Raw genomic sequence first — 243,994 nt, forward strand, 5'->3', positions numbered from 1 at the left:
TGTATCGCCTTGTCGGGCACCCTTGCTAATAAGATATTTGCAAGACGGCTTATGAAGCTTTACACTGGCTGTTGCACCACTGTATTTGTTATTCAGGGTGTTCATATAGCGTCTAGAAATTCCTTGGTTGTACGAGGCATCTATAATTGAGGATTTGTTGATAGAATCAAATGCCTTGTCATAATCAATGAAGTCCAGGTAGAGTGGTAGTCTATATTCTTGATGTCTTTCCATAACTTTCTTACCAGCCTGTATATGATCCATTATGCTGTAGCCTCTTCTGATCCCGGTTTGCTCTCTCGGTTGGTTCTCGAGAGTCTAGCACAGTTTCTAGGCAGTCGGAGAGTACTTTTGTGAAAGCTTTGTACAGAATTAGCAACAGACTGATCGGCCGATAATTTTTCAGTTCCTTACATCCTTTTTATGGAGAATAATGACCGAGGCATTCTTCCAGGCCTCTGGGACATTCTCTTCATGCAGACTGGCTGTGAACAGTCATGCAAGCACATCTTCTACCATCCCTCTTGAGGATGTCAATTGTTAGCCCATCTTCTCTTGGAGCTTTCACACTCTTCATCCCTGTTATCGCATGCTCTACCTCACAAGTAGTAATCTCAGAGAGACAGGCTTCATCATCCCATTCTTTGAGGATCTGAACTCGTTGCATTTCTGTCAGTTTTGTCATTATAGAGGGCGCTGTAGAATTCTACCATTCTATACAGCAGATGATCCCATCTTGCGCTTTTAGTGCCGCGATTTGCCTTTTCTCTATCGCCAGCCGTTGTTTGCTTTTATTCACGTTTTTGCCTGCCTCTACTGTTGCCTGTATCAGTTTCATATAAGTAAATCTACAAAGATCCTTTCGTATGTTTTTGCAAAGGGTGGAGTACTCAGGATAGTTAGCAATTTGAATGTGACTCTTTGTTTCCCTTCACTGCATATTATTTAATAGGGAAAATATGTATTATTTTTTGTTACCTATATATTTTGATGACAATAAAATAATTGTTTCAAATTTTCTTTGACTTCTGTCTTTTTTCCAGTAAAAAACTATTTATTTATTTGGAAAGGAGAAAGTAATTTTAGGGTGGCAGCCACCCATAGCGCGTCTCTGTACGTATATTGCGTATGAGTAATGCAACCTAATTCCAATTCGTTAGTATAGTTTAACTGTATTTTGCAATAAACAACCATACCACCTGTTTTCTGCATATTAGGAAACCGGTTGTTTGCGTAAATAGTTTCTATTGAAAAAAACTGACCAAGTGATGTGGCTGTATTCTGTAAAATGCGTTATTACTATTATATAAAACTAGAGATTTTAAAGTGTTGTGAATATTTTCTGCGAGTTGGTAGCATATTGTGCAATCAGTGAAATTTTCTTGATGTACTTTTTATGGTAGCTTGTCTATTTTATCCTGAACGTAGAATAGTTGTATGTACTATATTATTCTGTTAAACAAAATAACTAATTTTTGCCAGAATTGAGCACTGGCTGTTTTATCCACAACTACACTCATATTGTTACTTGCATTGAAGTCTGGCCAGCACTTCTTAATGTCTATTATAGTAGTGCTGTCTGGTAACCATGTCCTGTTGTGATTACTTTTATGTAAAGTGTTGCAATGTTTCATTCTATTTCCTTAAGGAACTGTGACTATATTATTATAATATACCTATAATACTTTTCTCTGTGATATTAAGATCTGATGAGGCTTATACACTTTTGTTTATGTGTTTGTAATAATTCAAACCTAAACACTATCCTAAGTTTTAATAATAATGATCTTTTATCCACTACACGCTTATTATTGCCATGTTAACACTACAATATATATAAGCAAATAGTATTGAAGACACATTTGTAGGTACATGATGTATCTATATAGCATTTTAATCAAATATGTATCAGTTAATATCTGATTTTTTTAAAAATTTGATCTCTAAACTACATAATATTGTATTGTCAAGCATAATATAGATAATGCAATTGATTTTTCTACAACTGTCAATTTAGGGATACCCAATCATAAGACTCATTTATAGCTATAATAAGATACATACATGGATTATATTATCTTAAGATACTTAATAACTTACATTGTCTGCTATTAAAATATTTTCGTATCTACCTGGTTGTTGGGTGGATAAAATACAAGTCAATTGATGTAATCTAATATATATGTATTATTTTATATTTTATAAAGATACGATTACAAACTTATTATTGTTAATACTGTGTATTGCAATACTATAATATGGTTTATCTCGCAAATAAATATGCCTTGTTTATTTATCAATATATAATTATTTAAAAAAATGCAAGTTTTTCAATAAACCCTTATTTCGTTTCCACTATAATTACTATTTATACATTATAATTTATTAGTGGCCTGTGATGACTGGGCATTCTGTTAAATATACATCTAGTTGTCACATTGTATGGGTCTGAAACCTGGCGCACGACTTTAAAAGCGTGGAGACACATTCGGCAAGCCGGAAGGTTGGCCTCGTACAATATAGAAGGATAGTCTCGAATTGGATTTAAAGATCTTCTGCATTCAAATCTTAAGGGAAGCAGCTTTGTACAAACCCCGATGGCGTCTGTTGATAAAGGAGGCAAATACCTACATAGGATTATAGGTAGCACCAGGAAGAAGAAGAACTGACTATGTATAAATTTACAAAAAAAAAATATTTTTCATTAACTACCCTACCAAAAAATCTACGCAACTACAGCTATTTACGATTTATTACAGTACGTTATAAAGTTTTGGGTTTTTGTTTTTATCCATATTTATCCACATTACCTACTATGTGGATTAAAATAATAACTTTACAAATTATAACAAGATCATCGGTTATGTTTGCATTTACGTGGTAGAATTCCATTTTACGATATAATATAAATAATATTAATCTTTAAAACCTTATTAGAATTAATTAACCGTATGTATGTCACAAGCATGTTTACGCGGTCTATAATTCCATGCATAGAAGTAGAGCTATAAAAAATGAGCGTATATACGCGCTGTACTTTACACTCACTATTACTAGCCCCGGTCGATTGTGTTAAATAATTTAATATATTGTACACACACTGCCATCTCTTGGACTCATGGTAAAATACTTAACCGCTAGAAATGTCTTTATGATATACTTTTAATATAAATCCAAAAAAGATATGTTTTTTATAGAAATTCTCGGCCTACCAGATACCGCACTACTTAAACCTCCCGGCATTTAATGGGTAAAGAAAAAACATGAAACCTTAGAAACATAGGTAGGTACATACCTATTAGAAAACATTTGTTGGACCCAGTGTTAGTCGAGCTCACACCTTTCACTTTTTAGGTGAATGCTTTCGGTGGGTATTGGCCAATGCGCCATAATACATAATAAATACAAAATATAAAAATTATTTAATTACAAATAACTACCGATATAATAATAAAGTAGAAGAGAAAGTATGTTCTTAAGCGTCAATATTGAGCTTCTTTGCGAGCTGTTTGTTGGCGAATTTAAAAGCGAGCGATTCAGCTACTGCGATTTGATGATTACACACAAAACTTTCCATTCGCTGAGAAGCCATAAGCCAGCGACTATTTTGACAGAATGTAGTTCGTTTTTTTACCGGGAGGTTGTTACTGCGCAGACGCAGTAGGCCCACACGCCGGCGTGTAGCGTGTAAAGTTGACCGGCTTTCAACTTTTCTCGGTAGAGTGTTTACAACCTGCTTGTTAGCTTGTTCGATGATTATACTGGGCGACTTTACAGGCAGATTATAAATTCGGCAACAAACAGCTCGTAAAGAAGCTCAGTGTAATTGACGCTTTATGTAAATATTCAAGTAAAATGATAAAAACCATTACATATTTAACACATCCACGAATATTAACCCAATGCTTACGGGCCCTTTTAATTTATTTTGTAATTAACGTGTTAATTTGCATTTGAAAAGCAATTAGCAAAAACACAATTTTGTGCGGCCCGTAAGCATTGGGTTAAGTATATAGTTTTGAAAAAAAAACAACTTTTATGATACCATCAAACAAGTCAATCGCATGATACACAGCATCATGAAACATCACATCCGTCCTACGACAGGGTATCATGAAGACCGCAGAGTTATGAGTGATATTGGTGGGAATTGGCGTAAATGTAAACTCTGCCATTCTTGGTGGTGTTGGCTTGTGTGTCTCTGATAATTACCTTAGGAATCGAGGGCATCCGTTGTTTGTTCTCCCACGGTGCAGAACTAACCTGCCATTAGTAATGCCAATTGGGAGGGCAATAACCATGTTTAATGAAATCGCTTTGGATATTGATATATTCCACTTACGTGAGGGTGAATTTAGGTGGACGTTGTTTTTTAAATTCTTAAAATAGGGTCTGCTTAACTCATTTGGTGTACTTCCTTGTACCTATATACTTAATATTTTTTTGTATTTATACTGTACATAAAACTGTTTTAATAATATTTCTTTGTTTCTAAATGTCATGTTGTGAACGTCTTAAACTTATAATTTGTCATGTCCACAATATGTAAAATAAATAAATAAATAAATTGAAATTAAATTGAATGTGAAAATAAATATTTGCCAGTATGGATTGTAAATGAACCCACTAAGAAATAAAAAGAAATGCTCACTCTTCGGGTGGACAAGGATTGCATTGATAGCATATCCAGAAGAAAATAAGTCGGAAAATTCTTTTTATTATCATTATCATAAGGAGAGAATTCATATGCCTTTGCCATATTTGATTATCAGAAATACCTTGTGTCAAGGCCTGAACAAAAACGATGCATGAGTGCGAGTGAGAAAGTATTCGGCACCCTTACAATCTCTGCGACACGCGCTAGAGTAAGATAAAAGGTCTAAATATCTGTGAGCTAGTTTCCAAAAGTATCGGCATCAAATCGGGGCGAAACGCTTCACATAGCGTCGATAACTTGCGAGCTCGAGTTGCTAAAATTGATATTTTTTGTGTTAAACATAAAGTCAATGGTAAATATTTTTAGTTAATTCGGTAGAAAAGATGGTTTTGTATGTTGTCTTAAAATGTGGTAGCCGTACTGATAAGCAAGAAGATGGTATTACGTTTCATAGGTAAGTTGATACATGTTCGTGATAATTTATTTGTATTTTATTATATATTTTAATACCTAGTGACCTAGTGTTTCTTTAAAATAACTTAAATTATGGATATCTTTACCTAATGGTTGCATTTTGACCGCTTAAAAATACTATATAACGTAAAAAAATAGAAAATTATATTTTAATTCTGAGCGTCTAGTGCGAGCACTTTGGGCGAGTACTAGCGAAATGGTCTATGGTCTCGAACATTTGTAGACGAATGCGTTCGCTCGCCCACAAACCAAACGCAAGGCACGCGGCTTCATTTAGCAATGCAACGGGTGGCGTCTAGATGTATCTATAGTCTAAGCCTTGTGTATAATATGGTTTATAGACAACAGATTAAACTTACATACACATAATGATATAACTTCATAGGAAGCGATATCAAGAAACGCTTCCTCTGTGCATCAACCCGGTGCTAAAGTTTTTAATACAAAATTATTCACTAAGAGATATGTAGGGCAATACCCTACCATCCGCATGACTTGGCAGGAAACCATTAATTTATAATTACAATGTATCTTGCAACATAATATTGTCGAAATTCCAAAACAAGCGATTTATGTGAGTCAATCGAATTTCAACAGAAAGCTAATTTAGCAAAATTATATTATAATAATTCAATCAATCAATAATAAATAATGCAATGTAAGTTTACCATGATATGCACAAAAACTCATGAAAATCAATCTTGCTCAATTAATTAAATCTGCATAATTGTTCAAATTAAAATCAATTATTTATAATTTACAAAACGAATCATGCATTACACAATAAAGCATGATTATCAAAATATTCAAGTAGTGATAGCAGCATTTTTCTATTGTATCAAATCTGCATAAAATACTCAGTAGGAGAAAGCAACATGGTCAGTCAGTTATCAAAGATTTAACCGTAAGGTTATTGTTCGCTCCGCCCGATCAACCTTCGCAATTCATCAGAACGCATACTCGTAATTTCACGCATCTAAATTATAATCAACTTATCTATAATAATTAAATCAATATTTATTTGGAAGGTGATAATAAAACCAGGGTTCATTTCATTCACGCACCAAATTCTGAGTTATTCATTTGGGAGTCAAACCAACCTACCCTGCCTGTTCCTTATTCCATCTCACTTCCTCAGATATTATAAATTCTTAAGCAAAAGTGTTGTAAGCATCTCGAACCCCAATTATTATTATGAATTTGGCTGTTCAAGTTGAAGTCTTATATTTTATGAATGATTTTTGGAGTCGTTGTCAATTACTTTAAAACCTGTTAAATTGAACCCAATTAATGGCTAATCATTTGCAGCCGGCTGATGGAGTTATGGTATATAGCGTTTGTCAAAAATATATAGGTACCTAGACAATATTAATAATATATCTGTGGAAAGTAGTAGCTATTGTTTAATAAAATTTACAATCCAATCACACAATAAATTGGTACGTATGAATATTATTACGTCATACATTTCAATACATATTTCTGCGGATGCTGTACATCCCCAGCATCTATGGACTGCACTCCACAAAATATAATTTACATAATGTATTATTCTATCAAGTCGAAGGGCCCAATGCGCTAGTCAAAAAATAATGGCTAACAACCATTCTACATTAAAAATTCTGTTGATATAATTAAATCTGCTTTGGATCAAACATGGTAATTTAACTAGATGTATAATTTTGAAACTGGGTATATTTTTATAAAATTATCAGACCTGAAAATATTTCTACTTAGGAATTAACATAATGCTTCCCATAATTAAAAATTATAATTAGTATTTTGTGACCAAATAGTTTTCCTGCCTCATTTTTCTATAATTTCATTTTGGAGTTTTCCTAGCAGATTCGTTTATTATTATTTTTATTTTATTGTAGCAAAAGATTTTATCTACTATCGGTAGATGACAGTAGAAGTCAAATTTTTACGACTATTGAGTATTTTTTTAGTAGACGATAAATTATTGTGAAACCCAAAAAACGTGATATTATGGACAGCTGATGTTAATCATTGTGGGAAGCCTGTTAACTTTAAATTGTGTTAGGTACTTAATAATATGCAAATGGTCGTTAAACCTACTCTGAGTTATGAAGACGACGGACAGAACATCACAAACACCCGTGACTTGAATATAAACGCACGACATAATAATACGAGTACTATAGAATATAGATGTAGTGTGGTGTTCTTTGAGCATTCGCTGTCGCCCACAAGGATTATATCACAGATATAGACCATCATTGATTCGGCGTAATCTATTTTTTATGTGTCATATAAAATCTGGGTAATTGAAAAACTTTTCTTCAAAGGGTTATATTAATAACACTAAAATGCTTCAGATCGAAACCCTTTTTTATACTATAATTATAATATATACGTATAATCAAAATACAATGTGGGATACAGTACCTACAGCACTGTCTACCCAATATGCGCCTCGATAATAAAATACAGGTATATGTTTATGTTTATATTATTGTATATAAAATGAGTAAAACAAGGATCGTTTCGAAACTAAAGTTTCCCTGATGGGTGGACAATAAAAAGAAAGATTCATACGAACTTTTTGGATTACAACATAATTTTATTAGTATATAAGTGTAACGCTAGAAAGATTTTAGTAAGGTTGAATTGGAACCTATATAAAAGTTAGTTTGTTAATTCAGTATCTTTGTTACCAACATTATAAAACAAAATTATATAACCGTAAACCATTTCTACTTTCAATAATATTTTTGTTTTCGCTAAAATCACGTACATAATAGGTACGTACCTAAATAAATAGTCGTAAGTACGCAGTTTGAAAGATTTTTGCATTACTTACGATAAAGTTTACTCTTTTCATAATACTTTTTCCGTGCAAGTAAGAATCAGAGCTGGAATTGGAACCGGAATCGAACCCAGAGAACCCATAAATTACTTCGAAACCGGAATCCCCGAGAATTCCGAACCAGAACAGATTTTTTTATAATTGTTGGGGTAACAAATCTATTAATACTACCTCCACTCTGTGAGGGGCCATATGGTCTGATTAGGATCGAACATAGTGGTATACCTTAATATTATGTTTACTAATAAAATATCCATACTACACATATACATGGCTCCCATAACGGGGGACTGACAGGACCCAGCCTGGGGGCCCAAGCTTATGGAGAGGGGCCGACAGCTAATCTGTCCATCCAACTATTATTTTATTAGACACATTGCATTATCATCAGAACGACTTTTCGTTTCAATTTTGTAATTTATCGCCATTCATACGATATAATCTTATTTTTGACAATGAAAAACATGTTACTGTTTTGATACATTTAAAAAAAACAATTCCTTTTTAATTACAATTTTATGGATCTAAAATGATAATATTCTAATGAAATTTTTGATATGTACGTACCTACTCTTAAATATTTTTTATTAAGTACTACTTATATAATTTATTTAAAAAAAATTTTGCTTTTATACAGACACTATAAATATTTTGTTCCGCGAACAATATGTTTGTTTAATATCGTTTCAGGTTTATTAATATTTTAAATTATGTGGTTGCGCGGTGTGTATTTTGTAATTTTTGATCATCGTGTGTCGCTATTTTTAACCACTTTTACAAACCAAAAACACGTAAAAAATAGACGGAATGCCCCAAATGTACCTCTCGCAAACCCTGGAGAAAGTATATTAGTCTACGAGTATATGCCCTGGAGTTCCACTGAATACCACTGCTGTAGAGGGTATCACATCGTCCACCCCAAAGATCCCTGTTTCACGATGTGGCGGGCATGCACATATAACTAGCTGGTAGTAGGTTAGTATGTTCGTGTTTTATCGAACCGTTCCGATTTTAAGTTTGATTGAACGGAGCCTGAGAACCTCATTCGATGTTTTCATTGGAACCGATCCTTTTAATAAATCGGGAGTTCTAACAGCTCTGGTTTATTCGGACTGCATATTATTATAGCAATGCAGTCAACGAAGCGCATTATGCACTATCGAACGAAAGTGATATACCTTTCTAGGGAAATACTCTCTGAAGTGCTCTCACGGCTAAGTGTTTGCTATAACGCGTTAGCGGTAAAAGCTCAGATATGGACAAAAGCCCTGTATGCTAATCCGAGGTCACGTCTGTAATATTTCTCCGATTTTTTTTGTTATCTGACGTATTGGCGAATAAATAATGCCGTCATATATTTTATGACCCGATTCGACGGAAATATCACCGCTTCTTTTTTGTATTTTGAAATTGGGTTGTTTTTGAAAATCGTTCTGATTTTGGCCGAAATAAATTTAGCGTGTGGGAGTTTTCACATTTCCCATTACTTATTCTGGACATTTAAAGTGCAACGTTGTACCTATAAAACATTAACATGCACTAAATTCACTCCGCTTTTGGGGATAAGGCCGGAACCGGCTTCTGAAGGTTTTATGACCAGCAGTTAGTTGGCCGCAATTTAGCTAAGATTTAATATTAAGTAGTAGGTATTCCATATATTATGTGTTTTATATCAAAACTAGGTTTAAGAATAATCGTTCTAACAAATATCTGGTTACAATAATAAAATCAAATTTAAATGATGGTTTTTCTATCAAAAGTGGCCAAGTCATTTAGAGCCAATTATCAGCTAAATGATTATCATTTAGTATTTTGTATGGAGCTACTCTATACTGACGTCAACCAAATTGAAGATGATTGCATATTGTGTTTCGTGATTATTAAAGTTAGCATTAAAATGGAACGAAATGTTGGGCAATTTCATTGTTAGGAAACTAATTGTACAAAGCAATTATTCATCATAATTTTGTTTTATTTGCATACCTAAATTCATTTTTAATTAAGTAAATATACCATGAGTGATAATTAACTAAAATACTTCACTGATTTGAACTGAATTTTAAAATAGACATTTCAATTCATTTTAGTTTCAAAAGCGGCCAAGTCATATTTAAACCGATTTTCTGACAAAATTGGGCATCTTTAGTTGAATTTTATTTTTTCAATGGTAACATTTACAGTAAACAAAACTGTAAAGCTATAAAAAACATAAAATATTGTGAATACTGTGAAGCTTCTTAAAAGTGAAATTGACTTGGCGTGTTTATAATAGATGCTTCACATAAAAGGGCTTTATTTTTATTTATATAGTAGGTGGTCTTAAAAATTACGTATTGAATGTATTATTGTAATCAGATATTATTACTACCAAAAAGTTTTTCTTTAGTTGTGATATTCTTAAAATACTGTTCCAAAGTTTATATAATTTACATTGTAGTATTGTGAATATTTCAGCAATAATAAAAGTCGCTTTACAGTAAAAAAGAAAACATACATAATGTCACTTTTATGATTGGTAAGTTTAAAACAACAAAATAATGGCCGTAAATAAATGTTTTCACGAAATAGAAAACTTTGAAATCATTTCGCACCTGACCAAAAATAAATAAATCACAAGAAAATCTCTTTTTCAGATAATGCAGACTTTTTCTTAACGGGCAATAAATTGTTATGCGTAAACGGGTATTATTTTTCGTACGTCAATGTGAGATTATTTAATGAAATAAATCTCTTTTCTCCAAAATATACGTACCTTAATTATCAGTTATTGTATAAAAATTGTAGCCTTCCAAAAGTTTTCTCAACGAAAACGTGGTTTTTGTGCTAAGAAATATTTTTTTAATTTTGTTTCCATTTTATTACTATTAAAGAAACTATATTGTATAGTGAAAACAGATACATATAAGTAGATTCTATGGCGTTGAAGAAATCCTTTTTCTACAGCAGGCATGTCCAACGCGTCGATCGCTCCATAGATAGGATAAGTTTGATATGCCTACTGTATAGAAACCGACATTAATATAATATATACGTGAATCTGAAATAAATAACGGGTAAAAAGTAACCAATTAATCTAACCATTTGATTGCTAACGATTGTCATCACAGAATAACTCATGTTGAATAAACAAGAGGATAATTAGAGGATAATTAAAGGACCTTAAATGTAAGCCCATCGTAAATAGATAGAGACGTCTTCGTCATATTAAATGATAACTTTTTTTGCAATGTTGTAGTGTGTTTATTTAATTAAGAATTTACCATTCCATGAACGAGAAATCCGTTGGCGAAGGTTTTAAATAAAGAGCAACGTCAACGTGTCGTATGGCTCGGGGGGACATGCTCGTCGAAGGTCAAAATTGAGTTTGTATTGTATTTTCAAACCATGATCCTGGACACTCCTTAAACGTTGTAGATAATCTATTTATATAATTTTGAAGCCTTATTATCCTTTATAGTTATTTTAAACATTTGATGACTGCATGAAGTATTTTTGTTACATAAAATAGTATTCTTTTAAACCTCTCGCTCTAATGTTTTAGAATATAGTCATATTTCGGTACAGAACTGTGCAGTGGTGTTAAGATTTTTTACATTTATTAATTTTTAAACGCATTTATAAAACCATTAGTATAATTTATTACGAGATAATTTTTGTAAAATATTTACGATAAAAAAATATTTTGATAATCTCTGTGATCCCAAATTTGACAAGAATTAGGCATTTTATTATTCAAAAAATCGGCAAGATTAACACATTTGAAGATAATTCTAAAGATATTTATTATAAGCTAAGTATTTGACCATTCAAGTGTGATAAAAATTTTATGAATAATGATTGCTTTATAATAATTATTGACCTAAGAAGAAGGTAGTGTTTTTTTAAAATACGCCATTTCTTTTGTCATTCCCTAGTGGTTAAGCTACAACATACGGCCGTAGCCATAAAATGACAAACTATAATTAAAGTAGGGAGTAAAATTATGTTAACGCGCGTGTTTGAACATGTACCTAACCGAATTTTTTTTTATTTTTTTTTAAACGGTACATGTTCAAACACGCGCGTCAATATCATTTTACTCCCTACTTCAATTATAGTTTGTCAATTTATGGCTACGGCCGTATGTTGTAGCTTAACTACTAGGGAATGACAAAAGAAATGGCGTATTTCAAAAAACACTACCTTATTCTTAGGTCAATAATTATTATAAAGCAATCATTATTCATAAGATGTTTATCACACTTGAATGGTCAAATACTTAGCTTATAATAAATATCTTTAGAATCATCTTGAAATGTGTTAATCTTGCCGATTTTTTGAATAATAAAATGCCTAATTCTTGTCAAATTTGGGATCACAGAGATTATCAATATAATTTTTTATCGTGAATATTTTACAAAAATTATCTCGTAATAAATTATGCTAATGGTTTTATAAATGCGTTTAAAAATTAATAAATGTAAAAAATCTTAACACCACTGCACAGTTATGTACCGAAATATGACTATATTCTAAAACATTAGAGCGAGAGGTTTAAAAGAATACTATTTTATGTAACAAAAATACTTCATGCAGTCACCAAATGTTTAAAATAACTATAAAGGATAATAAGGCTTCAAAATTATATAAATAGATCATCTACAACGTTTAAGGAGTGTCCAGGATCATGGTTTGAATATACAATAAAAACTCAATTTTGACCTTCGACGAGCATGTCCCCCCTTAATTGAAATATAATTATTTTTGTCACCGCTTTAGCATGACGTGTGTTCGTGTGTACCTGCTAGAATTGTCAACGGTCTTGATATAGAAGCGGATCCAGGTTTTAGCTTACCCGGGACGTACAATATCCTGGATTTTTATAAAAACTATACAATAAAAAGAAATTCTTTAATTTGTCAGGAAAAAATCGTCTGTCATCGTGAAAATAAACTCTTAACCATTCCGTTTTTTGCCGGAAGACTTTAAAAAAAGCTCTCGACTTTCAGACTTCAATTCTGGACGTATCCCTTAAGACAATACGTCAGTGAAACGGTAAATAATTTTCAACTATAGGCGCGACGAAATTTTGGACTCGCTGGCATTCTGAGAGTGAACGTCGAGGTGTGAATACGTCAATTTGTTTCGTGATGGCAACGGGGGTATTAATTCTTAAATCGTGTAAAGATTACTAAAAACGTTACACATTTGCTTGAAAAAGAAAAAATGTCGATGAATATATTATTATTGTTACTAATAGAACAATAAACAGAGCATTAAATGGACGCATGTTGGATATATATGACAAATTATATTTCGTTCGGCATGCGCCATTTGCACCCGCGACCCGTAATCCGCGCATCGCGTAGCTACGATCTTTTTAGACCATGCCTCAACTGAGGTATAGCCTTAAACATCCCGGTAACAAAATTTCCGAAAGAGCTCAAAAAAAGCCACGACTCTCATTTTGACCGGAATTTCGGAAAAATGTCTCCTTTTTTCTGAAAAAAAAATTGGCATCCCTGGTACCTACGAAATGTCAAAATAAATCACTGTAATGGATTAATTTGTGATGACGAGAAATCCATGCCCAGTTGACGACGATAATGTTGAAGATTATGAAAAATGAAGAGCAAAACAAAAATTTTAATTTTAAATTCCATCGCGTGTGCCCTCCACACTCACACACATAAGCATAAACATTAATTAATATTACCATACTCTGATTAGAACCAAACATGTTAATTTACTACTCAGGACGCCATACATTAATTAATAATAAAAAATAATAAAATTCTAAACACGAATCGGTACCTATGCTCTATGTGGTTATTCCAACCTAAATAATTTTATTGATTACCTAGGTAAAAAAATCTACATTATGTACATAACTGTCAATTTTACAACCTATGTATTAGTATATCGCCCAAAATGGCGTAAAATTGATTGTTGTCAGTACTTGTTATCATAGTTGCTGATAAAATACGAGACTTGCGATGAGGGTCCGATTTGATGGCGCCAAAAAAGTTCGATATTTGATTTTGATAATCCGCTCATATTACCACAAATCCACAATATTATCACGTGGATCACGTATACCGGATTAATCATTTTCCCTATTAATATTTTAACTACGCGATTTAAACTTATGGTTGGTATAACTCACAATTTTACATTGTTCGCGGAGACAAAATTATAGTACTGTACCTCAGAGTAATAATATCAAAAGAAGAGAGTACATAATATTGTCCGGCTATAAAGTCGTTTTCTTTGCGTATGACTCACAGTAGAACTTTAATGTTATTATTATTAACCTAAGTACCCACCTTTAAAACGTTATACCATCATCTTGCATCTCAGAACAGCTACCAAATTTAAACACAACACAGTTAACCATTTTTTCTACTAAATTAGTTCCGCAAAAAATCTATATATTTCAGTAATACGTATTTCCAGTTATGCCCTGAGAATAATTAATTAAAACCAATATTTACCGGGTTCATTTCTAGCTTCTCTAAGTCGATTATTTATTATATTGTATTATGTTACTCATATGCATATTGCGGAGATTATACGCGTGCTGAATGCTTTCTCACTCGCACTTATGGTTAGTTATGTTCGGCCTTTGGAATAATTATAGTACAGTTGGCAATACTGGACTGATGCTATGCCCTCACATAAACATCCGTCATATCCGGCCATAATCTATTACCATGTGTGAATTTCGAACCTTATGTATGTAGTGAGAACGCGATTATTGATTTTAAAAAAATTAGATTACCTTTATCTCCATATTGTATATTGGGCAAGATATGTGGATAAACCACTATTAATTATTTGGCTTAAAATACTACTTTGACTTTCAAGAAATAAGTGCTTACGTTAGGAGTTACCGAACTATTTAAGGTCGCTGCGCCCTTGGTGCATCATGTTTTTTCCACGCCCTAAACCGAAGTCAACTAGTTTTTTTTTTGATATGTGAAAATATTGGAACACGTCGCAGCGCACACTTTGGTATCCCCTGGCTCACGTTTAATAAAATGCCTATTTGGATAATAATATGTACATACGTGTTTACTAACTCGTTTTACTAACGCAATATTCGTATTGCATGGTGATTGTGAAAGAGGATTTCCCAAAAAACTGAACTGAAACTGATTAGATAGTGCGTAATTTGAATCACTCACGAGTTATCCATGACCAGGGGTCGGGAAATAATGCGCACCATCATGTGCTGTCAATCGGTAACGTCTTCAAAAACCGGTGTTACTTTTACAGTGCTTGAATGTGAATTATTATTTATTACGAACCGGAGCGTTCGATATTTTTTCCAAACATATTAAAAGTAGGTGTCTACATTGAACGGACAAAGTCATAACTCGCACATTCCAAAAATCGAGTTTTGAGATAATCCCAAAAAACCACCAGAGCACTGTTTTATGTAATTAGAAGAAAAGTATTGAACTCCCTTGAATATTAATGATTGAGTGAGTCGATTTACATTTTTTTATATATATATTATAATACTCCTAAGGCTGCAGACACACAGCACACTATGAGAAATAGAGCTCCCTGATTGATTAGAAAATGATTAGAAAGGCCTTGATGAGAGAGCTCTCGTTATTCATTGAAAAATGTGAGTTATGATAACAACAGTCAAATGCCTTTAGATTTTAGAATCACTTGGTATATTTAACACAAAAATGACAAAACTTCAAAATGTGAATGATGCCTCTAGGCCAGTAGTCGGCTAACTGCGGCTCGCGAGCCACATGTGGCTCTTTGCCCCTTGGGTGTGGCTCTGCCACAAATGACCACGTACGGGCTAAAACAGTGAAAGATAGAACAGTCAAAATGTCTTCGAATATAACCAACCTGCAAGTCGAAGATCGTAAATTGGTTAAATTGGATTATCAATAGCAGTTAACGAGTCTTGTGACATAAATGATACAGCAAAAGTTTCACGTTTTGTACGATCTATTTCATCTACAGGTAAGAAGAGCTTGTAGGATTATTACAAGTCAAATATCAAACACGTGGAAATGATATTGCAAATGCTGTAATTGAGTGTATGGAAAAACTTCATATTCCACTCGTTGAAAATGTGTCAATTTCAACAGACGGGGCGGGGCGTTAAGTATGACCGGCGTAAGAAAAGGGGTTGTTGCTATTTTGAAAGAAAAAAAATCACGAGATACTTGCTTACAATTGCATCATTCGTCAAGAAGAGTTTTGTGCGCAGACATTTGCAAAGTTATGGAATTGGTGATTAAGATTATCAACTCTATTATAGATAAAGCTTATGGATAAAGAGTTATGGAGCTCTAAATTTGAATATCTGTGTTCTGATATGGATGTTTCACAGCACAAGCTTGGTAGCTACTTTGAAGGACCTGGAGAAGGAAGACATGATGATTTTTAATACCTGGAATAGTATTCCTGACCCATATGATCAGTTGAAAAAACTAGCGTTTGCTGTTATTTCCCTTTCCGGTTCTACATATTCATGCCAACAATCTTTTTCAAGCATGAACCTTATCAAGAGTAAATTGGGAAGTTGTCTTATGAATGGGAACCTAGAATCGTGCCTAAAATCAAAAACAACAACATACAAACCTGACTTACCCAAACTTTTCAAGGAGATGCAAGGCTATTGTTCACATTAAGTGTTTATCAGTCATTGTCATGATTTAATTTTATGGATACCTTACTTACAATTTAATTTTTATCAATAAATAAGATCATTATTAAGAATGATATCACGTTAACAGTGTACCTACCTATATAGTAAGATTAATAAATTTGGCTCTCAAAAGAAATCTCAATCGTTGTACTGCTGATATTTGGCTCTGTTGACTAATGAGTTTTCCGACCACTACTCTGCGAAAACAGTCTTTAATCTTCTGAAAAATCTCATTTCCACGAAATACAGTCAACATTTTATTATTATAGTTTTGTCTTTTATCTGCCGCTCATAAGTAGTGCCCGGCCAATTTATAATGATGAATTATTTACAACGGTTTAATTAGAACAATATATAATATATCCACAGATACTGAGAATGTTAAAAATGTCAAGTAAGTATTTAATTGATTTATTAATAATTCAGGAACCGGAACGACGGAGCGATAGTCCGTAAGATTTCACGAACTGGAGCTGCGTTCCGGTACGCTCCTGTCTATTTCGAGGCCTGTCCATAAAACATAATATATTTTAGAAACATACGACACCGTAACAATTGTGGTTCATGATGTGCAAGCCTCCCAGCTGGATCCTCGGCTACGTTTTGCGCGCAGTAGATCCAGTAACGTGGTCCTTTGTCGTGTAAATGCTTATCATAGTAATTTATTATTCATGAATTACACCAAAAATAAACATCGGACATGACTCATGACTGGGGATAATCTCGATAATCGTCTACGATTGGCTGCCATAAACTTTTCCCAATTTGAAAAAATTATCTCGTGACGCAATGTCATTTACACTAATTTGCATTACGTTTTTCCTATTATTATTTTGTTGTATGAAATTGAAATATGGTCATGAAATTACAATTATTTTGTGCAGGCCATTTTTTTTACTTATTTTAGTTATATATAATATTATATAGTTTGCTTTTACATATTAGAGAATGAGAGGTTTAGTAATTATTTTTCATTTGAATTAATAAGATTCTTAAAATACAATGCAAAATTTGTGATGCCTTCGCTCCTATATTATATTACGTAAATAAAAGTGCAAATAACACAATATTTCGGAATTATCGGAAGACATTACGATATGCTTAAGTATCAAAACTGTCAAAGAGATCTAATCGAATGACTTATTGTCCGCGGTCTTTTAGCTCGTCAATGGATAGCCTGCGTTCAATACTGAAAAACATTGTTACTATCAGCAATTATTAACATTGACTATTATTTTCCGTATTATTAAAACTATAAGTCTGAAAAGGTTTAAATAATTGATAAAAATTTAATACCTACATAAAATAATAATTAGATAAGTAGATACCTACTTTGAAATGGTTAATATACCCTTTTATCACGCGTAATAATTTAGTAGTGTACGGCCTTCGACTTAAAACTTTCTGACACTAAACTTTATACAACTCTATTATTCTTGCAAGTATTCATGATTACTTAGGCAACCCTTTTATAGGTATGTATCTACTTATAAAAAATATAATTTTACGACAAATGCAACGTTTTTGTTTGGACATATCTACATCATTTTGTAATACATCAGAATCAAGCATATTAGAATAAATTGTACAAAGAACATTATGCCGAATGGAACATGAATTGATATGTAATTTCAAATTTCATTAATGTTAATATTTACAATTTTAATAATTCCTAAATCAAGGTATTCATAATACTACTATATTTAATTCCACTGCATCGGTTTCTCCAAATTTCAGTTTTAACATACTTATACTAATGCATTTGTTTATTTTTAATGAATAATACAGAAGATTGAAAAAGCCAACATTCTTTATTGAATATAAAACCACCCCAGACCCATAGATAAAATAATATATTAGAAAAAACGTGCAAAAAATCTGTAAAAGTACATTTTTTCTACGGTTTTTAATAATAGGTATTCGTGTTTTTGAGGTTGTTCCCAATTAGTTATATACGTAAAATATTGCTGTAATATTTCCATTTTTCGTAATAATAAGGAATACAACTCAGATGCGTACACAATAGCGGGGGTGGGGGGTTGCGGCTCCGAACCCAAATACAAATTAATTAGGTGAATGGAATATTTCTGACATGATTGACACTGATTCGTGACCTGGGTGATTTTGCTGTGGAACAGGCTTCGCAACGGGTTGGCTTCTCTCTTTTTAGCGTTCTACGACATGGAAGACCTCATGAATCGGTGGAACCATCCGAGGCATTCGGTATTTGCTTTGACAAGACAGCGCGGATGACACAAACGGATAGTAACCCTTATTTCACATTATACGGTTTTAACCGTACGGTAAAAATTCGAATAGGCAACAAGTTTCTCGCTATTTCCACACTATACGGTTTATGCACGGTTTTTTTTCCATCACAAGCTCAGTTTGTGGTTGAGTCTTGTCGATTTAAAAAAATCTAATGTGAAAGCGTACATTACGTCACGTTCACCACTAAGTCATCGGTGGCCGTCCGGTTGTCCATGAAAATAGTGGGACAGACGGCTGCTATACGGCGCCGTTTCGGTTTTTAACCTTAGTCGTGTAATGCGAAAAGGGCCATGCTCCTCTTCACGCTGCTAAAAGAATGTCGCTGTTCGATTTTTTGCCGTACGGTCAAAACCGTATTTTGTGAAAGGAGCATTAAAAGCTAATGATTATGACAATTATTACGCCACGCGCATTCTATAACCACTCGTGGATACTACAGGTCGCAATTATTCGTAAGTGAGTACCCGTAATTATAACCACAGGCCAGGTGTTAATCTCTAGACTCAAAGTGCGAGAGTCCACAGACGAGAAACAATAGGTAGTAGATCAGGGCTCGAAATGGACCGGAACGCACCGGAGCGCTGTTCCGGTTCGTGAAATATGTAAAGTTATCGCTCCGTCTCACGGACAAAATAAATTGACCGTCTGAGCTAGATGTGCCATAGATATAACAAAAAAATCATAAGCACACTTATGTTTATAATATACACATAAAATTTGTATATCATCAGAAAATTTTCGAGCGCTCCGGTACGTAAACTTTTCCATTTCGAGCGCTGTAGTAGATGAGATAAATGCGGAAGTAGGATACGGATTTTGGATAAATTATTATGAACATTTTTTTCCAAATGGACCCCTCCTTATACATTTTTTGTGTGCGCGCCTTGCAACAGTTTAATTATTACATATTATTATCTTAGATGGCTTATTGACATTAAATCTTGAGATATCTGAATTTTTTTCGGAACGGAAAGATCTAGATAAAGATGTAGATAATATTAGGTATACTTGTATGCTGTATACCGTTAATTCTTGATGGAAATAGATTGTTAATAAACAAAAAATACCTATGTAGTAAATAAGTGATACCAGTAGTACATATTATTAACATTGTGTTATATTGTATTAATAATATTATCTGTGAAAACTTTAAGAAAACAGCAAGCTACTTTGATTAATAATTGCTTTACGTAGTTATGAACTATGAAGGTTATTATATACCTACACTAATTTGAGGGATGCTTTCATCCGGAATAAGATCTAAATTGCTATACCTATTCTCCACCCATTTAATATGTAAATATAATAATTATAACGGAGGCGTTTTAATAATAGGTAAGTACTTAGTACTTAGATAGTGGGAAACGATTTTTGCCGTAGAAAGTAAAGCTCGATTAGGCAAAATGGTTAATTGGCGTATAATTATTTTTCGAAACGAGGTGACATTATGGTTATCAGGAAGATAACACTGCGAATTATTATACTTTACCTCTCAGTATGTATAGAATTGTCAATCTATGGGAGTATAATAAATTAATATAATGCTAATTCTATTTCTTTTCTTTTTTATGAGTTCACTCCAATCGTAGATTCAACTGATACTCCGACCCTTCAGAGGTTGTCCAGCCAGCGGGTTTATTCTATACACAAGCTTGCTTTCGGTCCGCTATTATTAACACTTATTGTAACAATTACAATAAGTTAACCATCAGCGGGTCTATTCTATACACAAGCCTGCTTTCGGTCCGCTACGGCAGCTAAATAGGGTAGGAAAGTATCGAATTATGTACATTTATTGTAACAATTACAATAAGTTAACCGTCTGAACTGTCAAAACTGTCTATTTCGGTCTAAAATTTATCACAGTCAAGAGAGGTGCTGTTAAACACAGCACTTATTGCAACAATTATAACTAAATTATTATAATTGTTACAATAAGTGTTAACAATTCGATACTTTCCTACCCTATTTAGCTGTCATAGCGGACCGAAAGCAGCCTTGTGTATAGAATAGACCCACTGAACTGCCAAAACTGTCTATCTCGGTCTAAAATTTATCACAGCCGAGAGAGGTTGTATTAAAACATAGTACTTATTGTAACAATTATAACTATATTATTGTAATTGGTACAATGAGTGTTAATAATTCGATACGTTCCTACCCTATTTAGCTGCCGTAGCGCACCTAAAGCCGCGTTGACACGATCCAAGTACACTTGGACCGAGTGCCATCCAAGTAGACATCTTCATACTAATTATTCCTATCCAAGCTACTTGGACCGCGTCCTACTCATCCAAGTTAACTTGGATAGGAATAAATAGTATGAAGCTGTCACTTGGATGACACTCGATCCAAGTTTACTTGGATCCGTACTTGGACCGTGTCAACGCGGCTTTAAGCAGCGTTGTGTATAGAATAGACCCCCAGGAAGTCATTGTTTTAGCACCATACGTCCCTTTATTATTCATTGTTTGATCATTTGCAGCACCCTTTCATTTGACATCGTCACTGTTCAGTTTTCAGGATAACCTATATTTATACTTTTATAATAGAGGTAGTTACCAATAACGAACTTGTTACAATTATAATACGTACTTGGTGACCTTTCGCAGTATGATTGAGTTGATAACTGTAGAAAAAAATGTTTGCAGTGCCGGAAAAATGGAATGGAGGTCTGTTTTAACGTTTGGCATTGTTTATTGACTTATGTACGATTTTACGTGATTTTTAATCTAAAAGATCAATGTGTAAAAGTAGTGCTGTTTAGGCTTATAATACTAATACATGGCGTTTTATTTCAGTGCATAGAAAATTTCTTTTGTTACAAACATATTTGAACAGACTTCGTGAATATTTTAGTTTCACAAAAAGCTCTATCTGCATATAAACCAGATTATCTGCATATAAACCAGATTATCTGCATATAAACCAGATTATCTTCCATATATACCCGAGCGTTGGAGCGGAGCTCGAAGCAGAAACACGGATCAGTGGAGCAATGGGGTTTTACCCGGAGCACCGAATATGTGTAGGTATTACTCCAAATTTTCGTCCCAAAATTCAATGAAAATATTATATTTGACAATTTGCAGCACTGGAATTATTTAAAATACGGCAACTTTTAATAGAAGAGGCAGATACTGAAAAATGATTTGCTGTCGTCAATTTTGTATTATAGAATTAATTATGAAAATTACGTATTATAAACCTTATTTTAAAACTATTTATTATTTAATTTATTAAATTTGCATACATATAATACCTATTAAAACTTTTTACCCGGAGCGGAGCAGACCCTGGACCAAATATTAGGTCCCGGAGCGGAGCAACTCAAAAAAGGGTCCCCTACAACCCTCTGATATATACCAATACGATATGTTGTTTCGTGGTAAGATTATGCAATTTAACAGAATGTACTTACTTAGTACCTATTATGCAAAGGCATATGTATCTGATATCTCTTATACATTGTATTTAATAGAATAATCTTCAAAGGAAGCCGAAATAATATTCTATTCCGCGCATCTTTTTATCACCAGAGTTCTTGGTTTATTTATAGAGACTAGAATCTTCTTCGTCCTGTGACTTACGTTATTGCCATTCTCTGTACGAAATGTGCACTTTTATTGCTTAGCGTAATATAAAATTTACATATAATGTCAAAGCTTTCTCTTACATTACTTGCAATAGTACAATAGTGCCTCTACATTTCGTTGAACGTTTTTACATTATAGATAGCACACTACTTCATATACCTACTGGATAAATAGGTACCAAAATAAAAAAATAAACTTATGTAGGTACATACAGGATAAATCAATAGACTGAAACGATTTGATATTTTTGAAATCAATGAGATTTATTAACGTTATATTTATATGAAAATTCAGCCAGTGTCTTTATCGACAAACGTCAGTATCACACTCGATTGGGAGCTCAAGGAAGCCCGCGCGATTGACAACTGTTGGATATAAGTGCGCGCTCCTTTATGCGTATCTCACCCCACCACTTCGCCGCTGCTATCTGATCACTTTTCTACTCGATGCACGTGCGTAATTGTCGAGACATTTTATAACTTCGGAACCCGGAAACGTGGTAGTTGTTGAAAGTTCTTTTTGAGTTATAACGGAAGAAACATACAAAATAAATAGAAATTAAAAAAGTGCCCAGGTATTAGCAAATATTTAGAAATACAGACAAATACGTACCTACTTCAATTGTATTGTTAGTAAAAAATTATATCACGGAATGCAAATAGATGAATGAATTTCTTGTCCGGAGATCAACGCTAATGATATCTTAATTAAATATTCGACAGTGACCGCTCACTTTTCCTGAAAAGTGTTTAACCAATGTGTTTTTCTAGTATTAACGTATGAGTGCAAAATATAGAGATTAAAAAGGGTTCACAAAAAAGCATCACACTACAGTATGGATATATACATGTTGGGAATAATGCACAGGGTAAAATAGCAAATATAATACAAGTGTAAGGAAGCGGAGATGGGTAGGACACATCGTTTATAAAAAATAGTAGGACAAAATAAGCTTATCATCCAGTGGTAAGAGATATTAACACTGAATCGTTGAGAAAATCATGTTTGCCGGAAGTACGTCGCAACGAAGGATAGAAAAGAGTGGAGAGGCTCGCATCCAGAGGTTGCTCGAGAGTTGAGATAGTTGCTGAGATGGATTGAACATTACAAATTATAAATTTAATGCATTTATAAGAAGACATTACAAAATAATGAAAATAACTAGCAGTATCAAAGTATATTCCCACACCGTAGCTTGTCACATAGCGAACACGAATATCATTGTCGCTTTCACTCCGTGGATTGTTGAGAGTTTAGACTATATTATTTGAAAGTAAATATACATTATAGGTGAATGTGACCATGAATGAGAAATGTGTTGCTAGATTTCAAAATCAGCCAAGTCCATAATTGATGAATAGGAGAAAAACAGCTTTTTGTTTTCTCAAATACACAGTCACAAGGGTGAAAGTTTATATTATTTCGAGTATAGAATTTTTTAAATTAATAAATTCCACACTTTGATAATGCAGAAATGTTAGAAATTCACAAACAAGTTAAAAATACCTAAAGGTGGACTTGGCTGATTTTGAAATGTAGCGACACAAATATGACATTCGTTTTGGCAAGTGATATGCTATAAAAACGACTATAAGTAGCAATACATATTTAAATAGAAACTGTGTAATAAATACAAAAATCATACACGAAAGGACACTATTTTAATAATTTATAAAATAACGACCACCCAAACTCTTCCGACGTAAGTGGAATATATCAATATCACTGCTTAGCATTACCAATGCTAACTAGCAACGTATACCTACTCTTGAATTCTAATATACGTTATCAGATACATACAAGTCATTAATATTATACTGATGATGACATCACAGTAGTATATATTTTCATAACAGGTAGGTATAAAGACGTACATATTTACTTTTTTAATAACGTTCTGATTCTATATTTAAGTAATTAAAAAAATCCACGAACGCCTACATGGCATATTGATATGTTACAGAAATAACTATACAGCATCCAGCCGATTCTAGCCTATTTACTATTATATCAGTGTCCTTTATATTATTATTATATTTGTTTAGGTTTTGTGTAGATATACTATTTGCGATACGCAAGTATGAAAATGTATCTATCAATACATATATTCAATAAATTGTACATTATAATACATTGCTATAAGGCACATGTACGAAGCATTTACCTACATTACGTTACGTTAAAATAATCTACTACTTACTGTATTAATTATTCTTCTTTGTCTGAGTTACTCTGGTGTTCAGGTGTAATAATTAAGTGTAGCGATTACATATAAATTGTACATATGCAGTTTTCCATATCACAGTTCACCGTGAGCTGTAGTACCGGAAACAGATGATCAAAAAATGATGCATTGTTCATGAAACATTTCACGAACACTTTCTTACTTGCTAACCTTGTGTATGAATCATTCAGAATTATATACAAATAAATGTATTTCTAATTTATTTCTATTTTCTTCTGTCTTTCCTTTCTTTTCCTGTAGTTTACGTATTGACTGTATTAAGGATAACTTCATACGTACAATTTTCCGGATACGATTTCCTACACTACTTACTAAATTCCAGTTCAGTGTGTATATTTTTTTTATATATATTTTTGAGCCACGAGGTTTTCATTCTGTCGCCTTCTCTACCTCCTTCAATCTTATATACCGTTACATATTATATATATCGTGTATACTGCGCTGTATATAATAATGCCTATCATATTTTTCTTAATTTTCCAATTTTACTATACACTGCTATCCATCATTACATCGGCCGTTTTTGTTTCCTATGTTAATATGTGATTTCATTAGTCCACCGCGACTGATTTGTTACACATTTAAAAGCTGATATGTCAACAATATTATATTGTAATACAGAAATTGGTTGAGAATTCTTGTTTTATATATTTCGCTATTTCATGTCACAGACCATATTTGTCCATTAAGTGCACTCAGCACCGAACAAAGTGTCAACCACTTGAGATTGATTTGATAATTATTCCCTCAATCTCGTTTTTCTACGCGCTTAATCGTAACATATTACAATATATGGATGGATTAATACTCACACCATAATGGTATTAAAATTATAAATATTGTCATTATTATAAATACCTCATCAATGCATGTGTAGGTAATAGGTATATTTAATATTACATTAATTAATATGCAATATACTTACATATAGATTTTTATCATTTTATAATGATTATTATAAGTATTTAATTTATAAAGTCCTTACTCAATTTAAATGAATTAATGACATTCTTATGCCGCTGTTTCACTGAAACACAAGTCGGTCGATTTGTCGGCCTTTTTTCCGCGTGGAGCACTCCAAATCGCGGACTTTAATTTTGCAAATCAGGGTCTCTGTTTGATGTTGGATTTCAAACTTGTTAATAAACCGTTAACCAATACATAATGTGTATGATGTGATAGAACATGAAATTGTAAAAAATAACACAACAAATTTAATATTTTTTGCTCTACAAAATTGTATTCAAAATTGTTACTATCATGTGCTCTGTTCAAAAAAATCGCTTCGGATATTGATATATTCCACTTACGTGAGCTTACGTATAATTGGGTCTACTTAGCTCATTCGGTGTACTTCAACGTATCTACTTTATACTGTTTTCTAATACTGTACCTATATATCGTCGCCTGAGAACTGTAGTGGGACATCTATAAAACATAGTATTGAGATATTGAGGTTTAAAGAAATTTATTATTTTATATTCTTAGTAAAATTAAAACTTGTTAATCATCTCATATATTTATAAAGGAAATATTTAAAGAAAATCCAAAGGCGTACGACAATATATTTCGTCAGTAAAATATTGTTATCAAATTATTTGAATGCTATAGTAAGACATGTATGATTATCCTAGTATAACATTTAACACAGTGGGATTTTTTATTCAATGTTATAGTGATATATTTCTCATACAAAGAAATTTTGAGAACTTAGGTGTTAACTGTATAAATTATCAGTTCCAAAACTGACCTAAAGTAACTGGTCATGATTATTATTGAACTAAGTAGAATAAATAAAAAACTAAATAATATAATATATACTATAAATTGTGCTTTATTTTCATTAATATCACATAAGTATTTAAATAATTATTTTTATTGAATATTTTCTATTTTCCCGACCATGTAGCACTAGTACCTACATTCCGAATTTCTATTAAGTATATATAAATACATTGTCTCAAATTTTCAAACTGTATCTTATAATAACTATTCACTCGTTTATGATGGATCCTTTTGATTAATCGTCGGTCAATTTGAACAATGAAGCATTGGCTAATTTATGCACGGTCGTCTAATTGTCAGACAAAGCTTTCGTTGAGAAACAAAATGAATTTCACGGCTTGTAATCCAGGATAGCTTATGAAAGAAGGCCTACCTACTATAAATAAGGTTTATTGGCTTTACTGTGATTTAATACATACGAATAAAGGAGAAGTAACCGACACGTGTGAGGTATTGCCATATTATACATGTATATACCCAAATATTAATAATATATACACACAAGTAAGTATTATCCTGTAAAGGTCCATTCCTTTGTTCCTAAAAACTTTTTTCAAAACTCTAAGCTTCCGTTTCACTGTGATATGATCTCTTTTCCCATATGCCGGTTAAAATCAAAGATAGTTATATCACACTGCTTTTGAGGGGATTTTCTTAGTTTTCCCGACAAATATATGTAAGCCGTTCTTTTACAGTATGATAAAATCTTGTTTAAAGACATAATTAGTCTGGTCCGACAGAGGAACAGTAGTGTTGTGGACCCGAGGCGACCCTTGAAGTTTTCCAGGCTGAATGTTACACACAATACTTTTAAATCGTGTGAATATAAAAATATATCGTTGTTATTTTTTTTAAATTAATGGATACTTTTATTTATACCCAAGTAAACTGTGTGAAAAGTTTGAAAAACGATTAGTTAGTCCAATTTAGTAGTACATATCGGAAAAACTATTACCTTTTTTTAATTAGCGCGGTAAAATTTGATCGTTCGCATCCTGATGAAATAGTGGGATAGTGATTAATGATAAAAAAAAACTGCGTCAGCACTGTTTTATATCTATACCAGTTTCGCGAACTCTCGTATAGTGATAAACCCGATGGTCTTAATTCATTCCCAGGTTCCTAACTCGGTAAGTGCGGAGAAATACTAATCATGGGCATCTCGTTGACATACTAGGATGAGGCTGTCAGAGGGGTGGTTGTTGACATACAGTTTATATTTTGATTGAATTGTACGCCAAAATTTTCAGCTATATAATTTTACGTGTCACTGATCCTTCTCATGGACAGCCTTCTCGTACATCCTGTAGTTTGGTATCAGATAAACGGAGAGGCAATTCAATACATACTTACATTAAACACACGAACGTCATAATTTTTACATTATTCTTTTAAAATGTAAAAGAATATTTAGGCATGTCACACATAACAATCACTAAACGTTATCAGTCGCAGAATTTCATTCACATGATGTTAATTTTAGGGGTGTTTGGATATTATGCGGGAGCATGCGAAGTACGACACACGTATCAATCCTGCAGGAACAGTTGTATATCGAGGGATAGGTGGTGGAATATAAACTAGGTACGTACCTTTCCTTGGCCTGTGATAACGTCTAGTGGTTGTTGCGTGGTTACGGCTTAAAATGATTTTCAACATTATATTCTTTTTATAGTACGCCGTAATAAGTCCAATAGTTAAATCCGAACTGCTGTCCCTATCTTTTGATATATATATATGTAACATTGTATCTACGTATCTTTGACGTATGTAACATCCACAAATCTGGCATTTACTATTTTTTTCTGAATTGATGTCAATATCAGAATACAGCTCAATAATAATACCAGTCAAAAATATAAACCGTTAAAATTTAAATGCCATCAACGCCTGTAAAGTGTTACATCGTATTGATAAACGTTGATATTATAATATACCACGTCGTACTGCACTAAATTCTATTGGCTATTGCGAAAGCAGGATAGCATGTATATTCCAGCTGTATGACATCACAATTCGAATCTAGTATGCTCTATAATCTATATTGATGCAAATACGTAGGCACTTTATATAGATATCTACGTTTACTTCTCATCTAATAATAAGCAGTTTCTAATGAATTCGATTCGATATCACTTTCGAGGAAACAAAGTCTTCCCAGAAAATTTCCCCATTTGCGTAAGCTGCCTCTCGTCATTAAAAGTAAAGTTGATTATCAAGATTGCGTGGGAACAATATTTACACGTTCAATCAGTGGCGCACCCAAGGGGGGGAGGGGGGGGCAAGGGGCCCTGGCACCCCCCAAACATGAAAATTATCAGAATGATTTTAAACATTAAAATTGAATTGAAAAATCGCCAATAATTCAGTGTATAAGTACTCTTAATTTGAACTAAAACATAATTTGAAAAACGTTAATGTAGTATTTCACACTGCCTTTAATCTTAGCGGTAGGTAGGGGTCAGCCAAATATCCTAGCCTGAGGGCCCGTTTCAGGATGTGGGGGCCATGGTGTAGGTACACCGAGTGCAATAGACAAAAGACCGATAAATGAGAAATTAGGCTATGTTGTGTTGAGTAGGTTTGTGTAGAAGTTAAATGCACTAATTTTTTTTTGTCCATTTTCAATTAATATTTTGGAACCTCAATATTAAATAACCAAAAATCGACGATAAACGTTCGGCGAAAAGAACGACTACACCCACTAGTCGGTGTTAGTGTAAGTCAAAAGAACATTTTTTTCAGTGGAATTCGGCATAAATATTGTAGCTCTCTAGACCAAGCGGGTAGCACAGCCGATAATATTTGAGTAATGTTTTAGCATGCAAGGCACACATGTCCAGCATGGTCGCTGTTAGTCACTTCCAATCCGCCAATCGCTGATGACACGCTCAACAGTTACCGCCGTTGTGCCTCCAATTTAATAAAAACTAGGAGAAACTGTACAAATATACCGCCGTGTATTGTGAAAATATGTAAAAATAATTATATGAAGAAGAAAAAGAGCCTATGAGACTAATTTTCATTCTCCTCCTTGCTACCCCCCCAATATTAAATTCTGGGTGCGCCACTGCGTGGCGTAGTGGTAGTATCAAAAGTTGCATTATGTGTAGGTGCTCAATGGTAACGGTACTCAAACCAGTACTGCTGTACTTTTTGTATCTCGTATGCTTAAGGCAGAAAATGTCTAGTAGGTGGCAAGTATTATGATGTCTGAGAGCCTAAAAAATCCATAAAATTTGTAAAAAAGATATCTAAGTATGAAACATATTATTTTATAATAAAAAAAATATCCAACTCTAATATTTTGGCATACTTATATTCAATTTAAAAGTAAAGGATATGCATTGCTTTGATAACGTGGTAACTAAACCATCATAGAACATGAATATCGTAACACGGCGAGTCAATTACAAATTTCAATTTAACGAAAATTTATGTTATCGACCGATGGTACTTGATGGAATTTCAACTTTAATCGATTAATATTTTGTATTATTTCATTTGAGTTGTTTTTGAAAAATGATGTTTGCCTTTCGGCATCTTCACTCACAAATGGAAAATGCACCCTGATAACGAATACATTTTAATTCTCCCTTATTTAATTATAATTAATACACCAAAACGAGGTAGCTACCTTAAATAACGAAGTCCATAATCTCTAAATATACACTGTCTATTTAAAGATTATGACAAAACAATCCAATAATTTTACATAGTATAAGAGAAAGGGTAGGTGGTTTAAAACTTGGGTCCTCATTTCACCAAAACCAAAAATACTGTATTTTGACATAGCAGGGCAGTAATAATTGACAACCGGCATTTTATTTTCAATCGAACACATTTATTTCGGTACTAATGAATTACCTTCACATTTGACAATACAGATTCATATGATAATTATACAATATACGTTGTTATATAATTAGATTATATTTTCTTATTGAAAGGGATAATACATTCTCTCGTCCCGAAAAAAAACAAGCCGATGAAATTTACATTTTGAATGCCTAATTGTGTTTGCTAGGGTGATGGTCTGGTCGTGACAAAACGATAACTGACCGTTTTTTTCAGATATCTCAAACAATGCCGGAAATCGAAGACTAGAGTCTGTTTTTTATAACCGCTGGCGTGCGGTTTCCCCTCGCTTCAGCATCTTAACACTGCATTCCCTCTCGTTCGCTCCTATTGAAAACATGCAACAGTCGAACGCGATGGCACAATGCTTTCCGTCCGCGAACGACGTGACATGAACGCCAGCTTATAGAAGACAGATTCTAGGTATGTCATTTGTTTTCGCCACAAGGAAAGCGCGTCTTGCTAAAAACGTGGCAATTTGAAATAAAATTAAACCGGCTCTGCTCTGGTCAGTTGACTACAACTACAATAATACATCGATTCACGTGTATCATTAATCTATTATTACGATTGTAACACTACATTACCTATGTATGTATAGCTAGAGCTTGTAATTTATCGAGGTTTTTTCAATTCTCGAGATATTAAATATACTTATCGAATTCCAGAATATTTTATTCTCGAGATTAGTTTCTTGATTTCTCAATCGATCCTGATCTCAAGTTTTCAAGAATTATCTATTTTACAACGTTTTTCTTAGCTCGTATTCTTATTTGTCCGGTGGTTCTTTGTCCGGTACAAATCTTGCAATCGATTTTTAACTAACTTCCTGACTAGCTAGACATTTGAAACTTTTTGAATATATCAGAACACGATGCCAGTGCATTTTTTAAATACTTTTAGCCATCTTTAAGTAGAATTGAATTCATTTTCAGTTAATTCTGTTTTGTATGAAAAGTTATTTCGACACAATTATTGGTTGCTAGGGGTCTGGGGTCCTAGCAACTAAATTATTAATATATACGTGCGTTACTATGGAAATCAATATGATAAGTCAAAATGACATTTCAGTATAATTTCTATCAAGTACAATTTTTTTTGATCGTTTAAGCTAGTCAAGTCAAGTTTATATGATTCAACAGAAAATTTAAAAACGTTGTATACCTATAAAAAGTTATTTTTATCTTGTAATTATTTATTATAACAATGTATCCAGGAGACGACCAAGATCTACATCAGAGAAAATGAATATTGTTATAAATCGGCTCGGAATGATATCTTTAACGTTACGAAGCGGTTCGCAAAAATCTATATGTGCTGCACCACTAACTAAGATATAGTATGTTATTACATCTGCACAATTACCAGTTACCACCAAAACATAATGAACATTGTAAGATCAAGATGTGGCATATTGTGCGGTGAGGTTGTGCGAATCAATCGAGCTAAGTGCTTTCCATGTCAATTAGAGTTGTAGCTTTTAATGATTGACACTATTAGGTGGTAATTTACCCGTGGCTGTGAAGCATTAACTGAATTATAATCGTTATCAGATATTATTGTCTTAACATGTAGGGACAATATGCAAATATCTACATATCAAACAGCAATAATTTTATAATAAACATACATAATTTAAAAAATACTAGTATTATACCTACCAGAAAAATTAAAAAAGTCGGTGTGTGTAGGTACTTATGTATGCGCGTTCGAAGTTATACTTCTTTGGCGCAACCAAACAAAATAAGCGGTTACCTGAGTCTATTAATATTACAGTGGATTAGGTTGATGAAAACGTACGCGATTCATCTGTGTCTCATATAGCACATGATAATTGTAATTTAATTAGTGTATTGGACCAAAACTCATCTTTGCCATACAGCGGTTATAATCAATTCAGAAGTGCCCATGATGGATTAAAATTATTTACCAACTCAACATTCAAAAAATTTATTTATTTATTGATATATAATTTTACTCATAAATAATACTTACATAAATATAGCCTCAAATCTTGATACACAATCTTTACAATGAAAAATAAATATACACTAAAATATAAATAAAGTTTTATGAATATAAATTAACAGTGTAGAATGTTGGTCTCCAGAAATTTGTTTACTTATAAACATATTTATTATGACACAGTATTTGTTATGTTTACAACACCTGCTCTTTACTTGGTTATATTGAACGACTAACTAAATGACACTATGCGCATGCGCATGAACCCTTGAGAGCGAAATGAATATAATCATAATAATAAATTATATGTTACATCGGCGCGCTACGGGCATTTTATCTATTTACAATGAAATTTCTTAGTAGTTTTTACATGTAATGCTTATTAAATTTAATTGCGTTAATTTTGGCTATCGGTTTTTGTGTTTTTAAATTAAGGTAGGTACCTATCACTTTAAGTGCCCTAATTACTAACCAACGCCCGGAACGCTCCGAATTTTAGTTATAACGTACTTTCACTTGCTAATAGTTTAATAAACCATTTTTTTAATTCACAAGAATTTAACATGTAACATTCTTTATACTGAACATAAATAATTTGAAAACACCTCAGATACATATATATATCTACTAGCAAAATCTTTTTTTTATACACGACAGGATAACCTGTTTTACCAATTATTAAGCTACGGGCACGCTATCTAATTACGACAAAATTAACTAGTAGTTAATAGTACATGAAATGCTTAACTATAAGATTGTGTAAATTTTGGCTATAGGTTTTTGTGTTTTAGGACCTTGGCCATGTGAATTGAAAAGTAAACATGCTGTATTTTAAAAATCGTCAGCATGACGTGTTGTTGTCAAATTGACTAGCTACGCGGGTCAAAGCGTTAAGATATTCTTATTATAAACGCTTAGAACCAATTCATTGAGAAAAAGAAAAGTACTATTGTCGATTATATTATTATTAGTTCGTGTATCAAAAATATACTTTAAATAATTCTGACGTCAGTAAAAAGCCATTATTTTTAAACAAAAAAAACAGCTGCTATAAACTTTGTATAAAGACATGAAGCCTAGCAAACTCTTATAGTAATAAATCCATAACATTAATCATACACCTAGTGTTTGTCCACGTGTTTGTGTAGGCAGATACTTACTAAATAAATCTGAATCTGCTGATTATTTATTATAATTTATAACCTTTCATTGGCGTATTATATTAATTTACGTGCGTAAGTGCTTACTTCCAGGATTGAAAAAACGTGAATTGAACATAGGGCCAGATTGAAAGATGTCAACATTATGTAAAACTAATTATGAACTCTGTGTAGGTATAGTTGACAGTTTAGCGAAACAATAAATAACACAGCGGCGTCGCTTTTCGGAAATAATTTTATACTGTTTTGCGGTATCGAAACAAACCAGATTAGATGTATGCATTATCATCGATCTGGCAAGAAAAACGCTAAGTTGACAACGCTACTCGTTGATCGTTATGCCGGGTCCACACTGGCAACATGTCGCCGGCAACCTCGTTAAATTTTACGATAATTATCATACTTATCGTAAAATTTAACGAGGTTGCCGGCGACATGTTGCCAATATGGACCCGGCATTAGTAATCACTGCTCGCACTAACACCGTTACGTAATCAGTACATAATAAAAGTATTAGTATTCGGCCTGCAGCCCGATTTCCTAACTATCGTCTCGTGTGGCACCGCCCGCCCGCTCGAGCGTGTATTGGCTGACGTCACAATTACGTCATGTCGTCTGGTGCCACACGAGACGATAGTTAGGAAATCGGGCTGCTGTTACCGCGTGTCGAGTACGAGTAGTGAGTAATAATGATTAGTACTAAGCCTATGTAAACAAACCATAATGCATCCGCGGTGCGGTCGTATATATTCGATGTAATGTACAGGTTCTGGAATAAAGGAAGTTCAGTTCAATATATTATGTACAATAAAAGCGACCTGATCCCAAATATTGTTTCATCTACCAGATATGAACGTACCTTACGTTCTATACGGTTTTTTTTATTTCTTTGTGGAACCGTTAGGTAAGCTTTCAATTAACCATTTTTTTATTCAACGAATAATTCACAAGATTTAAGAATGTAACATTCTAATTATTGATCATACATAATTTTGAAAACACTTCTGAGAAAATATATTATAACCAACAGAAAAATTCGTGGGCACGATACCTGAGAGATGCAGGTTCCATTTCTGCTGCGTGTCTTATATTACATTTTTCAAAAAGATTTTTTTCTATTGGTGATAATCCTCAGAAGTGTTTTCAAAATTATGTATGTTCATTAGGTAAGTATTTTTATCTTCTGCAACTTTCCCACGGAATCCCAATGAAAAATGTTGTCCTACCTCAAAGTGATAGTATTATAGGAGAAATAAAAATAAAGTATATTTACGTACGACAGCGTTAAGACTTAAGACTATGCAACATTAAAGGTAAAAGCTTTTAGATTAACGATTTGGTTTTTGCATCATCGGCAAACTACTGGAAAAGTTTAATGGGTATATGTATACTTATAACCGCAATCGAAGCAACACGCTGTACGGCTAATACAGGCTTTAACTTCCCGTTAGTTTTACCACCTAATGAAAGACGGCACGTGCTAATCAATAAACCTTCATTCAGAATAGATTTGGGACTGCCGCGTTTCGAATGAAAGATGATTCACTCAGTGTTTTCCCGTATTTACCTGTTGATGAAACCTTAGTGTTATCCACGACTTATCTAATAAGAATTTTATATTATGATAATATAATATATATTATATAATATACAATATCACTATCAGAACGGTTTTATCGTCTTATTACGCTGATTCAATCGGTTAACATCATTCAGTTAATCACTCCAGCACATCATGAACATTTATCGTCTATCATTAAATGATTTAATGATTAAATTCCACAACAAATTCAAAGTTTTATTTATTCGACCGTCAATACAACATGCAACATGTTTCCAAATGTTCTGAATAGGGATGGATTTAACCATTCGGCAGCCTTGCTCGTAGCACCCCATGAAGAAAAAGTATTTATATTTTAAACAACATTTAAGGTACGAGTAGTATACAAACACATTTGAAAACACGCATTTGTCTTAAATATACATTGTATACATCGACGCTCAATATCCTCTAAGTAGGCACTCACTAAAGAATTTGGACTATAAATAGAAGGAGACTTATACGTTATTTCTGTTATGAAATTTTAAATTATTTAGCAAACACATGTGGCATAATTAAGTTGGTAAACTCCACAAATTTTAATATTACTCAGTTGGCATTCTGATTTTTAACACACTCAATGGCCGCCATTTTTAATGTGCATTTTGATACTTACTTGACTGCAGCTATAAACGGTTTTGCCTAAATTTGACAGGATTTTTAAATTAAATAATAATGATGCTTATCTACCCATTTTGACTGATTGTCTTTTTATACGCATTGTAAATTGACAAATAAATGTCATAGCATTAGTGTGAAGTTCTCTGCAAATGAACCTGTAATGCAAAGTGATTTGTAGCTAACTTAATCAGTGGACCAGTGGTCCTTTTTTTGCTTCAATTTCAGATACATAGTCTCTATCTCTATATAAGAAGAATTATTCAACATCTTTGGTACCCACTAATTTTTAAAGTTTAATTTATATTCGCCTTACCAATATTACACATAATAATGGCATGGACTAGATACAAATGATTATTTTCTCATCTCCTACTACTACTACTATTTCGAGTTATTTGAAAGCATTGTTTTAAAGCGGAAATGTATTTCATTATAATAAGAGAATAATAAATTTATTGATGCCACTGCTTACATGTTTGAATCTTATAGGTACTAATACGTAAATAGCTATTATGGTGATGTAAAAACCGCATCTAATTATTTATCACCTATCCTCGTTTAATCGCACCTCAATCATTTGTTCACGTTTTTGTGTAGGCAGATCAACATAAAATTAATTTTAAATAACGCAAATAATAAACATAGTTTTTACCTTTGATTATCATTCAATAAATAAGATATTTATATAAATATGTAGGCGCCTCCTTCTCGCAAAAGGATCCGTTTCGTTTGTTCATGTTTTCAAAATGTCATGAGTTGAACTGGACACCAAATAAAAATTAACCCTCATAACTTTCAGTTTTCAAAGGTTAAAGTGGGTATTTTCTTTACCTTATTAGGCCCGTGTCGGTAATCATAATGATATGTATATAAATAATAGTGGGCTTATGCGTTATGTAGTCGATTTTTGGTAGAAAATTATGTGACACATAATTGGTGAAATTGAAAAAGAAGTGAATACGGATTATAAACAAAAATCAAGTAATTAACACTATATTGAATATGGTATATATCATGTACTATAATGACATATTCTTCGCCTTGGCTCTTAATTATAGCGTATGAGCCTCTCCAAATGATTGTTATATTAACCAACTCATTACGAGGAAGAGTTGTTGGTCATTCGCCCATCCCATCGATCGGGTGCTTCAACTGGGTCAAACACACTATGATTTTTTTACCCAGCCATGAGCAATGAATTGGGCCATCCGTACCTGATTGGTCAAAAATAAGTTGTACAACGTAAAATACGTTATCGTTAAACCCATTACCAATGCATTTAGATTAAAGATTTGATTTAAGCATCTTCGGCACCAATAGACAAAAGTGTAATGAATCTATATACGAATTCATTCGAAACATCACAATCGAGAATAGTTCACACCATGGCCCCCACAAGGGGGGGGGGGGCTGGCAGGGCCTTAGGCTAGGGGCCCGGGCTCAGGAAGGGTCCGGCGTGACGAGTCGACCAGATGAGTGAGATACATACAGAGACAAAAAGAGAGTAAAAAAGTCGCCTGCGGCGCTATTTCGTTTTCATAATTATTAATAATTAAAATATTTGATTGTATGATGCAAATTTTAACTGTGATACTCGACAACTTCATAATTCAAATGGATGTAAATGGAAGGGAAAAATATCTAAAAATACACCTTAATTTTACCGCATACACGTACACCATGAAAAACGCTAATGTAGCGCGTCACACTGCCTGTATAATACCCTCAGTGATAGGTAGGGGGGCACGGCAAACATCCTAGCCTGGAGGCCCGCTTCAGGATGTGGGGGCCATGGTTCACACCGACATTAACTTTCGGTTAATTTTCCACCTAATGAAAGACTACATATTAATCAATAAAACATCATCCTGAATAGATTTTGGGGCTGCCACGTTTCGAACAAACGATGTTTTATTCATTTATTCAATATTTTCCTTATAGCAATATCCAAGTTTTTGCCAATAAGTGTGTCAAAGGGAAAATGAGACAAGTCTGAAAAAAATGAATTGATTATTCGACATTAACCTTAATGGATATATTATGCGTACAAGAAAAAAGAAACGAATTGAGTTAATGCCTCTTAATTAGTAAATTAAGTTCACACATAAACATAGGGTAAGAGGTAAAATGATGGGCCAGTTAAGCGAATGGCTTGCTTTGATCGGTCAGAACAAGCTTATTAATGCGGTTTTATTGAAATGCAATTTTTTTTCGTGTTGACAAAGCATGTATATTGATATATATGTGTACATATTTTATAATACCAAACATGGTTATTACAAAAAATATAAATGAAAAAAAAATCGCAAAAAGTACAGTGATGGGCCACGCTCAGATAGTGATCGGCCACTTTCCAGACAGTGATGGGCCACCCGTCTTTTTCTGGATAAATTAAACCACTAAGGCATACTTTTCAATAAAATAATGAATCAACGTGTCTAATCTTATGATATAATCAACAAACATACTCCTTTATCTCACCGTTGATGTAATAAAAGAGGATAGAGTGACAGAGAGTGTATTCCAAGGTCTTAGAAAATTATCGACCTATCTGTTGAATACTTCATCACCTGAGTCACTAAATAAAACATCAATCTCAATTGGGACATGGACTTGCTGAGATTTTGGAACGCAATTTGAATGGAAGCTATCTTTATACACTGAAAATTCTAATTTAATAAGATGTTTTTATTATTATTTCACAAATCGCACAATGATTTTGGCCGCCATTTTTTAAAATTTATTATTTTTAATTGCCTGTACTTTCAATTGCCTTATTAAAATGTGTGGTTTTTGCCTTTATTCTTTTTATCTTCCTCTGCACTTTTCTTGTTTTCTATTTTTTGATCTTAAATACCTCTATATTTTTGCGAAGTGATGGCGAATGGAACTCTTTGTAAAACATGTTTATCGTTTATTTTTGATATCTGAGGCCATGATAATGTTTGAATTAGAACTGTAGATATATTAACCATATGTTCATTTATTTCTTCCATGCGTTCAGTATCTATTTACATGTTGCATTCTCTGACGGCACTGACACGTTAGATACATTTAAGTGGGTTATATTTTCTATGCTCTTGCTGTTGTCAGATAATGACTTAATTTGATTAAGTTTTTCCGCAATCGGTAGGTATGGTATAAAAATGTTTTATCTGTTTACCTCAGCTAGTATTTTGAATATTTTTAAGCTTTTCTTCTGTTTAATTGCCCACTACATTCGTTAAATCTTTAAGGATGAAAACAGCATTTTGCGATATTTTGCAGCTTTAACTGGAGGGAAAACAGTTATTTCTATAAGCTGAAGAATCCTAGATGCATTAAGATTATAGTGCTATAAGATGTATTTCAAATAAAATTTTAGACAAAGCTCACTAACTTGGTAGATAAGATGTGACTTATGCCTTTCGAAACTCTATTCACAGAGTAACCAGATTCGGATAGAAAATATTTCCAATGTATTGTGTATTGTAGCACTCCGATTTTTTTTTACAACTTCACATAGTGATCCCCCATTTTTATAAAAGTATGCAATAGCATCATCTATTGTTTTAACATCATATTTAAACTTAAATTATTCAGTATTTTGATATTCTGAAAGAAATGGGAAGTTAAATGTTTCTAAATACAGTGATCGGCCACGTGGCCAACGACTGTCTAAAATTAAAATAAAATAAAAATAAAAACGGCAGATAGCATAGTGCATTATAAATATTGTATTTAGCATAAAAAAGTTAACTAAAAGTAAAAAACCATTTTTTCAGTCATGGGCCAGCCCGGCCCATCATACAACTGCTATATATATTTAGTGCAGTAAATGGCCACCTAGTTAGATGTGTCATTTTAATTTAAAATTATCGTAGACTTAACATAATTATATGTTTGAATATCCAGCATAACGATTAATAAATAAAAAGTATAATTAGTAATATAGTTAAAGAAATCTTACCTTCCAAAGTATGTTATTTCCTTAACAAAAAGTTAAGCAATTTTCATAAAAAATGCAAAACGTGTGACTTGGTATACAAAATGGTCACTTATAGGGTCAGTCCTGCTACCTATACAGGAAATAATGTGCTAGAACCGAAGTATATGACGTTGTGAGTCACATATAGGAACAAATACCCATAACTTAGGTTTTTGAATACCTATTTTTTGTGTTTTACTGCTGAGTGGCCCATCACTGGAGGGTGGCCCACGATTGTACCTCTTACCCTACATCTTCTTATATTGTGAAAAATAGTGATTTTAGACTCCCTAATTTATGCATACTCATACAGATATAATATAATAATAAAAATATGTTGGTAATTTAAATACATGAACATATTATTATTATGCATCCATATATTAATCCCATTGCTAATGGTCAGGATCTTCACTGACTGGATCACTATTATACTTGAATCGTTCTCGGAGACCATTCACCATGTTGTCTGCTTTGTATAGTCATATTTGGACTTGTTGGAAACTTTCTATATCTTTTCTGTATTCTTCATCACTTGACTGTGCTAGTAGTGACCACTGGTATCGTTCAATAATTGTTGTACCTACTCATCACGCATGCGGGTAATATATCCGAAGTATTATGTACACGCACATGCGTAGCACAACGTAGTATGGAACGGTACATGATGGACGTTGGCGTAAGTACCACATAAAAATAACAGACAATAAACATAAGGCATTAAATTGCCACAAGCCTATCCTTAAATCCGTTACATCGATGAATAATAATTACATAAGAAATTAAACTGCCAATTTATGGTGGAAAGCTTTTATATTAATTTTAAAAATAAATTATGTGGTATTCTTTTAATGTGTGAATCTGGGCCGTCTTCCGGAGAATTTTCTAAAGAGATTTTTGTTTTTACTAGAAATGAGTGTTAGCCACTTACTCAACCTATTGGGTCCACTGGTCCAAATAAACATTTAAAACAACATGTAAATTTTCCACACCCGGGATTCAAACGCAAGACCGACGACTTTATATGCCGACACGTTACCGCTCGGCCATCGCGGCATTATAATAAACATAATTTAATATCGACCAGAGTGGCTTTTATTCGCTTAGAGCTGAGGGAACAGGGGTATTTACCCCGAACGGCGTCAACGTGAACATATTCGTTGCAATAAAGGCTAAAAAATACAAAAAACGTCCATATATATTACAGTGGCGAGGGGTAGAGGTAGGCTGTTAAGATTCGACTTAAATAGTGCACACTAAGCTTTTCAGTCATACTTATCTGTTTTCATTGAACTAAAAATACGATTTACATGTGGTGCTGGTTAGTTTTTATTCAATTAAACCCTGCCTAACCAAACCATAATAGTTTAGGTATGCTATGGGCAATTCGAGAAAAATAGTAAGTATAAACTTTTTAAATCATAATTATTTATTTTCGTTGAACTAAGAATACATTATATAGAAGGTATTGGTTAGTTTTTTTTTAAATTCATTAAGCCACGCATATTCAAAACCATAATCGAAATGAAATATAAATATAAACATAAGTATATATGATTCAATGGTATAATTTTAGATATTTATAGATAAACGAATATTTTTTTACTAATATCTACTATCGCTTGGATTAGGCAGGGTTTAATAAATTGAATTTTAAAAGGTAACAAACACTACTTATTGTAGTCTTAGTTCAATGAAAACATTTATACGTTTGACTAACAAAGTTTGATGTCCACTACTTTAGTATGTCTGATCTTATTAGCCTACCTTCACCCTTCGCCACAGGTATTTAAAAATAATAAATTGCTTTCAAAATGGCACACGTGGGAACGACAAAGATTTTATTGCATTATGCAACCATCTAACTCTGTGAATAAGGACATTCTTCTCTTATGAACCATAAAACAATGCACTAAAATCTTGTTGGTCATGTAATACCAAAAATGAATTTTAAAACTTGAAATAGTTATGTAAATAACCAGGCCTTATTAATTTTATATAAGTGTTATTCTTTGCAGCAATAATTGTAGCTTTTTAAATATTCTATTAATTTTTGAACTGAAGTTTACTTTTCATTTTAAAACTAATTAATTTTAACTAAGGATATAATTTACAGTGATTGCAAACGGTTATAACTACTGTTTACACAATTTTACAGGAGAGCAAAAACAATATGTCTAACAAGTTAGTTTATTAAAAATTTGAAGTATTTTATATCAAAGTAATCACAAATGACAATCAAGACAACTCTTTCCAAACAGTTTCCTACAGAACTCTTTTAAAGAAATTGAAATTTAATTAGTATCTTGTTTTTAAGTAGATATCTTTTAACATTACTTTGTGACCAGTAAACTTACAGCTCTAATATTTTGCCACATCAAAAATGTATTATGGAAGATAACTTAAAAGGTGAAAAAAACTGCAGTTATAACCGTCTGCCATCACACTACCGACTATCATTGAATACAAATTGATTTTGACTAATAGCCGAAAAATATTGGCTTAAACTGGCGGGCACGTTGATTGTTAATAATGAACTGATATAATATTATCTATATTCAAATTAAGTAGTTTTCTTAGTGTTTGTACAAAATATATTATATTATATAAATGCGTACATCGTGTTACAACCGAAGGCCGACAATAGACAGACCGAGACACTGATTTGGGAATAACTATGGTAGTGCTAGTTATTGATGTTTTTTTTTAATTCAATGAGGTAGACCACCCTCTACGTACCTTGCAATTTGGAATAGATTTTTTTGAATTATTTGATGAAATCAGCCAATCAGGCGCCTGACATACACTAATACGCAGTGCGTATTACACACAAATCTTGTCACTATGTACAATGAAGTATAAACAATAACTAGCACGACGATAGAAATTTAGTGTCACAGCCTGACTATAGTGGGCCTTAGTTACAACCACAGAACAGATAATAAATATAATACCGATTGACTATATTCAATACGCCGCACGTTGAAGCAGGGTTTTTGAATGTGTGAGTGTCCTACGAAAATGAAGCACGCATTATGCACGTGCAATAGTGTGTGTAATACACCAACATTAAATGAGCGTAAATGCATAAACCGAGAGCAGTTTTCAGTATTAGACGTACAACGTATTCTTGACACGTGTAAGTTTAACCCGGATTCTTTCTTACTCGAGACGGTTACCTGCTATCGCCTTACCCGTTGGGTATTTCAGTTCCCATTTTTTCTGAGTTCCCTGGTTACAACCGTAAATAATGCAACATTTACACTCTCGCTACGTCAAACATTTGTATAGGGATACAAAGGCTTTGTAAATTTTCTCAAACACCATTTTTTGTTTCAAAACATCTTTGTTATTGAGATTAAAGAAGAAGAATTACATAATTATATTATTCGTAACTTCCCTACTAATTGCGTGTTGTCATGAACAAAGATGTTGACGAAAAATCCAATTTCTTTGTTACACCTTTTTTTCATATTTTTATTATTTTTCGCGAATCTTGCTTTCATAATCTGTTTTTTTTCTAAAATATTTTATTTTATCCAATCACCGCAATGACGTTCTCTCAAAAGAATATGCGTTTCAAAAATTATTTCTAAAAGATTATATAATATTTATGACTTAATTGGGCATTATAACACCTGTACAGGTGCATGGATTTACAGGCACCAATAGTGTGTATTTTAAACTATTGCGATAATAGCTGTTTACAAGTAAGAGTGCTGACTGTATCTCCAATATCATTCTTCAAGCGTAAGAAAGACGCGAGACGAAATGTTGTCATTCTATGGTGCTATTTGACAGGTTCAGACAGGTTCATAGATAATCGGTAAATGTTAAAATGTTCTGCGCAATGTAGTTCGTATTTCCTCCGGGAGTATCACCACTATCGTTCTACTGCTGCATGCGCATCGCCATGTAAGTACCAATTATTGCGTGAAAACTCGGGAGCTTCTGAACTTTCCTGATCCATGCATGCAATCTTGCAACTTGCACGATAATACGTGTTTGCACGTGCATTTTATTGTGATGACCGCGATAATAATATGTACTGCATGGCCCCCACAATGGGGGGGGCTGACAGGGCTCTAGGCCGGGGGTCCGCGCTCAGGAGGGGCCCAGCGTGGCGAGTCGCCAGATAAGTGAGATAAACACACACCACAAATTTGCTTTAATAGCAAAAAAAGTCGCATGCGCCGCTATTCTCCTTCGATAATGTTATTATTTAAAATTATGTGGTTGTTACAATTTTAATTGTGTATCGATGCTCGACAACTCCATAATTCAAATGGATATATTAAAATATACAAAAAACACTAAATATAGGTACACATGAATTTTACCGCGTACACCAGTAGGCAAACATTATTGTAGAGCGTCACACTGCCTTTATTCTTAGCGATAGGTAGGGGGGCCGCAAAAGATCCTAGCCTGGGGGCCCGCTTCAGGATGTGGGGCCCATATTGTACTGTATAAACGGAGTATTAAGCATCTACTCGTGGATTATAATATTATGCAATATGATAAAAACTCGATTAAAATAATTATATTAATATAACAAATAGTGTGTGTAGAACTCGTAGGGTGGAAGTGAAACTTACGAATCCGTTAACGTAATTTTCAGTTTTTTCCGACCATGTCCGATCCTAATAGGATCATATGGGCCTCCACAGAGTAGAGGTTTGGAATTTTCAGTTTACCGTATCCAATTTTTAGCAGCTTATGCATCGGTTTCGCTTATGGCTAATTCAAATGTCATGGCTAATCACGAAATGTCGATAGTAACAAAAATTAGCCGAATAATGTAATAATAAAATACTGGCTAATAAATACTATTTAACAAATTTCACACGTCATACAGAATACATAAAATTTAAATTCTATTAGTAAGTGTTATTACCATTATGAAAATGCGTAGGTGAAAACCAATGCATTATTACGAAGGGACCATTTGACATACATTTGAATATGCACCTTTTGTTTAGTTTAGTTCGCGTATCTAGATACGGTTAGAGCTGTCATAACGAAAGCAAAACTATTGATACGTGGTATCAGTATTAAAATAAAGTTATCCATACCAAATTATCGGCTAAAGGGTATGTACCGATACTTCTTTGACAGCCCTAGACACAGGACTGCCGAGAAGCAAAGAGGAAACTGTTTAGAAAAATATTTGTTAGGATGAAAATAATAAAATAAAATACTCATAGAAATATAATTATATATGTTGAAGTGTTTATAATATTTCTAATACCATATTGTTCTAGTGAGAACAATGACAAACACAGTGACACACATTAACAGTGACAAAAAATCGTATAACTATTAATTCATTGAAAGCCTCATTCCAATATAAAAATGTATTTAACAATAATTATATTTGCGTATTAAATTTAATGAAATATAATTTATCCAAAGCTATTTTTGGCGACACTCCTAAGCTCACTGAATGAATAAATTTTATGCATGGTACGAGGGTGGGTCAATAATTCCTTAGAAAAAAGCATTAAAACAGTTTTTATTTTTGTATTTTTTTTTTATTTCTCAACATAATCTCCTTGGAGCTCAATACACTTGGTTAGACGTTTCTCAATTTTTTTTAAACCGTCAGAAAAATAAGTTTTCGGAAGGTCCTCAAAATAAGCATTTGTCCGATCGATGACTTCTTCATTTGAAAAAAAACGTTGTCCACTTAGCCATTTTTTTAAGTTTGGGAAAAGGAAAAAGTCACTGGGGGCTAAATCTGGCGAATACGGTGGGTGGTCGACCAATTCGAACTTCAATTCTTCAATTTTAGCCATTGATCGTAAACATGTGTGAACACGGGCATTGTCCTGATGAAAGAGGATTTTTTTCCTGTTTAAATGAGGCCGTTTTTCTTCAATTTTGTTTTTTAGCTGGTCCAATAAAGATGCATAATAATCCCCTGTTATTGTTTTTCCTTTTTCCAAATAGTCAACGAAAATAATTCCACGTGCATCCCAAAATACAGTAGCCATAACCTTACCAGCTGATTTTACGGTTGGACATGGTTCGCCTTTCGCAATCCACTGCTTTGACTGTTCTTTCGTCTCGGGAGTATAGTGGTGTATCCATGTTTCATCTACAGTCACAAAGCGACGAAAAAATTCATCCGGATTGCGTTGCATGAGCGACAACAGGGCTTTAGAGGCCACCACCCTATTGCGTTTATTGTCGACTGTGAGCAAACGCGGCACCCATCTTGCAGAAACTTTTTTCATGCCCAATTTGTCATGTAAAATAGAAATGACGCTACCTTTTGAGATCCCTGTAACCTCAATTATCTCACTCAACTTTAATCTTCGGTCACTTAACACCATATCGTGGATTTTATTGATCATTTCTGGTGTAGTCACCTCTACAGGACGTCCTGAGCGTGGTTCATCCTTTGTTGATGTACGACCACGTTTAAATTCATTTAACCAGTTATAAATAGTTGCAAGTGAAGGAGCAGATATGCCGTGAACTAAATCCAACTCATTTTTTATTTCCTTTGCTGTTAACCCTTTTATATTAAAATGTTTAATAACAGCTCTAAACTCAATTTTCTCCATTTTCCATTTTTCCATTTTCCACAAGCAAAATTTTTTTTTAAATGTACGAGAAACACACAACAACCCGACCAATCTGATTGAAACTTCGCAGCATACTGAATCGGTAGTGCCGCTGCATGAAAACAAACCGCTTACAGTACTAGTCGCGCCACCTGTCGGCTTTTCTAAGGACTTATTGACCCACCCTCGTATGTAGATTGGGCTTTAATCGATATGTTAAAATTGAAAAAGCATCTGACGGATGCATAAGGCTTTGAAGAGACAAAGTTTCAACGGATATAATCAAAAAAGCCGCTCGCTTGGCTTCAAATTACATTACTGTTACTTCGATCGTGAAAAAAACACACACAGACGAAGAAAAACGGATGTCGGCAAAAAGGTATCGTATTCAATTTGATGGCAATGGATTTCAAATAAAACCAGTCTATATAAAGACATTTAAATTATAATAAGAACGAAAAAATCTCACGTATCTCCACGTAGATATGTACTACTCATTTCTCGCATCTATTCGTAGAAACTTTTGTCTGTTTGATTTTTCAATACAACAACACACTTACATACATAATATGAACTTTGATAAAACTAAACTATTAACAGCAGTGCGGTAGCAAGAGGCGGATTATGACAAGCCGTCTCGGGCACAGTTTGGGCTGGGGCGCAGAAATGGAGTTTTGTGAAACGTGCAAAAATAAATAAATATTCGCAAAGTAATGATTTAATGCATTTAATAATTAATACATTTTCAGAATTACTAGCCAACGAAATGTTTTCCTACAGAATATTAGCAGATATATAAATGTGTACACATTTTAATTTTCTAAAATATTAAAGAAAAGCCATCGATAATAACACAACTGTCATTACATGTATAAGCCCCATGCTTCTTAACCTGGAGGGCGCAAATCACTACATGGCCGTGAAGGTGTTTTCAGGGAGCCGCAAAATATTGTAGTATTTAAAAAATCTAGTAATATTTTAAAAAATTGAGAATATTTTTTACATGATCCGCACATCTAAATAACACAGTACCTAACCATGTTCATAATTGCGTTGCTTGGTATAAAATAAAATATATAAGTTAGGTCTTCGTGTTAGTAAAATATCGTAGTGAAATCGATATAAAGAGAAGGGAAGTTTAATATTGGCGAGCATTTCCCTCCATGCTATATCCTATATTTTATTATAAAATATTATTATATTATATTCACCTAACATCAGTGTAGTCTTTCCAGATCTTAGAAAAAAATAAGATTAGAAAACAGAAATAGTAAAAAGTAAATACTTATCCTGAAATGGCCATTATGAGATTTATGAGCCATTTATGAGAAAACTAACATATTTGTGATAATGTTTCATTGTTTAAAAATCACATGCACCGCAAAAAATCGTATTATTTATTATTAATAAAAAAATGTTTTGAATTATTATCTGGTTATTATATTGTATGTTCAATTTTAATGTTTTTCATTTATTAGCAATTACATAGGTGGTATGAATAGTTTGATAGTTTTTATATTAAAGACCATGGGTCATCGAATTTTTTGTTCAGTTACGGTAACCGTATATTTTCAAAACGTACACGCGTGAACTTAATATTAGTAGTAGCTAAATTAATTAGTATAATAACGTTATTATTAGCAAAATAAAATTTTGCATTGGGTACGTTAGTGGCGCATTTTTGTTACCGTCCTGGACGCTAAAATACCTTACTACGCCCCTGATTAACAGTATCCAAAATAGCAATGCAAAACACAATCAGTTTAATCAACACGCAATCAAATAAATACGAAACCCAATATAAATATGAAATAGCATGGGTCAATAACAAATTGGATCAGACTCAATAAATAAAAACAAAGATCACCGTAATCAGCTCGAAAAATTGTCTTATGCCGATCCACCCACATCTCGAAAGGTTGCGGTTTTATGATAGTCAAATCCGTTGACCTTCAAATTTCGACTGATATTAATACTGATATTGTTTAGCATTAGCAGATAAGAACGATTGCAGAAGCATTTTATTTTTTTAAAAGTGCTTCTTGCCGTCTTAATTCTCACCTTGAGCTCGTGGTCTGGGCTCTAGTCTTTCTGATGAGTGAAACCCAATTGTTATTATACATAATAATCATTATTATCACAATATAGGTGAGAAACTCTTAATAAGAGTTGATTTATAGCTTATCTGTTGAATCAATTGATGTGATGATTATATCATATGCGTATTAGTAATAAATGATTTAAATTATAAAGATGGCAATCAAACACACAGCGTAATTATTAACAAATATTCGTAAAAACGACAGTTGGATTTGTTTCTTAATTAATTTGAGAGCACTCCCCCAGAAAGTGAAATATGTGTGTTCGAATACCATTCAGTCTTGTAAAAATCATTATCAAGTGACGTTAAAACTAAAAATATAATAATTGTTCCCGATACCACATATAAAGAAGTATTTGATAGTAATATCATTATTTGATTAAAATAACAATGATGTTAACCATTTGTTAACAGTTAAAATCCCACTCGGTCTAATTTTCTGAGATTTTTCATAATCGCGTATTAAAGCTTTTCTGACGTTCTTGTATTAATTTAATATTTATACTCTTTCTTGCTTGCCTCAAAGTTAAATATCTTATGAATCAGTGTTCATCGCCATTACGAATTCATCCCATTAACAGTGGGTTGGCTTTTCTATTTCAATAGTATCATTGTTATATTCTCATAAAACAAACAACATTCGAAAGTTTTCATTAAAATATACATTTGTATATATATTATTATGTGTTGTATAAAGTAGAATTTGTTGAGCCTCATTGTTAAGTTCGGCTATTCATTATTCCCCAGAGAGAGATGCTACCTTTATTTCAAATTATTCTACTAGGTGCCATCATATTGTTTATAACTCAAATAAGAATACACACTTTTATACTTACAGTTTGTCCCAAACTATAAACATATGCACAACTTTTGATTACCGTAATTATTGTATACATAGAGAGTAGTTTTAAGACATTCAACCATAGGCAGTAATTATAATACGTAATTAAGAATGTTTTATCCGTAGGGGCGTAATAACACTAATTAGGCATCACATTAGTATTTAACTGTGAGCTAACAAAATGTAAAAATAGATGAGGTTAACCCAAGGTACACTATTCGTTAAAAAGATGAAATCAATATTTGCAATAATTGTATTCATACGTAGCTTAGTTATGCTACACAGGGTTGAAAGATTTAAGACAAAATGTCTACAATAAACATATAAGTTCTCACATGGCCGCAGACGCGAATTCGATCCTACCAACTGCTCATGGTCCGCTCTAAAGTTCAAAATAAATTGGCAGATGTCATTTTGGATCATGTCTTGGAGTGTTGTGGACAAAATACAATAATTCATATTATTTAGCACCTGACTTAGTCGAGGATCAGTGAGTTGTCATTGCTTTTGATAGAATGCAGTCCGATGTTTAACATAATGAAGATTTTTTTCTTATGACTTCATTTTAACAGACAAGAATAATTATATGAAACAAAAATCCAATCAGAAACTTGTTTCTCGTCAATCTCCAATAGTTTCCATTGGCATTTAAAGTAACAATATATGAGGAAAGACTGTTTAGTACTACCACCGAACTGATCAATAGACTTTTTTTATTTATTTTACTTACAATTATTGTTAATACTAGCAACTTAGCGTATATTTTGAACCAATAATATTGACACCCCGGAAGTCTGGGTAGGGAGGAGAGTCGGGGCCGCACAGCCCGATCCGACCTCCGCACTCAGCTCTCCGGTCGACCTGACGTTAATGACGCTGGTAGTGCGCCGTCGGTCGATACGTGTAAGTTACATGACCAGCTTCCACCCTTCGACTAGCTCAGTGATGGTAAATTGTTTAGGGCGGTCAATCGAAGCTGGGTTTGGTGTTGATAGAGCACGTTCAGTGTAAGGTTAGTCTTGACAGTTGGGTTAAGATGTAGGATTGACAGTTGATGATGGTGAATATTCAAAATGAAATACACGTTGTTCGTAGCACAAATCTCAGAAGAAAATTTTATTTTAACAATTAAGGTTCACAAAAAGGTTTTTTTTTTTTTTTTTTAGAATTATTAATAACCATGTCCTTGCTTTTTCGTACAAGGTGGTTGTTAGTAATTTTGAACAATCACAAACATCCAGGCTTTGAGAAAAATACATAAATGTTTTTTTGTCATGACCGGGAATCGAACCCAGGAACTCTCGGGTGGAAGGCGAGCGCCTTACCAACTGCACCACGAGAGCCGCCTCACAAAAAGGTTACTCACTATTACACACATAGGTACAGGTTAATATCAATACACATTCAATTTAGGTAATGCCATTAACACATGAAGGCGTGGGTCAGAACTAAATGTTTAAAGTTTATTTTCAATTAACATAAATAATTTGCAACAGCCCTAAATTTGTTAAAGATGGGCGCCGTGGGCTGCAGCAACTAAAGTTTAAGAATCTACGAATGACTTGATTCGTAGCACTAGCGAACTCTGAAATTATTTGACAATTTATCTAACTATGTTACAAAGTTATGAATTTTTACTTAATTATCATTGGAGGTTGGCTATTTATAGCCATATTATAGCTATGTATGTCACACATGTATGACACATGTATGTTATTTAAACTATTTCCCTGTACTTGGTTAGAGCTAAATACTGGCAGTCTAATGCTAGCATTCTGACGGTAATGCCTTACGGTATCAAGTCACCTTAAATGGCTTGCGTAAACTGATGCTTGTTTCGGGTGTGTGATAAGCGATAATATAACATTGTCAGTAACAAGAAAACAAGAAATCGGACTATGCTGTTTATGTTGGACCATAACTCCACGTCCACGTGCTACGGATACTTCAAGAGTTTGTTAACCTTACCAATTTCTTCAAAACCACCGGATTTCACCATTTTACTTGTATAAAAATCTACAGGGTGTAATGTGGGAAGACGTAATTAAACTAACAATCAATATAGATTGTTGGAGGCAGCGTGTAATGTCCATATGATTCACATAGTTCATTTTACATATTATCTATGTTTCTTAGCACTTCAAAATTTGTTACAGTAAGTTCACGTGGCCTACTTTGAGTTACACTGTATTTTTCATACAACCGTATTTAGAGTTGGGTTTCAGGAATTTTCCCGACGGGAATTCTCGTGAATATTTCGAGATTCTTCATCCCGAATCTCGAGAATTGAAATTTTTAACATTTCGGGAAATCCCGGATCTCGAGAATCTTTTCTCGGGATTCGGGATTTTTTTATTATTAAATATTAATTGAAAAAACTATTTTTCTATATGAAAAAAGTGGACAGAAAATACAAAACGTTCATAGACTGATCGGGGCATTTAACACAATTAAGCCAAAGTCGCCTCAAAATGAGCGCAATTTTTCAACATTAGGGAATTTTGTATCTCTAAAGCGTACGCGATTGTCAGACGCAGCCATTGACAGTCTGTGTTTTTTGAAATTCCATTTTAATAAGTAATGTTTTGAATTATTTTTGTTTTCCTACTTCTATTTTGTTTGTATTTGTCTGTTTTTACACTGATTTTAGGATTTTTACAGGTTATTTTTAATTTTCTCGAGAATTCTTTTTTAAAAATCCCGAATCTTGAGAATTCAAAATTTCATCATTTCGGGAAATTCCGAATCTCGAGATTGAGATTTTCTCGGGAAATACCCAACTCTAACCGTATTATTATCTCGATTGGTTTGAAATCATTACGGACTTTTTATTTTCTCTATTCTCTATACCCCTCCAATACTTTTCGTCGTATAAAATGATTGGAAATATGTAGCACTGAATCAAATATATTCGCAGATTAAACGAATATACGCACCCATTCAGGATAGTAGTAAGTTATCCGATGTTTTTTTCGCGTAAGCACTTTTATTGATGTGAATTTGACACGAACTACGCCATTACTAAATGGTTCTCATTTTCCTTCATACAGATATATTAAAATATATTTTTACAAGTAATTAACAAGTAGTAAATAGTCGTTAATATTGATAATATGTACATTAAATTATATTTATAAAAATACAGGGTACATGTACTATATACGAAAATGCTTGTACTAAAGGAAAATTGACCGAAATTATTAAGCCGATACACAAATGACAGAAAAGCATTAAAACGAAATGCATCAATCGGTTCTTCGTCAAAAGTGGTGATTTTTACGAATTTAAAAAATAAGTGACATTTATACAAATGTTTGAGATGCTCGTAAAATCTGAGAAATAATGTAGAGGTACATTTAAAGATATTGTAAAATAGAGTAGAATCGGTTTCTGACTTAATATGTACCTACCTAGATTAGGGCGACTACTGGAGGAGACCAACACCTGCATAAGGTTATAGCACCAGTAAGAATAAGAAGAATTTAATTGTCATTTATTTTTAAATCGTCATGCACCACTTCGATTAAATTGGAAAATTGCACATCAATTCGAAATATGTATATATTTGATACGATACCTACTTATCTTAAATTGAGTATGGTAACCGTATTTATTTAGATTAGATTGCTTGAGACTTTCGCGGTTATTAAATATAATTAATATCTTTTGATCGAAAATTACCATTAAGTAAAAATTTTAGTATAACGTAAAAATTTCAAGGTTTTGAGACTCTTTCATAAAATATCAATTAATATCTAAGAAATAAATCAAAATATAAATGTTTTAAAAAAATTGTTTCTTTGAATAGATAAATGGAGGGAATGGCTAAATATTTTTTTCAATGTTTCGTTTTAGTTATCAAATGTTCGGAAGAATTTTTAAATTGCGTGTGAAACGATGAAAGTATCAAAAGTTTGCGAAGAAAGAAAAAAATCCGTGATAGTTTCATATTATCGTAATAATATTTACTTTTTCTATACTTACTTAACTATTTGCATTATTTTATTAAATTATAAATTAAATCGCTGATGCTTTATTAATTGATAAGTAGTCAAAGTGGCAATACGTATTTACTTTCATATTTGTTCATTCATTCTATCGAAATCTTTCAAAATTTTTACCAAAAACTATATGCTTGCACTCGAAAATAGAATCATTACAATCAATAGTTGTCCCAGCACGTGAATGTCATAAAATACGTAGGATACTCCAAAAATGATTATTTGAAACATCTTTCCGATTATCTAAATTCTTAAATTCGTTCATTTACGCTGTCGGTGTATTATGCGGAAATTACATTGAGCTACTTTACGAGCTGTTTGTTGGCGAATTTAAAAGCGGACGATTCAGCTATTGCGATTGTGATGATGACACACAAAACTTTCCATTCGCTGAGAAGCCACAAGCCAGCGACTATCTTGACAGAACGTAGTTCGTTTTTTTACCGGGAGGTTGCGACTGCGCTCTACTACGCAGTAGGGCCACACGCCGGCGTGTAGCGTGTAAAGTTGACCGGCTTTCAACTTTTATCGGTAGATTGTTTACAATTTGCTTGTTAGCTTATTCAATGATGACACTGGGCGACTTTACAGGCAGATTGTAAATTCTCCAACAAGCAGCTCGTAAAGTAGCTCAATGTAATTGACGCATCACGAATCATTTCTCAACTAGTAATAATTCTTGAACAATATTGAAACCTTAATGATGCATGTAATTTATATTTTAGAGCGTCTCAAACCATCCTCAATAATTATATTATTTTATATCAGTATAGATGTTAATAAAGTACCTAGCAATCTAGTAATTAGTCTTGATGAAGTTAAATGGGGTTAGAAGCGTACCACAGTTTAATTCATTGTAGCTTTTCATTTTTCAGGATGTATGACGCGTTGATAAAAAAGTGCAATATATTGGGAAAATGACAAAAATAATAGTCACGTGTCATGTCACTAAAATATGCGAGTCACTCAACCAACATTATTCACATTTTTCAGTAATACAGGCAAATACATAATAAGTTAATACTCGAAAATATTCATAATGATTATGATTAACATATTTAATATACTCTTACTTATCATAGTTTTAAGAGGTATTTTTCAATTGTTATATATTTATTTATATGTAAGAATGTAAGTGAATTCAAAATGAATTACTCATTTACTCAGGATTTTAAAAAAAATGTTGCATCTAATGTCGACTGCATACAATCTGCGTTTAGATGAAAATCTCTAATGTCAATAAGTGTCATTATTGTATTTTTGTTTATTGATTGCTGCAAATTTAAAAATCAAATGTCGCTGGCTCAACGCGTACGTACTACTTGTGCTACTTGTGGTCCTATATGATTGTCAAAGGTGGCATCTTATCAGGCCCCAAAGGTCTCGGCTTTTGAACTTTAAGAGTCAATGTCTCCGCAGAATCTTTGTGCTACTCCGGGACGACGGCATTGGAAACACTCATGCAGTGGCGCACCCAGGGGGGGGGCAAGGGGCCCTGGCACCCCCCAAACATGAAAATTATCAGAATGATTTTAAACATGGAAAATGAAAGCCAATAAACTATACCTTGGGCTTAGACAAATAAAAACACGGCAAAAAAATGATTTGAAATTCTCCAGCATCCTCTAGAAAAAATTCTTAGATTTTAATTTCTAACACAAAAATTGCGAAACACTAATGTCAGGTTTTTTTAGAAACCCAATCCCTAGTGGAACTGTCAAAAAATTCTCGGTGTCCACCCGAATTCCGGAGTAGTGTAGATCATGGCTGGGAAGGGCTGACAGGGCTCTAGCCTGGGGTCGGCTGTGGGGGGCCCGGCGTGTCGGGTGGTTGACCAGATAAGTGAGATAAACACATCAAAAATTAACTTTAATAGTAAAAAAGACGCTATTATACTTCGTGGCCATGGACATTTTAAATTATATAATTGTGCAATATATTTTCTGATTATTATGTGTCGATACACGACAGCTTCATTATTAAAGTAGATGCATTAAAAATCACCAATAATTCACTGTATAAATAATTTGAACTAAAACACAATTTGAAAAACGTTAATGTAGTATTTCACACTGCTTTTAATCTTAGCGGTGGATAGGGGGCCTGCCAAATATCCTAGCCTGAAGACCCGTTTCAGGATGTGGGGGGCATGGTGTAGGTACACCGAGTGCAATAGACAAAAGACCGATAAACGAGAAATTAGGCTGTGTTGTGTTGAGTAGGTTTGTGTATAAGTTAAATGCAATAATACTGAATGAGTTGAAATGTCAGTCCTCTGTGGTTGGCGTATTCACGAAGAAGTGCACTTACTGTGGCTTGTACAATGTATATGTGTTCCGGATGCCACCAGAGAGTTCGACACTGCCATAGCCAACACACCCTAACCCTTTAGCGATACAAAAAAGCTATCTACGCGCTGCATGTCTCACTTGGTGTGAGACGTGGCGATCAACTGAGGTAAGTAGCGCAACCTTGTGCTTGTCATAAATGCTTTGATGCAGGAGCGTAACTGCAGTTAATGATTATTGATGATTGTATATTCGTATTATAATTCAAAGAAATGTCATAGGTATGCTAAATACTATACACTATGTGGTACCAAACAATATTATCAGGCTATTGATAAAAATATATTTTACTTTAAATGTTCATTCAACATAAAATTAGATCTTATAACTAGTTATTTTAAGCATTTTTATTCCCTATATATGAAAGTTATACATAATACGTATTTTAATTATAATTTATCTAGATGCCAATTATAATTAATCTTCAATTAGGGTTTATAAATACACCGCAATCTCACAAAGATACAAATTCGAGTTAAAATAAATTTAAATAAATATAATGTCATGGCATTTTTTTAATTCTTTTAATGACTACTCCATTAATATTAAAATTATTATTGACGTTTTTCTACAATTCTAAATAATGATGATTTTTCATTATTATATACCTAACAAAAATAATTCTTGCTCCCTTTTTATGTCATATGGAGTTCATCATGTATCTTTGTTCAAATATACTTCTTGCGAGTATCACTTGTCAGCCATTTGCTCATTGGGTCATCGCACTGAATCACCCACAACACAGTGGGGGGGGGGGGGGGTGTTCCGTGTCTGGATCTGTGTTAGGATATTAAAAAATACTAAAATACTACTTAATACTTTCTATTCCTGTAATCAAAACTCTTTGGATTACATAATATATTTACGATTTATACGAACGTATAATATGCAAATTTACTGGACCAATAATATGTCAATGTGCTATAAAAGCATGACAGTGCAAACATATTTGTCAATTTTTCACTTTGGCGTTCAACATATTATTGTGTATCACATTTTCCCTTTCCCGGAACAGGACAATTAGGAGCAGGTGGCGGCGAGGGAAATTCCACAGGCGGTTATCAATTATCACCCACTCTGCGTTTTTGCATGGAAAAGCTGTCAGAATAAAACTTTCACCGTCCTTTTTAAACGCCACAAAGCTTTTTTGTGTAAAACGTAGGTATATCTGTCAGCATTAGCTGCAAATACCGTGACATGTTCCTCTTACATATATTTTAGCTATAACTACCTATATGTTGGTATACAGGTTGCTGGAACATATCTTAGAACATCACATTAAGATAGCCATTCTCAACTGTTCTATTGCAAGTTGCTATGTTTGCCGTGCTATATTTTATTAAAAATATTGTTAAAAATTAATAAAATATTTACTAAAATTATATTGCGCAGTTGATGCCTAATAGGTACCTTGTCTTTTCTTTAAGTTTATCCCTCTTCTGAAAATACTGGAAATTATCAAAGCGATTTAAACCACTGAGTACGCTAACTGGATAACTAGGTACGTTGTGCTTTTATGAAACCATGTCTTTAGATTATTCTTCTATTTTTTATTAAGGTCAATCAACGGGATCTGGACCGGGAGAAGTATTTAATATTAATGAACACTAGCTGAGCCAGCTGGCTCTCGCCAGTCTGTCTCGCTAGGTCTTGCAGACAGCTTTTCGTCATAATGACTTGGTGTTGGATTTTAATATAATACCTAATTGTAAAGTGTCTATAGACGGCGCCATAGTTTTCCCTTCGGGATGGATTTTCATTCACGTCAGACAGTTAAAAATTTAGCTGATTTGTCAGTTTTACGATTTGCATGTCGTCACTGCCAATACAAATTTGGAGTCATGTGCGTAGTCTATTCTGAAGTCTGGCCTTCTCAATATTGTCTGACACCATTTCAAGCTGCTAGGCTTAGAAGAACAGCTGGCAATCACCGATTGCTACCACTGTCATTTTAATTTTAATACAATATATGCGTAGGTATGTGCATTTAAATATGATAAAAAAATTATACATCTCAATCGTGATTATCATAAATAGCAATCCAATATAATGCGAATATTAATCTCTTTCGGGCCCCATTTACATATTAGAAAAAGGTTAGCAGCATAAAAAATAAATTTAAACATTATTTTGTTTCATTGTCTATAAAAAATAAATGCTTGGAGCCATAGAATAATATTTTAAAAATCATATTTTGTTTTAAAAATTAACCTTAAACAATATAGTTTCCCGGTGCGGGACATTCATATCGAGACAAAAATGTTGATAAATAATGAAGCAATACATATTATATCTGATAAGAATAGGAATTTATAAGACCTAAAGATGTGGAATCAGCTTAAAAAGGCCTTTATCCAGCAGTGGATTAATCTTGGTTGATGATGATGATAATGACGATATTATGAATGGGTAAATATAATATCAGCAATTTTGATAAATATAGCAATTCATATGACCGACAGAAATTCAAACAACTTAGAGAGGCCTTCATCCACCGGTGGATTGATTCAGGCTCATAATGATAATGGAAATATAAATAGATATAATATAATATCACCGATTTCGTTAAATACAGCAATTCCAATGACAGAAAGGAGTAGAATCAGGCATGGGAGGCCTTTATCCAGCAGTAGATGGATTCAGGTCAATGATGATAAGGACGATAGAAATAGGTATAATATAGTAGTAGAATCAGGTTGCGGAACTCTTCATCCAGCAGAGGATTGATCCTGGTTGATGATGATGATGATGACGATATGAATATGTAGATAAATGTAATATCACCGATTTTGATAAATACAGAAATTCATATCACAGAAAGGAGTAGAATCAGGCTAAGGAGGTCTTTAAGTAGTGGATTGCTTCAGGTCGATGATGATGATGATGATGACGATATGAATATGTAAATAAATATAATATCACCGATTTTGATAAATACAGAAATTCATATGACAGAAAGGAGTAGAATCAGGCTAGCGAGGTCTTTATTAAGCAGTGGATTGGTTCAGGTCGATGATGATGATGATGATAATGATGATGATGACGATATGAATATGTAGATAAATATAATATCACCGATTTTGATAAATACAGCAATTCATATGACAGAAAGGAGTATAATCAGGCTAGGGAGGTCTTTAATAAGCAGTGGATTGGTTCAGGTCGATGATGATGATGATGATGATAATGACGATATGAATATGTAGATAAATATAATATCACCGATTTTGATAAATACAGAAATTCATATGACAGAAAGGAGTAGAATCAGGCTAGGGAGGTCTTTATTAAGCAGTGGATTAATCCTGGTTGATGATGATGATGATGATGATATGAATATGCAGATAAAATATATAATATCACCGATTTTTATAAATACAGGGATTCATATGACATAACGGAGTAAAATCAGGCTAAGGAGGTCTTTATTAAGCAGTGTATTGGTTCAGGTCGATGTGATGATGATGATGATGATGATGACGATATAAATATGTAGATAAATATAATATAACCGATTTTGATAAATACAGAAATTCATATGACAAAAAAGAGTAGAATCAGTCTATGGAGGTCTTTATTAAGCAGAGGATTGATCCTGGTTGATGATGATGATGATGACAATATGAATATGTAGATAAATATAGTATCACCGATTTTGATAAATACAGCAATTCATATGACAGAAAGGAGTAGATTCGGGCTAGGGACGCCATTATCCAACAGTGGATTGGTTCAAGTCGATGATGATAAGATGGATAGAAATATGTATAATATCACAAATTCGTTAAACCAATAGTAGTAGAATCAGGTTGCGGAACTCTTCATCCAGCAGTGGATTCATCCTGGTTGATGATGATGATGATTATGATGACGATATGAATATGTAGATAAATAACATTAGAAATTCAATACTGTCAAGAATACAATCAACGTAGAGAGGCCTTCATCCAGCAGTGGATTTATTGAGGCTCGTGATAATAATGGCATTATATATAGATAGGTAGATAATAATATAATATCACTGATTTTGATAAATATAACAATTCATGTGTAAGTAAGGAGTCGAATAAGGCTGAGGAGGCCTTCATCCAGCAGTGTATAGGTCAAGATTTATGATGATAGGGACGATAAAAATAGGTAGATATTATACAATATGACTCATTTTGATAACTATAACAATTCGTATTAATTTCTTTCATTGTTTGCAATGGCAACTTTGATAGTTTAATATGACTATATTGTGATCAATGGAAATTAGTAGCCTAGGTAATTATTCAATAAAAAAAATAGTGCGTAACAGCCACAAAGAAGTATTTTAAAAAATCAAATTTGGAATATCATGTTATCTATGAAATGGCGGACAGTGGCGCACGCTCCTGTCAAAAGATATTATACGTAGTGAATTGTACCAGGATTATGGTTTTTTCATCGGAAAAAAGTGGGCCAATGCCTACATTAAGATATTTGAATAAAAATAATCGAATTAGTTTGTCAAATAAAGGATGAGAAGGTCTTAAGCGACGAAGACGTCATTTTGTGGGGCGTAAACAGTAAATATGGCGATTGCATACGATGTGTAAGAAAATATCGGATATAAACGTCACGTACATGTAAAATCATGGAAAATTTCTGAAATGTGTTCAATTCAATCGGTAGATGAATCGGTAGCGCATATTTCGAAGTGAAGATGTAAAAATAACAATAAAATGTCGCTTAAATGAGCTGTTGGTGTATTTTCCAAAATCTCTTAGGATAATAATATATAGGAGATAAATGAGCTGTTGGTGTATTTTCCAAAATCTCTTAGGATAATAATATATAGGAGATTATATATAAAATAAATTTGAATTGAATAAGCGATGGTCCCAATAACAGGCGGATATAGTTATTAAATCAAATCGAAATAATGCAGTTCTTAATAATCACATACAGTGGTGGGACACTGTAAGAAACAGTAAATTTAAAATAATGAAAAATAATTTACAAAACAAAATATAAGAAAAAGACTGGAAGTATAAAACATACAATTAGTCAGTAGTTGTTATGAATGATATAGATTTAGAGCAAACTGTTCCGTCACATTCGTCTGTTTTCTCCAGTAGTTCTCTAGATTAGATGAGGTATTTTTCAACAAGCATCATATTATTATTATGTAGGGATGTCATAAAAAATAATAGTATCACTATGAAGACCGGTATCGAAAAACGGTATCGCTATCAAAATAATCCAAGGATCAAGTCTGTACGATCACAGGAGATGAAAACGAGTATCTTATTGAAAGAAATATATCGATAATTTTACTATAACCCGAATCGGGTATTCAAAATATTGAAATATTCTGCACTTAGTGGTATTTAATAGCTGTAATAATCATGTCGTTTCTTATCCTGTCTTTTCGCGATAGATGAATCAAAACAATAACGTTATGGTTCATATTATGTCTGTTTGGTTCTCTTATACGAAGTGGAAGTATGGACCCTCACAAATACAATGCTATGAAGCGTGAAGCTTTTTAAAATATTGTTGAACAAACGGATGCTCCGTATCAGCTGGACAGACAAAGTTGTGAACGTCAAGATGATGTCGATGATCAACAAAATTAAAGAAACACCACATAGAACTAGAAAGCTAGTATAATTTGGGTACAACATCCCGCATAGTACAAACTCCTGCATCTGATTATTTAAGTGGATGTTTCTGGTAATCAATATTCTGGCAAGAGAAGAACAGAGATTGATTTGAACCCAGCAGTGTATCTCTATTCAGAACAACGACAAACAGAGAAATATTTATATTAAATATAGGTCAGGTAGGTACTGGATATGTCGCATAAAAGGAGAAAAAAAATTAATTAAAAAAAAAAACAAATTGTTACATCTGGTAGTTTTATATACTTATTATATATTTTTTAAATAAGTATATTACATAATGCGTAACAACAGAAAATTAGCGAAAATACAATTCATTCATGACATTAAAATAGTATGAAAATCAACCAACACTAACTTCAGCTGTTCAAAAGCATTTTTTTATAGATATTAAATAAACACCTGAAAATAAAACCTGTAATGACATATAAAAACACTTTTGTTGGGTTGTTAAGTCAAATGTAACATAGATTTATATATTTTTTTTATTAAATAACCGAAACAATCTCTATATTGGGAATAAAAAATACACGTAAAATGCGTTAAGTGTGGTAATAATTTAGCAAATACGAAATCCTAGATGTCAAAGCTTCTTTGTGTTGTCCTTTCACTAACAATGGTCGAGCGTTGTTTAAGTGACAAATTAAAATTGATAATAAAACTCACATAACTTCCAAACACTTTTTTTTATAAATGTCAGAGGGTAGCTGCGACAACAATTTAAAACAAATTTGACATTTTATTCGCAAATAAAGATATGGTTTCTGTAAAAAAAAACGTCTGAAAAATGTAAAAGAAACAACAATTGGGTGTTTTTTTGTGATATTTCTTTCGAAAGATTATAAACTTTATATTGTAACTTTTATTAAATTCACTTTTCATTGAATCATGTTACTTAACTTTTTCTATGGCATATCTACCGGGTGTAGGTAGTCAACAACATGCCGACGTCACTCAGGCGCCGTTTTATAATATGCAGCAGTGTCACTAAAATAATATAATCATAATATTTAGCAGCCTCGCTTCTATTTATATCTTCTACTGGCTGAAGGTCTCTTCCGATTACTATCACGTTCCTCGATCTGTCTTTCAAATTACCCACTGAACTTTTATATTCTATCCATCCATCATCCCAATTGTATGTCAGTTAGTTTCGAAAAGAGCCACGTGAATTAAAAAAGCACATTTCTAAGTAGCCAAGCCAAAGATTGTTTGGAAAATTATGTCAAAATTGGTTACATGGGAGAATAGATTGTTTAGAACATTATTTTTTCATGTCAAAAAGATGTATCATACATCCAAATTTTAATCGCATATCTTACTACCCTTTGACTGTCTGAAAATATATCTTAGATGCCTTGTAATTATAATGTCCCACCGTACACATAAAGCAAACCTTAATATTATGCGGGAAAATAATGACTTTAAAACTGGAAAGGCTTACAGGATCATTTAATTTAAAATAGAAAAACTATACGAACGAAGAGAAACAGATATTTGTTCAATAAAATCATGGTTTTGGATTTGTCCTCCTCCCATGACCCATGTTTGTCAATGACGTCCGATTCTTATTTCGGGTCATCTTCTTGCTACTTCTACTACGCTTTCTCTCTCCATAACCGTTCTGTGTGTAATTACCTTATGTGGTAATCAGATCATAGTTAATTGTCGACAGAACCAACTAAACTTTAGACATAGTTATTGTTCCAGAAGATGTGATCGACGTCCATAAATACCTAACATAACCTACGATATCTATTTATTCGGTAGTGTCGTGCTTTGGTTGATTTCCAAACTTTAATTCTTGTCGAAATAAATAATAAAAATGTATCGGTAGACTGCAATATGTGATTGTGTCTGATTGCATTTCTATTTTTTATAGATTTGCATTCTTCTGCTTCTAAGAGGTATAACACTTGGCTAGAATGGCTATTTTCTTTATTATAGGAGTTATTTAATTATAAAAAATGGTTTTATAATTCTGTCAAAAACTATTTTTTGACAAAATATTGAGTTGAAAATATGGAGTTGAAAATATGGAGTTGGATACATCTGTTTTTGTGGTACATATATATTATATTTTTATGCTTTCACGAATTTGGTTTTTATTTATTTATTTACCTTCAAGTAAAGCTTTACACATTTCGTTCCATAACCAAAATGTTAAAATTGCATTCGATTACAGAATATCAATATCGGTTTATGATAGGCATACATATTGATTATCGTAATGCACCGGATTAACTTGAGCAATTATTATTGTATCAGATAATATTATATTAGATTGGCTAATGAAAATACGTGCTATCAATTATATACGCATAGATATTACGAGGAATAATTAATGGTTATTTTGTATAATAATACAAAATATTTGGAAGTAATAACAGTTTTATAACTGTATTATGTTTTATATTCTGTCAATTGCCTACGTGGTCACAAGCCATGATTTATTCTGGATCGGAACCGTTTCTTCCTGCCAATCCTATCAGGCACCATTAGCGAGAGGTGCAATACTAGTCAATGCGCTCCACAAAGACGTAGACCTTTTCGGTGACGTGCTATATATATTTTTATTCGAAATTTTATTTTTCTGTATAAAATTGTACCTATGTTTTGTTTATTTTTAATTTATATTATTATTATTATATATATATATTCTCTTCTTCTCTCTTGTGAGGGTAATATTTGTTATAATGTAAATCTCATGTTGTGAACGTCTTGAATTTAGATTTGTTATGTCCACAATGTTTTGTTTTCTTAAATAAATAAATAAATAACACACACACAAATGTACTGCCGTTGAAATGGTGCAGAGTAAATTTAATACTATCATTCTTAATCCGGAAAATATAATTATTATTAGACCATGTTCGATCTTAATAAGATCATAATATGGGTCTCCACAGGGTGGAAATTTTCTATCAACAGATTATTGTTTTTGAGAGAAATGGATGTTAGCCTACCTTGCCTAGCATTCATTGCTTAGGCCGACGCTTATTTTACTTTGTGGTGTATATTTATTACAACAATAATTAAATATTCTGAAATTCATTTTGTCATAAAACCGTTAAAGTTCTGATAATCAACTTTTAGAAAGCATAGACATTGCCTATTTTTTTCCGACCATGTCCAATCCTAATAGGATCATGTGGGCCTCCACAGAGTAGAGGTTTGTATTAACAGATTTTGTTTTTACGAGTAACGGATGTCAGCCACTTTCTCAACCTATTAGGTACATACCCTGACTCACACACATATTGTTTTCCATTGCCTATTACATGTTAATAATCTGCTTTACCTTTGAAAATCACTCGCGTATCAATGATATAGTTTTACTACAAGATTTGCATGAGTACATGAGCGAATTGGTGAAAAATTAAGAGGGAAATTTTCTATTCATTTCCCAAAATCAATTTATAAATATGATAATTCTGGATCTATCCACTGTATGATAAAGGTCACGCCATAATGATTCCACTATTCCCATTTCCGTTAAATCTTCTACCAATTATTCATCTTTTCATTGGTATTCATTGCTCGTTAAATGTTTGTTTAAATCTGCTTTACCTTTGAAAATCACCCGTGTATCAATGATATAGTTTTACTACAAGATTTGCATGAGTACATGAGCGAATTAGTGGAAAATTATGAGGGAAATTTTCTATTCACTTCCTAAAATCAAATTATAAATATCATATTTCTGGATCTATCCACTGTATGATAAAGGCCACGCCATAATGATTCCACTATTCCCATTTCCGTTAAATCTTCTAAAAATTATTCATCTTTTCATTGGTACTGGGTAGTGTTTACATTGCATTGACGTATTGAACACTGTAAATTAATCAAAATCTTATATTTTTCTATTATTTTCTCAATTATTAAAAACATATATAAACAATCAATATTATTATTAATTTATTATTAAAAAAACATTTATAGGTAATTGGCTTGTGGTAAAACATGTAATGGGTTGGACGAATGGCTAGCAACCGTTTCTATCAATATAACCTCCACACTTTAGAGGCTCTTATGCCGAGCTAATGAGGGAACCCAGTAAATTACTTACACTTGGATCAAATAAAATAAAAGACGATACAGTATTATTGTAATTTATTCACATTATGTAATAGAGATCAGAACTGGTTTAGTTCACTCAAAATAATTCAGTTTAAATATTTATTTGAGTAGACGAAACCAGTCCTGATATTTATTTATGTAGCAAAAGTACCTTCTACATATTAAATTTAATAAAAATTTATATTATATTTTTACACCAACAAAACGCTATGAAAGTGATTGTCTGGGCATTTGTACAATTAATTATTATTATCTAATTAAAACAATTTGACACCTACGGTGGCCGCGCGGCATAAGCGTTGGACTATCACACTGTGGGTCTCAGGTTCGAATCCGGGGTCTGGCAAGTACACATATTGTTTTTCAGTTTGTGTGTGAGTCAGGGTATGGACCTAATAGGTTGAGCGAGTGGCTGATATCCATTTCTCGTAAAAAACAAAATCTGTTAATACAAACCTCTACTCTGTGGAGGCCCATATGATCCTATTAGGATCGGACATGGTTAGTTAGTTAGTTATCTAATTAAAACTAGATTTATACGACATATATTTTGTATAATATGTGTTGATATTCATACATATTGTATAAATTGCATTTTGATTCAGGCGACTCGTGATTATATTATCTGATTTTTTTCCTGAGGGCGCTACTGCAAAGGTTGCGTGGGCAAATCATCAGTACATAATATTATATTTCTAAGACTTTCATGTGAAAACTCCACTATCGATGATCGAGGGATGACTCCGCGTTGATTGGTCGGCCGGTGTGTGACGTCACCCCACTTCGCCTTCCCATTGGCCCGGAAAATCGGTATAAACACGCGGGAAAAGTTATCCAGTCGCAGTGTACCCCTGACACGTTGGCAAGTAACTACAAAACCAACGACATAGCGATCAGGTTTACCGTTGGCCTATACTGAGGCGCAATTTAATTTATTTTGAATATTATTATTGTTTTAAACATAGTTTAAGCCGACCTTCTGGAGTTTGTTGCCGAGAACATCATATTTCCTGTACACCACTGAGAAAATAACAGCTCAAAGTAAGTATTTTCTTTTAAAATATTTGGAATGATTTTATTTTAGAAAAAGTTTTTTTCCATAAACATTACAGGTACAAGTAGACTGCTAAAGGTGATTAATTATTCCATAAATTACTTAAAATTAACTATTTTTTACGGCTTGCTTCTCGTTTATATTTTAAAATAAGTATTTAGAAAAATATGTAAATCCAAATTTTATTGAATCATTTTTTGCGTTTTCACTAATACGTATATTTAGCACTTCAAAATGTTAAGTGTATATTATAATATTCCAAAAATATGTATATAATATGCTTAATTTGTAACTCTTCTAAATGAATAGCGTATTTAAATATTAATTACTTACGTACACATAATATATATTTGTGAAATCTTACATTTAAAGAGGTGGAAATACTATGCATTTTTGTATAAAAGAGACATGAAGATGTTATACAGCCAATCAGTGGTTAATTAACATATTTAAATAAAAACATTATGGTTTTATTCGTGTATATTTTAAAGCCACTATATCAAGATACGTTAATGCATATTAATTAATGTTTGAATTTAAAAATAGAATAACAATTTTGTTATATTATTTACTTGTATAATAATATAATATCGATTAATGATATTTTATTGAATTATCATGATACAAAACCTTTTCAAATAATTTGTAAGATACTAAAATATACTTAATTTAAATACACATCTACGTTTATGTTTATTTTTTTCTAAAAAGTCTTTATAAGAGAATAAATAAAAATAAAACAATATTTATTCAGCATAACGTATCATTATCTTTTTGAATTCGTAATTGTGTTATCACGTCTTTTAGAGAGCAATGTTGTAAGCCGCAGGAATTTATTTCAGTGAAAGTTTGAACAATTCTTTACCGTTAAATTTTCCCGGCGGATTTCCACTTGGAAACGTCTTAATTTTAAAGAATATCTGTAAAGAACATTATCTACTGTCGTCTTATCGCTGGGAAAATAATGCAAAACTCTCTGATCTCTGCGTAAGAAACGACAAATAGTGGATAGAGAAAAGAAAAATTTATCCGGATAAGTCAAATCTGAATTCGTAAGCTTCGTTGGATTGACTTCAATATTCTATATGCTAAAATTTATTTACATTCGAAATATTGTATACGGTAATTCGAAGTAATGTACACAAAATATTTACATTTATTTTATTATTGCTCTATACTACAATGTAAAAAAATAAATTCAACAATTATATTATAATCAGTCTACTTTATTTTCATTTATCTTTAAAAATCCAATCGTGTTTATAACAATAAAAAGATATTTTTTCTTCATTATTAAGTATTGAGTTTTTTTTAATGAATATGAATAAAATCAATTAAATGTAATGATTAAACAGGTATTAAACATTAAATAGTATTACATAAATTGTAGGCCAGAAAGACGTCGATTATTTGATCACAAATTATTGTATCCATTATCACGATCGATTTATAAAAACTAACTGAGATAAATAAATAAAATAAAATACAATCTGTAATTCTGCTTCCACAAAATAATGGTCAGGGAGGGTTTCATCCACGTCAATAAAACATCTTCAGGTTTTGCTTCAAAATGTCATCAGGTTCTGATCATATATTTTTTAACTATGCGAAATAATTACTTTATACCATACTTTTCACCAAAAAATGACAGTTAACACCATTAGGTAACTAACTGAAATCGTCAGTGAAAATATCTAGAAGATATTCATTATTAACAGAACTCAATAATTGAATAAATTTATTTTCGCAATTGAAAATTCAGATAACTTTTATTTGTACATATATATATTTATTTATTTAATATACGTAAAATTAATTCTCATATATTTCTATAACCGTCATAATTATCGTACATACAAATAAAGAGATATAAAGTTTTTGTTTTTACATTTGCGTAGTTTAATCTTTAATTGAATATTTTCTATACACCTTATGTCCATATAAAAAAATATTGTATAATGTGGGCCCAGTGGGTCTATTCTATACTTATCGACCGCTAAAGTGATAAAGTGATACATATTATAAAACTTAGGGTAGGTTTGTATCAATAAGTTTGTTGCAATAAGTGATATATTTTAACAGCACCTCCCTTGCTGCTGTTAAAATATAGCACGTATTGCAACATTTACAGCCAACTTATTGTAATTGTTACAATAAATGCTAATTTTTTGATACATATCTACCCTACTTTTGATAATATTTATCACTTTATCACTTTAGCGGACGATAAGTATATTATAGATCCACAAGTAAACATTACAGACAAAATATAGTAATTTAACTAAATGACAATGTTTACGTCACATGGTTTATTCAAAGTGAATGCAAAACAAATCGTAACAAACTGAAATCATTTTGGATCTAGTATCTCTGCTAAAGGTTTTTAAAACCCATAAAAATTAACTAAACTTTAAAACTAAACATGTTACAAAATACTTTTAAAAAATAAATATAGGTTTAATAATTATTATTTTATAATTCAATTTTACTGAATATCATTCCATTTAAGATATATACGTCATAATTCTTTAAAATAGGAATATAATTCACACTAAGTTAAGAATTTAACGGAAATTTATTTTCGTTTTTCAACATTTTTTAAAAATCCAGTATTAGTATTTTATCTGAGAAAGAGGGTGTGATTGTTTGAGAACTTTGCCTGTCATTTTATTTGTATCATCATTAGAACATAATATGTACGCTGTTGTCGAATTATATATAATTATTTATAAAATGAGTGTCACATGATATTCACCACATATTACAATTGTTTTATAACGCGTTATATAGACAGCGTAGACATAAGTAACCTTTCTTTTAAATACTATTAATATTACTATTTAATATAACAATATATATACGATTTCCATGTATTTGTTAATACGGAAATCATTAAAAATAAAAATTGAAAAGAGGAGAGATGAACCCTAGTTGGGCTTATAACTTTTATAATGTGCTAATTTTAGATAAAGAAGAAGACAGAATATCTTACAGACAATTGGCGTCGCTGTTTCAGGTTTCATGAAATGATGATAATTTTAATTGTATTTAAATTTTTTATCTTATTTATATTTTTATTGTTATTCATAATGGTGACTAGTTCGATAAATATGCACTGTTTGAGAGAGTAAAAAACATAAAATTGCTCTCAAATTTCTTAAAGTGTCTTGAGAAATATCATATTTAGCTTCAGTTTTAGTAAACTTTTCTATTATCATTTAGTTTTATCGTGGACTTTTTACCTTTGTCATTTTGTATAAAAAAGGTTAAAAAACAAAAAAGAGCTATTACATATTTTCTTGATTTCACTGGTAAACAATTCAGTGGCAAAAGGTGGAGGTAGGCGGTTAAGATCCGACATAAATACTGCACACCAAACATTGTCCGCCATATGTATTTGTTTTTATTGAACTAAGACTACAATTTGTAGATAGTGTTTTAAAAGTCAATTAAAACCCTGCCTAAACCAAATCATAATAGTTTAGGTATGCTATGGGCGATCCGACAAAAAAAATGCATACATTTTCAGTCACACTTATTTCTTTTCGTTGAATTAAAAATATATGTTACAAATGGTATTAGTTTTTTTTTTTTTTAAATTCATTAAGCTCTGCCTACTCAAAACCATAATCGATAAGAAATATTCTGGTGTCTATAAAATATCTAAAACTACGCATTATTTAATGGTATAATTTCAAATATTTTATAGATAGACAACTATTTTGTTACTATTATCAATTATGGCATGGTTTACGCAGGGCTTAATTAATTTTTAAAAACTAACAAAAACTATCTGCATATTGTAGTCTTAGTTCAATGAAAACACATACGTATAACTGAACAAGTTACTAAACTGCACTATTTATATCGAATCTTGACAGCATACCTCCACCCTTCTCCAGTAGTATACATACTACATACTAGTTAACCTAAAAGTAATTGGATATATACCTACAAATATTTAAAGGAAATATTTAAATAATTTATTGAATGAATGCCTTTTCAAGTGAAAAATCAAACCTGTTTCCAATGTAGTTACTATTACTATGCACATACTATTAATAATTATAAACGTTGATATAAAACGTTTGTATGTTTAAATTGTTATAAAAAACTTTAAACTCCTATATCTCAATATGCATATAAACAGGTTAGCACTCAGCGTGTGATAACTTCACAAAATCCGAAAACCATATTAGTAACACTATTACCGTATGCAGTTAACATGAGCTTATAAAACCTCTCGTCGCTGCTAACTTTTAACGAGCCAACGACAATATTTCGATTGTGATAATTGAGTGCTGCTCCTCAGTGGCGATGCACCAAGCCTGAGGGGATAAAAAGTTACCGTCGGCCCCGCCACGACTGGTTTAGCGCCCCAACTTCGGCGACGGAATTCCGTATCCGATTTGCTGCAATCAAAGCAACAGTTAGGAAAACTTGTAGCTCGACTTGCTTCAAGAATATAAATATATACACCAGGTATGGCCAACAGGTTGATCTCGATTGACTGCACGATCGCATTTATATTCATAATTTTTCAACAATATGTATAGTCTGTGATCTACGTTTCTAACAAATTTATATTTATTCAAGGTTTTTAATTTAAAACTCCAATTGGAGAAATAGTAAATAACGTGAATAGTGACTTAAGGTTATACTTCAGCTGGGGCACGGTCTAAAACGATCGTGACTATCCGACGCGAAGATTGTGCAAACGACGCGTGCAGAACAAAACATAATTTGTCATAAAAATTCAACATACGTCCATTTAATGTTATGTTTATTATTCTATTAGTAACAATAATAATATATTCATTGACATGTTTTCTTTTTCAAGTAAATGGGTAACGTTTTTTAATCATTTTTACACAATTTAAAATTAAATACCCCCGTCGCCATAACGAAACAAATTGACGTGTTCACAGCTCGACTTTCGCTCTCCGATTCCCAGCGAGTCCAAAATTTCAACGCACCTATAGTTTAAAATTATTTGCCGTTTCACTAAAGTATGCTCGTAAGTGCTTATAAAAATCAACGGCTAATGTTGAGCAATAATCTCCAATATCTTGTCTATTTTTTTTAAATGCGAAAAAACATTACCAGAAAGTATAAAAATATTATAGAATCGAAGATATTATAGACAGATTTTCCGTTTTAAAGCAGATTTATATTTCAAACGTATTGCGATAGAAATTTCAGAATATAGAAAAGCATTCTTTTAAATGCTCCCTACTCGATATTCTGAATATTTGTCGAAAACTCATATAAATACGATGTTTGTTCATTGAAATACTTGCGGCTCGGTGATCTCAAAACACATATTGTTATTACACATACCGGTGAAAAGGTATAATAATGCGATGTAGGTATGCTCATTTAAATGCTTGTATCTCATTGATTTAAAATATTTAAAATAACTACTAGTGAGAAACCATACACAAAACACGTTCTTTGGTAATTTATTATATTAAATTGGTAGGTACCTCGCGACTATATTATGATGCGATAAGTCAATCATATTTACAAACAAATTGGCCAAACTTGACAATTATATTATAGCATTGAAATACACCGCCAGTAATTAACACGCCATTCAACATATCGCATAAATATTAGAAATATGATTAAGAGTATAAGAAAGTCAAAGCAGTTTTAGTGTTTGACATAATATTTGACATTATCGGTTGATTGGTGATGGAGTAAAAATAAAGCTTTGTGATGGTGCACATTTGTATGATCCCATAATTTTGTTATAGTTAAGAGATTGATGCAGTGACGTCCGTAGACAAAATGCCGCCCCTAGACAGCGCCAAAATGCCACCCCATTTTTTATACAGTATTTTTCATTATCCTTTCATTACTAATATATCTAAGAAATGTATTGTATAGATACATTACCGACAAAATATATACTACTAAATCTAATTTAAATGCTATCTCTGCTTCAATAGAAATATTGTGCGACCACGGTTTCAGATACATTTAAAAATACAACTGGCAACTTTCGAAACTCGCGAGTGACTGGCAAAAATATTTGGATAAATTTTAAATTAGGCAAGTATGTACCTACCGTTTATTCAAAAATTTGCACGTGTCATTGCTGGTTATCAAAGACTTACTTCCAAGGACAACGGAAGTAAACTAGACATTGCAAACACGACAAAAAATACAGTCCTGTTAAACCTTGTATGTTAATTAATAAATTTTGTTTCCAACCAGTGAAATGTATGTAAATATTTTTTAATGGAAAGATATGTCCATCATTATTAAGTTTAGGTAGCTATTTCTATATATATCTAATGATTCTAATCGATTTGCCGCCCTTCGAGTAACTGCCGCCCCCAAGCGACGCTCAATCTGCCTACCCCCACGGGACGCCACTGGATTGATGGTATATTTTTATGAGACGTATTTTAGGTATTTATAAAAAAATCGCTTTCATTAAATCATGTATGATTTAGTTTTTTAAAACTTCATTTTTAATACCGGAATTTAGGAATCTAGAAATCGAACAAAGTTGCAAACTCTAATTATTGTATTATCGACTTTTCATAAATTTAAAGACCAATTTTATTTATTTTCTCCAATCTACAAATTAGAAAATAAAAGTTATACACTATTATTAAAAAAAAAACTATGATTGAAACTAAACTTGATTACCTGTAAATATAATGTAATGATAATATCTACCGTGTTTGGGAAAATGGGCGTAACCCACACAGAACAAATTTTGCAGGAGAGGCAACAAACTTTTTTGAATGATTTTGGTTTAATATCAATAAAAAAATAGGCACAGACATTGAGTGCATGATGATTGATGATTTGGTGTAATATCTTTTTGATCTACTAATAATTAAAGCTTAATTAAAACCTGAATTTAGATAATAAATTGGCATTTGTGACTTACTTCCTTTTAACAGAATGTGTATTTAGTTGTATGCATTGTTATAATCTAATAAAAGTACTTTTCGAAAAATCGAGGGTTACGCCCTTTTTCCTAAACACAGTCGATATGTGTAATCAATGAAAATATTTTAACTCATATCGCCAGTATTGTACTTTATTGTACGTTGTATTATCAAAAATAATATCATAATAAGGCAAATTGACAATACATATTTTATATTGATTGAGTAAATTCAAAATGTAACAACTCGCATATTATTATATATAATATAGTTATCATATTTTTATTATATATATATCCGTATCGTATTTGAAGGTTTGCGAACACCACTAAATCCATGCCGGTTTTTGAAGGCTTGAATTAAAAACTTTTGTCCCAAGGTGAATGCAAAAATAAAAAATTAAAAAAGATGGTACCCCCAGATTAAAGCTATTACTAGTCCACCATGATTTTTTTATTACTTATGGAATCCTACTACATCGTTCCCAATATTTTTCATTCTAATCATTTAATAACATGAATAAGTATTTAATAGAAGTTCTTGAATAGATTATAATATAATATTATGCATCAACATCGTAATGATATAATATTGGGTAGATATTATATTCTCAAATATTAATAACAAAAATAAAGTATAATGTACTTAAGGGGGGACATGCTCAGCGTAGGTCAAAATGGAACTTTTATTGCATTTTCAAACCATGATCCTGGACATTCCTTAAACGTTGTAGATAATCTATTTATATAATTTTGAAGCCTTGTTAACTTTTATATTTATTTTAAACATTTGATGACTGCAAAAAGTATTTTTATTACATAAAATAGTGTTATTTTAAACCTCTCGCTTTAATGTTTTAGAATATAGTCATATTTCAGTACATGAATGTGCAGCGGTGTTAAGATTTTTTACATTTATTAGTTTTTAAACGCATTTATAAAACCATTAGTATAATTTATGACGAGATTATTTTTGTAAAATATTTACGATAAAAAATTATATTGATAATATCTGTGATCTCAAATTTGACAAGAATTAGGCATTTTATTATTCAAAAAAATAGGCAAGATTAACACATTTGAAGATAATTCTAAAGAAACTAATTATAAACCATGTTTTTGACCATTCAAGTGTAATAACATTCTACGAATAATGATTGCTTCATAATAATTATTGACTTAAGTATAAGGTAGTGTTTTTTTTGAAATACGCCATTTCTTTTGTTATTCCACAGTGGTTAAGCTACAACATACGGCCGTATCCATAAATTCTCAAACTAAAATTGAAGTAGGAAGTAACATCATGTTAACGCGCGTGTTTGAACATGTACCGTTTAAAAAAAAAATTAAAAAATCGGTTAGGTACATGTTTAAACACGCGCGTTAACATGATCTTACTCCCTACTCCAATTTTAGTTTTTCAATTTATGGCTACGGCCGTATGTTGTAGCTTAACCACTGGGGAATGACAAAAGAAATGGCGTATTTAAAAAAAAAACACTACCTTATTCTTAGGTCAATAATTATTATAAAGCAATCATTATTCGTAATATGTTTATCACAATTAAATGGTTAAAGACATAGCTTATAATTAATATCTTTAGAATTATCTTTAAATGTGTTAATTTTGCCCATTTTTTGAATAATAAAATGCCTAATTCTTGTCAAATTTGGGATCACAGAAATTATCAATATAATTTTTTATCGTAAATATTTTACAAAAATAATCTCGTCATAAATTATACTAATGGTTTTATAAATGCGTTTAAAATTATTAAATGTAAAAAATCTTAACACCGCTGCACATTCATGTACTGAAATATGACTATATTCTAAAACATTAGAGCGAGAGGTTTAAAAGAACACTATTTTATGTAATAAAAATACTTTTTGCAGTCATCAAATGTTTAAAATAAATATAAAGGATAACAAGGCTTCAAATTATATAAATAGATTATCTACAACATTTAAGGAATGTCCAGGATCATGGTTTTAAAATGCAATAAAAGTTCTATTTTGACCTACGCTGAGCATGTCCGCCCCTTAAGTTTAGTGATTGTTTAGGTCAGGAAATACAGTACATAAAATAATTTGATTGTATTTTTTGTATATTTGTTTTCGTTTCAAAGGCTAAGTACATAAATCTAATAATCATGGTAGAAAGCTTTATTATCATTTATATTGAAACGCATCAGAATTTACACCTTTTGAAATGCAAAATGGTATTTAAAATTCAAGGAATTTGTATTTAGATTGGTTTAGTTAGTAATCAAAGGAAACATTTTGGGTAGATATTAATTTAACCGAAACACAAATTGGTATGAAAATGGTTGTCCTTTTGTGATTTAAGTTGTCATAATAGTACTAGCCAAAGTTTTGTGACAACTCGCGACTAAAATTTAAGATTACAATACACAGGTTTATTATTTTACATTTTCTGTTCATGTCTGAACAATGATAAGTTTTCTCGTAATGTTACATAATATAAAAATGTCATTATGACTTCTTTGTGTACCTAATTGAAGTAGTCTGGTGCAATTAATATATCCTACATAACATTTATATAGTATCCTGAAGTTTTCTTTGAAATGTATAAATAAATCTATCGGGAGCTTTCATGACATAATTTTTTAAGTTAAGAAATTTAAAATGACTTTTATTTAGCTATAAATTTATATATTTTTATTTAATAATTACAAAAACAAACAAAAAACAGATTATTCATAATGGGTAGGTGCATTATACTACATTTTAGCTTCAACCCACTGGTATTATAATTAGACGTGACATTCTCTCAACATTTGATCCTTTTGGACACATGAAAACGTTTTGATATTTGGCTAAGCTATAAACATCTCAAGATTAAGTGGTAATTGAAGATTTTTGATTTCGTCTACGAGCCTTCGTTTTTACCCATCATTATCAAACCACGTGTTTTATATCTTAATTCTCGCTTCCTCATTGATATTTAAGATACTTTATTATACCTAAATGAACTAGTGATGCTGTCAGATTGTAGTGATCAGATCTGCAACGATTAATTGTTACAATTATTTTCCTATCATGCATTATATAATCTTCAATTACGCCGTTGTTTAGTCTAATACAATATATTAAAATAAATTTTCAAACGTAAGTACAGTCCTGTTTCTGCTATGATTCAAAGATGGTATAGTCACCTACCTACTACTCAGTATATCATTTTTCCACAATAGTTAACTATGTAGTCTCTACCTTATTGCATAATGTTATACAACAATGCAAGCGCATCTTCAAAGTGTCATTTCCTCTAAGGTAAATAATATATAAGGCCAGGCTTGCGGGTGAAAGCTTTCCGTCAAAGTAACATATTGGTTAACATTTTCATCCCTGAATAAATAACCCCTTCATTATTTCACATTATTTATTTATTTTAATTTTTGGGACACTCGCCGTGGCCAGGTAAATTATTTTTTCGCCCCAGTACCCATCTACGGTCGACTAAATGAGAAAAACTGCTTATGTGATTATATTAAAATACATTTTAACCCAAGTTTAATGATTATTATCATTTTTCTTTTCGCCTATTAATAAAATTATAATTAATATAATTCGTTACACGTATTTATAAATTTATGTATCTCACCAAATATCCACTTTATTATAACTAATATTTTTTTCCTATAAAATAATATTAATAGCTACGAATTATTTTATGTATGACTTTAATTTATTTTATACATATTATTTATTCTTATTTTTAACTGTATATCTACATATATACAAATAGAATTTATTTATTATAATTGAGTGGGAAGATGTCGACTTCTAGTAAAAAAAGTAAACTTCTTAAAGTAATTTATGTAATGATGGTAACCTTCCACAATGGATTAAAAGTACCAAAATAAATGTGTTAATACAATAATAATAGTCTTCTAGTCTAATTTATATATTAATTTGATGTTTAATAATCATTGCGAGAGTATTAAAGTGTTCCATTTTACAAATCAATCCATGGATGTATGTCCACATAAGTCAAAATAAAGTTTTTTTTCATTACCGGTATTTTGTGAACACAGCAAAATAGTGTAAGCACCAGAATGTCACGAATTAAACAGAATAAAATTCACACTAATAATATAAGTAATCCAGAATTACTACATTCTAATGAATATTATCTAACTAATCACAAAAGACTGACATAGTATGTTTTTTTAGCACTCTTATCTGAGGTAGATAATTTACGTGATTAGGTTAGTTTGTAATACCACTTTCCAAACAGCATTTGACTTATGTGCTTATACCCAATTGCGTAGAATCTTATTGGCTTATTGAATCAGTAATAAAATAAAAAGTTAATTTTGTAATTTTTACTTATGTAGTTTTACGGCCTGCCCATAGAAATATTTTTTGTTGATAGATATTTAGATCATGATCTTAATAATGATGGTATAATCGAAATGTTTATCGATAATACAAATTAAATTTATGACGTTTGATATTATTGATATTAATAATCATTTCTTTAACTATTGTATCGAATAAATCAGGCATGTCAGATGTCAAGAAAGCTGTGATCTGTGATTTACCACACTCTCACATTGTCATTCTTCTAATTTAATAAACGTATTATATTTAGCTGATCTGACACCATCACAGTGAAGTAGGTACACAATTTGTAAAAATTATAAGTGATGGTCTTCTTTTGGTCACTTATTGCAATCGTTGTCAAACTATTATCTATTGCGCAATGAACCTATTTTGCAACGGTGAGGGGAAACTACGCTCCAGTTTAAAGCGCCGTGATTTATATGTTCTCTTTCTATCACTCCTGGGGCTGGCCGACTTAAGTAATACGACGACGTCACGTGGGTTTTTTCCCACGACTTTCACGTTAGCTGGTAAACTAGGAATTATAATATTATATACGAATGGTTAATGCTTTCTCTTCAAATGTTTAATGAAATCGTATTATATAACAATCGAATGTAATAATTTTCATGACTCAATTCGCGATTGATGCGCAATTGATGAGATTGATCAAAATCCATGCCTCGATCAACGCGATGGACATACCTAGAATAAACTCAAATAAATTACCTAATAATTATTTTCTATTATGGTTTTCTTTCATCCGCAATATAATAATAAATGTTAATATTTTTTAAGTAAAATTATTATATAGTGTATTTACCAATATTAACTCTGGTATGACTAGATACATTTTAGTGTGTTAAGTATTACCTGACAAAGTATATAACGAGTTGTCTGTATCAGTTATGCCGTAGACTTAGGAGCGAAATTTCCCTCGGTTCTAAAGAACGAGAGATGTCCATTTAGATAAAAACATTCTTAGCAGAATCGAATCTCTGGGTGAAAACAATCACCCCTTGTCATTTCACCGTGTTCCCGGTATCTGCTTTATTCATATGAATTTCGTTGTCTCGGCACATTTACATTTCCCTGCTCACTTTGCTTTGACAATCGGAAAGTTGGCGCAAACTTTTCCATACACCGGCAGAATAGACTAACTTCTTCTCGTGTCATAAAATAAAACGGCGACAATCGCTCTGTTTGCGCAAACATTTCGAGGTGCATTCAATTCGGAAGCTACGGCTAATCTAATACTAAACGCACAAATATAAAGTTTTATTTTATATGTCCACACAAATGTAAAAGACCATCTCGAGTTTACTCCGTAGATAAAACTGTACGATTACAAAGTTTGGCTTTGTGAAACTGAAAAGTTCGTATCGAATGAATGTTTAACATACTTATCCGAATGTTTTCGTGGCGGAATTATTGGCATTGACAATCGTTTTCAAATCGTTTGAAGAATTAATAGATTAAGTCGTTGTATGTATAATAAAGATAGTACACATTTCAGTATGTTCAAAGGAACTGGAAAATCTAAAGTTTTAAACTTAGTGTGTTCTAAGCACAGTATAATAATTTATCATTGACGACCAAAATAATAAATTATCTCAAACTCAAAACTCCTAATAATTAATTAATGTTTATTTAATGTACCTAGATATTATTCCAACTAAACTTTTGATTTGATGATAATTAATAAAATTATTATTCTGAGGTATAATATTAACGATTGCAATCATGACAAAAAACTTGAAACCGGGGAATAGACCAAAAACATGTCAAAATTGCGCATTTTTTAAAACGAGTAGAAGTGTATCAGTGGCCACATTGAGTAAATCAACTTTCAAAGTTAAAAATTCGACTGTAAAGTGATACGTTGCTATGCTAATAATAACAACATCGTATACCCACAAGGCGTACTCAAATGTTGGTAATAAAATTCTTTACATATAAAAATTACATTAAGAAACTGCTCTTCACTCATTTTTTACACTTTTTACTCACTCAATCCTCAGAAATACAAAGACTTATCTCTATATATATAAAAATCTCGTGTCACGATGTTTGTGGTCGAACTCCTCCGAAATGGCTCGACCAATTTTTATGAATTTTTTTATGTATATTTGATAGGTATGAGAATAGGTCAACAAGTATATTTCATACCGCTAGGTGATTAGGGTATCTCTATCCAGAAAAATTTTCTTTTATTTTTTTGACAATTTTTTTTTTGTATTTTTTTATTATTTGGCATAAAAAAATACTTATAACCCCAAATTTTTACTCTCCTACCCCTACCCTCCCATTTTTTAATCGCGATTTTATTATTTTTGTATGAACAAATTTAACCGTCCTTCGTATTTAAAACAGAACGAAATTATTTATGTTGTTGAATGACAGATGGCGCTACCTCCGAGAAGAATTCAAGAGAATGCGGCATATCACAACGCAGTGGGTGCAAAATTTTGAACGATTTATTTTAATTTATCTATTTTTATGTGCACAATACCAGCAAGACGCAAGGGGGGCCATTTGGGCCGTCGAACGAATAAAGCAACAAACATGCGAAATAGTAGAGCAGAAAGAACAGACAAACAAATCCAACAAGATAACAAAAACGTGCATGTAAGGATGTCGCAATTGCGTGCATCTCAATCACAAGAGGCACGAGCTGAACAAAATCAACAACGACAATTGGAACGGAGCCAAGGGCGCCGGTTCGTAGTTCACACACGCAGAGCAAATGACCGACAACGCCAACAAGTACATCGAATATTTACATCCGCTTCGTTCCTTCGTCTCGCATTCGAGTACGAGCCAGATATTGAATATTCCGCTCATCCGAAAGTGCTGATTGGTGCTATGGACAAAAAATGTCCCCATTGTCATGTGCTGAAATTCAAACATGAGTCAGCCGGGATGTATTGCGCATCAGGAAAAGTGCAACTACCAGAAATTGAGATACCACCAGAACCATTGAACGGCTTGCTCATCGGCACGGTTCCAGATTCAAACCTGTTCCTGAAGTCCATTCGCACATTCAATTCATGCTTCCAAATGACTTCGTCCGGAGCAACAGAAATAGTTCACAATACTGCGGCAAATGGTCAACAATTCCATTCTACGTTCAAAATCAAAGGCCAAGTATACCACAAAGTAGGCTCATTGCTGCCAATGCCAAACGAACCACATACATTTTTACAAATCTACTTCATGGGTGCGGTGAGGACATCAATAATGTGGATGCACGTTGCGGCTACAATAGCCTCAATTCGCCTAATGCCAGGCGCATCGACGGCGAACTGGACGCCCTGTTGAATGAGCACAATGAATTATTGAAATTCTTCAAAGCACACATGCACGAATTACAAAGTGACAATCACGCTATTGTCATCAATCCTGATAAAACACCAGCTGGAGAGCACGTATGTCGATTCAATGCAACTGTTGTTGACGACATTGCTGGAATCATGGTTGGCGACCGCACATCGACGCGAGAAATTGTGATTCGAAGAAGAAACAATAATCTGGAGTTCATCGCTGACACACACCGTTCATAGGACGCTCTCCAATATCTGCTAATTTTCTGGAAGGGGCAAGATGGATATTGCATAAACATTAAACAACGAGATCCTGTCACAGGTAACTCATTCATTATGAACATCATTACTCATTTTGAATTGAGAAAATGAATGGTTGATGTTTTTTTGTTTTTATCGGCGGTCATCGTCTACAGCGCTCTATTCCTCTTTCTGTCATAGATCCCATCCCCACACACTTACGATACATTCGTTATTTTTTATTTAACAACCAAAATATTCACTAGAAATAATTTTTATATGGCAGAACAACGTTTGCCGGGTCAGCTAGTAATATTATATTATTTACGATCTCGGATTATGTACGTTGTACGGTAAGTAAAATTATTAAATGAGTGGTCTTTTCTGTAGTTTCATTTATTTATTTTTATGTAACCAACTTTCTTTAAGTTACACTCTTTTTGATCGCAATTTTTTTTTTTGTTAATGATCATAAAACAAGCTTATTCCCAAAATTATAGAATTACAATATTTTCATCCGGGGAATTTTCGTAATATAGAAATCGAGTTTAATCCCGGAATGTAAACCCTACTATTCATACGTTAAAATTAATCTATCAAATCATCCTTATAACAAGAGGCTGTACATCAGTCTTTACTGCGAATTAAAACAAATTTTGATCCTACATATATATTTTATTTTATTACATGGTATTCTCCAGTATTCGCCAATATAATAAACAAACTAAATACCTACTTAAAATTATAAATATGGACTGAAGCATACTGATGATATAGGATTCTAAAACATTTCCAATGTACTGATCCAAAAATATTATAAAATATATTATACTGGATCTAGAACGATTTGGCGGAGCCAGTCAGCTGTGTGCAATATTGGTATATGAAATCACATCATTAATATACGTGAATTACTTTACGCATTCCATTAGAGTTTATAACGGCACCCAGATGTCCATCGACCGATCACTTGATATAAACCAAGAGCGACTTTGAGGCATTTGAAAAAATTGCTGCGTCATATGGACAACGGAATAATTCCAATCCCTCCATATATTCATCACTTTCAACTCCTGACTTCTCTGTTTCGGTACATGGGTACAGAAGACACTTCATCTGACTAAAGATAAATGACGGCAGAGCAAGTCAAGATTATTTTATTTTTATTTTCAAAACTCTTTCTTTAAGCACCAATGTGCATGGTTGCTACATCAGTCCCGTGCAGCTTCGTTTCAGGACAAGGAAGTGTATCACTAAAATCTTTTCATTCTGACATGCTTATATCATCATGAAAGGCGGCCGCGCACAAACCTCGGCTGCATATACATGCCAGATGGAGATAGGGTAAACTAAATCAATGTCCATCTTCCAGTTGTTCCGTCATCTAATCGGTGGCGTCGAATCGTCCCATATAGCTCTTATATACTATAAATTGTATATAATATTGAAAACATGACGATAAAACTAACCAACCTTCTTTTTTATATATCACTAGCTGAAGTACCCGGCTTCGCACAGGGTCGCTTCGTGGTTATATTTATCTTAGATATTTAAAAAATAATAAGAGGTAATTATTTTTTTAATATTAAAATATCTGTGTAATACAATATATCAATATAAAAATAATTCTAATAGGAGTAAAGGTCAAACAAAAGAATACTAAATTAAAATCGAATCCAAAATACGCAAACGTTATTAATGTTATTAATATGCACTAACAAACCAAAATTGGATTAAACGAACTTTGTATTTTATATAATACTAATCTAGAAACCTTTGCAGGTGTGCGCACAACAACTTACAAAAATTTCATCGCAATCAGATGAATGGTATAAGAACGCATACGAATAGAAGAAGATAGAATAGATGAAAAAGAAGAAGAAATGGTTGCCTCAATTCAGAAACCTTGGCGGGCGTGAGCACAATACTTGATCAAAATTTCATTGCAATCGGATGAATGGTATAGGAACGCATACGAATAGAAGAAGAAGAAGATGGTTGTTCTAATTCAAAAACCTTTGCGGGCGTGCGCACAACAACTGGTCAAAATGTCATCGCAATCGGATGAATAGTATAAGAACGCACACGAATAGAAGAAGATAGAATTGAAGAAAAAGATGAAGAAAATAGTTTTATCAATTCATTAACCTTTGCGGGCGTGAGCACAACACTTGATCAAAATTTCATTGCAATCAGATGAATGGTATAGGAACGCATACGAATAGAAGAAGAAGATGGTTGTACTAATTCAGAAACCTTCGCGGGTGTTGGCACAATTACTGACGAAAGTTTCATCGCAATCGGATGAATGATATAGGGACCATACGAATAAAAGAAGAAATAATGAAGAAAAAGAAGAAAAAGAAGATGGTTGTACTAATTCAGAAACCTTTACGGGTGTTACCACAAAAACTGATAAAGGTTTCATCGCAATCGGATGAATGGAATAGGAACTCATACAAATAGAAGAATATAGAATAGAAGAAGAAGATGGTCGTACTAATTCAGAAACCTTTGCGGGTGTTATCACAACAACTGACGAAGGTTTCATCGCAATCGGATGAATGGTATAGGAACCATACGAATAAAAAAAGATATAATGAAGAAGACGAAGAAAATGTTTGTACAAATTCATAAACCTTTGCGGGTGTTGGCACAACCACTGACGAAAGTTTCATCGCAATCGGATGAATGATATAGGGACCATACGAATAAAAGAAGAAATAATGAAGAAGAAGAAGAAGAAGAAGAATATGGTTGTACTAATTCAGAAACCTTTACGGGTGTTACCACAACAACTTATGAAGGTTTCATAGCAATCGGATGAATGATATAGGAACCATACGAATAAAAGAAGATAGAATGAAGAAAAAGAAGAAGATGGTTGTACTAATTCAGAAACCTTTACGGGTGTTACTACAACAACCGATGAAAGTTTCATCGCAATCGAATGAATGGTATAGGAACAATACGAATAAAAGAAGATAGGATGAAGAAGAAGAAGAAAATAATGATTTTTCTAATTCAGAAACCTTCATGGGTGTGCATACAACCACTTACCAAAATTTCATTGCAATCGGATGAATGGTATAGGAACCATACGAATAAAAGAAAATGGAATGAAGAAGAAGAAGAAGATGATGATTTTTCTAATTCAGAAACCTTCATGGGTATGCATACAACCACTTACCAAAATTTCATCGCAATCGGATGAATGGTATAGGAACGCATACGGGACAGACACACAGACAGACAGACATACAGACAGACAGACATTCATTTTTATATATTAGTATAACCTATACTCTTCGCGAAAGTGCAAGCAATAAGTTGACAAAGTTTTATCGCAATCGGATGAACGGTATGGCAGTGCATTCAAAACGAACAAACAAACAAACAAACCCACAAACAAATATTATTTTTTATATATTAGATTGCTTACTATACTTAACATAGATCGTATTTCGCCTTTAGTCACACTGTATATGGTAGAAAGAACAACAAACATTTTTTTTTGAGGCTAGTAAGAATAATTGTCTGAATAATTAAACCAAGCGTTTCAATTTCAATATCCAATATATTATAATGTACTATTCTAGTAAGCAAGAAAAGTGACTGCCTTCGTTTTTTCAAATAAAAAAATATATATGTGTGTCAAACATGTTCGCTGTAATAAGAGATTCGAACTCCTCGAACTAATCCTTCAAAGTAAAAATAAATGAAAAAAAGGATTAGGGTGAAAGAAGCTCTCTTGGTTGGAAAATTTTCGTGGTTGAACGAAGATGGTCTTCAAACAGCTGTTTCATATGAAACACGGCTCAGACTCTCTAAACCAGATGGTGACATACCTCTAAACGAAAAAGGTATCACAAAAAATCTCTTATTTGATACATATTTTACACCTTTATTTTCAGACCTAGAAAGCCTCTTACATTAATATTATAGTCGGTATTTTTATAGTAAACATATTTTCTAAATTTAAAAGATATATTTTTCTCAATTAACTGCTTGAGAGATTTATTAAAGATTTTTTTTTCAATTGTACTGGCATTTAATAATTATATAACAAACAACTTAAACATAATTCAAAACATTTCTAAGTATCATTAAAATTACAGTGATAAAAATTGTTACATATTATTATGAAAGGCTGACGATTATTTCCCCAAAGACGTTTCTTGCAAACCTTTTCATCTTTCTATAAGAAAGAACAACATGTACAGCATTTAATAAATTCGAAGCTTCTTATAATTAATAATAAAAAAATATATAAATTTTCTTGTTGGCTATGTCACATAAAACTCTATTCATATCTACAGACATTCAACGTTATTATCGTAAAAGTATACTGTCACAATCAGGGAACTCAGAATTAATTGTTATGTGGTCATAATCGATGGTAATGATAAATTTCAATATTAGGATATTTTTTTAATATGCAGTTAATTAAGTATTTTGTATAAAATATTCATACATAATATTTTCTATTTTTTTGCTCACAAAGGCAGTTTTCTTAGAAAAATATTTTTAAAGCTTTGTTCTTACAATATCAATTAATGAAAATAATAATAATATATAAAATTTCGCACGGTTAATACAGCCCACAGCGATAGGCTGCATCCAGAGTGCTAAGTGTGAGCCCCAATTACTCGACCCTTCCACGTCTTAAATGACATGCACGACGAGTGTGTGTTAAATAATGTGTGTGAGGAACAAATATAAAATAAATATGAAACTAAAATAGCGTGTAAAAAACATTAAAAAAATAAACATACGTTACATGTACCTACGTAGTTTTCAAATTGTATTTGGTCAATATATATATATTTTTTTAAATATATATTATAAGCATAATAATCACCCAATGAAACATCGTATTTTATAAATTATCTTTTACCTTATGAAAACGTTTGATTAAATTTACCTTTTATTATCTGATCAAACAATCTTTGCTTTTAAAAGCTGCAAAGTAAAGGGTTATTTTTTTCATAAAAATCTTAAAAATACGTACGTTGCGATTTTATCATAATTAAAATTAACTTTGGAAACAGTAAGGAAACTTTACTTCCCCAAAATAATACCTTTTTATTATCAACATTATTCATTTTCTAAATAATTGGTTTATTTTTACTGTATATGGCCAGTCAATAATAGTTTGTTACGTTTTGTGATCCGTTGGAAGACCACTCAAACTACACCGCGTGCCGACGACTTTAAGATAAAGCCACTGTTGCACTGAAATATTGAAAATTGTTCATAAGAATGTATATAATTTTAAAATAGTTTTACTCAACTTGGTAAACCATTCAATCAAATCCGTTGTGCATTCCGCCACTCAATTCGCTTTCATTGTATTTTCTATATGTTAACTCATTTGTTGCATAAAACAAAATTCTAATGAAAACCACACATACTGTTGAGGAATCTGTCTAAAAAGAGTCTACATATTAAAAGACTATGTAATAATTCATTTAAAACTTAGATTCAAATATACAATGATAACAATAAATAAATAATAACCCGCGGTGGTCGCGCGGCTTAAGCGTTGGACTATCACGCCGTGGGTCTCAGGTTCGAATCCTGGGTCTGGCTAGTAGGTACACATATTGTTTTTCAATTCGTGTGTGAGTCAGGGTATGGACCTAATAGGTTGAGCAAGTGGTTGACATCCATTTCTCGTAAAAAAACAAAATCTGTTAATACACAAACCTCTACTCTGTGGAGGCCCATAATATGGGCATATCATATTTATGATCCTATTAGGATCGGACATGGTCGGGAAAAAAATAGTAAATTACCGTTTTAAACTCAAGCGGATCATATTTCTTCCTAAAAAGAATGGATGTTATATACCTACATAATTTGAAAACATCTCATGCATATCCCGATTTTTTTTAGAAAAATACGACACCCGACGAGACTTGAACCTATAACCGCTGTATTCGCGTGAGTATGCTTTTCCAATTAAGCTACGGGCATCCTACTTAATTACGACAATTTTAACTATTAGTTGCTTTATAAAATGCTTATCGAATTGCTTTACAATGTTGGCTATCAGTCTTTGTATATTAAATCAAGGAAGATAATTAAATTCTTTAATTACTAACCGACGTCACGGATCACTCCGATATTTTTATTTTTATGAAGTACTTGCTACATTTATGAAAGTATTAGAATGTATTTACGAGTATCTAACATTCATAATTTTGAACACCTCAGAAACGATACATATTAGAAAAAAAATGTATGTACAGTATTTAGTATATAGTATGTATGTAGAATCGGGCCAGTGATGCACAATCCGCGGCCTGTAGACTACATGCGATCCTTAATGACATTTATTGTGGCTTAAAATAACAAGTAATTTATGGCCAAGTGTTTCATTGAATATGACAAAATTCTATGTTTGATATATGAACAAATTATTCAGTGACAAAGGAATATAATCTGAATCGTCACAGAAAACAATATAGTGATTTTTTTACGTAATGCAGAGTAGAGAGTGATATAGAGTGAATAGCTGAGTATATGTAACTATTAAATTTAACGTAATAAAATGTATGTATATTCTATTATCATATAATATTATAATTATATCAATATTTTACAACACATTTTTCTAATTGGCCAATTTATCAAATAGGTTATACACCACTAAATTAGTCAATGTATACAATACCAATTTCAATAAAATTTTATATGTACACATACTAGGTTTTATTTCTAATTTCGTTAATATTGACATCTTTGCGATTTTACTGTTATTAGATATTTAAAATTTCGCAACGGTGCATTAAATAAATAATTTCTTGAGTGAGTAAATTTTGAATGTTTTTTCAAAATATTCAAGCGTTAATAAATTGATAATTTATATAAAAATCTTAATCAGAAAAAAAACATATTCAAAGAAAATTCAATTAATAAATTTGGATGTTCAATGAATAAAAGATCTCTTAGAAGAAGTTTAAAAAAAAAAAAGTAGCCGCCTTTTTCACAACTGTCATCTTAAGCGGAAAGTTAAATAAACGAATTACAAGAAAGGCAGAAAAAAAAACATTTTTCAACCTCCTCTTTCCCACCCGAAAATGCCGGCTTACTATTCTGTTAGTGTTTTATTAAAATTTATTAAGGTGTTTATAAAGAATTAAAACTACACAAAAAAGGATGTTAAGAAAACAACAATTTAACGTTTCTAATTAGTTATCATATTTTTAAATGTCTTGTCTTTTTCTAAACCACTAATAGAATGAAATTTGTCAATTAATATCCATTATTATAACAACAATATAAGTACGTAAATAATAATTAAAAAATGGTATCTACTTTTTGCTGTTATTCTTCTACATCTTTTTCTAGTTTAAATAAACACATTTCGCAATACTGACACCACATCATAGATACGCTTTTTATTACAAGTTATTATTAACGTTCGCTACCAATTGATTACATCAACAGGGTCACATATCGAATAGTATGTTGGCTAAATTCAGTGACGGTGAAATGATGCGCTTCGCTGTCAACTGGTTACATTATCGGTCATATTTTCTCTCTAGCCAGAGGTCGAAACGCACATCCTTGGGTGCCAGGGCCACCATGGAAAATATTTGTTTCACCTCAACTGGCTTGAAAATTTTATCCACAAATGATGAATTTATAAAAAAAACAGTCGTTTAAAATATTCATCCTCAATGATTGTACTTTAATAGCAGAGTACCTGATAATTTGACAACTAAAAGGGACCCGCAAATCACTGCACTGTGAAATCTTTTGCACATAATACTATATTGGTATTAGGTGGCATAGATAAAATTAAATTAAATTCTTCTTTTAAGAATTATAATAATCATTATTCACAGCAGTAGATTGAATATATATTATATATATATATATATATATATATAAGCATCTACTATCTATTTTTAAAATGTGATTGCATCCTTCATGACAATAAGGTTTCTGAACTCTACCCTGGAATAGTCATCTGGTCAAAACGACTGTTCATTATAACGGGTTGTTTTTGTTTAAAACAAGCTAAAGTACCCAATAGGGTTTTCTCAGTTGTGTGTTTATGGTATTTAATATTTGACAAGCATGCGCGTATCGAATAATGAAATCTCGAAAAATAAATCGACGACACTCATATTTTTTTAACATTTATATTATAAATCCGACCATGAGGTATATATCAGTGAAGATTTTGGATTGATAGCTCAACGTTAGTTGTATGTAGATTATATATACCAGAATAAAACGAAACTCTTCTAAATTGGTATCAATATTGTACGTCTATAAAATGTGCAAATTTTATTAATATTGGTTGAATTGTTTGTTATAATCGAACAAATGAAATAGACAGACACTTCTATTTCATTATTAATTAGTATATACATATAATATGTGGTTTTAGGATGAAATACACACATGTTAATATCTAAAAAAAAGTATGTATTTTATAAGATAGACACTAGTATGTGGCATGTATGCAAGTATGGATTTATAAGTAAAGGAATGTAAAGTCGCTTGATTGAAATTGGTCTAGTAAAACGAAGTAAACTCTAAACGTTACTTTTCACGAGATTAAAGTTTTTTAGACGAGTGTTCTTGATATGTCATTCGATCTAGGACGCGTTTCGTTTGACGTTCACTGCATATAAAAACGTCACATGCACCGACGAGATACACCCGCTGTGCATACTCGAGCATAGCTTGGTGAATCCCCTCTCTGACCGGTGATATAACATCCGATCCTTCACATTATAATGCCATAACCCGATAAATAATTTTAAAAATATCGTCATATCTCACTGAAAAGAAAATATGTTGGGTGTTATAAAATATTTTGCTTTTACGTGTACGTACAACAAGAATTTTGATTGGCCATTCGGTGAAGTAAACATATCATTTTAACATTATCGCATTGTATACTTTTTATTATAACTATAACACACTTCAGTTTAAATAAATCACCACTATTACAACATGAAAAAAAAAATACAACAATGTGTCCTCTACAAACTGTTCAATATATCTAAATATTTTGAATACATGTTTTCATGTGGTCAATTTGATTTTTTTTACATTTTTTTTCACTTTATCAGTATTTATCAAATCTCATTTATTTGATATTAAGGATACATATAACAATATTGTTTAAAGACAACGCTACGTTAGATGTAATCTTTCAACACGTTGTTGTGACTAAAATGATAATGCCTAAAATTTATTTTATTTTATTAAACAACATTAATTATTGTGAATAATACGTACATACATACCAGTGGCGTGCGGTCGATAGATCGCACACTGAGATCTATAGGATCATAACTGCAAATAACATGATCTTGACTAATTTGCGTTTGAATGTTAAATAATTAACTACAATTTAATTAATTGCAGTAGACCACTGAAAAATACGGCGGTCTAGCACAATAAATATTGTACCAAAGATGAAATATTTTTTTAGGCAAAAGAGCCTCATGTAAGATAATGCCTCTATAAAGCTCTGAATTAAAATTTTAAATATAAAATAACCATGAACACAATTATGTAGGAGGCCACTGCTTCCAAGTAGCAGTTAAAGTCATATAGCATTAAAAATAGATTTTTTCTATCGAACTGCATTCATAAGTCATTTTTGGGTTTTTTTGCAGTTATGACCCTATAGACCCTATAGATCGTGTGCGAGATGCTGTAGATGCCGAGCATCTCCAGAAATGATCGATAAGGTACTTTGCAATACATTACGATACCCAGCAGGAATCGAACCAGCATATCTCGGGTTTCGCGCCCATGCACATAGACCACTATGCTATAGGTACCATACTTAATAGCAACAAATTTTAACTAATGACTTTTAATACTCTCTGAAGCACTTTCCAACTTGAGTTACTATTGGCGATCGGCTTTTGTACTTTTAAATCAAAGTAGGTATTACTTTAATATAGGTAGTATCTTGTAATATTATTATTTATTTATTATATTGTATAGTTTACTTAACTATAGGTACTTCTTCAGAACGTCAATTATCTAACCACCCTACAATATCGCATACCATATACCACATTATCGGCCGCCCGCTAAGATTCAATTACAATGTCGTTACAAAGCCTTAAGAAGATAACATTTGTAGTAAATAGTGGGTACCTATACCGTATGCTATTTTCAACTGTATCCCCCGACCAGCAAAAGTCATTGCACACCCTGATACTTACATGTTTGTATTTTTTAATAATTATTTTACATGGGTAATCTATATATACATATTTATTGTAACATATTTACTAAATAATGACGTAACTAAACTAAATAGAAACTAATATAACTATCGTAACTTTGTTAATTTTGATTAAAATTTCATTACATCATGGGTTCCTATGTTATTCCCGCTTAGGTCTAATTCCTTTCAAATAATAACATGTTCAATGTGGCGTTTTATCTACTCACTACTCGTATATCTTGAATGAGAGCTTTCAACTAGTTACAGTTTTCAATGGCGCTGTTTTCTCTCGAACAAACAAGTCGGAATTTCATTGTACCTTATACGGGTACAGTGTAAGATAAGCTGTGTCAAAGTGATTCCTACAATTATATCACAAACAATTGCAACGCCGTAGCACGAGGCAATTACTTACAAAGAATGCACCACAAAATTCGATACGGACTTTTTTGAAAGCAATCTATTTCTAGCCATTGCCTCGCAAATGAAACTTAATTCACTACTGATACTTTAACTGTCACGTGAACTGAAACTTATTAATTCATTCGTCAACATAATTTTCCGTGACATAATATACTTATATTATATCCATAACCGCTTTCCCACGTGTTGAATTTTCTTGTTTAACTTTCTGTTTACTGTTAAATGTTGAAAAAGAAATTGATAGGAAGTAAATGTTCCCACTTAGTTCGGTTGTCGTAATCAAGATACTGTGAATTTGTTAGTTACTCGTTAACTAAATTTCGTCTAAACTAAAAAAAAAATATATTATTGGTTTTTAGTTTTCAAAAATGCTACTAATACGCGCTTTTTTATTAAATTTTTCAATTTATTTATTTTTTTAACATATTGTGGACATTGCAAATTATAAGTTTAAGACGTTCACAACATGACATTTAGAAACAAAGATATATAAATATAACAGTATTACATATTACATATATTACAATTAGGTAGGTACAAGGAAGTATACCGGATGAGTTAAGCAGACCCTATTTTAAGAATTTATAAAACAACGTCTACCTAAACTCATTCTCATGTAGGTGGAATATATCAACAACCGAAGCAATTTCATTGAACATAGTTATCGCCGTCCCAATTGGCATTACCAGTGGCAGGTTGGTTCTGCACCTTGTAAACAACTGATGGTCTCTATTTCTAAGAAAGTTATCAGGGACACACAGGTCAACACTGCCCAGAATGGCAGAGTTATATGAGTTGTCATTGGCTAGATAAGTATATACTAGTCACAAAAAAACTATTTTTACCATAGTATTTTTTTAAGTATCTTCTTATTCTAATATATATATATATATGTTTCCATTTTCAAATATTGGTATTGACTATTATTACGGTGTTGATTTTATATAACTTATTGCTTAAGGATAGGTACCTTCAAAAATATATAATATTTTATATTCGTCTATAAACGAATATTTGAATTGAACGACCAGAAACTTATCTTGTAGCAGCTTAAAAATCTCTTTGAACAAGTCACTCAGAAAAATTATAGTAGCCTTTCTCAGCGTAGATCCAAGAATAAAACGAAACATATCTCTTATAGTTTTTTTTTCTATCATTTGGACAGATTTTTTATACATATTATTTTTATATACATTTTCTGATTATAGACACATTCATTTATTTACTCAAGACTTACTGAAACTAGGAAACATTGAAACTTTTTTTAAAGATCCAAATATGAAAAATTGTGCGATTTGTATTGTAAAGTTTTTGCTAAATAATTTCAAATATAAGTATTTTCTCTTTTTGAGTTCTATCTTAAATAAATCATGTATAATTTTCAATAATTTTTAACACACGTAATATATATACATATTTTTAAAATCTTATCTTTTCATCTGTAATAATTATTCTTACATTATTACGTAATTTCATTTTATGTTCTTCTTACTCTATATGTCAGGCTTTACTATATTATTATAATTTATATATGGAAACTTTGCTGGTTGCAATATCTTATGTAATAATCTATGTTTATACATATTTATAACCAATGTAACTGTTTGTTTTCTTAATACTTAAATAATAAAACAAAAAAAGTTGCACGTTGAGCATATCGCGAAAGGACCGTAAAACAAACCATAGACAAAAATATGCGATGTGATTAATAAATAAACTATGAAAGATAAGTTATGATCACTAAGAGTCATTGATCTACATAGGCCCACCCTAAAATCTATTGGAAGTACGAATCAATTAATTTCGGTGTTAATACGTGGCATCTAAAAGTTATGGTAACCGGACAACACGGAACATGACAAAACAGAACAGTGACAAAACAGAACATGAAAAAACAGAAAATGACAAAACAGAACAGCCAGGGATAAAAATGAAACATTAATTTTTGTGGAATCTATTTAGGTTAGGTTAGGTTAGGTCATTATTTCGTTGTACCTAGTCGCCCAATCATTTTGAACATATTATATTGATTAAGATGAGATATCTTAAGCTTGCCGGCAACGTCCCATTTATTTGAGGCTTTCTAGCGATTAGGAATGCAGAAATATGCAGATTAGTATTGATAATCTGTGCTATTAAAAATTTATCAACATAATAGAGATAGGACAATTTCAATATTAAATTTATATTTTTCCTGAGAAGTCATATTTATATTTATGGAACCAAAAATTATGAACCGATAGGAGTGGAAAATCTTCATTCAGAGGCGAATCGACCTCAGTTGATCATGATTTAAAGTGATAATGTTAATTAAGAGCGTTCAATTTTAAAGTTGTTTTGAAAACTTAATTATTAATAATAATTACTTTCCTATGTGAAATATGAGATATAATTTCTTGGGGTGTGTGAAGTCGTTAACCCGTTATTAAGTACATGAAAAGAAAATTTTCAGTCGTTAATTTTAAAGTTTAATTTTCTCCACAACAAACTTCGTCGAAAATTTAATTAATTTATGTTTGGTAACGGCGCCATAAAAAGAGAGGGTTATCGTTTGATTTTTGTGATTTTCAACCAAAGTACAGTATATTTGCATCTTTTAGAGTCCCTGGGTAAATGGAAATATTTTTATAACGGTTTTATAAATGACATAGCAAGGTGACATTTTTAAAAAAAATCGTTATTCGCTGAAGACTAGAAACTTTTTTAAGAAGTTGTTTCCTTGGGCGATTGTCGCTTGATATAAATGAGTAATATATTAGCTTATGGCTAGCGTAACAAACTCAACAACAATAATTTATTGATAAATGTAATATTTTGTTGTTAACTTCAGTCTGGAGAATTTTATTTTTCCGATATTTAATGTATGGCAGACATCTCTTGCAAATAACTTCTGTATGGGATTATTATATTTGGCAGTGCCGTAACTAGCATTTAGTAGCCATATAATGCATAGTTACTGTTTGTAACAAGATTTTACAGATGTTAGGCTATGTTTTGCATACTTCCCCGATCCTTTTAGGATGTACAATATTAAAACTTCTCTATAAATCGTTAGTTCAAAGTAGGGATGAGAGTAGATTAAATGTTTTCACCCTGAATCAATAAAAGTACAGCTTTTATCGAGGATGCTAAAGATTTTTCTTCAGTTTTATTTACCTATTTGATTGTATATATGATATACGTGGCTTTATCCAATTAACTTTTACTATGACATGCTTACATACCGTAGAAAATATCTGAAAAATCCTACGTTTTTTTATAACCATGCATATGATAAATGAGAATGTTACCATCTTGCTTGTATTGATTGATCTGTGCGTACCTGGTAACTATCTGAGAAATATTGAGTATCAGTTATTTGTTTTCCAATATGCAGAACTACTTTGCCATTGGTAATAACAATTGGAAGAGCAATATCAGTTTTTGAAGATTTTTTTTCGTATATCTTCGTTTTCCATCCTATATCTTATATATCGTTTTCGTCCTTCATTATAGTACTTTTCTAGTTTTGATACAGCGCAAAACTTCTCGGTCTTTTCTCATTTGCTTCAACATTAGTCACTTTGTCAGCCTACGAGATTTTGTTTTGAGTATACGTTTGTAAATTATATAGACACGTTTTGAAAGCCTCAACTTTCCGTGATATTTCTTGGTCCCATGTCCATCAAATAAGTTTAAATATTATCTGTAACATTTACTCATATACTTAATGATTAGACAGGTCACATGAATTCTTATTAATTAAATTGATTGCACTGGGTTTATCATTGTTTTCGCGAAAACGTATATTTTCTACGTTATCTTTGGCGGCTCTCGTGGTGCAGTGCGTAAGGCGCTGGCCATCCATCCCGGAGTTCTGGGTTCGATTCCCGGTGAGGTCAAAACATATTTACATAATCTAATATGTAAATTACTCAAGCCTGGGAGTTTTACCAATATTATTGGGCTTCACGGCCTGTTGTGGTGTTTAATAAAGAAACAAATAATATATTTATAAAAAATCAGGTATAAATTAATAAAAATAAAACGCAATAATAGTCTAATTATAATAAGGACCAGATTGATCTGCTTCAATTGTACATTGTCAACTGATACAAAATAAATGCTAATATATATATATATATAATTATCTATACTAATAAATTTTAAAGACAATGTTATTTATTAAACAACCGTCACTGTTCTGGCAGAAAACACTAATTCGAAAAAATGACATATTGAGTTAGTACCAAAATGTTCCTTATTTCAAACTTTACCGTCTGGAAAACTTCTTAATAAATAAACAGTCTTTATTTTAAAGTCATCCTTTTTACGATTACTTAATAAACTCACATGATAGACCATTATTTCAAACTTTTTGACAACTTCAAAGTCAAACTACTCAAAACTAGTATTCTCCAGTTAGTGTATTCTGCCAGAACAGAGACAATATATAGAGCATAATTTAATTAAATTATAAAAAATATATGTACCTATTATCTGATAAGTTATAATAATAATATTTTAAACCTAAATCTATTAAACGACTAAAGCTTTAAAAGCTTGTTTGGCGTAAAAGTATTAATTTCCGTTCTATTTACAAAAAAATGTCTGACTGCTTTCTTCATATTTAAAAAAAATAATAATGGTAAAAATAGGAACGAAAGAGTAACCGTTTATAACATTATAATATATTAATACAACCATGATTGAGAGGAGCGTTATCTTCAATACAGTAAAAACAACAATCAACTCACCTTAAGTTGTCTAGTAATATTTTTTTAAATGATCAATAGATATTTACATAACTATATTACGACATTTAAAGCTCTGAAGCAAATAGTTTGTAATCCTTTTGACGTGTACCCACTATTATTTTTTTAAAATAACTACAAATACTTTTGATTTTATTGTTGTTTAAATCGCATCATAGACTCGATTCGTTAAAGTCTATTTTCATCAAAATATTTAATTTGTTTTATTTGATAATATTATTATATTATACGAGTACGTGTAGAATATATTTATATACTCATACCATCCAGGTAAACCTCTTATAATATGATTCGGCTTCAAGTGTGCTTGCGTCGGATTTCAATAAAGAGTTATAAATTTTAATGTACAATGCAAGGTTCAGTATCTGAAATCTTAGGCGATGAAAACGCTTTCGGATTGTAGAGACCGCTAGCTGCCATGCCACGAGGGAAATCAGCAATGTCATTTGTCATTCTGATACTAGACTAGAAATCAGGGTTAAGTGAACCATCGTCAGGTTGCCTTTAGTAGAAATAGCTCAGCTGGGAAGTATTACAACAAATAAATGATAATTTCCAACATCATTTTTATTAATATCCATAGCTTTCCACCTTAATTTACTGTCATTTCGCAAACGCTTCATTAGCATATTCAATAGAAGGGTTTGCAATCATTTTGTCCAATTCCTTGATCTCAAACCCTCAAAATAAATATTTAGGTTCACGTTGTAAAGGGACGTCAGACACTTTGGAGTGACAGAAGTTGAGATGAAAAGTGACTCGTTGGAGCCTGCTCGGATGAAAGGAGAAACGAGAGTTTATTGCTGCGTAAATGGTAAGTATATAGGTGGTACAAGAATAAATAATGCAGGAGAGTTAGTGGTCTGAGGCTCGGTAGATGTGAGTACTGTGCGGTGTGATACTGAGACATAATCCGAGATTACTGAACGGACTGCGATAACCCATCAACTATGACTCGTTATTTAAATAAATGAATAGTCGGTAAATTACGAGAGTCATTGTTGATATAGTTCACAATTGGGAAATCTGCTGACCACTGCATCGTTGCAACTTCAATGAATTTCGATGACAAATCCTGAAATAATCAACTCTCATCGAAGTATGTCACACCTGTAGAATGTGTCAGTATTACAGTATTAAAAGATTTTAGTGCCACACTTGTCCCGAAACGAAGCTGCACGGGACTGTTGTAGCAACCGTGCACCTTGGTTCAACCCATTCACTGCAGACCTTTAAATTAATATTTAATAACCACATTTAAATAACATACTAATTATATCTAATGGCCATCTGCGCCAGTTGCGTTGGACGCAGTGAATGGGTTTTAGAAAATAAAAAAGAATCTTGATTTACTCTACCATCACTTATCGACATGAAGTGAGACTGACTTTTGTCTTTTGTTATATAGTATTTATTTTATCGAAATTACAGATCAGCCATGTTTTCTATAATTTAACTATACAACTTCTTGCCTACCTACTCATAGAAAATAAAAAAAGCATCTCGAATAACTTTGTATTGAATTATTATTATGAGAATACATTTTAATGTAATGACATTATAAATACAAGCATTACTCAAGTAATTGTAAGTTACTTAGTAGACGCTACTTCAAATAAACGTATTATAAACAAATCATCTACAAAAAATATACCTACTAATTAAATACCGATACTTCAAGACTTTGTTATCAATATTGTTACTTATAATAATTTATTACAACGTTTTTATTAGCTCGTATTCTTGTTTGTCCGGCGGTTGTTTGTCCAGTACAAATCTTGCAATCGATTTTTAACTAACTTCCCGACTAGCTAGACATTTGAAACTTTTAGAATATATCAGAACACGATGCCAATGCATTCTTTAATATTTTTAGCCATCTTTAAGCAGAATTGAATTCATTTTCAGTTAATTCTGTTTTGTATGGAAAGTTATTTTAAAAAAATCCGTAAAAAATAAATTTAATTATTAATATATACGTGCGTTACTATGGAAATCAAAATGACATTTCAGTATTCTATATTTGTTTGTTTGTTTGTTATTTCTTTACTTCATATCAAGTACACGTTTGAGCATAATAATTCAACAGAAAATTTAAAAACGTTGTATATAAAAAGTTCTTTTTATCTTGTAACTATTTATATGTTAAATCATATAGTATATTAAAAAATATTTTATTACAAAAATCATTAAAACAGACCGAATTCTAATTTTATCAATACTTTGATGGTGATAGAAGAGAAAATGCGTATCGAAATGCCTATCTACCAGTCCTTAGTCACTTACTTACTAATCGTCGTACCTTCAAGAAATGGAAACAATATTATTTGAATATTTCAGACTGTATTCAATGAAAATATTACTAAATACGATCATAAATTTGAATATTTATCAACAGCAAATATCTTTAAATTATATCACCGAACGTCGCTAAAGATGTTAGTTTTCATTATTTGCATATTAATAGACAATTTATGTAGAATATAGATAGATTCTCTATGAGTTTCTAAGTACAGCTCGCATGCGTTCTAAAGGCTGCGTTACTGAAAACACTCAATATTTCAGGGACAACCCAAAACATTTTCGTCTCAACACGTCCAATGAGTTAGCAGACATTACAAGTTCTCTTTACAGGTATTTATTTATATTGTGATTAATAGTCTAGAACTATTATGATTTATAGTATTTTAAGCTTCGGGGTTTTTAAGTTAACACTTGTACTTAGGCAGGTACATTTAAAGTTGTTTCGCTCTGGCCAATGGAAAACGTGATCTAGTTTGAAACTTGTGATGTGATGTATATTTTAGAATTTACATGATCAACTCAGTATTTATAATATTTATAGATTGTTTATTTATTTTAATCCTTTTGTAGTCATAATAAGCTTTGTAATATTAACTATTTTAAAGTGTACTCAATTGATAACAAACGAGATTTAACAATGTACATACTATTATTTATTGATCGACATATACATTGAGCTACGCCGCTCGGCTTGCGATGGTTGTGGATTCAAGTCCTGTTCGGTGCAAATATTGTTCTATTTTGTGTTTTTAATAGATAGGTATATTTCTGATGTGATCCATAGTTATGTACGCGTAATACTATTTATATTTTAATGGCGCTGTTTTGTTTTATTGTGATGCCATTGTAAATAATTATTAATATATAATAATTACAGGATAAAAATAACTTTTTATATACAACGTTTTTAAATTTTCTATTGAATCATATAAACTTGACTGGACTAGCTTAGACGATCAAAAAAATGTACTTGATAGAAATACTGAATAATGAAATGTCATTTCATATTGATTTCCATAGTAACGCACGTATATATTATTTAATAATTTAGTTGCTAGGACCCCCAGGCAACCAATAATGGTATCGAAATAACTTTTCATACAAAACAGAATTAACTAAAAATGAATTCAATTCTACTTAAAGATGGCTAAAAGTATTTAAAAAATGCATTGGCATCGTGTTCTGATATATTCTAATAGTTTCAAATGTCTAGCTAGTCAAGACGTTAGTTAAAAATCGATTGCAAGATTTGTACCGGACAAACAACCACCGGACAAATAAGAATACGACCTAAGAAAAACGTTGTAAAAATAAACATGTTATAATATCTTATGCTTCCATTTACCAATTATATAATATTAGTTAGTAATTATAAGCTTTTTAATATTTTCAGATACATGTTTAAAATGAAAGTTTTCAGTGAAATGTATTAATTTCACTTTTTTCGTGTTAATCTCACTTTATCCTTAGCTTAGCGAATCTTGGTTCAATGTGTAATGACTCACCTCTGAGAGTTTCGGTGGTGGCTGTAATACCTAAGGCCAACCCAAATATGTAGGTACATCGGATGGTAAACAAATAAACACAGTAATTTGCTACCTGAAAGCAACAGTGGGATAAGTCAAAAATACTAGTTTCGGGATAATTGAACTTCAATGTTTGTGTTAAACAAATGAAATAGTTAACTAGGTACCCATATGTTTATTTTTTTCTGTTGTTTATAATGGATGATAATGGTAAGATTTTTTGTATATCACTATTAATTATGGGATATCTCAGTTATTGCACTGTTGCTTTGAACTTACGGGATGATTTTAATAAATGCAACAATAGATTTTTTTCTTTTAAATAGGTTATTATATTTTTTAAATCGCGTTAGCGTTAGCGTTTAGCATACTTATCTCAAATTCGACTTTTTTCATTTTGTCTTACTGTTGCTTTCAGATAGTAGTATGTACATTAAAATTTGTTTCAAAGATATTTCCAAATATTGTTTTCTGAAAATGTACGTACCTACATTTATATTAATGTTCTGTTACTAATTTAATATCCATGTATTTTTCTTTTCCGCCGCAGATGGAGAACGTTGTTTACTTACAGAATTATGTTCTTAGTCTAGATTAGGATGGAGAACATTGTTTACTTTACATTAATGTTCTTAGTCTAGATAAAGTTTAATAATACAAACCAAATATCACTAAAAAGTCAACGTAGAACGGAAAATGAGAGTAGCTATGCCTAGTTTCATTGTAAGATTTGAGAAATTATAATATGTTTAACCCTAAAATCTGACTCCGTGAAATGAAAAAGTTTAAAAACCACTGCTTTACAATGTATGCACATCTTACTTTCTTTTAGAATCTTATTTTTATTGAATATTTTTTTTTTTATTACTGTAACCTTTACACCCGTGACACTTTCCGTCGTATGGTAATTTTTACGGCAATTTTTATACAGACACGTTTATTCTTTGTGGATATGAAATTCTCACGAGTTTTATTTATTTAACTATTTTCAATTTGTTTTTGTTGTCTTCAATAAACTCGATGAAATTTTACCGATACGCGTAGATATTATGAATTCGCATATTTCACACTTTTATGAACCCTACCGCTTTGAATCACTTTGAATATTTTACCATTATTTACTTAGCAAGTTAAAATTTATTTGTAAACACGTTACACGCATTCATTTATAGTGTTATTTAACACTCACATTGGTCTGATAATTATAGTTTTATGCAGTATGCTTTCATATCTAAATACTCACCTATTTTTATTTACGTCCTTATACATAAACATATCTTAATATACATTATGTATATATATATATTACTTTGCTTGCACACTTTCCCCTTTAAGCTATCTGCAATAAGCAATGTATAATTGGTTAAACTGTTAATAGATCTCTCATTCATTATAATGCCTACCGATTAATTTTGCAAGACTTTTATGAAAATAGCTTCCGAGTCCAAGTCGAACAGTTTTATTAGTTCGATCACTCTAATAGTGTTAAACAAATTTACCACTATTAGAGTGATAAATTAGTTTGGTTTCAAAATAACTCAAATCGACTATACATACATACCCACTTGTTAATGAACTATTGTAATATTTACTTGAATGTACACAAATTGATTACATAATGTGCTTAAATAATATAGTTTATATAATAATTAAAGCATAATAATATGTAAACTCTAGTTAAAACATTTATATGATATGCACTATAATAATAATATATGCTTCTATAGCAGAATGTAATCAATATCATTATATAAATAAAATAACACTATCAATAATACATACATTTGAAAGCAATAGTGAATGAAACAAATCATAAATATTAAACCAGATTTCAAAAATCAAAATGAAAATATAAATAAACATTAATATTCAGTCCTCTGTAAGTAGTATTTTTTGATTGTCTCACTATTATTGCTTTCGGTGATTCGCAAAATAATTTCATACAAACTGTATACACTGGAATCTACTTCACACTATCCCAGGATAGGGAAGATGAATTAGGATAGGTTGTTAAGCCACCGATGAACATTATGATTGACACGTTTAACAATGATTTATATTTTTATTTCCCCAGTTACCCCCGTTTCATAAGCAGTGAAATTATCGCGCGATAAAAATTCGTGCGATTATTTTCCACCAATCGATTACATTACAGTAGGTATGCAACTGTATAAAAGCTTCCATATTACACTGAAGTTTTTTTTCCGATGTGGAAAGCGATCTCGGTTTTCGTGACCTTATGCACGCTTTCACATACAGAACATATTATTATCGCAGTTCTCATGGAACTAAGTCCCGATCCGTTTGTGATTGTTTTTTTCACAATGGCTCTGGTATTTATGGCCTCTACGGGTAAACGCAATGGATGGCAGAAAGTTCTTCGGGAAAAGCAGACATGCAGTTGTTTCCGACAATATATTTCGAGAATTTTAATTCACTCTGGAAAGAGTACTACTTTTAATCTGTTCTTTTGAGTTTTATTGTAGTCATCGTATATCATGAATAGTTCATTATAAAGCTGTCTTAGCGCAATCGGGTTTTAATTCATTAATATTACCTACATTTTAATACCGAAATAATAATTTTGGCCGGAAACGCTGTTTGTATTTCAATATTCATTTCGTAATAATTATATACTTATTGAGTTTGCATAATAAAATATCGTCTTCTCAGCACTTTCTTAGTAAAAATGTTCTTTGAATAAATTGTTGGAACATTTATAATAAAGTTTTCAATCACTGTAAATTCAATCTCAATATTTGTTCTAATATTAAGCGATGAAAACTGAATATTAAATGCTTGCAAAAAATCTATATTTTTAGGGTATTTTAGCGTTTATTCCAGAAAAACGATATATCTAAATATTATTCATGTTAGGCAATCGAACCAGTCCATATAATAAAATAATAACTCTTATTTATAATTCAAACGAATACAAAGTATATTATTTTGAAAAAAACACTTTCTGATAGAGTATATAATAACCAATAGAAAAAATCTTTTTTGAAAAAAGTAAGTCACCCCTACCCATCAGCGTTCCTTCCAAATCAGCTACTTTGGCAATCGATTTTTGAAGCGTATGAGGCGTATACCCGGGAGATACAGGGTTCGATTCCCCGTCGGGGTGACTTACTTTTTTCAAAAAAGATTTTTTCTATTGGTTATTATATACTCTATCAGAAAGTGTTTTTTTCAAAATAATATATGTTCAATAACCAGAATGATATATTCTTAAATCTTGTGAATTATTCGTTGAATAAAAGAAATAGTTAATTGTGAATACAAAGTATCTTTTACAAAAATTCCTAATTTTATTCTACTCTTTCTCATATGGATGTAAGATGTAATATATTTATCTGCCGAATGAATGGTACAGATCCTCAATATAAAAATCTGTATCCTAGATTTTAATATAAACACATAAATATAAACGATATATGTAAGTATAATTTTATATGCTTGTAAACCGTTTAGATTAGCGTATATCAATGTTTATAAATTTCAGAAAAATTTGAATATTACCGCCTTCGTAGTATCGTTAATATTTTCTTGGATAATGAGCTTGGTAATGCAGTACAGTTCTCTTATAGTCTCATATCTCTTAGATACTAGCAAAATCTAGTTTGTTCTAATATATACTTAATTATTAATCATAAATAAACGTAATATGATAACAAGTGAATTAACTATTATTATAGTGAGTGAAAATGACCAACGTGTAAACAAACCGAAATTTCAATGCCTGGTAGGCTTACAGGCCATAGCCTTTATGACATATAACATGCATATAGCAAGTTTAATACTCGCAATGGACCTTTTTTTTTAAATTATCCAATGTTTTATGTTAACAATATCAAATAATATATCTAGATAGATCCTCGTATAGGTGTGAAAATATCAAGTCCAGTGATTTTTTCATTTTTACTGAAAAATAATTATGTGAACGTGAACCGAGTATACTCAAAGCCTCCATCCGTCCAAAAGGAGTGTCAAAATAATATGTAGCTATATCTGGAAGACTTCAACTCCCTTTGATATTCCCTACTTCATTTTTTTACTTCCATACAAATCCAATTTAACATTGTCATATTATTTCAAGACCACTTTAAGAAATTTTTATTTTAATTGTCATGTTTATACTTATTTTATAACTTCAGTTCTTTTATTTATTTGTTTATTTATTTTATTTAAGTGAAATATTGTAGCCCCCTCAACAGTGCTTGGTTCGTTGTCCCTAGGCACTGTGCATACAGAAAAGATTAAAGACCATACGTAATCTCATCTTTAGACGAAGTTCTCTATTGCTAAGGAGTGAGTCGTATAATTTTGATAAAAGCAGCTCATTTTATCTTAATTTTTGTTTTCATTTATTTATAATTATTTCATTTATCATTGACTCATGTTCCTATGTCAATCAATGATTGCCGATGTTTTGCACGTCACGGCACACTTTTCAAATTATAACATTTTCACGACACGCTAAAGAATACCGTGATAAACAAGATGAATAGAATAATATTCCACAAAAACAATAAATTTCAACATAAAAGAAAGTTAACTGGACAAAATTATTTAAACACGTTAAACAATAAAAGGGTAATTAAAAAAATATATGCGATCGCGCTAGGACATTTTAATTATATGTTAGGAACACCAAAGAAAAAAAAAATATTTTACTTATTTAACAAATTAGTGAGAAAAATGTGTGAAAATATTAAGTGCCTATTTTTAATTAACCAAGCTATAAAATCATGTGTAAAATGTCTCACTCGCGGTTCACCGATCTGAGATAACTGTCATTAGTATTAGATACCATATATTAGCACTACGAATATATACACGTTATAATATAGCATTTATAACAATAATAGTATTTAAATAATTGAAAGCAAAAATTTAAAATATAAACTATTGTTTTTATTCAACGAATAATTAACAAGATTTGAGAATGTAATATACAAATTCAGTGGATGTAGTTTTCTAGTCCTTTTTCTAGTTAGTATATATATACCTATCTGAGATATTTCCAAAGTACGTATGTAAAAATAGTATCTATAGTAAAGTATAGTAATATTTTTTTATGAAAGTTTACCATTTGTTTGATTTTTTACTTATTCACAAACCTGCCCGCTCAAATTTTCTACTTGAAATATTATTTAAATGTACTTATATACCTACGTAAATAAGAAAACAGTTTGTTCGATGTTTTCTGAGAAGCATTCAATTAAACTGTTTTAATTTATATTTATTCAAATTCTCAACGCCTGTCCTTTCTGTGGCTCAAGTTAAAATTTTACAGAGATTTTCGAAATTCGAGAAGTTATTCACTCGATAACGATAAAGTTATGTTTTAAAACCATTTTATAGCATGCCATGCATAATATGTAAAGTAGGCAGTCTACCTACCAACTTGATGGGTTTTTTGAGCATCTGTATAATTTAAATAATTCATTATTTGTTTTATCATATTTTTTTGGTATTGTTATTTATGACGTAACTGTAAACAATGTTTCAAGCTAGATGTTAAATAAATCAAAGGCAACTGTACTGCAATTAAAAAGAGATTAAAATATACAAAGAACCTTATAAAAAAACAATTAATTATTTTTATTCATTATTACAACACTTGGTACCTGCTGCCTGGTAGCTTTCAATTCCGGGGTTACGCTCGATTTCCTGATACCGAAATTGCAGGATTTCGAGAATAGATTGTAAACGATTTTTTTAAATCTGCAAAACAATAGCTATATAAATAGTAACTCTATAATTGGGAATCGTATGATTTGTCACATTACTACAGAATGTATACAAACTAGTAAACTGTTTACCTACAAAATCACAATAAAAAAGGCAGGACAATAATCATAAATGAACCTAATGTACATAATATATGAATGATTTAAAACATTGAAAACTTAAAATGGCATTAAAAAATCGTGAACCCTGATACGTACTGATTATATGATTTTATACGTAATCATAATAATTGTTCTTGACAAAATGTAAACCATTTTTTAAATGCTTATGTAATATTTGTTTTAATTTATTTTTCAACCCACTTAGTACGTCACTCTTGATGAAGTGGGAAGGCTGAATTCAGAGCCTGCCGGTTGAATGAAGCTCATATTATATACGTTCTAAATTTAATTTTTATTATTATATATTATGTACTTACATACACGAATTGAATAACATACGAAATTTTTATTCCCACGGTATTGCAATATATATACTTAAAATACGTAATGCATAGGATGTAGTAAAACTAAAACATTGCAAAGAATAATTTATTTAATCACGAGATGTTCTTAGTAACATGGCGTATTTTTGTGAGTGCAATTTTTTCAGAACCACACCAAAATGTCAGTTTTTTCTCATACGAAAATATTAAGCTAGACATATACGAATCAAACACGTTTTTCGTAGACGACTATATTTACTTATTAATATAAGTTATTTTTTATTCAACGAATAATTTATAAGATTTGAGAATGTAATATTCTCTATTGAACATACATAATTTGAAAAAACTTAGTATCACTTATAAACCTAAGCTATTTAGGTACATATTAGAAAAAATCTTTGAAAAAAAATACAACGCCCGATTGGACTCGAATTCATAACAATTGAGGCAAGTTTGCCTTATCCAATTACGACGAAATTAGCTAGTAAAGCACTTAACAAATTGTGTTAATTTTTGACAATCGGATTTTGTGGTTTGAATCAAGCTAGCTACCTTCTTGGTTTTTTAACCGATATCAGGATGTCTCCAAATTTTAATATTTTAAACACTAATAATTGATAAAGAACATTGGCATGAATCCAGTAGATATGGGATCAAGTTGCATCGCGCAAAATATTTTTCCTAGTAGGTGTTTTCAAATTATATATTATATTTAATACACACAATACTATGTAATGTATTTTTATAATAAATCAAATAATACCTTGAACCCAACTATAGTTATTTTAAAGTTTTGGGATCACATGGACATTGTAATAATTTATTTATCTATTTGCCGTGCTGTTACCTTGCCGTGTAGATTGCCGAGGGTAAGGATTCAAATCCTGTTGGTTAGATTAAATCCATATGCTGCTTTTTCAATCACTACTTGCATCTGATTTCATAACAAGGGCTTTAGTAATGTTCTAACTTCCCGCTGCTTGACCACGATACTGAAAGAAAGCATTCGAAACCCACTTTTTCTAGGATTATTTTTAGTAGGTATGTTACTGATTTTTGTGAAAATAACGTACCTATTCAAATGTGTACTAAGAATAAAATATTCTGTGAAAAGATAATTTTCAAAGTATTGATTTTTCAAAGAATGTGTTAAATATTTATATTATTAGACAGTAGTGTTAATTATTTATAATAATGTATCATGAAAATGGGAAGTGAGGTAAAAAAAATACCGATAATTATGTGACGTCAATTTAGGACTACCAACCACAAATTGGTCAAAATCAAAACAAAACAAAACTATCATAAAACTATGTAGTATGTAAAAATATATTTTTTTTATTTACGAATTATTTTTAGTTTATACTTTTTTTTTATTTGTCAAAGCACACAATATAAATAATATGTAAACATATCTTTTAGATGAAATTGCAATTTATAACAATACATCGTCGGTATAATCCGCACCTTAGTTACCCTCCCTTCTGTACCTTTACTTTAAAAGCTTCGCGTCCGGGAAGGTTGTGTAAATATATCACACGCGGGGCGGAATCTTTCTAGAGGATATCCTCTGCCAGAATAAATTTAAAGCTTCTACGGTAAGCTTAAAGTTTCATTGTTTCATATGACTTAAAACACCGACCCTAGCACTCTGTACAATCGCATAATATTTATTAAACTTTTCAATTTTCAACAGGTGGTTGCATTTTAATTTACATCCCCTGTTGTTTTAGTATCCTACAGTTGCATGCTGATGTAGGCGTAGTGGATTATTGCAGTATATGTAACAGTATTACATTTATCCGATTGTTTTTCCGCTGTTTGTTTTGTATATTGTATTTACAAATAGATTGGAATTATTAATTTGTAACAAACAAGTCTAACCATTTCTTTTTAGTATTAAAATGGATTGCATAAAAATAGTCATATTATAGAAAGAACACACGTAGCACAATTACAAAAAAAAAAGTTGGTTATGTTCCACGATAAATTATCATATTTGATATTTGCAAAATACTAAGTATTTTTTTTTAAGTAGATAGATAAAACTACAAATTAACTAAGTGAAAATCGTCAAATACCAGTTAGGGTAAAACCCTAAAATTTTAACAATTATTCTGCCTGATGAAGCCTTCTTTATTTACCCTATCAAAATTGCTGACACAAGTTCTAGTTTTTTTTAACAAGTACCATTATTATATTCGATAAAGAATTCCTTGAAAACTCTTCATGGTTTTTATTTAAATTAGTATACTTCGGACCCTTTTTTATCTCATGTTCTTATTACGTTTTAGGCACCATCTCGATAGAATAAATGTTTATTTCATTTTAAATCATTTTAAAAAACTATGTAAGAAAGATATTGAATATTAAAAGTTCATGATTTAAGATAATCTACATATTAAATAATATTTAATATATAATAAAATAACCATAACTTAATATCAAAAAACGACAATCGAGTGGTGTCTGCTTTTTAAGTCGTGGGTTCAAATCCTGCGTCAGAAAAAGTCACCTAATGTAATTCAATTTGTAGTTAGTTGATTCTAAAAGATGAATCTAATATGTTGAGTAAGTGGCTAATATCCCAGCGGATTGTAGAGTCAATGAAAAAATCAATAAATTGTGATGAAAATTTTCAAAGTTTTTTTCGCGAAATAATTCGATCTAATAAATATTGGAGTAACGTCTAAGAAATTTCGTGTTTGATTCCCAGATTGATTAAAATAATCTATAATAATTGTTTAATTAAAATCCTGCTTTAATCGGTGACTTGAATCTTGCAATACCATTATATTCTTCTATATGTTAGTATGCCTGTATGAACGGGAGTTCAGAGAATAGTGAACAACGAATTCTAAACCAAGTAAAACGCTTTTATGATATTGTTACACCGAATTTGAACAACAGTTAAATGAAAATGGTAGAACGAGATATATAAATATGTAATTATATTCAAATTTAGCTGTGATTATGTACAATATCTCTACAGTAAAGTAAAATAATGATAAAACCCTAGGTTCATGCCACTGTTGTCGTGTCAATTAATGGCCATATAATTTATCAATACCGACGTGATTATATTATGACTAAATAACTGTTTAAATATCCGAGTCAACCATTTAAAACATAATATATTATTCACCATAATGCCTCTAATGGAAATTGTGGGACAATAAATCAGTTAACACGTTTCGGAAATTTACTTTTAAACGAGGCTTGATTAGGGTTAAATTAAAACATAAAATTATTTACTCATCGTACTGCGTATATTATATTGTGTTAATGGCTGTAATAAACATTCTATTGCAACTTATTCATCGAGAATACTTGAAAATTTATTTAACATGACTAATTTAAATATTTACATTTAATATGCATAACCTTTAGTAATGCATCATTATTTTGATTGACTATACATAAGTAACTAGTATCTGGCTCAAAAACGTATTTATTAGAAAAAATCTTGGACCGATTAGGATTTAAACAGGTAATTAAAAATATATATTAAAAGTTTAGTCGTATGCGACATTTTTTCCACGGAAACACTACAAACAATATGACTATAAATCGAATACGACCAAATATTTATGAAAATCCAACACATTGCGCTACAAAACAAATCCAATGTTTTTGCAGGGCGGTTTCATAGGCCGAATCCAAATCAGCTATACCTGGTGAAATTGTTTTCAGTATTTTTCTCAGGCATAAGTTACTAATCTTTGATAGTGCGTGCATCAAGACAAAATTTTGAAGGAATCCTTAACCCATCTACGAAACAAACTTTTAATATTGGTATCAATTGCCTTGTTTTAAAATAAATACATAGATGGTATATTTTTTTACAGAATTTGAAAAAATCTGTGATTTTAAAGAACTGCGTAAGAATAAAAAATGATCATATGGTTTCAATATGAGTCAGAACATTACGTATTTCTTATGTTAATTATTTTTAAAATAATATTTTGTAAACGCCTTCAAAACATATCGATGCACAGAAAAGAATAAACCACTTACAAATAAGTAAATTTAAGGAAAATATAAAATCGCTTTCATCTTAAGTAGCTACTTAAATCATCCATACCTGGAGACCTTAATCGAAACGTAAAGTGGTTTGGCATTGGCAATATCAAAAATGCTTATATAGGTACAGTAAAAAGCAATTATTGTTAATAACACCATTTCAAGCAGTTTTTATTCCCACGATAGTATTTAAAATATCAATGGACTCAGGCCTAATTTAGACCAATATAGAAAATTGGATTTAGTAATATAAAATTTAATTTTCTACGCAAATAATATTGTATTACATCGAAATTCAATAGTATTGTATGTATGTACTCATATATGACGACTAACATTCGTAGTTTAACTTAGTGTTTATTTTTATTTTCACAGGTAAATATGTAAATTACCCGATTTTCTTCGCAATCAATTTGTTTTCTTTGGATAAAAATTCCAGAATCCCAAACCCGCAATTGAATTCGTTGAATTCTCTTAATTCCAATTTCATTTTTATATGTATTTTATGTATTATTAAAAAAAAAATACTGGTAAATTTTAAAATTGCTTGATTCAAAATTCTTTCCGGAATTGTAATCTTTAGTTTGAATATGTCGCGTATATTTTAAATATGTTTACTGGGTAGTGAATAAGAACATAAGTATACATTTCGATACAAAAAAATGATTATTTATATTACATGGATCAAAAACCACAACAGGTGTGCTATCGCGTATATGAAATTGCTTTTAATATTATTTTATTTTACCTGTATTGGAAGATGCAAAAAATATAATTATTATGGTTTCATGTTTCACAAATTTTAATTTTCACTCAAACTCGAGAAAGAGGGACGTAAGAAAACGTTTCTATGAAATTTGTTTACTAACCGTAGAATTTTATTTCGTCAACTGTGACAATACTGGGTCACATTAATCTGGAATAATTTGACTGGCCTTCGCTATTTAAGATCTATTTAAGAATCGCACGTGTTGCCAACTCAAGCCATACCAGTAGGCGCGTCCAGAAGGCGAGGAGAGGTTGGGGCCGGACGACGGCATTGAGAGAATTATAAACCGGTTAGAAAAAAGGCTTAAATACTACATAGTAACTTATATTTTTTCAGAAAATGCATTTAAACATGTTAAATTATATCATTCTGTTTATATTTTGATTTATAGCACTACGTGTAGTTTTTTTTACATTTTTTTTTCGTATGAAAAAGAAGGAAAATTTTCGTCAACTTTACACGGCCTATTTTTCAATTTATACATTACAAAACAATCAAAATCAAGTGCACACACAAAGAGGACTTTCAAGACCAGACTCCCTCTTCTTAGTCAGGATGTCATGCTCGAGAATCGGGACTTGGATGACTTCTTGAATGAAAGTCGAATACCCTACTCAATGGGTTGGCCCCACTTCTTTCAGCATTCTACGAAATGCAAGTCAGTAGAAAACTTTAGTAGCTAGATACAGCTTTAGTAGCTACATAATTGACAATGATATGATTGTATGTCCATATAATCTGTAATATAAATAAAGAACGCTAAAATATTTTCCATCTTAGAATATATTATAATTGGAACTATCGACTGAGTGTTATGTTATCATAGTCATCATCAGAAGAAGAACACTCGTTAGTGGGTCTTGGTTTATTCTAATAACTCTCGCCATACGTCCATAATCAAAATTATCACTTAATCGTATATACATCTATCATTTTAGTGAATTGCTGACATTTTTTTCTCCTAAGCTATGTTGAACTTCTAAGTATACTCCTTTTTGCTGATTCGTAGTATTTCAAGTAACTATGCCAGCATAGTCCCAAACTAAACTGGAATCATCGCATATACCATTATACAGACCTCAGCAATATATAATTGTCGTCATCACTGGCAGCTCTCATACGTCAGGAGGATTTTTCTTTGAAAAACCTTTAACAATAAATTGATATAGCAAATGTCAATATTTCCAAGGTATTTCTAAGCACCCGCTTTATAGGTGGCATTTACATCATACTAGTAAGTTATTATTAGTAAGTTTGACTTGATTACACAGAATTAATTGTATTTTTAAAATAACCTGATATAGAGGTTTCGAAATAAATTTCACATTATTTATTTATTTTAAATTCAACTATCGAAGTCCTTATATATTATACCTATTTATAATTTATTAAACTTAGTTTTGCAAACGTTTTAACTTTGTTTTTCATCACACTTGCTACTGCTGTTTCTTTAAAATATTATAATTCATAACAAGATATGGGTTTTAAAGGTTTCCAACTAATCTCGCAAAATAATTACTTTTTTGTCAAGTCGTCAGTTGTGATTTTTTTTAATATTTAACAAAATATTATTTCTCTTACAGCTAAAACCGATTTCAATTTGAACTTTTCAATCGCGAATTCCTTTTAAGCGGATTAAGTTCAGGTACGAATGTAAACTCGAAAAGATTTATATTTATTTAAACAAAGATTTTGCAATATTACTTAGAGAGATTTTTCGATATGAATATATTGTTTCGCCGAAATACAGTTTGTAAATAATGTTTTATTCATACAACATATAAAATTAAAATTTATACTTTATTATATAATATGTTATATTATTATGTACTTCAACATTAATTATATGTAGATATCAGGTGTCCGTAACTATCTATGGAAGAAACTTACATTAGTCTTTTCTGCTATTATTATAATAATATGTTCGATTCTAAGAAGACCATAATATTACCCTCCACAGAGTGGAAGTTTTCATTAACATTTTTTTATTTTTCTGTGTTCCATACTCTGAGTTTAAGCATACATTAAAAAACATCATGTGAACTTTTACGCCATATCCGGGATTCGATTCCGAGATCCACGATATTACAAGTCGGCACGTGATCTACTCGGCCATATTTAGACATTTTTTTTTGTCGAAAATAAATTCTAATCATACTTCATTCATTGCAAAATAACTTGGTTAAATAAATTAACAAAATGTATAATGTTATTTCATATAAAGCACTGTTTTGTGTGGCGATTATTTTTACTATGCAAAAATAAATTAAGTACAGATATTTTTTAATATGCATTAGCAATAAGTATACATATTTAAGGCGAATTATCAGCCTACCAGAGGCACCCAACAGAAAAATATGAAGTTTGAAATGTGAAATAATTATATTAATGGATTATTTACATTTTAAAGTGCTTTTATTAATCAATGTATGAATATTTAAAAACTCAAAGATAAACTTACAATAATTATTTTAAAACACTCTATAATATAAATTATTTCAAATTGCAAGCATCAAATTGCATCCTATTTTTCCACTAAGTGTCTTTGGTAGATTAACCATTTCCGTTAAAATACGGTTCATGGGTGAGCATGATGGTTAATTCATAGCAAGATTCACTCATCCCAGTTTTGAGCATCTTTTTTCAATTTAACTATTATTTATATATTTGCACTTCTCAAATGCGTTTGTCAAAAGACAACAATAGTAATTGAAAATAAATGTGAATATGCATAATACTCTCCACTTAAAAAATTTCAATTTTTAAGTGAAATCATAACCTAAAGTAAAATAATATTTACTTTTTTTTCTTTATGAAAAACTCTGGCATTATTTAATTGGTTTCACATAGGTTTTTAATTTTAACCATTTGTATTTATTACAAAAATCACCGTAGACTGATATTAATAATCCATGATTTATAAATGATTTCATATTGTTATTGTTTGTGAATGATGACAAGAATGATGATCATTAATTATTTAGAAACAGATAAAGAAGCCATCGATTAAAACATATAATTTAAGTTTCTACATAATATCTTTACTTGTACTATTAATCTTAACCTAGTAGTATGTATAATTAAATGCGTGCCAAATGACACTGTAATTATCCAATTCATTATTTAACTTATGAAATATATGAAAATGAGTTACCTTATTAACTTCATAGATAACGCTTTACGGGGTAGTACATACAACTAAAGATGTATATTATGTACGTGATATACGTTTTAAATAATATATTATGTCTTAAGTAATTCACCGAAGAATTTAGTTACCTTAGAATTTAGATATGGTAACAAGATATCATACCGACTTCAGCAAAAAAAAAGTTTCTCGTTATTTAAGTAACTTTTCTCAGATAGACTTTCAAAAAGAACTTACAAGTCAAATAAACCATTTCGTGATTGAGCCACGGACTGATAAAAAGTTTATGTGTTAGTAACCGTATATTTTATGTTATACCTATTATATGTTATATTACCTTATAATGAAATGCCATATAAAAAAATTAAGCTGCATAAAACATAACTTCGCGTTATGAAAGTTGTCACTTTTATGAAAACATAAAACAAGCAAACAAAAAAAATGTCGTAATGACCATCGGCGGAAATACTCAACTTGAATACAAACACACTGTAAAACACACTTATAAAACATAAGCAGTAAGGGCTGAGTTCACTTGCAGTAGATTCTTCACAAAGCTCGTTATAAATAATAAATTTGTTCTAGGCACCGTAGCAGTACGTAACAGAAGAATAGTTTAATGATGCCCTAGGGAGGGTGAAGGCTGTTGAAATTATTCTCAAATAAAAATCATCGTTTGTCAACTTTTTATTATGTTAAACAAAGTTGTTCTATAGTACGTGGCTGTGATAAAAAATCAGATTCATTTAACTAATTAGGTAACTGTTCTTGCAGCGAGTAATCCAAACTTTAAATATCTTCAAATAATATGTTATTTGACTGTAATCTACGAATGATTGTTTTTTTTAGATAATTTATACGTATTTTAAAGGAATCAAAGATATAAATGACTAAAGAATATTATAAAGGAAAAGTGTAGTTAAGGTAAGTTTTTCAACAGAGATACAAAACCGTCAGCTTGTCTCGATTTGAATTCCAAGAACTTATTTCTAGAGCATATCCTTATCGCTTTGGTGTGAAAGCATGTAAAACAAAAAAACGATATATTTGAATACTATATATCAGTATCAGCAAAATGCTTGGTTTTGTTATAAGGGTTTCAAGATCATTCGAAAATGTCCGAGTGGTACGTATCATTTGTGTTATGTATTCTCGAATATTCCAGCATTATTTGGAGTCTTCACAGGTCCGTCCACACAATGAAATTAGATCGAGTTCACAATAGATTTCTTAGATGTCTCTACTTAAAGGCATATGAATTCTTTTCTTATGATAATAATAATAAAATTTTCTGGGTCGTTTTCTTATGGGTACGTTATCAATGCAATCATTGTCTATCCAAAGAGCTATAAGAGTTATTGTCATTTTAAAGCATTTCTTTTAACTTATTCGTGGGTTCATTTACAATCCGTCTATACTGGCAAATATAAATTGTCAAGTCCCCACCAATATCACTCGTAACTGTCCGGTCTTCATGATACCCCGTCGCAGGATGGATATGATGTTTCACGATGTTGTGTATCGTGCGATTAACATATGTGTACGAAGAACATATTTGTACTTTTGCTTCTACTTTATTCTTATATTGGTTGTTATTTGTAATTAAATAACTTTTATATTTTATATTTACTATGTATTATGGCGCATTCGCCAATCTCTCTAATAATGCCATGATATTCTTTTTCTAAATATATAGTATATAGTATTTCGAAAATAATAATTGAATCAAAATCTTTATTATATAGGTATCGATATTTCTGTATTTTCAGATCAATATCGCTTTTTCTTTGCCAAATTGAACCAAATAATATGTTGCTTAAGAACCAGTCAAAAATAGAACTTTTGGGAAAACATAATACTTAACAGATTTTCACGTCATTAATTTGAATCGATTTACGGTTTTGTTATTTTATACACTTCCGGTATCTGTTAGATACTAATCTAATAAACTCTTAATAAACAATTAAATAAGTAAATGGTGGATTGGTTTTGAAATATATAATAAAAATCTCGTATTTCTTGACATTCTAAACTTATATTTCATTAATTTTCATTATGATTTTCTTGCTAAAAGCCTTCATTTATCTATAGTAATCTAAAACCTTTTTTGTTTGCTATATAATGTCTTTTAATTTTATAATCTGTTCATCATTACACCATGATAATGTTGTTAACTACTCCTTATTGATTATTAGATTCGAATTTTGTTTGATACAGCTACTATATTATTCTTCCTCTATTTAATCGCCAGCCTTTTTCGGAAATTCTGTGTAATCATCTGTCGCAAATATAGGCTAATAAAATCACTCTTGCACACTGTTAATACCAGTATTTATTGATACAATTTTTTTTTCTTCGAAAGCTTGATAAAACGACGGAAAATGTATTGAATTCTACTCATTAACAGTTAAGGATCCCTAAAGTCAAAACAATAGAAGTTATCTACTTCTACAATTGTTGCGCTTGGTCTTTTTTTATTTTTATTATTTTGATTTTTTTGCCATTTTCAATCACTGAAATTTTGAGATCTTTGGGTGCTATTTCAAATTATATTTGTACTATTTTAGCATGGACATCTTTCTTATGTGTGTGTAATATTTTCTCAATACACATACATATAAAGTGAAAAACGATATTAAATTAACTAAAAGTAATTTTCAGTACTTGTAATACCTCTAGGCACATACTCATAATAGAAAATATACAATAACATTTTTTATTTTTAAATAGTAGTTAAATTAGTTTTAGCAGTATTATTGAACATAACAATATGATAAGGTTTGAAATTAATATCCTCTCTTGAGTGTGTGCTTCGTATCTGAGTGATGTGTACATTATCTAGATATTATATTAAAATGTTTCGCCACGATCTGCAAGATACTATAAAGTACCCTGGGTGAAAAATAAAAAGCTGCCTTACACCCTTAACCGGATAGCGGGAAGGTATTTTCATTAATATAGACGCAACTGTGAAAAAAAACTTCTGAAATAAATTTAATTTATAATAATATGGGATAATAGAAGTCAGCCGCTGTCATTTTGCAACTAAATTTATTATTTAAAAAAAACTTGCATTCCGAATATTTATTTGATTTATTTCAGAAGTTTTTATTCTTTTTACTGGTATCTAGTGACAGAATAATGAGCATGTAACTTAATGCAATAATTATCTGATCAATGTTTAAATTATTTTATTAATGTATAATTGTATTAAATTCAAATTTAAAAAAAACATTATAAGATGGGCATTCGTTGAGTCGTCGATTATTATTAGTGTTATGGATATAATTATAATTAATATATATTTATTTTAAAGATCATAAAAATAATTTTAGTATAATTCATAGTTTTAACCTATTTTACAGGCAATTTAAAATATGTAAATTTGAAAAATGTGTATTACTTGAAATCTTTTTTAGTTATATTGAATCGATCTTCGGTATTGTGACCATACAACTTATAAACATATATATTAAAACTCTTAGAAACCAGACCAGACAAGATTCAGATACACACCTTTCATTCACCGGAGCTCTAACATAATTAAGAGTAATCTGTCCTAATAATAAAACTAAGTTATGAGTACTTATTATTTTTTTAATTACGTATTTTTTAGTATTGTCATTATAACTATCTACATAATAATTTCAGTTGTAAATTTATTTTTAAGTACACAAACGAGTGCCCCATGAATGAGGCAAATGCGTAAATTAATAACCGTATATAATATTATATACATTCGCAAAATAGAGTATAGTATTTGAATAAAGAATAATAATTACAAAAAATATTGCCCCTAAAACCAAACTAATACGCATCTAAAAAGTATACTTTTCTAGATTTCTGTCGATGTCTTTAAAATCAGAATTGTAACTTGAATTAATTATGTATTATTCAAATGTTAAATGCAAAGGGTACAAAGGGATTTCTTAGGAAACATTTAGTAACGTTACCTTTTAGTCATATACTATATACAAAATGTAGGTTAACTTCGTCAGACTTATTTTTGAAACTTTCGAATTTATTAAAATCCTTGATGGAAAGTTTATATATTGGTATCCCAATAGACTGGAGATCTCGCAAAATTCTAAAAAGGGTCCATGTTTAATGTAGGTAACTTTGCAAAAATAGTGAGTACTTACGTATTACTTTGAAACAAAATTCCGATACAATACATTCATTGCTGGTAACTTTAACCGGCCACTCAATAATTCACATACTTTATTAATTCACCCTTGTGTAAGCATTATAAGGATATTATTTAATGTACAATTGTGTCAATGCGTTTATTAATTTCAACAAATATTTGTTTAATTTTTGCATTAAATGAAAGGTGAAAGTTACCCTAATAATGCCATAATTATTTTAGTATTTCTTCATAAAGGTATTTCAAGCTATATATTTTTATACTTACATAATTTAAATAATTACAAGATAAAAAGAACTTTTTATATACTTACCACGTTTTTAAATTTTCTGTTGAATCATATAAACTTGACAATTCTATGTATTAATAATTTAGGACAAATAAAGCAATTGTCAACAAATCATTTTTTTGCTATTTTGCAACAAACAAACAAATATAGAATACTGAAATATCATATTGATTTCCATAATTAAGTTGCTAGGACCACCTCCTTAGCAACAAATAATAGTGGATTAAATTACGGATTCCTTCCGAAATAACTTTTCATACAAAACAGAATTAACTGAAAATAAATTCAATTCTACTTAAAGATGGCTGAAAGTATTAAAAAAATACATTGGCATCCTGTTCTGATATATTCTAAAAGTTTCAAATGTCTAGCTAGTTGGAAAGTAAGCTAAAAATCGATTGCAATATTTGTACTGGATAAACAACCATCGGATAAACAAGAATACGAGCTAAGAAAAACGTGGTAAAATACCTTAAAAACATACCTACTGGATAACAAAAAAATATGATGCCGGATGGTACTCGAAACCAAACCTATCGGATTCCAGTCAATGTATTTTACCAATTAAGTCTACCGCATTATGATGAAATTAGCTAGAAATATATACAGCTGAAGTGCTTATCAAATTTTGTTAATATTGGCAATCGACTTTTGTGGTTAGAATCACACACAATAATAGGTATTCTTAATGACGTCAGGATCTTGCCAAATTTTAATCTTAACGTAGGTACTTGTTTTTTCTAATAATGCTTAGTGAATAAAAAAATGTTTACATATACATATTTAGTTATTATAAAATAACGTCATCGATATCATTGTAGTATCTGAAACTGTTTATTCCATAGCCAGATGTGAAAATAATAATTTGAAAAAGCCTCGGTCAGTGGAAACTTACGCAATGTTTCTGCCAATTGAATGATGCAGACGGTGTCATGTAGGGATTACTGTAGAGTCATAACTAGAACATTTTGTATTGAGACAGAAATGGGAAAGCGAAAAAACATAATAAAATTTCATATCAAATATTTGTGGCTGTCCATCGTGAATCTTAAACATGCCTAATTTATTTAAAGAATACCTACATAGCATTAAGTTGAACTTACAATGTAAACTATCTCATTTATGTACCTTTCATCAAATCATGTTTCAACACGTACTCCAGAAATCACCTTTGTCGTCATCCAGACAAAGTGACCGTTGGTTCAGACGCAAGTCTGAAATATTTTTTATCAAATCGCTTAATTCGCGAATTCTTGTTACAATGTAATACGGAACAAATCAAATTTCACATTTGTAAGCGATTTTTTTGGAAGAAAATATGCAGGCGAATGCGAGACAAATGACCGCTAAACAAGCACGTTCAAGAAAGTGCTGACCTTAGCCCTATCTCGACGCCCTTCCATTGTATTCAAACAATATAAAACAGAAGTATTTTTACCTACCAATATACAGTCAATTCAACTTTCTTGCAACGCAATAACGTCCGTCGAGCCGTTATTTATCTCAGACACGATCATCGTAATTATTAATTATTATAATTTAGATAACAGAAATTTTAATAAGTACGATGACTAAATAAATATTTTGAAAACCAACAAGCTCCATAAGTAAATTGCATTTTACCTGGTATGTACCTATATATCTATTAAGAAAAAGATAAATAAGTACACCAAAAAAATCTTTAATTTCGTATTAGATACCTACTAAATATTATAAATCTCATACAAAAATCTTTGTTTCAAAATATAATACGACCTACTTACCTGCTTACAAGGGATGGTAGACAAAGGAAAAAGCAATTAATGCCCTTTTAAAATAATAAAACCCCAACTCTATATTAAGTGATTATGAGATACATGGTTTTCATATTTTAGACATAAAAATACTCATTTGTCTGGAAATACATTAGGAATAATGGAATAAGATATAATCTAGTTATTTTGTCACGAAAGGTTCTTTAAGTATTTTTTTTAATATGGTATTTTTGTAAGCAGTATTGTAAAAATATTTTTAAAAACATATAACTTGACCAACTTCAACCCTATTGTAATAAAAATATGTTAAAGTTAGTGATCGCAGAATGGTGAAATGTTTCATAGCAATTGTGTAAATATTATGCATTCTAAATGCAGCATCCTCTAGGTTTCTCACGTAATTAATACAAACATTTAAATCCAAATGATAATAAGTATATAGTGAAAATTTAATTTTCAGAATGGTTACGTAATACGAGGGTGGGTCAATAATTCCTTAGAAAAAAGCATAAAAACAGTTTTTATTTTTGTATTTTTTTTTTATTTCTCAACATAATCTCCTTGGAGCTCAATACACTTGGTTAGACGTTTCTCAATTTTTTTTAAACCGTCAGAAAAATAAGTTTTCGGAAGGTCCTCAAAATAAGCATTTGTCCGATCGATGACTTCTTCATTTGAAAAAAAACGTTGTCCACTTAGCCATTTTTTTAAGTTTGGTAAAAGGAAAAAGTCACTGGGGGCTAAATCTGGCGAATACGGTGGGTGGTCGACCAATTCGAACTTCAATTCTTCAATTTTAGCCATTGATCGTAAACATGTGTGAACACGGGCATTGTCCTGATGAAAGAGGATTTTTTTCCTGTTGAAATGAGGCCATTTTTCTTCAATTTCGTTTTTTAGCTGGTCCAATAAAGATGCATAATAATCCCCTGTTATTGTTTTTCCTTTTTCCAAATAGTCAACGAAAGTAATTTCACGTGCATCCCAAAATACAGTAGCCATAATCTTACCAGCTGATTTTACGGTTTTCGTCTTCTTTGGACATGGTTTGTCTTCGCAATCCACTGCTTTGACTGTTCTTTCATCTCGGGAGTATAGTGGTGTATCCATGTTTCATCTACAGTTACAAAGCGACGAAAAAATTCATCCGGATTGTGTTGCATGAGTGACAACAGGGCTTTAGAGGCCACCACCCTATTGCGTTTATTGTCGACTGTGAGCAAACGCGGCACCCATCTTGCAGAAATATTTTTCATGCCCAATTTGTCATGTAAAATAGAAATGACGCTACCTTTTGAGATCCCTGTAACCTCAATTATCTCACTCAACTTTAATCTTCGGTCACTTAACACCATATCGTGGATTTTATTGATCATTTCTGGTGTAGTCACCTCTACAGGACGTCCTGAGCGTGGTTCATCCTTTGTTGATGTACGACCACGTTTAAATTCATTTAACCAGTTATAAATAGTTGCAAGTGAAGGAGCAGATATGCCGTGAACTAAATCCAACTCATTTTTTATTTCCTTTGCTGTTAACCCTTTTATATTAAAATGTTTAATAACAGCTCTAAACTCAATTTTCTCCATTTTCCATTTTTCCATTTTCCACAAGCATTTTTTTTTTAAATGTACGAAAAACACACAACAACCCGACCAATCTGATTGAAACTTCGCAGCATACTGAATCGGTAGTGCCGCTGCATGAAAACAAACCGCTTACAGTACTAGTCGCGCCACTTGTCGGCTTTTCTAAGGACTTATTGACCCACCCTCGTATCACCCGTGGTGTGATTGTATTTAAATCGTGTTAAGTATTAAATTACAAATTTTGTATTTGAACATGTTTAATTCAGACAATAAAGTGTAAAATTGATTTCAATTCTAATGGATTTAAGTTTTGTTTTTTGTTTTGATTTAAGTTCCATTTGAGTTGTTTTTGCGAACTGGGTTTCACCTTTTGGCATCTTCATATATAAATATAAATTATACATACCCATACATACATACACAATATAATACACGCATATACATCCACATACAAACATATAAATGTTTTATATCAATACCATTACACGTTAATGTCATTGTGTATGTACCTATTAGTGAGTGCACATAGTGCCTGATGATGTCGAAAGGCGAAACCCGGGTCTCAAAAAACGACTCAAATGGAATAGTACAAAATTTAAATCCATTAGCATTTAAATTCAAATTTCATCAAGTACCTTCGGTCGATATTATTATTAATATTGTAAAATTGATTAGTGAAAATTTCAAATTAATCAAAAAAAGGTGCATTTTAACGAATTAGACACGAAAAAAAATCTGCCAAGTTGCAATCAATGCGTCGTACCCTCCGGTCAAAAAACGATTACCTACACAATTAAATCTCCTTACATATTCTCCTAGACTTCTGGCTCCCTGTGATTTCTGGCAATTTTCAAAATTAAAAGTTACGCTGAATGGATTATTCGTCTTATTTGCTCGTTTCTATCCCAATGACATTTGATCTTATCAGTATCTGAGTAACGAGATAATAGCCGCAAGGATGTCTTAAATCGATTGAAGGCTTACCATCCTGCCAGCGTCTTCAGTGTTAATAATAAATCGACGATATCTTCTATCTAATGGGTAATGTTACCACGCATTAAGGACGCGCTTAACTATCGCAATAATCTACTCAAGACTTGTATAACACAATAATAATTAATTGGTAACCGACCTATTTAACTGTACTCTAGTCTGTTGTTAAACAATATTGTATTAATACTAATATAATAATATACAACTTGAGATTGTTTTTTTTTATGATACAATGTATATTGCAGATTATTCTTAGCTTCGTAGTTTTATTAGTTACACCTTGTCTTACATACTTCTTTTTTTTTTAAATCTAAATATAAACGTCTTCAATTGATTATTCGTTATATATACAAATGGTGGTTATTTAAAAATACATTAATAAAAGAATTATTCCACAAAACAATATTGATCATTGTAGCCCATTTCAGAGACAATTTTTTTTTAAATATTTACAAACGTTTTAAAGAAACCAATTTACATTTAATATTTGCGTATTTTTTAGTTATAATAAATACATTTCCGTTAATTGAGATATTTACATGATAAGATTTCATTATCCAATAAAATAATATGAATCGTAGTAAATTTCACAGATTATTTATGTTTATTCGATAACTATTTTGGTAGCTACATGATTATAAAAAATATTCTAATCTGTACTACTATTAATTGATAATCGTGTAGTTACTAAATTGCGATCAACTGAAAAACAATTTTGTGTACCTAATTCGTTTTTCAGTCGATCGAAGTCGAGTAATGGTAGAATTTCTGGTTCTGAAACCTAGGGTTTAAAAAATTTCAAATCTGGTTCAGAACAATTCCTTAATACCAAACGGTTAGTAATGATCCCTCATAAAAAATCTGTAAAATAATCAGTCTGGAAAGTGATACCTATTATTCGCCTTTTTAGTATTTCAACTCTCTCAGTGTATTCTTCAGTCTCCTTTGACACGTTGTAACGTCTTCATCGACGGATGCTCTACCAACTAGGCTACCGAAGTTGTATAATTTTCTTTCTTTAAAAGCAATATTATGCTCAATACGGCACAATATAATATAGTAAAACACAAATAATACAAATTAAAGTTGATACTATAAAATTGACAAAAAATACACATAGACTATATAAGCACGGAGAACATAAATTGTTAGTATATTTAAAAAAAAACGTTAACCGCACGGTAGGCAGCATCATGAAAAATTACATCCGTAATGGAGTAACGTGAATACTGCAGAGTCGCAATTAATATTAATGGAATATGAAAGTGCTTTCCCAGTATACTCAGTCGGGTGGTAAATAAACCCACGAAGAAGTAGAAAGTAATATTTTAAAAGAAAACCCACTCTTCATGTGGACAAGGATTGAATTGATAACATACCCAGAAGAAAATGTATAGAAATTTTCTTTTCATCATTATTAGCATAAGGAAAAAATCCGTAATATGACCTTATTATTTTAGTATGCTGACCTTAAATACGAAATGAAGTAAATTTGTACTTAACATGATATCCAATTTTGCTGAATTTTACTATTCTTATACAAATACCGTCGTTTGCTTCGATATACTATTATCTACATGCGAGGGTTGTACTGCAGAATTTGTTCAGTTTGTCTAACCTCAAAGGTCATATTTACACTGTGGAAGTTTCACCGGAGCATATTTTCTTGTCTTTATTATGTGGTCACCACAGCGCGAGTCCTTGTCGTCGGTGGCTGTAAGTCGACTATCCCCGGGGGCTGCATCCCTCGGAACCTTCGTGAATTTTTATCGCAACGTACATTCGATTTATCAAACTCAGGATGTTATATAAATGTAAATACTGGGCGCTTTGCGGTAACTTAGTTCATACGACTTTTATCTTTGATATTATTATTTTGAAGCAAATTAAGTTTTAATAGTTATAGTATTATTTATTACCATTTTGTTATGACTTTAATGGAATTTTTAATTATTTTATATTGTCTGTACACAGTGGTGAAGGGTGGAGGTAGGCGGTTAAAATCCGATATAAATAGTTCACATTAAAGTTTTTCAGTCAAACGTTTTTATTTTTATTGAACTGAGACTACAATGTGTAGAGTGTTTGCTAGTTTTTCAATTCAAAATTCAATAATTAAACCATGCCTAATCCAATACATAGTGGATAATAGTCAAAAACATTTATTTATATCAAAAATATCTAAAATTATGCCATTAAATCATACATCATTATAGATATTTTATAGATATTTTATAGATAGAAGTAAAAATTTTATCGATTATAGTTTGGCTTAAAATTTAAAATAATTACAAGATAAAAAGAACTTTTTATATACCACGTTTTTAAATTTTCTGTTGAATCATATAAACTTGACAGTTCTATGTACTTATTAATAATTTAGGACAAATAAGGCAATTGTCAACAAATCATCTTTTTGCTATTTTGCAACAAACAAACAAATTATAGAATACTGAAATATCATTTTGATTTCCATAGTAACGTACGTATACATTAATAATTTAGTTGCTAGGACCACTCCCTTAATAATAATTGATTGGATTACGGATTTCTTCCGAATTAGCTTTTCATACAAAACAGAATTAATTGAAAATGAATTCAATTCTAATTAAAGGTGGCTAAAAGTATTAAAAGAATGCATTGGCATCGTGTTCTGATATATTATAAAAATTTCAAATGTCTAGCTAGTCGGAAAGTTAGTTAAAAATCGATTGAAAGATTTGTACTGGATAAACAACCACCGGACAAACAAGAATACGAGCTAAGAAAAACGTGGTAAAAACAACCAACACCATCTGTAATATTATGTATTCTTAATTTAACGAAAACTAATAAGTATGACTAAAAAATGTCGGATCGCCCATAGCATATCTCAACCATTACGGTTTGGATTAAGCAAGGTTGAATTTTAAAAACTAACCAGCTGCAAATTGTATTCTTAGTTCAATGAAAACAAATAAGTTTAGCGTGCACTCTTTATGTCAAATTTTAACAGCTTAAGTCCATTCTTTGCCACTGCTATACAATATAATATACTATTATAGTATAAAAAGTATAATATACCCACAGTAAATCCAAGTTAACCATAAAAAGGAAAACTTAAAGATCAGTGATTACCCTTACAGAATAAGAAATACTCAAATATTATGTTTGAACCTAACTCACTCAAAAATAACCAGAATGGACTTGGTTCACTATGCTTATGAACCACATAATTATAATATCTCAATACATAAATATGATAAACTACCATCGACAGCTGCCGATAGCCACACAGATTGTAGTTTTAATATAAATATATTATATTATATCATTTTATTTAACCATTTCTATGTTGTTTTATGTATATTTACTTACCAATACAAACACTCTTAATTATTCATTTTAAATGATTCAGAAAAAATGTTAGACTCTTTCAATGTTCAAACGAATGATTTATTTACGTATGTAGATTTCAAAGGTAAAAGTAAAATAAAATAAATAAAATAAAACTTCATTCAAACATTCGTTACTGTATCTGTCACTCAAACAAATTAAATTTACATGTTTTGAACTACACTATTAAAAACATTGAAACATTTTTCAAATGTATTTTTTTTATAAAAACATGGTTTGATACTACATGTTACAGAGAAGAAAACATCCCGAATTTCCCTTTGATTAAAAAAATATCCAAATTGTTAGGCTGCAGTGACGAAAGGTGGATGTAGGCTGTTAAGATCCGACATAAATAGTGCACACTAAGCTTTCTCAATCATACATAATATATGTTTTCATTGAACTAAGACTACAAATTGCAGATTATATTGGTAAGTTTTTAAAATTTAATTAAACCCTGCGTAAACCAAGCTATAATCGATAATTAATTGTCAAAAAATATTCGTCTATCTATAAAATATCTAAAATTATGCCATTAAATCATACATAATTTAAGATATTTAATAGATAGAAGAATATTTTTTTTAATATTGTGGTTTGGTTTGGGCAGAGCTTCATCATCATGTATGGCACTAAAACCCTTGATGGATCCTGGCCTCTTTCAAAAACTTCCTCTATCCTGAAAGATCCAGCAGGACTTAATAATTTTTTTTAAAACTAATCAGCACCATCTGCAGTTTGTATTCTTAGTTAAATGAAAACAAATGAGGATCACTGACGAAATTTAGTTGGGCACTATTTCTGTGGTATCTAGACACCCTACTTTCATCTTTCGCCACTGTGAGGGTGCATCATATTTTTTATAGTTTTTTCAAAGAACCATTGCTTTAAAATTCTTCCATTTAGTTTTATGCGACCAGCTTCTTAATTTTATGCGTAAATTATTCACCCATTTTGTACGTGACACCCCGATATTTATTCTGGTCTCCGAATTGGCAGTATTGTTGCCGTGAGTGGCTGGCTTACCCTGGGTTTCATGTCCTAAACGTTTAAGACATTCCATCTTAACGATGTTGACTATGCTAGTCCTTTTAAAACTCCTAGAGTCCGTCGTTGTATCTTTTTCTTCACCTTGACTTTAAAATCAGTACATCACGAAGTACCCTCCGTTCAATGGTTCTAAGTATTCTTTTTGGTCACACACTATAACTGGTCCTATTCAAGATTGACTTTAAATTGCAACGCAAAGTCACGGAATGTAGTGAGGTAATTTGTTTCCAAGCATTAACTGACGTCTTTATTTTATTTTAGATATTAATGTTGGCTCCTAGATATATGTAGCTATACACCGTTTTGAAAGTGATATTGGCTACATTAAAAGGTTCAGGCGTACAAAATTCTCAAAGAACACGAAAATTGGATTATACATTATAATTTAATAACATAATGTTTATAAAATCATATACACATTTAAAACAAAAACTTTTAACAATATCATATCGTTTATATAACGAAACAAATTAAAACAAGCTTACTATACGTAATACGTAAGTTTTTAAGCTGAAAAGCTTATTTACCGATTTAATCACGAGTACAATTCACGACCTCGGAATAAATTAAATCGATAAACTTATAATAATTATAAATAGATAATAAATTTATTTATTATCATAAGGACGTTTCTTTGATCATTTCATCAACGGCAAATAAGAAATAAAGTTGTAATCTTATGTATTAGTAATTTAGTATTATATTGTGTAGAGAGGGACCAATGTTTGGAGCACTGGACCGCCTCCATGTGTGTCGAATTGTAAATCTCTGGTTGATACGCGAAAAGTCGTTAATAGTATAAAATTAGACAATCATATATTAGATTTTTTCTATTGGTTATAATCAGTGGCGGCCGGTGATTTTTTGGATTGTAATTTTTGAGGATGCGCTGGAAACTTACCTTATTGAAAAATGAAATCAATTCGGTCTTATTTTTTATTTGACAAAACGTTATTGACATTTGGGAAATTACCTGTATATTTTATATTTTTAATAAAACATGTTGCGAGTTACTTAAATCTTTATTGGATTTGTTTTAAGAAACGATTGCATCTCTTATAGTAGATAAATACCTCTTACTTTCAACGTAAGCCATCTCATTCTATATAATTACATTATCTTTAGCAATTTGTACACTGTATGAATAATGATTATTATGAAACTGCACTTTGTGAAATAGTATTAAGATTTATTAGCTTATCACTAGAATTCATGAATTAATAATTTTCTATACCTATTATAAATAACCGACATCATTTCGCATTTAGTCAACACACAGGATAATGAAATATTAATTTTCCAGAAATGCGGTAGGTACTCGTACCAAAATTATTTTTATCTTCATTGATTTAATTTGCAGTACACATAAATCAAAATATCTTACCGACATTCTATTAAATTTCTTATCCATTTTAAATTTATAAAATAATGAATTCTATTGTATTAAGTTTAACAGGCATTTTACATACGAGATTGCTAAATATGATACTAAACATATTTTGTGCGTGAAATCGCGGCGTGAAGTCGCGTCGTCTATAATAACAAACCATAATTCAAATCTGTAATTGCTCTCTACTCAGAACAATATGATGTCATTTTACCCGGTCGGCGCTCGATATTCTAGAACTTACGCATGACGTAAGTAATTAGCACGGTTTAAGTTCTTTTATAATGGCTTTAGTTAATACTAAGCTTTGGGTTCAGTTTAAGTAAACAAAATTATTGCCGGAGCGCAAACGATTTCAGCGAGGATGACGTACACGGTGCATAGTGCCTGTATTATTGCCGATTGGGAATGTGGGCACATCGGTTTGTGGTTTGCATTACAATAAGTGAGCGATAATATTAAAAACCTATGAAGAAAAAATATGATTTACGATTTTGAACGATGTTTCATAGCAATGCAAGCAGTGCGGTGCACTTGCATGATGTTAGACCAGCCGCCGCTGGTTATAATATATTTTCTCAGAATTTTTTTTCAAAATCATGTATGTTCTACAATCATATACCTACATTATATAGAGCCCAATTGTAGTTAAAATAATGCTAGTAAAAAATATTTATGCTAAAGTCAAGAAACCTAATATTATTTGTTAAACGTATAAAGTAGTAAAAATGGCGCAGCATAAAATTAGGCCAAAGTAGTTTTGGTTGTTTTGAATATTAGAATTGCTAAACGCATGGCAGTAACTTTTTTAAAATAGGTAATTCGCTCATCCATTTCAACTTGCTAATGTAGTACTGATACAACCCTTTGTGAGATAATTTGATAAGTTTACAGATAAAACACCTCATTTGGCACAACTACAATGGCATTTAACAAAACTATTCATTTTAATATTAAACTTGACAATGTGCTTTAAAATTTGCATTTGGTTTTATTATCTTTAAATTTAAGATAACTCTATTTACACTAATGATTATGTTGCCTGATAATTGCAATTTCACTATAAATAATCCAGTAAAAATGTTTCTAGTAAATTATCAATCTATTATCATCTTTTTAGTCACTGTGAATTTACTGGTGGACGCAATCTTCTCCTTGCCGCATCCACTTGTCTCGATCATTGTCTCGTCTTTCACTACCACAATTTTTTGATTATCTTGTTTACCTTGTTGACCAAGTTTATTTTTTGGATACCACAGGATGATGTGATTTAATCAGGAATTCTGTTCTTCCAGCGATGTGACCTAACTAACTCCTCATAACTTCAGTTTTTTCGCCATGAATATTTTATTTATAAAGACAATTACACACACACTCACATATATTATATAAAATACTGAATATACACAAGATTTAAGCATCTTTTATATAAACTCAACTTTCATGAAGCGTAATTGTTAGCATTATTTCATATGCATATCGATAGCTCAAAGAGCACTCTTACCAGAACAGTGAAAGATGTGAATTCAAATCTTGCTTGGTCCAAGTTTTTCTAGAACTGTTTCTTATAAATATGTTTATGAGGTTTTTCAAATATAGAAAATATACATAATGTTTCTAATATATATAAATATATACTTCAATAAATGAATCTTTTTTTTATTCGCACTATGTATGTTAATTTCGATTCACAATTATTTATATAATATAAATATGTAGCTCTTTTTTATACCTGCCGTATATTCCAGTAGTCAATACAATGTCTCAATTTTGTTTTCCGTTTTACGCAAGTAACTCGATCTACAAACGTTGAAGTGCTGACCCAAGATTTCCAAGACAATATAATATAAACATACTACCTATGCAAATAATGTTACTTTTTATAACAGGTTTTATTTCTATTCGGGTTGTTTACCAAATGGGGGATAGTTTACCTTTCGGTTACTGGAAGGCCAGAGGACACGGATGCAAACAATCAGACATCTTTTTAAGTTGATTACCTACTAAAAATATGAAATGTCAATATATGTGTAAGTATATCAACCAACGACTATGGGCATTTGCTAAATATTTCTAAAAAATTGTTCTCTCGCGTCAAAAACATTATATTATATTTTACCACCCGGTATTCCGTCATATTTAAAATCCGAACCCTGCAATTTTAGAAATATATGAACCAAGCTTTAGAAATAACCGTAACGTCATGTGGAGGTAGACAATTAAAACACGCCCTGAGCGCTGTGTATTTTGATAGATGGTAAATTGGGAAAAAATGAAAATGTATATAATGATTTTTCTCAATTTTCTTCTAAATAAACAATCTCTCTTTTTCTAACCTTTGCCTCTTAATAATAAATAACATTATTAAGTATAACGAATAATAAGAAATACATTTTTTTAAATGTTCCGGTGGTGCATTTTTTAACGTTCTCAATACGATCAATAATTTATTATTATCATTCGGTTTAAAAGTTAAAAAAAAATATTTCTTTCTCATGGCGATATTGAGGTACCTACTTAAATAAATTTATAATCAGTATTGCATTACATAAAAAATAATATTTTACACATACTGATCACTTTTACTCAACACTAATAACGTTCAATAATATTGGGTGCCAGGTTCGAATTCTGGGTCTGGCAAGTACACATATTGTTTTTCAATTTGTGAGTGAGTCAGGGTATGGACCTGATAGGTTGAGCAAGTGGCTGACATCCATTTCTCGTAAAAAACAAAATCTGTTAATACAAACCTCTACCCTGTGGAGGCCCATATGGTCCTATTAGGATCGGACGTGGTCGGGAAAAAAATAAAATATATATATTAATTGTGGTGATACATCTGAAGCCTAATTCTAGAAGTGCCTATGTTCAATATTTCAATTGTTCAGTACAGGAGATTGTTTATTTGTCATCAACAATTAATATTATTAACTTTTACAATACACACCATGAAAACCAGGTTATAAAAATATAAGTTAATAAGCTCAAGGATAATCAAACTGTTTTCTTTTTTTGGAAAATATTGGAAAATGAGGAAATCTTAAAATTTCAATCGTTATGTCAACATTAGCATTTTTTGGTCTAAAATACGACACATTATTTTTACATATATTTTAGATGTGCTCTTATTTCATTCATTTTACATCGGCTGACATAGGCATTTCTAGTATTGAAAGAAATAATATTTTGAAGTATTTCCTCATACTTAACTAAAAATGGCTAAAATCTGACATAAACACTTCTAGAACTAGGCTTTAATATTATATTAGGTACACATCTAAGAGTGTAGGTATAAAAAAGTCATAAGTATTATTTTTAATAAGGATTTACAGATATTAAGATATTTACTTGCTCATTTGGGTCCATACCATGAATAACAATGCATTACAATATACTAATGAAATGAATATGTGCATTATTCTAATAATCGTTTCTTAATAATTCTTAATTCAAGAGATATTCTTGTAGAATAAATTTAAAATACTAAATGTAATTTTCCGGCTAATTTTCAGTTTTCTTGTAGGTGTGTATAGCTATTGATACATAATTGCGTCTCTGAAACTAGTTTAAATGTTTTAAGGAAACAAAATGCCTAGCCAAGAAAGCAGGATGTTTCAGTAATTAAGACAAGTTAATAAAATTACCGGCTTCAACGAAAAATAAAGAAAAGAGACTCGGACGACTTTACTCTCGAGCGTTTCAGCTATATTGAAAAACGTGCTTAAAAAAATGTCCAAATGAATGCCAGGTTACACAATAGATAGAAATTTTATATTGATTGAATTTAATAAAAACAGATAAAACCATTGAGGAATGAAGACTTCCGTTTTTCCTGTTTATGACATTTATAACTACTCGTGCATACATCATAATAAATAGCTCTCTAGCTAATTACTTACTAGATACTTACAAGTTAGTTCAATCCCAAGGGTTGCGCCATTCTCGTTCTTACCATATCAGACCAACAGCATGTGGATCGTTCTTATAGCAGACCTGTAGAGTTAACCATAACGCCAAAACCGCGGGATTTGGAGTATAATATGTCAAACGAAATAATACCGAAGACAAAAAAGCGGTAAATGCATGTTTTGTACGTAGTTTATGTTATAATATTTAACAATATATGTTAATCATTTATGAATTAAATCATTGAAACATTTTTAACGGAAATATTATAACAGCAAAATTGTTTGATTTCCGATAATTCCTTCACTTAACGTCATATCAAAAATTCTTATCAAAGTTCAACATAGACGAGAGATGGCTGAAAAATATTTTATGTAACTCTAATAATACATCTTTTATGAATTATTGTATACATTCGATTGTTGCTTAGGGCAAAATAAATTGATGTTACCTGAGAGGTAATTGTTTAATTAAAACGTTCCCTCAAGACGCTGTCCTAATGGATACCGCAACGCCATACTCCGCAACGTTTCAGATTGCTATGTCATATAGGTATGACATCATACTACTCAGAAATATCTTCATCAATTTTGAATAACATTTGATACAACATGTTGATCTTAATTCAAAACATGATACGTGTACTAATCAATTAGCTGCAAATTCTCAAAATAATTATATCTATATATTGTATATTAATTTATATATGCTCGGAACAACTCCCTACGGGAGCAAATGCGGTATGGTGTGAGATTTAATATTTCCTAATGAAAAATAAAATTGGTAAAGCAAGTGACAGTAGGGACGCACTACATTCATTTGTTTTTTTTATTGTTTGAAATCTTATAAAAAAACAGGTATCTATCAAAATAATATGTTTTGAATTTGGAATGGTCACATATAACTACAGATCTATAAATTTATCTGAAGAATGGGATGGGGGATCCACTGTCGAAAACTACCCAATCAAAACTCGTAACTGGACAACATCTGACATTCGAATGACATTTTCAAAATGGCGTCCTATGGTAGTTCCTAGTTCCATTTTTAGCCATTCTACTGATAAGTTTATAGGTCTGTAATCTATTATTATAATATTATATTACAAACATACCGTTATCGAAAAATATCCCTTAAAATTCAATACTAAGTATTATAATATGAAGAAAAATACTAAATATATACACATGTCAATTAATCTAACTAAAAATATTATAAGTACCTACCTAATAATTATTGTCATTACAATTAAAATTATTTGGCCAAATACATATTACATCATATTATTTTTTTTTCTATAAAAATATCATACGATGTTTCTTTTCAATCTTTTCCAAGCTGCGGAAATTAACGCTACCCGTGTATTTCTACTTGTTTTCAAAATCTACCGTCAACTTTTTTCGTGTTTCTTTGAAAGATACTATAATAACCTAATAAAAAAAATATACTCATAATAGTAACCATTTAGTAATTGGATTGCATCACTGTACAAAGAGTACGAAGATAATCATATTAATATAGGTATATATATAATATATTAAATACTAATTTATATGTCATATAAAAGGGAAACGGATATAATCTGTTGAAGAATACTTCGGAACTACCTACACTTTTTTAAATAACCAATATCTCGTGAAGTAATATTACGAGTGTTTCTTCTGAAATACGAAGATATTACTGATTACAGATTAACCCTTTTGAAACGTTTGAAGGATGCTTGTCGCATTATCACAATACGTAATAAGTAATTTGTGTGGTCAGTTTATATGTGAAATTGGACATTTATTCTCCAAGCGACGCAAGCTCAGATAATGTCTATCTGGGGTGGTCAAATATATTTAGACGGCAGTATGTTTTCAGCATAAATCAAATCTGAGCTAAGCGAAAAAAACACACAGATCGTGCGGTTTCATAGAAAACATATATTATACTGAGAATTTTTGGTTACGCACATAACATAATATTATTATAATTTAAATTTAATAGTGTAGGTAATATATAAAAATTATGTTATTTTTTTTTTGTGAAACAGTAAACTACTCCATTTAAAAAAAAAAACAATAATGGCTTTGATTAGTACTGACTCAGATAAATTTACACTTGAATTGATTAACACTTGGTTGAAGTAGGAAATAGATATCGTTGTGAAATTAGTTCGTTTAGGTAAAATGAATAATTAATTCACGTACATATTAATTAAAAGCTTTCCACTTTAACGTATCTACATTGGAAATTATACAAGGTACAAAAAGTGGCTTTTGGTGCTATTTCTAGAGGGACTCAAAAACAAAATCCACCTGAATGCCTTCAAGTGGTTTAAACTACTAACAGTTCTAACAACTAAAATTATTATATATTATCTTACAATCTTATTAATGATAAATAAAGAGAGACATAAATATTTAATTTCATTAAAGAAATAGCAACTTCAAGTGATGGTTGGAAATTGTTTCAGTTAGAAAAATGACCTCCCTAGAGATTTCATTGGATTTTCCACTCCCGAAATGTGTTGATTCTCTATTCGGGGACTACGGTCCCTTACTTACCTTGATCTTTCTTATAGCTCCTTGGAGAATACTCAGATACGCTTACATAAACCATACAAAACCTTTCAAAGTACTAATACGACGCTAGGTTTTTCAAAATAATGAGGATGTCTATCATTCAAATTACCGTAATTTAGATGTATCTAAATAAAGCTTATTGTATTTTATAACAGAAAAATCTAAGCATAATACTTATATTAAACAAATAATTGTAAAATAATATGCATTTCTTATCAAATGAGAGTATGAAATCATTCATATTATATTTTGATAAAATTCTACTACAATATGTATCAAAGGTTTAACTATTATTGATTTGCATTTACCTAACCAACGTGATTTTCCACTTATACGAGGGTGGGTCAATAATTCCTTAGAAAAAAGCATTAAAACAGTTTTTATTTTTGTATTTTTTTTTTATTTCTCAACATAATCTCCTTGGAGCTCAATACACTTGGTTAGACGTTTCTCAATTTTTTTTAAACCGTCAGAAAAATAAGTTTTCGGAAGGTCCTCAAAATAATCATTTGTCCGATCGATGACTTCTTCATTTGAAAAAAAACGTTGTCCACTTAGCCATTTTTTTAAGTTTGGGAAAAGGAAAAAGTCACTGGGGGCTAAATCTGGCGAATACGGTGGGTGGTCGACCAATTCGAACTTCAATTCTTTAATTTTAGCCATTGATCGTAAACATGTGTGAACACGGGCATTGTCCTGATGAAAGAGGATTTTTTTCCTGTTTAAATGAGGCCGTTTTTCTTCAATTTTGTTTTTTAGCTGGTCCAGTAAAGATGCATAATAATCCCCTGTTATTGTTTTTCCTTTTTCCAAATAGTCAACGAAAATAATTTCACGTGCATCCCAAAATACAGTAGCCATAACCTTACCAGCTGATTTTACGGTTTTCGCCTTCTTTGGACATGGTTTGCCTTCGCAATCCACTGCTTTGACTGTTCTTTCGTCTCGGGAGTATAGTGGTGTATCCATGTTTCATCTACAGTCACAAAGCGACGAAAAAATTCATCCGGATTGCGTTGCATGAGCGACAACAGGGCTTTAGAGGCCACCACCCTATTGCGTTTATTGTCGACTGTGAGCAAACGCGGCACCCATCTTACAGAAATATTTTTCATGCCCAATTTGTCATGTAAAATAGAAATGACGCTACCTTTTGAGATCCCTGTAACCTCAATTATCTCACTCAACTTTAATCTTCGGTCACTTAACACCATATCGTAGATTTTATTGATCATTTCTGGTGTAGTCACCTCTACAGGACGTCCTGAGCGTGGTTCATCCTTTGTTGATGTACGACCACGTTTAAATTCATTTAACCAGTTATAAATAGTTGCAAGTGAAGGAGCAGATATGCCGTGAACTAAATCCAACTCATTTTTAATTTCCTTTGCTGTTAACCCTTTTATATTAAAATGTTTAATAACAGCTCTAAACTCAATTTTCTCCATTTTCCATTTTCCACAAGCAAATTTTTTTTTAAATGTACGAGAAACACACAACAACCCGACCAATCTGATTGAAACTTCGCAGCATACTGAATCGGTAGTGCCGCTGCATGAAAACAAACTGCTTACAGTACTAGTCGCGCCACCTGTCGGCTTTTCTAAGGACTTATTGACCCACCCTCGTATCACGTATTTACTTAAGCTAGCGCCACGGGCCATTCAGGTCTATGGGTGACCACACAACTGTTCTCTGGGAATCTCCATCCCATGCTGCCCTTCCTTACCCTTTATTATCTGGATAGTGTGTCCCTATCCGCCACCTGGAGACTCTATGGGTTACAGACGCCTTTAGAGCTATTTAATATTTATTATTTCTAAATCCTGAAAAAAATAAATATATCATGAATATTCATAGAATTATTGTCTATCCGATTCATGCATTCTGCTGAAGCTGGTTTACAGTATTGAATCATGGCACCTTACGAAAGCTAAATTCTGAACTTTTAGAATATAATAATATGTTTGCGATGGTATAACTTTAGGAGTAACTAGGAGATGAGAAAATGAACCAAGCAATCTCTCATCACGTTGAGAGGAAACAAGCAACGTTAGACCTACCTCGGTCACGCGCTGTGGCTACATCAAGAAAATTTCAACTTGGCTTAAGCCAACTAGATTCCGGAATCCTAGAAATTTAATATCATATATAACAATTATTGAAAATGTAGATATCCATATTGAATTTTTGTGACCCAGAATTGATCTTTCGACATTTTCATGCCATAATAATTATGTAAGTACTTTCATACAAAACCTGAATATGCTATAAAACGCCGATTACAACAACCGATCAATGTAAAAGTGTGCAAATTTTATATATGGTCAAGATAGTACTAACGTTACATTAGTGGAAGGCTGTTTATAAAAAGATAATAATGAAATACTTTTTAATAATTTACATACAAATTAACTTATTCGTTTTAATGCCGGAAAATTCTTTACAGTCTAGACAAATAATTATTAATAACAAAATAACACAGCAATCAAAGAATACTTTTGTTTGGAATAACTTTCCAGGAAAAAAACTTTCCAAGCATTACAAACTGTATTTGATAAGAAAACCAGGTGCTCTGTAAAAAAAAACTTTAATTTGCAATTAGCAAAGAACTTGCATTGCTGCAAAAGTTTGACAAGAAAGGTAAGAGATGTCTGCATATACAAACCAATTATTCAAAGCTTAACCGCGGGCCCCTCGTTAACATGGAACGAGAAATCTTATGAAACTGCTTCACTTTAAACGCTGCCGGCGAAACTAGTAATAGCAACAGGGGGAAATATTTTCTTATGAGAGTACTACCTACCCGATACAAAGAGTCGGTTTAACTACAATTGGCGCCCACCATGGGGCTTAAAACTATAGCCGCGAAGTCGATACTTTTAGAAGGGACTTTTTTTTAATTAAACAGGAATACTGAAGTTTAATTATGAACAACTTTAATATTATTGTTATAAAAATTATTTTCAAATTAGTCTTTCTGTTATTCAAACTATTTTTAGACTATAATTGTCGAATTATCTTCGTACTATCTTGTATATTATATTATGAATATTTAAAACTTCAATTGTATATCCAAATTGTATCCGCAATCTCTTTCTCACATTATCTATCTATCATTCTTATAGTATTATGTTATAATATGATAATAATATATATATTTAAACGTAAAATTTTTATACGTAATAAAAGTTTAATAAAATTGATTTTGTGAATGAAACACGTCATGTCGTATGCATTTCGGCAACCATTATAATATATATAATTCATACATTTTCAAAAATGCGCACTGGTCTTCTGCGCGGTTTCAAATTATAAAACATTATGTCAAATGATAATATAAGAAATGAACAAAACAAATGAAATTATCGTTGCTGTCATTTGCATTGCACACTGAAAAAATAGTTATTTATTAAATTATACGTGTAACATTTTAGGGTGGTTATTAAAAATATTTTTTTAAAAGTATGTAAAAAGTTTATTGGAAGACTTTAGAAAACATTTCGACCATTTGGATGACTTTATTAATTATTTTTATTGAGTAAAAAATACTTTTATATACGTACTCGTGAAATTTTCTTTGGCAGTGGTAAAAATGATGGAAATAGGTACCTACTAGGTGGGTACCAACTTTGTAGGAGGACTTTAGGCATTTCTATTATTTTATGAGACACCTCATAAATTTATAGATGACACCGTATAATATCTAATAATTAACAAGAATTTAGATATTATGTCGTACCCTTTCATGGGCTTTCCATCTAGTTTATTAATAATTTACGTCTATTTTAACGCTGTTGGCATATCAACAGCTTGTATGTATTGCTATTTTAGATATAACGGAAATTTACACAAATGTAAAACACTCAATAATACAATATTATATTTTGCCATGTCTTTGAATCAATTCAAATGACAATACGCTTTAATTTCGTTTAAAAAATATATGAGTGCTCTGACACTTCATCCAATAGTCAACACAAAATAAGCCCAATCTCTAAAATAGTAAAACTGATTCTAGGCTAAAGGTAAATACATATTTTTCTTACGTATTTTTGCACTTTATTTATATCTTAATTAAATAACTAAGTACCTACTTTAAATAATTCAATTATAAAAATAATAAGATAGTTTCACATAGCGCTTGATCGGTTATGGTTTCCAATCTGTTTAACTTAAATAATTCGAACATTTCAGAAACATAATATATACCAATTAAAAATAATATTTTGAATAATATTAGGGACTCGAGCTCGCATCTATCGGATTCCGGCCAATACGATCTACCAATTAAGCTACCTAATCATCCATCCGATGAGATATCATAAATACTATTGACCGAAGGTACTTGATGGAATTTTAATTTTAATTCTAATGGATTTAAGCTTTGTACTATTCCATTTCAGTCATTTTTTGCGACCCAGATTTTGCCTTTCGATTTCTAAAGATGAAGATGCCGAAAGGCAAAACCCGGGTTGCAAAAAACGACTCAAATGAAATAGTACAAAATTTGAATTTCAAATATTGTTTGAATCAGGGTATTAACATAATTTAACTATTTTTTATTCAATAATCAATACACTAAATTAAATTATTTAACATTCTTTATTGAACCATAGGTATGTACAGTTCAATAACGAATGCTACATTCTTAAATGTTGTGTATTGTTTATTGAGTTAAAAATAGTTTGAAAATAAAAATGTCTAGAGGTACGAATCATTGTAAAAAAAATATCTAAGTTGTAGAGAAAAATGTAGGTATACATAACATCTGTATAATCCGAATTTATTCATAAAGTTAATAAAAAATCCTTTTGCATTTTTATGTATGTGATATAAACGCTACATATTTTTAAATCATATGTCAACATTTTGATGGAAACGCGTTATGAAAATGGCCAAAAGTCATCTCAATGACTCGATGTAAATGGGTACTGAGTAACAAAAATGTCCCCCTTTCCTCGGACAGAAAAATGAAGCACGATTTTTTCGTATTTTTTTCACGCGTGGCTAGATAGTCATACAAGATAAACAAAATATAAAAAAACACGTTCAGGTCGCATACAAAACGCTTTATTTGTTTTGTGTTTTATAAAACACAATAGAGCTCCGTGTGAGTCGCGAAAATGGAACTTCTGTTCGAGTCACATCGGTAAAAAATATATGCTTACTCATAGGTAATAAGAAGGCCTCAACACTTCTAGAAAGCACTTATAAAAAAATCTCTCCTGAGCGTTGAGAAACTTATGTTTTTATTCTATATAAATTTCTCCTAAATAATGTTATGTGGGTACCTACATGGAATAATTTTAACTTTTTTTTGCTCACACATTTTCTTCAACCATTCGAAAACATCAACGGTATTATTGTGAACACCAATGATTTATGATTGTACGTTTTTTTTTTATAAATGAAAAAAAAACTGCTTATAAACAGAAATTCATAGACTATTTTATACATGTCAAATAAAATGTTTGACATAAATCTATGAACATATAAAATTAAATTCAAAGTATCTATTTACATAAAATAATATTTTTCAACATTTATCATCACTTAATTCTTAATAAATATTCTGAAACAATTTAAACATTTGAGTAGGTGGTAAATATATTTTTTTAAACCGTGTCCGATCCTAATAGAACCAAAAGATTTTTATTAGCCACTTTCTCAACTTACCAAGTTAATACTTTGGGTTTAACACATATTGTAGAACAACATCTAATTTGTTTGACTCGAGATTCGAATCCGGGACCCACGGCATTATAAGCTGACGTGTTACCCGCTCGGCTATCGTTAGTGTTACGTAAATATTTACAAACAAGAAAAAATCTAAATAAGTAGATGCGGAATTGTCAATATATATTTTCACTTCACAATGTGGATACCTAACCAAATGCTAACCAGACATGGTGTTTAGTTCATTTGGTCAATCTATATTGAAATTTGAGCTGGTTATGATATTCAACCTGGTGACATACTCGTACATACACCTCTTTAGAACGTGCATTAATCAACTACTTCACTGCGGGTGCATAATTATTAAAAAAATAATAAGTAGGTATACATATTATATTATATAAGTATATCTATATTATTGTGGAAAAATAAGATACGGCACGTCAGGGTATCTATTACAAAGAATAAAAAATGCGCAGGACACTAGAATATTTTGGTGAAAAATATCACCTCCTACATCTACTACAAAAAGAATACAAAATATACTTATCTTATATATTATATTATATTATATATTATACAGACAATAAGATTATTTCAAATGTAGGTGTTGCCATTGCTTTTTTCAGTAATAAATCGATATTTTTCCGTTTTAAAATATTCTTTAAAACCCCCATAGTATTTAGATGCTTATGAAAAAAATTGTTAAAATATTTTCTGGATAAAAATGCTTATAGTATAATAATAATAATACTAATGGAAAAGGGTTTAAAACATAGTATGATATTGTTGGAATAATAACACTGTTATATTACCTACCTACTCCACACGTGCTTACCTATTTATTTTTGTCTATGGACATCAATCCAATCAACCAATAATTACAAGATAAAAATTAAATTTTTTGTTGAATCATATAAACTTGACTTGACTAGCTTAAACGATCAAAAATAATTGTACTTGATAGAAATACTGAATAAATATAATGAAATGTCATTTTGACACTCCATATTGATTTCCATAGTAACGCACGTATTTACATTAATATTAATAATTTAGTTGCTAAGACCCACATAGCAACCAATAATAGTTTTACTTTTTACGGATTTCTTCCGAAATAACTTTTCATACAAAACAGAATTAACTGAAAATGAAATCAATTCTACTTAAAGATGGCTAAAAATATTAAAAAATGCATTGGCATCGTGTTCTAATATATTCTAAAAGCTTCAATTAAATGCAAGATTTGTACCGGACAAACAATCACCGGACAAATAAGGATACGAGCTAAGAAAGACGTTGTAAAAAATTAAGTTACCATTACGATTCTCACAGACTGACCATTACAAACTGTTTTTATTGTTTACTATTTATTCATCACCATATATCTTAGAAATATTGTACTTAGCGCACAACTTTTATTATGATCAGGGCAGATTTCGTCCGTTTAGCAAAACATTATCAATAACATTTAAATAAATGGATTTTTAAAAAACATGAAAATGTGGCTGATATTAATATAAGTACAAACAATTCCTAACATAAATTCTGTTTTCACATTTATTTTATTTTATGACGTCTACCTGCCATTCATATATATTGCCTAAATATTGTTTGACTTCAATAAAGCTAGTCTTGAAGCAATTATTATAATACAAATTTATTTTTATATTTAATTACTCTAATAGTCGAACGCATGCTAAGTTATTTATAAAATATATCGTTTTAGTTTAACAACTTTGTGATAAATTCCTTCATAGACAACACGAAATGGAACCTCTTTATTGACCTGAAAACATTTCGTTTCATACTTAATTTTCTACGCAAGAGTTTCCCCGAATAATGTCCTTATTAAATATGGATTATTTACACCGCCGTATAAGAAGTTATAGCGCAACCGTTTACTTTGCAATTACGGTGAAACTTTTATTCGTTAACTCGTCGTATTTTAATATTAAGAGTTAAAGCAATTATTACTAGGAAATATAAACCTCGAATATTTTCATTAACTAAGTCAATGTTGCATGTAACGCACCATTACATAGAAATTATTCTCAATATTGAAATGAAAATATTAGTATAATAAGCAAACACAGCATATTTTACCACGTTTTTATTAGCTCGTATTTTTGTTTGTCCAGTACACATTTTTTCTTGTGTGTCCAGTCCTAGCAACTAAATTATTAATATATACATGCGTTACTATGGAAATCAATATGAAATGTCAAAATGACATTTCAGTATTCTATATTTATTCAGTATTTCTATCAAATACAAAAAAAAGTATTTATTAATACATAGAATTGTCAAGTTCATATGATTCAACAGAAAATTTAAAAACGTGGTTTATAAAAAGTTCTTTTTATCTAGTAATTATTTACAATATGCCCTCATATTGCCATTAAGATTTATAATTCATTTTTCGACCACATAAAAAATATTACTTACATAAGTTGTACTTTTGTGGAATTATTTAAGAAAATACATAATTAGAATTGGACAACAATGAACGCGGATTTACAATATTCAGTCTTAATACAATCAATGTCGTAAAAATCGTTTTTCAATCACATTATTATATTTACGAAAAAAAAAAATGTGAGCAGATCCAGATATTTATGAGAAGGGTCGTTTAAGGAAGCCTTTTTATAATTATGATTTTACGTGAATAGAATAAGTACCTTTATATTTTCACACTATATTATTATGTATTACAATTTAAGTAACTATCCTGAAAGATATAATACCTCGGAAGTAAAATATCGGATGTCCATTTTCTTTACGAAATTGAGTTATAAAAATATTCGTTATTATTTTTTTGTATAATATATTATGTTGGTAAACAAATGGACAGGTACCTTAAAATGAAAATGTTGAATTAACTCAATGTATAGAATTAGGTTTCCAAAGTCAAACGTTGCTATATCAGATACATATAAAAATATAAAACATGCCTTTGTAACTGTAACTAAAAAATATTATTTTCTTAGTAATAAAAAAATAGAATACTTAGTATGTACATTAATCACATATGAATTTAACCATCGATTATATTGAGCAAAAACATTATTGTATATTATGAAGTTTTCTTCTCAACAATTTCTAACATGTGACATCCGATTTTTACCTCCTGGTGTATAGATTTGTTTGAGTATTATTGAGAATTATACAACTACTTTTAAAAGTCAATTTAATTTTAAATTTCCAATTTATAATTTTAAATAGATAATCCATTATGATAATCATCTTCAAAGACGAAAAATAAATATCTTGACACACTTCATTATGCAAAATATTTCATACTAAATACAAAATAAGTACTTACTTGAAAAGATTATAATTTCTGATATATTTATCGACAATAATACAATCCACCGGATCGTTTTAAACCAAAAGTTATATCTGAGAGGGAAATCATATTTCGTTTCTTATAGTGCCTCCACTAGTCATTTGCTAAACTCCCATCAGGCATTGTAATTTCCGCTAAAATTATCGATGTTCAGGTTGCCACGTAATGCTATTAAGTCACTATGCAAAACGAAAGACATCGTTTATTTAATGCACTAAAATTTAATTTTCATGAGGCAAAAAGTTGCTGTGGGTAGGTAGTTACCAGTGGTGAAGGGTGGAGGTAGGCTGTTATGATCCGCCATAAATAATGGTTACTAAACTTTGTTATTTTTTATTGAACTAAGACAACAATTTACAAATGGTGTTGGTTAGTTTGTAAAAAATATTTAAACCCTGCCTAACTAAACCACAATAGTTTTCGTATAGATAGTTTAGGCGATATGAAAAATTGTGCACACTTTTTCATTCATACTTATTTTTTTGTTGGATTAAGCATACATATTACACATACTGTTGGTCCATTTTTTATTTTTAAATTCATTAAGCCCTGCCTAAACCAAACTATAATATATATATATATATATATATATAATCAATATAAAACTATATATAAAATATCCAGTTATGTAATAGTTAATTGCATAATTTTAGATATTTTATAGATATATGAGTATTTTTTCAATATTATCTATTATGGCTTGGTTTCGCAGGGTTTAATTGAATTTGAAAAATTAACCAACACCATCTGTAAATTTTTGTCTTATTTCAATGAAAAGAAATATGTATGACTGACAAAGTTTCGTGTGTAGTATTTATAGCGGATCTTAATTGCTTACCTTCACCCTTCGCCACTGGTAGTTACACAGTCTGATTATAATGCAATCAGTATATATTCTATTTTATACGTTACACCAAAAATATTTTTACAAAAGGTAAAGCCTAAATAAATAAAAGGGTATCTAAAAAGGCTAATAATTAAATTGGCTAGTCGTTAGTTCGCATTTCCGATTCATGTGTAGCCAGTTACCAGATGAAACATTACAAATATTAGACAGATGACTTGGAATCAGTGACGTCACGTGGGGGTAGGCAGATTGAGCGTCGCTTGGGGGCGGCAGTTACTTGAAGGGCGGCAAACCGAGGAGAATCATTTGGTATACAAAGAAATAACTACATAAACTGAATACTTAATAACGAAAATATCTTTCCTTTCAAAAATTCAGCTCACTGGTTCGAAAAAATGTATCAATTAGCACAAAAGGTTTAACAGGACTTTATTTTTTTTGTCGGATTCGCGATGTCTAGTTTACTTCCGTTGCCCTTCGACGTCTTTGGTGACCAAAAACGACACGACCACGGGTGATAAAAAATATTGTATAAAAAATGGGGCGGCGTTATGGGGCTGTCCAGGGGCGGCATTTTGTCTAGGGACGTCACTGCTTGGAATGGACTTATACTGATTTGAAATAAAAAGTCATTTAATTATATTACATCTTCTTATCGTGTCGGTCAATATTAGGGCGATCTTCCACACTTGTACCAACCACGTAGGATATTAACACCCATTAAATGCGGCACCACAATATTCTGCAACGTTTACCTTTGGATAACGAGTTATGGAATGCTTTCCGTTCATAATGTGGCCTATGCACTGAAGTTTTCTGTTTTTTTATATTACAGAGAACTTTGCGGTCATTTCCTATTCATTTGAGAACATCAATATTTATCTACCCGCCAGTCCAAGGAAATGTGTGGATGGATACATTTATTTACAGTCACATCTCAAAAGTCACTAGGACTCATGACATATCTGGCTTATCTTCCATACCTATATGTTATAGACAACATATTATAGCACAATAACATACAATTGTAAATAACATGATGAAGTAACCAAAGCATCATTTTAGAGTTTGATTTAATAGTTAATGAATGAAAATCTGTTACAAAAGAAAACTATGGTTATAGTTTTGACGTAACACGATGCGTAGAATACGTGTTGAGTTTTATTATTACAAATAATTTGTTTTGCATATGGTGTAGGAAAAAATCTTATTTATTTAGTGGCACTCAACTATGCCATTGATCTAGAGGCAGGTGAGTGATTATGGCGCGGAAACCGTTTTTTGAACACAGGTTCGAAGCCCCACAAAATAATTACATCTTTTTTAAACAAAAAAAAACGTAACACCTCCGCGTTACTATTTCAAGATAGGTCCTGCCAATAAATGCATGCTACGTTAAAAGTGGTTTTAACTGACTCATACATAGATATAATGTTTGAGGCTTTCACGGTTGTTTTTTATCGTAGTAGATTTTTGGGTTTCCACTGTGTGTCCTTCTTCCTTCTTTGCTGGACGTGTTGGGCTCGTTGCAGAGGCCATTATCAAGACATGATATGTTTTATGATGAAAATGTAGTGTAGGTATGTGAATGTAAACGTTGCTCTAAGAATGTCAAAAGGAATCCGATTAACTAAGAGCAAACGTTGCTCAGAGTAATCTGTCAATCGTTACGACCAAGGATACCGGCTCGAATACCTACACTACATTTTCATCATAAAACATATTATCTCTTGATAATGGCCTCTGCAACGAGCTCGAAACGTCAAACAAAGAAGGAAGAAGGACATACGGTGGAAACCCAAAAATCTACTATGATAAAGAATACATGTTTAATATATCTACAGTATTCTTAAAATTGTAAATTTTATTAAGCATTCAAGCACATGTATAATATTATCGTTCTTAAGTTTATTTTCAACCAGTCCAGAACTTTGAGAAAAAAAAATCCGGAAATGATAATTAAATGTTGTTGTTGATTTAATATCGTGTGGGTGAATTGGGGTGGGCGGTTGTATTTTTTACGCGGCGGAGTGACTGCCAGGCCTGGCAAGATTCATTCACCAAAGCTGTATTCCGGTGCGCTAGCCACATTACTTTCCGCGCCCTTGCTCGATTTAAATTGTCTCTCCGTTACTCTAGTAAAATATAGGTATCACATGATACTAAATATAAATAAAAGAGATTCGAAATTTCCGAGTACCCACTGCGCCCTGTAATATCAACTATAGCGTAAAATTGGGTATAACACAAAGGGACTGCAAAATAAATTAAGCAGTGTAATTGAAATAAAAACAACCCTTAAAGCACTCCAACTAAATATAACTTTGGGGTGTTTATTTATCGTTTTGAAACAAAGTGGTTTTTTTTTAATTCTACAATTACATTTCGAGCAGTGACTTATATGGAACACACCCCTATATAGAAAATCTCAGTATTAAAATGGACACGCTAGTAGACCAAAACCATAAACGGGAATTTACAATAAGTACCCTTCTTCCAATATAATATTCTATTTTTTAACTACAGTGTAGGTATATTTTATACTAGCGGTCGCTTACAGCGTCATGTGTGTGTCTTTCCGATGACTACATGGGTTTTCTTCTGACGCCTTGATGCCTGCCCGGTCTAAGCCATTTATTAAAAAAAATCTTATAAATCTGTTCTAATATTGTACATCAATTATTTTCCCATATTTTTTCCATTCAACAAATTTAAAAACGCCGAGAATGGAGAAAATCAGTTCAAGTCCCATTCGGTACATTTTTTTCTAGGCCTATTTCCTATATAATACCAAATACTTACTTCATCTAGCGCCACAAGCCATTCAAGTCCATGGCCGAGTACATAAAAATCCTTCAGTATCTCTATCTCGAGCTCTCATTCACCAGTCAGTCACACTCAGTATATCTGCGTCCCTCTTGACGTCCGGGGGCAGCCAATGGCCGAAGTAGCAGGGGTTCCTTCATAAACTTTATGGAAAGCTCTATGTACATCGCATCTAACAACATGACCGGCCCTTAAGTTATGACATTTACTAATTTGGGATAAACTTGTTCGGAAAGATCAGCATTAGTACGGATGCGCCACCTTGGGTTTTATCTAGTCGAAGTATTCTTCGGAGAATTTTATTTTCGAATACTTGGATAGATAGCCTTCTCTAATTTCTCCGTTAGGCTCCTGGTTTTACACCCATACAAAGCGATTTGTTTAACATTTACGTTGATAGCCGGTATTTTGTCTTTTTGAGCAGTAGTTTGGCCCTGAATATACTTCAGTGCAAATAACGGTGCATTTCCACCCTTCAGTATGATGGCGAGTTCTAGGTTCGTCACGTTCTTTTGGGAGATGTTGGTTCCCAAGAACTTAAAAACAGCGGTGCTTTCAAATGTCAAGTTATCCACCAAAAATATTCTAGATGTCTATTCTTCCTCGATACTTTTAAGTACCAAATGATTTATATTAATAATACTTGAAAGTTGCATTCTTAAACTTGATGTAGTATGCATTGTAGATATAATAATTCACTATGTGTTTTAGTTTAACGATATACTTACTATGTAGTGAATACTGTGCTACGTTTGTAACCAGATCTTAGTTATATAATAATTTATTAATAAGTAAATTGAATATTCACATAAATGTTATCTCCACTGCCATGTTTAAATATTCTTCTTCGAATCGCGTTGAATCTGAGGAAAAGGGTTTTAATTTACAAGCCTTGATTGGAGATTGGCACAAAGAGAATACGAAAACGGTTTATTTTTCGTTCCTTTCAATATACTTAGTAACAAATTACTGCAATCCTACTTTTTAGTGCCTTTCAAAGTGTATTTTGTAAAAATAAAAAAAACTCCCAGTTAAAGATTTGCTAAATTAAAGCCAAGTCAGCTCTGTTGATTTATAATCACAGCTTTTCGCTAAATAAATTGAATTATTGCTCGGAATACGTTTTACCCTTATTTTTATTTCTCAATAGAATCTTAAATTAGTAGTAATTTTCATTTAAAACTTAAACCAATATACATAAAGCATTATTTAATCCCAAAAATATATTATTTAAGTTTCAACTCAGACTGATAGTAAGCAGACAAATCATTACAACAAGATACTACTAAAAAATAAAATTTATTAAAATGTTTTGTATTAATGTCTTAAAAATGCAACATTGTTTTTTATGGATGCTTATAATATGTATGTTTTTATTTTGCTATTAGAAACCTTATATATTTTGTGTTGAATGTTGCATTCATAAACCAATCTCTAACTGTTATCGACTATTCTCTAATCTCTAACTATTATCGACCGAGGGTAGGTAATTGATGGAATTTGAATCTAAATTATAATGGATTTAAGTTTTGTACTATTCCATTTTGTGTATTTGAGTTTGTGTGTGATTTTTTTGTTAGTTTGTTGTATAAGTAAAAAACATAGCTTGTAAGTACATTATTAGCTAATATAACTTTTTAAAACTTGAAATTCTTACGAATTATGGATTATTAATATATACCCTTTTTTATCTGTTATTATTAAATACTTATATTAAGATTATTTTTCATTAGTAAACTCCATTAAATTCCCAATACGTTACCCAATAATTACGATTTTAAGCCTATTGGTTGTGTTATTATTGAGTAGTCATCTAACGATCCATTATTTAGAGTTTTGACAATTTATACGCCTATTGAATGTATTATTAGTAATTAGGTAAGAATGTTTTACAAACACTTCAACTGTTCACAATTTGTTTGTTTTATTTTTTATTGTGATCCTTGACTTGATAGGTAGGTGATATTTTACCTACTTTATTGTATTAATTTATTAAGTTAGAATTAGTTAATATTATATTCGTTGTCAGTGTATATTTACCATTGGTATGTGCGCATATGCCTGAAGATGCTGAAAGGAAAAACCCGGGATGCAAAAATGACTCAAATGGAATAGTACAAAACTTAAATCCATAAGAATTTCAATATTTAACTTTACAGAACCAATCAATTTGATAACAATTTGACGCCTTCTAGGATCAAAAATACTAATTAGAATTACAAAACTATTTGTGAATAGAATCAAGAATACCTTAGATTATTAAATATAAACTTAATCCGTTAGCTTAATTTTTAGTACATGTCTCACTCGGTGTCTCAATGTGTGTGGTTTAAGTTTTTTAGTTTTTTTCGAATAGCATTTGATGCTACCTCAAACTATTTAGGTATAGATACATATTATTAATCCAGTCTCATATAAAAATAAATTATTGTATTACTAGAATCAATAGTTACCTAATTATATTATTCGACTTATTTTTATCACATAACTTGTATATCACGCAGACAAATAAATCAAATTGTATTTAATTATTTTTTTTGAACATTTAATATCAATTCTATATTACTGTGAGTTTTGACAATAAAGTTGTGTTGCCACATAATCTCACGCAACTTAACCTAACAGAAACATAAAATGCTGGAAGTTGACGAATTTCCCTTGCGAAGACCGCTTGGATGTTTATTTATGAACTAAATTATTTTCCTGTCATAATATGACAGATTATTATATGACATTATTGACAATGAAAAAGACATATTTCGTGAATAGCTCATGAAAACATTTTCAATATTACATTTAACTTTAAACGTTAACAAAACATTAAATAGAATATTCGAAAATCACCGCACGTTGATTTGGAGCAACGAGTACATAATTAATTAGTAGTTTTAAAAAAAGCAAATTATCAATTTCAATCAATTATTATTATTTACAAATCAGAAGAGCTTTGTGTATTTATATATACATAAATCATCGTAATATCGATTCTCAATTCACAGTTGAATGATAGCCTCTCCTTGCTGTCTCCAAACTTCTCCGTCCTTAATCTTTCATTGCCACACTCGTCCGGTAAACTTAATCATATCATCGATCGCAAACCGTTGTCTGTCTCCTTATCCATATATATATATATATATTAATATACATATTCCACATTTTTTAATTTAATAAAACTAATATTATTATACTGTTATAAAATCTAATTCTCCCAGGTAATAAGTATCTGAATTAACTACTATCACTAGTTGATAAATAAATGTATGATAATAATATAAAAGTTTGTATTGTGTATCGCATTTTTCGGAAAATATAATAAAACTATTCCCTCTCAAACATATATGAGGTACAAAAATAAACTCTTTTCGGTCTATTTCATTTAGTTAACGGGCAAAATTGTCGGTAGACGGAAATAATAAAGGTCCCTCCGGATTCAGAGACTCTTGCAGGTGAAAGATAAGTTGAGGTCCATTCAGAAACATTTCCATTGTTGTGTCATAGCATTTACAGCTATAGTTCTCTCAGTATCAACTGGCCTCAGATTTTTCTGGCATTTTTTTTATTCCCTTTCGCGCATTTAACGTTCCTCACAATACATAATAAAACTTAAATACTGAAATTAGGGAGAATTTATACAGTTTTTTTGTGTTATTTTTATATTAATCCTTTTTGTGTGTGTTTAATGGGCGATTTTTCAACTCATTGCAGATATACGTCCATTAAACATTAAATACATAAAACAACATTTTATATTATGGCTCACAACAAAAAACCACTACCTACCTATTTTGGTTTTAATTGTAGGTACACACATGTATATTATATTGAATGTTCGGTTTGTTTGTTTAAAAAGAACGACGTATTTTAATAGTGTTAATTGTTAATTACTGGCGGAAAGTTATTGTTATAAGTAAAATAAAACCCGATATTCACTTATTCCATTTAATAATGGTCAGAACCGGTCTCGTCCGCTTCAATAGGATATTTTCATATCGTCACCTCAATACTACAACTAGATAACTCTGATTTGGTCATTGTTGGGAAAATGAAATTTAAACTTTAGTTGATTAACATAAATCTAGGCTTTAAAATAAAAATGGAAATTGTGGTTGTCTAATTAGGAATAATAATAATAGATAGTGTTCAATTTTATGAAAAAAATATTTTAGATAACTATATTATTTTATTTATTTAATGCATTTATGGTTTTAAAGTTATCTAATATTTTCAAACACAAAATTAATATAGTACCCATTAACTTCTGACTTACCTAGTTTTATCATTTTGTAGAGAAGAAAATGTAGAATCATATTCAATAGCTATCTTAAAAACAATTAAAATCGAGTTTTCTAGTTGTAACATTAATATATCAATGAGTTGTAGTATTTGGGTGACGATATGATACAGAGCTCACTAATAATTTCACAAAAGCTAGAACACGCTAGTGTTTTTGTTATTTGTTTACCATGTTCGATCCTAATAGCATATTATGGGCCTCCACAGAATGGAGGTTGTATTAATTCAATTTTGGTTTTACTAAAGATAGATGTTAACCACTTGCTCAACGTATTATTAGGTACAAACGCAAATTAACAAACAATAAGTGTGTGATTTTTTTTTGCTATATCCTAAATTTGAACCCGAAAGCCACGAATTTATAGGCCGACACGTTACCGCTTGACCATCGAAGGCGTTTCAGTGATTTTTTACAGTTCACAAATGATAACAAACTGGGCTATTTTCTTCAATGTTTAAAAAATTTGGGACAATAAAGTGAATAGAACTAATAAACTATATTAGGTATGTTAATAATTATAATTTTCATGTAACGCACAGCTTTGGAAATACTCATTTAAATCGAATAGAAAAGATAACTCATTAATATCACGTAATATGCAACTATTTTTGCTATCGGTATTAATAATTCTGATGTAGAACGACGCTCACCCAGCCATACACTTCGTTCGTATTATTTTGTTTATAAAAAGTTTACTAAATAAAATATGACGAATTTGTTGGCATATTTAATCGATTTAAAAAAAATGATTGGAAGCTGTAATTATAAACATCTATGTCTCAAAAATTGTATAATCAATAAAAAAATATTTTTAAATCGCTATTATGAGTTCTTTTCATAAACGCCATTAATTAACACATTCTTCTATCGGTGATAAGGTATCGTTATTTCGTAGGAATAAAATGTTAGAAACGGCCCACCTCTCGACGTTGTGTCAACTTTTATTTTTAATATTCTCTATCCATCCTCTAGCAGGCTAATTGCAGGCGTGCTTTAACCCCTGTAGGGTCTGTCCAAATGAGTTTAGACTCATTTAGAAGTCCAGCAAAACAAACAAGTCCATTAGAATAATTGGCCGGCAGAAATTTTCGAGGCATTCAGTCCTACCAAAAGGTGACATGTGTGATCCAACAAATATGGAGTTGTTTGACAAACAGTTTTCAGAGTTTTGAAACAAAACAATAAAATAGACTACTCAATCAAAACTAAAACTAAAATTCAAATACAATTATTATTCAAATTCTGCCATTTTCGCTCCAGTGCATTTTTACAATGTAAATTAAAATGTAAATTTATCATCATTTTATATAGGTACTCCATCATATCTATAAACTTTTTAAACTAATTTTCAAAAACAATTATTTTCATTCACATTCATTCCATTAATTGAAAAGATAAATGTGTAATATGTATCAATAAGAGTTAACTTTGACAATATGTGTGGTGTAAGTAATTTTACTGCAATGATTAACAATGTAGATACATTTTTTTAATAAATTGCGTATAAATGTTTGAAACTTTTTGTAAATAATGTGGTTCTTTACAATACAAAATGCTTTCTTTTTACTTGCACATTTTCATACTAACATTGGAGTTGTTACAAAACATTTCTAGTTACGTGAACTATTAATAAAATATATGATCATTTAAAAACATAATAGTTTTTATTAAACAAATATAAGTAGGTACATATTGCAGTGACATGTGGTCCATATATGCTGTAGAAGTGGAGCATACCCAGAAATATGATTAACTATACATTACTATCAATAATATTATGCATTTATTTTGCTATTTTATGATGAATTTCAACTTAACTATACTTTGGTTGTAACTCTTTTGACTGACATTGTTTATTATGAATAAACGGTATGTAGGTACAATAAATATATTTAAATATCGCTGAGCTACGACTTCATGATAAATCCCACCATAAACACCATACATTCATGATCAATTTAGTTACAAAATATTAATACTATCGACCGAAGGTACTTGATGGAATTTGAATTTAAATTCTAATGGATTTAAGTTTTGTACTATTTACTCAAATGGAATATTAAATAACTTAAATCCATTATAATTTAGTTACAAAAGTTTAAATATGTAAAAAAGTAGATAAATATGTATTTTTCAAACAGCATCCCTACGAGTGAGTATAAGTTACCGCACGCCATTACCAAAACACAAATATCTACAATGTTCGTATAAAATGAAAATGTTTAGTGTTTACCTTGTTAAAGTTATTATTGTATACGTCATAAGGTAGAGATTACCTATTAATCTGAACTATTTCAATTAAAGAAAATATTTCACTTAATATAGGTAGATAGTAACTAAAAAAACACAAGGTGTGTCATAATTTAAAACTTGTATCTTTAATGGGTACTGTGACCGTAGTAAATTTGGAAATATAAATTTTGTAATAGCGATCATTATTTTGAAAATACGGTGGGTACTATCCATCTAACTGCATCTTTTTACATAGGTAACACAATATATTCAAATATCCAGATTCAAGAGAAGTGTTAACCAAATATGGCAGGAATTCAAGACTGACTGTTTGGCGACAACTTTACTTTTAGCTTCCCCTTCAGTACTGAGAACTAAATGCTTTAGTACACACACATTTGCTATGACATTCATTCGACACTAATTAAGTAAGCACTTACTTTTCATTATTTTTTATAGTTTTTAAGTACCTATACTTTTTATTGCTACTATACTTTTTAAACATCATTAAAAATAATAAAATAAAATCCTTCTTTATTAAATAAATACGCATAGCAATTCGCACATAAGACTCCACAATTCAACATTAGTAATACATTTCGTTTTTTTTCGTCAGACGTAGGTAACTAATTGGTTTTAAACTAAGTTTCTTTTTTCTATCATATTCTTTTTTCAAACTGGAACAATGTTTACATTTATATTAGCTGATTAACTCCTATTTCCAATACATTTTAAAAAATCGGACACCTCAACATCATTTATATCACTTTATTAAACTTTTTATAAAAGTTATAGATAACGATTACACATATTATAATATGGACGTATTTTATGTTAGATTTTGACTTTATTATTATATTGATTTATTGTTTTTTTATTATAAGACACCTCAATTATTAAAATACACGCACCCTAATAATAATAATAAAACGGTTTTATTAGTTACATACATGTATTTAATTAATATTTCCTATAAAAAAACTGATAAAAATACTGTGATTACATTGTGTTATTAAATATTTTGTAGCTTACTTAATAAAAATAAACTAACCTTACGCAGTCTACTTGAAACCATAAATCGTAGTCTCTCCGAAATAAACATTACAACTTTATGTATTTCGAAAGATAATCTTAAATAATTGTAATAAATTTGTTAAACCCGTTAAACTAAATTTTGCTAAAATTATCTCTGTATTATTATTCTCGAGTATAAAGGTGAATACTTACTACTTAGCCCTGGAGGCACAAAGTAGAAAAATACGAAGCATGAAATTTGAGACAATTTTATAGATACTTGAAATTTTAAAATAGTTTAATTAATCATTCATCGTACCTATCGAAAAACATTAATTAATATAGTCAAAGATAAACTTACAATTCAAAAAAAATCTGAATTCGGATTTCATCTTATTTACTTTAAATAACATCAATTTTTCCAAAAAATAAAAATGTGTTATTGCGATTAATGAAAAGTCAAGTTGTTAGCATTGTGCTACACAATTGGTTCATTGCACCGGATCAAACATACATTGAAAAAACAACAAGCATTTGTTGACCAGTCGCCAAATAGGCCAATCTGGGTGGTTTAATACAATATGATTTTTAAACAAAAATAAAAATAATAACTAACTTCAAATTATTTCTTTAAAATGGCATTTTACAATAGACTAAATGAATTGCAAATAAATTTACAATAAAGTAATATGCATTTTACTTATTGAAATCACTAGTTTAAGATTAATAATGAAGAAAATATTTTAGAGTCGGAATACCATCTTATATTATTTATTAATTTATTTGATTCAGTAAGATTGTGGTATCGTAGTTTATGACCATTGCACTGATAGTATTCAGTAAAATACAAAACTATAATATAAAGTAGATATATAATATTATGGTATGAAAGTTAACAGAGAATCAAAAATATATAAATCAGTAGGTAATCATTTTACACACTGATATAAAAAAAGAGTTAGTGTTACCTACTACGGTATATTCAAGTAAATAAAATAAGAAATATAATAATCGGTCGGGGTGTTACCATCTCTTTTTATGTCAATGAAAATCTTATAAAAAATCTTTTTTCTTTGTTTAAAAGTAAAAATAATTACAGTAATTCTAACGAAACACGGTTATCCGCCGTGTTCAATCCTTTAAAGTAATATTTGTTGTAAAATTATGGTATGACATACTTACATACTTTTTTACATTTTAAACTGAACCAAAATTTAGTACTATACTAAAATTATATTTAGATTAGACTTGTGAGAAATACCTATAACAGAAATATAATACAATTGTTGTGAACAGCTACAGACTAGACATATACATAAAAATATACTAATTTAAATAATGATTATGAAAAAAATTAACCGCAAGATAGCCAGCACCATGAAACACCGTCTTAAATACTCCCATATCATCGGACTTTCATTTACTAGAAATTTTATGACATTCTCTCAACTCATTTGTTACTTGATAAACACAAAACGAAAAGAAAAAAAACAATGTACATTTTTTGCCAAGCCGGGGGATCAAACCCACGACCCTTCAAATGCTTTACCAACTAGGTGACCATGGCTCCATAAAGATGCCAATAACTATCTGAAATACATATCCAAACTAATATAAAATATATTATTTCTAGATAATTACTTTATTTAAAATAAAAGAAAACATGTTTACAGACAAGCCTGAAAGAGTATTAAATTGTGCCCGTGATAAAAAAATACATTTAATAATGAATTGCGTAAAATCGATTTGTCAATTCAATTAATTGAACAAACTCGGCCTTTTCCGAAGTACCCGTGACCGCTCGATAGATAAAGATATCTAGTTTCATTTTAGTATGCGAAAGGGGTAGAGAGGCCTAACAAACCAAAAATTCTATTGAGTCGTGTGATGAATAATGTAATATAAAAGTAAGTCACCGAGTACCGATATGATTTAAATTCATTTTCTGACCCACAGACTCTAATTAAGGAGATACGTGTTTCCCTATCGGAAAATGTTAAGATAACGAAATTGGTACTTCAGGTGGGCTGTAATTTATAATATAGGTACTTGCGAGGTTACCGGAAACGGATCTCGATTGTCTCTCGCTTTCTCACTTTTTCCGTCTCGAGATATGTAGGTACTATCTCGCAACCATTTATTTCTCGAATTTCTCGAACATGCGTACGATTATGTTACATCTTTTTCTCATTTAACTGAAAGTACCTCGGGAAAATGGCGTGCTACAATATTATTTCGAAAGCCTAGTCTAGACCAATATACAATGGTAAATCTTTGCCGCAATTCATTACATAATCTTTCAATTAAAACTCAACTACTCAACATCACTACTGCACGCATTGCTATCAAATTAAATTAAGTTTGGACAGTACACATCGTTCAAATTTGCGCGCTTTCATGACAATAACATTAACAATTACAATAACATTAACAATTAACACAGCAGAAGATAAAAAAGCATTTCAAATATTTTTATAAAATTATTGTGAGCAATTGTTATCATGGCCCCCACAAGGAGGGGCTTGCGGGGGGTTGCGTAGGGTTGCGTAGATATTAGTTAATTAGATTAACACAATCACTGCTGACCTGCTAATTAATATTTAATTACCACATTTAAATATCATGTTAATTATATCTAATGGCCAGGTAATGCAAACGCGCCAGTCGCGTTGTCAGCACTAAATGAGTAAATGCATCGTAAGATATGAAACAGATAGTTAAATTGGTAAATGACATCGGCCTGAATCCATTGTATCCTGTCCTGCTCCATGCATTTTTCCAAGATTCTTTCTAATAGGTTTCTGATGTTTTTTTCCAATTATATTTGTAAACCATTAAATCTTAACACACCAACAAATCACTAGATAATGACAATCTCACATGGTATTCTTGAGTACGTTTTTAACCTCCATCGTATAACTTTATCCGAGTAATGTCTCATACAATATTATATTTTAATCACTAATGTGTGGATGAATTTATAATGTATAATGTAACTAGCTACCTGGAACTACTCCCTGTGTGGTCTCCCAGACGTGTGGTCTGGTTTGAGTGTTGCTATTTGGTAATGAAAAATATAATTGGTATAGTGGATTTTTTTAAACTTTTGGTTTTAATATTACATAAAAGTAAAATAGTATGATCATTATAAGTATGTTGTAATATATCAGTTTTAATAATTAATATGTAAATAATTTAATATTTTTGATACTAATTAATACTTTTTCCACTCCACGCGCAATTTTGTTAGATGAGCAATTCATAATGTATTTATCATAAGTCAATAGAGAAAATACATTTTAAAATTTCTGAGGGAGAAAAGCTTTTTTGCTTATCCAACAATACCATCACATACCTGTAAGAAGGTCCGATAGGATTTTAAATTCGTAGTAATTAATAAACAATAGTTACAAGATAAAAAGAACTTTTTATATACAACGTTTTTAAATTTTCTTTTGAATCATATAAACTTGACTTGACTAGCTAAAACGATCAAAAAAAATGTACTTGATAAAAATACTGAATAAATAATATATAGAATACTATAATGTCATTTTGACATTTTATATTGATTACCATAGTAACGCACGTATATATTAGTAATTTAGTTGCTAGGACCCCAGACCCCTCTAGCAACCAATAATAGTGTTTTACTTTTAACGGATTTCTTCCGTAATTACTTTTCATACAAAACAGAATTAACTGAAAATGAATTCAATTCTACTTAAAGATGGCTAAAAGTATTAATAAAATGCATTGGCATCGTGTTCTGATATATTCTAAAAGTTTCAAATGTCTAGAGCTAGTCGGCAAGTTAGTTAAATATCGATTGCAAGATTTGTACTGGATAAACAACCACCGGGCAAATAAGAATACGACATAATAAAAATGTTGTAAAAAGACATTTAAAAAATGACACTTTCCGATTTAAGAGAATTATCACTTAAAAGTAGATTGTATCCAAGTGACATTCGATGGGACCGTTCTAGTTTTTTTTTTAAATCTTGTATGAAATGAGTGGATAGTATCCTGGTGATAGTTGATCTATTGTTTTTTTTCAATCTTTCATAAAATGAGTATCGGAATTTTGGAATAATCAATTTTAAAATTGGAATAACGGAAACGTAAGTGGTTACAAATTATAAATATCGGAAAATTAGCTTACACGTTTAACATTTTCACTTAAATTATTCATTTATGTTTAAATTTTTATCTATATTTAGTTAAAATTATCATTATAACGTTTGAGAGTAATAACTAATACATCAGATAAAATCATTAAAAAAATATCCCAAGTAAAATTTTGAATGAAGATATATTGCAAAAGTTAAGTTAGTCGCAAAGTAATTATTCGACTTTCTTATCAAATATTCGTGAAAATGATATGAATTTTTAAGGTAATAAGACGATATTAAGTTCATCATTTACCTATAATCGAAAGAAGCACAGAAAGTTAAAATCATTTAAGTGGACACACTGAAGCCGATTTCATAAAGAGGCAATTATCCGTAAGAAGATTGGTTTTTTATCATACAAAGAGCGAATTTAAGGTTACTTTTATCAATAGACTTTTTTGTTAATTGAATATGTAAGCATTGCGATTTTTCCGGAAAAAATTAAACTGTAAATACCACATAATATTTAAAGCTAATAAATGATATTAAAAAAATATTTGATTTCCCATTTCTTTCGAAACACAAAAAAAACTTAATTTCGTTGAAATATTTACTATGAAAAGAATAAATTATTCAAATATTATGAGTATAATTATTTAACCTGCCACTATTGTGTAATCAGATTTTTTTCTCAAAGTTACTTTCAGCATATTTGGTATTAAAATTCATAGCAATCAATAATCAAAAATTAGCATGGTAATTAATGTCTTGGTTACTTGTTGTTGATATATTTACAGACATTGTACCATTTGTGCCTCAGATTTGAGTCGAATTGGTTGGTTGGCATTATTTAATTGAGATATTATTCTTACAAAAATATTGTCACATTTTAATTTTTGAATAATCCATATAATTCTTAAAATTATTTTGTAACTATTTTGGGAAACGTATCCATCATTATATTTTTTTTAAAAAGTCCTCATTATGGCTTCTTTAAGTTCTTAGCTTTGCATGTTTTAGTATACGTCATTTACAACCAAATAATTGATAAGTCTTTCCTGTACCACTAATATCATTGAAGAGCCCTCTTCGTTCATCAATCACTGGTAAACGCTCTTATATGGAAACTTATACGACAGTAAATCTAAAGTGAGTTCTTAGGGCCAAATGCAGAGAATTTGCCGTTAAATTAACCTAGCTAAGTGGCACCGTCGCTAAATATTTACAGAAATGCATGTGTAGCATATACTTTGTAAACACAATTCGAGAAAATGCAATATAATATTATGTTATATGCCATTTATTTGAATACAAGATAAAATGAACATAAATTTAAGTGAAAATTTAAATGATAGGAACTATATGTCCTTACTTTTTCGTACAAGGTGGTTTGTTAGTAATTTTGAACAATCACAAACACCCAGGCTTTGAGAAAAATACATAAATATTGTGTCCTCACCGGGAATCGATCCCAAAACTCTCGGGCGGAAGGCCAGCGCCTTACCCACTGCACCACGAGAGCTGCCTAGATACTATATTTGGTTGAATTCTGTATACGATTTACATAATTATTTTGATAGTTATCCCTTGTGTTCTTCAATTTATCCACTATTTAGTAGTCACTAGTCTCACTGCTCACTGAACGGTCTGTTTTGGTCGCCAAGCGGTAAACTACGGCTAAGTATATTGATTAGGCATCTACCCTTAGCTATTTTATATAGCTTTTTTCTTACATAAATAGAAAATGGGGTTAAATTGACATAAATAGTTTTGACGCCCACGGTGGCCGCGCGGCATAAGCGTTGGACTATAAAGCCGTGGGTCCCAGGTTCGAATCCTGGGTCTGGCAAGTACACATATTGTTTTTCAATTTGTGTGTGTCAGGGTATGGACCTAATAGGTTGAGCAAGTGGCTGACATCCATTTCTCGTAAAAAACAAAATCTGTCAATGCAAACCTCCACTCTGTGGAGGCCCATATGATCCTATCAGGATCGGACATGGTCGAACAACAAAATAGTTTAAAAAAATGGTTTAATTTGCTTCTATAGAAATATTTCCTTAAATCCGAAATTAGCACGAAAAGTTTTATCTTTTTTATTTAGTCGTTTAGTTATTATAGGCACTGTCATATTTTATACAACATGGACGTGCAATGTTTTCACGGTATCGCGTGCGTTATTTTCTCGTATTAGGTGTCTATTGGATTCATTTTTTTCCGAATATTTTTCCGACTGTTTCCTTTGGTTTATATTTTTCTGGTACTCATTTATCGTTATAGAGATTTGACGAGTAGAATACACTATTTTTGCCCACAGACAAAAACACCAAAAGGATTCATGTTTATGAGAATTGCCGAATGGATGCCTTTGCACATATAAATGCCTGAGTGCCCAAATACAGTATAAAACTAATATAGACACACTGGTGATTCGTTTTATAAAATAACTTGCACATTCTCAAAGTAATAAATGAATTTTAAAAAAAATAACCACCAATGTGAAAATACTACACAAAATGTTTTGTATCGAATAGATGCAAATATAATATCATATCGGAGGTAGGTATAATAGTTTGTCATCAAAGTCAATATTATAGTTATCGCTAATCGAACGTTATTTATGTACCTATTAAATAATTATCGAAAGGTTAACAATATTTTTATATAAAAAACGATGATACCATCTACCGGAGAATTCTTAAAATACCTAGTGCCTTTTGCATAGATAACATTATTTTAATGATTGACATTTTTTATATCAATATTCTTTTTGTTCCTAATAAATTTTAAGCATATTTTCTAATAATAATAATATGTGGTTTTTCCGAAGTATAATTTATAATAACGACACACATTTTTGTATGTCGTTATCATTTTTTTTCTTTTTGTTGGCGTTAACTATAAATACTACATAGTACATTGTACTTATTTATAATTTAATAATCAAAAGGAATATTATCGTTGGATTCGATGGGACATTTTCAACTTATAAAGTGAAGCGATGAAGGCGGAAATCGGTGTTGATTATTATAAAATACACGATTTTTGTATTTAAAAATATCACATTTCATCACAAAATTATTTTGAATGAAAAAATCGATTGTTTTTAAATAAATATAAAAACATTCTAACTATGAATTCGTCAAAATCTTTTCAATGCGTTAGAGAAAGTTAATTATTAACTAAATTTTAATAATAAACATGACCCTAAAATAATATGTATCAATAAAATATGATCTTTCGACGATAATATTGATTAATTATTATCAAAAAATGTCTCTGGTATGCGGATATACATCTAAAAATAATATGTTAAACATCAATTATTGTTAAACAACTTTATCTACTGCCTATTCAGGGGGAAAAAACTTTAAATGTGTTGGTATTAGGATTTTTTGTAGTAGAGTGGATGGTCCGATATTAGTGAATATAAAGGTCACTGCATATTTCATTCTTTATTATTCCATTTCTATTATAACCCCTAACTATTAATTCCCTAACAGTAGAGACACGTTAGTAATTTTATACAGTGAAACAAAACACATAATATATCAATAAAATATATGTAGGTAGTTACTTATAAGGTTATTACTTACTACGCACATATTATATTAAAAGATTTTTGTTGCCACCCTACATAACTGAAAACTTCACCATTTAATCTTTTTGACGAATAAATACTCTATTCTATCACCTATGTTAACAGTGTCATAATACCTACATGTTGATTTAGGTTACATTTACTTACCGTTAAATCACACAAAACTAAATAGTAACTATAGTGTCGATACCTTATCTCGTTCTATTATAAGGGGAATATATCAATTTTACATATTGTGTCAATTACTAGAATGTACTAGAAGTGAGCGACAAATTAATTTATATAATTGTTGGCAAATAAATCATGGACAAGTAAATTAAATTAGAGTGGCTCGTTGTAAGTGGAGTCATCGAGTATCAGTACGGAAAATATAGTTATTTTTTATTATATAGGTGTTCAACTTTTTCGGTCTTGGATCACACATAAAATAAAATAATATAATTTAGTTAATGTACCGACCTACTTATTTCAGTAATATAATTTATTGTTTTGCTGCATTTTTTTATTAATAAATTAAGAGAAGAAAGGGTAGATAATATAAAACTAATATGGATGATTTTTCTGACAATCTTGAAACCTATTGTCAAACTCCGCTATCAAAACTAAAACCAAGGCTGCATAAATGTTTTGCTATTTACTTACTTAGTGTGACCAGGTAGAAGAAAACTACTTCAATACCTTCAGTAACACGGACGGCGAACTGCAAAAATTTCTGTAAAGATACAATGATGTAAGCAGGGAACCATACATCTGTTTAGTGGATGGAAGCTTTTAAATCCGCACCACCAACATTGAATGATCAACATTAATATTTGTGACATTTCTATCTTACATACAAAATCCTTTCATTAATATTAAAATCTGATGATCTAAAATGTATACTTGACCAACTATGATGGTCAAAATCTTGGTAAAAAAACCCTCACCCTGTTTCACACGCAGCGAATATTATTATCGCACGATATTAACGCGTATATGGAAGGACAATGGTCACACGATTTTTTATCGCGCGATAATATTCGCCGTGTATAAAAACGGATATTGGGTATTCACCAGGAGTATGATATAGCATCTGCTAATAATAATACTGATTCATAATTAATTTTAAAATTCTATTTTTCAAGCTTTATTTTCGTACTAGACTCCCAAAACGTTTAAATATAAAATATACCATAGTAATATTATTATTACGTTGAATAATTGTTGTTAAAAATATATAAGTTTATCATAATTTATGGTAAAGAAAATGTTAAATCCGTTGAAAAGATAATAAAACGTGAATGAAACTCAGCTTTGGTAGATTTACGAAAGCCATCGATTATATTTTCGGCATGTATGAAATATTCAACAATGTGCTGTCATGTTTGCGGACGGTTAATATTTGATATGGTGCGGTTGCGTTCCCTCCTGCAATAGGTAGGTACACTTACTGGTTTCCTATTATAACTAGAGGACAGTGTCATCCATAAGTTAGACGCAAACTCGCACCGTTTAAATTCTTCATTAACTTTACCAAGAATGCGGTGTCAATTTTCCAACTGCATACTTGATTTTGCTTTTGATTAAGTGGAAACAATACTTGTAAATAAGATTTATAATTATAACAATACCAGATCCCAAAAATGGGAAAATTAACACGTTCAAAATATTTTTATTAAGGGCAGATTAATTCCGTTTCCGTAACAAAAAATGTAGAGAGATACTAATACTTCCATCTTTTACTCGTCTGCAACGCTCATTGATTGTTTCCTTTTACCTTCCATTGCGAATCAATTATTTATCTGTGTTGTATATGTTACAATAATTCATAAATACAACATGTTGCTGATTATATATAGGCTTATCTTAGCAGGCGAATCTACTGTTAAAACTAGTACCATCTACGCATAGCACAAAATGACAATACTGATAAAGTATGAGTTTAAACTTCACAAGTGCGCATATATATATTAAATTTGGGTATTTTTCTATAATCTAAGGGTTTAATGTAATGCTACTGAAAAGTGAACATAGTGGACTAAAAAAAGGTCGAAAAAAGTAAAAACTATAATATTATACACATTTACATAATATTCTTCTTTGTAATCTGAACTAGTAACGTAACAGTCCCGTTACATTCGTTACTCAATAATTCTCTGCCATTCACTCCAAGGACAATTGGTACTGATAAGCCTGGCTAATATATAACGATTCAGGAACATTCCACGTCCTTATTATTTTTCGACTTTTCTGAACATAACATTATTTAATCGAAATTAAATGCTGCGAGCACTTGCACTACCTATATAATTATTTGTGTTATTTTAAACACACTACATATTATATAGTGGTATTCAATAATGTAACCTCCTTAGGTATCAGGCTGGAACCGGCTTCCGGCAGTCTCATAACCGTAAGTTGGTCCGAATTTAATTAATAATAATACTTTTGTATACAAACTAGGGGTAGCAATTATTGTAATGAACATTTTATCTATAGAAAGTCAGCTAGTCAAATTCCAGGATGACAGGTCTTAAGCACCAGGCTGTGTTCCAAAACGTTGGGAATAGTTAATACGTGTTATACCTGACCAGTTGGATTCACAGTGTATAACAGAGGCATCTCTCTAAACTGTTGAATATATGGTAAACTTATACCTACACTGTCGTATCCTTAACTTTCAAATAATTACCGTTCTCCGCTTCAACTCTTATTGGATACCTCACATACCATCCTGATAAAAAACAGACGCTGGCTTATGTTTCCGTTCCATATACATAATATTATGGTATTTATTGCTTGATAATTGTATTTTCTAACACTTTTTATGCCTATTTCTTAGAGATAGTTCTCGGTACCCACTGTAAAGTGAATATTTAATTGAAAGTTAATATTATAAACCTATATCCATAAATAAAAGTTACTAATTATTAATTTTTAAAGCATTTTTAGGTAAGTAGTTATATTATTTCAAAAAATATTTGATTATCCAGAATAAATAATTTTTTGTCCATTGAAAGAACCATTGCGCATTATTTTGAAAATGTTGCTAATGATTGTAGTACTACATAACTCGTGTAGCATCTTGTTTACTAACATAATAATATAATGTAGTAATACGAAAAGGTACCTATGTAATAATATGTAAGTTCTTACTTGTGTATTTTCACACTGGCGTGAATCTCAGACAGTGTTTTCATGTAACGACTTCAATCATGTTTACGGGCAATAACGAGAATTACCTCTCTTGTTTATCTACAATCTGACCAAATAGTATACAAGGAACGTAGTCTTTATATTATATACACAGAAAACTTCATTAGATAATAAAAAAATAACTACTTACTTACATCACTGTGTCACGCTTGGAGGCTACGGGCGTCATTACTCTCGGTCCAGAGCTATCCGAGCCTTTTTCAATGTCGGATAATTACAGAAAAAATGCAAAAATACCTCTTTGAAAGTGAGATTGACAACATTTTTGGCTGCAGCACCAACAAACCGCGTGTGCGCATTAAACGAAATATTTGCATACTATGTTCGATTAATAATATTAAGATAGCTAACTAACAAAATCCAGTAAATGTAAGATATGAATTTACGTAAAAGTTTAAATTAAAAATTGTAATGGGCGGATTTTTGTGTTTTCTGGGGAAACACTTTGTCTTTGTATATCTCTGGGTAGCTGTGTCTAGTATGATTACAAGATATAACAAAATGCTTGGTGAACAACATTACCACCCATTTCACATACTGGTATTTTTAGGCCGTCGTGAAAAAAAATCTTTAAAAGGCGCCGTGACTCTTCAAAGTTTGAAAACCACTACTATATGCCATATACTTACAGCCCTTGGAGGTTTTTCCTGAACCCTTGTTAATGTTCAAATAATTTTCATCCCATATTTTGTTACAATTATATTTTAATAAAATTATATAAATCACAAATACAGAGTATTATTTAATAAAATTGAAAATGGTAAAATAATGTTATGCGGAAAAGATTATTGCTGTTTGCAACAAATGGCATCTTATTATTTGCTATTGAGAAATAATGACTCTCATATATTTACGAACAAATATTGTAGATTTAATGCAAAATTTATTGACATTAACGAATATTTTACATCATTTTTTTTTTATTTTATAACTCTATTGAAATGCAAAGTATTAACGATAATAATATTATATGATAAAGTTATTCAGGTATGACGTATTTGATGTTACCATCGACTGTTATAACAAAAATTAAACTTTCTTTACGAAAGTATTCAATCAAATTCTTATAAGTATGGGTAAATCAAAAGTTCGATCTACCTACATAATTATTTCTTACCAAGATAGAATCTCCTTGTAAAATACCACAAAATATATCATCTTATGTTACTGTTGATTAGTTTAGAGAGAAACATGATTCAAGCTAGAGTTCTTAAATATTTTAATTATTCAATCATCATCATCATCAGCCTAAATCTATCCACTGCTGGATGAAGGCATTTTCAAGCTGCTTCCACTTCTCTCGGTCTTGTGCATTACGTTGCCACGTACTTCCGCAAAACTTTATCATTTCATCGATCCAGTGGCCTCTAGGTCTACCTTGCGGACGTTTTGTACTTCTTGGATACCACTGGATGACTAGATTTGTCCAACGATCGTCTCTTCTTCAAGCTATGTGTCCAGCCCATCTCCATTTAAGGCTTTTAATAAACTCTATTACATCGCAAACCCTTGTCTGCTTCCTTATCCACTCATTCCTCGTCCTCAACAATTTCATCAAATATACATCCATCTATAGACACTTGTTATCCCAGATAGATGTAGCTTTTCACTTGTTCGAGCTGAGTGCCATTGACGAGGATCTCTTTTTGGCCCACAAAGCAGTTGAACATGACTTTCGTCTTTGTTACATTTATTAATAATTCAATAGATACATTAAAAAGAAAATAAATATTTTTTTTGAATACAAAGTTCAACACTGTGCGCACAGCACTTGCCTTGCAATTGGTGGCTCCGGGGTTGATTACTGGTAAGGTCACAATAAAAAAAAATGATTTTCTATTATTTTTAATATTCAACGTATTTAATATGCTTTATCATTAAAATGTAATCATTATTTATAATGTGACATAACGTATTTTCTCAAAATGTCAAAAATAAAAAAATTTATAACTTGGAATTCTTTACATTTATATCAGACCGAGTTTTGGTATTGTAGCCGAATATAAAATCAAAATAATATTAATTTATGTTGCATAATCCGCCACGAATATTCGGAAAGGTATTGATGCAGTAATATGTAAATATACATAGGTAATGATGATACATCTCATTTGGTTAATGATCCAAGTTTGTACCAATTAGTGAATTGTTAATGCTTTCTGCTAAAAGTGATTACTTTTTCTGGTTGTTTTGTCTTCCGCTACTCGCATTAGAGCCCCTTTTAAGCGAACACTTTCTCCCTTCGCATGTGTATCGCTGAGAGAGACCTAAGTAGTCGACCTCTCTTGAGATGAAGGCATGTAAATATAGAGTGTTCTCGTCCCCATAACACCCGGAAGACTGCAAGAGGAATGTGCATATTATTTAATAAGACACTTTCACACTAAATACAGTAGGCGCGCTTTTATAAAAATCACATTATCATCATCAGACGCAGTCGTTTACTGTCCTTTTTATGTATAACTGCATTTTGTACAGCTTACAGGAACTACCCGTTGATGAGATCATGTTTCAGTACACGGGTACAGAAGACACTTCATGTCATTAAAGATAAATAACGGCAGAGCAAGTCAAGATTCTTTTTATTTTCTAAAACTCTTTCTTTAAACACTAAGTCGCATGGTTGCTACATCAGTCCCGTGCAGCATCGCTTCGGGACAAGGAAGTGTGCTACTAAAATCTTTTCATTCTGATACGTTTATAGCGACATGGAAGGCGGCCGTGCACAAACCGTCACAAACCGTGGCTGCATATACATGGCGGATGGAGATGGGGTAACTCAAATCATTGTCCACTCATCGAGCGACATGTCCTGTCCATTGCTGTTTCATCAACGCGTCAACCTCTATCACATCACGCACTCTTGTCTACAGCGCCGGGTCCACTCTTGAAAGATCCCTTGTCTGATTTACAAATTATGGTCTCAAAAAATCGACGTATTAAAACAGCATTTTACAAAACATTAAATATTTTAATTTTCTTGTTTTTTTATTTATTATTACAAGACTTTCAACCGTGAATGTCGTGTCACACATTTGAAGGCTACGTTGGCTTCTAGTATACAAACTTGTGCATAGTTAACATTTATTTCAGTGGCATGTATGTACTTATACTTTTTTCACAGTAGCTAGTTGCTTTTTTCGAGCTTTTGGCCCTTTAAATTTAGCGTGCGTTAATGTTTTTCATAAACATACTTTCAAATTGGACCGCGCAACCGCTACAAATTTGGAAACCATTTAGGCCTAATACCATGGTAAATGCGACCCTAGTTGTCTACACCCTTATACATTCAGTTATTTTTTTATTTATCACATGCACATATCGATGTTAAGGGTTTTTTCACTTATCATAACTTGATTTATCACTTTACGCGTTTGGCGGGAGGTCAATTTTGATGATGGTATTATCAACTTGCCTTAATTAAAACGCTTCAGGTTTCAGTGTTCGCTGTCAGTTTAGTTATACGAGCAAACCTATATAATATGTATGACTATAATAATATGACGATTTGTATTATATTATTCACAAAAGAGCCATGTATTGATTATTTTCGGAAATGAAAAACTTATTGCATGTCAAAAATATAAAATAAACTAATTCTTGAAATGACGTACAGAATCGTGACACAGTTTAATTATTATTATTTCAGTGAATAGGACAATACTTATTTTGAATTAATTGGATTAAAATAATATCACAGTTATTATTTGTATATCTTTTGTAAAACACATTGAATATAAAGGTGTTGTATTAAAATTTATAATAATTTATTTTATTTCTAGTGACATTTGGAAATATATGAATAACAATATTTTTTACCTACTTTAGTAAGTATAATTTTTCGTTATAACGAATTTTTACTAAATTTTATAACAATTAAATTATGAATACTTACAGATAGGTGTTCTATGATAAATTTGTACATACAAGCGTATAATGACAAAGGTAATTAAGTTATTCGTATTACAGAAAATTGATTCATATCAAGGTGTATTTTTTACTTTAAATAATTTGTTAAATAATATGACTTTAAAATATAACTTACAAAATCTGCTATACCTACCATGTACCATAAGAATGCTTGTAGTATACGATGTTTTTCAAAATAGCATTTTTTTCATTTGCCAAAAGTGTCAAAAGGATTTTTTGGTTTTTTAAATTGGGTTCGTACCTTCTTATTAATATATATGCACTATCACATTTCATAGACAGCGGCGATTTTATTTGACGCAAATGATGAAATCGATTCGTCAGAAGTTTTAAAATGGGGCCTCGAAACTGTTCAAACCAGTACAATATACCAAAACCTTAACAATATACGTATTTCTCACAAATTAAGTAATATATACTATTACCCAAACTATATAAATATATAGGTGGTACTAACCTGCACAGAAAAAATCGCTAATATTTTTATGTGGCATCACTATCATCTCTAATATTAATTACTTTTAGTTACAGGATGTGATTCTAGGAAAAGGATACATTAATGTTTTACTAAGTACTTCGATAGTTGGAATTAAAGGTTTTTATTTTATTTTTATCGTGAAGAGGGCTCAAAAATAGCCAGTGTCTCGGACCTCAATGTCTCAAATTCCGCCACTGTTCATATATAATATTTAATCTTCTTTAAGCTTCTTAAGTATCTACAAGGTATTGCTGACTTTATATACTTATAATTTTATAATCGCATTTATACATAATATAATATAATTTATTTTTGTCGCTAATATTCAACATCCCAGCGAATAACTTCATGAATTAATGTAGATATATATGTGCATTTGTAAAAAATACGAAATGTATAGTTGATTTCATGCACAATTTTAGTTAAAATAGAATCACGCTATAAGCGACGTAAGCACGGACCGTAGGGTAGTCTAAATTACAGGTTACAGGTGAAACACCCCCATTGCGCCCTCGTAGCGCTTGGGAATCAAAGTGGCTCATTCTATTACGTCTACATTAGAATTATTACGGTATTTTGTTTTAATAGAAATACTCCCAGTACTTAGCAGAATGGATGCCAACGGAGGATTATGGATAATATAAATAAAGGTAATTATATGCTGAATGTGACAGCGGAGACCATTTAAATTTGGCTTAAGTAAAAAAATATTAATATTTTTTCAAACCTATTTTAACGTAGATATTTTTTCCTAAAAACACACCATTTTCAAATCTGACAACTTTATTTTCTTTATATTAAAATAGTGCTAACATTGGCGAATGGATTTTGTAGTTTGAATCAAGGTAGGTAATATGTACTTACCTCAATTCTTGCAAGCGTCAGAATTTCTTCCAATTTTAGTTTCGCAGTACTTTTACTTACTAACAATTTACAAGATTTAAGAATGCCACTTTCTTTATTGAAAACACATAATTCTAAAAAAATATATTACGGACAGAACTCGCATGCTTGACTTATTTACCCTCCAGCACTCTACATAATTTCAATATGCGCACGCGGTGAATAAACTAGAAATTTTAATCATAAATTAAATAAATATTGTTATATGTCGTTTATTGGTTTCTGATAAAGGGAAAATTGTTGTGAGAATCTATAAAATTCGCAAACAAATTAGCATACAGTATTAAATACGCCTATTATTCTCACTCTTGACCGTGTAATAGAAAAAAAATGTTTTATGTTAAACAAGAAAGAGTGCTAAAACGGTTCAGCAAAGATTAAATTGACTCTTAATCCCAGATCGTGGAACCATCGCTGTCACGTAGATTTGACTAATAGTAAAACATTTGCATATATTATAATATATAAATGGACAGCAGTGGAAATATAAAAGTTATTAAATATGAATGTGTTGTAAGTGTATGAATAATATGGGCACCAATTATTATATTCTAAATGTGTACACAATGAAATAATACAGATGTTAAATTTTAATAAAATATTGTAATTTAGGTAAATTGACAATCATTAATTAAAGATCAAAATATATTATACGAATCTAATTAAAAACAATGGAAAAAGGAAGAGACATGCCATTTTTAATAATTGAGACTGGTGATCTCTTGTTCGTAGATACGAGTACATAACATTTATAAAAACATTAAAGATATATAGATTCTTATCTGAATCTCCTTCGTCCTTTATAAACTGACACAATTAAATTTTTCTAAAGAAGCTACATTTCAACTGTATCTAAAAGGATGCCGTCCGAAAGCAACCATCAAGGTAAACTGATTGGCATAAAGATCCGTTCACCTGAAGTCTAGGTTAAAGAGATTAAATCAAAGGAATTGAATGCGTTTCTCTTCTACCGCAGGCGTTGCATTTTGGTGTGAGAGAGAAAATCAATATTGTGTCTTTTCCTTCTTGATCAACCCTATACCTAGTTTTGGTTTAGGTACATTTATGAAACGTGACAACCGCTACGGTATAAACAGACGCTATATTTATAATTTACTTATATATCTCATTGGCATTTCAATAAAAAATGAAAGATGAAAAGAATATAGTTTTACTGTATCCGAGAACTGTATGTGAGAAATCATTAAATTATTCAATCACTGATAAATCAACCATAAAATTTCTTATAAAAATAAATCTGTTAATACAAACCTTCACCTGTGGAGACCCATATGATCTTATTAGGATCGGATATAGTCAAATATCTATGCATATATATATTATTTACTATTGATTTATAATTATTTAATTTATATTATGCAGTTTTCATACTTTTTCTAATTTTACTTTTAATAATTTTAATTGCAGAAGCGACTTTACCACACTAATAAAGATTTACGCAGCTATAATTCTATGTTTATATATGTATGACTTTCGACGTTATTTCAATTTAAAGTATTGTCGACATAATTATGGTTAATCTCAGTTTTATATTATGACGTTTCCAACGTTTTGTAATTATTAACGAAATCGATTTTTTTTAATGTTACTTGTGGAAAAAGTACAAATTCTAATCATTTTAATTATAGCGGCCTCCTTCCCGCCAAGCAACGATGAACAAAATTATAAAACAAATATTTTTGTTAAACTGTAAACATTTCCGTTGTAGAAAACATTATCTTAGCAGAATATATATCAAAATATTTTGTTTAAAATTGGCAATTTAATCTTATTTTTGTTGTTTTACCTTAAAATGGGTACCCGTACTCATAAAGAATATTAATCGATATAAATTTTCAAACTTGTACAGTGATTTCAGGTGTACAATTTTATTTAAAGCTGATATGATTAATTTATTCCATAATAATATGTCAATGAATTTTATTGATTGTATTATTACGCTAAGAAAATATAAATAATGTAAGTATGTTTTTTAAGTAGGTATAATTTTTTAAATATTCTTAAAATAAATAAAAACGGCTATTACCTACATTTAAAAATGGTTTTTTTTTTTGAAAATTAATAGGTATGGAAATTATTTACACATTCATACTTATATTTTCAAAATATTCTGTAAAAAAAATCTATACCCGGGAGTGGCGTGCAGTGATTTTTACATGGCCATACTATTTGATATAATTCATAATACTCGTATACCGACCTTATAATATGTACTATTTACAGGTAAATAATTATACGGAGGTACGGAAAATGCGGCTAGCAGTTGTAGAAATATTTTTTGATTTTTTTTATCATTGAAACAGACATTGCCGCAAACAGTTTCAATATACCTGCGAATCGCCAGTGGTTTTACTGTTAAATATTGAACCTATACAATACGTCATTAACTTACGGATTTTTTTAAACTAGTTATATCTTAAATGTATCTACGTCATTGGATAATATTCAAATTGACTAGTAAAATAAGTTATGAACATAATTATAGTTTTGCTATTTGTATTTGTTTCAAATAAAATTATACAAGTGACGCTATTATAAAAAATAAGAATTATCTTTTTTTCCGACTATTCCAATCCTAATAAGATCATATGAGCGTCCACAGATTGAATGTTTATATAAACAATGTGTTCTTGCCAGAACCAGGATTTGAACCTGGGACCCATGACACTATAGAGGCCGACGCTTAAGCGAGAATTATACTCTTACATTATACTAGTAAACAAAATCATTCAACTCAAATCATTGCCTTTTATTTGTATTGTAAAATATAATATTTCATTTCAATTGAATTCTACCTGTCAGCTTACTCCAGTCATATTAGGATAACAGCCACTAATAGTGAAATAGGCCAACTAGAGTGCAAGCTTTGCATCAAGGTTTTTTACATCAAAAAGAAAAAAAGCCATAAAAATATTTTACATTACAAGAGTTACTTTATGTGTCATAAACATTTTCTGAAAACTTGTGTATTATTAAAACTTATTGTATTCGTGTTTGAATTATTTTTCGATTTTTTGAGTTATTAATAAGAGATAGCTGAAATATTATTAAAAATCAACCCGCCATTTTACAAAATGGCAGCCGTAGCACAATATCTACGAGTACTAATATTTTGTATGTTGTTACTAGATATAATCACTCTATTATAGTGAAATTATTTCCAGGTTAAACTGTAATATGACAGAAATAGATTTCAAAACAATTACATTGAAATAAAATTTTCTAATATTTAGCGTTTAAACATTATCCTATTATAAATTTTCAATCAACGATAAATTACAAATATATTTATGGATTTAACCCTTTTATCTGCTTCTCAATGATGTATATACAATGGAATTATTATTATTATGAATAAATGAAGTGATGTAGATACGACAGGTTTTATTTTAGACACTTATTTAGCAAAGCTATTCATATAATATAACTACGATCATCAGAATACTCTTAAGCCAATAAGATTATTGTAATAACGTATATCGTAGGCGGTGATATTTGTCTATTTTCGTACACTCCATTCTAAAGCACAAAGTAGAATTGATCTAACGGCATCTAACTGGCTCGACCCAAAAAAAGGGAAAAACCTTTCCGTGGTGGATTGTTTTATTGTTCATTATAGTAATGTAACAATTTTTGGTGGTAGGTTACAATAAATCAATTATTCTTCACACTCTATGCGTGATCATTCTATATTAGCGACTGTCTTCTATATAGAAATGAAAATGGACAACCGTAATGAGACCGAATTTAGAGTAACCAAAACGGGTTAAAAAAACATTTTAAATATATTTTATCAAACACGAAGACTTTATAGTATTGGCAATTATCATATATCGTATTAAGATTTATACCTCAATTCAAATCTATAAACTGTAATAATATAATTTATTTTTAATTAGTAGGATAAAAAATGCTAGTCACTTAAATTCGTTATGTTTAAATTGACAAAATATTTAATATACTCTAATGTTCAAGAGTTTTTTTTGTAATAATTTATAATAAGTTAGGATTTATACTTATGTCCTGAATATTAAATAAAATGTCGAAAATTGTTAAGTTACTAATACTCTTGGCAGGTAAGTAAGTTATAATATGCAATTCCGTAGCAAATTTACAATGAGACTGCAGACTCATATGACGTTGGAAAAATAACACCATAATGTGTCGCATTTACAATTCTCACAATTGGCATAATAATTTTATTATCATAATTCGTGATGTTTTCTACATATGTTTTTTTAATGTAACCTAACGTAATATGATAAATATTTTGAAATTCTTTTTTTATAATTTGATTAACAATTATTAGCGATTAATTAATTTATGGTAACTTTCATTATCAATATAAACCTTTTCGTCTGTTCTACGCTTGCCTTCTGACAATGCCTCTTTACGGTAGCGAGTCGATGTAACATTTTTCAACTTTACAAAAGAGCAATTTAATTTATGGTCTTTATTGGTTTTGTCATTATACTTTTCACAAATTATTGTACTTACCAAAAAAATAATTTTGTTACGAAATATCTCTTGATGATGGACGGGAAACAAAGCAGGAGGCGTGATTATTCTCAAAACAATTTAAAAAAATCTTATAATCTATTTCGACGAAAAGGCTACGTATAAACAATTATAACTGTAATAATGATTTTGTTGTGAATGCAATCAGCATAACTCCTCAATTAGAGCCGCAATAAAAGTCAGTAAACTTTCTCCAATGTAAATTTACAAGCGTAAAAAATCGCAAATTCTACTACCAGCTTACTTTAGGCTGCTATTATAGTTGCCGTGTAATCTTATGGAAAGTGTCTCATGGAAATGCGTAGTAATTATATATTTTTTTATATTCTCGCAAAGAAAACTGTGAAACATCATGTGACTTTTACGTGTAGATATAGAATGTTATTCTTTTATATAGATACTAGCTGAAGTACCCGGCTTCGCACAGGGTCTCTTCGTGGTTATATTTTATCTTAGCTATTTAAAAAATAATAAGAGGTAATTATTTTTTTAATATTAAAATATTTATGTAATACAACATGGCAATATGAAAATAATTCTAATAGGAGTAAAGGTCAAACAAAAGAACACTAAATTAAAATCGAATCCAAAATATGCAAACGTTATTAATGTTACTAATATGTAGTAAAAAAAATCAAAATTGGATGGAACAAACAAACAACAAACTTTGTATTTTATATAATACTAATTTAGAAACCTTTGCAGGTGTGCGCACAACAACTGACAAAAGTTTCATCGCAATCGGATGAATGGTATAGGAACGCATACGAATAGAAGAAGAAGATGATTTTCTAATTCATAAATTTTCGTGGGCATGCACACGACAACTCACAAAAGTTTCATTGCAATCGAATTAATGGTATACGAACGCATACGAATAGAAGAAGAAGAAGATGGTTTTACTAATTCAGAAAACTTTACGGGCGTGCGCACAACAACTGGTCAAAATTTCATCGCAATCGGATGAATGGTATAAGAACGCAAACGAATAAAAGAATAAAAAGAAGAAGAAAATAGTTGTATCAATTCAGAAACCTTTGCGGACGTGAGCACAGCACTTGATCAAAATTTCATTGCAATCGGATGAATGGTATAGGAACGCATACGAATAGAAGAAGATAGAATAGAAGAAGAAGATGGTTGTACTAATTCAGAAACCTTTGCGGGTGTTGGCACAACCACTGACGAAAGTTTCATCGCAATCGGATGAACGATATAGGGACCATACGAATAAAAGAAGATAGAATGAATAAGAAGAAGATGGTTGCACTAATTCAGAAACCTTTACGGGTATTACCACAACAACTGACGAAGGTTTCATCGCAATCGGATGAATGATATAGGAACCATACGAATAAAAGAAGATATAATGAAGAAGAAGATGGTTGTACAAATTCAGAAACCTTTGCGGGTGTTGGCACAACCACTGACGAAAGTTTCATCGCAATCGGATGAATGATATACGGACCATATGAATAAAAGAAAATAGAATGAAGAAGGAGAAGGAGATGATAATTTTTCTAATTCAAAAACCTTCATCGGTGTGCATACAACCACTTACCAGGAAATTATATATATTATATATATACCAGGGTATTAAAAGGTATAATGAAGAAGAAGAAGAAGAAGAAGATGGTTGTACTAATTCAGAAACCTTTACGGGTGTTATCACAACAACTGATAAAAGTTTCATCGCAATCGGATGAATGGTATAGGAACCATACGAATAAAAGAAAATAGAATGAAGAAGGAGAAGGAGATGATAATTTTTCTAATTCAGAAACCTTCATCGGTGTGCATACAACCACTTACCAAAATTTCATCGCAATCGGATGAATGGTATAGGAACGCATACGGGACAGACAGACCGACAGACAGACCAACAGACAGACATACATACAGACAGACATACAGACAGACAAACATTCATTTTTATATATTAGTATAGCCTATACTCTTTGCGCAAGTGAAAGCAATAAGTTGACAAAGTTTTATCGCAATCGGATGAACGGTATGGCTGCGCATAAAATACGAACAAACAAACAAACAAACAAATATTATTTTTTATATATTAGATATGTAAATATCATAAAACAAATTAAGCATTAGGTTAGACTCTAAGACTCAGTGTTTCCCTAAGTGTGGTACGCGTACCCCCCTGGGGTACGGGAAGAGTTTGCTGGGGGTACACGCTGCACCGGGCATGGTTGCGCCTGGTGCAATAAGCATTAATACGACATCAATGATAGAAGGTTTATCGCATGTGGAAGAAGAGCAATAATTGTTGGAATTAGCTTCAGACGGATTCTTGAAAAATAAATACAAAGAGTACTTTAATATCATTCTGGTTGCAAATGCAACATGTGTATCCAGTTTTAAAAAAGAAGTCCTGGAATACATCTTGCCTTTTCCAACTCCATATCTATGTGAAATTGGTTTTTCGGCATTTGTAGACATTAATTAAGTCAAAAAAAATGAACAGGATTTTGGATGTGGAACCGCATCTTAAACTAAAATTAACAACCAGGGAACCAAATTATGATGATCTGTCTTCACATAAACAATTTCATCCTTCTCATTGATTAGATGTTATTATTATAATATAGATTAGGTCGAATTGGTAGTTAAAGGAACTTGAATAGTTCTTCCATTTATTTACTTATAACAAGACATTTTCAGAAGATACGTATTTTTATTTATAAACAAGAGTATCTATTTATTTACTTCTTATACTCTTCGCTCAATAAGAATGACGGTAAAACCGTCACTCCTAATAATAACTAATTATTATTTCCACCAGAATAATCGAAACAATTTCAAATAAACATAATCAAAGCAGTAAATATATATTTTTTATAATGAATATTATGTTCTTTAAATATTAAAATAATTTTGGTCAATCAAAATAATTGTTTCTTTCGGAGTACGCAGCCACTATGAACGTAACTTTATGAAGCTATGAAGGGCCCCAGTCAACGATGGTAATAAGTTTTATAGCAAAGTATGCGTAAAAGTAACAAGATTTGTAAAATTACACAACCAACATTGTCCCAGTAGGAATAGGTACTTCATCAGGCCAATCTAGCTTTTTTTTAAACCCCGCCAAAAACATCTTTCGAATTCACATTCCAATTAAATGTATTCTAGACAAACAGTCTATTAAGATAATGAAGTTGTATATCTAACTAATTATATGTCATATATATTTTATTTTTCACCAAAATCATTTTTTAACTAGACTAAATCTTAACTAAAGTATACGTATTAATTACAAATACATAACATCTTATTAAAACATCCCTAGAAAAAATCGACAAAGAATAGACATTGATTTCTTATATTTACAATTATACCTACAAAAAAAACTTTGAAAAAATACGATGCTGAGCTGGAATTGCATCCGCTTTATCAAATTGCGTTAATATTGGCAATCTGCTTTTGTAGTTTGAATCAAGGTACCAATAAATACATTTTTTTAAAGTTAATTATCACGTACGAGTATATTATATTGTCGCTTACCGAAATTTGAAATATATTTTTAAACTTTCCCAAGTTGTGCGAGATCTATAGCCAATTAAACTACTGAATCGGGACTATTCTTATTACTATTATATTTACTAACTCTGTGATTCAAATGGCAGAATTACTCAAAAATTTAGTTTTGACGTCCGTGTATTTTCTAATAATTTATTTGTTTTTTTTAATATGAAATACCAGTACATTTTTTAAAGTTTTAAATATAGAATTCAACGTCCCTAAATCTTCTGTATAATAATTTTCAATCTTGTAAAAAAAAATACAAAGCTTTATCTTTTCAAGCAGACTAATGAAAATTATTGAATGAAAAAGATTATTACCACCTAAATAAATAATTTAAAAGAAAGTGGATGATTATAAATATAAATCAATTAATTTTCTGATAATTGTTAATGAATTTCCTTCAATTGTGTGTAGGCAAAATCGGACAAATTTTAATCCAATCAAATGAAATCTTCTGAAAATTAATTTCCCTCAAATTTAACCCTATACAATACTAAAGGCGCCTGGGAACTCTGAGAAAGTGTATAATTGTTTTTATATTAAACAATATAGGTACTAATGAATAAAATTGAAGTATCTCTCTGTGTTTCAAAATATTTTTCTTTGGCGTTTTGGCCATTTTTTTTTTTTTTTTTTTTTTTTTTTCGACCATGTCCGATCCTGATAGGATCATATGGGCCTCCACAGAGTGGAGGTTTGTATTGACAGATTTTGTTTTTTACGAGAAATGGATGTCAGCCACTTGCTCAACCTATTAGGTCCATACCCTGACACACACAAATTGAAAAACAATTTTTGTACTTGCCAGACCCAGGATTCGAACCTGGGACCCACGGCTTTGTAGTCCAACGCTTATGCCGCGCGGCCACCGTGGCCATTTACTTGATATTATCTAATCGTTTTTTTTAATTATGTCTGTTTATCTGTCTTTTCTATTATAACTCAAAAACTACTAAACTTTGCGAAGCAAATGCTCGAGGCAGCTATTAAAATAACTATAGTATTGTCACAATATGATTATTATTACATAATATGTTTAATACAAGATAATAATGTGTGTCAAAATAATCATTCAAATCTAAATTGCTGTCGGGTATATTTTATTACAGTGGGTGAACATAAAGATGTGCTCTTTTGTGAAATTAATCACCAGTTTATTTCAATTTCTGCGCAAAACAGTTCGTACTTTGATGTGTTTTGTTTCATTGCCGTACTGACGAGAACGATTTTCTATGGGAGCACTACAGCCAAATAAAAGAAACAATGAAAAAATATAAGAACCATTTACAAACACTGCTGGACGATTGCGCGCAAAAATGTACAATCTAAATTTATTTTGCGGGATTGAAGTTAATTTTATTCTCGAATTTTATTTTGTTTTTCATTCAAAGAAATTAAACAAATCATAACTTTTATTTTATTCATGTGGCTTTTGTTGATTAGCATTTATACAAGCTTACCAAAATGAAAAAATTAGTTTTTTTTTTCATTTTTGTATTTGCCACGTCACAAACTTAGTCGAACTCCACACAACATTTGCTCCCACACTGAACAGTAACTGACAGCTAGTCTTATATTATAATGTCTTATTGACACTGATACAACAATAAATCAATTATTCTAATACAATATGCCATCCATTTTACTGGCTCCTGTTTACCAAATATTAAGTATTACGGAAAGTCAATATAAAGTCAATAGAAGATTTGAAAGATGTCATATTATTATCCAACACATAAATAATTCTAATAAATGTTAAGATATAAATAATATAACGATGTATTAGTAACTTCTAATCCCGTTCTCCTTAATATTGGCTCTTGGTAGCATCAATCTAGAATAATTCTACTTATAATACATCTCCAAAATTCGAAATCTAATGCCGTTCATATAGGTAGGTACCTGCAGCTTTATTTCACGTATCCATCATGAGTTGAATGCATTGCGCTGTATTTCGCGATTAGTTATCACATTATTAAGACGGTACTTCAGTGAAACTGCAAATAATTTTCAACTATAGGTGCGACGAAATTTTGGACTCGCTGGCAATCGGAGAGCGAACGTCGAGCTGTGAACACGTCAATTTGTTTCGTGATGGCGACGGGGGTATTAATTCTTAAATCATGTAAAGATGACTAAAAAACGTTACCTATTTACTTGAAAAAGAAAACATGTCAATGAATATATTATTATTGTTACTAATAGAACAATAAACAGAAAATTAAATGGACGCATGTTGGATTTATATGACAAATTATATTTCGTTCGGCACGCGTCATTTGCACAATCCGCGCATCTCCTAGCCACGATCTTTTTAGATCATGCCTCAACTGAGGTATAGCCTTAAGCAAGGTTTAATCGAATTTTAAGAACCATCGGCAATGAAAACAAATAGTAAGTATGACTGACAAAGTTTAGTTTGCACTATTTATGTCGGATATCCACAACCTACCTCCACCCTTCACTACTGTTTAATACAGTGATAATAATAGTATCTTAATCAGAAGGGATATTTGTATAATTAAAACGATAGGTACTTAATGTTATTGTATACAAATCAAAGAACTTGGTTGAACATTTTGACATTAGATATTACAAAATCATTATTAATTTTAAAACGAACGAAACATTACCTAAACAACGCAATTCTAGACAAAATCTTTATTAAACAAATTGTATGGAATTGTAAGTAGCATTGTAACATATTTATAAACGATTTATATATACAATTTGATGGTAATGTGTATTTCAATTTAATGATTTCGCGCCCTACAGAGGACGAGCAAAATACTCGCGACAAGCATCTCGCCTGCGGAATAATTCGCGGCGATTCGAGCATGGATTGATAAAGACATCATTTGTCGCGGATACAACCATTTTTGAAATACTCGCGGCACGTTTTAAAAAAGCTGCTTGTCAAACATCAATCCTTCTCTGTCAGGTGCAAAGCATCAACACAGGTTTTCTTAGCCCTGATGTTTTTTTCTGTATAGGTATGTATATAGTATATTATGAATTCCCTCGCACATCCTAAAGCGTAATCCTTACCAATAAATAAATCGATACATTAACAATATTTTCATCCGCGTCGCAAAACAAAATTGCATAGACATTTATTTATTTGTATCTGAACAATAATGTTGATACAACTTTCTAACAGTTTGTATAGAATATCTAATGTTTACCGATTCAATGTATCTTGGTCTGAACTAGTCATATCCTTAACAATATAACAGTGACAAGCGATTTTTTTTTAAATAACATCATTGTTAAGTTTACTCCCTAGAATTTTCTAAACATAACAACTTCATTTGTTTCTTATTTTACCTGTTAGTAATACATAACCTTTAAATATTATCAAATTTCTAATGCGCCGACCAGACGGCAGCAACTTGCCTGCGCTGTATAGTTTAGTTAACGCTTTTCGGTTTGCGCGAGCTACAGTTTTCCCGTCCGAACACACGGGCTTCCTGATACAAATCGGTTTGCGCATGTGAGCTTGTTGTAAAGCATGAGCGTCTACCCAGCGCTTAACTGTAACTATTTATTTTATTCAATGAATAATTCACATGATTTGTGAATCTAACATTCTTTATATTAAACATACATTACGTCTTGAATACATTTAATAGAGAAAAATAATAATACGACTCATAACGCGATATGAACCTGTATTCACTGGGATTTGTGCCGATGTTGTTTACCAATTATTAAACTACGGGTGCTCTATCTAATTACGATGAAATTAACTGGTAATCTTTACTCAGGTATTTTCAAATTATGTATGTTGAACATATTTTATTTTATTTTAAGACATAATACAACTATTTTCTTTTCCATAATTCGTCAAATGATTATTTTCCAACTGCCTTTTTACAAGGCATGCATACTTTTCACTCTCTTGAATCTCGTAGGTCACTTCTGTTCTTGAGACATTTTTGCTTGTTATCGCGAGGGATAGTTTTCAATCCTTCTTTCCTAAAAACTTCGAATTTACATGCGCCTGTCAATTACCTACGTGGTCGCAGCAGCCGTGATCTATTCTGGATCGGAACCGTTTCCTCGTTTCAAGGCACCATTAGCGAGGGGTGCAGTACTAGCCAATGCGCTCCCCAAAGACATAGACATTTTCAATAATATGCTATGTATTTTGTTTTTGAAATTTTATTTTTCTGTGTAAGATTGTACTTATGTTATTTTTATTTTTTATATTTTCTTCTTCTCTCTCGTGAGGGTAATATTTGTTATAATGCAAATCTCATGTTGTGGACGTCTTGAATTTAGATTTGTTATGTCCATAATGTGTTGTTTTCTTCAATAAATAAATATACGGTTTATCCTGAAAATTTTGAGTTAAGGCGAATATTATACAACAATAATTTTCCGCGAGTTTTTATATGTACTATAAAGGTATGAACGCACTTGCGGCAGGCCGCCTCGCGGCTAGCCGCGGCGGCCTGCCGCCTATCGTTTTTTGTATGCCGGCTAACCGCAGCGGCCTGCCGCATATCGCACTTTGCATACAAAAAACGATAGGCGGCCTGCCGCAAGTGTGTATGGGCACTACGTAAATTATAACTACAACACATTACACACTGTTTAAGTTTAAGTGGAAATCCTGGGTCAGGCAAGTAGACATACTGTTTTTCAATTTGTGTATGGACCTAATAGGTTGAGCAAGTGGCTGACATCTATTTCTCGTAAAAACAAATTCTGTTAACACAAACCTCCACTCTGTGTACACTCCACATATTATGATCTTATTAAGATCGGACATGGTATCAAAGGGGGAAAAAGTGTAGTAGTATATAGGTTATTGTTCAGTAAGATCATAATATTTTACCTCTGTGTATTCCCATACGACTTAAACATTTTTTTCCTGAAAATTTCTTCAAGAATTATAGACCAAAGTCACTTGAAAATGATAATACACATAAGCATGCATTTTTGTTAATTTTTCTCTGTGTGCAACATCATTCAATTAATTTGACAAAGTTAATTATGAATGAAAACAAAATGTAATGCCGTAAAATTTAACATAATATGACTTCTCTGTCAAATGAGATAAAATGAGTTTACATATTATTTTGCATTGCTATTTCACTGTCATTTCGTTACTAAGTAACTAATAAACTGACTATGTATTTGAGTTCAACTATCATTACGTTCTCATCTACCCTTGCTTTGTTTTTGTATTTCAATTTTATTGTTAGTGAAATAAAAACAAGAAAGTTATTGCTTTATTTTAAATTGTTTTTTTTTTTTTAGTTGGAACGTTTTTCAACAATGTTATTTTTACTGGTGCAGTATATTATTATGACATTGTCAAAAAGACAACATGTTGCTAATAATAAAAAATGTAATATATAGTTATATCTCAAAATACAATGTAAGTGTAATATAACAGTGAAGTTGAAAAAAAAATAAGCTAATTAAGAGATGAGCTACCAAGTAGTCATTTTTTATTCCAGATTCATTTGTTTCAGACTTTATACGTGTGCTCTGATATTTGTTCTTAGGTACAATAATTATTATAAAACAATCAATATTCGTAGGATATTTTATCACATTCTAAAGGTCAAAGACATAGCTTATAATCAGTAACCTTTAGAATTATGTTCAAATGTGTTAATCGTGCCCATTTTTTGAATAATAAAATGCCTAATTCTTATCAAATTTGGGATCACAGAGATTATAAAATATATTTGTTTATCGTAAATATTTAGCTATATAAATGTTAACATTAATTTTACTAATGCGTTTAAAAATTAATAAACCTAAAAAATCTTAACACCACTGCACATGGATGTACTGAAATATGACTATATTCTAAAACATTAGATCGAGAGGTTTAAAAGAATACTATTTTATGTAATAAAAATACTTTATGCAGTCATCAAATGTTTAAAATAAATATAAGAATATATACAACGTTTAAAAATAACATAAAATCTCCATTTTGACCTACGTGGTGCACGTGGGCTGTTAATGTATTGGATTTCCTCGTTTTCATAAAATTTTGTATCTAATTATGCACGTTGTGTCCATCGTGATTTGAGGCCGTTGGCATCAGAATTTTGTATTTGTAATTAGTCGTTGTTTCTTGAAATAAACATGAAGGAAAAACAAACTTCAATAACAAGTTGTACAAATTAATACAAAAGAAAATAATTAAATCAAATAAATCGTTTGCGTAATTTTCAGAGCAATTAAATAAGATGTACCTACAGAATTTGAAATTGTCATTAATTGCCATTTTTCGAACTCGGAAAGTTTATAAATCGGAAGTTAACAGGTCAAACGTGTACGTGGGTATAATTTGAAACAACTGACGTGAAGCCGTTCTTAAAAAACTGCACATAAAGCTTACAAAGAAGCAACTTTACTCTAACTTATTTCCAAAGCTCGCGCTGCCTATTGCGATCACTGAATTACAAAATACAGAACTGGATTGGTGATTTTTGAATTCGGTATCTCATATATTTAAAAAATAAATCATAAACAAAAATACTCGATAACACATTACATAATATTAAAAATTATAATTATTTACCTCGTGTAATTCATCTCGTATCAATAAACATATTTTGTTATGTTAGACCTATAATATTTCTAGTAGCTTTTAGAACTGAGTAATAGTAAGTAAATTATCATTTACTTTGTTAAAATTCATACATAGTGAAACTGGTGAAAATACAATATAAGTGTAAAAATGATGATACGGTATAACTCATTTAATCTCATTTTTTGTTCGATATATTTTTATTAATCAAAATATAACACAATATGTAGAACGTGTTCCATATAATTTAATAATAATCAGGACGATTACAAATACGAAGACATGGACAATAAATTAAGGAAATTCTAAGAAATTCTCTGTTTAAAATCAATCAATTAAAATTACCCAGCTATACGCAAAACATTAGTGTAATTGTATTTAGATGCATAAACTGCATAGAATTAATATCAATATTTTAAAGATGCAAATTATAAGGAATTCATTCAATTATCATAAATTAGATTAAGTATAACAAAGGAATCCCCTGATTGGTGAGAAAAAAATTAACAGCATCTCAATGACAGATTACTATTAAACCAAATGGAATGAGTACATATTAACTATTGTGTTTTATTTTAATTAATACAATGTCTTTTCACCAAGAATTGATAGCTAACACCTTTTATTTAGGCATCTTATCATGGTGTATTGAAGTACATAATATGAAAACTAAGTGTACATTTGCGACAAAACTTTTTATTAGTACTTACCAGTTATAGTAATTTTTTTGAATTTTTAAAGTTTTTTAGTGGAGTTGGTATTTTTATTTGAAATACGATAATTGATATATATATATATAATATGTTACACATACTTATTATATTAAGAAAAGATAATATTATATTCCATCGTATTTTAATTCGGCACTTTGTCCCACGTACGGCGCATCAAGTATGCACATAGGTAAGTTTTGTTTGAGGATTCTTCGGAGCTGCTTAAGTCATGCGACGATGCTAATGGGCTTTTGTCATCTAGCGAGCAAACCTCATGCTTTATTCAAACTCTTTTGCAAATCGTCACATATTTAGGAGGGATTTTAGTTCAAAGTGGTATTTATAGCCGATTACAAAAGAATGATAATGCTTTGTTCTTTCACTTAAGTAAGTGTTGAACTTAAAATAATCTTTGCAGCAATATAACTTCGAAATGCTAAGCCAAACGGGCGTAAACGACAATTTTACACAAAATACGACAAAAGAATTTTATTGGTTTCATCGTATGTAACTTCGCTGCGGAATTACTCTTGGTGACACATTTTTGAGAAACTGAAGATGATTTTCTAAATAATCTAACCTGATAAATAACTATGTTTTGCTGTAACGTCTCTAATGCTATTATTTATCACATATTATTCCTGATAAATTCTACAAACTATTCTTTATACGAGTAGCTAATTTGGTTTTCACGACTAGTCTTAAGAGCATACTTCAGTAAAACGGCAAATAATTTTCAACAGTAGGTGGGACGTAATTTCGCCCGCGTTGCCAATCGGAGAGCAATAGTAGACCTGTGAGCACGTCAATTTGTTTTGTGATGGCGTCGGAGGAATTAATTCGTAAATCGTGTAAAGAAACGAAAAAAACGTTACGTATTTACTCGAAAAACAAAACATGTCAATGAATATATTATTATTACTTAAATAACAATAAACATAACATTAAATGGACGCATGTTTAATTTTTATGTTAAATTATGTTTTGTTCGTCACGCTTCGTTTGCACAATCTGCGCGTCGAGTAGTCACGATTTTTTTAGAAATCAGCTGAAGTATAAGCCTTAATAATTTAATATTAGTGTGACAACCAAAATATCTATCGGCCAAAATATATGGTTTATGTAATTTCTTTTTTTTCGTCGTAACAACTGACGATGATGTCAGGGTTGATTTGTTCGTCGGACAGACGTCTCCAGAAGTTGGCTGCACCTCTTTGCATTTAATAACATACAGAGTATGTTAGTAAAAAACCTCTAGGTTTGGGTCTTCCCTACGGATTATAAGACTAAAAAATTAGAGATCCCGGCGCAAGTATCTCAAATTTCGCTAATGACGTACTAGTTTGTTTGTTTGGCAGTCCACGAGACATACCATTTTGTCTTCAGCATTACATTTCAAATGGGTCTAGTATTTGTTTTATTTCTACCTGTACCGTTTAAATCTTGGATGCAAATAAATTCAAATTTTAAAGATAACCAGACGTATTTTGCTCGCATTGACAATGTTTTTGTTTTACCAAATTAGTTGCAATTTTGATATAGCGTCACTCTTTTGATTGTTTGCATTGCAACCTAGCATCCACATTTACGAAAGATACTGGTCCCAAAATACACACATATATATTCTTCACCAGCAAACTAGCTTTCTACGTTGTATCAGTTTCATCTTCTTTATCACTTCCAAGTAAGGTTTATTTATAAAAAAATAGTCAAATATACCTACATACATAATTATATAGAATATGCAATAAATAACAATATAAAATTTTAATATAACTATATGGGAACACAAAAAATCTTAGGTGTCCCCTAAATACTTTGAATATCAAAAAAGCGACCGCATTACCTCTTTAAATTGTTATGCTTATTCGCTGTCTCAAGTACTCATCTGAGCGGCACACCTGTTTTATCAGCCAAACCATGATCAATTTATGTCACTGTTCTCAAAGCAGAGTGCAAATGTCTCGAAACCTAAAGGACAGAGATCTTTATCTTAGCTGATTAATAAATTAATATTACGGTGCTTCAAAATCATATTCTATCAAATAAATGCTACGAGTATCTAATTATCTTTATCTTATTAATATCTAATTAATTGATTGACTTTTCTCATAAATATTTTTTTTTGTAGTACCTATATTCTTTTGTAGAATAATAATTATTATAATATATTATGATCGGTAATAGGTAAATAGAAAATTTGTGTTAATAAATTTTATATTAGTTGAGAAACATAATGTAAATCTGATTGAGCTGGCCCTGATCTTTATTAAAGTATTTCAATTGATATAATTTGTTTTATTGTATATAATATTAAAATTACGTAATTAGTATCATAATAGCGTTCAGGCATTAAAAGTTTTTAGATTTACCTTGTGTACCGTGTAGTCAATACTGGTTTAGTCACCTTTCATTTTATAGGTTTCCTTCCTAACTCCCATTTTCGTTACTTTGAAAACAATTTTAATACCATTCCAGTTTGAACACAGTTTGTTTTTGCGACACATAACTCATTATATATGGTGTAGTCATGATGCAATAATTAATGAACGATAATTTCACATGACTGCAGAGAAATATTCAAAATACTATATTTTTATCATTTTTACAGTGTTTATTAATTATTATACGAGTAGGTGGAAATTAATTTCTTCTTGAAGTATAATAACATGATATCGCCATTTAAACAAGTGTACAGATATATTTTATATTAGTTTGCTCCCAAATAATCTTAATCATTCTCTGATCTATTATTTCCAAATAACCGATAACTAACGAAAACGTAGTGACTAAAATATCTCAGTCAAAACAAAATATTTTTTTACTATGCATCATTTAATAAATTTAAAAAAGCAATAATAAAAATTTTTATGCTTCTATTTTTTCTATTACATTCTACATGTTATTATTATTTATATGCTATTATATAGAAAAAGGTTAACAGCTACCTCTTTAATTACGATACGATCTCATGGAGAATACTAATATTGAAAATTAAAGACAAACTTACATTTTTTTAAGTGTAATTATCTCTTGGTATTCACCATATAAAAAAATCCGTTTTAAAAAAAATTCGGTTAGGTACATGTTCAAACACGCGCGTTAACATGATCTTACTCCCTACTTCATTTATCGTTTATCAATTTATGGCTACGGCCGTATGTTGTAGCTTAGTCACTGGGAAATGCCAATAGAAATAGTGTATTTCAAAAAAATACTACCTTATTCTTAGGTCATTAGGTAAAGCAAACATTATTCGTAAAATTTTTATCACATTTGAATGGTCAAAGACATAGCTTACAATCAATATCTTTAAAATTATCTTTAAATGTGTAAATCTTGCCCATTTTTTGAATAATAAAATGCCTAATTCTTGTCAAATTTGGGATCACAGAGATTATCAATATATTTTTTTATTATAAATATTTCACTATAATAATGTCGACATAAATTTTACTAATGGTTTTGTAAATGCTTTTAAAAATTAATAAATACAAAAAATCTTAACACCACTTCACATGGACGTACTGAAATATGACTATATTCTAAAACATTAGAGCGAGAGGTTTAAAAGAATACTATTTTACGTAATAAAAATACTTTATGCAGTCATCAAATGTTTAAAATAAATATAAAGGATAATAAGGCTTCAAAATTGTGTAAATAGATTATCTACAACATTTAAAGAATGTCCAGGATCATGGTTTGAAAATGCAATAAAAGTTCCATTTTGACTTACGCTGAGCATGTCCCCCCTTAATAAACACGTTTGAAAAAAACTAACGTAAATTACCACCAAGTAAACACTTAATCTTTTGAAACATAATTATGATTTATTTTATTAATGATTTTATTATTACGTTTTAAGTTATTAATGTTTGAACGAAATAATTTTCACCTAATATAATATACACTCGTTTTTAACTTTCCTTTGAATTCAATTAGGCTGCATGTTGTGTATAAAATATAATTTAAAATTTGGGGCAATGCAGCATTTTCCAAGAGAGAAATTTTTAATATACTTTTTTTTCAATGATTTGAGAAAGTAACATTCTTTATTTAACATATTAGCGCGAATTCGATGGATGCGGGATCAAATCCCGCCGACATCTTATTTTTTTCCTAGTACATAAATTGACGTGTTTTTAAATTATGTAGGTAGCTATGTTAAAAAAATCTTTGTTTGTGATTTTTTTATAAATTCAGGATTGAATATAAATACCACAACGTTATAATATACTGATATGTATCTGACACTGCCTCAAAAGGCCTCATCTATAACGATGAACTATTTACGATGAGTTTATAATCATTTTATATTGAACATGTATCTTGATCTTCATTTATCTTATTCTGAAATTATAATTAGACATATCGATTCAATTAGTAAATTAATATACTAAGTATAGAGTGTGCCACGCTGAAAGGGTATCAGGAATGCTATATCTAAATGAGCTAATCATGATAACAGTGAGAACCTAATGGGTTTGTTAATGGTTAATAACTGTTCCTCCTTAAAAGCTGTTAATTCAACTATAAAATGATTTCAGTTTATATAATATTATTTGGAATGCCAACTTCAAGGTTCCAAAAGTGCCTCACAATGAGTTATTCCACGATGAAGTTATACCAATTCTTGGCATAGTAGTTATTAAAAAATGTATTATGAAACCTATAAAATTCTTGATTCAAATTTCTCTTTTGTAAAGTTGAAAATTCTCTCTAACGTCTTTTTGACTTAGCACTATCGATATAATATCTTAGCACATAAACGTGTATCTTTCTGTCTTTCTGTTTTTTTAGTAGCAATGTGACGTTAGCTTTTTGTAAACTTTATTTATTTACTACTTATATCTTTTTAAATGACTAATTATGGCCCACTTTGCAAGATTGTATCTTACGTGTTTCAACAGAGACAATCTTTCCTTACCTATAAATTCTACTGTTTGCTGCTAGACTCCATTCGTACATTACATTATTGCGATTGTAATAACTTTTCTACTTCGTCTCTCTAAAACAATGGAAGCCTCGGAGATACGTTTCTGAATAAGAGATAGGTTTTTCATTTCTGAAATATTGCAAAATAACATCTTTGTTTGCAGTTAAAATAAATAACATTCTATGTTCATAAAACTAATGTTTAGTTTTCTTATGTGTATGTATGTTAAATGGAAACATCAGAGAAATCACACGGTTTTGTGATACTTTTTTGTATACTATACGTCTAATGAATTAACTGAAATAATAATTTGATCTGAGAATGTTAACTAAATTTTAGTTCTGTTATCGGTTTTTTTTCAAAAAGTTTGCATCGACATATTCAATAAATAAAAGCTATATTTGTATTTTGTATATCCACTTTACTAACGAATGTAGGTATTATGTCAAAAACTGATGACACCCTTAAATACTATGAAATCATTGGGTCTATTATCATAACTAATATGTTATCTGACCATTGATGATCAGGGTCGTAGGTACTGTGGAGATAATAATATAAAGATCTGAACATTTTCAGTTTATTTTGAAATTTTCAAGTAAAGTCATATACCAAACAAATTTCCATGCATTACTTATTATAATACATATATTACTATAATATAATACATATAATGTTAGAATATAATGTCACACTGTCTAAGTAGGCATGTATTGTAATTCTCTTCATTAGTTGTAATCGTTCACTTTCATTCAACAGGCAGTATATTTTGTCACTATTATGATTATTAAAAAACTAATGGTCACCGACAAAATGAAAATAAAAATTATTATTATAATACAAAAACATTGTAATAATTTTAAATATTTTTAAGCCTACGTATGTATATTCAGTATTGAAAAAAATCATTATTCATAAGTACAAGATCGTCAATAATAAAAAATTTGCTTGAGCCCGACGTCTGTGACAGTTAAGTTAGTAATACCATTCAATTTAATTGATCACAAACCAGATTGCCTTTTTTTAATTAAGCTACGAAGCCTCATTTGAGACTTCTTTAGATTTACGTTTAAATATTTGAATAATAATTAAACTGTTATTACAATATTATTATTACAATTATTATTCATGTAGTATTACAATTTAAATTTATAAAAAACGCTTACGCTTGATGGCCACACTTCCTCAGGAATACTTAGAGGCCATCCATGGACTGAAACCGTGTGCGGCTTAGATCCGTGTGCCATACTAAACTTATAATTTTTGTTCATGAAAATATATTTTCACTAAATTACTAATAACTAAAAACGGATACGATCAGATGCTTATAATATACTTTGTGAGAATATATTTCCCTGAACAGAAAATATAAGCTTAGTATGGCACACGGTTCGAAACCGCATACGGTTTCAGTCCATTGATGGCATATTAGACACACTGGAACGCCTTGATATTTGGCCGAACCAAAACAATCGATTTGAAATGAGAAATAGATTTTTCAAAATTATGTTTCTTTTCTATAATAAAGAATATAGAATTCTTAAACCTTATAGTATACTTTTAGTAGTAGGTATTCTGTTATCGAATATTATCGACCAATTTGAAGTACTCCTCTCTATCACGGCCAGTCGTGTTAAATTAGTATCGTATTGCTTAAACGCAATAGTTATCAATAAGGCATACCATATAATTTAAAAAACAACATAATTTTACAAACTACTCGACATCACTCTATTCTGTCATAGTTCAAAAAATATGGGCTGATAAATATGTAGGAACTTTGTAATATGGTCGATGTCAGGTTGTCCGGGATCATGTATCATAATATTATTGCATGTCGTGTTTTATTTTTCCCTATTTCTCAATACAGACGTCTCTCTACAACAAATGGATATTTAATAGCTGAAAAGCTATTGCAATTCCGTTTAAAATTTAAAATGTATTCTGTCTGTACTATCTACATCTTGTTCTATTTTGTATTTATTATATATTTTATTATAGAATTCACATACTTTTGATAGATAATTCAATAATATTCAAAAGTAGTTTATACGGTTTATAATATGAACCGTTTTACAGGTTTCCAACCTTTTGACCTCACTAGACCACATTGGTTGAAAAAAAAATCTTCAGCCTATGTTTAAAAAAAGTCGAGAGCTTCTTAAGCTCTTGTTACTATAATTTCGTATGTCCAGTTTACCAATATTCAAATAATATAACTATTGTTAAACATAATGTAGGTACCTACATGAAGCCAGGTTTAGAGCGTTGTGTTTCTGATCGCTGTGTCACGAGATCAAATCCAGTTTCCTGGGTAAAATTCATTCAAAGTTATTATATTAGTTGAACTGGCATTTACGTAAAATAATTAACAAAAAAAGCTGTTTCAAAACCATCACTTGAAATTATTTTCGTTTTCATGACCTTGATTGTTGGATCTAGATGTAGCATATGGCACGAGGGAATTTGGCGAAAGGCTAACTACCAACCTCCGCGCTGTGGTAATAGTGATTTACTAATTTTGGAATACATATTATCATACTTGCAGATCAAAGTATCTGTACATACTACATAATATTATATTTGCGAAGACAAACAAAGACATGGTCGACTTCGTACGACATGAAGGGATAGTTTCGAGTCCTCTAGAGTCCTAAGCTGGGAAGAAGCGGCTTTAACCAGGCCCGATGCTGGAGGAGATCAAGGCCCGCATAAGGATGTAGCATCAGGATAAATATTAATATTATATTTGCGATGAATATTATTTTTATAAGATTCTGAACTAATTAGGTACTGACACTTAAAATTAGTGAAATTATGCCAATGTAATGTATGCAAATGTATGTAAACCAATGCCTTTTCAATAAACCTACACTAACTCATACATTATATAAAATAGTTAAATATTACTATTTATCAAGGTACGTAGTATTTATGTCTTATGGAAAACAATCTGACTTAATTCTACGTCTGAAAACTTTTCGTGTGCACTATACAAAACATCTTGTGACTTTTCTATAACAAAAGATTGCTCTGTTGTCATCTTTTGTTTCAGTATTGCCATATGTTTATTTGTTTCGATGCTTAAAGGCATAGTAGGCCTATATCAAAACTTTACAATAGCGCAACAATCATGCTAAAAGCTGTATTGATTTATGTATAAAACATGAGAATAATATTTCACTCGAACATAGTCGCTTGTTTTATGCAAAATTTCCTTTAAGTGAAGTGTAGTTATGTAAAACAGAATTTGAAATATTCATTAATTTCACGTTAATACATTCACAATTTATCGATTCGCTGAAGTTGAGTGACACCTCTATTGTAGGATAAAAGTTATATTCAGACCTTTTTCATTTAGAGTTCTGTCGCTTGCAATGAATCTAAATATTTACAGTCCAACAACATAATAATATAAAATATGATTAATTTAAATCTGGAGCATACACCAATTATTGAAAGAAAACCGAGTATTTTTTGTAATATGCTATTCGCACTGATTGTATCAGACGAATTATCAGTTATGAAAAATAGATTACTGGATAGTAGAATACCTACCGTGGTTTGATTTTCAGAATTGGTTTAATTTTATTATTGATGACGATTCCTAACATAACTTACAAAATAACTTCAGAAGTCGATCCGACAATCCAATTAATTGGAGTTTTTCATCAAGATGTCGTAATCGACTCTGTTAAATCCTTCAAAAAATCATTGTAAAAAAGTCAACGGTAATCGATAAATACCATCGGGTTTGTTTACATTGATCGGCCTACTCTAAATCCATTTTGTTCAATCATTATAAATGACTCAGTTCTTTAAAAAATCATGCCGTTCATAATCATCTCAATAGGCGATTCATGTGGTGCAGTGCATAAGGTGCTGGCTTTTCATCCGGGAGCTCTGGGTTCAATTCCCGTTGAGAACACAATATAATTATGACGTGATTTTTGATTTTTCAAAATTACTAACAACCACCCTGTATGAAAAAGCAAAGAAATGGTTATTAATATTTTTTTAATCATCTCAATAACTTACGCTGGTTTAGGTGGCCTAAAGTTTTCTCCTGATGACTCTGCACTACTCTTATGAATTGGAGAAACCTTTGATATCTTCCACGTTTCCGGAAAGATACCTGCCTCCATTGTGACATTAAATATATATGAAAGTGGGTCTTTGACAAAGTTGATACAGCCCTTTAAATTATCCGGTCCCAAAGCTAAAGTATTCTTTAGTTTTTAAATACACCTAAACACGTCACTCTCATCAATTGGGAGGGTGTCAACGGATTGGGGACCGCATGAGGGTTTTGTTGAATACTACTTGCGTAGATGGACCTAAAGTTACCAGCAAATGCTTCTGCCGCTCCATGTCTAGTCATTTTCAAAAATCTACCATAACATATAATTCCAAAACGATTTAGAATATTCGCGAATATAATCTTTTACCGATTACATAATATAATATTTTCGATAACCCAGTTACTCTCAAGCGAAAAAGTCTAAACATTTTATAGTCTGATTATATCTCTGTAATGATATTAATTGGAAAGTAAATGTCATGAGTAGTGAATATTTATAATACATACTAGTAATAACATACATTTCAATTAAAACTATGTTTGTTCAACAGCAGGAACCTACCTTCACGTGGATGTTTTTTAATCGATAAAATGCAAATATTGCATGCTAACCTACGTTTCATAAAAAACGAATGTGTAATTAAATACATACACTCGTAATATTATTTTATAATTTTTGTACATTTTATAAAGTAATTCCTAGTTTGATAATATAATTTAATATTAATATTTAATAATGTGCACAAAATTTCATACAAAAACTGATATGCACATGGTACGCTTACAAAAAATGTAAAAAATAGGCAAATACATATATCACATAAGTTTATGCTTATTACAACGATTTTATTAGCTCGTATTCTTGTTTGTCCGGTGGTTCCTTGTCCAGTACAAATCTTGCAATCGATTTTTTAACTAACTTCCTGACTAGCTAGACATTTGAAACTTTTAGAATATATCAGAACACGATGCCGATGCATTTTTTTAATACTTTTAGCCATCTTTAAGCAGAATTGAATTCATATTCAGTTAATTCTGTTTTGTATGGAAAGTTATTTCATAAAGATCCGTAAAAAGTAAAAGACTATTATTGGGTGGTCCTAGCAACAAAATTATTAATATATACGTGCGTTACTGTGGAAATCAAAATGAAATGTCAAAATGAAATTTCAGTATTCTATATATTTGTTTGTTTGTTTTTTCTTTACTTCATATCAAGAACAAGTTTGAGCATATTGAGCATATTGAGCATAATAATTCAAGAGAAAATTTAAAAACGTTGTATATAAAAAGTTATTTTTATCTTGTAATTATTTTGTCATATCATATTAGCGAATAGGTAGAATAGCGAATATGATTGTTTTACTTTATTCTAACATTTTTCATTAATTGCAATAATTAAAAACATTTGTGCAATGATATTTAAACTGCACAAAATGAGTATTAATATTTCAATAATTCAAGTTAAGATAAATTCTATCAATTATCATGAATTAGAAGGCAATTAATAGTCGACAACAATCAAGGGTTTCTTATTTTCGTGAATTGTATACATACACTAAAATCAAAACAATATTACTTGTCTATCGTTTTTTTTTATTCAATTTTGAATATACATAAGGTTTTAAGAATATTAGATTCTTTATTATAGAAATAATATAATTTTGAAAAACCTCAGAAAAATACATATTGATTAGTGTAATTGTAAGTAGGTACATATTCAGTTAAAACGTAGTGATAGCTAAGAAATAATTCGCACGAATCATAGACGTATTGATAGCTTAGGGGTGAAAGCACTCACCCGGAAAGTGAAAAACGTGAGTTCGATTCCACTCATTTCAATTTTGTTTTTCTTTTTTTTTTCGAATATGTATGTTTCTGATTTTTTTTAATTACGTTATTTCTATAATAAATAATATAATATGTATTATTTGGGATAATTTCATAGATTTTTACTTAAAATCAAAAGCGTATGAAACGACAGCTTTTTACAAATTTAAATAATCACACAACTACTTGCAAGTGTGGAATCATTTTTAAAATGCAGCGAGCTTTTAAAAAGCTTCGAAATATGTAATGCATGATTGCACGTCCTCGTGTAAAGAAACACTAACGAGGCGAGCCTACTACGAGATTCTTTTCAATTCCAAGTGGCTGACTCTTTCGGACAAAACCTAAGCTAAACTGCATATGTATAATATAGATACACTCAACAAATAATAACGGATGCTTATAAGACGTGTGAAAAAAAGATAGCCGTAAGACAACTCTAAGAAAGCTTAGAATCAATGAGAAGGTAGCTAAATCATTATTTACATGCAGTTACTTGCAACCAGTTGCAGTTTTTTATGAAACATAAGATATGCCTACACATTAAATGACGAATTATTTCATTAAATAAATTAATCGCAGAGCGGCCTCTGAGCATCAGACCCTCGTACCTCCGCGAACTACGAACACAGTTTTTTTTTAATATAATATTTTTCTAATTAAGACTTAAAATATATTTGGTAGGTATCACAGACGTGCGGTCCATAGTTGCTTTGGATTCGGAGTATGCCTAAAAATATTTGATCTACATTTGAGTAGTAATAAAGAAAAACATATCATTTAAAGTGTAAAACTTGAACCCAAAATTCAAAACCCAAAATGTGGACAATAATTGAGGCGGTCAGAGCAGAAGTGGCGTAACCCACAAAAATGTCTAAACGGAGTTAACCATTGGAAGAGGTTCCCTATTACCTCTGGAAACTCTTCCAAAGGTCAACTCCGTTTAGACATTTTTGTGGGCTACGCCACTTCTACTCTGACCGCCTTAATTTATAGTTGGAAATTTATAAGTGTGTATTTTTTATGATAGGGTGCCCACCAAAAAGTCACCACATGCCACTGATAGGTATATAGTTACATCGCATTGTAACCAATGTATGGGTATTATATAATATTATTTTTTTCTTTATAATAATTATGTATTATAATGGTGAAATAGAAAATTAAAAAAATTAGAATATTTTATAGTCTTTTTACTTATGTACTGGTTATACTATTATAAATAGGTGTCTAAATAAATACATGGCAAAATCTCATTTAGATGTCGCCACTTATTACTGATTGTTTTTGAGATAATTCATGAGTTTAGAAAAGCTTTTCTTTAATTTTCGCTTACGTATAAATTCTGAATTTGTTTTTGTTTGAAAATAATGAAATTATTCTTGCAAAAGTTTTGTAATTCAGTCACAGTTATGCTTATGAATCTTGAGCTAATTTCCTTAAAGAAATATAATATTATACTATTAACATAATTATAAATAGTCATTTCATTTTTTTTACTGTTTATATTTTAGATTCTTTGCTTTCTCTACTAATTATTGGCCTTTCTTCTTTGTTCCAGAATGTCTATTCCAAAACTGTGGGTCGCATTATTCGTCGCCACTCTCGCCACCCTGACGAGCGTCGACGCAGCAAACAAAAGATTACCGTCCGGATTCCAAGGAATGAGAGGCAAAAAAAGCATCGACTATCCTAATGGAAACGACAATTTCATGGAAAATGACGCAGATAAATTAGCTTACCTCTCAAGCATCCATGATAACTCGATATTCTTGAACCCTCAAAATATCGATCCAACATTTTTCTCGAGAGCCCAGGCAGCAATTGCTGCTTCCAAAAGAGGTTCCATGGGCTTCCAAGGTATGCGTGGTAAAAAAAATAGCCTCATGGATACAGGACCACTTTATCATTATGGACTACAAAACGACGATCTTCTTTTCGACGCCGGTGAATATTTGGAGAAAAGAGCACCTATGGGATTTCAAGGAATGAGAGGAAAGCGCCAGTTTGAATTTCCAGCATATGGTTACCAAGAAAAGCGTGCTCCAAAAGGCTTCCAAGGAATGAGAGGTAAAAAAGACGTCCAATTAAGTGATGAATATTTACAAGCTTTTGACGAATCAACTCACAATAATGAAGACGAAAGAACTAACCCAGAACAACACCCAAACGTTCAGTCTCTGGGGTTTTCTAACGAACTTGATTCTGATAACCACGGTAGTCTTTATAACTCTGGTGATAATATCATCAATATTGATCAAAAGCAACGAAGATCTCCAGGACTTGGATTCTATGGTACGCGCGGAAAGAAACTGCCATCAACGTCTACCTTCTTTGGGATGCGAGGTAAGAAAGGGCCCTTTGATTTTCCTTTCCGAGGAAAGTTTGTCGGTGTGAGAGGGAAAAAAATGTCGCAAGAAACTCCGGAGGACCTGCAACAGTTGGCTGAGAGGCTCTCGTGGGGAGGGGACAGCTTTGAAAAGCGAAAAGGTCCCAGTGGTTTTGTCGGGATGCGGGGAAAGAAATGGTCCGTAGCAGGTATGCATGAACTATCGCTTTATATTATGAATACAACACTATTCATCAATACTACCCGATGATCAATACATACCTGCATGTGATATTTTCATAATCCAACTAATTACTGAATTTGTATAAGAAAAAATAGAACCTTCGTTTAATTACTTGCGCAGTCAACTAATAAATTAAATTTGTACTAATAAACGAAAAATAATTAATTATAGTATAATAATACGGTTTCCTTTAATAATAATTACAATAACATGTAATTATGCCGGACAAATGATACATTTATATAACATATTAACATTACATTTTAATCATCATTTTTTATCCAATAACTAGGTACAATTTTTCTAAATTCTAATTAAAAACGACACAGAACACAATTTTTCATTACTCCGGTTATTTTTAATCAAGACGAAACTTTATATATGGTGGTCCACTGATCCATAGAAGTCGGTTCTTTGAAATATTATATTTTCTGCTCGCACATTTTTATTTCATACGACTAGATTTTTTTATGTTAATAAAATCGTACTTTGAGGTCTTTTCATTGACTAAAATTACACACCTTAATAGTTATCCAGAGGGAAAGTTATAATAAAACATATTATTATTGTAGACATTTATTTTATTGTATTGCAATGTACAGATCGCTGGAGTCCAATCGAATCGAATACCTCCTTGAATATTATACCGGCCGCATTCGTTTTATTTTAGTGTAAATAAATCTCCAATAGCTAATTGTTTTTTTTTTAATTAAGACATAATATTATCATTATTTTTAATATGTAACATTAGAAATAAGTGTATGCGGCAAACAGACCCATAAATCGCATCGAATATTTCCTCGAACACTATGAAAACTGATACCTTTTGATTTAGTCATTATGTATTATATCAATTGGGGTCGGTCAGCAAAAGTAAATTAAACAAATGAACATCATATTTTATACATATAGTTGTCAGTTGGGGGTAAGTAGTAAAAGTAAATTAAACAAACAAACATATTACTATTACAGACATTTCTGTTATATTAAATATAGGTACGTTTAATCAATGTTTATTGCATACAGTAATGTTCAAGTCTTATTTTATGTAATCGAATTCAACCGTTTATTATTTCTACATTCAATCAGATAGTATTTTTAAATTAACCTAAAAACATGAATAATATAAAATTGAGGTTTCCTCTATAATTAATCTTTTCGTGTGCAGGATTTAGGAATTAATCTGTTTTTTCCTGTCATCAATATCTCCAACAATGTTTAAATCGCGCCTGTTTATTACCTTGTCTCACCCGGAATCCCTCCGACTTTTCTTGTTCCTTTTCTGGCTGGCTGTCGAGTGGTGGCATATTTTTATAATACGTATATTTCGAAAGATAGCCCATACACTCACTCATACAGTTGTACGCAAAAGTACGCATATTAAAATCGAGTTTTATTTCAATGTAGCAACGAATGTTCCCTATTTTGATTGTTAAAATAATATGGAACAGCCGTGACATGGAGTATGTTACAATGATTTTGTAACATTATGTGAATTGATACAAAAATTCAAAATATATGAACTTAAATAACGTATTCTCGTTTAGGGAAAATCCTTTTTTGGTGAATCCGTTAAAAATCTGCAGCCTTAAATATGCACATATCAATTGGAGCTCAGCCAGATTTCATTTACATGCAAAAAACAAAGCAATTACATATTCATTTCAATGTAGACCGTGCATAAATTACAATTTAGTCTACTAACTGAGCATTGAAATGTTTTTTACATAAAATACAATTAAATTAATAAAATTACTTGCCTTTATACTTGTAGTTTATAGGTTCTTCAATTTTCACTACTTTTCATATAATTATATTCAGTTTTAGCGAAATTTTGAAAATGATAATAACATATTATGACATCACATACCCATGTAGCGCAGAAGTTAACTGTTTTGATTCCGAAATTCTGGAATTGAAATTATAATTCTTATAAAAAAGCGTATTATGTTTGTAAAAAATTACATAAAAACAACTTAAAAAGAGTAAGAAACTTCTGAATATAAATATATTATATACATATTACATTTTATGAATACTACGGGAGTCGTTACTTATGGAAAATTAACGAATACTTCATTATATTTTTAAGTGATTGTTCATCATGCATGCAATATTATTTAATATTTCGTTATTATTTTGCGTCGCAATAATCAATCAAGAGTGCGTATTTATTTTATTTTTTACAAACATTTATTATCTAAATTATTTTATGTAATAAATCAAATAAAGTCTCTGAGGTATTGTACAAATAAATATATTGATTTAGGTACGTATATACGTCATGTAGAACAAATATATTTTGTGAACACTTAAAAAATTCTCTCCACCGATCCCGGGATTCTGGAATCGAGATCAATTATTATAGAAATGCCAAAATACTGGAATTAATAAATCTGTCCAGCATTATTATATTATCCTACAAAAGATACAGTCCGTAATAAAATTGATAACAGCATATACAATATACCTACTGTAAAAAGACTTATTTACTATACTTAATGATGAAAATGTATGTAACGCTTTAAAAAAAACTGGTACCTAGTGTGTACAGTTTGTATGTACACGCACATATAATCCATAAAATAATGGTGGTAGTCATATGGCATGTCGTTAACGATATTTTAAAAGTATATATTTTTTGCATGCTTTGGAATATTAGCATTCAAAATATTTTTTAATAATAAATATTTATTAAAATAATTGTACACATTGAAAATAAATATAATTTAGATTAGTAGACATGAGAGATTATTATTAAAATTTCATGAAGTAATTTGAGATATTATATGTTAACAGTTATGATATAATAATAATATATTTAATTAATATATTTTGTCACATAAAAATAAAACTTTGAAATACATTATTTCTACTGAATAATTGATGTAACCATACTTTCAAATAATTATTGTAGAATTTGCTGTCGATATTGGCCGCCTCACGAAGAGGTTTCGTAACAGATTTTTGTTCGACAAGAAATTTACCTAAGCCATTTACTCAACCTATTTGGACCGCACTCTAGATCTAAACACAAATTGAAAAAACGTGTGATTCTGCCAGACCCAGGATTCGAACCCTACGCCCACGAGTTTATAAACTGATATGTTACCGCTCGGCTATTGTGGGAAAGTGTTATAATTGTATTTTTATTTTTCGTTTCAGATGCAGATGGGACTACTCTTGATGGAATGAGTCATACAGCAGTGGAAAATTGAAAAGACAACACAAACAAACTTACTATAAAAAATCGATTGTTTATTAACGACAAAAACCATGAAATATTTATTTTTTTAATTTATAAGTTTAGTCCGTGAGCTGCTCTAGATCTTTTTGCCACATTTGCATATTATTATCAAACATAAGAATTATAATAGTAGAGATTCTTTTTTATGTTATAAAAACCTGTATTTACATTAATAATAAAAAATATTTAATGCAAAATATATTCTTAAAATTATTTTTAACACTAAATAACTGGAATATATTTTTAAGAAGTTTTTTTAATCTAAGACGTGAGAACTTTGAGATATGAAATTGTTTTTTAATAAACTCAAAAATAATTATTTATTCATGAATTTTTTGAAAAGTTATACATTGTAAGATGTTGGTTGGGAGGGGGGGAATTTTACATATCAAAACAATTTTGATATAATATACCTAATAGATGGACTTGATAGAATAAACTGTATTTTTTCCAGTTACGTACCCTTCAGCCTAACCTAAACTAGTCGTTTTTATTGAAATGATCATTGAAAATGAGTATTTTAAAGGTTTTTTTGTAGACCCACCTATTTTTTAATTGTAAAAAGTGTTTTACCCAGAAAATAACGTGTCACTACCAGACCTGTTTGTAACACGAATAACAAAAAATATCTTCTTCTTTCCAACACAGATTCTATAAAAGATAGTGTCAAGTTCTCGCATATTTTATTAAAATAAACCATATATCGTGTTTTAATACTATTAAAACATGTTTTTAATTTCTATTTGGCTATTAATTTAGTATTTTTTTTGAAAAAGTATAAATTATAAGATATATATATTATATTTATTAAAATATACACATAATATTATCGTAATTAAAAAGAGTATAATATAATTATAGCTCATGGATTTCTTTTAAATAAAAAAATGGTATTTATGACGTGATGAATATTTATTTAATTTAATTATAATATTTGATACTTACTTACTTGTAGTTTTATTAATTGAAAATCCATATTGAAATGTTATTATTAGTTACTTGTTAGAAGTTACATCTGAGAAGTGTTTGAATCTTGATGTCATTAAAATAAATTCTCTGTCGATTAATATACCTAGTTATTATTTTAATGTTTACCGCAGCTTAGTAAGTAATAACAATCTGACATTTTCCAAAATGTCGTATTAAATTATATTGATAATACCAACATAAAATCTGTAAAAATAAATGCTAAAAACATTTTGGTGTGGCTGGCAGAATGTTTATTCAAATATTTCTTAGTGATTTATAATAAATGAAATATTATGAAATGTTTGGGCATATATTTTTTATTTATGTGTATTATAAATAATTATTACTTATAATACCTTTGTTAAAATGTAACATAATGTTTATTGTATTATGAATATTAATAAAATAATATATGAGGCAATACCCCCAAAGGTCTATTACATTTATTTTTATTTAATTCATATTAAAAATAACCTAACCTTTCACCTAAATAAACTCCATAATAAATTAACTAAAAAGTTGTTTACAATATAACACACTATATAATAAATAGAAACCGAACTAAACATTAATTCGAATTTCACCCTAAAAATAATTAAATAAATTAAGCAATTTTCTTGCGTAACTTTAAAAGAAGAGATGTTATTTTATTTAAATAAATAAAACATCTCAAATTTATTAACTTTATTGTTATTTAAAGAATACATTATTTTTGCTTGCCAAATATCGCCAATTACCATATATTTGTGATGTTTTTATTTTAGATATACATTTATTTTACACAAACTTTTCAAAAAACAACTGCTACTACAGTGGAAACATTGAAGATAATAATAACGACAATGGCATTAAAAAACAACAATTGTGCATATCACTTGAGTTTCACAACAAACCCCATTCGATAACACAGATTGGAGTGACTTCTTTGTAATGTTGAATAATCGATTTCACTGGTAATTAAATGAATCAACGGATTTTTATCTATTCCTGAATAATGCAACAGCTATTAAGTAAACAAAAAATAAGATATGAAATATTCCAATATTTTATAATGTAAGGTAGGTACTTAATGAACTTTCGATTCTCAGTCAATTTTTCGTGAAATATATATAATATTTTTAATTAATTTAATATTTTATTTTATTTTGTACCAGTACAATTACGAAGAGACCGACTAGGCAAAACAATAAAATATAATACATTGTTTCAACGATAAAAAAATTACCATAAAAAACTAATATTTTATTTTTAGAATAAAATTATATTATGTAGATTACAGATTTATTTTTCAATAGTCGACAATTGCGACAAATCGTGTTCTTGACAGGACGCGTCAGTCCTTCGCATTGACATCTCATAAGGGTAGACAGAGCCAGAGGCGAAACTGTGTATTTTAACGCCCTGATCAGTACAAAAATACACTGCTTACGAATTCCAAGATACACAACTTATAACTTAAATGGTATTTATTTTTAAATTTAAATGCATTTTAATTCTGGCCACTGGTCCTTGGTGACAAATATAATCGGTAATCACGAAGAGTTACTTCACATGACTGCAACATGTACTGTGGATGCCACCTGAGAATATGACATTCTGCAACCCTGTGGCACACTGCAATTTGGTTTCATTATTCTAGTCGGCACTCTTTCACTCTGATGTGATATAGATTTGTAAGGGAAGTGGCGTTTCATTGTGTTTTCCCTATGCTTTGAGGGTTAGTCTTGACAGAGTGAAGTATATAAGTAAGTAAGGATCTCAACTGCAAACGTGTAATAAATTGATAAGTATTATTGATTTAAATTAATAAAACGCATTTTTTCGTACTTATTCCACTTTTTTATTTAATAAATTTGGACCGGTTTTGTCCGCCTCAAAGGGACATTTTCAACTCCCTTTCGGCGGACGAAACCAAATTTATTAAATAAAAAAGTGGAATAAGTACAAAAAAAATGCGTTTTATTAATTTAAATCAATAATACAATGCAGTTCCACCATGTATTGACAGTTAACACAATAAACGAAAAAAAAGTAATCATTACGAAAGTAGGTACCAATATCGTTATAAATATATCCTTCTTCAAGATCTGTACCGTAGTAGAGATTAGCAATGTTGAAAAAAATTGCAACTCTCCATTGCCTACGTAGCTTATACATACATACCGTAATACTTCATAATTCCTATGCTTTTTATCATATGCCTAAATCTGGTATTTGTAGGAGTTGCAGTCCTACTATATAACCAACGCCACTCAGTGGGTATATCTTGAGAACTTGAATACTCACATATACATAATTTTCGAGCAGATGAGTTAGGAATCCTACATGCCACCAATTTTCCAAGCATGCTAAATAAATCACTTAAAAGTGAACAAAAGATTTTGCGATAATACTTTTCATGATGCAAACTACTGGCTAATTCGTTCATTTGATTTACCAGTAAAACCGAAACCTCCCCTCGCCTTCAGCATATGAGTACCTTCCCCTACTACGCCATACATCCCAGTAATCACTAGTTTAAGTAAGTCAGTAAACTATTGTCCACCTCTATTATACAGGTCCCCTCATCCTGACCCTCAACCAGGATTGATTACCTCACCTCTGTCTCTTCATTTCACTCATCAAATTATGCAGTATTCTGACTGGAAAGCGCACAATGTGCAAATAAAAGTCGCTAATTTAATGTAAATAATTTATGACGCAAACGCTTAAAAATTATGAATGACTGACTCACGTAGTTAGTATACGTAAGTATAGAAAATTATTATGTTTGTAAAAACAGCCTCATAATGAAAGCCTTATTACTGGGAGAAGAAAGTGTATGGGATGAAGGTAAGAATACACAGGTGAAATACATAGAGTTGAGGGTTTTTTTTTTTGAATTATGTATTAATAACCATGTCCTTGATTTTTCGTACAAGGTGGTTATTAGTAATTTTGAACAATCACAAACACTCAGGCTTTGAGAAAAACACATAAATATTGTGTCCTCATCGGGAATCGAACCCAGAACTCTCATATGGAAGGCCAGCGCCTTACGCACTGCACCACGAGAGCCGCCCATAGAGTGGAGGTTATATTCACTAATTTATGAAAAATAGTTATTAGCCATTCATAACTCAATATAACCTGTAAAACTACAGGTAAGCTGCGGGAATGAATTTGCGACCAACGATTAGGCGGTTACCATAACTACGCTACGTACCGAGACTTCACTTAAAATCACTTATATTAATGAATCAAACAGTTTTCAAAGAAGTTCAAAAGTTTATATACTTAATACATTAGTACCCACAATAATAATAAGTAGACCGTATTATTGCCTTACAATACAATACTTGATGGATATAGAAAGTTAAGTCGCACGTTTCTTGGAACGATATTTCCATCCCAGAATAAAGTTCCATTACTTAAGTTTTTTTAATAATTGTTTCACTTTCATACTGTATTGTGAACAATAGCTATTATAGTTTTGCGTCGATTGGTGGAAAACTTACATATTATTTATATCTTTTTTTTCTAAGAAGGATTGTTCACAATTATTTAAAAGTCTTTTCACAGTGAATTCGGTTATCAGTAAAATAATAACACGTGAAATAATGGTAAGAAAAACAATATGCTCGAAAGATTTACTCTAGGATTTGTAATATAAAAATGCTTCATGGCGAAATTTATTATTGTGTATATTCAGTTAAAATATAAATAGAACAGATAATATTAGTATTGGTACAAGTCGGTTTACAGGAACCCAGATGAGAACCGCGCCAATTTACATAACCGATTTTGGCAAAATTCATGAATTCAAGAATGAAAACCTAACCTAACCTAACAAATAATCCAGTATACCGGCTATTTTCAAATTTTGTTTGCCGCTGGCTTCCTGTAAATCGACAAGAACCTTATTATTCATAATGAAGACTATGAAGAGAGTTGGTGATGGACCGAAGGAAGTGGCGTGAACTTGTGCTTGCTTTATACCTCAACGCTGGGGCGTGACAGGGTGAAGTAGTAGTAGTATTAACATATTTTTTACGTCTTAGTTTTCTTCTTGGACCACTAGTACGTCGATTTTCATTATATTTCAGGGCTCGACATTTTCCGGACCACAGCTCCAGTTCCTGAATTCCCTAAGAAGAAGTTCGTCATTTATTAAATAAAAAAAAAAAAAAAAAAAAACCACTTACTTTAACTTACTTACACCTACTAGCAGTGAAGTTTTGCGTGGATAGGAAAACCATACATGGCTTATTGGCGGTATACAAATCATAAAGATTCTTCATTCACAAAATATGGCGACGTCCTCTGTCACGTGCAAAATATAGGGCTAATAAATGCTACACTGTTGTCGTATTTGATATAATGCAGTCGAAGTATATAATATACTGTTCTAACTTTTACGAAGAATATATCGGTCTTTTTCCAATAATTTTAAAACATCATTTTTTTAGTCACCCTGTCACTAGAAGTGACTTAAAATAATATGCATCTATATAGCTACATGTTGCAGATTTCACTCTCAGTGATATTATTTTATGTACCTAAGTATAAAAAAATATCGAAAACCATAGGACCCGCTGTAGACTTACCGACAACATTGATAGAATATAATATTTTAGCGCCTTGTAGCTGTTTTTCCCGCGCAATAAGCAGTTTAGCCTTCTTATCTAAGTCATTATTTTTAAAGTGAAATTGATATTGAATTATACTGCCATAAAATTATACAAAAAGCTACAACACAGAAAGTAAATCGGTGAATATTTAAGACTTTAATAATCCAGTTGTCTCAGTAAAAAAATATCTATAATATTAGTTGATTATTATAACTAAAAATAAAACATCATAATAGCATGTAGTGCTTAGTCAAGCCAATAAAGATTAGGACCGGTTTCGTTCACTCACTGCAGTGATAACCAACATTTTTTTGGAATGAAAGAAGCATTGAAATATTTTGTAAAATTATGCGAAACCTGGATGGAACATAGTTCCAACGACTTATGCACAAATTATATTACAAACAGACATGTAATATATTTTTTACTTAATGTTTTTTTTAAATATAAATATTGTTGTATATTCATATACTTCTTTCTTTTTTTTTTTTGACCATGTCCGATCCTAATAGGATCATATGGGCCTCCACAGAATAGAGGTTTGTATTGACAGATTTTGTTTTTTACGAGAAATGGATGTCAGCCACTTGCTCAACCTATTAGGTCCATACCCTGACACACACAAATTGAAAAACAATATGTGTACTTGCCAGACCCAGGATTCGAACCTGGGACCCACGGCGTTATAGTCGAACGCTTAAGCCGCGCGGCCACCATTTTCGGAAGCTTGTGAAAATTCTAACGGAAACCGCTGATTGAGAATCATGTATATACTAATCCAGACCGAGATACATGTATGTGCGTAAATATACAAACATTGTATAAAAACTGTTTATGATCATTTAAAATGAGTTTATATAATTGCCCTTATTTCTTTCATTCTACCTTAGATAGAAAATATTATTCACGTACAGGTGCGTTTATATTATTTCGAGTATAGAATATTTATAATTAATAAATTCCACATTTTGATAATGCAGAAATGTTAGAAAGCAGTAGTTCTTCAGCAATTCACAAAAAAGTCAAAAATACCTAAAGGTGGACATGGCTGATTTTGAAATGTAGCGACATATACTATATAATATAACAAGTCAATTATAAAAATACTATTATATCTACGTCATAAACTATAGTGTTTCGGAAGTTTTGAAGCGGTAATAGTCTTCAAAATTACCAAGGACAAGATCGATATTATTCTAACATGTACCAATTATTATATTACAATATATATTGGTTGATCGATGTCATCAAATTACTATCAACGTCTGTATATTTTATTATATAATATATTATTAGGTACGTTATATCTCTGTATACATACATTCATGTACAGTACGACTTCTGTATTCTGATCGACACGCCACAGCGCTATATATAATATGAGAATAAGAAAGAAAGTAAGACGAAAAAGAGCGAAGTGGAGTAGATAGTCACTTTGACGTGTCAGCCAGAATATAGAAGTACTTTGAAAAATAATAAAAATATAGTTCTAATACAAACACGGCTATCGGTGTTATAATTTTATTGAATTATTAATATTGGTAACGATGATTCACTAAAGGTTGAAAATTAATAATTTTAGGTATTCGTGTGAGCTAAATCTGAATTATCTAAAGGGTTTAAAGGAAATATATATTCTTATATTTTTTAAGTCATTTGTATAACCAATATTTTTTCATGCTAAAAATTATCATACACCGATCATATTATAAAGTAAATATTATATGAATAAAATTTTAAAATAGCTTCTATTCTTATATACGATGTCGTTTAAATTTGTAATAAGTCTTATTTTGGTTCATCAAATTTAATGTCCATTGTAATAATTATGTACCTAATAAATAACATTATATAGATAGTGAAATAATTTGGTAAACTTTCCATTGGATTCGTAATTCAAACAATATATCTAAAGCTGACCGTAATTTTGGAGAAAACATAATATTTTGCAAATAAACTATTTTTTTTTCTAATGGATTCAAGCTCTGTACTATTCCATTTAAGTCGTTTTTTGCGACCCGGGTTTCGCCTTTCGGCATCTTCAGGCGTCGTGTACACTCACCAAAGGCAAATACACACTGACAACGAACACCCTTAACTCTAACTTATATAGTAAATCAATACAATAAAGTAGGTAAAAACTCCATTACCTACCTATTTAGTCAGAAATTACAACAAAAAATACAATAAACAAATTATGAATAACTGAAGTAAAAAACCTAATTAGTAAAAACCCTCTCTTATTAATAACAATACACTGGACAGCATATTATTATAATAAATCGTCAAACCTAATAATAGGTCAAAATTCTTTATAACAATAAAAATACTACACTCAAGAGGTGTAAATCGTCAATTCTAAGAAAAAATAATTAATCGAGTTAACTAATGAGATATTAGTCTTTAATAATACTCTTACAAGGTACCTACTTTTAAAACATTATTTTTTTTAACAAAAACAAAATTATACATATAAACTCGCTTAATATAATATATAACTCACCTAATATAACATACATATATATATATATATATATATATTATACAAATATACATACCTAAATTCTCATCCATAGACTCTCATACAAACATATATAAATTTTGTGTCAATACAATTGACCATATATAGTCTCATATGTAATACATCATATAGGATATAACAAAGGGCTACTAGAGAGCTAAGTTGATCGTTCAGTATAGGTAAGCTTTGCAACTGTGCTCTATTTATTTCTAATATTTCTTGGTAGAATAATTTATAATCACCCGTATGACTGTGAAGTAGTTTTGCACCCTTTTCAATGTCAAACGTGTGTTTTTCATTTAATAAGTGGTTAGCAAACGTTGAAGTATCCTTCTCTAATCTTTGGGCTGCTAAATGTTCTGAAATTCTAATATTTAGGCTTCTCGTAGTTTTACCAATGTAAAATTTAGGACAGTTATTACAGTCTAATTTGTAAATACCGGATTTATTTTTAATCTCTATGGAGTCCTTATTATTTATTAATAATCTACCAACTGTGTTATTACAATAAAATGCCGGTTTGACATTATTTTTGGACAGATGTTTTTTAACTTTTTCACTGGTTTTACCTATATAACATTTACCGTTAAATTGGAAATAATTTTGTTCTACACATATGTCTAAAATATGATACTAAAAATATTGTCCATGAAATGTTAACTAAACGCCGTGTGAATCCAGTGATTATCTCGGAATTGATGAATATTTTAGACATATGTGTAGAACAAAATTATTTCCAATTTAACGGTAAATGTTATAAACAAATTTCAGGCCTGGCAATGGGAAATTGTCTGTCTCCTTTGTTAGCAGAGTTAAATATGGACTTTTTAGAATCTATTATATTCGAAAACAAAACTAAAACCAGAGATATCATATATTGGTTTCGGTATGTAGATGATATACTTTGTTTGTTTAATGGTACATATAGACAACTGACCAAATTCCATATTTTTTTAAATTCACTAGATGATAATATTAAATTTACATTAGAAGTTGGTGTTAAGAAAATTAATTTTCTAGACCTAAATATTAACATAGAAAAGAACATACATGAGTTCAACATTTATAGAAAACCGACATATTCGGATTGCATTATACATAGTTCCTCGAATCATCCACCTGCATATAAACTAGCCGCATTTCATTCAGATATACATAGACTTGTAACTGTGCCCTTAAATGAAACAAATTTTCAAAACGAACTTTCAACGATTAAACAAATTGCTATTAACAACGGTTATGAGGAGTCTCTTATAGACAAACTTTTAATAAAAAAGAAAATAAAATTAGTATCTAAATTATTATATAAAGGTATAGAACCTACCATACCGGTCATTGATAATCATTGGTGTAGATTAAGTTATATAGGTAAAACCAGTGAAAAAGTTAAAAAACATCTGTCCAAAAATAATGTCAAACCGGCATTTTATTGTAATAACACAGTTGGTAGATTATTAATAAATAATAAGGACTCCATAGAGATTAAAAATAAATCCGGTATTTACAAATTAGACTGTAATAACTGTCCTAAATTTTACATTGGTAAAACTACGAGAAGCCTAAATATTAGAATTTCAGAACATTTAGCAGCCCAAAGATTAGAGAAGGATACTTCAACGTTTGCTAACCACTTATTAAATGAAAAACACACGTTTGACATTGAAAAGGGTGCAAAACTACTTCACAGTCATACGGGTGATTATAAATTATTCTACCAAGAAATATTAGAAATAAATAGAGCACAGTTGCAAAGCTTACCTATACTGAACGATCAACTTAGCTCTCTAGTAGCCCTTTGTTATATCCTATATGATGTATTACATATGAGACTATATATTGTCAATTGTATTGACACAAAATTTATATATGTTTGTATGAGAGTCTATGGATGAGAATTTAGGTATGTATATTTGTATAATATATATATATATATATATATATATGTATGTTATATTAGGTGAGTTATATATTATATTAAGCGAGTTTATATGTATAATTTTGTTTTTGTTAAAAAAATAATGTTTTAAAAGTAGGTACCTTGTAAGAGTATTATTAACGACTAATATCTCATTAGTTAACTCGATTAATTATTTTTTCTTAGAATTGACGATTTACACCTCTTGAGTGTAGTATTTTTATTGTTATAAAGAATTTTGACCTATTATTAGGTTTGACGATTTATTATAATAATATGCTGTCCAGTGTATTGTTATTAATAAGAGAGGGTTTTTACTAATTAGGTTTTTTACTTCAGTTATTCATAATTTGTTTATTGTATTTTTTGTTGTAATTTCTGACTAAATAGGTAGGTAATGGAGTTTTTACCTACTTTATTGTATTGATTTACTATATAAGTTAGAGTTAAGGGTGTTCGTTGTCAGTGTGTATTTGCCTTTGGTGAGTGTACACGACGCCTGAAGATGCCGAAAGGCGAAACCCGGGTCGCAAAAAACGACTTAAATGGAATAGTACAGTGCTTGAATCCATTAGAATTTAAATTCAAATTCCATCAAGTACCTTCGGTCGACAGTATTAATATTTTTTTTTTATTCACCGAATAATTTACAAAATTTAAGAATGTACGTAACATTCTTTATTGAACATACATTATTTTAAATACATCTAAGAAATATAATATAGCCAATAGTTTGAAAAAAAATACGACACCCAACGGAACTCGAAGCCGTGCCCTCTAGGATTCGCGGCAATGACTGCTTAGCTACGTGGGTCCTATCTAAGTATGCCGAAGTTAACTAGCGGTTCATACATTTTTGTCACTGAAACGCTTTTATGTTATACTTAAACGATTCATAATAATCTACATCTAAAATTCCCCCTCTAATCCGACATTGCACAACTCAACAAAAGTGCTATCAACTACTTGATCGGAAAATATTCGAGTATACTTACGGTATTTTCATTCGGTATTGCACACACAAAATATAATAGATTTCTTCAGTGTACGAGAATAATATGTCGAACCCGGTGCCGATCCGATTTTGACTTTTTTGTGTGGGAATGAAATTTGCATAACAACCGGTTGGTTTTCCACACCCCACCAACTCTCAGTGGGATGGCTTTTTCCGCGCGCATTACCTACAAACCCGTGTAAATAGATCAGCCATTGATAACTGAAATGATTGAAAATACCACTACTTGTAATATAATATTCCAAATGTTATAATACAGTTTTATTCATACATTCAAACGTTCTTCGTAACACTACAAAATAATATATGTTTCTTTTTTTCGTGGCTGGTCGTTCATGGCTGAGAATCGTAAACACCTTGAAAGTTCGTCATTTTCTGAGCGACAAAGACTTTCCACCCTTTTTGATCTACTGCTTCCAAGCTGCATGGTTTTCGGTTGATAGGACATGGGCCGGAATGCACATGCGGGCACGACTATCAAGATGCTGAACATGTCCTCTGGAACTGAACGTTGATGGGATTCGACCGAGCGGAGCTGTTTGCCAGGGTCCGTTCACACACGGGCCCGATTGGTCACGCCAACTTGATATCAACCAAGGCCAACTTTTAGGCATTCGAAAAATTTGCTGCGTCATATGGAGGACGGAATAATTCCGATCCCTCCTTAGATTCATCAGTTTCAACTCCTGACTCCTCTGTTTCGGCAGAGTTTCAGTTCACGGGTACATATGACACTTAATGTCATTAAAAATAAATGACGGCAGAGCAAATCAAGATTCTTTTTATTTTCTAAAACTCTTTCTTTAAGCACTAGGGTGCATGGTTGCTACATCAGTCCCGTGCAGCATCGCTTCGGGACAAGGAAGTGTGGCACTAAAATATTTTCATTTTGACACGTTTATAGCGTCATGGAAGGCGGCCGTGCACAAAACGCGGCTACATATACATGGCGGGTGGAGATGGAGAAACTCAAAGCATTGCTTCTCTTAGGGAAGTATAAAGGCTGCCCTCAGTAAGCTCCATCACTTGATTGTTTATAAAAATATCAAATTACTTTGCAGTAATATATTCCCAATCCGTTTCCAGTAAACAACGCAGCTAGACCAGCAAGTCGATTAGGCGAAATAAGAGACGGTGTATTATTACATCATATCACAGCACATGATACCATTACGGTGTATGAGCTGAATAAACATTTCTCATAGTATTTTCTTACAACTGTAATAACAAATAATATTTCTTTTTGCTACTCAATTTAAAACGCTGACTCTATATTTAGTTTAATATGATTATGTAACAGAATTTAATGTTAATGTACTAACTTTTATTGTATAAATAACGAAGAACAATTTTTCTCAATGTCACTCGAATCAGAGTACTTAGCTAGTAACTATCATGTATAATATACTATTGTACCGATACGCTGCTAATAAATCTCACCCCACTACATCGTAGACTTCGTCATTATTATCATCCTCAACCTACACATCGAACACCACACCCGAGTGACCCCAACATACCTAATGATTATCCTCGATTTGCCGCCCTTCGGGTGACTGCCGCCCCCAAGCGACGCTCAATCTGCCTACCCCCACGGGACGTCACTGCCTACCTGGTGTAGCAGCTCTATGAGTTCCTTTCATCAGCAGCAACTAGCGTGGTATCACCTGCAATTTTTTTATTTTTTCATTTGGTACCTCTATAATCCGTTGTCAATCATGGCCGCCTCATAAAGAGGTATTTTAACTGTTTTTTTTTACAAGAAATGAATATTAACCATTAATTATGTGTATGCTCCAGACTCCCATCACATACTAAAAAACAATATGTAAATTTGACAAACCCGGGATTCGAACTCGAGACCCATGACTTCATAAGCCGATATGTTACCACTCGTTCAATCGCTATGGCTATGAAGAATAATATAAGAATTGAATTGAAATAATTAACAATGTACATGGATTTTTTACCTTACCATCAAAAGCGCAATAACTAAATAAAAAATATAACTACAATTAATACTACAAGGCTACTATGTTTTCATGCATAAATGACAGTCATAATAATGCAACTGACATATACACACATATAAGCCTTGTGTAATAATTGGTCCTAAAACAAAAATCAAATCAAGATACATAATATATCCGTAAACGAGTAGTTAATACAGCATATATCTGCAAACATTCTGTCTCGGTACAAATATACGTTCACAATCATTTTTTTGAAACAGGACTTGTTTGACAGGTTAGGACAGTATTTACTGAAAACAATATTCCACAAGACCACGCATCGCCACTTCCGAAGAAGGAGCACCACTATCTGCCCGTTGTTCAGATATTTTCCTTTTCGCCAACTTAGCGACCTCTATCGACAGTCATCTGGCATACATACATATTATTATAAATAAAACGTTATTCATAAAATGAAACAAAATGAGAAAAAAATACTTATTCATCATCTGTCTAAATGTGCTATTTTATTATTATTATTACAACGTTTTTCTTAGCTCGTATTCTTATCTGTCCGGTGGTTGTTTGTCCCGTACAAATGTTGCAATCGATTTTTAACTAACTTCCCGACTAGCTAGACATTTGAGACTTTTAGAATATATCAGAACACGATGCCAATGCATTTTTTTAATACTTTTAGCCATCTTTAAGTAGAATTGATTTCATTTTCAGTTAATTCTGTTTTGTATGAAAAGTTATTTCGGAAGAAATCCGTAAAAAGTAAAACTATTATTGGTTGCTAAGTGGGTCCTAGCAACTAAATTATTAATATTAATATATACGTGCGTTACTATGGAAATCAATATGAAGTGTCAAAATGACATTTCAGTATATTTATTCAGTATTTCTATCAAGTACACATTTTTTTGATCGTTAAGCTATTCAAGTCAAATTTATAATGATTCAACAGAAAATTTAAAAACGTTGTAAATGAAAAGTTCTTTTTATCTTGTAATTATTTCTATATTAAGACTTGTTATCGTTAGTGTAATACTAATAATAACAAAAACTATGTCTTTATTAATAATGTTAGTTTTTGACAAGAAATCTAAAAAAATGTTCTCAATCACCGTTATAGGTTTTCAGTCAGCTACGTCTCTGGCGCATTCATTGTGTCGATTCGTAGTGAGCGATTAATATTCGTTTAGTAGCGAAGTAAAACGATTTAAGACGTTTTCTAAAGGCTGTTATAATAGCAAAAAAGCTTCGCCTGTATCGCATCCGTAATGTAGTTATCGGAGTTTACAAATTGAAAACTTTTAAAGCAGTTTCCTGGATTTTTATACAGCCTCAAATGCGGTAGGTACCTACACATATATAAAACAACAGGAAGTTAAAGAAATATTAACAGTTTACCTACATGTACAGTATTCTAAATGAATTCCTAATATTGATAGATGGTTTTCTTTTTTAAATAGTTTGAAATATGTGTCGGTTCATTTTATTATATCTACAACCACAGAACAGATTTATAAAATAGTAACGAGAAAACCAATCGCTAGATTTGAAGCCAGTTTTGGTTTATGACTAAATGACTATCGTCATAAAACGCAATAAATGCAGTGAACATGAGTGCAACATGAGTGTACTGAATGCTCCCACATGTTATCAATATTGAAAATACATATCGGTTACATGAAAAATTTTAAGAAGTATAATATGTACAGACATAAATATTTAAAATATATATATATTCTTAAACACTCGAGATTCGTACCTTCTTAGTTCTTACAGCCATACCTAGAAGGTAACCCAATTCCCTTGTTTTTATGTTCCCTGTATACGACCTATAAAACTGAAATCTCTTATAACTTGAAGAATAAAAATGTACAATAGCAAAGCATTTTTTTCCACTCACAAAAGACAAAAAGTTTATAAAGTTAAGCCTCTCCATCTCCAAATAACTTTATCATAAACTTAAGTTCATCACACCGATAGTCGTGGCTGAATCAAATTCACGTGATTTTTTTCCAATGTGTATTCGGAGACAGGGCATCATGAGCGAATGACTGAAAATAATTCCTCGTAATAAAGGGTATCTCTCAAGACAATCTCCACTCCGTGGATGTCCATATGCATTGCCTAGGATAGGACATGGTAATTCAGTTTTTTTTTATGTATTTTACTACGTTTTTTACCACGTTTTTATTAGCTCGTATTCTTGTTTGTCCGGTACAGATTTTTTCTTGTTTGTCAAAGATTTTTAACTTCTCGACTAGCTAGACGACGACAATGCATTCTTTTAATACATTTGGCCATCTTTAAGCAGAATTGAAATCATTTTCAGTTAATTCTGTTTTGTATGATTCGTATGATTCGACACCCACGGTGGTCGCGCGGCTTGAGCGTTGGACTATCACGCCGTGGGTCTCAGGTTCGAATCCTGGGTCTGGCAAGTACACATATTGTTTTTCAATTTGTGTGTGAGTCAGGGTATGGACCTAATAGGTTGAGCAAGTGGCTGACATCCATTTCTCGTAAAAAACAAAATCTGTTAATACAAACTTTTACTATGTGGAGGCCCATATGATCCTATTAGGATCGGACATGGTCGAAAAAAAAATGATTCGAAAAATTCGTTAAAAGTAATATTTATTACTCATTACTGGTTGCTAAATAGGTCCTAACAACTAAATTATTAATATATACGTGCGTTACTATGGGAATCAATATGAAATGTCAAAATGACATTTGTGTATTCTATCATATTTATTCAGTATTTCTAACAAGTACAATAAAAAGTTTTTATTAATACATATAATTGTCAAATTTATATGATTCAACAGACAATTTAAAAACGTGGTATATAAATTCTTTTTATCTTGTAATTACTTAACTACTGATTGACTGAAAATCATTACCCGATCAACCATAGAAATACATTCTTACAAACACGTAGTGTATAAATAATTTTAGGTCATATTATTTTCATTCTAAATTTAAACTAACCATAAATTTAATTTTAATCTGATAAACTTCCAATGGCATGTTACTGCTTTTCATAGACACGGTATTTTATAAAGTTTTCCTCATAATATCCTTTATCATATAAAACAATTAATTGAGGGCGCGTGGTCAGTCGTTATTAATTCACATTATCTTCATATCGAGTAGTTGTCAATCAGTTTATCTTCATATCCAATATAATTTAATAGCATATTATTGTAATATGATGAAATATGGGATAATCATATTAAATTTCATCAACGTTTTCAATCATGCATGGGTTTTCAGTTCATACCCTATTTATAACGTATTACTCCCTCTAGTTTCCCCTTTGTTGTATCTTGCCTCTTGCGTGATTAACTTCCTCGGCAAATCTATATCCATTATATCAGAATCCTTTCAGGTATAACAATTGCATGTATGTATATGTAGGTACGCGTAAATTGCTTTCAAAACTACTTTGTAATACTTTTCCGTACTGAAACATGTTTATTATTATTTTTTATCATAAACATCATGAACATCAGACCCGGTCATAATAAACCGATTGGCCCAGTCGAGATTCGCGCCTTAATTGAGTCGCAATAAAAAAAAATAGTTTCTAAGTTCAAACAAATATTTGAATAGTGATTTGTAGTAAGAATCATCGTATTTTGGGGGATAACTGAGATAGGTATATAAATAATATATTGAAAGACACATTCAAAATTATCTCATTGGTACCATGGGAAATGTAATAAAAAAAATAATTGACCATACATAGTTCGAAAACAGCTCATGCATATAACCACTATAAAAAGTATTCTTTAGAAAGAAAAAAAATATGACACCCGACGGGACTTCAAACTATAACCGCTGGAATCGCGCCAGTCTGCTTTTCCAATGATGCTGCGAGCATTCTACTTAATTACGACAAATTCAACTTTTCTTACATGAAATACTTATCAAATTGCGTATAATATAATATATATATTCTAGTAGGTAGATGCATGAGATGTTATCAAATTATGTATGTTCAATATATTGAATGTTAGATTCTCAAATATTGTGAATTATTCGTTGAATAAAATAAATTTACAAAACAAAGTTGTTACTGAATATATGAATAATAACAGCGACTAGTATTTTGCTATCGTCAAATTTCAACTGTTACTGCTAATTAAAATTCATGGTTACTGGTGAATCTAGGGGCTTAATTTTTTAATAATAAACCGATGTACTGACAATAAATTACTTAGGTAGTTTTGTAGAAACCCCCTTCCCCCGCTTCAATTGATTTTTGGAGCGAAACAAATATTATATATACCTAGAGGCCACGCACACATACTCTAATTGGGCCTATCACCTCTAGGATCAGCCCTGATGAACATTATAAACTCATTATTAAAAGAAATAAAAAGTAATCAAAGTGTATTATGAAGTACATTTTAGTCAGTAGTCACTATCAACAAATACATGGTTTTGACAAAGATATTGAATAAAACCTTCTTTCGTTAGAGATGCAGCCTGAACATATGAACATGAGACAAAAAAGGACCCGGGACCACTTATGTAAATTCTAAAATGGGAAAATATTCCTTTATATTTTATAGCATACGAAAACATCGTTTATATGAAACTGGAATATTTTTTAGTTTTTTTTATTGGAAAGCTCCATCTGGAAGCTCATTCAAACTTTTTGTGTTTTTAAATGTTATTCTTTGATAGGTAGTTAAATGTAAAGTTATTGATGTAATAGATTCTTGGATTTCCACGTGGTGGAACGTGTACTTCTTTCCTCGATGTTTCGGGCTCGTTGCAGAGGTCATTATGACAATTGATTCGGTGGAAACCCAAGAATCTATTTATTACCTACGTTAAAAAAACAACCGTGAAAGTCTCAAACATTATAAAGTCCTTGACATTTTTTTATTAAAGAAACTTTTACAAAACGTCTTGTTTACGTTCTTTAATTTACAGAATAATTTATTTTTCTCATTTCTCAGAATTTTAGACGTTTTATTCTTTCTTCAGTAATATTGATTGTGCAATATTCGTCCGTTTTTAGTGTAAACCCACAATTTCCGGACTCACGATCCGCCGCTAGATACAAGAGCAACTCTAATAAAGTGAAGATCACCCTGCTGGTGACCTAACTCCAGTAGGATATGGCGCAAAAAAGGGTGATGTTCACATAGTAAAAAAATTAAAAATCTTTAACCATGTTATATCTAGGGGTGGCTCTACCTTAAGGGTTCGTAGGGACCAACCCCACATCAAACATATACAAATTAGGAAGCTATGGCGTCTATTTTTATCTGACCGGGATGACTCGGTTTTATCCCGTCGTCGCGGTACAAATCTCATTCTACAAAGGATACTAATGCATTAGCGTTAGTATACGCATACTGGGGAGCGATTCAAATCACCCAGTGGTGAGTAAAAAAGGTCGTTGTATGTCGTTTTTCAAAACCGATAATCGTAAGTCTATAATAATAATTATTATTAAATAGGTAAGTTAATATTTTTATGCACGCTTTTTAGTTTGTTACCAATATATTATTTATTCTGAAAAAATACTCATTTCCTAATAATAAAATCGTAGCTTGGTACATAATGTATAATAATTATGAGGAAGTAGGTAGGTATGTATATTTAATAATTAATAGCTAAACCCCACTACCTAGAAAGTCATCGAGACGCCATTGGTTATATCTGCATTAACAAATTCTATGAAACTATTTAAATAAATCGTATGTAAACTTCTCTCATATACTCATGTCTTTATTTCCCTATACAATGCTACTAAGGAGAAGTCATCGCGTCGTGACAGTTACGGCTTAATTTAATCAATCAATTTTCTCTTTCAAGGATGGAATAATATATCTCACAATGTAACAAAATTGCTATACGTGGGGAGCTATTGATATATAGCTGTACTGAAATCGTTTGACGGATAAAATAATTGTTAGCAGTCTTTCCGTTTTTCAATAATTTGCCCAATTCTTGAATAAGGCAATGGGCTTGCATTTTCCATGTATTAGGTAATTTTTTGCCGATTTCATGTAATACGCAATTTCACACATTCGGTGTAACATACACAATTATTGAATTCACCTCGCGTTGGTATGAAACGGAAAGACACGCCAACTGGAAGGCCGTCTAAATTAATACCTTCCACTACTGAGCTACGGGATGCTAACAGGTCCTGGTAAAAGGCGACATGGATTGTTTGAAGCTTAGTTTGACTAAGCAAAAAATAAAAACAATTAACAATTACCTACTCATCTAATTGCGAATAATGAGTGTGGACACAATACAGCGCGGCAGACAAAAAACATGATTTTCTGTCATCCCTACGAGTATGACCCACTGCCAGGCGCCTACACATCGTGTAGGTTTTAAGATCCAGACCCCTCCCCCACAGAAATGGAAAAAATACATATTATTTAGATAAATGGAATATTACTTCTTCATATTTTTCGTGAGGTACTCATGACTCTGATGGTTTGGCCATCAAACAGCCTATGAACGAGTTAGCCCTACTCCTCTCGTCATTCTACGCGCAAGGTCTGTGGCCACTAGAATTGGTGCAACTAACTGGGGCATCCAAAGTTTGCTTTAATATTACAATGCAGGAAAATAAAAGATAGAGTTGACGACACAAACGGACACTGACGATCCTATTAAGTCTGTCCGTAGGGCCACGCGGATTTGATAACCACTTTTGAATGCGACAGCTAGCAGTAACTCGTAGGTGAGCATCCTTGGTTATACGTGCAGGCCATGTTTTTATCGCTAAATTTAAAGTGCTGAGTGCTTGGGTATGGGAAATGTATCTGGAAAAAAGCAGTTTTCCGCGATAGAAGCTATGCGTGGTACGCGGAGTAAATGTGGAAGTCAGTGGTACCTCCTAGATTTTCTTAACTTCGCCCCTCCCATCACCTTAAAATTCAATAAAAAAATGTTATGGATATTTTTTCAAAATGGACTTTCCCCTAAACCATTTTCTGTATGCGCGCCTGCCTACCAGAGGTGGGAAAACTGGACGATTTTTGAAGACTAAGTATAATTACTGCCAGTATAAAAAAATACTTAGTACCTATCAAAACTTGTTCCAAAATACTTACTTACTAGTATTTGGAAAACTATATAGAGCGTTTGCCGTGCGTATGCGACATAAGTCTCATACTCAACTGTAACTAAAACTTAACTCTATATTAGTATTTGAAATATCGGCTTCAATAGAATCGCTAAAAATACGCTGAGCTGGGCTTTTCGAAATGTCCCATATATTAAAAAATTTAAACACATTTTAAATTTATGAATTGTTTTTATGTTCAATATATATTATTATATTAAATCCTGAGTGCGCCACCGACCATTTCTATAGGTAAAAATATATAATTTTACATAACTAAAGACGTGTCATCTACCATATTATCAATTACCTTGAAACATCGACATAATATTTATATTTCAGTTCAAATATACTTACCTATCTATGTATCCGGGCTAATATTAAAATATAAGTGCTGGCTGTGATTTAGACATATTTGCCTTTTTATATTTTGACTAAATTATTATTATACTTATCCCAAAATATAATTAAGTGCTTTTATTAATATTTGTCCCTCGGTCTGTCTATATGTCTGTTTCAAAAAGTACCAGACTTATATACTATATTGTTGGTACCTACTAGTTTCATTTAGATATCTCAAAAAGTTCCGAAGTTAAGGTAAAATTTCTCGATAATAACCTACTTGCATCAATTCATCATGATCAATGTAGTGATAAGGCGAATATCGGTTAATTTAATGTATATTAAATTTGTAATAATAATAGTCTATAAATATTTATTCGTACGAAATAATTATTATTCTCGCTCATTTTACAACGTTTTTATTAGCTCGTATTCTTGTTTGTCCGGTGTTTGTTTGTCAGGTACAAATCTTGCGATCGATTTTTAACTAACTTCCCGACTAGCTAGACATTTGAAACTTTTAGAATATATCAAAACACGATGCCAAAGCATTCTTTTAATACTTTTAGCCATCTTTAAGCAGAATTGAACTCATTTTCAGTTAATTCTGTTTTGTATGAAAAGTTATTTCGACACCATTATTGGTTGCTAGAGGTCTGGGGTCCTAGCAACTAAATTATTAATATATACCTATGTGCGTTACTATGGAAATCAATATGACATGTTCAATCAATATAATTATTTTTTACTGAACGAGAGATTTATTTCAAGGTCTTGTGCTGCATACTGAAAATCTTTCAGCTCTACTCGATTAAATTATGCGAATGTGCCTAATTCAAATCGTGTTAAAATGACAAGTTTCCACAATCAAAACGTTGTATAATCTGTCATGTGTAAAATAAATTGGTATGTAATTTCGAAAAGGGCATAAATGGCGGAAAAGGGCTTAATAAATTGGCGTACAGTTTTGAAACTGGAGGAAGCGGAACGAATTGTATAATTAAACGCTTTATTCATACTATAAAAAGCCCAAGATTTTCAAGAAAAAATCATTATTCATATGTTTTATATAATTCAATGTATTTAGTTCTAGCTCAGAGTGCACCAAAGTTAGTTCGAAAATAATGAGATTTAAAGTTTCTTTTCATTTAAATACACAAGTACACAAATTATTAACGTGGTTGTCTCGATTCTAATCTGCCTTTACCCTTTAGGTAGTACAGGGTGTTCGCCGGGAAGGTTTACTACTTTAATTTTGTATAACTTTATGGAAAATTAAAACAAAATAGTATAATGCTGATAAATGTTTTATTAAATGTTGGGAATTACGTATGGAAGGCAATGTCTACAAATGCGGGTTCTTTTTACAATATTTTCATCACATTTTCACGCATTTCAACCGGCGTTTCATTAATTTAGTCACGAATTTCATTAATTTTCTCTTTAGATATCACCACAAAAAGAAGTTCGGGGCTGTTAAATTCGGCGACCGTGGAAGCAATCGACATCACCATTTCTTGGGACAATTTGTTGTGGAAACAGATCTCGCATCTGTATGCTGTAGGTATGTGAAGTTGTACCATCTTGTTACCACAGTGGAACCACAATGTCAACCACGCCCGAAGCATTCATTTTTGGTGTCAAAAAGTTGTCAATCATGACGTTACGATAATGTTCTCCATTAGTTATTAACTAATTTTTGTTGGCACATTATTTATACCCAAAATTTTACGTAATTTTCTAGTCGTCACAAAAATTATTGATGATTGATTTTGATTAAATATTTTTACCATTAAAACACATTGGTTTATTGAATATTTTTCCATAAAAATTTGCCACGTCTATATCACGATTTCCAAATATGAACTGTCAAAATTCATTTTTACCAAAATGGCCACCAAACAAAGTAGTAAACCTTTCCGGCGAACAGCCTGTACTAATCAGCTATCACATAATATGTGTGTAGTCTGGTCTAACTTCAGTCGGCATTGGTATACGTTGTCTTTCCTTTTAAAAATCAGCAAAATAATAATCTTTTGTCCATGATAAGTAGAGAGTTACATGACATCTACAGACTCAGTTAAAAATTCGAACGGGAGTGACGAATAATTGTGCTTGTTTCATAACACGCTGGAAAAGAGGTAGGTAGGAATTTGAGACATTAATTCTAAATGTGACAGTCCAAAGTATTTTGAGGATACTTCAACACAGTGACATCTCGAAAAACTCAGCTTTCCGTAATATCTCCTGGTTTAGCGTCAATATTCCATGGCTAATAAAAAGATAGGGTAGACATAACAGCGAACCATGACTGTGTAATTTTGAGTTTACCGTGAGGTCTCGATTTCTCAGTAGGCGTTTCAATTTCAAAAAGGCACTTCTTGCTATCTCAATTCAAGTTTTCTTGATATGTGGGTCTATATTATATAATATTCTATTATATAATATATTATATAAATATTCTTTTATATACTATAGTTTATTATATACTAAATTATATACACTACCGACGGCTAAATTATTACACACTAGCTGAGCCAGCTGGCTCTCGCCAGTCTGTCTCGCTAGGTCTTGCAGACGGCTTGGCGGTGTTGGATTTTAATATAATTATGAAATATGCATAGAGTTTTCCCTTCGGAATTGATTTTCATTCACCTCAAGACAGTTTGACATTTTGCTGATTTGTCAGTTTTACGATTTTCAAGTCGTCACTGTCAATGTAATTTTGGGGTCATATGCGTAGTCTATTCTGGAGTCTGGCCTTCACAATATCGTCCGACACCACCTCAGGCTGATAAGCCAAATAGAACAGCTTGCAATCGCTGATTGCGACCACTGACATTTTAATGGAATAAAATATGTGTAGTTATATAAATGTTTCGTTAAAACACACGCATTTAAATATGATAAATAATTATACATCTCATAAATTAGAATATAAAGCAATGTATGTGATTATTATAAATGGCGATCCAATGTAACATGAATATTAATCTGCCACGGGACCCACAGTATATAAAATCACAAATTAAAAAAAAATATAGCAATTTATATGACCAAGTAGAGTAGAATTAGGTTGGGATAACCTTCATCCAGCAGTGGATTGATTCTGGTTGATGATGATAAAAACGATATTATGAATGGGTAAATATAATATCAACAATTTTGATAAATATAGCAATCGTTTAACCGCTAGTAGTAGAATCAGGTTGCGGAACCCTTCATCCAGCAGTGGATTGATCCTGGTTGATGATGATGATGATGATTATGATGACGATATGAATATGTAGATAAATAACATTAGCATTTTTAATAAATATAGAAATTTAATACTGTCAAGAATCAGATTGCGGAACCCTTCATCCAGCAGTGAATTGATCCTGCTTTATGATGATGATGATGATGACGATATGAATGTGTAGTAAATATAATGTCACCGATTTTGATAAATACAGCAATTCAAATGACAGAAAGGAGTAGAATCAGGCTAGGGAGGCCTTTATCCAGCAGTGGAATTGCTCAGGTCGATGTTGATGAGGATGATAGAAATAGGTATAATATCACAAATTTGTTTAACCGCTTGTAGTAGAATCAGCTTGTGAAACCCTTTATCCAGCAGTGGATTGACCTGGTTGATGATGATGACTATATAAATATGTAGATAAATATAATATCACAGATTTTCATAAATACAGCAATTCAAATGGCAGAAAGAAATAGAATCAGGCTAGGGAGGTCTTTGTCCAGCAGCGGATTGGTTCAGGTCGATAATGATAAGGGTGATAGAAATAGGTATAATATCGCAAATTTGTTTAACCGCTTGTAGTAGAATCAGCTTGTGAAACCCTTCATCCAGCAATGGATTGATCCTGGTTTACGATGATGACTATATAAATATGTAGATAATTATAGTATCACAGATTTTCATAAATACAGCAATTCAAATGGCAGAAAGGAATAGAATCAGGCTAGGGAAGTCTTTGTCCAGCAGCGGATTGGTTCAGATCGATAATGTTAAGGATGCTAGAAATAGGTATAATATCACAAATTCGTTTAACCGCTAGTAGTAGAATCAGGTTGTGGAACCCTTCATCCAGCAGTGGATTGATCCTGGTTGATGATGATGACTATATGAATATGTAAATAAATATAATATCGCAGATTTTGATAAATACAGCAATTCAAATGACAGAAAGGAATAGAATCAAGCTAGGGAGGCCTTTATCCAGCAGTGGAATTGCTCAGGTCGATGATGATGAGGATGATAGAAATAGGTATAATATCACAAATTTGTTTAACCGCTAGTAGTAGAATCAAGTTGTGAAACCCTTCATCCAGCAGTGGATTGATCCTGGTTGACGATGATGACTATATAAATATGTAGATAAATATAATATCACAGATTTTCATAAATACAGCAATTCGAATGGCAGAAAGGAATAGAATCAGGCTAGGGTGGTCTTTGTCCAGCAGCGGATTGGTTCAGGTCGATAATGATAAGGATGATATAAATAGGTATAATACCACAAATTCGTTCAACCGATAGTAGTAGGATCACGTTGCGGAGCCCTTCATCCAGCAGTGGATTGATGATGATGGTAACGATATAAATATGTAGATAAATAACATTAGCATTTATAATAAATATAGAAATTCAATATTGTCAAGAATACAATCAACGTAGAGAGGCCTTCATCCAGCAGTGGATTTATTGAGGCTCGTGATAATAATGGCATTATCTATAGATAAGTAGATAATAATATAATATCACTGATTTTGATAAATATAACAATTCATGTGTAAGTAAGGAGTAGAATAAGGCTGAGGAGGCCTTCATCCAGCAGTGGATGGGTCAAGATTGATGATGATAGGGACGATAAAAATAGGTAGATATTATACAATATCACACATTTTGATGACTATAACAATTCGTATTAATTTCTTTCATTGTTTGCAATGGCAACTGTGTTAGTTTAATATGACTATATTCTGATCTATGGAAATTAGTAGCCTAGGTAATTATTCAATAAAAAAAGATTGAGTGAATAGCCACAAAGAAGTATTTTAAAAAATCAAATTTGGAATATCACGTTATCTATGAAATGGCGGACAGTGACGTACGCTGCTGTTGAAAGATAATATACGTAGTGAATTGTACCAAGATTATTGTTTTCTCACCGGAAAAAGTGCGCCAATGCCTACATTACGATATTTGAAAGTAATCAAATCCGTTAGTCAATTAAAGGATTAGAAGGTCTTAAGCGACGAAGACGTCATTCTGCTGTACGTTAAAAGAAATATGGCGAATCGTATGCGGTATATGAGAAAATATCGGATATAAACGTCACGTACCTGTAAAATCATTGAAAATTTCTGAAATGTGGTCAATTCAATCGGTAGATGAATCGGTAGCGCACATTTTGAAGTGAAGATGTAAAAATAACAATAAAATGTCGCTTAAATGGGCCGTTGGTGCGTTTCCCAAAATCTCTTAGGATAATAATATATAGGAGATTATCACTTTATCATATTTATGTAGGGTATTGTAATAATTGTTAAAATAAGTTAGCCGTCTAAACAGTCAAAACTATCTATCTCGCTCTAAAAGTTAACAGAGCCAAGAGAGGGGATATTAAAAATATTACTTTTTAACAATTTAAACGGTTAATTTATTGCAACAATTTACCTCCTAAACACATAGCATATCTGATACACTACCGTCGATAGCCGCCTTGTGCATAGAATAGCTCCGCTGGTCTCATTTCTCAAGTACCATTATTCCATAAATATTTATATAGCTTAATAAGCATTCATGATATTATGTTAAATGTACATACCTTAATAAATCTTTCCATCAGACAATTTTTAGAGTAAATAATATTCAGAGTAAAATGGCTGTTTGTAATTAGGTATATGATTTGATACCCTTTATGATTCAACACTCGATTATTGAATAATTTGGTGAATAGATAAATGTTCAGATATTTAAAATAGTTTAATTTAAGTGCAATGTTTCGATCCTCAGAGAATATGCAAATATCATCACATTAGTTTTAAAATATCTCTCATTCCACTGAATTCGAAATAAATGTTACGTATTGTTTTGTGAAGTGTAAAATACACGATCTACGATTCGACTATGTACGATGAGCTGACTTTAAAAATACGTGTATTCAATACGAAATGCATAAGAAATACATACCTAGGGTCAGTGGCGCACCCAGGATTTAATATTGGGGGGGGGCAAGAAGGAGAATTTAAATTAGTCCCATAGGCTCTTTTTCTTCTTCACAGCCAAATTTCTTGTAGTCTATTGCACTTGGTGTACCTACACCATGGTCCCCACATCCTGAAACGGGCCCTCAGGCTAGGATAATTGGCGGTCCCCTTACCTACCGCTAAGATTAAAGGCAGTGTGAAACACTACAATAACGTTTTTCAAATTGTGTTTTAGTTCAAATTAAGGGTACTTATACAGTGAATTATTGGCGATTTTCAATACATCCACTTTAATAATGGAGCTGTCGAGTATCGACACATAATAATCAAAAAATATATTGCACAATTATATAAGTAATCGAAAATGTTTATGGCCATGAAGTATAATAGCGCCGCAGGCGACTTTTTTTTACTATTAAAGCTAATTCATGATTGTGTGTTTATTTCAATTATCTGGTCAACCCGACACGCCGGGCCCCCAGGCTAGAGCCCTGTCAGCCCTTCCGAGCCATGACCTACACCACTCCGGAATTCGGGTGGACACCGAGAATTTTTTGACAGTTCCATTAGGGATTGGGTTTCTAAAAAAACCTGACATCGAAATCACATTAGATCTTTCATCGGCTTTCATAATTTCACGAAGGACTTTTTTGGTTTTCGCTATTTCGCGGATTTTTCTGCTTTTATCATTATTTTCGCGGTGCACTTGCAACAAGCCATCGGTGCACCGGTTAAGATCCACTGGTCTAGAGCCACAATATTTATGCTGAATTCTACCGAAAAAAAATTTTTTTTTTAATTTACACCACCACCGGCTGTGGCGGGCATGGCCCACACATCATGAATGTTTGGCGGGCCCCCTTACCTATCACCAGGGTTAAGGGGAATGTGATGTTCTACAGTAGTGTTCCCAAATGGTATTCCGTGGATTTATCTATATTGTTAAATAATTCCCTTTAATTCTTGATTTGTCGGACCTCATATCATATTATCGATCGTTATCATACTATGAACCACTGGTCGCAACCCCCTCTTGTGGTAGCCAAGTAGCATTCGACCCTTCGATATTGGATAAATAACCATTATTATTTTTCTAGAAACACTAAAAATAAGTGTAATATAAAATGATACACGTGAATTATTATCATATAGTTACGTATATCATATTTTCATCATACCTACTTCATATTTTTTATGTTAATTTTGATGAAGTAGTATAGCGCCGCATGCGATTTTTTTTTATAATATAACAAATTTCTGTTGTGCGTTTATCTCACAATTAGACGAGCCGCCACGCCGGGCCCTCTTAAGCCCGGGCCCCCAAGCTGTAGCCCTGTCAGCCCATGGTGGTGGGTGTAGTCGTACTTTTCGCCGAATTTGTATCGTCGATTTTGGGTTTTTTAATAGTGAAGTTCCAAAATATTAATTGAAAATGGAAAAAATAAGAATTTTTGCATTTAACTTATAGGTACACAAACCTGCCCAACAGAACACAGTCTAATTTCTCGTTTATCGGACTTTTGTCTATTGCACTCGGTGTACACCACTCCGGAATTCGGGTGGACACCGAGAATTTTTTGACATTTCCATTAGAGATTGAGTTTCTAAAAAACCCGACATTAAATCGCAATTTATTATTTAAGGTACGAGGGTGGGTCAATAAGTCCTTAGAAAAGCCGACAGGTGGCGCGACTAGTACTGTAAGCGGTTTGTTTTCATGCAGCGGCACTACCGATTCAGTATGCTGCGAAGTTTCAATCAGATTGGTCGGGTTGTTGTGTGTTTCTCGTACATTTAAAAAAAAAATTTGCTTGTGGAAAATGGAAAAATGGAAAATGGAGAAAATTGAGTTTAGAGCTGTTATTAAACATTTTAATATAAAAGGGTTAATAGCAAAGGAAATAAAAAATGAGTTGGATTTAGTTCACGGCATATCTGCTCCTTCACTTGCAACTATTTATAACTGGTTAAATGAATTTAAACGTGGTCGTACATCAACAAATGATGAACCACGCTCAGGACGTCCTGTAGAGGTGACTACACCAGAAATGATCAATAAAATCCACGATATGGTGTTAAGTGACCGAAGATTAAAGTTGAGTGAGATAATTGAGGTTACAGGGATCTCAAAAGGTAGCGTCATTTCTATTTTACATGACAAATTGGGCATGAAAAATATTTCTGCAAGATGGGTGCCGCGTTTGCTCACAGTCGACAATAAACGCAATAGGGTGGTGGCCTCTAAAGCCCTGTTGTCGCTCATGCAACGCAATCCGGATGAATTTTTTCGTCGCTTTGTGACTGTAGATGAAACATGGATACACCACTATACTCCCGAGACGAAAGAACAGTCAAAGCAGTGGATTGCGAAGGCAAACCATGTCCAAAGAAGGCGAAAACCGTAAAATCAGCTGGTAAGGTTATGGCTACTGTATTTTGGGATGCACGTGAAATTATTTTCGTTGACTATTTGGAAAAAGGAAAAACAATAACAGGGGATTATTATGCATCTTTATTGGACCAGCTAAAAAGCAAAATTGAAGAAAAACGGCCTCATTTAAACAGGAAAAAAATCCTCTTTCATCAGGACAATGCCCGTGTTCACACATGTTTATGATCAATGGCTAAAATTGAAGAATTGAAGTTCGAATTGGTCGACCACCCACCGTATTCGCCAGATTTAGCCCCCAGTGACTTTTTCCTTTTCCCAAACTTAAAAAAATGGCTAAGTGGACAACGTTTTTTTTCAAATGAAGAAGTCATCGATCGGACAAATGCTTATTTTGAGGACCTTCCGAAAACTTATTTTTCTGACGGTTTAAAAAAAATTGAGAAACGTCTAACCAAGTGTATTGAGCTCCAAGGAGATTATGTTGAGAAATAAAAAAAAATACAAAAATAAAAACTGTTTTAATGCTTTTTTCTAAGGAATTATTGACCCACCCTCGTACCTACTGAAGTGTTGACGTAAAAGTTGAACGTCTTGAAAGGAAAGGAAAACTTTTGGCACGTGGACGCAGTAGCGTAACGCGTTTTGTAAAGAAAACTTTTCCTAGTCCACTAACTGTAATCATATCCGGATCTATTATTTTTTTTAAATATTTATTGTGCAACAAGTTATTATTTTTTGCCATTTACGTATTGCACAACACTTATTTTGTACTCAAAGTTTCAATAGATTCACTGTTCAATGACCTCTCCATATTATAAGAATTTAAATACTAATCTTAATAATAATATCGGATAGAAATGACGTATATTGTATAGTATTGAAATCTAATTCATGTATAAATAAAACACTTAAAAATACGTAATAAAAACCACCGGAATACAAATGAAAATCACAAGAAAATAAGTAGGTAAGTAAATTAGAAATACAATCATATCGTATAATTTATATAAAATTCAGGTAGGCGCTCATCTATCTCACCTATCAACCCAAAATAATGTTCTAATTGAATCTATTAAAATTGGAACAATGCAACGTCTTACGAATACCGTGTATTGTTTATGTCAATGCTATACGACCATCTCCATATAAGACAGCTCACGGTGAACTGTGATATGGCAAAATATATAATTTACATGAAACGCATTACTGATAATATTGCAGACAGTGAAAGTACATGCATCTCACTTCATCATTACCTACCACCCATACAAAAAAAAATGTAAAGGGAAGAAAAACACCTTACGTAAATATTTCTTTGCATCTAATTTGTTCATTTTAAACTCACGATTGCCAGACCGTTCCTGGTCTGTGGCCCCTTTTTGAGTCTCATTTTTTCTGTTTATCCCCCCCCGCCCAACATATAAATTTTCTTCTGAGGAATATAATTAAAAAAAAAACTCACGACTCCCAACATTATTATTAGAATATTAAGCTTTTGGAGGCCTTGGCTTAAGGATGGCGGCGTGACAGGTCAAACAGATAAGTGAGATAAACACAAATTTGCTCTAATAGCAAAAAAACTCGCCTGCGGCAATGTTTTACTTCGCTGGCATTAATATTTTAAAACATACGGTTGTGGGATACAATTTATTATTATTGTGTCAATATTCGACAAATAATTATTTTTAACCCGACAACTAACCATAATTCAAGTGGATGTATTAATACTCGTAAATACAAAAAATCGCTAAACATACAATCAATACCATTAATTTTACCTCGAACACCATTTGAAAAACGCTATTTTAAAGTATCACACTGTTTTTAACCTTATCGATAGGTAGGGGGGAGCGCCGAAGATTCTGGCCTGGGGTCCATGTTGTGGTGTATAACTTTTTTACGTGTGGTGTGCCGCGGAATTCTGAGAAGACCTTTAGTGTGCCGTGGGTGAGAAAAGGTTGCGGAGCAGTGGTTTAGACGGCTTACTTATTGTAACAATGTAATGTAATGTAATTGTAACAACTTGATACGTAATATGTAATAAATAGTACTTTAGCGGTCGATAGTCGCCTTGTGTAGAGAATAGACCCGCTGGTAGGCTAAACATGATTTTGTCTTCCTTTTTTAATTTGTTACCTATGTATAGGTATTCTTATCACAATACCATTATAAACTTTAAGATTATTAAAAAAAACTCCGAATTGGAATGTAGGTATTTGAGTCCAGCGCTCGAAATGGAATATTTTACAAACCGGAGCGCTTCAAAATTTTTCGATAACATTTCCATATTATTTAAGTAATAATTGTAGGTACCTATGTATCATAATATAGAAATATACCTGCCAAGCTCGTCCGGTCAAATGAAGTGACTGTCTTTAAAATTATGAAAAGCAAGATTAGGGCATAATGTTATCGACGCCACAGCCAAAAATTGAGGTTTACATCATAAATATATTTTTTCTACTATAAATCCGTCAAGTTTCGTATAAACTTTAAAAAATATATATGAAATCAACTAATTTTATGACTTTTTTACTTCACATTTTCACGATAATTTTGGGGGTTTCACGAACAAGAGCTGCGCTCCGGTGCGTTCCGGTCCATTTCGAGCGCTGTATTTGACCATAAAATACATCTTGATATCATATGTGACATGAATACGTACGCGTTTTATTATTTATACCTACACTATGTTGTGTGCAAGATACCTACCTACCTTTTGAGTAGAATTTTACGATCATTATTTCATTTGGGAATACAAATTCTGTAGTGGTACAAAATATCAATAATCATTGATACCATATTGTATGTACTCATTTTAGCTGCTTTTTTCCAAGACCTATCATATAGACATTTGCAAGTTCCCTGTGGCGACCAGACTGTAGTTACAGTTACCATGGGATCAAACTACATTATCCTAGCGTTTGGGTAGACTGGTTTGTTTATTACGTTATTGCTTGTTTCTTGTAATAATTTACAAATATTATATTAAATTTGAAAAAAAACTATAAGTACCTAGGTAATAGATAGGACGTGCCTACTGGTAAAAGCTGATATCAAATTGATATCCGATACACCGATTATCGGTGTATGATAGTTTCAGCGTAAAACTTGTCGTTGTCATAATGTGGACACAGTATAATATAATTATTATTAATTATTTTAAAAACAGTGTGGTTTCGTTTTATTTTATTGTATTTTTCCTGATAACATGAAAACTTTCATCCTCAATATAGTTTTACACTCACGGTGTGATATTGCCATCTATGTGTTAATAGAATAGTATAAGATTGGTACCATATTCCATTCTGAAATAATATACATTTTTTTACATAGGTGTCACGTTCCCAGTGCAATGTAGCCATATAAAATAAAATAAGTATACACAGTAGTACCACACCATACAGCTGAAAATTAATTCGATATTGTGTTGCCAACTCGCGAGTGGAGAACGACGAGGTTCTAAGTGCAAGAACGTAGTGGTCGCGCGGGGACGGCGCGGCGGCGTCTTGCGAAACTCAAACTTATAACCGTGTGTAAAATGTGCGTAGACAGTGTATATTTTGAGGCATAATACACACGGTTATACGTTTGAGTTTCGCAAGACGCCGCCGCGCCGCGCCCGCCAAATTACTACGGCCGAGCACTAAGGGCGTAATGCTTAATTCATACTTACCACAAACTTACAGTAAAATTGGTAAATAGCCAAAATCCATCTGTTAACTATAGATTATAGAAAAGGAATCCTTAACCATAGATTACTTTTGTTATGAACTCGCCTCCTTCTGTATTACCAATTACCACTGACAGCTGCTGTCAAAATAAATGTACGTGTCTATAAACAGCCCATACACTCAAATTCATTTAACAATTGGGTATTTAACAATTATTAAATATCCGTGACATTTAAAACGAGAAATTTTCCTTTACTTTCATTGATTCTGTACATGTCTTAATTTAGTAAAACCGATTATCGAATTGAAATGTCAGTGTCAATGAATTATGAATTAACTTTTCTTATTCGGATTTAGATATTTATGTAATATTAAACCAATAGATAGGTAGTTAAAATATATAAGTACTTAGTTACCTACACACCAACATGGTAATATTAGTTTTAATCACTCTATATAATTATTCATATCATGGCATATTTGTAATAATTGTAAATGACAAAATCTGACATTTCAACGGCAAGTGTTACCGTATCGGGAAAAACATGGGTCAAAAAATAACTTATATTATTCACTAATTGCGGAGACATTTAATCATTTTAATTAAATATTAATTGTGTATTTATAGTTATTGAATTTATTTTGTATATTTTTCATATTTTTGTCATCGTTTAACAATTACAAAATAATTTACCTAAATTATGAAAAAGAGAATTTTTATATGGTATTATTTTCAATATAAAAACAGAACGAAGCTATTGCAGATCTGGTGGACCATAGACAACTCGATCATAACTATGGGCGTAATGCCGGCGCTCCATTGGCACGCAAGTCAGACGATTTACAGTCTTCGGACTTTTTTTTCGCGTGGAGCACCCGGTCTGCGGACTTTTTAATCCGCAGACCAGGCTCGTTGGATTTCAAACATGTTTGATATTTTACTCGCCGAGCCGCTGAAATTCGTACGTTCACCACGCTTTACCGTCACATTATTTATATCTATGCCGACGGACGACAGCGCCATATATTAGTCTATGAGCGCCATCATTATTTTACTGTCATTCAAAGTGTTCGGACATCGAAAACAACAATGGTAGATCTACGAGTGCATTCGAAAAGTTTCTTGGAAGATTTTATTAGTTGTTTTAAAGACAACCCGTCGTTGTGGAAGACGACAAGAATCGTGATGCCAAGTCCTTGGCGTATGCGGAACTTTTGGAAATATTAATCAAGGTGGAGCCGCAGGCAACGGTCAACGATGTCAAAAAGAAAATACAGACATTGAGGTCGGGTTACAGAAAGGAGAGAAATAAAGTAAGGACATCATATCGAAGCGGAGCCGGCACAGACGCAGTATATCTACCCAAACTGTGGTACTATAAAAATTTGGAGTTCTTGAACGACCAAATGGAAGGTACGTGGGAATGCTTTAAAGCTATTTATTATTCACGTGCAGATTATGAAATTGTCGTAGCTCTGAAAGTGACATCGCATTAGATTAGCTACTATTAAGCAATTAAAACATACAGCTATGAATCATTTCTAGTCACAATAAAATTACTTATTCTTTGCTGAGGTAGGTAATAAATAATAATAATATATAGCTACGAGGGAATGCTTTAAAGCTATTTATTATACACGTGTAGACTATGACATTGTCGTAGCTCTGAAAGTGACATCGCATTAGATTAGCAACTATTAAGCAATTAAAACATACAGCTATGAATCATTTCTAGTCACAATAAAATTACTTATTCTTTGCTGAGGTAGGTAAGAAATAATAATATATAGGTACGATCATGGCGGTGGAAGCGCGGCTTAAGCGTTGGCTTATTGAGTCGTGGTCGGGTCCCAGGTTCAAATCCTGGGTCTGACAAGTACACATTGAATTTCAATTTGTGTATGAGTCAGAGTATGGACCTAATATGTTGAGCAAGTGGCTGACATCCATTTCTCGTAAAAACAAAATCTGTCAATACAAACCTCCACTCCGTGGAGGTCCATATTATGATCGGACATGGTCGAAAGAAGAAGAAAATAAATGATCATGAAATCAAAAATCGCTCGAGTTAGGTTCCTTCAGAGACAATCAATAAATCGTCAATCATCAATCAAAATTAATGGTACAGTTTGGTTATGAGGAATACAGCGGAAAACACATTTTGAAAATACCTGATATACTGGATTACACCAATTATACCAATATAAATAATTATATCAATATTAACCGTATGAAGGAATGGGTACTTAGGGGAGAGATAATAAAAAACAAGTTTGAGTATTATGTTGTATTTTAACAATTTACATTTTGTTTTACAGAATCGAGCTCAATATCCAGCATGGCGGACGATTTGGAAAACATGTCTCCTGATGAGAGTTACTCCAACTCGTTAAACAACGAAGATTGTATTGAGGTAAAACATTTTAACTAAACTGTTACATTGGTTTAATTTATCTATTGCTTATCATACTTTCTTGCCATGTGACAGCCCCGGTAGTATTAAAATATTTTTCAAAATCTCCTCGCGCTTTCTTAGCATTGGCAGTCGAGTTCCGATTAGTCGTTGCTTCCAAAGGCGCTAAGGTGTCCTGTAACCTCAGTCCGAGCTCTATTAAACCTGTCTCAGGATTTTCCCTATCAAGGTCATGAGAAGGAGTATAAGAATGTGTTGATTTGCGACGAAGAAAGTTGTGCAGCACACAGCAAGCTAATACAACTGTATTGATATTATCAATTTTCATGTTTATTGGAGCTTCTAGCAGCTAAAATGCCAAAAACATTTTCTATAATTCGCCTGGCTCTGCATGTCCGATAATTATATATTATTTTACTGTGATTTAATTGCCTTTGTGAATACGGCTTTAAGAAATCGTTACGTAATGCAAAGGCTTCATCGCCAATATAAACAAATGGCAGTGCATCAGAATTAGCAGTAGGTTTTTTTTGTGCAGGTATTTTTAATCTGCCTTCGTCTAAACGTTTGAAAAAAATAGATTTTCTCAGTACGCCTCCATCAGAAATACGTCCATTTGTTCCAACATCAACATAAATAAATTCATAATTAGCATTTGCAATCGCCATCAAAACAATGCTGTGGAAATGTTTGTAATTATAAAAGTGGGAGCCGGCGCCTGCAGGTGGCACATTGCAATGTGTTTCCCATCAACTGCGCCCAGGCAATTTGGAAATTGCCATTTACTATTAAATTCTTCTGCAATCGTCTCCATTTCTTCGTGCGTATCAGGGAACTGCAACAAAAAATAATCAATATTTTATTTACAGATAGAATATTCGCCTTCAACATCAACGTTGTCGACTACTCCAAGGTCGAATCTTAATAGAGCACCAGAACCCCCATCGTTCAAACGAAAAAAATCGAATGATAGCGCCAACAAAGTGTTAGAATTAATCACCGACAAACTAAGCAAGACTGAAGATGAATTTGATGTTTTTGGCAAAATGATGGCCATGAAACTACGATCGATGTCACAGGGACAAAGATTGCTGGCCGAGAAGCTGATGCATGAAGTTGCCTTTATGGGACAAAGTGACAAAATAATGCCAGCAACTACTGTTCATACTCAACCAGTTTATCGTATATTAAGCAAAAATGTACAAAAGCCGGTATAATAAATTAATGTTTTTTGTGTGAATAAATATCTTGTAAAATATTTGTTTTTTTGTTTGTTTTTTATGCCTATAAACCTTAAGGCTTAAGCGATACAACAAATGGTAAGTTTTGAGTTATGTTAGTATACCTATATTATTATGTGGCCTCATTTAGAAATCAAATTCCATGCTTGCTTTTCGAAGAATATGACTAGTATTACAATACATTCAACAGGAATAATTAAGTAGCTTGCTTACAGCCTATATGGAGAGTCCTGGCTAGGTACAGAATTCTAACGGTCTATTGAATATTTAGCATGTCAACGATGGCCTTATTTGTGACTATATATATACCTATCTCAAATGCATCTTGTCTGTCATTCTTATGCTGTTGCCGTCTATGAGTTATATAGGTAAAACAATCCACTAAACGTTCACTTTATAAGACCAACCGACGTCTACTTGTTAATTATATATTTGTAAATTTGCCCAACTTTATTAGATGACGTATAATATAATACACACCTTGAAATATTCTCCTTTCAAAACGTCAATGATGACTTGGCAAGTTTCGGGAATTATCTTGCCCAGAGTTTGTCTTCCAATCGCAGTTCTATAATGCAAGTCAGTGAACGTTCCGCCGGCAGTCAAAAATCGCAGGGTTGCACATAATCTATCATGAGGAGAAATAGCTTCCCTCATAATAGTATTTTTTTTTAATAAATGGGGAGACCAAATTATACAGTTCTGTGTATACATCCTCCGACATTCGCAAATAATTGCGGAAATCGCTCGGTTGCAAACGCAATTCTCATATTAAATTTGTGTGGGATAATGTCGTTCGTTTCCTTAACCATTGTTTCACCCAGTATTTGTGTACCCTTTGCTTCGTTATTAGATTATCTGCCACCCAATAACCCAAAAAACACAAAACGTCGGTATCATTTAACGCCATCACGATTTAACTGTCAAATTTACGTATATTATCTATGCTGTCAAAGTCGACGGTTTTACTCGTCAAATTAATAATATACCTCGTTTCGTTGAACGTCTGTTATGCCAGCGCTCCATTGGCACGCAAGTCAGACGATTTACAGTCTTCGGACTTTTTTTTCGCGTGGAGCACCCCAGGTCTGCGGACTTTTTAATCCGCAGACCAGGCTCGTTGGATTTCAAACATGTTTGATATTTTACTCGCCGAGCCGCTGAAATTCGTACGTTCACCACGCTTTACCGTCACATTATTTATATCTATGCCGACGGACGACAGCGCCATATATTAGTCTATGAGCGCCATCATTATTTTACTGTCATTCAAAGTGTTCGGACATCGAAAACAACAATGGTAGATCTACGAGTGCATTCGAAAAGTTTCTTGGAAGATTTTATTAGTTGTTTTAAAGACAACCCGTCGTTGTGGAAGACGACAAGAATCGTGATGCCAAGTCCTTGGCGTATGCGGAACTTTTGGAAATATTAATCAAGGTGGACCCGCAGGCAACGGTCAACGATGTCAAAAAGAAAATACAGACATTGAGGTCGGGTTACAGAAAGGAGAGAAATAAAGTAAGGACATCATATCGAAGCGGAGCCGGCACAGACGCAGTATATCTACCCAAACTGTGGTACTATAAAAATTTGGAGTTCTTGAACGACCAAATGGAAGGTACGTGGGAATGCTTTAAAGCTATTTATTATACACGTGCAGATTATGAAATTGTCGTAGCTCTGAAAGTGACATCGCATTAGATTAGCTACTATTAAGCAATTAAAACATACAGCTATGAATCATTTCTAGTCACAATAAAATTACTTATTCTTTGCTGAGGTAGGTAATAAATAATAATAATATATAGGTACGATGGAATGCTTTAAAGCTATTTATTATACACGTGCAGACTATGACATTGTCGTAGCTCTGAAAGTGACATCGCATTAGATTAGCAACTATTAAGCAATTAAAACATACAGCTATGAATCATTTCTAGTCACAATAAAATTACTTATTCTTTGCTGAGGTAGGTAAGAAATAATAATATATAGGTACGATCATGGCGGTGGAAGCGCGGCTTAAGCGTTGGCTTATTGAGTCGTGGTCGGGTCCCAGGTTCAAATCCTGGGTCTGACAAGTACACATTGAATTTCAATTTGTGTATGAGTCAGAGTATGGACCTAATATGTTGAGCAAGTGGCTGACATCCATTTCTCGTAAAAACAAAATCTGTCAATACAAACCTCCACTCCGTGGAGGTCCATATTATGATCGGACATGGTCGAAAGAAGAAGAAAAGAAATGATCATGAAATCAAAAATCGCTCGAGTTAGGTTCCTTCAGAGACAATCAATAAATCGTCAATCATCAATCAAAATTAATGGTACAGTTTGGTTATGAGGAATACAGCGGAAAACACATTTTGAAAATACCTGATATACTGGATTACACCAATTATACCAATATAAATAATCATATCAATATTAACCGTATGAAGGAATGGGTACTTAGGGGAGAGATAATAAAAAACAATTTGAGTATTATGTTGTATTTTAACAATTTACATTTTGTTTTACAGAATCGAGCTCAATATCCAGCATGGCGGACGATTTGGAAAACATGTCTCCTGATGAGAGTTACTCCAACTCGTTAAACAACGAAGATTGTATTGAGGTAAAACATTTTAACTAAACTGTTACATTGGTTTAATTTATCTATTGCTTATCATACTTTCTTGCCATGTGACAGCCCCGGTAGTATTAAAATATTTTTCAAAATCTCCTCGCGCTTTCTTAGCATTGGCAGTCGAGTTCCGATTAGTCGTTGCTTCCAAAGGCGCTAAGGTGTCCTGTGACCTCAGTCCGAGCTCTATTAAACCTGTCTCAGGATTTTCCCTATCAAGGTCATGAGAAGGAGTATAAGAATGTGTTGATTTGCGACGAAGAAAGTTGTGCAGCACACAGCAAGCTAATACAACTGTATTGATATTATCAATTTTCATGTTTATTGGAGCTTCTAGCAGCTAAAATGCCAAAAACATTTTCTATAATTCGCCTGGCTCTGCATGTCCGATAATTATATATTATTTTACTGTGATTTAATTGCCTTTGTGAATACGGCTTTAAGAAATCGTTACGTAATGCAAAGGCTTCATCGCCAATATAAACAAATGGCAGTGCATCAGAATTAGCAGTAGGTTTTTTTTGTGCAGGTATTTTTAATCTGCCTTCGTCTAAACGTTTGAAAAAAATAGATTTTCTCAGTACGCCTCCATCAGAAATACGTCCATTTGTTCCAACATCAACATAAATAAATTCATAATTAGCATTTGCAATCGCCATCAAAACAATGCTGTGGAAATGTTTGTAATTATAAAAGTGGGAGCCGGCGCCTGCAGGTGGCACGATTGCAATGTGTTTCCCATCAATTCCGCCCAGGCAATTTGGAAATTGCCATTTACTATTAAATTATTCTTCTGCAATCGTCTCCATTTCTTCGTGCGTATCAGGAAACTGCAACAAAAAATAATCAATATTTTATTTACAGATAGAATATTCGCCTTCAACATCAACGTTGTCGACTACTCCAAGGTCGAATC

At 31.2% G+C, this 243,994-nt stretch overlaps 1 protein-coding gene across 2 annotated transcripts; it reads left to right on the top strand.

Moving 5' to 3' along the window:
- Positions 1-66,084: 66,084 nt before the first annotated feature.
- Tk (Tachykinin) lies at positions 66,085-204,179 on the top strand. Of its 2 annotated transcripts, none has more exons than XM_085957252.1 (3): positions 66,085-66,326; positions 199,801-200,777; positions 203,978-204,179. In XM_085957252.1, exons 2-3 carry the CDS (start codon positions 199,802-199,804, stop codon positions 204,028-204,030), a joined length of 1,029 nt encoding a protein of 342 aa, XP_085813378.1. In that variant the 5' UTR covers positions 66,085-66,326; position 199,801; the 3' UTR covers positions 204,031-204,179. The 2 variants fall into 2 exon arrangements, with proteins under 2 accessions (XP_085813378.1, XP_085813379.1); XM_085957253.1 differs by having other exon boundaries at positions 66,189-66,326; positions 199,801-200,585.
- Positions 204,180-243,994: the final 39,815 nt, after the last annotated feature.

This window comes from Rhyacophila brunnea, unplaced genomic scaffold, assembly GCF_057557595.1.
Source record: "Rhyacophila brunnea isolate RB1 unplaced genomic scaffold, BYU_Rbru_1.0 scaffold_6, whole genome shotgun sequence".
NCBI classification, from domain to species: domain Eukaryota; kingdom Metazoa; phylum Arthropoda; class Insecta; order Trichoptera; family Rhyacophilidae; genus Rhyacophila; species Rhyacophila brunnea.

Bases quoted from the DNA above. Each gene is read 5' to 3' on its own strand.
- Tk (XM_085957252.1), top strand. From the start codon at position 199,802: ATGTCTATTCCAAAACTGTGGGTCGCATTATTCGTCGCCACTCTCGCC. The intron at 200,778-203,977 runs GTATGCATGAAC...TTTTCGTTTCAG, and splicing joins AAAGAAATGGTCCGTAGCAG to ATGCAGATGGGACTACTCTT.